Source organism: Crotalus tigris, unplaced genomic scaffold (genome assembly GCF_016545835.1).
Source record: "Crotalus tigris isolate CLP2741 ecotype Arizona unplaced genomic scaffold, ASM1654583v1 scf7180000020351.1464749751:1500972, whole genome shotgun sequence".
Lineage (NCBI taxonomy): Eukaryota > Metazoa > Chordata > Lepidosauria > Squamata > Viperidae > Crotalus > Crotalus tigris.
Genome location: NW_024097980.1, coordinates 122,468 through 410,825, shown reverse-complemented (window position 1 = coordinate 410,825; position 288,358 = coordinate 122,468). Strand labels below are relative to the sequence as shown.

Below are 288,358 nucleotides of genomic sequence, written 5' to 3'. Positions count from 1 at the left end.
CCAGAATTCCTGAGCAGCACGGCTCAGCATGGAAACCTCTCCCTTTCCCCTCAGCATGGCTGGCTCAGGAATTCTGGGAGTTGAAGTCCACGAGTCATAAAAGAGCCAAGGTGGCCTACCTCTGGCCTATACAGATAGTCCTTGACTTAAGCTATTAAACAGGGTTGTTAAATAAATCTGGCTTTCTCCATTGACTTTGCTTGTCAGGAGGTCCGGGACCCTGCAACTGTCACAAGTACAAGCCAGTTGCCGAGCCTCTGAATTCAGATCATCTGTGAAAAACAGTCGTAAGTCGTTTTCTCAGTGACATCGTAACTTCGTGTAAAATGGATGGTCATTAAGTGGAAGATTAACTGTCCCTCTGCGTGGGTGTAGGAAAAGTTTCATTTCCACAGCCAGACAACGAAGAACAGACGTCGCAAAGAGGCGTCCTTGCTTCTATAAACACCCAGGATGTGGGTGGCTTAACTTTCACGGCTCAGGTGGGACTAGAACTCCCAGCCTCCTGGTGATTGGACCAAAGTCACCCAGCCACCTTCCATGGCTAAGGTGGGACTAGAACTCCCAGCCTCCTGGTGATTGGCCCAAAGTCACCCAACCAGTTTTTATGGCTAAGGCAGGACTAGAACTCCCAGCCTCCTGGTGATTGGACCAAAGTCACCCAGCCGTCTTTCATGGCTAAGGTGGGACTAGAACTCCCAGCCTCCTGGTGATTGGCCCAAAGTCACCCAACCAGTTTTTATGGTAAGGCGGGACTAGAACTTCCAGCCTCCTGGTGATTAGCCCAAAGTTATCCACACAGCTTTCATGCCTAAGGTGGGACTAGAACTCAAGAGTCTCCTGCTTTTTAGCCTGGTGCCTTAACTAAGTGAAGATCTGATTTTAATTCACAGATAAAGACTAATTTTGGGGTCTTTGGGCTGTAAATAAAAATGCATATTACAAGAAAAGCTAAGTCGGGCAGCTTTCACGAACAGTCCGTTAAAAAGGGAGGAGACGGGGAGAGGAGATAATAATAATAGTAATAGTAGTAGTAGTAGTAGTAGTAGTAGTAGTAAAGTTGGAAGGGACCTTGGAGGTCATCTAGTCCAAATGAGTGCAACATTTTCAGGGAGAATTATACGTGTCAAAGTCGCAAACAACGACACATTAAAAATGTCAAACGTCTTCTTTAAAAGAAAAGGGGTTACTTTGAAAGCATATCGAAGGCAATTAAGAGGTTATTGTCGTTTCTTAAACCATTCCTGAGCCCTTTCGGAGCGTGAAGGAATCCAGCATTTTAGCAAAGGAAAGGGGGCCAGGAGGAGAACGCAACATTCTTCCTTTGTTTCCTATTGTAAAAACAAATCGAAGAAGGGATTAAAAAAACAACAAAAACCAAACCCAAATTCCATGCAGCAAAAGGAGATAGCCAGTCAGGCAAGGCAAAGGAACGCTGAGTCACGAGCCAGCAAAATGGAACATCTGGAGCCTCTGCCTGCCTAGAGCCAGCCAGCCGTTTGGGGGAAGGGTGGAAAAAGTCACAACGGCTGGGAAATCTCATTTGCCACCGGGGTGAAAGGACGAGGGGGGGGGGGAAAGAGAGACAACCCTCCACGGCACCAGCTTCGCAGAATCCTTCGAAAGACAGAAGGAAAAGCCAGGAGGTGAGCCTGCCCTGCACGGACTCGCAGCTGAAAAACCAAGTTTACACGCGGGTTACAGTGTTCGCACAAGCAGACAGATAGTCCAGTGGAACAGAAGCTGCCTCCGGAAGCTGTGGATGCTCCATCATGGGAGATTTTCAAGAAGAGACTGGACAGCCAGTTGTCTGAAGTGGTATAAGGACTTCTGCTTGAGCAGGGGGCTGGACTAGAAGACCTCCAAGGTCCCTTCCAGCTTCTATTCTATTCTATTCTATTCTATTCTATTCTATTCTATTCTACTCTACTCTACTCTACTCTATATATTCTATTCTTCATTCTACTCTACTCTACTCTACTCTACTCTATATTCTATTCTACTCTGTTCTGTTCTGCTCTGCTCTACTCTATTCTTCATTCAATTCAATTCAATTCTATTGTATTCTATTGTATTCTATTCTATTCCTTTTTCTATTCTATTCCTTTTCCTGTTCTTATTCTATTCCTGTTCCTATTCTATTCTATTCTATTCTATTCTATTCTATTCTATTCTACTCTATTCTACTCTACTCTACTCTACTCTACTCTACTCTACTCTACTCTACTCTACTCTACTCTATTCTATTCTATTCTATTCTATTCCTTTTTCTATTCTATTCCTTTTCCTGTTCTTATTCTATTCCTGTTTCTATTCTATTCTATTCTATTCTATTCTATTCTATTCTATTCTATTCTATTCTATTCTATTCTATTCTATTCTATTCTATTCCATTCCATTCTATTCCTTTTTCTATTCTATTCCTTTTCCTGTTCTTATTCTATTCCTGTTCTTATTCTATTCTATTCTATTCATCATTATTCTATTCTATTCTATTCTATTCTATTCTATTCTATTCTATTCTATTCTATTCTATTCTATTCTATTCCTTTTTCTATTCTATTCCTTTTCCTGTTCTTATTCTATTCCTGTTCTTATTCTATTCTATTCTATTCTATTCCATTCTATTCTAGGAGAGAAGCAACCTGAAACTAAAGAGAAACCTCCTGACAGTGAGGACATTAACCAGTGGAACTGCTTGCCACCAGAAATCGTGGATGCTCTATCACTGGAGGTCTTTAAGAAGAGACTGGACAGCCATTTGTCTGAGATGGTAGAAAGACTCTTGCTTGAGCAGGGGGTTGGACTAGAAGACCTCTGAGGTCCCTTCCAGCTCTATTCTGATTGACCTCCTCCATTTACAACCACAACTGAGCCCAAAATTATGGTCATATGATCATCCACACAATCCTGGCGCTCTCCCCATTGTGGTCGTTATGTGGAGCCCGGGGTTCCTGGGGGGGGGGGAGGAGGAGGAGGTGTTGAACAAATGGGGATAACAAGTGTGTAACAAATGGTTAGTTGCAAACTTAACAACTGCAGCGATTCACTTGACAGCGGTGGCCAGAACGGTCCTAAAATGGGGCAAAACCCATTTAACAACGGTCTGGCTTAGCAACAGAAACGTTTGGCTTCATTGTGGTTGTAAGTCGAGGACTGTGTGTCCTGTGTCCAGAGCTCCCGGTGAGAAAGACTAGAGGAGCGAGGGAACATCCTGCTGATCTTTGAAGGACCCTCCGCATTTGCCGAGTGGCCATCTCCCCTAGCTTGAGAAGTCACCATGGGAAGACCAGTATTCTACACAATATCTGTTGTGCCATTAAGGAAGGAAGAAAGAAAGAAAGAAAGAAAGAAAGAAAGAAAGAAAGAAGAAAAAAGAAACAAAGAAAGAAAGAAAGAAGGAAGGAAGGAAGGAAGGAAGGAAGGAAGGAAGGAAGAGAGGGGAATGAGGGAGGAGGAGGAAAAAAGGGAAAGAAAGAAAAGGAAGAGAAAGGAGGGAAAGGAGGGAGAGGGAAGAAGGAAGGGAGAGAGAGAAAGAAAGAAAGGAGGAAGAAAAGGGAAGAAGGGAGGGAGGGAGGGAGGAAGGAAGAGAAAGGAGGGGAGGGAGAGACAGAGAAAGAAAAAGGGAGGGAGGGAGAGATAGAAAGAAAGAAAGAAAGAAAGAAAGAAAGAAAAAGAAGAAGAAGGAAGGAAGAGAACGGAGGGGAATGAGGGAAGAGGAGGAAAGAAGGGAAAGAAAGAAAAGAAAGAAAAGAAAGAAAGAAAGAAAAGAAGAAGACAGAAGGAAGGAAGGAAGAGAAAGGAGGGGAATGAGGGAGGAGGAGGAAAGAAGGGAAAGAAAGAAAAGAAAGAAAGAAAAAAGAAAGAAAGAAAAGAAAGAAAGAGAAGAAGAAGGAAGGAAGGAAGAGAGGGGAATGAGGGAGGAGGAGGAAGGAAGGGAAATAAAAAAAAGAAAGAAAGAAAGAAAGAGAAAGGAAGAAAGGAAGGAGGCCATCCCCTCCTCCGATCCGAAACCTACCTTCCTTTTTTTAGACCGGCCTTCGGCCTGCAGGGTCCTGGTGCACTGCTCCACACACTCGGAGAAGCTCAGGTTGCTGTGGTCCGCGCTGTAATCCAGGTCTGCCAGTCTGGCCAAGGAGAGGATATAGTTACAGGCTATCCTCAGGATGGCCAGCTTGGAGAGCTTCTGTCCGTAGGAATAACAGGGAACCTGCAAAGGACAGCAGGACACGTCAGGTCAGATCCTCCCAGCCCCCCCTTGAACAGGGCGCCGAAGCCATGCAGGTCCAGGGACCCAAATGTCAGAAAAAACAGAGCTGGAAGGGACCTGGGAGGTCATCAAGTCCAACCCCCCACTCAGGCAGGAGACCCTATAACCATTTCAGACCAATGGCTGTCCAGTCTTTTCTTAAAAACTTCCAGTGTTGGAGCATTCACAGCTTCTGGTGGCAGGTTGTTCCACTGGTTAATTGTTCTCACTGTCAGGAAGTTTCTCCTTCGTTCTAGGTTGCTTCTCTCCTTGTTGAGTTTCCATTCGTTGCCTCTTGTCCGGCCTTCAGGCGCTTTGGAGAAGAGCTTGACTCCCTCTTCTTTGGGGCAGCCCTTGAGATACTGGAAGACTGCTATCCTGTCACCCTCCCCCCCCCCAGTCATCCTTCTCATTAAGCTAGACCAGTGGTTCTCAACCTGTGGGTCGGGGCCCCATTTGGGGTCGAACGACCATTTCACGAGGGTCACCAAACAACGCAGTCCGCCATTTTTTTCCCCTTTTCCTTAGCTGTGCTACTCCCTTTGATTCTATTGGCTTTTAGAGTCTAATTCTATTGGCTTTCAAAAGCCAATAGGAATTGTCCAGGCTGTCTCTGCCCTGCTGAGCCCGCCAAAAGCCCCATTCTGCAAACGGTGCTGCACCAGTTGAGTAGTCCTCGACTTACGACCGGTTGAGTAGTCCTCAACTTACGACCGGTTGGGAGGGGTGTCGTGGCATGAAAAAGGTTGAAAACCACTGAGCTAGACATACCCAATTCCTGCACCTGTCACAAGATCCCTTCCCATAATCGGTGCCCCTTTGTAATGACATGGATGTTGATAAGAGAAAAGAGTACTTAAGTCCCAGCGTGCTTTGTGTGCAGCAGTTTTACGTGCCAAGCACCCTATAAGTCAAAGTGACGCAGACCTGAACGGAGGTCATCATCATGAAGACTTTAAGACTTTGGGGTTTTTTTTTTTTTTTTGTTTTGTCTTAAAAGGACTTTGCTAGCTGCCAACCCACTTCCAGACAGAATTCAGAATGCAGGTCGTTAAAAGAGATTTGCAAAACATTGCAAAGGGCGGTTCCGAATGTGCAGGAAATGGCCCAACTTCAAAATGGAGGGTTCCAGCTTTTGAGCTCAGAACGGTTCACGTCAAGGTCAGGGCCTTGAAATAACCCATTTCTGAGGGCGAGAAAAGCAACTTAGGACATAGAATTGGGGGACTGGAAAGTTAAATAACAGAATAAGACAATTGGAAGGGACCTTTTGACATTGGTTAAGATAAGGATGGTTGCTGGAATTGGGCATGTCTAGTTTAATGAAGAGAAGGACAAGGGGGCACAGGATAGCAGTCTTCCAGTATCTCAGGGGCTGCCTCAAAGAAGAGGGAGTCAAGCTATTCTCCAAGGCGCCTGAAGGCAGGACAAGAAGCAACGGATGGAAACCAATTCAAGGAGAGGATCCTAGCCTTAGGCTGAGAAGGTGTGGATTCTAGTATGCTAGCCTATCCTTTCTCCTGTAGGTATAGAAACATTTGTGAATGCAGTGAACGCTAGATTGCAGTCCCATTTATTGTATTCTGACCTTTACATGCAGAGGTATACTTAAAATTCCAGACATGGTTACTTAATAGGCTTAGGCCCGAGTCAATTCTTGCTAAACTAAATTCTTGCTTGATTCTGCAACAGGAGGGATTACATCCACTTGATTATTTAGTCTGAGAAAATGTATTAAACAGCTATTCTTATGGGACGGTAGACCTGTAGGAAACCTCCATTGTCTGAAAAGGAGACTAAGGTGTCATAAGATTCACAGAAGTGCTCTTGATTTTTCTAGATAATTAAGCCTAGAGGAAGTTTAACACAGCTGCCATGATTCATGATTCTCCTTAGAGATGCTCACAAAGAGAGACTGTCAAACATCTAGAACTAAGGAGAAATTTCCTAACAGTGAGAACAATTAACCAATGAAATAGCTTCTCTCCAGAAGTTCTGGGTGCTCCATCGCTGGAGGTTTTTCAAGAAGAGATTGGACAACCCTTTGCCTGAAATGGTGTAGGGGTTCCTGCCTGAGCAGGGGGTTGGACTAGATGACCTCCAAGGTCCCTCTCAACTCTGAAATTCTATTATCGTGTTCTGTTGAATTAGACCAGTGGTTCTCCACCTGTGGGTCGGGACCCCATTTGGGGTCGAACGACCACTTCACGGGGGTCGCCAAACAACGCAGTCCGCCATTTTTCCCCCCTTTTCCTTAGCTGTGCTACTCCCTTTTATTCTATTGGCTTGTGAAAGCCAATAGAAGAGACTCTCTTGAATAGAGTCTAATTCTATTGGCTTTCAAAAGCCAATAGGAATTGTCCAGGCTGTCTCTGCCCTGCTGAGCCCGCCAAAAGTCCCATTCTGCAAATGGTGCTGCACCAGTTGAGTAGTCCTCGACTTACAACCGGTTGAGTAGTCCTTGACTTACGACCGGTTGGGGGCCGCAGCATTAAAAAGGTTGAGAACCACTGAATTAGACTAAATCAAGATCTAAAGGGATTCCAGGAGTTGCAAAGAGAATGGATGAGGTTACAGGCTGTACACCTCTGACTGACTGACTGACTGATTGATTGATTGATTGATTGATTCCATTTGTGTCCCACTTTTCTCTCCTGGAGCTATTGAAGATGGCTAACGCACCCTTAAAAATAAAAACATTCAGATTAATGCTAAAACCGATGAGCAACTCAAAGCTTGTGGAGTTCCTGGCTGTTTTCTTGCAGATGTTTCCTTACCTAACTAGGTAACATCTTCAGTGCTCAAATATGGAAGATGTTACCTAGTTGGGTCATGAAACGTCTGCAAGGAAACAACCAGCCTCAGAGACCACCAAGGACCCCACAGTTCAACCAGGAGAAACAAATATTCTCTACTATTGGTAATTCAAAGCTCGTTAAAAGAGAAGACGTCTTTTAGAGACATTTCAGTTATGGAGAAGGTGGCAGGCAAATGAAGCTTCCAAGAGGAACAACACAGGGTGGAGAAGACCTGCGTTTGAGAAATATGAGCTTCTGACTAGGAAACGTCTGCCAAAGGGGTTCTCTGCAGATCTGAGTGCTCCTACAGAGACAGGTGGAACTTCAGACGCACATCTGCTCAGCCTTTCCTCAGAGGTGGAAGATCAACCCTGAAAGCTGAAGCCACAGATCACCCGGGCGTTTCAGCAAAGGGCATCACTTGATCCCCTGTCCTTTGAACTGGTCGGGAGCCCACCTGCTGCCTTTCGCACAGCTGGTTGAGGAGAACTAAGCCCAGCAAAGGCGAGATTCCAACGGCACGGATTAAAACAGGCGCTCAAACGGAAAGTCATCTCTGGACTCCCACCGTGCCAATTCATTCAATCCATCCCTCCATCAGAATAGAGCTGGAAGGGTCCTTGGAGGTCTTCTAGTCCAACCCCCGGCTCAAGCAGGAGACCCTAGACTAGGGGTAGGCAACCTTGGCTCTTTTATGACTCGTGGACTTCAACTCCCAGAATTCCTGAGCCAGCAAGGAGGAATTGCCTAATAGTGAGGACACTTAATCAGTAGAAGACTTGCCTCCAGAAGCTGCACATGCTCCATCACTGGAGGTTTTTAAGGAGAGACTGGACAGCCATTTGAGCAGGATGCTATAGTGTCTCCTGCCTTGAGCAGGAGATTACTGAAATGTACAGGTATAGTATAGGGGGTACCTTGCTCAATAGTAGTAACTGTGAGAGGGATCTCGGAGTCCTAGTAGACAATCACTTAAATATGAGCCAGCCGTGTGCTGCAGCTGTCAAAAAAGCCAACACAGTGCTATGCTGCATTAACAGAGGGATAGAATCAAGATCACGTGAAGTATTAATATCACTTTACAATGCCTTAGTAAGGCCACACTTGGAATACTGCATCCAGTTTTGGTCACCACGATGTAAAAAAGATGCGGAGACTCTAGAAAGAGTGCAGAGAAGAGCAACAAAGATGATTAGGGGTCTGGAGGCTAAAACATATAAGGAACAGCTGCTGGAATTGGGTATGTCTAGTTTAACGAAGAGAAGGACGAGGGGGGACATGATAGCAGCCTTCCAGTATCTCAGGGGCTGCCCCAAAGAAGAGGGAGTCAAGTTATTCTCCAAGGCACCTGAAGGCAGGACAAGAAGCAACGGATGGAAACTGATCAAGGAGAGAAGCAACCTGGAACTAAGGAGAAATTTCCTGACATTGAGAACAATTAACCAGTGGAACAACCTGCCTCCAGAAACAGTGAATGCTCCAACACTGGAAGTTTTAAGAAGAGACTGGACAGCCTATTTGTCTGGAATGGTATAGAGTTTCCTGCCTGAGCAGGGGGTTGGACTCAATGACCTCCAAGTTCCCTTCCAACTTTATTATTATTATTATTATTATGGATCATCGCACAGTCAGCCAGATGTTCAGACTGGATTTGGCATTTTGTCTACCTATCGAGTCCTTACCCAGGACCTGGGAAAGGCAGATGTGGATGTTTGATGGTATTACAGGTATCGTCGCAGGATGGAAGCAGTTCCTAGTAAGGCCGCCTTTTGCAATTGACTAATAGCGAATTTGTCAATGCCGATGATGGTGTTCAAGTGGTGCTCCAGTTGTTTTGGGATTGCACCCAAGGCGCCTATGACTATTGGTACTACCCTTGCTTGCTTTTGCCACAGTCTTTCTATTTCTATTTGTAGGTCTTTGTATTTTGTTATCTTCTCCAGTTCTTTCTCTTCTATTCTGCTATCTCCAGGCACTGCCACGTCCACTATCCAGACTTTTTTGTCTTTCTTATCGACAATGTTAAGTCTGGGGTGTTATGTTGCAGGTGCTTGTCTGTTTGAATTCTGAAGTCCCAGAGCAGTTTAATTTTATCATTTTCTATGACTTTCTCTATTTTATGATCCCACCAGTTTTTGCTTACAGGCAAATGATATTTTTTGCAGATCTTCCAATGTACCATTGTTGCTACTTTGTCATGCCGCTGCTTGTAGTAGTAGTAGTAGTAGTAGTAGTAGTAGTAGTAGTAGTAGTAGTTGTTGTTATTGTTATTATTATTATTATTTAAAACCCCTAAGGTCCCTTCCAGCTCTGTTATTGTGTTACTTAACCAGCTTCCTTGTCTAAGGCAGAGTTAGATCTCAGATTTCCTGGCTCCTAGTCCAGCACTTAAACCAACTGGAGGGACCAACTGGCTCTTGAACAATCACACAATACTGCAGAAGCCAATAAAACAAAGCCCAAATTGGCATCTCATCCCTTGGATCTGCATTCTTCCTCTTTTTTTTTTTCACGATGAAAGAGAGAAAAACAAACCCAAATTATTACTTAGATTGTAATAATCCAACTTCTTCTGCAGAGCTTTTCTCAGTGTCGCTATTTTTACTAACCACTTAAAGGAAGACACGCACAACGGAGGAGCTTTGTTTGCATTATGTGCGTGAAATACATTTCGTTCTGCGTATGAGGGATTATTTTGGAATAGAAAATTTTCTCCACAGAAGCTTTGGAAGACTTTGCAGTGCTTTCCTAGCCAGGCTGAATATATTGAAAAATAAATATACAAACAAAGTATACAATAAATATGAGGAATGACATAAAACTTCCAGGTGAAATCACATCACCAATTTTATCCATTTTCCCTTCTAATTCTGTTATCCTGTAAAGTTATTTAGGGGGGGTGGGCATCACACCTTTGTATCCTACCAAATCATCTCAGCTGGGGGCTGGCTGGCCTTGCCTGGGTCCACGCTCTTGCTAAGAAAAGTGGGCCAACTTCAGCGGGGGAAAAAGCAACTGCTTGAAATATCTGGAGACTTGTAAAAACTTTATAACGTTGCTTTCACATGCAAAGCTATTTTTTTCCCCCATGTGGCCGAGCGCTGAAAAAAGACCAACTGACATTCCGCAGCTCTGCCAAATATATTATATTTTGCACTGGGGAAAAGACTGCCGGGAATCAATTCGACCCAGTGAAAGGACCAAAATGCCAGAACGGTTGCAACGTTCCACAAACACGGATGTGTGTGTGTATATATCTGTGTGTGTGTTTGTGTGTATGTATGTGTATATATCTGTGTATATATGTATGTATGTATATATATATGTGTGTGTGTGTGTGTATATGTATGTGTATATATATGTGTATGTGTACATATATATATGTGTGTGTGTATGTGTGTGTATATATGTATATGTGTGTATGTATATATGTGTATATATGTGTGTGTGTGTATATATGTGTATATATGTGTATGTGTATATATGTGTGTATGTATACATATGTATAATGTGTGTGTGTATGTGTGTGTATAAGTATATGTGTGTGTATATATATATGTGTGTGTAAGTGTATATATGTGTATGTATGTGTGTATATATGTGTATATATATGTGTATATATATATATATATGTATATATCAACCAACTAACCAAGATAGCCAGCCAATCAGCCAACTAACCAACCAACTAACCAACTATCTAACCGACCAACCAACCAACCAACCAACCATCACCAACAGTGATTCTTACCCAAAGATGCTTTTTCAAGAGGCAACTGGACTTTCTTCTCAACGATTCTCAGAGAGAGCGCTAACGACCAGATGACTACAAAAAACATAAATCCTTCCATTCCTCGCTGTTCAGTCAGAACTGAAGAAGCTTCTGGGATGAGAAGCAAAATGTCTTCAAAGAAAAAAAAACAAAGGAAGTCCAGTTGCCTCTTGAAAAAGCACCTTTGGGACAACCATGACCTGGATGATTGAGAATCTCTCTAGTTGTTGTTAGTTGCGAAGTCGTGTCCGACCCCTCGCGACCCTATGGACAATGTTCCTCCGGGCCTTCCTGTCCTCTACCATCTTCTGGAGTCCATTGAAGCTCACGCCTGCTGCTTCAGGGACTCCCTCCAGCCACCTGCTTCTCTGTCGTCCCCTTCTTCTCTTGCCCTCCATCTTTCCCAGCATCAGGCTCTTCTCCAGGGAGTCCTTCCTTCTCATCAGGTGGCCAAAGGACTTGAGTTTCAACTTCAGGATCTGGCCTTCCAAAGAGCAGTCGGGGTTGATCTCCTCTAGGACTGACCGGTTTGATCGCCTTGCAGTCCAGGGGACTCGCAGGAGCCTTCTCCAGCACCAGAGTTCAAAGGCCTCCATTCTTTGGCGCTCAGTCCAACTTTCACAGCCATACATTGCAACTGGGAAAACCATGGCCTTGACTCTACGCACTTGTTGGCAGGATGATGTCTCTGATTTTTAGTATGCTGTCTGGGTTTGCCATAGCTTTCCTCCCCAGGAGCCAGCATCAATTGGAGAGCATGGTGCAACATCTGAACTGAAGAAGTGTGTGGTGTGATTTCTTAACACAGCCCAGTTCCCCAAAATGCAAAAAAAAAGGGGAGAAGGGGAGGGCAGAGGGGGATCCTGAGCTGTTTGCTTCCATGCCTTTTTATGTTTCACAATGCATTTTGCTATAATTTCTTCCTAGTCTCCAGCTAATGGCTGAATAAGGACAAATGATGCCACAAGGATGTTGCTAGCTTTAATTGTTTCTATTTATACCCTCCTATTTGTAGAAGAAGCAGCAAGTATGGCTTGTATCAGCCCTTCTCAATGAGATGCATCAAGGTAGACTTCTGGAAATTCATCTGTGGCCTTGTGGCCTGAAGATGCTGGAATTGCAACCCAGGCCAGACCAGGAAAGCTGGCTCAGAGGACCCTCCCTCCCAAACGTGTCCTGCCATTTAACATCTCCAGTAGTTCGGAATTAAATATCCCCAAATAGCAAAACCTCAATATTAGTAGAATAGAATAGAATAGAATAGAATAGAATAGAATAGAATAGAATAGAATACAGAATAGAATAGAATACAGAATAGAATATGGAATAGAATAGAATTACAGAATAGAACAGAACAGAATAGAATAGAATATGGAACAGAATAGAATAATGAATGGAATAGAATAGAGAATGGAAGAATGCAGAATGGAATGGAATGGAATGGAATAGAATAGAATAGAATATAGAATGGAATAAAATAGAATATGGAATAGAATATAGAATAGAATGGAATGTAATAGAATGTAATAGAATAGAATAGAATAGAATAGAATAGAATAGAATAGAATAGAATAGAATAGAATAGAATAGAAGGAACGGACCTTGGAGGTCTTCTAGTCCAGTCTAGTTCCTTTAATGATGGTTCGAAGTTGCAACGGCACTGGAAAAAGTGACTTATGACCGTTTTTCACAGTTATGACCATTGCAGTATTCCCCCATGGGTCACGTGGTTAAAATCTGGACCCTTGGCAACCGACTCGTGTTGATGACGGTTGCGGTGTCCCAGGGACACACGTGATCTCCTTTTGTGACCGTCTTACAAGCAAAATCAATGGGGGGAAACCAGATTCACTTAGCAACCGTGTTACTAATGTAAGAACTGCTGTGATTCGCTTAATGTCTGTGGCGAGAAAGATCGTTTAATGGGGCAAAGTCGTAAGTAGAGGACTACCTGTATTCCTGTTCTTGTTGTTATTTCTTCTCAATCAACCCCCCCCACCCCCCTTCAGCCTGGCATTTTCAGTGGCCCTTAGTCACCGATGGGAGATTCTGAATGACACTTCTTGGAATTATTTGCAAGGATTTGGAATTCTCGGTGGACCCATCCGAGGGTCTCAAAGCAATCCTAGTTTGTTTGGTTTCAAGCAATCTAAGTTAGCTTGGACTGAAGCAAGCTTCCAGTTGCCTGGGAGACAGAAGCACCCAGCTCTTTCAGCGCGGAAGCTAAGCTGGCTTGACCTCTGATCCCGTCCTGCCTTTATGTAACCCTGTTTAGAACAAGACATAAACCTGGATAGCGACTCGTGCAACCGCGATTCATTTCTGGACGAATGGTTTGACTTTGTAGCGTGCACGCACTCTGGGAAAACATGCTGGGAGCCGGATAGCCGACAGGAAAGCGGCCTTGATTAACAGGAAGGTATAATTTACACCCGGCGAGATCCGTGTGAACTTTCCAGATTACAGGGTGATTCATGCAGGATCGGTTCTACGGGAGGGGCGGGGCGGGGTGGGGGCAGGCACTGCTGCCCCCCCCCCAGACCCAAATCACACAGTGTCAAGCCACACATCGCTTAATCAGCCTCTTCATGCGTCCAGTAATAATAATAATAATAATAATAATAATAATAAAGTTGGAAGTGACCTTAGAGGTCATCTAGTCCAACCCTCTGCTCAGGGAGGAAACCCTATACCATTTTATACAAGTGGCTGTCCAGTGTTGGAGCCTTCATAGCTTCTGGAGGCAGGTTGTTGTTCCCTCTCTCTGTGTGTACGTCACTAACTTAACAGCTGCAAAGATTCACTTAACAACTTTGGGGAGAAAGGTCATAAAACGGGGCAAAATCCACTTAAGAAATGTCTCACGTAGCCAGATAAATTTGGGTCTTCGTTGTGGTCGTACGTTGAGGACTACTACCTGCAACTGAGTTGGAAGGGACCTTGGGAGGCCTTCTAGTCCACCCTGTGCTCAAGGCAGGAGCCTTATACAGGATGAAGAGCCGGAAGGGACCTCGGGAGGTCTTCTAGTCCACCCTGTGCTCAAGGCAGGAGCCTTAAACAGGATGATAGAGCTGAAAGGGACCTCGGGAGGTCTTCTAATCCATCCCGCTGTTCAAGGCAGGAGCTGTATACAGGACGACAGAGCTGGAAGGGACCTCGGGAGGTCTTCTAGTCCACCCCGCTGCTCAAGGCAGGAGCCTTATACAGAACGACAGAGCCGGAAGGGACCTCGGGTGGTCTTCTAGTCCACCCCACCCTCCCTGCTGAAAAGAAAGAGACCTGATCCCACCCCCTCAAATTGCCCAGTCTATTTTTGATCCATGGGTGGGGGGAAATGCGCTACTCTGGGGTCTGCGTGCGTATCTGTGTGCGGGATGGGGGGGGGGTTCCGACCTCAAGCCCCTTCCCCACGGGGCCGGGAGGAGTGTGTGTGTGTGTGTGTGTGTGTGTGTGTGTGTGTGCGTGTGTGTGGGTCCGGCTTACCTGCTTGCGGAGCGCCTCGAAGGCGGCGCTGATGGTGTGCACCCGGGTCCGCTCGCGGGCGTTGGCCAGCAGGCGCCGGGTCTGCTGCAGCGCTTTCATCTCCGTCCCGGCGCCGGAGCCTCCACCGCCACCGCCGCCTGCCGGGTCGCTCGGCCGCCTGCGAGGCGAAGCGGAGCCCCCGGGGTGGCCGTCGGGCCCGCCGTACAGCACCCGGCAAGGCAGGGGCGGCAAGATGCTCTCGGGGGGCCCCCCGGACGGCGCCTCCTCCTCCTCCTCCGGGAAGGGGGGCCCTGGGCAGCGCAGCGCCGGGAAGGCTCCCTCGCCCCCGGGCAGAGCCCGCGCCTCGCCGAAGCCCGGGGGGCGCGCAGCCCCGGCCGGGCGCACGTGCTCCGAGACCCCCGGTTGTCCTCCGCCGCGCAGCCCCGGCCGGCTCCTGCGCTTGAGCTTCTGGATGCCGCGCAGCTCCTTCAGGCAGAAGCGCTTCCAGCGCGCCTCCGCCTCCATCAGCTGCAAGTTCTTCATGCCGGGCGCTGGGCTGGCTGGGCTGGGCTGGGCCGGGCTGGCGAGCTTTCCCCCGCTCACACACACAGACACACAAACACACACACACACACACACGCACGCACACCCGGACGCGGCGCCTCCCACCCCCCGGCGGCGGCGGCGGCGGCTGCTGCTTTGGCGGCGCCTTTGCGGAGGAGCAGCTGCCGCCGCTCGCCTCTCTCCAAGCGCCGCTTGCGCGGACGGGCGGGCGGGGGAGGCTGTCAGCTGAAGCCCCCGCCGCTGCTGCTGCTGCTGTTGCCGTTGCGGCAGTGTGTGTGTGTGTGTGTGTGTGGTGGGGGGGCGCCCAGCAGCCAAGCCAGCCATCTGGGTTTGCTTAAGCCTCCGTTTGGCCCAGGAGCCCCCCCTCCTTTCCCCCCCAGCCCCCCCCCCAGCCCGGGGGGGGGCGCGATCCGCCGGGAAGGCGCTTCTGCGGAAGCCTTTGCGCAGCTGCTGGGTCGACCCCCCCCCTCCAACCGCCCCCCCCCGTCCGGGTTTCCCCTGGCTGGGCCATCAGCCGCGCAGCCCCCATCCCGAGAAGGAGGGAGAGAGGCGGGGGGGGGGCTACGGTTTTAAGGGGCTTCTTGGGGTGGGGGCAGCCTCTTCTTAGCATTCCCCCCCCTCCGCTGCGCCCATCTGGGCGCATCCTGAGAGACAAAGGCGGTTGAGAATACGGATTGGGAAGGGACCTTGGAGGTCATCTAGGCCGACCCTCTGCTCCAGCAGGAGGCGATTACAGAATCAGTGGGAAGGGACCTTGGAGGTCTTCTAGTCCAGCCCCCTGCTCAAGCAGTAGACCCTTACAGAATCATAGAATAACGGATTGGGAAGGGATCTTGGAGGTCATCTAGACCAGCCCCCTGCTCAAGCAGGAGGCGGTTACAGAATCAGTGGAAAGGGACCTTGGAGGTCTTCTAGTCCAGCCCCCAGCTCAAGCAGCAGATCCTTACAGAATCATAGAATAACAGATTGGGAAGGTACCTTGGAGGTCATCTAGTCCAACCCCCTGCTCAAGCAGGAGGCGGTTACAGAATCAGTGGAAAGGGACCTTGGAGGTCTTCTAGTCCAGCCCCCTGCTCAAGCAGCAGACCCTTACAGAATCATAGAATAACAGATTGGGAAGGGACCTTGGAGGTCATCTAGTCCAACCCCCTGCTCAAGCAGGTTACAGAATCAGTGGAAAGGGACCTTGGAGGTCTTCTAGTCCAGCCCTCTGCTCAAGCAGCAGATCCTTACAGAATCATAGAATAACAGAGTTGGAAGGGACCTTGGAGGTCTTCTAGTCCAGCCCCCTACTCAACCTGATTTCTTCTCTCCTTGGTAAGTTTCCCTCCCTTGCTTCTTGTCCTGCCTTCAGGTGCTTTGGAGAAGAGGTTGACCCATTCTTCTTTGGGGCAGCCCCTCAAATTTTGGAAGACTGCTATCCTGTCACCCCCTGGTCCTTCTCTTCATTAGACTAGACATACCTAGTTCCTGTAAATTGTTCATCTTATGGTTTACCAGAAGACTGCTATCATGTCCCCACCTAATCCTTATTTTCATTAAACTAGACATACCCAATTCCAGCCACCATTCCATATATGCTTTAGCTTTCAGTCCCCTGATCATCTTTGTTGCTCTTCTCTGCACTCTTTCTAGAGCAGTGGTTCTCAACCTTTTTAATGCTGCGACCCCCAACCGGTCGTAAGTCGAGGACTACTCAACCGGTCGTAAGTCGAGGACTACTCAACTGGTGCAGCGCCGTTTGCAGAATGGGACTTTTGGCGGGCTCAGCAGGGCAGAGACCGCCTGGACAATTCCTATGGGCTTTTGAAAGGCAATAGAATTAGACTCTATTCTAGAAATGGTCGTTCGACCCCAAATGGGGTCCCGACCCACAAGTTGAGAACCACTGCCCTAGAGTCTCAACATCTTTTTCGTATTGTGGTGACCAAAACTGGACACCAGTGCAGTATAAAGTGATACCATCACTTCTGATGGTCTTGATACTATCCCTCTATTGTTGCAGGCTTGGATTGTGTTGGCCTTTTTGGCAGCTGAAGCAAACACTGGTGGCTCCTATTTAAGTGGTGGTCTACCAGATTTCCTAGATCCCTCTCACAGGCTTCAGCAAGACAACACCTGTTCTCTACTGGTGGATTTGGTTTTTCCTGCCTAAGTGCAGGGCCTTATTTTTCTCCCCACTGAACTGCCTTTTGTTGGGACAGGGTCCTGTGTTCAAGATCCTTGTGGATCTTCGGTCTATCTTCTAAAACAGAGGTCTTCCAACTTGGCCCTTTGATGACTTGTGGACTTCAACACCCAGAATTCCTCAGCCAGCCTTCATTTTGTTTGTTGGATTTAAGACAGGGGTCTTCAAAGGTGGCCCTTTGATGACTTGTGGACTTCAGCTCCCAGAATTCCTCAGCCAGCCTCCATTTTGTTTGTTAGATTTAAGACAGGGGTCTTCAAACATGGCCCTTTGATGACTTGTGGACTTCAACTCCCAGAATTCCTCAGCCAGCCTCCATTTTGTTTGTTAGATTTAAGACAGGGGTCTTCAAACGTGGCCCTTTGATGACTTGTGGACTTCAGCTCCCAGAATTCCTCAGCCAGCCTCCATTTTGTTTGTTAGATTTAAGACACGGGTCTTCAAAGGTGGTCCTTTGATGACTCGTGGACTTCAACTCCCAGAATTCCTCAGTCAGGCTGAGGAATTCTGGGAGTTGAAGTCCACAAGTCATCAAAGGGCCACCTTTGAAGACCCCTGTTCTAAAAGGTTGGCTATTCCCGCCATCTTGGTGTTGTTTGAGAATTTGATGGGTTCCCCTTCTACTGCCCCTTCCCTTAAATTGTTAAATCCCTGCCTCCCTTCCAGGGTTGCTAGGTTTCATCAGGAATGGGGAAGAATGAAGACGCATGGACAGCCACTGAAGCACCAGGAGAGAAACGTGGGAGGTGAAGCCAGGCTGAGCGCTTGGAGATTATTTCGGTGTGGTGAGGGAAAGACAGAAGACATTCCTCTGCTCTCATTACGGCAGAAATATAATCGGCTAGCCTTGTTTTTCATTCTTGTCTATATCTTCTTTGCCAAAACATTGGGGTGGGGCTGGAACAGTTAGCGGCTGGCCGCCACTGTGTGCAAGGTTTTTAGGGGACAATGTCAAAGGGATGCACCTCAGCGTGGACTCCAGGATTGGGGCAGGCTGTCGTGCGGTCTTCTTGAGGAGAGAGAGAGAGGGAGAGAGAAAGAGGGAGAAAGAAAGAAAGAGGGAGAGAGAGAAAGAGAGGGGCAGAGAGAGAGAAAGAGGGAGAAAGAAAGAAAAAGGGAGAGAGAGGTAAAGAGAGGGAGAGAGAAAGAAAGAAGAAAGAAAGAGAGAGAAAGGGAGAGAGAGAGAAAGAGGCAGAAAGAGAGAAAGAGGGAGAGAGAGAAAGAGAGGGGCAGAGAGAAAGAGGGAGAAAGAAAGAAAAAGGGAGAGAGAGGTAAAGAGGGAGAGAGGGACAGAGAAAGAAAGAAGAAAGAAAGAGAGAGAGAAAGGGAGAGAAAGAGGGAGAAAGAAAGAGGGGGAGAGAGAAAGAGGAAGAGAGGAAGGGAGAGAAAGAGGAAGAGGGGGAGAGAGAAAGGGAGAGAGGGAGAAAGGGGGGAGAGAATGAGAGAGAGAAAGAGGGAAGGAGAGAAAGAGGAGAGAGAGAAGGAGAAAGGGAGAGATGGAGAGAAAGGGAGAGAGAAAAAGAAAAAAGGGAGAAAGAGGGAGAGAGAGAAAGAAGAGAGAGAGAGAGAGAGGGAGAGAGAGAGAGAGAGAGAGGTTTCTGTGGAATCCTTGCTTCTCCTAACTAATGAGATCTTTGCAAGCCAGCCAGTTCTTCTGAAGCTCTTCCTTGCCATCACGTTCAGCGTGGGGTCTTCCCGGTTTGGCTGGCAGATTGCGGGGAACACTTTTGGCTAACTCGTGTCAACCCTTCGAAACAAACGGCCAACATTTTGGCCGTCTTGTTTGTGGCCCTGGAGATGGTGGGAGGGATGTGCTCAGCTTTTTCCAGCCTGGTTTGGGAATTGTAGAAGGTTCTCCTGGTGGAGAAAGGAAAGAAAAAGGAAAGGAAAGGAAAGGAAAGAAAGAAAACAGGCCCAGTTGCTTCAAATTCTGTCACCCCTTTCCTTTTTAGGCACTCCATCAGATGCTTTCATTTTCTGATCTCGATGCCATACATTAAAGTGACACAACGCAAAAGTCTGTTTTCAATTTCCCCAAAAGTTTTCTCCTGTGCAATATATATATATATATATATATATATATATATATATATATATATATATATATATATATATCTTTTTTTTTCCCCCTAAGGAATTTTCAACATTTTCCTCCCCGTTGAAACCCCCCCCCCCGGCCAAGCAACCCCCTCCTCCAGATGGACAGAATCAGACTGTGGAGCTCCTGTTCTTATCTGGCTTATCAGCCAGACCGAGGAACTGGGGAAGAATTTCTCCTTCCATGCATTGTGCAGTCCGGCTGCTGCTGCTGCTGCTGCTGTGGTAGCTTCCACATTTTGGCTAAATTCCAAGGGGGTGGGGGAGTAAGAACATTTGCTTTCTTTCTTTCTTTCTTTCTTTCTTTCTTTCTTTCTTTCTTTCTTTCTTTCTCTCTCTCTCTCTCTCTCCTCTGTCTTTCTCTCTATATGTGTCTCTGTCTCTTATTTTGTGTGTGTGTCTGTCTGTCTATCTATCTATCTATCTCTGTCCCTCTCTCTCTTTCTTTCTCTCTCTCTCTCTCTCTCTCTCCTGTTTTTCTCTCTCTGTGTGTCTCTGTCTTATTTTGTGCCTCTGTCTGTCTGTCTATCTCTGTCACTCTCTCTCTTTCTTTCTTTCTTTCTTTCTTTCTTTCTTTCTTTCTTTCTCTCTCTCTCTCTCTCTCTCTCCTCTGTTTTTTTCTCTCTGTGTGTCTCTGTCTCTTATTTTGTGTGTCTGTCTGTCTGTTGTCTGTCTGTCTATCTATCTCTGTCCCTCTCTCTCTCTCTCTTTCTCTCTCTCTCTCTCTCTCTCTCCTGTTTTTCTCTCTCTGTGTGTCTCTGTCTTATTTTGTGCCTCTGTCTGTCTGTCTATCTATCTCTCTGTCTCTTTCTTTCTTTTTCTCTCTCTCTTCTTTCTTTCTCTTTTTTTTCTCTCTCTCTCCTCTGTTTTTTTCTCTCTGTGTGTCTCTGTCTCTTATTTTGTGTGTCTGTCTGTCTGTTGTCTGTCTGTTTGTCTGTCTATCTATATCTCTTTCTTTCTTTCTTTCTTTCTTTCTTTCTTTCTTTCTCTCTCTCTCTCTCTCTCCCTCTCTCCTGTCTTTCTCTCTGTGTGTGTCTCTGTCTGTCTCTCTTTCTCCCTTTCTCTCTCTCTCTCTCTCTCCTGTCTTTCTCTGTGTGTCTCTGTCTTATTTTGTGCCTCTGTCTGTCTGTCTCTCTCTCTCTCTCTCTCTCTCTCTCTCTCTCTCTCTCTTTCTTTCTTTCTTTCTTTCTTTCTTTCTTTCTTTCTTTCTTTCTTTCTTTCTTTCGAGATTGGGAAGTATGACCAACATGCTTCAGGGAGCTGGGAGGATACATAGCAGGAGAAAAAAGCATCAGCTTTTGTTGACGCTGGAGGTTCTCTGTCACCCAGGTCAGGGTTGTCCCAAAGGTGCCTTTTTTCACAAGGCAACTGGACTTTCTCATTTTTCCTTTGAAGAGGTTTCACTTCTCATTGTGCTTGTAAATCGAGGTCTACCTGTATCAGTTAATGTGGCTTAAATGTTGCAAATACTTAAGGTCCGTCCCAAAGGTGCTTTTTTCAGGAGGCAACTGGACTTTCTTGTTTTGCTTTGAGGGTGTTTCTCTTTTCATCCCAGAAGCTTCCTCAGCTCTGACTGGATGGTGGGGAGTGGAAGGATTTATACTCTTTGCAGACAGCCGATCATTTGCCTTCTTTGAGAGAGTCGTTGAGGCCACTTGGGGGTTTACCTGTGTCCTCATGTGACTTTCTTATTATTCTTGAAGATGTTTCCCTTCTCATTCCAGAAGCTTCTTCAGCTCTGACTGGATGGTGGGGAGTGGAAGGATTTATACTCCTTGCAGACAGCTGGACACTTGTCTTCTTTGAGAGGGTCGTTGAGGCCACCTGGAGGTTTATCTGATTTGAAAGAGGGGTCCAAGAGGCCATCTATGTCAAAACTAAACATCCCTCTCTCAACAGAGGGGGGGAATATAACATCATTTATCTCCAGTCTACAACACAGTCCTTATAGCACTTCCAAGAAAGATACACACCCATTTGCACCGCTCAGGTGACCCCGAGGACACAGATAAGCCTCCAAGTGGCCTCAGTGACTCTCAGAGAGTGCAAATGACCAGCTGTCTCTAAGGAGTATCAATCCTTCCACTCCCCACCATCCAAATCAGAGCTGAGGAAGCTTCTGGGATGAGAAGGGAAACGTCTTCAAAGAATAATAAGAAAGTCCCATGAGGACACAGGTAAACCCCCAAGTGGCCTCAAGGATTCTCTAAAAGGATGCAAATGACCTGCTGTCTGCAAGGAGTATCAATCCTTCCCACCATCCAGTCAGAGTTAAAGAAGCTTCTGGGATGAGAAGCGCAACGTCTTCAAAGAAAAACAAAAAAAGTCCACTGGCCTGCTGAAAAAAACAACTTTGGGATCAGCTTTTTTCATTCCTTCACACGCAATGAAGTCAGCTCGACAGAGTTCATTCATAAACATCTGCATTGCAGGAATTTGGGAAGGAGGGAGCAATCTGTAACTGACCCGCGGATTATCCGATTGCAAATATAAGATGGGCTACTGTTGCTTAGTCGCCTATTTCTTTTCTTTTCTTTTCTTCCCAGGATCCGTGCTGAATTTCTTACTGGCACGTTTGGCATCCTCGACTTAACAATAACTTGTTTAGGGACTGAAGTTACCACAGCACTGAAAGAAAGAGACTTACGACCGTTTTTCACACTTAACGACCGTTGCAGCATCCCCGTTTTGGTCACGTGATCGAAATTTGGACGCTCGGCCACCGGCTCATATTTACGATGGCTGCAGCGTCCCCCCAAGGTCACGTGATCCCCTTTGGTGACCGTCTGAAAAGCAAAGCCCATGGGGAAACTAGATTCACTTATCAACCGTGTTACTAACTTAACAACTGCGGTGATTCACTTAACAACTGTGGCGAGAAAAGTCGTAAAATGGGGCAAAATTCACTTAGCAACTGTCTCGGGGTCAGCTGAATAGTGTCCAGCACACCAGAGTCCTTTCAGCAGTTCCAAGAAGGCTCCACACCCATTTGCATTATTCAGGTGACCCTGAGGGCATAGATAGACCTCCAAATGGACTCAACGATTCTCAGAGAGAATACTAATGATCAGATGACTGCAAGGAGTATAAACCCTTCCATCCTCCACCCTTCAGTCCAAACTGAAGAAGCTTCTTGGATGAGGAGCGAAACCTCTTCAAGAAAAAACGAAGTCCAGTTGTTTCTTGAAAAAGCACCTTTGGGGCCACCATGACCTGGATGACAGAGAACGTTACCGGTGACTGTTGTTTTTGACTGCTAGACTCTATGGCACAAATTGGAGGCAGTGAATCTGATCTGCCTGCTGCTGAGAAGCCAATGAGGAGATTGATGCGAGAGAGAGGTGAGCTAATGGGGATCAGACTAAGCCCCCGCCCCGTCTTTGCCCTTTTGCAGAGTGCAAAACTTGTCCGTTTTCAAAATTCCTTATCCGACACTGCGTCTTTTCCCCTTCTACTGTTGAAAGAAAAATCTTCGTTGGGGTCCAGTCCAAGCCGGGAATAAACAAAACGGAGACTGCTTTAGAAAGAAAGTTGCAGTTTATTGAAGAGGAGAGCCAGACAGAAAGATGGCTCTGGGAAAGCTGACACAGGTAGCTGTGGGAGTGGTGGGTTTTTATACCTTCCTGGGCTTTGGTGTTTGAGGTTCCTGTTCCTGTTTGAGGCTTTGTATTTCCTGTGTCATGAACTTTGACCTGAGGTTCAGTGTGCCCTTCTGGTATTCTAATGGCAGTGGGTTAATCCTATTATGTCTCAAAGGTCATATCCTGCTTCCCTGGGGCTCTGGCTGATGGCTATGTCCTGTGTTGTATTTGTTGGTTCTAGGGATCTTTGTCTTTCTAATCCCATCAGCTTCAAGCTTCCTGGCTCCAGTCTTTCTGAAAGGATGATCAAATCTGCATTTCTAAAAGCTGGTCTGCTTGTTTTCTGCTCGGGGGAGGGAGGCTTAAGATTTGCCTAAGATTTTTCATTATTCCTTCTTCTTCTTGTGCCATATCCGTTATCGACCGTTGGCGATCATGTTGGCGATCCTGTTTTTATCAGCAGCCGCATGAAAAATCATTATTCCTTCGGGGAAATATAATATTCTGTCCTTTTTAATATTCCCCCCCCCCAAAATATTTCCTTCTCTAGGAAGGTGGGTGCTGACTTCCAGCACTACTAAAAATTTCAGGTTTTCCTTCTCCAACAGCTTAATTAATTTTTCAGCCTCTGCTCTTCCTTGTCTGTGATGCCTTCTGGAAATGATTCCAAACCGATCGTGTGTGCCTTGTCTTAGAATGAAAAGCCTGGAATGTAACCAATGAGACATTCAATATGACACCTTTTAATTCTCACTCTTTTACGAAGATTGCAGAAAGCTCCATCGTGAGACAGGGAAATGGGCCCTGCATTGTCAATCATTTAATGCAAGTTAGCGGCTGGCTGCCACTGTGTGCAAGGTTCTTAGGGGACAATGTCAAAGGGATGCACCTCAGTGTGGACTCCAGGATTGGGGCAGGCTGTTGTGCGGTCTTCTTGAGGAGAGAGGGGGGGGGGAAAGAGGGGCAGAGAGAGAGAGAAAGAGGGAGAAAGAAAGAAAGAAAGAAAGAAAGAAAGAGGGAGAGAGAGAAAGAGAGGGGCAGAGAGAGAGAGAAAGAGGGAGAAGGAAAAAGAGGGAGAGAGAAAGAGGTAGAGAGAGTGAGAGAGGGAGAGAGAAAGAAAGAAGAAAGAAAGAAAGAAAGAAAGAAAGAAAGGGAGAAAGAAAGAGGGAGAGAGAGAAAGAGAGGGGCAGAGAGAGAAAGGGAGAAAGAAAAAGAGGGAGAGAGAAAGGGAGAGAGAGGGAGAGAGAAAGAAAGAAGAAAGAAAGAAAGAAAGAAAGAAAGAAAGAAAGAAAGAAAGGGAGAAAGAAAGAGGGAGAGAGAGAAAGAGAGGGGCAGAGAGAGAAAGGGAGAAAGAAAAAGAGGTAGAGAGAGTGAGAGAGGGAGAGAGAAAGAAAGAAGAAAGAAAGAAAGAAAGAAAGAAAGGGAGAGAGAAAGAGGGAGAGAGAGAAAGAGGGAGAAAGAAAGAGGGAGAGAGAGAAAGAGGGAGAAAGAAAAAGAGGGAGAGAGAAAGAGGTAGAGAGAGTGAGAGAGGGAGAGAGAAAGAAAGAAGAAAGAAAGAAAGAAAGAAAGAAAGGGAGAGAGAAAGAGGGAGAGAGAGAAAGAGGGAGAAAGAAAGAGGGAGAGAGAGAAAGAGGGAGAAAGAAAAAGAGGGAGAGAGAAAGAGGTAGAGAGAGTGAGAGAGGGAGAGAGAAAGAAAGAAGAAAGAAAGAAAGAAAGAAAGAAAGGGAGAGAGAAAGAGGGAGAGAGAGAAAGAGGGAGAAAGAAAGAGGGAGAGAGAGAAAGAGAGGGGCAGAGAGAGAAAGGGAGAAAGAAAAAGAGGGAGAGAGAAAGAGGGAGAGAGAGGGAGAGAGGGAGAGAGAAAGAAAGAAGAAAGAAAGAAAGAAAGAAAGGGAGAGAGAAAGAGGGAGAGAGAGAAAGAGAGAAAGAGGAGAGAGAGAGAGAAGAAAAAAAGAGAGAGGGAGCCGATGAAAAAAATTAGGGAGCACAAATTCTTTCCAGACAGTAAGAAAAAGAGGCATTTTATAGTTTTGCAGTGTTATGATGATACATCAGTCTGAGAAATGCAAACACAAGGTTGAAGAAGAATTTAGACAGAGCCACATGCTACCCTTTCCTTGTTCTACACTTAAAACTCTTTGTTCACTTCTGGTCAGATCCTTCTGATCTAAAGGTCTCAAACCTGTGGTCATTTTTAACGAAGTCATTATTTGTGTTGTCTGTAGCCCTCATATGGACACATAGAATGACAGAATAAAACAGAGCTGGAAGGGACCTTGGAGGTCTTCTAGTCCAACCCCCTGCTCAGGCAGGAAACCCTACACCATTTCGGACAAATGGCTGTCTAGTCTCTTCTTAAAAACCTCCAGCTTCTGGAGGCAACTTCTGTTGCACTGGTTGATTGTTCTCACTCTGCGGAAATTTCTCCTTCATTCCAGGTTGCTTCTCTCCATGGTTAGTTTCCATCCGTTGCTTCTGGTCCTGCCTTCAGAGGCTTTGGAGAATAGGTTGACCCCCCTCCTCTTTGTAGCAACCTCTCAAATACTGAAAGACTGCTATCATGTCAACCCCCAGTCCTTCTTTTCTCTAGACAGGCCATTCCCAAATCCTGCAACTGTTCTTCCTAAAGTTTAGTCTCCAGGCGTTTAATCCTCTTTGTTGCTCTTCTCTGCACTCTTTCTAGAGTCTCAACATCTTTTTTACATCATGGTGACCAAAACCGGATGCCGTATTCCAAGTGTGGCCTTACCAAAGCAATATAAAGTGGTAATAAAACTTCATGTGCTCTTGATTCTATCCCTTTGTTGATGCAGCTGGGATGGAATCAAGATCATGTGAAGTGTTAATCCCACTTTATAATGCTTCTTCTTCTTCTTCTTCTTCTTCTTCTTCTTCTTCTTCTTCTTCTTCTTCTTCTTCTTCTTCTTCTTCTTCTTCTTCTTCTTCTTCTTCTCCTTCTCCTTCTCCTTCTCCTTCTTTTTCTCCTCCTCCTCCTCCTCCTCCTCCTCCTCCTCTCCTCCTCCTCCTCCTCCCTCCTCCCTCCTTTCCTCCTCCTCCAACTCCATTCCCTTCTAGCACTGATGATGTTACCTAGTTAGGTCATGAAATGTCTGCAGGGAAACCACCCAACTCAGAAAGCACCAAGGACCCCACGGTTCAACCCCGAGTTACATTTTTTTCTCTTCTCTTAGTATATCAGTGTGTAACACATCCATGGGGAAGATTAAAGATCCAGCCTATATATTAGCTTTTTTGTATTTATCCAAACATATAAAAGACATGCTGTACAGTACAGTCTGTCTTGTTCACAGTTACCTTCCCCAATGTAACTTACATATGGATGTGGTGCTGCGCAAATGCACGCAGTGGAAACCACATGTGATAGCGGAACCCTTTCATTCTTGTAAGAGCAGTTTTACAGTACCACGGAGAGGCAACTTTTAAAAAATTGGCAGCTCAGAGTATGAATAATTTCTCAGCCTCAGGGCCAGCGACGTTCCATTAAAAACTTTATTTAAAAAAACCAAGCATATCGCGCATATAAAGAATCAGGGAAAACCGTGTTTGTTGTGAATGAAAATAAAAGTTTTCCTGCATTAGGAAGAGCCCTGTAATCTTGCTTTGACGCCCATTTAAAAAAAAAACTTACAGGAAATGTTGCTAGAAACTGGAAAACGAATGGTGGAAAAGCTACTTGAAACTGGGAAGCTGGGCCAGGGACAGAGTTGCTGAGGTAAGGCTGTTTTTCCTCCCTCCGTTCTCCACCTTGCACAGTGTGATGTCTCTTCTTTTGTGCATAAAGACAGCTCCATTGATTAGTACCCAGAAGAGACATATTGTCCTAGCTAGATAGGCATGCTCCAGACAACACTGCACAACAGGAGCTGGGGAATGTGTCTTTAGCACGCAGCAACTGGAGAAGGTCTCAGCAGGTGACCTTGTCTGGAATCTGAAGTGTCAGGGCTGGTTACTAGTTGGAATTCCTTCACAGAATCAATAAATCAGAATAGACATGGAAGGGACCTTGTGGTCTGCTGGTCCAAACCCCTGCTCAAGCAGGAGACTACTATTTCAGACAAATGACTGTCCAGTCTCTTCTTTGAAAACTCCACTGATGGAGGACCACGATTTCTGGAGGCAAGTAGTTCCACCGGTTAATTGTCCTCACTGTCAGGAAGTTTCTCCTTAATTCCAGGTTGCTTCTCTCCTTGAGTCGTTTCCATTCATCGTTTCTTGTCCTGCCCTTCTGGTGCTTTGGAGAATAGCTTGACTGCCTCTTCTTTGGGGCAGCCCCTCAAATATTGGAAGACTGCTATCATGTGCAGAACAACAGAGTTGGAAGGGGCTTTGGAGGTCATCTAGTCCAACCCCCCACTCAGGCAGAAAAACCTATACCATTTCAGACAAATGGCTGTCCAGTCTCTTCTAAAAAGCCTCCAGTGGTGGAGCATTCACTGCTTCTGGAGGCAGGTGGTTCCACTGATGAATTGTCCTGGCTGTCAGCTGTGCCCAACTCTTCTGCTGGGGGTGGACATTTCTGGACCTGATCCGCAAGAACATTTGACCTCCCAGCGATGGAAGCAGCAGAGAGAATTCCAGACTGTCAGCAAAGGGTCTGATTTATGACTTTGCTCTACCGACCAGACATTAGCAGAGGGACATCAGCGTTCTCCCCACAGCTACTAATACCAGCCAAGCCTGGGACAGGTGTGCATTAAAGCATTGGGTCTTGGTGGCTCTCAGAAGCAGGATCAGCTGACCAGCTGACCAGGGTCACCGAGTATCGCATCTCATCTAGCATATCTGCAGGAGATCACATATGCGCTGGGTTCATATGCACGCTAGTTCCTCGGGTTTGGCTAGAACCGAAGAAAATTAAGATGAAAGAACAGTACGTTATATTTCACAAATTCCTTTTCTGTATCAAAACCTCCTTTAAGGAGATTATTCTTTTAATGGAAACCAACATTAGATGGAGAGATCAGCAAAGAATCCCTTGACTTCAGCTCAGATCCTGGTGGGGTTTGCAGAGAACGTAGAGTAATAGGGCTGGAAGCTGGTATGTCTAGTTTAATGAAAAGGACTAGGGGTTGACATAATAGCAGTCTTCCAATATCTCAGGGGCTGCCCCAAAGCAAAAGGAGTCAACTTATTCCCCAGAGAAGAAGAAGAGAGAGAAGAAACCTGGAATTAAGGAGAAATTAAACAGTGAATGCTGTGAATGCTCCATCACTGAAAGTTTTTAAGAAGAGACTGGACAGCCCTTTGTCTGAAATGGTATTCCATCATATGGTTTCCTGCCTGAGCAGGAGGTTGGACTAGAAGACCTCCAAGGTCCCTTCCAACTATTCTATTCTATTCTATTCTATTCTATTCTATTCTATTCTATTCTATTCTATTCTATTCTATTCTATTCTATTCTATTCTTCCATCCTCTCCTCTCCTCTGCTATTCTATTCTTCCTATCCTATCCTATCCTATCCTATCCTATCCTATCCTATCCTATCCTATCCTATCCTATCCAATTCCATTCCATTCTATGCCATTCCATTCCTTATTCTATTCTATTCTATTCTATTCTATTCTATTCTATTCTATTCTATTCTATTCTATTCTATTCTATTCTATTCATTCTCCACTCCACTCCACTCCACTCCACTCCACCCTATCCTATCCTATCCTATCCTATCCTATCCTATCCTATCCTATCCTATCCTATCCTATCCTATCCTATCCTATTCCATTCCATTCCATTCTATGCCATTCCATATTCTATTCTATTCTATTCTATTCTATTCTATTCTATTCTATTCTATTCTATTCTATTCTATTCTATTCTATTCTTCCATCCTCTCCTCTCCTCTGCTATTCTATTCTTCCTATCCTATCCTATCCTATCCTATCCTATCCTATCCTATCCTATCCTATTCCATTCCATTCTATGCCATTCCATTCCTTATTCTATTCTATTCTATTCTATTCTATTCTATTCTATTCTATTCTATTCCATTCCATTCCACTCCACTCCACTCCACTCCACTCCACTCCACCCTATCCTATCCTATCCTATCCTATCCTATCCTATCCTATCCTATCCTATCCTATCCTATCCTATCCTATCCTATTCCATTCCATTCCATTCTATGCCATTCCATATTCTATTCTATTCTATTCTATTCTATTCTATTCTATTCTATTCTATTCTATTCTATTCTATTCTATTCTATTCTATTCCATTCCATTCCACTCCACTCCACTCCACTCCACCCTATCCTATCCTATCCTATCCTATCCTATCCTATTCCATTCCATTGCCTTGGAGGTTTTCTAGCCTAACTCCTGTTCATGCAGGAGACCTTATACACCATGCTGGACAAATAGCTGGGGGTTGGACTAGAAGACCTCCCAGGTCTCTTCCAGCTCTGGGGTTCTGTCATTTTGTGTTGCGAGAGCTTCAAAACACTTAAGGAAGGACCCTCAGGGACTCTGGACCGTTTTCCTACAAGCTCGTGTGCCTTCAGGCCTGAGAGCTCTGGTTTTTTCAGCCCTGGCCTTTCCTTCAAGAAGACCCCAAATGACAACAGCCTACCAAGTTGAAACAAAAGTCGAGGAAAAAGCCGAAGGCAACCCCGTTGCTTCCGGGCGTTTTGCCAGGGATTGAGTGACACGCTGCTTCCTCTCCGTGCAACATTCCCCTGGCTCCTTTCTTGCCCTGACTGACGCCCGCCTCTTAGCTCAGCCCCAAAGCAAACATCGGCAATTGGCAGGCCTGCCTTGTTTTTCTCCGCTTCCCCATTCAAGGTTCCTTCAAATGTTTGGTTCTGTTAATTGGTCTCTCTCTCTCTCTCTCTCTCTCTCTCTCTCTCTCTCTCTTTCTCTTTCTTTCTCTCTCTGTCTTTCTCTCTCTCTCTGTCTTTCTCTCTCTCTTCCTCTCTCTTTCTCTCTCTTTCTCTTTCTGTCTTTCTCTCTCTCTTTCTCTCTTTCTCTCTCTTTTTCTCTTTCTCTCTTTTCTCTCTCTTTCTTTCTCTCTCTCTTTCTGTCTTTCTGTCTTTCTCTCTTTTTCTCTTTCTCTTTCCCTCCCTCCCTCCCTCCCTCCCTCCCTCCCCCCCCCCTCTCTCTCTCTTCATGTAGGGTTGTGCGAACAAGAACTAAACAACTCTGCTTCCCCATCTCTTTCTAAGCAAACTTTTAATAACAGAATAACAGAGTTGGAAAAGGGACCTTTGGAGATCTTCTAGTCCAACCCCCTGCTCAAGCAGGAAAGCTTATACCATTTCAGACAAATGGTTGTCCAGTCTCTTAAAAACCTCCAGGGATGGAGCACCCACAATGTCTGGTGGCAAGCTGGTTAACTGTCCTCACTGTTAGGAAGTTTCTCCTTAGTTCTAGGTTGCTTCTCTCCTTGATTAGTTTCCATCCGTTGCTTCTTGCTCTGCCTTCAGGCGCTTTGGAGACTAAGTTGACCCCCCTTTTCTTTGTGGCAGCCCCTCAAATACTGGAAAACTGCTATCATGTCCCCCCTGGTCCTCCTTTTCTCTAGACTGGCCATTCCCAATTCTTGGAACCGTTCTTCATACATTTTAGCCTCCAGCTCCCTAATCATCTTTGTTGCTCTTCTCTGCACTCTTTCTAGAGCCTCAACCTCTTTTTTTATCTTTTTAAAAAACCATTCCAAATTCTGGTTGCCGCGCCTTGTGCTTTCTTCTGCTCAGAAGATCTAATTCCTCCTTTAGGAGGAGACTTATCCCTCTCCAAACAACTGATCGATTGGAAACAATCGATCTGTCCACTTGAACCGCTTATGAACTCCATGCCTTCATCTTTTCTTATAGGCCTCACTTTGATCCCCCCCCCCACGGACGCTCTTTTGCCTGTAAATGTAGGCACAAAGATGGACAGTCAGTTTAAAAGAGGGTGGGTTTTTTTTGCGATGGGAAGACCTGTTGAGTCTGTTCCCCCCCCCCCAGTGTGGAAAGAATGGCGGTGAAGGACAGGGTGTCCTTGCCTGCCCGAAGGCCAGTCCTGGCTCCAGACTGGCGTGGCTGAAGGAACATCCTGGCGCTGGGAGGTCAGCCAAGGTGGAGGGAAACATCTGCTAAGATGATGCAGGAGAGAAATATCTCCAGGAACTTTCCAGGTCACATTATAAGGAGATCATCAAAGCCTTCATGGCTCCTCACCTGTCTGCCCGACAGACCAGGGGAGGACAGAAGTAAAATAGCAGACACGGCTGCTGAAAGCAACGTTATTTTGCTTGGGGTCTGCTGCTCAGCGGTGAACGAAGACCCGTATATTTTCAGGGACAGATGCAAGGATGGAAGTTGGAAGGTGAAGCCTCAGAGAGATGGCAGCCTTACAGGGGTTCTTCTCGTGGCCCAGTTCAACACTTCCCTCTTGGACAAATGTTTGCAGGGAAAGGGGAAAAAAGTAGAGGCAAGTAGTTTTACCTCTAGGTCAGGGGAAGGCAACCTGGGCTCTTTGATGACTGGTGGACTTCAACTCCCAGAATTCCTGAGCCAGCCGTGCTGAGGGGAAAGGGAGAGGTTTCCAAGCTGAGCCTGGATGGCTCAGGAATTCTGGGAGTTGAAGTCCACCAGTCACGAAGGGGCCAAAGTTTTCCCCATGCTGGCTCAGGAATTCTGGGAGTTGAAGTCCACGAGTCATGGGGGGGCATAGTTCCCCCATGCTGGCTCAGGAATTCTGGGAGTTGAAGTCCACCAGTCATAAAAGAGCCAAGGTTGAGGACTTCTGATATAGGGCAGGGGTGGGGAACCTTGGCTCTTTTATGACTTGTGGACTTCAACTCCCAGAATTCCTGAGCCAGCCATGCTGAGGGGAAAGGGAGCGGTTTCCATGCTGAGCCATGCTGGCTCAGGAATTCTGGGAGTTGAAGTCCACGAGTCATGAGGGGGGCCATAGTTCCCCCATGCTGGCTGAGGACTTCTGGGAGTTGAAGTCCACCAGTCATAAAAGAGCTGAAGTTGCCTATCCCTGCTCTAGGTGTTTTTCCTTCTTCCTTTCCTCTCCTTTTCCTTCTTCTCCTCCTTCTCCTCCCCCTCTCCCTTCCTCTTCCTCCTCCTCCTTTCACTTCTCCTCTTCTCCTTCCCCCTCCTCCTCCTTCTCCTTTCCCTTCCCCCTTTCCCTTCTTCCTCCTCCTCCCCCCTCCCCCTCCCCAATTCCCAATGACTCTGGGCAGTTATATAAACGAGTTAACAGAGCAGGAGAAGCGGGGACAATTTCGAATTTCACCAGCCTGTTTCAGAACTGTTCCATCTCCAGTTCGAATCCCAGAATACGCGCACAGAATCTTTTAGAGATGAAAATCTGTACGCTCCAATCGCTTTCCGTCAGTAGCAGTCCGGATCGTAGGGCTGGAACGTGTCCTTCCACTTTTAACCCAACATAGAGGCAAGGACTCACTGCTTTCCATTTGTCTTGGGCTGACTTGCACATACGTCTTCTTCCAGCTGGTCTCCCTTCCTGTGGCAATCTTGTGCTTGCATTTTTTAAATGTCTTGCGCTTGAATTAAAGACATCTTGGGAAATGGGTCCTTTTTCCCTTTAATTCCACATCAGTTGACCTGATCTTACTTTCTCTCTCTCCAACTTCTTGATTACAAGTTACAACAGTTCGTTTAGGGACCGTTTGAAGTGACTTATGACCGTTTTTCCCCCTTTATGGATTACTGCCTTGTCGTGGCGAAGGGGCTTGCACAACTCAATGAAGCTATAAGCTATGCCGTGCCGGGCCACCCAAGACGGACAGGTCATAGCAGAGAGTTCTGACAAAATGTCATCCACTGGAGAAAGAAATGGCAAACTTCATTGACTATGCAAAAGCCTTTGATTGTGTGGATCACAACAAATTGTGGCAAGTTCTTAAAGAGATGGGAGTACCAGACCATCTCATTTGTCTCTTGAGAAACCTATATGCGGGTCAAGAAGCAACAGTGAGAACCGGACACGGAACCACTGATTGGTTCAAAATTGGAAAAGGAGTCCGGCAAGGCTGTATACTGTCATCCTGCCTATTTAACTTATATGCAGAGCACATCATGAGAAAGGCAGAGCTAGATGAATCAAAAGTTGGAATTAAGATTGCCGGGAGAAATATCAACAACTAAGATATGCAGATGATACCACTCTAATGGCAGAAAGTGAAGAGGAACTAAAGAGCCTCTTGATGCGGGTGAAGAAGGAGAGTGCAAAAGTTGGCTTGAAACTCAACATTAAGAAAACCAAAATCATGGCATCCGGCCCTCTCAATTCCTGGCAAATAGATGGGGAAGAAATGGAGGTAGTGACAGATTTTATTTTTCTGGGCTCCAAGATCACCTCAGATGGGGACTGCAGCCAAGAAATTAAAAGACGCTTGCTCCTGGGGAGGAAAGCTATGGCAAATCTAGACAGCATACTAAAAAGCAGAGACATCACCCTGCCAACAAAAGAGCGTATAGTCCAGGCCATGATTTTCCCAGTTGCAATGTAGGGCTGTGAAAGTTGGACCATAAGAAAGGCTGAGCGCAAAAGAATTGAGGCCTTTGAACTATGGTGCTGGAGAAGACTCCTGCGAGTCCCCTGGACTGCAAGGCGTTCAAACCGGTCAGTCCTAGAGAGATCAACCCCAACTGCTCTTTAGAAGGCCAGATCCTGAAGTTGAAACTCAAATACTTTGGCCACCTAATGAGAAGGAAGGACTCACTGGAGAAGGGCCTAATGCTGGGAAAGATTGAGGGCAATAGAAGAAGGGGACGACAGAGAATGAGATGGCTGGATGGAGTCACTGAAGCAGTAGGTGTGAACTTAAATGGACTCCAGAAGATGGTAGAGGACAGGAAGACCTGGAGGAACATTGTCCATGGGGTCGCGATGGGTCGGACACGACTTCGCATTTAACAACAACAACAACATGACCATTTTTCACACTTACGACCGTTGCAGCATCCCCAGGGTCACGTGATCAACATTCAGACGGCTGGCCACTGACTCATATTTATGACGGTCCCGGGGTCACGTGATCCCCTTTTACGACTTTCTGACAAGCAAAGTCAATGGCAGAGAGCCAGACTCACTTAACAACTGTGTGACAACTGAACAATTGCAGCTGATTCACTTAACAACTGTGGCAAGAAAGGTTGTAAAATGGGACAAAAGTCACTTAACAAACGTTTTGCTTAGCCACAGCAATTTTGGGCTCTCTTGCGGTCGTAAGTGAAGGACTCTGTTGAAGGAAAAGTCGTCATCGTGGTTCAGTCCAAGCCGGGCATAAACAAAATGGAGACTGCTTTAGAAAGAAGGTTGCAGTTTATTGAAGAGCAGAGCCAGACAGAAAGATGGCTCTGGAAGAAAAGAGAACGAGCACATGTAGGGAGTGGGGTTTTATACCTTCTTGAGCCTTTGTTTGGAGTTGTTCCTGTGGCATGAACTTGGACCTCAATCTGAGTGTGCTTTTCTGGTATTCTGATGGTGGTGGGTTAATCCTATTATGTCCCAAAGGTCATATCCTGCTTCCCTGTGGCTGGGGCTGATGACTATTGAATTTTTTGGTATGAGGGATTGTTGATTCTAGGGATCTTTCTTCCTAATCCCAGTTTCCTGACTCCAGTCTTTCTGACAAGATTATCACATCTGCATTTCTGCAGACTTGGTTTCTGTTTGGGACAGAGAGACTTGGTGTGTGTGTGTTGGTTTCTGCCTTTAAAATCCTTTAGAGAAATATATTCTGCCTTTTAAATATTTCCAAGAATATTTCTTTCTCTGGGGGGCGGGGGCTGACTTCCCACAACTCCCTGTACATGTTTAATAAGGATAAATAACAATTTCCCAGGAACAAGGAGTTAATTACTGGCTGAGATCGTTGGCTGTTTCACGGTTGATGTCATGATCCCAGAATGTCATGTCTGAATCCTTTCTACACTTTCTGTCTGGATTAAATGTCAGCAACAGGAGATAGATGAATGTCATCTTGAATATCAAAGAGACCAAAAGTCACGAGCAATTCATAGCTTCTGTGGGGGAGAAAAACAGCTTCTGGGCCTGTTCAGCTGGATTTTTCTTTCTGCTAGATTTTATAGAATACCTACAATCACAATTTATAGAATACCTACAATCACAATCACAATGTGATTTCGTATCACAGCTTGGTGCAGCAGTTGTAAAAACTCAACCCTTCCTGCGGCATCCTTGGGTGGAAACCCTATATTGTGCTCCTTAGAAATATGGATGAGGCATGTGGTCCTCGCCTTAACGGCCAAAATTGGGACCAGGGTTTCCATAGCTACGGGAGGCAGTTGTTAAGGGAACCATGCCTGATTTCACAAGTTTTTTTTTGCTGTAGTTGTTAACTGGATCATATGGTTGTTAAGCAAATCCAACTTCTCCCATCAACTTTGCTGGTTGGAAGCCAGCTGGGAAGATGGGAGTTCATGTGATCCCAGGGATACTGCAACCGTTATAACAAAGGTCTTCAAACTTGGCCCTTTTATGATTTGTGGCTGAGGAATTCTGGGAGCACAAGTCATAAAAGGGCCAAGTTGGAAGACCCCTGTCTTAAATCTAACAAACAAAATGGAGGCTGGCTGAGGAATTCTGGGAGCTGAAGTCCACAAGTCACAAAAGAGCCAAGTTTGAAGACTCCTGCGTTATAAATAGGTGCCACTTGTAAAGTGTCCAAATTTTGATTTAGGATGCCAAGTGAATAAAGAATACCCTTGGAAAAAAAGTGGAAAATAGTCTACACCAACTTCCATTTAAGAGAATAACAGGAAGGGACCTTGGAGGTCTTCTAGTCCAACCCCCTGCTCAAGCAGGAGACCCTATACCATTTTAGACAAATGGTGGTCCAATCTGTACTTAAAAACCTCCCGTGTTGAAACACCCACAACTTCTGGAGGCAAGTCGTTCCACTGGTTAATTGTCCTGGCTGTTAGGAAGTTTCTCCTTAGTTCTTGGCAATCTTCAAATCTTGCCAGAAAAACTTGAGGGACCTGTCCAGGCAGTCGCTAAGATTCAACACTGGCTCAAAGGGAGGAAATTTTATTGCTTTGTACATTTTTTGACTATTATCCTACTCTCTGCTTGTATCCCAGAGTCTTAGGATCAGCATTCAGACATGCATTCGAGGCACATGCACGCTGTGAAGAATAGCCTAGTGGCCCCACCAATCTTTCCTCTGCATTCCTGCTTGTGGGAGATGATTTTGTGCCTCAGTGGTCAAGAATAAGGCAACTCCTGTCCTGCTTAGCCATCTGTCAAGCAAGCAGGAATGGGCATAATTAAGATGATGAGAGAAAGAGAGAGGAGAGGAGGGGGTGAGAAAGAGAGAGAAAGAGAGAGAGAAAGAGAGAGAGAGGAGAGAAAGAGTGAGAAAGAAAGAGAATAAGAGCAAGAAAGAGAAAGAAAGAGAGAGAGAAAGAGAGATAGAGAGAAAGAGAGCAGAGAAGAGTGAGAAACAGAGAGAGAGAGAGAAAGAGAGAGAAAGAGAGAGAAAAGAGAGAGAAAAGAGAGAGCGAGAAGGGCACTGGTTAATTGTTCTGTCAGGAAGTTTCTCCTTAATTCCAGGTTGCTTCTCTCCTTGGTTAGTTTCCATCTGTTGCTTCTTAGAACATAGAATAACACAGTTGGAAGGGACCTTGGAGGTCTTCTAGTCCAACCCCATGCTCAGGCAGGAGACCTTATATACCATTTCAGACAAATAGCTGTCCTGTCTCTTCTTGTCTTGCCTTCTGGTGCTTTGGAAAATAAGTTGTGGCAGCCCCTCCAATACTAGAAGACTGCTATCATGTCACAAAGAAAAGGGGGGGGGGTCAACTTATTTTCCAAAGCACCAGAAGGCAAGACAAGAGCATGGGGTTGGACTAGAAGACCTCCAAGGTCCCTTCCAACTGTGTTATTCTATGTTCTTCTTTTCTCTAGACTGGCCATTCCCAAATCCTGCACAAAAGTTTCACAAAGTGTTATCAGGCTGACACATTCTTAGTGATTTATTTCTAGCTGTTTTTTTTTAAAAAAGAGGCCAAGCAATCTACCTCTGGCTACACACCAATCGTTTTGTCTCACTGGTGCAATTAATGCTTAAATTGTGCAGGGATTGGAAGCCATTTTATTCCTTTTCCAAGTTCCACAACATTCAGAGTCTTTGAGCAAAGCAATCCATCAGCTCTGGAAAGCAACAGCAGTGCATCCAAGGGAACATTATGGACAGAGGTGTCTTTGTTTTTATTTCCTAGGCACCACGGCATGATTTAGTGAAATTGGTGTTTGTGTGTGGGTGTGTGTGTTCACATGTGTGTAAAGCTTGTTTTAAGAGCTCTGGTTACTTTAAGAAAAACGGGCCTGACTTGTTCCTTGATGGGTCTTGATTGAAAAGCTCTCTAGGCCAAGTTATAGTTTTCCATTTAACTCATTTCCCTTAGTCGCTGATAATTTTTTTCACCGTTAATAAATGCCATTTTTAAAATAAAGTTGTAGTCTGAGAAGAATGTGTTAATTTCCTCTTAGAACACAGAATAATCACAGGGCTGGATTCACTGCACTGCTCAAGCAGGAGACCCTATATAATTCTGAACTCACTTAAGGACTGCCTCGCTTAGTAACAGAAATTTTGGGCTCAGTTGTGGCTGTAAGTCAAAGGACTACTTGTACATCTTAAGTCACAGGGAAGAATATTCAGGGGTATTCCTACATGTAGTGTTGATTAATAGATTCAGTCTGAAAAGACCATTGCTCTTTTCTTCCCAGCAGAAAATTAGCCTTAATTCTACTCTCAGCCGTGAGTTGACTAAACAGCAGGATCACCACTGGCGAATTAAGTTTAATTAAATGTGCTAAACTCAACACAACCTCTTTTGAGGGTGGGCTTGAGGGAAAGCTCTAAGTATGGATTTCAGAGGTGCTGGGCAGAGTGGATCCAGCACTGCGGACAGTCAAGGAGTTTCTGCTGGAGATGAAGGATACAAAGATTGTAAATCTTTCCTTATTAGGATGGATATGAGCAAGTCTCCGGAGGTCATTTATTTCCTACAAAACCTTTATTTCACTCGGGGAGCCCCTTGGTAGGAAATTAGATGTTGGGGAGGTGGGCAGAATATAAATTTAATTAATAAGTAAATAAAGTAAAACTCCCAAAAATTATATTAAGAGCTTGGAATAGAATAGAATAGAAATATAGGACAGACTAGACTAGAATATAGACTAGACTAGACTAGAATAGAATAAGAGTAATGATAATAGAATGGAATGGAATAGAATAGAATAGCATAGAATAAGAGCAATGATAATAGAATAGAATAGAATAGAATAGAATAAGAATAATGATAATAGAATAGAATAAGAGTAACAATAATAGAATAGAATAGAATAGAATAGAATAGAAGTAGAGTAATGATAGGAATAGAATAGAATAGAATAGATATTGGAATATATAATAGAATAGAATAGAATAGAAGAGAAGAGAAGAGAAGAGAAGAGAAGAGAAGAGAAGAGAAGAGAAAATATGGAATAGAATAGAATAGAATATGAATGGAATAGAATAGAAAATGGAATGGAGAATGGAATAGAGTAGAGTAGAGTAGAGTAGAGTAGAATAGAATAGAAGTAGAGTAATGAATAGAATAGAATAGAATAGAATAGAATAGAATAGAATAGAATAGAATAGAATAGAATAGAAATCCTTTATTGGCCAAGTATGATTGGACACACAAGGAATTTGTCTCCGTTGCAGAAGCTCTCAGTGTCCATACAAACAACAAAGTAATAATAATCATAATATCATCACCATAACAATCATCATAATAACGACATCCATAAGAGAAGGTATTTGAGCAAATGAGAAGGATAACGGTACTCCAGCCGTACTACATGGGTAAATAGACATAAGACAGTGCTGTGGGAATTAGGTGTTTGGCAGACCGATGGTACAAGGAAAACAACCGTCCCTGTGTGAATTGTCTCTTTTGGAAAAGGCAATTCCATGTTCTCTACTGATCAAAAGACCCGGGATAAACCAGCCTCTCTCAAGATGTATAAAATAAAAGATTGGCTGCCCTAATCCGGCTGAATTGTATTTTTTCTGTAGGATTCTGCTGCCCCCTACTGGCCATCCCAGCTCAGTTCAGCCATGCCATCTCTACCCGATTTAAGTCTGTGTTTATGTGCCATCAAGAGCTGCTACGTGGAGCCAGCTGGGTTGAAATCCCGCCTTTCTCCAACGACGTATACACAGAGTCCTCGTCTTATGACCGCAGCTCAGCCCGACGTTTCGGTTGCCAAGCCAGCTTATGTGAGTTTTGCCCCGTTTTATGACCGTTCTTGCCACAGTTGTTAAGAAACTCACACTGCCGTTGTTAAGTTAATAACACGATTAAGTGAATCGGGCTCGCCCCGTTGACTTTGCCTGTCGGAAGGTCGCAAGAGGGGATCACGTGACCCCGGGACACTGCAACAGTCATGAGTACAAGTCAGTTGCCAAGCGTCTGAATGTTGATCACATGACCCTGAGGACGCTGCGACGGTTGTAAGTATGAAAAGCAGTCATTACTACTTTTTTCAGTGCCCTTGCAACTTCCAACAGTCGCTAAACAAAGTGTTGTAAGTCGAGGAGTACATGTACTCTAGAGTCAGACTTGTCCCCACCACAAAGACGTTGTTTTTAAGAGCTTGCATGTCAAGCGGCTCACCAGGGGGCGCTCTTGGGCTAGATATCTGCTGCTGTAATTCTTATTTGAAGGTTAAGCACAGCAAAGTTGTTTGAATCAGGCGCCAAGCTACTCCCAGGCACGCCAAGATTGCAATCTGCAGATCACTGCCTTTCTTATTTCTCCTGCTGGCTTGCAATTTTTGTAAATTTGAATTGCGCTCTCTTTCGCTTGTTGCACCTTGGATCCCAAAGCTTGTGTTTATTGTCATTCTTCTTTGCTGTTATTTTAATAATAATAATAATAATAATAATATACAAAGACCTACAAATAGAAATAGAAAGACTGTGGCAAAAGCAAGCAAGGGTAGTACCAATAGTCATAGGCTCCTTGGGTGCAATCCCAAAACAACTGGAGCACCACTTGAACACCATCATCGGCATTGACAAATTCGCTATTAGTCAATTGCAAAAGGCGGCCTTACTAGGAACTGCTTCCATCCTGCGACGATATCTGTAATACCATCAAACATCCACATCTGCCTATCCCAGGTCCTGGGTAAGGACTCATAGGTAGACAAAATGCCAAATCCAGTCTGAACATCTGGCTGACTGTGCGATGATCAATAATAATAATAATAATAATAATAATAATAATAATAATAAAAAGTTGGAAGGGATCTTGGAGGTCATCAAGTCCAACCCCCTGCTCAGGTAGGTAACCCTATACCATTTCGGACAAATGGCTGTCCAGTCTCTTCTTAAAAACTTCCAGTGCTGGAGCATTCACCGCTTCTGGAGGCAGGTGGTTCCACTGGTTAATTGTCCTCCCTGTTAGGAAGTTTCTCCTTAATTACAGGTTGCTTCTCTCCTTGATTAGTTTCCACCTGTTGCTTCTTGTCCTGCCTTCAGGCGCTTTGGAGACTAGCTTGACTCCCTCTTCTTTGGGGCAGCCCCTGAGATATTGGAACACTGCTATCCTGTCCCCCCTCCTCCTTCTCTTCATTAAACTAGACATACCCAATTCCAGCAAATGTTCCTTATATGCTTTAGCTTCCAGTCCCCTGATCATCTTTGTTGCTCTTCTCTGTACTCTTTCTAGAGTTTGACGACAAGCAATTCTGCAGTGAGCGAATTAACGACTAGACTGTTTTATATAAAAACAGATATTCCTCCAGGCACCACTTAATTACAAAGTGCTCGCTCTGCATTCTTAAGTTATTTTTCATAGCCCTGCACCACAGTTTCAGTGTCCAATGAAATGAAATCGTATGTGAGCCAGGCGCATACAGTTGTTGAACAGCTGGATCGGGATGTAGCCCGCTACTGCACATCTTTCTCTTGAATGGCTCAGCTTCCCCAACCGGAAAGCCCCGGAATATTTTTCTAAGCTGGTCTTCCTCTCACCAGGAGCTTTGCTGCTGAGCCAGCTAATCACAGCTGAGACAGAGACGTATGGCGTTCAGAAGTTAAATATGAAACTAATGGATAAGAGGTCCTTGAACTGCTAGCGGCACATTTGGAATCAATTTCCTTAAACGTCAGTGTGCAACAGATGGAAGCTCACCCAGGAGTTTGGTTGCACCGTTCCAGGACAAACACCTGTCGAAGACGTCTGGGGATCTAGGGGTTAGGGGTCACCTTGTTGGGAAATTAATCTGAATCAACTTCCAGGAAGGAAGGGAGGGTGGAAGGGCAGGAAGGGAGGAAGGAAGGAAGGAGATGAGAGGAAGGGGAGGGACGGAGGAAAGGAAGGGAAGAGAGGGAGGGAGGAGATAGAAAAAAGGGAGGGAGGGAGGAAGGGGAGGAAGGGGAGGAAGGAAGGAGATGGAAAGGGAGGGAGGGAGGAAGGAAGGAAGGGAAGGAGGGAAGGCAGGAATGAATGAAGGAGATGGAAAGAAGGGAGGGAGGAAGGAAGGAAGGGAAGGGAAGGAAAGGAAAGGAAAGGAAGGAAGGAAGGGAAGGAGGGAGGGAGGGAAGGCAGGAATGAATGAAGGAGATGGAAAGAAGGGAGGGAGGGAGGAGATGGAAAGAAGGGAGGGAGGAAGGAAGGGAAGGGAAGGAAAGGAAAGGAAGGAAGGAAGGGAAGGAGGGAGGGAAGGCAGGAATGAAGGAAGGAGATGGAAAGAAGGGAGGAAGGAAGGAGGGAAGGGAGAAAGGAAGGAAGGCCTTCAAACCTCATATTCATCATTAAAAAGCACTGGAAATATGCTATACAGATGGACTTTTCATTCCTTGAAATGAGTTGAGAGCTTGAAAATATCAAGACCAGGGCAAATATATTGTTTATTATCTTTTTCAGCAGATGTGCTACATGGAAGAATTTAAAACCATAAAGAACTTATGCTTTGTTGTTGTTCAGTGACTAAGTCTTGTCCACAACCCCGTGGCCCTTAGCATGACAGGCCCCCTTTGTCCTCCAGTGTCTCCTGGAGTTTGCCCAAATTCACGTTCGTTGTGTTGATGACACCATCTAACCCTCTCCTCCTCCGCCGTCCTCCTTCTTTGGCCTTCCATCTTTCCCAACATCAGGGTCTTCTTCTTCTTCCTCTATTCTCCTCTGGGTCTCCACCTTCGGCCTCTGTCCTTCCAAAGGAGGGTCAGGGTTGGTTTCCTTGAAGGCTGACCAATTGGACCTCCTTGCAGTCCAGGAGACTCTCCAGAGCCTTCTCCAACACCACAATTCAAAAGTATCCATTCCTCGGCGCTCAGCCTTCCTTGTGGTCCAACAGCCACACCTCTGCTACTGGGAAAACCATAGATTTCACTATATGGATCTTTGTCGGAAAGGCCAGGCCTTTGCTTTTTAATACACTGGCTAGGTTTGCCATAGCTTTCCTCCCAAAACTTAAGTTAGATGTCTGTTATTGCACAAAACATAGTAAGGAAGAGCCACTGTTTTGTTTGACCTTTGAACACAAGGTATAAGCTCATATTTTTTGCTAGCAACTGCATTCGTTCTGTAAAACACGGATCTTCAGACCCTTTTATGACTTGTGGACTTCAACTCCCAGAATCCCTCAGCCAGGCACGCGTGCCTGGCTGAGGGATTCTGGGAGTTGAAGTCCACAAGTCATAAAAGGGCCAAGTTGGAAGACCCCTGTCTTAAATCTAACAAACAAAATGGAGGGCTGGCTGAGGGATTCTGGGAGTTGAAGTCCACAAGTCATCAAAGGGCCAAGTTTGAAGACCCCTGTCTTAAATCTAACAAACAAAATGGAGGCTGGCTGAGGGATTCTGGGAGTTGAAGTCCACAAGTCATCAAAGGGCCAAGTTTGAAGACTCCTGCTATGAAGTCTGCTCCAGACTGACTTTGAACTGCAGATCTCACGGGTTGAAGCACATGGACAAAATATCTGAAGTTTTATCTCCGTACCCTGCTTGTTACAACTTCTTGAAAATTTCTGGAGAACAGAAAAGCTGTCCTACTCTTTGGTGTGATTTTGAAATAAACCTTCAGCTGATCGAATCAATGCATTTGAGATTCCTCCGCTCCTCTCAGATGAATCAGCATGGTTATGATTGTTTTTTAAAGATCAGAATTGCTTCTTTACAGAATTTGGAAGTCTACAGAGACTCTCCATCATCCAAGGTCCTGGTTGTCCCAAAAGTGCTTTTTCAAGAGGCAACTGGACTTCCTTATTTTTTCTTTGAAGGCGTTTCGCTTCTCATCCAAGAAGCTTCTTCAGCTTTACGAAAGTTGGAACGTAACAGGGTTAAGGATCTTCCAAAGTGGGTCTCAAACTTAAGACTGTAAGAAAAGAGGAAAAGCAATAAAACCAGGGATGATCCTTCGTGATCTCTCCCATATGTTGGTTGTCCTTATATCTTACTTAGATTTGGAATCTCTTTTTTTTTTTTAAGTTCTATCATTACTGATGATGTTGAAACCAACAAATGTCTTGTCTTGGCAATGCTAGGTTTCAAATTCTTCCTTGGCTATAAAATCATTTGGACACTCCTAATACAATCACCACAGCTATGCTGTAGCAGCACTGAAAAAAGGACTAAGTGGGATGAGAAGATCTCCATCTGGTGCTTTGGTCTTCTTGAATGAGGTCATGTTTGAGCCGATTTAGATGAAGTCTGAAGGATAAGAAAGGCCGAGAGCTAAAGAATGGAGGCCTTTGAACTCTGGTGCTGGAGAAGACTCCTGTGAGTAACCCTGGACTGCAAGGCGATCCAACCGGTCAATCCTAGAGGAGATCAACCCCGACTGCTCTTGAGAAGGCCAGATCCTGAAGTTGAAACTCAAGTCCTTTGGCCACCTAACGAGAAGGAAGGACTCCCTGGAGAAGAGCCTGATGCTGGGAAAGATGGAGGGCAAGAGAAGAAGGGGAGGACAGAGAAGCAGGTGCTGGAGGGAGTCCCTGAAGCAGGAGGCGGGAGCTTCAATGGACTCCAGAAGATGGTAGAGGACAGGAAGGCCTGGAGGAGATCAACCCCGACTGCTCTTTAGAAGGCCAGATCCTGAAGTGGAAACTCAAATGCTTTGGCCACCTAATGAGAAGGAAGGACTCCCTGGAGAAGAGCCTGATGCTGGGAAAGATGGAGGGCAAGAGAAGAAGGGGACGACAGAGAAGGAGGTGGCTGGAGGGAGTCCCTGAAGCAGGAGGCGTGAGCTTCAACGGACTCCAGAAGAGGGTAGAGGACAGGAAGGCCTGGAGGAACATTGTCCATGGGGTCGCGATGGGTGGGACACGACTTCGCAACTAACAACAACAACAACAGATGATTGCTGTAAAAGATCACAGAATAGGGAATAACAGAATTGGAAGGGGCCTTGGAGGTCTTCTAGTCCAACCTCCTGCTCAAGTAAGAGACTTTATACCATTCCAGACAAATGGCTGTCCAGTCTTTTCTTTAAAACCTCCAGTGATGGAGCACCCACAACCTCTGGAGGCCACTTCTGTTCCACTGATTGTTCTAACAGTCAGGAAATTCCGTGAATTTTCAATGAAACTTCACGAAAGAACCTCCAACGAACTTCATATGAAATAAAATGGAGCCTGTACTTCCAGAAGGAAGAAAAAGGTCCAAAAAACATTTAAACGGTACAGAGATCTTGTAATGCATCAAGAATGCTGTTTGCCCTAAAGATTAAAGGTATAAAAGGCAAAAGACCTTTTTTTAAAAAATCTGCAGCCGCCAGAGGGCCACCTTATAGGCCTACTACGATATATTCATTTCAGAACTGATCTTCAGAAGAATGTCAGAGATGATCTTTGGGTTCCCCCAAAATTCACATATTGTAGTCTGGTGTGTGTTTGTGAAGCAGTAACCAGTCCTGATGTGGCAACTTTATAAACATTATAAAAAAGATGTTGAGACTTTGGGAAAAGTGCAGAGAAGAACAACTAAGATGATTAAAGGCCTGGAGATTAAAATATAGGAATAGAGGCTGCAGGATTTCGGTTTGGTTAGTCTGGAGAAAAGAAGGACAAGGGGGGACATGATAGCAGTCTTCCAGTATATGAGGGGCTGCCACATACAAGAGGGGTCCACTTATTGTCCAAAGCGCCTGAAGGCAGGACAAGAAGCAACGGATGGAAGCTAATCAAGGAGAGAAGCAACCTGGAACTAAGGAGAAACTTCCTAACAGTGAGGACAACCAACTAGTGGAATGACCTGCCTCCAGAAGTTGTGGGTGCCCCATTACTGGAGCCCTTCAAGAAGAGATTGCACAGCTACTTGTCTGAAATGGAGTAGGGTCTACTGCTTGAGCAGGGGGTTGGACTAGAAGACCTCCAAGGTCCCTTCCCACTGTATTATTCTGTAAATTCTGTAAAACTGGTGATTGTCTAGTTTTGACTCCATACCTTCCTACGTGATGGGTGGAATTGTGACTTTGAACAAGACTGGCTGAAAGGCGGCCGTTTAATTTTAACTCTATTCCACAGCAATGTTACGAATGCTAAAAATGATCCCTCACTTCCTTTTGGTCTCCGCACAGATCAGAAGCCACTTGCCAGGAGAAAAACACATTTTTTGGAACAGGTGAATCATTTGTGTTGGCTTCTTCCATAGATCCAAGAACCGAAATGACGCCCGTCCGCAAATCAAATAAGCTCTTTTCCTGGACAAAAAAGTCACAATGTGTTTGGTCTTCCAGATCCTTTTCTGACCACAGAGAAGTGTGTCCTTTCTAGGCCAAAGCAAACAGGCTCAACGAGCAGAACATCCAGTTATTTGAGAAGGCAAAATCCAGAACCGCTCCTCAAGAGAAGCCAAATCCTTCGTGTGTCCACCAGGAATCCGACTGGATGAGTTTGGTTTTTTTTAAAAAAATCATGAACCCTAACACGTTTCATAACGCTGTAGGTGGTGGGGTCTGAAGAACAGGTTCCACAGGTGGTCGTCTCCTTAGGACCAAAATAAGGGTCAGCATTTGCATCACTAAGGAAAGCGGTTGTTAAATGAGTCACTCTGGAATTTATGACCTTTTTGCCCTGGTTCTTAAGCAAATCTGGCTTCCCTCAGTGACTGATAGGTATAGGTTCTCCTGCTTGAACTGGGGGCTGGACTAGAAGACCTCCAAGGTCCCTTCCTGCTTCTATTCTATTCTGTTCTGTTCTGTTCTGTTCTGTTCTAGTTCTAGTTCTATTCTACTCTACTCTACTCTACTCTACTCTACTCTACTCTACTCTATTCTATTCTATTCTATTCTATTCTATTTCTATTCTATTCTATTTTCTACTTATTTTCTATTCTATTCTATTCTATTCTATTCTATTCTATTCTATTCTATTCTATTCTATTCTATTCTATTCTATTCTATTCTATTCTATATTTCTATTCTGTATTTCTATTCTATTTTCTACTCTGTTTTCTATTCTATTCTATTCTATTCTATTCTATTCTATTCTATATTTCTATTCTATTCTATTTTCTACTTATTTTCTATCTATTCTATTCTATTCTATTCTATTCTATTCTATTTTTCTATTCTATATTTCTATTCTATTTTCTACTCTGTTTTCTATTCTATTCTATTCTGTATTTCTATTCTGTATTTCTATTCTGTATTTCTATTCTATTCTATTTTCTATTCTATTTTCTACTCTATTTTCTACTCTATTTTCTATTCTATTCTATATTTCTGTTCTATATTTCTATTCTATATTTCTATTCTGTATTTCTTTTCTATTTTCTACTCCGTATTCTATTCTATTCTATTCTATTCTATTCTATTCTATTCTATTCTATTCTATTCTATTCTATTCTATTCTATTCTGCAATCTATTCTATTCCACATTCTATTCTGTTCTGTTCTCCACTGATCTCCACTGCAGAATTTGGCTGGGATCTCAGCCGTGAAATAGCACAAGCATCAGCTGGGGGCTGGGGTGTGTGTGGGTGGGGGTTTTGGCATGTACCATATAGCCAAATCAAGAGTCCTTCAAACGTCAAGACAAGATCTACATCACGGGTGTTGTTTCCAGAATCTGCTGTGAATCACTCCCTTCCCTTCTTATCTCGGATACTTTTGGCCCTGCATGAAAGCTTGGTGGAAGGGAACAAAATTTTATTGTGAGATGTTCTGGCTCCTCAAAATTTTGGAGTGGGTGGGAAAAAAAGGGGCAAAAAGTGTTGTTTATTTGCAAATCCAAGAAAAGCCATCAACGGCTGCCCAGAAAGCTTAGCCAGCGTGGAGTGGAAATGGAGAGGTTTTCCAATGAATTCCTGGCAGGGGACACAGCAGGAATCGGAGGACATGGGGGGGGGGTCGCAACTCAGGAAAGGGAGGTGTGTAGATGAGCTATTTAACTGGGCTTCAATGACATTCTGACTGAGTCCAGGCACCCCTCGACTTACAGCCATTCATTTAGTAACTGCTTGAAGTTACGAGAGAGTGAAAAATAGTGACGTACGTTAAGAAGGGTTTCTTTATGTTGGATATTACTAGCAATGTAAGTGTGAGATTTCGTGTATGTGTATGAAATGGTAGCTCACATACCAAACAGACTTGTGTGGGTGTGGGCTTTTTCTCCTTCCTTCCTTCCTTCCTTCCTTCCTTCCTTCCTTCCTTCCTTCCTTCTTCCCTCCCTCTCTCGCTCTCTCCCTCCTCCTTTCCTTTCCTTCCCTTTCCCTTCCCTTCCCTTCCCTTCCCTTCCTTTCCTTTCCTTTCCTTTCCTTTCCCTTCCTTTCCCTTCCCTCCCTTCCCTTCCCTTCCCTTCCTTTCCTTCCCTTCCCTTCCCTTCCTTCCCTTCCCTTCCCTTCCCTTCCTTTCCTTCCTTTCCTTTCCTTTCCCTTCCTTTCCCTTCCCTCCCTTCCCTTCCCTTCCCTTCCTTTTTCCCTTCCCTTCCCTTCCTTCCCTTTCCCTTCCCTTTCCTTTCCTTCCTTTCCCTTTCCTTCCCTTTTCCCTTCCCTTCTCTTCCTTCCTCCCTTCCTTCCCTTCCTTTTCCTTCCTTCCTTTCCTTTCCTTCTTTCCCTTCCTTTCCTTCCCTTCCCTTTCCCTTCCCTTCTCTTCCTTTCCTTTCCTTTCCTTTCCTTTCCTACACTTCCTTTCCTTCCCTTCCCTTCCCTTCCTTCCTCCTTTCCTTTCCTTTCCCTTCTTTCCCTTCCCTCCCTTCCCTTCCCTTCCCTTCCTTTCCTTCCCTCCCTTCCTTCCTTCCCTTCCCTTCCCTTCCCTTCCTTCCTTCCCCTTCCCCTTCCCTTCCCTTCCCTTCCTTCCTTCCCTTCCTTCCCTTCCTTTCCTTCCTTCCTTTCCTTCCCTTTCCCTTCCCTTCTCTTCCTTTCCTTTCCTTTCCTTTCCTTTCACTACACTTCCTTTCCTTCCCTTCCCTTCCCTTCCTTTCCTTTCCTTTCCCTTTCTTTTCTTTTCTTTTCCTTTCCTTTCCTTTCCTTCCCTTCTCTTTCCTTCCCTTCCTTTTTTCTTTTCTTTCCCTTCCCTTCCCTTCTTTTCCCTTCTCTTCCTACTCTACTCTACTCTACTCTACTCTCTTCCCTTCCCCCTTCCCCTTCCCTTCTCATTTTCTGTGTTTTTCTGTGTTTTCCTCTCAAAGCCAAGGCTTCATAGCTTCAGAAGATGTTCACTATTAAGTTTTTTGCAACGTCCCCCCCACTTAGTCTCCTCTCCCACACTTTATTCTGGCATTTCTCGGAAATCCTGCAACCCAGACCTCTTCCATTCACTGAGCCTAGACGCTCCATAGACCTGAGCCCTTGTTTCTTCTTTGGACTTCACTATCCTCATATTCTAAAACGAAATTCCGTGCATTTAAGGAACATGGAACGTCAACAGTCTGTCGGGAAAAGCAGGGGAAATGACCTAATTAAATAAGACAAGGATGAATGCTCTTCAGGTCACACCATCTCCCACCTCATTTGCACTCCCACAAACTTTGATTTGCCAACTGTGAAAGGTTTTCCTCATCCATCCCCCAAGTTCTACACACAACCTTGCCAACAAGGATGAGGAAAGATGGAAACTATTTCCAAGAAGACTCATTCCTTCCAAAGTCACACCGAGGTGACATGCCCTGGAGCTGCTTGCCAAGACAGATCTGAAGACAAACAGATAAATAAAATCTGTCTGCTTCCTTTAAAATGAACAGGGATAGTGTTCAGGTGGTCAGTTGGGCCAAACATACTGGATGCAGCTCTCAAAAATATGAGGTACAGGCTAATGTCAAAACATGCTTTCAAAAAGTGCCAAAGGCGCTTTTCTAAAAGGCAACTGAACTTTCTTGGTTTTTTTTCCCTTGAAAATGTTTCACTTCTCATCCAAGAAGTTTCTTCAGTTCTTCATGAGAACTGAATGAAGAACTGATGAGAAGAGATAGGTTTTCAAGGAAAAAGAACCAAGAAAGTCCAGTTGCCTTTTGGAAAAGCACCTTTGGAACAACCGTGAGCTAGATGATGGAGACTCTCCATAGCTAGGCTTTCAAAAAAGAAGACACAAGAAAGTTCTGAGAATGAACAATCAAGATTAATGCATATTGATGTAGCATAATGATTGACAGATTGTCCATGAATTTGGAAGACTTTGAGACATATTTTAACTACTGCTATGAATTTACTATACTCTTTCAGCTGCCAACCCAACCCAACCAAGCCCAACCCAATCCAACTCAACCCAACCCAACTCAACTCAACTCAACTCAACAAAATCCTTTCATCTCCAATATGGCATTAACCCTATCAACATATCTTGCACACTTGCTGAAAGAATTATACAGGTGAACAGACTGTCAACAAAATGGTAATAAATGAAAATATCTCTTTTATTCTGAACACTGAAGGGCTGAAGTGTTAGAATATCCATGCTACATATCAATATGCAAATTTTACTACCATATTTCCAAAAAAAACCCCCAACCCAACACCAAAAAAACCCCCACACATTGTATCTTCTGTTTCATTTATTGTCACTTTATCCATCTCTCTTTCATCTTGAGTTCTTCTCTTCATACAATATCCTACTGTTTGGGGGTGTCGTCGAAGCATTTGATAGAGTGGAATTCAAATTTCTGAAGCAATTTGTTTTTACGAATGAAATCTGAGTCCAATTTAATTGCTGCTGATCGATCAATGGGATTCATCAGAAGGATGAGCAATTATTAGAAGTTCTTTCAAATAAATAACTTATCAGAGTTCTTTCAAATAAACAAAGAAGGGGAGTTATTTTTCCAATTATTTTGCTTTGTGTCATCACAGAAGGATCAACCCAGAATGTTGGTAACCATAAAAACATTCATGCTTTGTTGACCATCTCCTGCTAGCAGGTGATAACTTGATTCAAAATCTGAAGAGTGCTAACTCGCTTTCAATCCGAACTGAATAAATTCAGTTTCTAGTATCACCAGAAATCACTTTTTTGGTAGTTTAGTCAGCAATGATAAAGGGTCATTCACACAGACAAAAATCTTGAAGAATCTCCAGAGCTTGGAATACTGATCCTGGTCACCATGAAACAAAAAAAGATGTTGAGATCTTAGAAAGAATGCAGAGAAGAGCAATTAAGATAATCAGCGGTCTGGTGGTTAAACCATACAATGAACAAGTATGGGAAAAGGACTAGGTGAAACATTAACTCAGCATGGTGTCTTGAAGAATCTTCTAATTAATGATTGTTTTATTCCTATCGACAATAGAAAATATTGAATAAGGATGTCTCAAAGTTGCTTTTCCAAAAGGCAACTGGACTTTCATGGTGTTTTTCTGGAAAATGTTTCACTTCTCATCCAAGAAGTTTATTGGATGAGAGTTGAAGAAGCTTCTTGGATGAAAAACAAAATGATTTCAAAGAAAAAAAAACTAAGAAAGACCAGTTGGTTTTTGGAAAAGCACCTTTGGGACAACCATGATGGATGATGGAGACTCTCCGTAGACATTGACTAAGGATGTTTAAATTGTAGTGTCCGTTAGGTTTATGAGGTACTTAAGACAGATTCCCAACTATATTTATGTAGCTTCTCCTTTGCCTTGATTTCTATTTTTCTTCCTGGATTTTATTTTCCATGTTTTACAATTTAATGCACATTAAAATACCTACTTAAAAATTATATTTCCCATCTGCAAACTTCCACGTACATCTCATGCACGAAATTGCCTTCCGGGGAAAACAGTTAACCTATAAAACAGAGGTACACAAATACACACGAATGCCCTCTAGCTTCAGTTTTACAAAATTGTGGCAGTAGATTCATTTCCAATAATCAATAAGGAATCCTGTAGTATCCTCCACTAAAATACCCGTGATTAGATTATGCCAACAAATAAATAAAAATAATAAAAATTGTTCCATGAGTGAAATATTGGCTTAATCAAACTAGCCAAGAAAGTAATTCATGGCGTAGAGTATTTTGACAGCTTGGTTAAATATTTACAGTATACATTTTAAAAATTGTATTTATATGTTTCATGATCACCAGTGGTTGAACTAACAGCAGCTGGGCATTGTGCTAGAACTTTTGCTCAGAAAGTGATGGAATCCAATTTGTTTTTCTAGCTATTGAGCAAGACAAAACTATTTTTTTTTTTTTTGCTAATGAAGTGTGCCTAAAACAGAGTTATAATCTGTGTTACTGGGTTGCAATGGATTTTTTTATTGAGTTTTGCAATAGATTTTAACTGAATAGACAGTGATATTTTGAAATGAATCTGCTAAGTTCTCACCGTTCTAAAACTATATTGGTGCTTTGGGATTTTAGTGTTGGAGAATACTATTGACAATACTATGGAAAGATGAAGGAGAAATAGGAGAACTAGGAGTGGGAGAAGGAGAAGAAGGAGAAGGAGAAGAAGAAGAAGAAGAAGAAGAAGAAGAAGAAGAAGAAGAAGAAGAAGAAGAAGAAGAAGAAGAAGAAGAAGAAGAAGAAGAAGAAGAAGAAGAAGAAGAAGAAGAAAGAAGAAGAAGAAGAAGAAGAAGAAGAAGAAGAAGAAGAAGAAGAAAAGAAGAAGAAGAAGAAGAAGAAGAAGAAAAAGAAGAAGAAGAAGAAGAAGAAGAAGAAGAAGAAGAAGAAGAAGAAGAAGAAGAAGAAGAAGAAGAAGAAGAAGAAGAAGAAGGAGGAGGAGGAGGAGGAGGAGGAGGAGGAGGAGGAGGAGGAGGAGGAGGAGGAGAATAATTCTTTACTGGCCAACTGTGATTAGACACACAAGATGTGGTGCATAAGCTCTCATTGTACATAAAAGCTATAAATGATAAATCATGATCATAGTCATTGTAAAAATACATTCATCATAAATTATGAGATACAACACTTAGTGATAGTCATAGGATACTAAATGAGCAATCAACATAAATCATACTAGGGTACTAAATAAAACAATATAAATTGTAAGATACAAGCAACAAAGTTATAGTCATAAGTAGAGAGGCAATAGGAAAGATAAGAAGGAGAATAGTAATACAGCCTTACTAGGTAGTTTGACATTGTTGTGGGAATTAGTTGTTTAGCAGAGTGATGGCGTGGGGGAAAATATGACATCAATCTATATCGAGGATGGAAAATGGTGAATGAAACATGTCTGCCTATCTTCGGCTGTGTTCTGAATGTGCCCATCACTGTAATTTTACTCAAACCGACATAGACATTTTTACAATGAGGAATCTCTTGAGCTTTGACGATAAGAGAAAGATAGTTTCAGTCACACTTAGCAGAGAAACCATGATGCTTCATATGTGCAACTTCCTGGCTAATTAAGAATTAAGGATGGGTTTGTCTGAGGTTACAGAAGTTCAACACCACAGTCGCTTCCCCGTATGGGGTCTGTTGTAGAAAACAAATACCTATGGGGTGGCCTTGATCTGCTTTCATTTTCCTGCCAAAAGGAGATGGCCATTGGCTTGCTAGGGGTGTGGACATCACAAGTGATTGTACCTAGAAGGATAAATAGGAGATATTTTAAGAGCGATGGTGCAAGTGGGGGACTTCAAAAGATTCTGAGGGAGCCTAACGGTGGATCCTCTGAAACCAGACCAGGAATTTAAATGTTGGCTTAGGATATGGCCTCTGAAGACTTACTATAGCCTCTCTTGATCTCTGAGCTTTGGAGCAGTTCAGATCTAGAGCCAAGCTGTGTATTTGTGGTCCATTGTTGATTTGAAAGTGGTAGGCTTAGTTGAACCTTTCCCCCCCTTATCCCTGGAAAAGAGAGAGAGAAAGAGAGAGAGAGAGAGAGAGAGAGAGAGAGAGAGAGAGAGAGAGAGAGAGAGAGAGAGAGAGAGAGAGAGAGAGAATCTACTAATGTTGTAGGTGGCATCTTCATTCTTTTGCATTGTCAAGAAGTACTTCACAGCATTTTCGTCCTGTGTTTTGATCTTGGCCATCCTGCATTTCCACTTTCATCTCTGGAATTGCAGGCTATAAATAAGGGTTGAGCTCGGGGCTGACATTTGAACTGGCACAGAGGGATGGCTGGCATTTAGCCCAAGTAAGGAGTTTTGGGATGCATTTGTGGGGGTGTTCTGCTTTGTCCTTCATCGGAAAACCTTGTTCTACTGAATACCTTCCAACTCTTTCCCCAACTCTTCAGAGGCAGATACAGTATGGATGAATCCAACTCTTCGGTCTCAGATATTTTTTTATTATTATAATAATAATAATAATAATAATAATAATAATAATAATAATAATAATTATTATTATTATTATTATTCATTTTGGTGGCCAATTGTGAGACCACGAGGACAGGAAACGTCCTGTTCATTAAAGCTACCTGTATATACAAATTTTCCTTGGAAGGCTGTAACTCTCAAATATCTTGACTGCACGACTTTACCAAAGAAATGCTTTTTTTTTTTTTAAAGGTATAAACTGTAAAAAAAAAATCAGTAAAAATGGTGAAAAGCATTAGCAAAACGCATAGGAGCCCTGGTGGCTCAATGACTCTGCCCACTGCCAGCAGTTCGATCCTGACCGGCTCCAGGTTGACTCAGCTTTCCGTCCTTCCGAGGTCGGTAAAATGAGGACCCAGATTGTTGGGGGCAAGACACTGCTTAGAGAGGGCTGTAAAGCATGGTGAAGCGGTATATAAGTCTAAGGGCTATTGCTATTCCATATCTTGATTAATGACGCTGTTGGACATTGGGTGTTGAAGATATTCTAAATGGGGATACAGAGGAAGATTGGGTCTAAATTCACCGCTGAATTCAGCTGATGTAATAAGACAGATGTCTTACCTTTTTCAAGAAAATATTCAGAGGTTGACATGGGTCCATAATAAAATATAAAGATGGGAGTCCAATTGCCCTCAAAATGGGCACAGTCCCAAGTGGAGATATTTCTGTTTGAGAATCCTTAAAGCTTGCAAGAGATTTGATTTGGTGTCACGGCGAAGGTAACCATGATAGAAACCAGGAGACTTTTGAGTTTTTCTCCTGCCTTTGGCACAATGCTAGCTGTATGTCCTTGGGCCAGTCCTCCTCTCTCAGCCCCAGGAAGGAGGCAATGGTAAACCACTCCCCCAAAAATCTCCCCCAGGAAAACTGCAGAGACTCATCCAGGTGCTCGACAGGAGTCAGGATTGTGTGGAGTGCCTCCAGCCCCCAGATATGAATTTAACGTTCTTCTAACAAAAATACAGTAAGCAACTTTCCCTCCAAAATTCGAACCCAAGAATTGAGGAATAGTAAGTGTGGCACCGGTTTTTAATGGGGCCCGACGGTTGCACGCATGATATTCTGGGGTACTTAGCTAGAAATTCCATTTAGCCTGAAATGAAAGCCTTCATCAAGGAAAGCAATCAGATGTTCAGAAGACTTAAATGTAGTGAAAAGGAATGATTACTGCTTCGGTAAACATACCTTTTAATGTAGGAAGCCTCAAGGTCTTTTCAAGGTTGAGGAACAGGTGAACAGAACAGAACAACAGAACTGGAAGGGACCTTGGAGGTCGTCTAGTCCAGCCCCCTGCTCAGGCAGGAAACCCTATACCATTTCAGACAAATGGCTGTCCAGTCTCTTCTTAAAAACCTCCAGTGTTGGAGCATTCACTGCTTCTGGAGGCAGGTGGTTCCACTGGTTAATTGTTCTAACTGTCAGGAAGTTTCTCCTTAGTTCTAGGTTGCTTCTCTCCTTGATTAGTTTCCACCCGTTGCTTCTTGTCTTGCCTTCAGGTGCCTTGGAGAATAGCTTGACTCCCTCTTCTTTGGGGCAGCCCCTGAAATATTGGAAGGCTGTTATCGTGTCCCCCCTCATCCTTCTCTTCATTAAACTAGACATACCCAATTCCTGCAATCGTTCTTCATGTGTTTTAGCCTCCAGTCCCCTAATCATCTTTGCTGCTCTTCGCTGCACTCTTTCTAGAGTCTCAACATCTTTTTTACATCGTGGTGACCAAAACTGGATGCCGTATTCCAAGTGTGGCCTTACCAAGGCCTTGTAAAGTGGTATGGATGACTAACAAATCATTGACCACTTGGACCCTCAGTCCCCTGACCTGAATGTCCAAGCAAATCCATCAGCCGTGGAAAAAAGAAAAAACAACCACAGTACTTAATTACTTAAAAAACAACCACAGTACTTGCACAATACTTACTAGGTTGGAAAAAAAAAAAAAAAAGAGAGAGAGAGAGAGAGAGAGAGAGAGAGACGAATACGAAGAAATGAACAAATTCTCACATTGGAAAGTTGTCTGAAGTGAGGCCCTGCAGGGTTTAGAGTATTTTTAAACTTGTTTATAAATGATTCAGGATTAAGAGAGAGCTAGCAGCCAAGCTTACTGATGATTTAACTGCTGGTGGTAATAAAATAAAAAAAGAAATGGTGAAGACCTGCCAAGGGATTTTTTCCAAATGGAGCGAGGAGGCTTTAAAATGGCATTTTGCGGTGAAGTGTAAAAGGAAACACCTTTGTGCCCCAAAAGGACCAAATTTCACATCTCCATTAAGGAAGTATAAATTGGCAGGGAGCGATCAGGGTAAAGTTACCAAAATCTACTTCGCAATGGGTAGGTAACAGAGCGAAATGTCAATATAATGGAGAACCACTGCCCCCCCCCCAAAAAAAAGAAAGAAAGAAAAAGAAAAAAAAAAGAAAAAGAAAAGCAGTTTTTCTGCTAGGAATCATTACGAAAAAATTGAAAATAGGCTGGCCAGTTCCATAAATCTTTGGTGTGAACACATTGGCCCCATGGCACAGGGTTCTGGTTATGGCATCTTGAACAGGATATTGTAAAACTAGAAAAGAAACACACAAAAATAACATTATAAAACGGGTGTTTGGAACTTTTAAATTTGGAGGAAAGGCCGGTTCGGGAGATGTAATAAAGATATATAGAATTGTGCATGGTGTGGAAAATATGGACAGATCACTTTGTTCCCTTTTGCACGATGTTCGACATTTGCTGGCAAATTCTAGAATCTAGACCAAAAAAGGAACTTTGAACAGGGAGGGAGTGAATTTGATGCTGTCAGATCCAAGTTTAGAGAGTTTTTCCAAAAGCCTACACAAAGTTGTGGAAGTTGATGTTATCAGAGCTTGCTCACTTTTTTCCTACCTCTAGGAACCTAGGTGTAGGAGCAAAAGTATTTCCGGTGATGGTCTCTGCAGATCAGTTGGGACCTTGGCTTACTCCCACCGGAGGAGGATTCTGATGTTCTAATGGTTTTGTGATGTATTCATTTCTTTGATTTGTATCTTGCCTTTTCTCCAGGCCTTCTCCAAGAGTGTTTTCATTTTATCCTCGTGACAATAATCCTTTCAGGAAGGTAGCAGTTGGCCCAAAGTCATCCATGGGGAAGATGGTCTTCAACCCAAGTTCTCCACGGGTCTAATTCAGGGATCTCCAAACTCGGCCACTTTAAGACTTGTGGACTTCAACTCCCAGAATTCCTCAGCCAGCCATATTTGAAGACCTCTGGTCTAATCCAACTTCTTAACCACTGCTATTCTCTCAGTAAGTCTTCATGAAGTTAGGTGTCATAATTCCACATTTCTTTGAACACAGGGTAGGTAGTGTATAATGCTCCAGGATGGAACCCTGAAGGCTGTTTTTAGACCTCACAAATTCTTAAATCAGAAATTTAAAATCATTTTTTTTTTGTTAAGTGTCTGCCACCTCTGAACCTAGTGATTTCTGTAGCAATGATAGCAGATCTGGCCTGCAAAATTCAGCAGCACCTCTAGAGGGCGGTAAATAGACCTAGACAAATCCCACCTATTTGCCGCCATCTAGTGACCGTCAAAATACTTTGCAGACCAGACCCGTTAGTCCCTAGAGACTATGTAATACACGGAGAGGGCAATCTGAGTTCAACATGACCCAAATAAGAGAGGAAAACATATGCATGCGTTGTTTATATATATATATATATATATATATATATATATATATATATATATATGTATGTTATTATGTATGTATGTATGTATGTATTATGTATGTGTATATATATATATATATATATATATATATATATATATATATATGTAGGTCTTTGGTTGTTCGGGTTTTCTCCCGCGTAAAATTGGAAGTGTCTTGGCGACGTTTCGACGAAGTCCCATTCGTCATCTTCAGGCTGGTGTTTTCAGCTTCGTGCTTCGAGCAGCACGAAGCATTGTTGCTCGAAGCACGAAGCTGAAAACACCAGCCTGAAGATGACGAATGGGACTTCGTCGAAACGTCGCCAAGACACTTCCAATTTTACGCGGGAGAAAACCCGAACAACCAAAGACCTACATACAAACACCCGCGAAAACCTCAGAAAACATATATATATATATATATATATATATATATGTATATATATATAGTCTCTTTCAGTGCTGACACGGCAAACTGCATATTTAAAAGATCTTTTTCACGCATTCTTAATGTGCCAAAATGTGCTGAAAATCTAACTGTGGCAATAGAGCGCAGGAAGCACATGCATCATTTTTGAATTTCACGTCTTCTGTTACACAAAGCGCAGCCTAGCAACTCCCCTGTTCCAATGGTTTTCCATTTCATCTTTAAACAGTGGCCAGAATATACATGGATTATTATTTTTTTTCCAGGAAAGGTAACAAGAGCAGCTGTTTTTCACTGGAACGGTGAAGGTCAGGCAAAACCAGATTCTTAAGAGAAGGACTGTCTGATGAATATAGCCAAGGAAATAAGTCACACTCAGCTTGCATGGGACCTTTTGAGAAAATGGGTGACAGATTGGGCCGGGTGTGAGGGAAAACATGTTTGTCGTGAAAGGCACAGACCTCTGTTCCAAGCCGTGTGCTGTAGACTCCAGGCAAATTCCGGGGCAAGTCTTTTCGTCCACTTTCCAGAGAAGGGCGTGCGTTAAATCGATTTTTATTAAATTTAGAAGCCAGCCAGCCTCAAACAACGCTGGGTGGCTTGGAGTTTTCAAAGTAAAGAAGAATAAAAGAGAAGAAATACTAAACAAATATATATATATATATATATATATATATATATATATATATATATATATATATATATATATATATATATCTGCCACGTAGCAAACGAATAAGGAACTGACAGTCTCTCCGCTTCCATTCCATTTATGAAATAAAAATGATTTAGTCAATATTGGGAGAAAGATTCATTGCCTACTATAGAAGAATGGACTCTTAAGGTTTCTAATTTAGCAGAAATGGCTAAAATTTCTGCTTATTTAAAGGATCATACACAAGAAAGATATATTATGGTACGGAGAAGAGGGATAGATTATATTCAGATTAAATATGGAACTAAAAAGTTCCATTTATTTTATGATTAAATTTTAAATAATAATTATTATTCATAGCATTTTATAATGGAAATTATTTAGTTTATTTACTGTTATTATGGTTCTTTATAATAATTGTTTTAAAATGGATTTGTTTATAATATTATGATATTAAGGTTTAAAGGGAGTTAAGGGTTAAGTATGAATTTGGTTATTGTATAATTTGTTAAATTTAATTAGATTTTGTTTAATATGTTTATAATAACCCTGTATTCGGCTCTGGGAAGTGGGGTGGGGGTGGGTGGGCTTGTGGGTTTAATTTTTTTTTTTTTTGTTAATTGTCAATAAAACTTTTTCAATAAAAAAAAATAAGAAATAAAAATGATTTATTTAGGAAATAAATTGCCGTTTTACTCCAAGGTCAGGGAGAACGCCCAGGTTTTCAAGGGCCTCAGGCTGGAAGCCACGCAAATCTCTGGAAAGATGCTGTTCCAGGGGATGGCGCCACGACGGTTCGACGGGGAGGGTTGCAATGTTGAAATGCTTTTGATGCCAGGCATAGCCATGTGCCCACTTGGGTCTTGCCAACCCATTGAACTTCAGCTGGCCATCTCATTACGGACGATGGGAACTAAACCACGATAAACCTGGAAGGAGACAGGCGGGGGGCCGGGGGGGGAAAGTCTGGCATAATTTGTACATCACCACAACTCTAATCATAAGTGCCAAGTGATTACGCAACTTATGGGCGTGTGCAAATTTTCCTACACCTAATTATGGCGCATTTCAAACGTATGAAGCAGTATTCCCAAATCTGCAAACTCTCCTCTCCTTGACATCTGTCAGGCCTTGACGTGAAGAAGACCGTTAAGTCAATGACCCAAAGGTGCTTTTTCAACTGGATTTTCTTGTTTTTTTTTTCTTTGAAGGCATTTCCCTTTTCATTCAAGAATTTTCTTCAGCTTTGACTGGATGGTGGGGAATGGAAGGATTTAAGTCAGGGGTCTTCAAACTTGGCCCTTTTATGACTTGTGGACTGCAGCTCCCAGAATTCCTCAGCCAGCCTCCATTTGGTTTGTTAGATTTAAGACGGGTCTTCAAACTTGGCCCTTTTATGACTTGTGGACTTCAGCTCCCAGAATTCCTCAGCCAGGCACATGTGCCTGGCTGAGGAATTCTGGGAGTTGAAGTCCACAAGTCATAAAAGGGCCAAGTTTGAAGACCCCTGACTTAAGTCAAACATCTTCAAAAGAAAACAAGTTGTAACTATGGCCTAGATGACAGAGAATCTCCACAGACATCAAGTCAATATTTCTTTATCAACGAAAGAAATAAAGATATTAAATCCAATGTTGACATTTCCATGACATAATTAAACAAAGATGCATGAATGAAATGAATAAAACATCTAATCCAATTAATTTTTGAAATAATTGCGTACATATCCATTTATTTATGAAGTAAATAAAAAAGTTAATTAAACTTTAATTAAATGTTTATTCATTTCAAACCTCTTTTTACAGATGCAAATGTAGGCTTCCTGTAATGTGCCTCTAAATACATTAGAAAAAAAAAAAGGAAACAGTAAAATGGCGGGTGCAAAAATTGGGGACACCTTTTCAATAGAGACTTTGGCAAAACAAAAAGCCAAAGCAATATTCTAAATATTTCCTGTATTTGGCTTAAAGTCTTCCTATTCTTGTTCTTAGATTATTTAATTACTTTTCCTTGTAGAACATTGTAGCTCAGAAATATTCACTTGAATTCACTGCAAGTTTGAGATCTTCCGACAGATTTTCAATCCCATTCAAATCTGGAGACATGGAATTCATTCTGAAACTTTTTTCCTCCCCTTCTTGACATGTCCTGTCTTGAAAAAAAAAAGATAGTTGAATTAATGAAATGACCTTGTGGTATCAATTCTTCATATGCTTGCTTTTAGGCAGGTGGGAAGACTCCCTGGATTTCTGTTAATGATCAGAAATCAATTTATATCTTCATTTTCTTTGGAGCAGTCTGAGAAAATTGTTTATTTAAGAAACGTTCATAGCTTATCCTGACATGGGTGAGGCACTGCTGACTTTTATCATTTTTAACAGAATAGCAGAGTTGGAAGGGTCGTTGTGTCTGTTGAAAACAAAAATGAGAAAAAATATTGTCAAGTGGGATTAGCCATCATGACTACCTGGAGTTTTAAATCACAATTTGCTTTTCGTGGCCATGAATTCTGTTTGTTTTCTCTCTTTTTTTTCCTAGTTGGATAAAAAAAAGCATTTTAAAAATGTGACTTAGTCAGAAATACTTGGAATATTCTCTTTAATCATCCTGAATAAAAGGGCCTGCTGTTCCAAGGATTTTAAAGCCACTTTCCTGTCAATGTAGCATTTATTCCTGGAAGCATCATAGATTTCCTTAAGGGCAGCACCATTCTTCTCTGAGAAATAAAGCTTTTAACTGCAAGAGGAAAAACAAAATCTCATCCTGTTATAGCAAAGGGAATATTTTCTCTTTTTGCTTGATCTTTGCCAACATTATTACATTCTATCCAAACATGTCTCTTTATTTTTTAAACACCGTCCTTTTTATTTAGGTCTAGGGGCAATGTGCTGACCCATTATTTTTTCCACTGAATTACATCCATATGATAATTCTGTTGCAAGGACTCTTGACTGATCATCATGATGGTCAAGGACAATGACAGCATCTCATCAGTGAGAAATAACATGCTTTTCAAGACAGGAAAAGACAACTGGCTGTCCAGTCTCTTCTTGAAAACCTCCAGTGTTGGAGCACCCACAACTTCTGGAGGCAGATTGTTCCACTGGTTAATTGTCCTCACTGTTTAGGCAATTCTTCCTTACTTCTCAGTTGGTTCTCTCCTTGATTAGTTTCCACCCGTTGCTTCTTGTCCTGCCTTCAGGTGCTTTGGAAAATAGCTTGACTCCCTCTTCTTTGGGGCAGCCCCTGAGATATTGGAATACTGCTATCCTGTCCCCCCTTGTCCTTCTCTTCGTTAAACTAGACATACCCAATTCTAGCAACCGTTCCTTATATGTTTTAGCCTCCAGTCCCCTAATCATCTTTGTTGCTCTTTTCTGCACTCTTTCTAAAGTCTCAACAAGTTTTTTATAACATATGGTGACCGAAACTGGTCATGATAGGTATATATCCTGATAGGTATATCATAGGTATACTGTGAATCATAGATATATATCATGATATCTACTAGTTATAAGTATATTTTACAGTAGGTATATATCATGGCGTATATCCTTATCTCCTTATCTCCTTATGACTATAATTTTGTTGCTTGTATCTTACGATTTATATTGTTTTGTTTAGTATCCTAGTATGTTTATGTTGATTCCTTGTTTAATGATTATCACTAAATGTTGTATTTTATGATTAATGATGAAAGTATTTTTATGATGACTATGATTTTGATTTATTACTTATTGCTTTAATATACCGTGAGAGCTTCTGCACTGGAGACAAATTCCTTGTGTGTCCAACCACACTTGGCCAATAAAGAATTCTATTCTATTCTATTCTATTCTATTCTATTCTATTCTATTCTATTCTATTCTATTCCATTCCATTCCATTCCATTCCATTCTGCATTCTATTCTATTCTATTCTATTCTATTCTGTTCTGTTCTGTTCTGTTCTGTTCTGTTCTGTTCTATTCTATTCCATTCCATTCCATTCCATTCCATTCTATTCTATTCTTATATACACATGATAGAAATGATAGGTATAATCAATACATGAATCATTTTCCTGTGTGGGAAAAAACGTGTGCACAAGTGAAGGTCTTGTGCATAGAAAAGGGGGGGGGGCTTTTCTATGCACAAGACCTTCACTTGTGCACACTTCCCCCGGGAAGCGATCTTTCTGGTCCCTTCCAGCCCCACAACTCTATGATTCTACATTCTGCCCCCATCCTCAGGCTCACCTCTAACCTTTGCAGAAGAGAACCAGGAGCTTCAGGTATCAAAGTCAGGAACGGGAACAGACAAAATGCTTTTCTTTTCCTTATTCTTCTATTTCAGAAAATCCCGTTCTTCCATTCTCTGTGTAAAAAAACAGCACACTATGGTAAAATAACACATTTTGGAGATATCTATTTAAAAAAAAAAAAAAAACCCTGCAAAAGTAATAAAAGAGAGGAACAGCTGGTGGAATCAATTAAAACGTGGAACAGATTTTTGAAATACTGAGTTCTTATTAAGATACTTCCCTTAATGTCAAGGTCAGGCTTTCAAATCCAAAGGCAGGAAAGAGGCAAACAGGGACCCTTTGGCTAAAACATAAAGCCTCGCCATGATTAACTGTCACAGACATGAACAATATAACAGATCCTGAAGGGGATGCAAGAAAGCGCTTGGAGATTTATGCAATGTTTTAAATATTTTTTGAGGGGAAAATGTGTCTCTGTGGTCGGTGAGTTCAATTTTCTTTTCTTTTCTTTTTTCTTTTAAAAAGCAAAGCCAAACAAAAATCTTCAGCTTAGATCATTTGTGCCTGAGAGATTTTTTTTTAAAAAAAATATAGATAGCAGGGAAAACAGGATATTTTAAATTGTTTTCAGATTGTTTAGATAAAAGGAAGCAACTTTGTGCGTTTATTTTTCACCCGTTCCAAATGGAAGCAATATTCGATTTTTCACCTACTTAAGGACATGTGGATGCTATGCTAAGTCAGCCTAATTACTTTCTGTGTTGATCTGGCTGGGAGAAATTTTTTTGCAGTGATTCGTTTGAAGCTTACTGTGTACAAAGGACACTTAGTGTGTACACAGGATGGGCCTTAAACCCTCTCTAGCCTGGCTAGAGAAGATAGTTGTGGTTTTAAGTAGGTTTGACTAGGGCTCTCTTCTCAGTTCTCAGCCCATCTTAGAAAAGGCCCAACTTTCATATGAATTTTTGGGAACGTTGTCCTGCTTATCCACTAGATGGCAACAATATGAAACATTCAGAAACTTACAAAATCCTGACTTTACACTCAGAGCTATCGTATAGTAGCGCCACAATTACAAGTCCCCAATTTAACGTTGAACAGCAGGCAATATTTTATTACGTATCGCGTAGCATTGATTAAAATATTTCCCTGAAATGTAATGTTTGGTTTCCCTTTTACAATTCCAATTTTTTAGAAAATGAAACTTTGTCCTCTTTTTTCTCTTACCGTCCACCTGCAGCCTGATTTGGTGGTAGCATCTAGCCGACTTTGGCTGATCTCAAAAAGAAAAGCAGATTTTGGTTAATATTTGGGTGGAAAATCCCAGGACTGTAAGCCGAAGTGGTTCAAACTCTTCCTCAGACAAGGCGATTGCAAAGCACGTCTGCACGGTGAGAGAAAATGTCCTGAGCTTTGCGTAAGGGGATGATTTTTTTCTTCAAGGACACCCAACTGTCTTCTGCAAACAGGCTGAATTTCAGAATTGTGGTATCCCTACTGCGGGATCTCTGAAAGAGACCAAACAGGGCTTCATTGTTAGTTGCAGAAAAAAAAAAATTTTTAAGAGCAAGGGGCAAAAAACAAAACAAAACACGATTTCTACAATTTGTCTCATAGTTTCCTTATCCAGAACAAGGTAATAATAATAATAATAATAATAATAATAATAATAATAATAATAATAATAATAGTACTTCTTTCTAGGAACTGCTTCCATCCTGCGACAATATCTGTAATGCCATCAAACATCCACATCTGCCTATCCCAGGCTCTTGGTAAGGACTCAATAGGTAGACAAAAATGCCAAATCCAGTCTGAACATCGGGCTGACTGTGCAATGATCAATAATAATAAAGTTGGAAGGGACCTTGGAGGTTATCTAGTCCAACTCCCTGCTCAGGCAGGAAACCCTATACCATTTCGGACAAATGGCTGTCCAGTCTCTTCTTAAAAACTTCCAGTGTTGGAGCATTTACTGCTTCTGGAGGCAGGCTGTTCCACTGGTTAATTGTTCTAATTGTCAGGAAGTTTCTCCTTAGTTCTAGGTTGCTTCTCTCCTTGATTAGTTTCCAACCGTTGCTTCTTCTCCTGCCTTCAGGAGAATAGCTTGACTCTCTCTTCTTTGGGGCAGCCCCTGAGATATTGGAACATGGCTATCATGTCCCCCCTCGTCCTTCTCTTCATTAAACTGGACATCCCCAATTCCGGCAACCGTCCCTTGTACGTTTTAGCCTCCAGTCCCCTGATCCTCTTTGTTGCTCTTCTCTGCACTCTTTCTAGAGTCTCCACATCTTTTTTACATTGTGGTAACCAAAACTGGATGCAGGTTTAAATCTACTCCGGAATACTGCTGAGGAATTTGGACTGAAAAGGGGTCTTCATGCCAATTCATCACACAGGAGACCTTTTCCCAGCTACGAAACTGGGAAAGGTAGATTCCCCCCCCCAGGTTATTGATTCCTTTCTCCCTTGTGTGCTGGTCTCTCTTTCCTCGCAGCTACTTCTAATATTGGTTTAGCGTGCTGGCCTTTCCTACCGTTCCCATCATGTTAGGTTTACAGTGTTTCTCAACCTTGACAATTTTAAGGCATGTGGACTTCAACTCCCAGAATTCCACAGCCAGCAATGCTGGCTGTGGAATTCTGGGAGTTGAAGTCCACATGCCTTAAAATTGTCAAGGTTGAGAAACACTGTGTTAGAAAGTCATCCTGGCAAGTCTTGAGCTGGCCTGGGGTTTTGGTCTCTCTAGAGTGACAATAAATGAACAAATCAACTGTACCTTGAGGAACGTGCTGGGACTGGCCTGAGGTATTTAGGAGAGAGAATCATGCTCGGGGCTACGTTTTGCTGGTCGGGTTGACTAAGGAACATGCTTTTACTGGAGGCCGAGGAAAGAATTTCTATTGTGACAAGGATGGAGAATAATGAGTTTCAACTGAGGGAAGCAAGTGGTTACTTGACTGCAAAACACCTCAGAACAATGCTCCAGTGAGAAGGCTGGGATGGATGGCAAGGGGATCTGAACTCTTTCGTTACAAAGCCTAAAACCATTGGCCTGTCATGGGTGATCAAATGCGTAACCAGAAAGGAAGAACAAGACCTTTCAATCAAACAATCTTTGGTGACTTCACAAGTCTGTGTGTATTTACAATCCAGTCCTTTCCGCAGTCCCAAGAAGGCTCCGCACCCATTTGCACTGCTCAGGTGACCCTGAGGACAAAGGTAAGCCTCCAAGCATCCTCAACCACTCTCAGGAAGAGTACTAATGACCAGATGACCACAAGGATTATGAATCCTTCCATCCTCCACCCTTCAGTCAGAACTGAAGAAGCTTCTTGGATGAGAAGCGAAACGTCTTCAAGGAAAAAACAAGATCCAGTTGCCTTTTTAAGAAGTACCTGTGGGACACAGTCTGCCTATACTGTAGGAGGAAAGAAGATGGAAACTAAACTTTTCACTAAGTCTGTGTTGACATCACACCTGTTGAATTGTCGCTGTTGTTGTTTTGCACAGGTGAGGTCCTTCACTTGCTTCTGTTCAGGATTAATTCAAGGTTTAAAACAAGAAATGTCTCAATAAAAATGAAAAGCAATGTAAAAAATAAAAGAATGTCAACTACTAAATGGGAATGAAAACACCGATGCTTTAGCTGGGAGAAAAGGCCTAAATCGCCTGTTTGTATGGATGCATGACTTTAATAAAAAGACAAAGTGTGTTTGCCCAGTTACAAGAATTTTTCATCAAACACTTTCTAGCAACAACAATAACAGTTGTTGGTGTGTCTTAACATGTCCCCTTTTCTTGTATTTAGTCTATTTTGTGAGTGTCTTTAGATGGGTTTATGTTATTCGGATTCAGATGGAACATTTCTATACAACGGTATGTGACAGTACATTAACATGGAATATTACACGACATTCGTTCCCTACGAGCAACGCACATGACTCTCTTCACCAACAGATACTTTACTCCTACAAGAACCCCATCAGACTTAAAATATTTTTTTTCCTATGGGTGAGCCAAAATTTTGCCGTCTTTGGGGAAATGTCAGTTTGTTGAAGTGATCCCCTTCTTGCTGGTGTCAGAAGCGCACACGCGCGCACGCACGCACCCACACACACACACGAAGAAAAACAAAATTGGCCAAGTGAGTTTTGGGGTAATTACAACTTTAAAAAAAATTGATTTCTGATGGAAAGAACAACAACAACAAAAGAAGTTATGAAGGAAGGAAAAATGCTAATTGCATAGGTGTATGCATGGAAGGTTATTTTTCCAATCTATTTTCCAAAGTGCCTGAAGGCAGGACAAGAAGCAACGGATGGAAACTAATCAAGGAGAGAAGCAACCTGGAATTAAGGAAAAAATTTTTGACGGTGAGAACAATCAACCAGTGGAACAACCTGCCTCCAGAAGTGGCGAATGCTCCAACAATGGAAGCTTTTAAGAAGAGACTGGACAGCCATTTGTCGGGAATGGTATAGGGCAGGGATAGGCCACCTTGGCTCTTTTATGACTCGTGGACTTCAACTCCCAGAATTCCTGAGCCAGCATGGCTCAACTTGGAAACCTATCCCTTTCCCCTTTCCCCTCAGTAGCAGCAGCAAGAGGAGGAAGAGGAGGAGGAGAAAAAGAAGAAGAAGAAGAAGAAGAAGAAGAAGAAGAAGAAGAAGAAGAAGAAGAGGAGGAGGAGGAGGAGGAGGAGGAGGAGGAGGAGGAGAAGAAGAGGAGGAGGAGGAGAAGGACTGTGGAGTCTTTGGTGCTCTCTGGTTGTTTTGCTGCAGATATTTCATTACCTAACTAGGTAACATCATCAGTGCTAGAAGGGGAGTGTGCTTTGAGGAGCAGGAAAAGGGGAGGAGGAGGAGGAGGGGGGGAGGAAGAGAAGAAGAAGAAGAAGAAGAAGAAGAAGAAGAAGAAGAAGAAGAAGAAGAAGAAGAGGAGGAGGAGGAGGAGGAAGAGGAGGAGGAGGAGGAGGAAGAAGAAGAAGAAGAAGAGGAGGAGGAGGAGGAGGAAGAGGAGGAGGAGGAGGAGGAAGAAGAAGAAGAAGAAGAAGGAGGAGGAGGAGGAGGAGGAAGAAGAAGAAGAAGAAGAAGAAGAAGAGGAGGAGGAGGAGGAAGAAGAGGAAGAGGAGGAAGAGAAGGAGGAGGACTGTGGGGTCCTTGGTGCTCTCTGAGCTTAGTTGCTTTCTTGCAGACATTTCATGACCCAGCTAGGCAACACCATCAGTCTAGCGTTCAGGATCATCAGGACTAGCACTGACCGTGTCACTGAATTGGCTCATGAAAGGTCTACAAGAAACCCCCCCCCAACTCACAGAGCACCGAGGACCCCTCAATTCAGCATACGGTTATTTTTTTTTCCTACGCAGCACGAAGGCAAGCAGGCCATCCCTTTAAAAGAATTTGAGCTGGATGCAGGGACAGGACATGAGCAAGCTTGCCTTTCAAACAGGATGCCAAGCGCCACGAAGGCGTTCCCTTAGCCCGAGAAGAAGGCGAGGTAGGAAAAAAAAGGCGGCAGATTTATCCTTTAAACCTCCAAAATAAAGGAAGCGGGACGAATGTTTTGATCTCGTCGTCCACTTGGCAAGAGGGAGGAGGGGGCTGTCACGGTTGCAAAAACAGGTGCTAGCAGACTTTACGCAAACCCTGGAAATTATTATTAATATTTTTTTCCCGGCAGACATAATCAACCGTGCATATGGGAATTCTCTCCTTTTGAAAAAAAGACCTTTGCATCCAAAAAAAAAATCAAAAAAATCTTGGGCAACATAGCCACCCCGACAATCTTATCTGCCAAATGCGTTGAAATCCATATCGTGTTGGTTCCCGGACAAGATTTACGTCTTTCTGAAAAGAAGATATACCCTCTGCATCTGTTCCTTCCTCTCTAAGCGTCTATCAACACTAAACTGTCCATCAAATTAAAAAAAAGAGAGAGACTTTGCTAACCTCCCTTGATTAACTTTAATTCCTTTAATTGGTATTTTATCGAGCTGTAGGGTGGCCAGTCCATTCAGTCTCCCATCATAAGCCAGTTCTCATTAGTTCATAAAGTGTCAAAAAAACAAAAAAAAAACCCCACAATCTTTTTGTCATTTGGCGTGTAAAATGCAACAATTAGAGATTTAACCATTTGCATCTCTTACTTCTGCTGCAACCTATCTGCCTCCTGCACCTGACAGTAAAATCCACAGTTTCCTGTGGCTTAATAAACAGTGCAATTCCATTAGTCTTTTGCAAACCTGCTGCCCCCCCTCCCCATATTTCCCCTCCCCTTCCCTCTTTGTTTAATCCTTTTTTCTTTGGTTTTTTTTTTGTTATTTTAGATTTTTCTGAAATTTAATCAACGTTTGGGGAAAAAGAAAAGAACAAGACATTTGCATCTTACCGCAACTTTATTAAGGGGAAGTGATTTATCCCTTTGGGGAACCGCAATGGGTGCGGGGAATTCAAGTGCCACCCAGGGAATGGGTAAGTCAAGGGTGTGTTAGCTTACTTGCCAAGGCTACCCCTTCTTTTTTTTTCTTCCATCCCTCCCCAGATAAGGCCAGAGGGAAGAAAACTGGGCCTGCCGGAGGTGGAGGACTCATCAGAGATCTGGGGAGAGAAAGAACACAGAGTGGGCACTAATAGCTCCAGGGCGAATCCTCCAGTAGGTGGAACCTGGTGTGGGAATTATAGATGATAGAAGGGTCCTTGGGGCTCTCTGAGCTTAGTGGTTTTCTTGCAGACGTCTCATTACCTAATAAGGTAATCTCATCAGGGCTGATGGTGTTACCTAGTTTGGGTAATGAAACGTCTGCAAGAAAACAAGCAAGCTCAGAGAGCACCAAGGATCCCACAGTCCTCCTGTTCTTTCTTTCTTTCTTTCTTTCTTTCTTTCTTTCTTTCTTTCTTTCTTTCTTTCTTTCTTTCTTTCTTTCTCTTTCTTTCTTTCTTTCTCTTCCTTCCTTCCTTCCTTCCTTCCTTCCTTCCTTCCTTCCTTCCTTCCTTCCTTCCTTCCTTCCTAGCTTTTCCCATCTCTGCCTCATTTTGCACTTTTATTTCCATTCTTCAAAGTGACAATCTGGACTCCTTCCTCTTTCTTTCTTTCTTTCTTTCTTTCTTTCTTTCTTTCTTTCTTTCTTTCTTTCTTTCTTTCTTTCTTTCTTTCTTTCTTTCCTTCCTTCCTTCCTTCCTTCCTTCCTTCCTTCCTTGCTTTTCCCATCTCTGCCTCATTTTGCACTTTGATTTCCATTCTTCAGTGACAATCTGGAGCTTTCTTTCTTTCTTTCTTTCTTTCTTTCTTTCTTTCTTTCTTTCTTTCTTTCTTTCTTTCCTTCCTTCCTTCCTTCCTTCCTTCCTTCCTTCCTTCCTTCCTTCCTTCTTTCTTTCTTTTTCTTTCTTTCTTTGAATCAAGCCCTGCCCTGTTGTGACCCTTTCAGGAAAGTAGGAGAGGAGGCTGTTCCACTGAGTTTGGGGGGGGGGATTTGTCCTTGCACTTTGGCATCCTCCTCCTCGCACTGATGATGTTACCTACTTAGGGTAATGAAACGTCTGCAAGAAAACAACCAAGGTCAGAGAGTATTCTTCATTTCAATTCTGAGCTATACATATTCTCCTTTATTGGCACATGAAAGATTCATACTTCTCCCTATGGGTGTTGTGAGTCTGTTATCTGATGTGTCAGTGTTCCCTGAAAAAGAAGGGAATCTTTTATGCGTTCCTTCAGATGGGGGACAGTCCCTCCTTAGCACGTCTGAAGGTAACTGCAGCAGTTTGTTCTGGAAAAGAACCTGAAGCTTTACAGCTTAGTTTTCTCCCAACGTCCTGTGTTACTTTTCTCTATTATCAGGCCTGCTGTGTAAATAGTTATTGCCTGTGTCTGTCAGTTTCCAAAGAAATGTTTCTGGAGGACTTGTGAGGCAACAATCCTCACAGTCAACGGGAAGGGAAGCAGCCATGTTGTTCCAAAACCTTGGTGGACACACATTCAAGGCTGGCACCGCTGGGGGAGGCCTTGATTTGACATAAAGAACTTCTTCAAGACCTTGCAACTTCTGGGTTACAACTGTGTTTCAAGGTTTCTCCCAGGGTTATTAAGCTATGCTACAAATCTCTTTTTCTTACAAATTTGGACCGAATGGCCTACAATGACCTGTAGCGTTAAAAGAGAAAATGGCTTTGTCCCACCTCCATTGGCACAAAGCAGAATCCCTAATGTTGTTGTTATGGCTAGGCTGCTTTTATTTTGAGGTGAGAAGTTGGTTTATGCCACGGGTAGGCAACCTGGGCTCTTTTATGACTGGTGGACTTCAACTCCCAGAATTCCTGAGCCAGCCATGCTGAGGGGAAAGGGAAAGGTTTCCATGCTGAGCCATGCTGGCTCAGGAATTCTGGGAGTTGAAGTCCACGAGTCATGAGGGGGCCATAGTTCCCCCATGCTGGCTCAGGAATTCTGGGAGTTGAAGTCCACGAGTCATAAAATAGCCAAGGTTGCCTACCCTTGGTATAGGATATATATGGTATAGGAGAGGGATAGGCCACCTTGCCTCTTTTATGACTCATGGACTTCAACTTCCAGAATTCCTGAGCCAGCCACACTGAGGGGAAAGGGAGAGGTTTCCAAGCTGAGCCATGCCAGCTCAGGAATTCTGGGAGTTGAAGTCCAGGAGTCATGAGGGGGCTATAGTTCCCTCATGCTGGCTGAGGAATTCTGGGAGTTGAAGTCCACCAGTCATGAAGCGTCATAGTTCCCCCATACTGGCTCAGGGATTCTGGGAGTTGAAGTCCACGAGTCATAAAAGAGCCAAGGTTGCCTACTCCTGTCCTATACCATATATACCTATACCAGGGGTAGGCAACCTTGGCTCTTTTATAACTGGTGGACTTCAACTCCCAGAATTCCTGAGCCAGCCATGTTGAGGGGAAAGGGAGAGGTTTCCATGCTGAGCCATGCTGGCTCAGGAATTCTGGGAGTTGAAGTCCAGGAGTCATAAAAGAGCCAAGGTTGCCTACCCCTGGTTTATGCTACTGAGTAATATCTTGCACATATTGAACTGGAGAGCCTGTTTGATATGAGTGGGTAAGGTGCTGGGAGAAAGTGGGAGACCAAATTCTAGTTCATTCTTAAGCACTGGGGCAATCATTTGCCTACACTCACAGGTTTTGTATCTTGAGTGGTTAAGTCGAGTCGAGTCAAATCAGATCTTTATTATGCCTGGAGAGGAGCAGAAATGTACAAAAATAAAAGCAGGTTATAAATCTAATAATCCGTCGATATAATGTGGTGATCGATCAATGATATCCCTATTAAGGTGCTTAAACAGGTCTAATTGTGCGTGCGTGATATCCCTTCTTATGGCACTCCACCCATGACCGGGGAGGAGACAACAGCACAATACACAAACGCTTCGATATTGCACAGATTAAAAACCGATGTCCTGCCTGCGAATAGTAGGCTGCGTTTATTTCCACACACACACACACACACAAAAGCACGGCGCTGGAAAAAACACACGACCGATCCTGTAATTCCATCTGAGCAAGATGGCGCTTCATTTTAATTCTCCTGCTTTTTGTGAAGATGAGGTCTGCAAGAGGCATGATTGCGCCTTCTCAGCTGTTCCTCCAAACTGTCCAGGAACAAACAAACAAACAAACAAACAAACAAACAAATAGAAGGATGCCATGGCCTTCAGGTGAACAGCCAAAGTGAAGAACAAGCATTCTTTGGGGAGAGGAGAAAAGAGACCCCCAAATCAATCCATGGAAAGAAATCAGGGTTCTTCATTCCCAAAGAACAGGGGAAACACAAATGTAGGATGTGTCATGGAGGAGGAGGAGATTTTAAAGAAGAGGCTAGACCAGCGGTTCTCAACCTGTGGGTCGGGACCCCATTTGGGGTCGAACGACCATTTCACGGGGGTCGCCAAACAACGCACTCCGCCATTTTTCCCCCCATTTCCTTAGCTGTGCTACTCCCTTTTATTCTATTGGCTTTTGAAAGCCAATAGAACAGACTCTCTTGAATAGAGTCTAATTCTATTGGCTTTCCAAAGCCAATCGGAATTGTCCAGGCTGTCTCTGCCCTGCTGAGCCCGCCAAAAGCCCCAGTCTGCAAACGGTGCTGCACTGGTTGAGTAGTCCTCGACTTACGACCGGTTGAGTAGTCCTCACGACCGGCTGGGGGTCGCGGCATTAAAAAGGTTGAGAACCACTGGGCTAGACAGTCACTTGTCTGAGATGGTATAGATCAGTGATGGCGAACCTTTTAGAGACCGAGTGACCAAACTGCAACCCAAAACACACTTATGCATCGTTGGGTGCCGGGTGGGCGTGGCTATGGTGGTCATGGCAGATTGGGTGGGTGTGGCCAAGGTGGGCGTGGTCACCTTGATGTTGCTCGTGGGGAGGGACGCCTGTGGGGGCCGGGCAGGGTTGGGGGAGATCCAGGGGGTCTCTGGCAGGTGGGGTGGTGGGTAGGAGGCTCGTTCTGTGGGGTGAGGGGAGGCAGGGTGGGGGTGCCATTATCTCAGGGCAAGGCAAGACAGGGATCGGGGCAGCTGCTGCCTGAAACCATCGGCCCCCGCCCACAGAGGCCGGCGAGCGCATGGGGGCCCGACAGTGTCCGTCAGCAGCCACGGCCTGCCGGCCCCTCGACCGGCGCACTCTGGGGCTCCACAGCCCGCCACCAGCAGTTCAGAGAAGTGCCCACAGAGAGGGCTCTGAGTGCCGCCTCTGGCACCCGTGCCATAGGTTCGCCACCACTGGTATAGATCCTCCTGCTTGAGCAGGGGGCTGGACTAGAAGACCTCCAAGGTCCCTTCCAGTTCCATTCTATTCTAGAGGAGGACTGTGGGTTTTTTTGATGCTCTCTGAGCTTGGTGCTTTTCTTTCAGATCTTTCAGCACTCAAAGGAGGGAACATCAGTGCTAGGAGGAAATGGGATTTATGGAGGAGGAGGAGGAGGGGTGGGGAGAAAGAGAAGAGAGGAGAAGGGAAGAGGGTGAAGAGAAGAAAGCAGAAGAGGAGGAGGAAGAGAAGAAAGGGGGGGGGGGAGGAGGAGGAGGAGACAAGGCAAGTGCTCTGCTCACTTTGGACAATCAGCAGGGCCAGGGGGACAAGCTACAGGAGAGCTGGTGGCGTCCACCCCGCAAACGACCACGGATCCCCAAAGGAAGAACAACGTCTTTCGGTCACCCCTCCCCTTCTAACGGCAGTCTACCTGTGACTGAGAAAAATTCAGGTGCTTTTTATTCCATTCTCTCGGAATCCTTTTTTCTGCCCGGATTGCGTTGCAAATCGCTCGCCTTCTACGTGTGTGTGTGTGTGAGTGTGCGTGCGTGTGTTTCTCACTCTCAGGAGGGTCTCTGGCCAAAGGGGGCGGTGGCGCTTCGGCTTTTCGGATCCAAGCGGCGTGGAACCGGGTGGGTGAGCGGGGAAGGGGCGCAGGGACCCCCGTAGAGAGAGAGAGCGCAGCCCCTGCAACGCCGAAAGCAGCCCGGTTGAATGGGCGGGGATGGGCAGGGATGAGGGATGCACCCCCAATTCTCGCAACCTCCCCCCTCCCGACCCAGCCTGCAAATTCAGGCTGCTGGGAGGAGGAAGCCTTCCCCCCCCCCCAAATCGGCCCGGGGTGGCCTCGGCTGCCTTTAAGCGCCTGGCAAAGCCGCTCGAGTCCCGCCGCTCTTGCTTCCCGTAAGGCTTTCAGCGCCGGCGGGGAGGGCAGCCGCGTCCTGGTCTCTGGGCGCGCGGGCTGCAGACGGCGAGGCAGGGACGGCAGCGCCTCCCCCGGCCGGTCCCCGAGACGGGGGCGGGCGGGGGGGGGTCTCTCCGCAGGCGGCGAAGCGAAGGGTTAAGGGAGGGAGGGAAGGGAGGGGAGGAAGGGGGGGGGAAGGCGGCGATTGGTGGGAAGTTGAGCCGGGGCGGGGCCGGGAGGCGCTCTCGGAACGCGGAGCTGCCCAGGAGCCCCAGCCGGGAAGGAGGGACGCTCAGTCGGCCTCGCCCGCCAGCCCAGCTTCAGCCGCCGACGCCTCCCTCCCTCCCCGCCTGCCCGCCGTCCCTCCCTCCCTCCCTCCCCTCCGGCATCCCGGCGCGGGGACTCGAGCACCGGCTGCGCAGCTCCGGCAGGCAGCTCCAGCAGGCAGGCAGCTCCAGCAGGCAGCTAAGGCGGGCGCGGGGCGCGGGACGGCAGCCCCCCGGGGGGGCTCCTCCTTTGTGGCCGGCGATGGTGGCGGCGTTGGGTGCCGGGGCGCTCTCGGCTCTGCGGTGAGCGGCCGGCGCGCTGGAGGCGCGGCAGGTCCCGGGAGCCAGCCGGCTGTCAGCGGTGGCAGAGCGAGGCCGGCGGAGGTGAAAGCGGCCGGTCCATGGGGTGCCCCGGAGGCGGCGGCGGCGGAGGAGCGGTCCCGGGGACGCCTCCGGCGCGGGAGGCAGCTTGAGCCGGGCCGGCGCGGGACTGCGAGCAGGAGGCGGCGGCGGCGGCGGCAGGTAGGCAGCGCTCCCGCCCGCTCCCAGCGCCGCCCCTTGTCCGCGCGGGGCTGCAGCTGGGACGGGCGGCTGGCTCGCACGTGGCGGCGGGCAGCGATGGGCAGCTTTGCCAGGTGTTGCTCTTTCCTTCCTTCTTTCCTGTTCCCTTTCCTTTCTTTCATTCCTTCCTCTTCCCAGTTCCCTTTCCTCCCTTCCTTCTTCCCAGTCCTTCTTTCCTTCCTGTTCCCTTTCCTTTCCTCATTTCCTTCCTTCCTTCCTCTTCCCAGTTCCCTTTCTTTTCTTCCCTTCCTTCTTCCCAGTTCTTCCTTCCTGTTCCCTTTCCTTTTCTTCCTTCCTTCCTTCCTTTTCCCAGTTCCCTTTCCTCGCTTCCTTCTTCCCAGTTCTTCCTTCCTTCCTGTTCCCTTTCCTTTCCTCATTTCCTTCCTTCCTTCCTATTCCCAGTTCCCTTTCTTTTCTTCCCTTCCTTCTTCCCAGTTCTTCCTTCCTTCCTTCCTTCCTTCCTTCCTTCTTCCCAGTTCTTCCTTCCTTCCATCTTCCAAGTCCTTCCTTCCTCCCTCCCTCCCTCCCTCCCTCCCTTCTGCATCCCTTTCGCGGACGCTCCTGCGATCCCGGGCCGGCTGCCTTTCGCTTCGGCTGGGCGGCTGCTACGGGCAGCGCGGGCTGAGCGGCCCCGGAGAAGAGCGCCGGGTGCCGGGCGAGCTTGTTTCGGGCGGGCGCGGAGCTGGCCGCTTTCGCCTCCCACGCGAGAAGACTTGCGCGGCCGCGTTCGGGAGCCCGCCGGTTGCTCTCTTGCACAGCTCGGGCTTCGTGCGCGGCTGAGCGGTGCCTGCGACTCGGCGGGCGCTCCGGAGGCGCGGATCGAACCCGTTTCCGAAACAAAGGCTGCGCTCTTGGCTTTGGGAGCATTTCGCTCCGGCCGCTGCCTTTTCGCCGGGATCGAGGCTAAGCGACTCCCGGGACTTCGCTTCCGTCCCTTTTCCCGAGCTGGCTCCCCCTCCGCTCTCCCGGCCCCCCAACCCAGCCGCGGGGGCTCCAATTTGTAAGCTAATGGCTCGGTGTAATTGCTATTTGCTTTGCCTTGATGGGTGACAGGAGCTGTTGTGTATCCCGAGGGCAGGAACACTGGAAGCGCGGAGTTTACAAGAGTTAGGAATGCCGGCAGAGTGAGGCTCCCGCGGAGCTTTTACGGGCCAGCGCAGTCTACCTGTGGGAATGGTCCCCATTCCGGGTGGGTGGCTGAGGGGCTTCAGTTGCAGAGAGGGAGGGGTTTTGCCCATTTGGGCTGCAGAAGTTCTTCAGAGGTCTCTATCTAGCCTGCTTTCTTTGTAGACCCAGGAAGAAAATCCACGTATGGACTGATCCGTTATTAGCCCCCCCCCCCGCGCCTCCTCCCCCCCGCGCCCCGTTTCTGGATTTAGGTTCAGCCCAGGTGAAATAATAATAATAATAATAATAATAATAATAATAATAATAATAATAATAATAATAATAATAATAATAATTTGCAACATAACACCCCGGACTTAACAATCGTCGATAAGAAAGACAAAAAAAGTCTGGATAGTGGACGTGGCAGTGCTTGGAGATAGCAGAATAGAAGAGAAAGAACTGGAGAAGATAACAAAATACAAAGACCTACAAATAGAAATAGAAAGACTGTGGCAAAAGCAAGCAAGGGTAGTACCAATAGTCATAGGCTCCTTGGGTGCACTCCCAAAACAACTGGAGCACCACTTGAACACAATTGGCATTGACAAATTCGCTATTAGTCAATTGCAAAAGGCGGCCTTATTAGGAACTGCTTCCATCCTGCGAAGATACCTGTAATACCATCAAACATCCACATCTGCCTATCCCAGGTCCTGGGTAAGGACTCGATAGGTAGACAAAATGCCAAATCCAGTCTGAACATCTGGCTGACTGTGCGATGATCTGTAGTAGTAGTAGTAGTAGTAGTAGTAGTAGTAGTAGTAGTAGTAGTAGTAATTATAATAATAATAATAATAATAATAATAATAATAAAAAGTTGGAAGGGACCTTGGAGGTCATCTAGTCCAACCCCCTGCTCAGGGAGGAAACCCTACACCATTTCGGACAAATGGCTGCCCAGTCTCTTCTTAAAAACCTCCAGTGACGTGCTTCACATAGCAGCCATTATTGAAAAGCCTCAGTTAGACTTGCCCACAGAGTGGAAAGGGATTTTACAAATAACTTCCTTGATTATTCCTGGGTTAAAAGCTAGGCTGCAGCCATTTGGTTTTTTTTTTTTGTTTGTTTGTTTGTTTTGGCTTTCTGTCGTGTTCCGAGCTGATAAGGCTCGGTAAGGATTGGGTTGCTTGGTGTTCACGAGGACCCTCCCCCCCCCCTTTCTCTCTCCTACTTTTCAAGGCTTTAGAGAGTCAACTGGGACCTGTGTTCAACATGGAAATCCGGATTGTGCTGCTTATTCTGGGGACCCTGGTGTGCGCTGAGTCAGCAAGAGGTAAGGAGACAGGAACGAAATGGTCTGGAGTAGATAATGTAATGGTTTTTATTTATTTATTTATTCCTGTTGACTTTTTGGAAACTGCCTCCTAGTGACCCTTGAGGCATGCATGTAATTTCCTCCTTTTTTCTCTTTTCCTCCCTCCCTCAGTTCTTCTTTCCCCCTTTTCTCTTTTCCTTCTTTCCCCTCCTTTTCTCTTTCTTTCCTTCTCTCTCTCCCTCCCTCCCTCCTTCTTCCTTCTCTCTCTCCTTTTCTCTTTCTTCTCCCTCCCTCCCTCTCTTTTCTCTTTTCCTTTCCCCTCCTTTTCTCTTTCTTTCCTTCTCTCTTTCTCTCCCTCCTTCCTTCCTTCTTCCTTCTCTCTCTCCCTTTCTCTTTCTCCTCCCTCCCTCCTTCCCTTTTCTCTTATCCTCCCTCCCTCCCTTTTTTCTTCCTTCCTTTTTCTCTTTTCCTTCTTTCCCCTCCTTTTCTCTTTCTTTCCTCTCTCTCTCTCCCTCCTTCCTTCCTTCTTCCTTCTCTCTCTCCTTTTCTCTTTCTCCTCCCTCCCTCCTTCCCTTTTCTCTTTTCCTCCCTCCCTCCCTTTTTTCTTCCTTCCTTTTTCTCTTTTCCTTCTTTCCCCTCCTTTTCTCTTTCTTTCCTTCTCTCCCTCCCTCCTTCATTCCTTCCTTCTTCCTTCTCTCTCTCCTTTTCTCTTTTCCTCCCTCCCTCCTCCTTTCCCCTTTCTTTTCTTTCCTTCCTTCCTTCCTTCCTTCCTTCCTTCCTTCCTTCCTTCCTTCCTTCCTTCCTTCCCTTTTCTTTCCCCTTCCTCCCTCCCTTTTTCTTTCCCCCTCTCCCTCTGCAACTGAAGCCCCTCAATCACTCAGGACCCTGCCCTCTTTTTGTGTTTCTGGCCTGCCCACGCAGGTGTGCTCTGTCTGGGGGCTTCCCCTGTCTGTTCAATCTGAGGTGTGAAAACCCGCAATTGGCTTCCCGTTCTCAGTCTGGAGGAGAAGGGAAACAATTGCATTCCAGGGTGGATCAGGGCAGCCTCTCCCCTCCTCTAAATCCTTTCAGCCGGGGCTCTGCCTAATTCCCAACTGCGCTAACTAAACAAACCCGAATCCATTAACTTCCCCGGGAGTGACAGACGAAGGACAGTTCTCAACAGCCAGCGAGCGGCAGGATTTAGCCCAGTCGCTCCATCCAACCCACGCTCGGATTCCCCCCAAACCAGGAAGGAGGCAGAGGAAAGAAGGGGTGGTGGGCTGCGGGCTGCAGGCGGGCGGTCCAATGTCAGCTCCCTTATCCGGAATAAACCGACCAAGAACCGTTAACAGGCCTGGAACTGGTTGCTCTCCTTTTCTTATTGGAAGACCTAGAACAGCCTTTTCAGAGTCAGCACCGCCTCTCTAAAAGAAGGAAGCCTGCCTTTTTTATTATTATTATTAACAAAGAAACAGGCCCTGTTTACTCCCCTGCCCCGATTAAAGTTATTTCAAAGCACAGACAATTCCTCGACTTGCAAAATTTCATTTAGCAACTCTTTCGAGTTACAACGGTGCTGAACAAAGGGACGTATGGCCGATTAGCGCACGACGGTTGCAGCATCTCCCTGGTCACGTGATCAGAATTCAGACGCTTGGCAACTGGCATGGACTTACGACGGTTGCAATCTCCCCGTGGTCACATGATCAACATTCAGAGGCTTGGCAACTGACTCTCATATCTGTGATGTTTGCAGTGTCTTGGGGATTCACTTCGCAATCCTGTTACTAACGTCTGGGCTGAATTATCGTCAATTAACCGAGGACTACCTGCACAGAGAGCATCTTCTACCAAGAAGTTCTCTTCTGCAGGCTTCTGAGGTTCTGTAGGAAAGACGGGTGTTCTCATGGTAGAGAGATGGATCCACCCCACTTGTGGGGTGGATAAATATTGGAGCGTTGATGGACTGATCAACCCTGGGTTTGAAACTCCAGTTGACAACGCTCTCTCTCTCTCTCTCTCTCTCTCTCTCTCTCTCTCTCTCTCTCTCTCTCAGTAAACTGTCAGCTCTCCATACCAAGACTCAACAGTAATTTCCAACTCTCTTGACCCTACATGAGTTGGGACTTGACGCTAGACCCAGCTTGGCTAGATAAGAGTTCTTTCTGCAGATAAGCATCAAGCCATGGAGAGCGGGTTGACTTCCCATTGCTAGGGAGAATGTGCAAATGCTTTGATGCTTTCAGGAGTTTAAACTTTTGTTGTTTTTAACTCCTTGCCTTCCTACGAATTAGCAGAATCTTGGCAAGGTGCTTTTGTGCTGGAAACTGCGCGGGTGTTACATGTTTATATTAGGACTGGGAACTTCTGCTTCTTCATCTCTCTCTCTCTCCTTCTCTTTTTTCTCTCTCTCTCCCTCCCTCTCTCTCTTTCTCTTTTTTCTCTCTCTCTCCCTCTCTCTCTCTCTCTTTCTCTTTTTTCTCTCTCTCTCCCTCCCTCTCTCTCTTTCTCTTTTTTCTCTCTCTCTCCCTCTCCCTCTCTCTCTTTCTCTTTTTTCTCTCTCTCTCCCTCTCTCTCTTTCTCTCTCTCTCTCTCTTTCTGTCTCTTTCTCTGTCTCTCCCTTTCTCTCTCTGTCTCTCTCTCTTTCTCTCTGTCTCTTTTTCTCTTTCTCTCTCTCTGTCTCTGTATCTCTCTCTCTCTTTTTCTCTCTCTCTCTCCCCCCCCCCCGCGTTTAAAATGAGTGTTCAAATATTCAAATGTAGATTCTTCTCCTTGGTGTTTCTCAACCTCGGCAAGTTTAAGATGGGTGGACTTCAACTCCCAGAATCCCCCAGCTAGCATGTGGAATTCTGAGAATTGAAGTCCACTCATCTTAAACTTGTCAAAGTTGAGAAGCACCAGAGAGAAGAATCTATATTTGAATTAAAACCAAAAGCTGCATTCTCTTGTTTATTATTCAGCTTTCCCAGAGGGCAACAATGGAGTCTTGATAGCCACATTATTATTATTATGATAATGTTGTAACCAAGTTTCCTGCAGCTTCATCTAGCCCAGTGGTTCTCAACCTTTTTAATGCCGCGACCCCCAACCGGTCGTAAGTCGAGGACCACTCAACTGGTGCAGCACCGTTTGCAGACTGGGGCTTTTGGCAGGCTCAGCAGCACAGAGACAGCCTGGACAATTCCTATTGGCTTTTGAAAGCCAATAGAATTAGACTCTATTCAAGAGAGTCTGTTCTATTGGCTTTCAAAAGCCAATAGAGTAAAAGGGAGTAGCACAGCTAAGGAAAAGGGGGGAAAAATGGCGGACTGCGTTGTTTGGCGACCCCCGTGAAATGGTCGTTCGACCCCAAATGGGGTCCTGACCCACAGGTTGAGAACCGCTGATCTAGCCAAACGGGTGAGAAATGTGGAATGCTTTGGGAACAAGTTGGGCTGTTTCTCATGACCAATCGATCATGCATGAACTCTACCAGAGGAGGATGAGTAGGAAAATGGTTGTAAGCTCACAATTTGAATCTTTCTTCTGATAATGGCATAGCGGCAGAATGATAAAGAGTTGGAGGTTTTCTAGTCCAACTTCCTGCTCAAGCAGTAAATCCTATATACCATTTCAGACAAATGGTTGTTGAATCTCTTCTTAAAAGATATCTTGTTTAGATCCAGTCTTTTTTTTTAATTCTTGTGCCTTACAGTTTTATTTTTTTATTTTTGTGCCCTATAGTTAGTGTTGACTTCTGGCGATCGCCCAGATTATTCCCTGCAGTTTTCTTGGGAAGATATTGGGAAGTTATTTGCCATTACCTGCTTCCTAGGGCTGAGAGCAAATGACTGGCTTAAGGTCACCCAACTGGCTTTATGCCCATGGCAGGACTAGAACTGTCTCCAGTTTCCCAGCCCGATGCCTTAACCATTACATAATGACATAATAATACATAATAATGAGTGACCATGGCCCTCGGCTGCAGATGAAAACATTATTTTTCATCCAGGTATTCTATGTGAAACAGGTGCCCAAAAGAATATTTTTGGGAGAACTGGTCAGTGTCCCCAAAGTGAGTGAGGGACCTTGAAAACTGAATCTTGAGAAAAATTGAGTTTAAGGGGACCTGAAAACGCTTTTCAAATACCCCAAAGGATTCACAAAGAGGGGGATTATTATCTGTCCTCTGTCATCTCTGAATGAAAAGTACTGAAATGGGGTTTCAGAGCAGTTTCCAATTGATGGCTTTGAAAATGTCTTAATGGGATGGGGAACTTGACAATGTAGCCAGGCCCCAAGTGGCTGATTGATTCATTATGGGCCATAAAGTCATTTGCAACTCCTTGTGACCAGATAGACCTTTTTTTTTTCTCATGGTGATCTGTCTCTCATCTGTTCTTTCAGCTAAGGAAGTAGCCTTCCCCTAATCGGGCCTGTCCAAATCAAGGAATGCTTCATTTTGAGTATGCTTGGATTGACTGACTATAATTCTATTATTATTATTATTATTATTATTATTATTATTATTATTATTATTATTATTATTATTATTATTGATCATCGCACAGTCAGCCAGATGTTCAGACTGGATTTGGCATTTTTGTCTACCTATCGAGTCCTTGCCCAGGACCTGGGATAGGCAGATGTGGATGTTTGATGGTATTATATCGTCGCAGGATGGAAGCAGTTCCTAGTAAGGCCGCCTTTTGCAATTGACTAATAGCGAATTTGTCAATGCCGATATGGTGTTCAAGTGCTCCAGTTGTTTGGGGATTATTATTATTATTATTATGGATCATCGCACAGTCAGCCAGGTAGTGCCTCACTGGGGGTTATTATTATTATTATTATTATTATTATTATTATTATTATTCATTGCACAGTCAGCCAGATGTTCAGACTGGATTTGGCATTTTTGTCTACTTATCTACCAAGGACCTGGGATAGGCAGATGTGGATGTTTGATGGTATTACAGGTATCGTCGCAGGATGGAAGCAGTTCCTAGTAAGGCCGCCTTTTACAATTGACTGTTGGCGAATTTGTCAATGCCAATGGTGTTTAAATGGTGCTCCAGTTGTTTTGGGATTGCACCCAAGGCGCCTATGACTATTGGTACTACCCTTGCTTGCTTTTGCCACAGTCTTTCTATTTCTATTTGTAGGTCTTTGTATTTTGTGATCTTCTCCAGTTCTTTCTCTTCTATTCTGCTGTCTCCAGGCACTGCCACGTCCACCATCCAGATTTTTTTGTCTTTCTTAACGACAATTGTTAAGTCTGGGGTGTTATGTTGCAGGTGCTTGTCTGTTTGAATTCTGAAGTCCCAGAGCAGTTTTTTAAAAAATAATAATAATAATAATTATTATTATTATTACTGACTATTCATTAGCAAACTTTAGAAATATTTATATTTCACGTATTTGTTTATGCAATTTTTATAGCTGCCCAACTCGACCAAGTGACTCTGTAAGGCTTACAATTCTAAATCAATGAAGCAATTCAAACAGTACCCCCCCCCAGTTTTCTTAAATAGTAATACAGTAAAAACCTATTACTTAAAAATGTTTAAAGTCAGGTTTTTCTAGACTATTTTTATCAGAGAAATGGGTTGAGTGGTGATGGGTCCAATCATTTAAACTGGCCAGCTCAACTTTTTTCATATGGGCTTTTATGAAAGGATTCTTAGACCTCAGGCTTTATTTAACTGTCACAGATAAGAGCATCTTTCAGTATTCAACAGATGTCAACATTACTTAGGTTTTTTCCTGCAGTGAAGTCTTATCAACCTTGCAGCTGTTTTATACAATGCATAGCAACCAATCCATCAGAACAGAGCTGGAAGGGACCTTGGAGGTCTTCTAATCCAACCCCCTGCTCAAGCAGGAGACCCTATACCATTTCAGACAGGTGGCTGTCCAATCTCTTCTTAAAAACCTCCAGTAATGGATTACCCACAACTTCTGGTGGCAAGCCGTTCCACTGGTTAATTGTCCTCACTGTTGAGAAGTTTCTCCTTAGTTCTAGGTTGCTTCTCTCCTTGATTAGTTTCCATCCGTTGCTTCTTGTCCTGCCTTCGGGTAACTTGGGAGAATAGCTTGACTGCCTCTTCTTTGGGGCAGCCCCTCAAATACTGGAGCACTGCTATCATGTCACCTCTAGTCCTTCTTTTCTCTAGACCAGTCAAACCCGAATCCTGCAACCGTTCTGCATACATTTTAGTCTCCAGGCCTTTAATCATCTTAGTTGCTCTTCTCTGCACTTTTTCCAAAGTCTCAACATCTTTTTTTTTTAGTGTGGTGATAAAACTGGATGCAGTATTCCAGGTGTGACCTTGCTAAGGCTTTGAAAAGCAGTCCTAACACTTCAGATGATTTTGATTCTATGCCTCTGTTTATACCACCCAGGATTCTATTTTGTTGTTGTTAGTTGCGAAGTCGTGTCTGACCCATCGCGACCCCACGGACCACGTTCTTCCAGGCCTTCCTGTTCTCTACCATCTTCTGGAGTCCTTTTAAGCTCACGCCTCCTGCTTCAGGGACTCCATCCAGCCGCCTCCTTCTCTGTCGTCCCCTTCTTCTCTTGCCCTCCATCTTTCCCAGCATCAGGCTCTTTTCCAGGGAGTCCTTTCTTCTCATTAGGTGGCCAAAGTACTTGAGTTTCCACTTCAGGATCTGGCCTTCTAAGGAGCAGTCGGGGTTGATCTCCTCCAGGACTGACCGGTTGGATCGCCTTGCAGTCCAGGGGACTCACAGGAGTCTTCTCCAGCACCAGAGTTCAAAGGCCTCCATTCTTTGGCGTTCAGCCTTTCTCATGGTCCAACATGTATTAGCTGTAGACAAATCTTTTAGACAATTTTTTTTAGATAAGTCTTTCCTTTGTCTTTTACAACACGCTCAGCATAAAATTGAAGCTACGAACTCTGCATTTCCAGACATTAGCTTGTCATATTCTCTCTCAATTTGCTCCATCTACCCTTACAAAAACAACCCCAAAGACAACAACACCCGCATGACAAACCGTGTGTGAACAGACTTACTGAAAGGCAACACACAGCGATGGTCTGAATGGAGAAAACATCTGTGCGGTCCCCAAATCTGCGATTTTATTTGGCGCACGGGTGTAAAATGCGATGAATCCTTGCTCTATATTCCGAAGCGAGGACCATGAATCTATGTTATTGTGTAAGGTCTGAAGTTTTGCCGGTGTTTGCACAAACAGCACTGTCCAAATGAGACACCCCTGTTCAGGAGAACCTCCGGGGTTCATAAGTTAGATAAACATCGACTGCCTTCCATTTGGTGTGTTGCCCTGATTGCACAGTCTCCCCATTGTAGTTTTGTAAACATGGCAAGGAGCGCTTTGACTAATCTTAACGGTTCCATTTCATCAAAACCCATCCAATTTTCAGGAAGAAATCCAGCCAATAACTCCAGGCTACTTCTTACATTAAGTGCTTAAACTTAATTTTGAGCGTCGGGGAAAGGAAGAAAAATGTAAATTGGGAACAGAGACCTCTTTGGAATAAGCCTGTATTTGTCTTCGTTTCTGCCCTTTTTTAGTCTTCTCTCTCTCTCTCTCTCTCTCTCTCTCTCTCTTTCTCCCCCTCTCCCTCCCTTCCAGAGCTGTTGAAGAAAAGGTCCATTCTTGGTTGGAAGGAATATATATATATATATATATTTCCTGGGCCTGGTAAATTTTATTTTATGAAAGATTTACACAAGCTTAGGTATTTGGTTATGAGGCTCTGGAAGGGACTATTGGAAAACACGCCACAAAGCAATCAGGCTTCCATTCTTTTTACGTGCTCAGCTTTAGAAATTTCCGTATTTGAATATAAGAGGTCAGATCGCTAATAGTTCTAGATACGATTTGGGAAACCTTATTTTTTTTTTTTACTGAAATGTGGCAGGGCCTTACCACTGTTATCCTTTCGGAGGGCTCTTTGGGGCAATTAGTGTGAAAGGTTAGTTTTGGAACACTTAGCAAATTTGTACTTGTATTCCATCCCTTAATGATTCATGCAAGACTCATTCTGGATTTCTTTCAAAAATAAAATAAAATAACCTTGACTTGTGATCGTCCCTTTGAAAATATCCCATTACAACCCCGGTTTTCTCCTTCCCAGTGCAACTGAATATAGAGAAGAACAAAAATGTTGGGTAGCTGTCAAAAGTATTTAAAGATAATATACGAGAATTAAACTCTTGAAAATTTACAAGGCTTGGTAGCGTTGAGCCGAGAAAGGGGGGTTGATGTACAGAACATGTGTTTTTATAATCCTCTCCTAAACAAATCTGCATTTGACAACAATGGTCCTCGGCTTACGACCACAGTTGGGCCCAACATTTATGTTGCTAAGCAAGACATTGGCTAGGTGGGTTTTGCCCATTTTGTTGCCACAGTTGTTAAGTGAATGATTGCATTAAATTAGTAACCCGGTTGTTAGGTGAAACTGTTATAATTGGCTGCACAAGCCAGGTTCTGCACTGTGGATTTGTGTGACCTTCAGAAATATGTAAGACGTTGAAACGCAGGTCATCTAAACAATGTCTCCTTTTCAATTTTTTGTTCCTTGTGGCTCCGGAGCAAGAAAATAGACATCAATTAAAAATAATAATGAAGACTCACAGTAACCTGTCTGTGCTTGCAGTCGATCGAATTAATTGACTCAATCGGAAACACGGCACCCATCCAGGGATTGATTTTGTCAGGGATGAATGAGAGTTGGGCTTCCTGCAAAGTTGAGGCACAGAAAAAGTTTTGTCCCCCCCCCCTCCCCTCCGATGGGTGGAAATTGAGTCAGGAAAGTTGAGTCAGTTCCTTGTCTGGCTCATCCGGGTGTGATGCATGCTGGCTAACCGTCTCTGTGTAACGTCCAGGATGTAGGCTTCTTTTACCTTCAGGAGGCACAGACACGGGATGAGGCTGCGATTCTAAACTCGCACCCTTGGAAGGGAATTGTTTCAAACAATTAGAAGTTTTTAAGAAATGGCATAGGGTTTCCTGCCTGAGCAGGGGGTTGGACTAGATGACCTTCAGGGTCCCTTCCAACTTTACTATTATTATTATTATTATTATTATTATTATTATTATTATTATTATTACAAGCGCAGTCAGCCAGTACGATCACAGCTGAGCCCAACATTTCTGTGGCTAAGTTATTGCTAGTCAGAAAAATGCCAACCCCCCCAAAAAGAAGACGCTTAACAAAACTAGGATTGCCTTTCAAAGTGGACTGTCGTTAAGTGTCTATATGGAGATTCTCCATCATCCAGGTCCTGGTTGTCCCAAAGGTGCTGTTTTTTCCCCAAGAGGCCACTGAACTGCCTTTGTTTTTCTTTGAAGACATTTCGCTTCTCATCCCAGAAGCTTCTTCAACTCTGACTGGATGGTGGAGGATGGAAGGATTTATACTCCTTGCAGATGGCTGGTCATTTGCCTTCTTTTAGAGAGTCGTTGAGGCCACCTGGAGGATTATCTGTGTCCTCATGGAACTTTCTTATTATGCTTTGAAGATATTTCCCTTCTCATCCCAGATGCGTCTTCAGCTCTGACTGGATGGTGGGGAGTGGAAGGATTTATACTCCTTGCAGACAGCTGGTCATTTGCCTTCTTTTAGAGGGTTGTTGAGGCCACTTGGGGGTTTATCTATGTCCTCATGGGACTTTCTTATTATTCTTTGAAGACGTTTCCCTTCTCATCCCAGAAGCTTCTTCAGCTCTGACTGGATGGTGGAGGATGGAAGGGTTTATACTCCTTGCAGACAGCCGGTCATTTGCTTTCTTTTAGAGAGTCGTTGAGGCCACTTGGAGGTTTATCTGTGTCCTCAGAATCACCTGAGTGTGCAAGAGGGGTCCAAGGGGCCACTTAGGACAAAACTGAACACCCCTCCCTCCACAGAGGGGTAGAGATACCACACCACCCATCTCCTGTGTACAGTCCTTTCAGCAGTCCCAAGAAGGCACCCCACCCATTTGCCTAAGGACACAGATAAACCTCCAGGTGGACTCAACGACTCTCTAAAAAGAAGGCAAATGACCAGCTGTCTTGCAAGGAGTATAAATCCTTCCATTCTCCACCATCCAGTCAGAGCTGAAGAAGCTTCTGGGATGAGAAGAGAAACAACCTCAAAGCAAAACGAGAAAGTCCAGTTGCCTCCTTTGGGACCGACCTTAAATATTTGCAACATTTAAGTCACATTAACCGATACAGGTAGACCTCGATTTACAAGCACAACGGAGCCCGACGTTTCTCTTGCCAAGTAAGACGATTCCTAAGTGAGTTTTGCCCCATTTTACAGCCTCTCTTTGACCCTGTTGTTAAGCGAATCACTTAGTGGTTGTTACGTTAGTGGCACGGCTGTTAAGGGAATCCGTTTCGCCCCCCCTCGACTTTGCTCGTTGGAAAGTACACAGAGACTCTGCAACTGTCATAAGTACATGCCAGTTGCCCAGCCTCTGAATTTTGATCACGTGACCCACGGGGAGGGCGTAAAAGTCGTAAGAGTGACAAAAACGGTCCATCCGTCCATTTTTTCACCCAGTGCTGGTGTAATTTTACACCGTCACTAAAGGAATTGTTGCAAATTGTATTCTTCCAGTTTTTTTCTTTTCTTTTCTGGGTTGGCATTTTTCTGACGTTGCGATAACCTTTGCTAGTTTTTGGCTCACCTACATGCTGTAATCGCATCAACGTATGAATATATTACATTTGAACCAGGGATCTGGTTGAACAGGTTCTGATTGTGGAAATTTTAGCCCCGTAACTGAGCAGAGGAGACCGTATTTCACTTCAAGCTCGCTGTGTTCCCTTCCTCTCGTAAATAATAATTTTGAAATTCAGGACATTGATAAACTGATCAGCCCCCCCCCCCTTTTCCCATTCAAATACTTGACGGTTTGTTTGTGGCTACCCAAGTAATGACTGTGGCTTTGAAGCACTGTTGATTGTATGAGAAGCACGGTGGGGAGGGTTTTTTTGGGGAGGGGGGGTTTAGCTAGCTATATATGAGAAGATCAACACTGTATGCAGAGGTCTACAGAGAATGAAAAAAATAGCATCTTGCCTCTACAGTTTTGTATCCTTAATTGATAATTAACTTTATTTAGGGGTAAGAAAACAAAGTGAAGTTACATACCATGCCCAAAATATCTTGACATTTCTACTTTAGTTTAAAGCAGTGTTTCTCAACCTTGATCATTTTAAGGCATGTGGACTTCAACTCCCAGAATTCCACAGCCAGCATTGCTGGCTGTGGAATTCTGGGAGTTGAAGTCCACATGCCTTAAAATGGTCAAGGTTGAGAAACACTGGTTTAAAGCATGACAGCTTTGTAAGAAGAATCAAGGAAGATTTTTCTGTAACCTTCTACAGCCTCCCTCCTCTTTTCCTTCCTTCCTTCCTTCCTTCCTTCCTTCCTTCCTTCCTTCCTTCCTTCCTTCCTTCCTTCCTTCCTTCCTCCCTCCCTCCCTCCCTCCCTCCCTCCCTCCCTCCCTCTTTTCCTTCCTTCCTTCCTTCCTTCCTCCCATCCATCCATCCATCCATCCATCCACCGTTCTCCAGAGCGGAAGAATTGGATAAGTTCTTCCCTCCAACAACACATAGTCTTTTTTGGAAAAGTTATGGATTGGATCTGGCCTAGATCATTTACAGAGTAAAGATTTTCAGGACAGAAACCTCAAACATGGCTCCCTGTTTAGACCTGGGTTGAAGTTGACATTTGTTTCCAATAACATGTGGGTGAATGAGTTGACAGATAAAGGCTTCTGAATAAATGCTCCCTTTCATTTTCCGGGTTCCCAGCTGCCCATCAAGTCCAAAACCGGGAAACATGGTTCCCTTTATGCTTCTTCCAGAGAACTCAAGGTAGGGTCCAGTTCTGAAGTCTGAAACCAAAGCCTCCTTGACCACAGTCCCTGCCTGCTCCCTCCGTCCCTCCGTTGCAGACTCCTGTTTACATTTCTCTCCCCTCCTTTCCCAAGTTTATGGCTGCTGTTTGGCCAGAGGAAATGAATTAACATAATTTACTGTTTTAAAAACAGGACCCACGCCCTTCCCTGGCATTCTATGGGAGAAGCCCGCTTCTGGGTCCAATGAGAGAGAACAATGCCCCGATTATGGAATGCAAGGTTTCCATTCATGCCCTCCACACACACACACACACACACACACACACACACACACACACACACACATACCATTTTAAAAGGAGCCGTAAGGACGGTGCTCAGGAGCCCGTAACCAACCTCAGAACGGCGGTTGACATGAAACGGGCAGGCATTGTTCTTGGTGGAAGTTGATGATGATTATTTTTTTAGAGCAAGAGTCTGGCGCCCAAAAAAACGCCAAGTGCGAAGTCTCTTGAGCTGGCAAAGTTTTTGTCACAAGCTACAGTTCTGGAGCCTCCGTAAGAATTTGTAGGAAGCGGGCGACTTGGAAACGGGAGCAGGAACAGGAGAAAGTCGGAGGAGTAGGAAAAATGCAGTGAAATGGACCGGATATGGAAAAAAAAAAATCTCCTAAAAGCAGGAATTGTTCCATGATGCCTTAATAACCGCAGCAGTTCTGCCGTGGCAAAAAGCTTGTATCGTGCGATGGGCCTCTTTTAATTCCATCTTTTCTTGACGTGGGACCAAAAAGCTCGCTTTCTACAAACAGAATTGGATTCTTAGGCGTTCGTAATGCAGAGACTTTGCCTTTGCATTCTGCGGGGCCAAATGGAAGCCAGGCCCATGGTGGTTTGTGCGTTGGCTTCCAGCAGAAGGGACAAGGGATTCAGTTTGATATTTTCCCCTTTTTCAGTCTTAACTGTGACTCTGGCCAGGTTCCTCCTCCCAGGGGTAGGCCACCTTGGCTCTTTTATGACTGGTGGACGTCAACTCCCAGAATTCCTGAGCCAACATGGGGGAACTATGGCCCTTTCATGACTGGTGGACTTCAACTCCCAGAATTCCTAAGCCAGCATGGGGAAAACCATGGCCCCTTCATGACTTGTGGACTTCAACTCCCAGAATTCCTGAGCCAGCATGGGGGAACCATGGCCCCTTCATGACTTGTGGATTTCAACTCCCAGAATTCCTGAACCAGCATGGGGGAACTATGGCCCCTTCATGACTCGTGGACTTCAACTCCCAGAATTCCTGAACCAGCATGTGGGAAACCATGGCCCCTTCATGACTCGTCGACTTCAACTCCCAGAATTCCTGAGCCAGCATGGGGGAACTATGCCCCCCTCATGACTCGTGGACTTCAACTCCCAGAATTCCTGAGCCAGCATGGGGGAACTATGGCCCCTTCATGACTCGTGGATTTCAACTCCCAGAATTCCTGAGCCAGCATGGGGGAACTATGGCCCCTTCATGACTCGTGGACTTCAACTCCCAGAATTCCTGAGTCAGCATGGGGGAACCGTGGCCCCCCTCATGACTTGTGGACTTCAACTCCCAGAATTCCTGAGCCATCCCTGCCACCAGGATAGTGAAACCTGGATTCCCCTTAAGATGATCTTCAGAAGGACCGTTTGGTATATAAGAAAAGAAATTGGAGCAAAATGGCATTGCTATCCTCTCCCCACCCCCCACCCCATGCATCCCTAGGGGATGCTTGTCCAGGGTTAATGATACGAAGACAGGACTTTAAATCTTTCATCCAAACTGCAAAACTGCAGATATTGAAGACCTTTCTCTTAAAAATAAATAAATAAACACCGTAATGCAGGTTAGTCCCCGACTTACCACAGTTCATTTAGTGACCGTTCAAAAGTTACAACGGCACTGAAAAAAGGGACTTTTTTCACACCATTTTCCAAAGTAGCCGTATAATAGAGTGATATTCAGATATTGTTACTGCACCTTTTACTTTCAAGCCTTTTCCTATGTACACTTATTTTAATTTTATTTATAGAAATATTTCGACTCTCAAAAGCCCTTAGAAAGCCACCAGAGCTTTAGTAAATGCCCTTTCGTTTTTCCCTTTTGTTTTTTGAAGGAAGCACTCTTTATTTCCCAACAGACTCTAATGTACCATTAAGGGGGGGGGGAATCCCTCGTTGTTATGCCTGCTAAAAAGGCACCGAATTGTTTTGGAATTCATTTAGCAGCTGTTTTGTTTTACATCCCCCAAGATGTTTCAGTTGAATAAAATAGAAAAAAAAATGAACCGCTAAAATAAACAATCACAGATTTTAAGCGGAGTATTAAAACCAACGTTAAATTTGCCGCCACCTCAAATGAAAAATCATTTAAAACAGGCCAGATTGAAATGTTCAAAAAAAGTGTTGGCTTTTTCACAGCCGCCAGCCACTGAACTGCATTTTTCCAGGAGCGCCAGATATTTTCCTGTTCTACTCCTCCCTGTTCCATTATAGGTCTCATAATGGAAGAACAGAGTTGGAAGGGACCTTGGAGGTCATCTACTCCAACCTCCTGCTCAAGTAGGAGACTCTGAACCATTTCAGACAAACGGCTGTTCAATCTCTTCTTAAAAACCTCCAGTAATGGAGCACCCACAACTTCTGGTGGCAGGTGGTTCCACTGGTTAATTGTTCTCACTGTCAGGAAGTTTCTCCTTAGTTCCAGGTTGCTTCTCTCCTTGATGAGTTTCCACCTGTTGCTTCTTGTCCTGCCTTCAGGCGCTTTGGAGAATAGCTTGATCTTGACCTTCCATTATGTATTTCTTTTCGTAATCCATGTCAGCCCAGGGCATTGATTTCAAGAACCACACTTTTAAGAGAAGCAAATGGATTTATATTCTCACGGGGGGAAAAGAGGAATGGTAAATGGAGGGACCTGTGTCTGCATTTCCAGCAAACTGCCTATTACAGTATTATTATGGCTGCAAAAATTGTATATACTTACAGAGGAAGGTTAGGTTTATAAAGAGAAATGTTGTAATTTAGCTGTTATCGCCAGCATTATCCCTTCCTAACATGCATTTTTGAGATTAGCAGAGCATAATTCCCTCTCACTAATTCCTAACTCTTGTGTTACTTTGAACGTTTCAAACTCTCTAGATCATACAACTAAAATTACCTTTGTCTCAGAAGGAAGCAAACGTTACTAAACAAGTATAAATAAAATATCGGAGGCCCCAAGTAAGACAATATGTGGGCTTCTCTCTCACATTGGTAAAACAACCATGGTAGTCTTTGACTTATAACTTATTCATTTTGCGACAGTTTGAATTTATAAGGACACTGAAAAAAGCGACTTACAACCTGCCCTCAGACTTAAGACTATTGTAGCATCCCACGGTCACATGATCAAAATTTGAGCAATTGGCAACCGGCACGCATGTATCTGTGACAGTTGCAGCGTAAAATGGGGCACAACTCATTTAACAACTGCCTTGTTTTAAATTTTGGTCAAGATCTTCCTGTATTTTTTTTTTTTGTGTTGCATTTTTAGGGCTCTGAAAACAGGAGGAATTTACAAACGCCGGGAATGGACATTTTTGTGCTCCTAAAACAGCCCCCGTGTCTTCCACCAAATTTTCTCCTTTTTTTTGCAATCCTTTTGCTATCTCCTTTTGGAGGCATTTCTCTTTCCATCTGATGGAAGTAAAGGAAAGGTCTTCAAACATTTAATATGGAAAGAGAAATTTAAAATTGAGGAAAGTAGCCAGGAGCACACAACACATCTTAGCAACTGCCTTTACAGGGACATCCTGATGGAGTTCTATCATTAAATCCACCCGATGGATGGATCAGAAGCATCCGGGGCGATGCGAGATAAAGATGGCTTGTTAGGATAAAGAGCATTTTGGCGTGGGGAAATGCTCAATCTGTCTGCAATCCTGGTTTTATTCCCCCCCCCTCTGAAAAGTGAGGTATACAATTTATCTACCCTCCCCATCAGAATGCAGCAATCCAGCAAGCATTGATGGGGCTCCCTCTGATTCTTGGAGAAGAGAATCCAACCAGGAGATCACTTTGTAGAGTCTGGGAAGGGATTCATGTGGGTTGCCCACCAGGTTTGTAAACTATAAACAAAAGAAATATTTCTTTGAGGTTTTCCACTCGTAGGCCACTTGACTAATCTGCAAATCACGTTAATTGGCTTACGTTTGACTGATCGGCTAGTGCAGGGAGCTTTATGACACACATATAAAATATCCTTCCATGTATTACTAATAGTAGAAATTACTTGGCCTCCCCGTGTCAGGGTTTCCCAGGAGACCAAGCAGAGTGTGTGATTTTAATGAAGTGGAAAAAAGTTTAGTGGAAATGTTTCTATCAGAGCTTTGGACAGAAAGGAGAGTTTTTATCGTGTGGGTTAGAACAGGGGTCCCCAACCATGGCAACTTTAAGACCTGTGGACTTCAACTCCTTTTGGAGGGAAGACATTCCAATGATCAATTGTTCTCACTGTCAGGAAGTTTCTCCTTGGTTCTAGGTTGCTTCTCTCCTTGATGAGTTTCCATCCGTTGCTTCTTGCCCTGCCTTCAGGGGCTTTGGAGAGCAGCTTGACTCCCTCTTCTTTGGGGCAGCCCCTGAGATACTGGAACACTGCTATCCTGTCCCCCCTCGTCCTTCTCTTCGTTAGACTAGACATCCCCAATTCCAGCAACTGTTCCTTATATGTTTTTGCCTCCAGTCCCCTGATCATCTTTGTTGCTCTTCTCTGCACTCTTTCTAGAGTCTCAACATCTTTTTTTGTAGTGTGGTGACCAAAACTGGACGCAATATTCCAAGAGTGGTCTTATTAAGGCATTATATAGCGATACAAATGCTTTACGTGATCTTGATTCTGTCCCCAGCCGTGCAGCACATGGCTGGCTCATATCTGAGCGATTGTGCACTGGGATTCCAAGATCCTTTTCACAATTACACTACTATTGATCCTAGTACCACCTAGACCAGGGGTAGGCAACCTTGGCTCTTTTATGACTGGTGGACTTCAACTCCCAGAATTCCTGAGCCAGCCGTGCTGAGGGGAAAGGAGAGGTTTCCAAGCTGAGCCAGGCTGGCTCAGGAATTCTGGGAGTTGAAGTCCAGGAGTCATGAAGGGGCCAAAGTTTCCCCCATGCTGGCTCAGGAATTCTGGGAGTTGAAGTCCACCAGTCATGAAGGGGCCAAAGTTCCCCCATGCTGGCTCAGGAATTCTGGGAGTTGAAATCCACGAGTCATGAAGGGGCCATAGTTCCCCCATGCTGGCTCAGGAATTCTGGGAGTTGAAATCCACGAGTCATGAAGGGGCCATAGTTACCCCATGGTGGCTCAGGAATTCTGGGAGTTGAAGTCCATGAGTCATAAAAGAGCCAAAGTTGCCTACCCCTGAGCTAGTCTAATGCAAGTGCCCCCTATTATTTAGTTTACCACTTCTCTGTCGACTTTGGAAAGTTTGATAATGAAAATTGAAGCTATAGATGCTTGAAAGGTATAGATTTGCTCTGAACTCAATACTCATTCAGACACATCAATGCCCTCTACTTTGTGTCTTAGCTATAGACTGATGCATAAATGATGCTCGCTGTCCTCTGAAGATGTTGCGTTCAGCTTATTCAATAATTGAATTATTTATGCATTGAACACTTGGCAGCGAATAGATAAAAACTATTTTTTTTTCTCTCTGTTGCTACTGCCGTCCCCTTTTTCAGAATCAGAGGTGAACTGATTAAAAGGCTAGTAAAAAACCAGTTTTTTTTAAAACCATCTCTTTTGTTGCCCTCTCCACTCCATCCCTTAAAAAAAGGATTGTTAAGTATTCCTTGGAAATCTCCCATGGATTTAACTTCTTTCTTTCTTTGTTTTGTTTCCCATTAAAAGCTTGATGGAAAGTAAGGGTGGCAGCAGTGAAGCCTGGCTGGTTTTGAGGAAAAGGCAAAGAGAAACAACCTCTGTATTTTTTTTTAGACATGTTTTTGTTGGAAAGAGAGAAGTGTCCATTATCTCCTGTCAGAATTATTAGCAGGAAGGCATTCTTTGTTGAGGTGCTTTTGATATCTTTTAATGGGGAGATCAGGGTTTTTTGGGGGGGTTTCTTCCCCCAAAAGCATTACAACATTAATGCCATCTCTTTTTTTTATTTTTCTTGGTAATAAGGTAGACATTTGCAGGGCTTTTAATAATAATAATAATAAAAAGTTGGAAGGGACCTTGGATGTCATCAAGTCCAACCCCCTGCTCAGGCAGGAACCCTATACCATTCCAGATAAATAGGCTGTCCAGTCTCTTCTTAAAAACTTCCAGTGTTGGAGCATTCACAGCTTCTGGAGGCAAGTTGTTCCACTGATTAATTGTTCTCACTGTCAAGAAGTCTCCTTAGTTCTAGGTTGCTTCTGTCTTTGATTGGTTTCCATCCGTTGTTTCTTGTCCTGCCTTCAGGGGCTTTGGAGAATAGCTTGACCCCCTCTTCTTTGGGGCAGCCCCTGAGATACTGTAATGTTGCTATCATGTCCCACCTCGTCTTTCTCTTCGTTAAACTAGACATACCCAATTCCAGCAACCGTTCCTTATATGCTTTAGCCTCCAGTCCCCTAATCATCTTTGTTGCTCTTCTCTGCACTCTTTCTAGAGTCTCAACATCTTTTTTACATCGTGGTGACCAAAAGTGGATGCAGGATTCCAAGTGTGGCCTTACCAAGGCCTTGTAAAGTGGTATTAACACTTCACCTGATCTTGATTCTCTCCCTCTGTTAATTCCTGTCCAGTTGGCTTTCCCACTTGTAGGGAGTTTGGCCATGAAATCAACCATTTGAGCATGTAATGTCTCTTCATTGTGCTTAATCTTTGAGGCAATGTCGGGCGTGCAGAAATAGGGAGAATCCTGCTGCAGTTAAAAGGCTACGATTACTTGATCCAGCTGTTGTTATTTCTCCTGCTTGTTTTTCCTGCCGGCCTTTTAGTAATGAGACTACTACAGTTTGCACTGTGGCTCTGCTTTCTGTGGAAAGATATGTTCTAGTACCGATTTATAAAGCCTTGGTAAGACCACACAGGGAATCCTGCATCCAGTTCTGGTCACCACAACATAAAAAAGATATTGAGACTCTGGAAAGAGTGCAGAGAAGAACAACAAAGAGGATCAGGGGAAGTGGAGGCTAAAACACATGAAGAACAGTTTCAGGAATTGGGCATGTCTAGTCTAGAGAAAAGAAGAACTAGGGGTGACATGATAGCATCTTCCAATACTTGAGGATTGTGACAGAGAAGAGGAGGGGGTCAAGCTATTTTCCAAAGCCCCTGAAGGCAGGACAAGAAGCAATGGATGGAAACTAACCAAGGAGAGAAGCAACCTAGAACGAAGGAGAAACTTCCTGACAGTTAGAACAATTAATCAGTGGAACAACCTGCCTCCAGAAGTTGTGGGTGCTCCAACATGGGAGACTTTTAAGAAGTGACCATTTGTCTGAAATGGTTTAGAGTTGGATTAGAAGATCTCCAAGGTCTATTCCAGACATGTCAAACACAAGGCCCGGGGGCCGGATGCGGCCCACGAAGTGGTTTCATGTGGCCTGCGAAGCCATCTTGGAAAGAGTGAGGGAATGGCCCCCGCTGCCTTGGCCCCGGCCCAGGCCGGCTGGGAGCCAATGTACAATTTTGTGGTGGCCATCTATGCTGAAACGCATTCAGTCTTAGCTCCACAAGGCCATCTAGAAACAGCGAGGAACCAGCCCCTGCTGCGTCGGCCCCACCCCCTGGGTGCCTGCTGGGGAGGTGTCACCCTTTGTGAGGAATGAAGAAATGGACCATGCCTTGGCACTTGCCCCGGTCCCGCCCTCTTCTGCCAGAGACCCTCAGATCTGTCCCACTCCTGCCCAGGCCCCCACAGGCACCCTTGACGCGAACGATATAGAGCTGGCCATGACCACCTGGCAGGCCACACCCATTCCATCCACGCCCACCCAGTAGGCTGCACCCACCCTGGCCATACCCACCTAGCCCCTTGAGGGCAACTGCAATGCTGATGCGGCCCTCAATGAAATTGTGTTTGACACCCCTGATCTATTCTATTCTATTCTATTCTATGCTATGCTATTCTATTCTATTCTATTCTATTCTATTCTATTCTATTCTATTCTATTCTATTCTATTCCATTCCATTATATTCCATTCCATTATATTCCACTCCACTCCACTCCACTCTACTTACTCTACTCTGCTCTACTCTGCTCTACTCTACTCTACTCTACTCCTTTCTGTTCATATTCCGTTCCATTCATATTCCATTCCATTCTGTTCCGTTCCATTCTATTCCATTCTACCCTACCCCACCCTACTCCTACAATCCTTCTCCATAGGGATAGGTTTCCAGACCCCTTATCTTTCTGATAGCTCCAGTCTGAACTTGCTCTGTCTCCTCCATGTGTTTTTCAAAATGCAGAGCCCAGAAGTGGATACAGCACTCCCAACATGTTCTGTCTAACTCCCGTGATCCATTAGTGCTCTCAGAATAGCTGACCCCAAACAGTGTTATTTTCCCCCTACTGAGATGGAGGATGTGGTGCTGGTCAGGGGAGCCCATCAGCCTGTGAAATTTAAGTCAGCTGCTGAAGCCCGCTAGGCCGTTTTGACTTGTGATGTTTGTCTTCTCTTAAGCGACCTTGAAAGGTGACTTTGACACCTTGATGCATCTGAGGCAGGGACCAGGCTCTCTGCCCCTTCCCGAATCTTCAAACAGAGCTCCTTTTTTCTTTCTTTCTTTCTTTCTTTCTTTCTTTCTTTCTTTCTTTCTTTCTTTCTTTCTTTCTTTCTTTCTTTCTTTCTCTTTTTTCTTTTTTCCCTTCCTTCCTTCCTTCTTCAAAGTGACAATCTAGACTCCTTCCTTCCTTCCTTCCTTCCTTCCTTCCTTCCTTCCTTCCTTCCTTCCTTCCTTCCTTCCTTCCTTCCTCCCTCACCTTTCCCATCTCTGCCTCATTTTGCACTTTGATTTCCATTCTTCAAAGTGACAATCTGGACTCCTTCCTCTTTCTTTCTTTCTTTCTTTCTTTCTTTCTTTCTTTCTTTCTTTCTTTTTCTTTTTTCTTTTTTGCCTTCCTTCCTTCCTTCCTTCCTTCCTTCTTCAAAGTGACAATCTAGACTCCTTCCTTCCTTCCTTCCTTCCTTCCTTCCTTCCTTCCTTCCTTCCTTCCTTCCTTCCTCCCTCACCTTTCCCATCTCTGCCTCATTTTGCACTTTGATTTCCATTCTTCAAAGTGACAATCTGGACTCCTTCCTCTTTCTTTCTTTCTTTCTTTCTTTCTTTCTTTCTTTCTTTCTTTCTTTTTCTTTTTTCTTTTTTGCCTTCCTTCCTTCCTTCCTTCCTTCCTTCCTTCTTCAAAGTGACAATCTAGACTCCTTCCTTCCTTCCTTCCTTCCTTCCTTCCTTCCTTCCTTCCTTCCTTCCTTCCTTCCTTCCTTCCTTCCTTCTTCAAAGTGACAATCTAGACACCTTCCTTCCTTCCTTCCTTCCTTCCTTCCTTCCTTCCTTCCTTCCTTCCTTCCTCCCTGCCTCCCTCCCTCCCTCCCTCGCCTTCCCCATCTCTGCCTCATTTTGCACTTTGATTTCCATTCTTCAAAGTGACAATCTGGACTCCTCTCTCTCTCTCTCTCTCTCTCTTTCTTTCTTTCTTTCTTTCTTTCTTTCTTCCCTGACCCCTTCAGGACCCTCCTTAAAGTAGGAGAGGAGGCTGTTCCACTGAGTTTGAGGGGGGGGGAGTTTGTCCTTGCTTGTCCTCCCTTCACCAAGATAAGGAGTCGGGTGCAAAGCTCCGTGTTGTCCTCTACAATCAGCAAGATATGCCTCCTTTGTGTAATCGTAGCCTAAGGTTGCCACCGAGGAAGGGAGGACACAGCCAAGGAACTGTAGTGTGTGTTTGGGGGGTGTGTGCATTGAAAGGCTCTGGGGAGAAGGTGGAGAGCGGTGACCTTGAGGAAAACTTTCCAGAATCTGAAGACCAGGGAGGGGGTGAAGCAGTAAAAGCCATTTTAAGGGAGGGCTCTGCAGACTGGGGTGTGTGTGTGGTTTCTCCTGGCCTGGGGGGAGGGCGACATGGGAATAAATTGTACTGGACTGATTGAATGGAGACTGTCTCCCTTGTGGTCCTGCAAATGACGCACCAGTGTGTCTTGGCACCAGTGTGACTGGCCGTTCTCCTTTCTTCGCTTTGGACTTTCCTTCTGGGTCTGCAAACCTGTTCCAATTGGCCAAGTCCGTGGCCTGAATTCTCATGTGCTTTGGTATCACTTCTTGGTCTCTCCTCCCCTCTCCTCCCCTCTCCCTTCCCTTCTCCTCTCGCTTCCTTCTCTCTTTCTCCTCTCCTCCCCTCTCCTTTTTCTCTCCCTTCCTCCCCTTTCCCTCTCCTTCTTTTCTCACCTCCCTTCCCTCTCCTCTCCTCCCTTCCCCTCTCCCTTCCCTTCTCCTTCTCCCCCTTCCCTCCTCTCCTCACCCGTTCCCTTCTTTTCCTTTCCTTTCCCCTCCCCTTCCCCTTCCGCTTCCCTCTCCTCCCCTCCCCTCCCCTCCTGCTTCCCTCTCTCCTTCTCTCCTCTCCTCCCTTCCCCTCTCCATTCCCTTCTCCTTCTCCCCCTTCCCTCCTCTCCCCTCCCATTCCCTTCTTTTCCTTTCCTTTCCCCTCCCTTCCGCTTCCCTCTCCTCCCCTCCCCTCCCCTCCTGCTTCCCTCTCTCCTTCTCTCCTCTCCTCCCTTCCCCTCTCCATTCCCTTCTCCTTCTCCCCCTTCCCTCCTCTCCCCTCCCATTCTTTTCCTTTCCTTTCCCCTCCCTTCCGCTTCCCTCTCCTCCCCTCCCCTCCCCTCCTGCTTCTCTCTCTCCTTCTCTCCTCTCCTCCCTTCCCCTCTCCATTCCCTTCTCCTTCTTCCCCTTCCCTCCTCTCCCCTCCCCTCCCATTCCCTTCTTTTCCTTTCCTTTCCCCTCCCCTCCCCTTTTGCTTCCCTCTCTCCTTCTCTCCTCTCCTCCCTTCCCCTCTCCCTTCCCTTCTTCTCTCTTCCCCTCCTCTCCCCTCCGTTTCTCTCTTCTCCCGCGATATGGAAGTGCTGCTGTTACTGTATTGTTGTTGTGAGTATAAACTCCAGAGTTATTGCATCGGGAGAGCACTAAGGATTACCCAGTTGTAGCAAGTGACCAACACCCGTCCCCTTTCTAAGTGATAGTAAGTTGGTCATCAGGAAAGTTAATGCATCGTGTAAGGGCTCCGTGTAAACCCTTAAGAGTGTGTGGTTTTCTCTAAGGATAAAGTGGGGAGAATCCGCTCAGCATCATCAAATTACATTCTCCGATTTTCAGTCTGCAGATGGATCTACTCACTTGGAATTTACATGTCTAATCAAAAACATTTGCAGACGAGCTCACTGGATATTTATCCGAAAAGGGAAAACAAAATAAGATAGTGTAACAACTGAAGCTTGGTTTCTCCCCCCCCCTTTTTTGTATTATTGTTTTAATGTTTCACACTGGCTTGACTGTCTCAGTTGGCTTTTACTATAGTATCCAGCATGTATTTATCATAAGTGCTATGAAGCGTAATGGTGGGGCCAACTAACCATTTAAATTACAGTGTGTTTCCTCCCCCCACCTGTGAGCAGAGGGGGAGCGATTGCTTATTTATTTATTTATTTATTTATGAGACTTATATACCGCTTTAAGTGCAAGCACTCTCTAAGCGGTGTACACCATTGCCCCCAACAATCTGGGTCTTCATTTTAGGTCTTCCTGGCTGAGGAATTCTGGGAGCTGAAGTCCACAAGTCATAAAAAGGCCCAGTTTGAAGACCCCTGATCAAGTAGCTCGGAGCCAGAATTCAAACACTAAGGAACCCCCCAATTTCTCATCCTGACATCCCTCCCCATAATAGATCTCAGCTATTGGGGTAAGGAAAAAAAACAAGAACCCTTAAAAAAAAGATAGGGGTCAGTTTGGGGCACCGAGCTGCAGCTCTGAGACAGGGTCACACATGTAAAAACGTTTCAAAGACCTTGTGCAGCTTGCTGTGGACTGTTATCTTGCACTGTTACTTGGACTGGGGAGATAAATGATTTGGAGAATTAGGTCTTCAGTTTCCTGGTCTCCAAACAGAGTGAGCTAAACAGCTGGAAGACTAAACAAATGCAGCCTGTGGCTTAAATAACTTTTAAGAATTAGGAGCTGCCCTTGCTCTAAAGCAGGGGTCCTCAACCTTGGCGACTTTTAAGACTTCAATTCTGGGAGTTGAAGTCCACGTCTTAAAGTTTTCAAGGTTGGAGACCTCTGCTCTAAAGAGTCCACTCCTGATTCTGCAAAAGATTAAGAATAGAATAGAATAGAATAGAATAGAATAGAATAGAATAGAATAGAATAGAATAGAATAGAACAGAAGTAGAGTAATGAGAATAGAATAGAATAGAACAGAACAGAGTAGAGTAGAATAAATATAGAATAGAATAGTAGAGTAATGATAAGAATAGAATAGAATGGAATGGAATGGAAGTAGAGTAATGATAAGAATAGAATAGAATAGAACAGAGTAGAGTAGAATAAATGTAGAATAGAATAGAATAGAATAGAAGTAGAGTAATGATAGGAATAGAATAGAATAGAATAGAACAGAAGTAGAGTAATGAGAATAGAATAGAACAGAACAGAGTAGAGTAGAGTAGAATAGAATAAATATAGAATAGAATAGAATAGAATAGTAGAGTAATGATAAGAATAGAATAGAATGGAATGGAATAGAAGTAATGATAAGAATAGAATAGAATGGAATGGAATGGAATGGAATAGAAGTAGAGTAATGATAAGAATAGAATAGAATAGAATAGAATAGAATAGAATAGAATAGAATAGAATAGAAGTAGAGTAATGAGAATAGAATAGAACAGAACAGAACAGAACAGAGTAGAGTAAAATAAAAATAGAATAGAACAGAATCAGTTTTCCCACATGCTGGACGCCTTCTGATCTCAGGGCTGCATGTCACCACGTTGGTCGGTTTTAGAGCCTGGGAAGTTGAATTCCTTGAGATCTAGGATTTTATTCTAAAACACAGGGAATCCCAGCACCTGCGAAGGTGTTCTTTGCCATCCGAAGCTGTTCTAAGCCACTTTGCAGGAACGTCGTTCATTCCGGAGATCGGGGTGGCTACAGCGGGGACAGGTGTTGGCAGTTGCTCTCTCTCCAGCTGCAACCATGATAAATTATGTCTTTTAAGTGGCTTCCCAAGGGCTGAACATTCACACTCAAAGAAATTCTAGATGGCAAACTGGTTCCCCCTCCCCCTCTCTCCGGGGAATTAAGGAAATTGGATTCCCTTTGTGTTTCCCCCAGCTGGTAAATTTAGTGTGACTCAAAAGACAGGGAAATTGCTGAAACGTGCAATACCTGGAAAGCTGAAGACATCCCTGGGAGATGCGAGCACGGCTGAAAAATCAGCAAGATTTCCTCCCAAAGAAGTCTGCATAAAAATGAGAGTGAAGAAGCCGGAAGCAGACAAAAAATAAAATAAAATAAAGCGTTTGTGCTGAGAACGGTCCTCTTCCGTTCTCAGTTTCTGAATGTGCAAAAATAGCACAATAACAGAGAATAATAAAATAAGAGAGAGTCACGGACGGACTCTGGTCCAGAGGTCCCCAACCTTTTGGGCACCAGGGACCAGTTCCGTGGAGAGAGGTTTTTCTGTGGACCGGAAAGTGCGTGGTTTGTGTGCTGCCTGCATTCCGTGGATGGGGCTTTGCTTGTTTGTGCGGACCGGTTGCTGGCATGCCGCGGCCCAGTACCGGTTCACAGACTGGAGGTTGGGGACCCCTGTTCTAGTCCAAATCCCTGCTCAAGCAGGAGACTCTGGATAAATGGTTGTCCAATCTCAAAACCCTCCAGTGATGGAGCACTTACAATTTCTGAAGGCAAAGTCATTTCGGTGATTAATTGTTCTCATTGTTAGGGAAGTTTCTCCTTATTTCCAGCTTGCTTCTCTCCTTGGTTAGTTTCCATCCATTGCTTCTTGTCCTGCCTTCAGGCGCTTTGGAGAATAGCTTGACTCCCTCTTCTTTGGGGCAGCCCCTGAGATACTGGAAGACTGCTATCATGTCCCCCCTGGTCCTTCTCTTCATTAAACTAGACATCCCCAATTCCTGCAATTGTTCTAGCCTGTTTTAGCCTCCAGTCCCCTAATCATCTTTGTTGTTCTTCTCTGCGCTCTTTCCAGAGTCTCAACATCTATATCGTGGTGACCAAAACTGGGTGCAATATTCCAAGCTTTTTCCAAGAAAAACCACCACTGACTTTGCTTCCAGATTTGATGGCATGAATTGGGATTAAAAGAATGCCGTCGCTCCACTGCTTTGCTTTGGATGCTTCAAATTTCTTCTCCTGCTCCGACCTACCCTGGTTTCAGCTTTGGTGGGCTCCCCTTGGGTTGCCCACAATCCCTCTGTAATCTTGTGGTCCCTCTCTAATGTTAGACCTTGCAAACTATTTTCCGTAATTACAAAGTGTGCAAGGCAGAAACATTAACTTAGAAAATTCAGCATTTATAGCCCAGTTCATTTAAAAGGACCAAGGATTCTCCAGCTGGTTAAGTAAGGATGGAGGTAGCGGATGGGAACACACACTAGTAAATTCAGAATAGATGCGTGGCGGTTTTGATCCACGCTGTAGGATTTGGAATAATAGAATAACAGAGTTGGAGGGGACCTTGGAGGTCTTCTAGTCCAGCCCCCTGCTCAGGCAGGAAACACTAGACATTTCAGTCCAATGGTTGTCCAGACTCTTCTTAAAAACCTAAGGCGGGACTAGAACTCCCAGTTTCCTGGTGATTGGCCCAAAGTCACCTAGCCGGCTTTCATGCCTAAGGCGGGACTAGAACTCCCAGTCTCCTGGTGATTGGCCCAAAGACACCCAGCTGGCTTTCATGCCTAAGGCGGGACTAGAACTCCCAGTCTCCTGGTGATTGGCCCAAAGACACCCAGCCGGCTTTCATGCCTAAGGCGGGACTAGAACTCTCAGTCTCCTGGTGATTGGCCCAAAGTCACCCAGCTGGCTTTCATGCCTAAGGCGGGACTAGAACTCCCAGTCTCCTGGTGATTGGCCCAAAGTCACCCAGCTGGCTTTCATGTCTAAGGCGGACTAGAACTCCCAGTCTCCTGGTGATTGGCCCAAAGTCACCAGCTGGCTTTCATGCCTAAGGCGGGACTAGAAACTCCAGTCTCCTGGTGAAAAGTCACCAGCTGGCTAAGGGGGACTAGAATCCCAGTCTCTGGTGATTGGCCCAAATTCACCCAGCTGGCTTTCATGCCTAAGGCGGGACTAGAACTCCCAGTCTCCTGGTGATTGGCCCAAAGTCACCCAGCTGGCTTTCATGCCTAAGGCGGGACTAGAACTCCCAGTCTCCTGGTGATTGGCCCAAAGTCACCCAGCTGGCTTTCATGTCTAAGGCGGGACTAGAACTCCCAGTCTCCTGGTGATTGGCCCAAAGTCACCCAGCTGTCTTTCATGCCTAAGGCGGGACTAGAACTCCCAGTCTCCTGGTGATTGGCCCAAAGTCACCCAGCTGGCTTTCATGCCTAAGGCGGGACTAGAACTCCCAGTCTCCTGGTGATTGGCCCAAAGTCACCCAGTTGGCTTTCATGCGTAACGTGGGACTAGAACTCCCAGTCTCCTGGTAATTGGCTCAAAGCCACGCAGCCCGCTTTCATGCCTAAAATGGGACTAGAACTCACCAGCTCCTTCTAGGCCAGCACCTTAACCACTGCACCAAACTGGCTCTCCTGCGCCAGCCTAATTAAAACATCACAAGGATCCCCTTTCTCAAAGCAGATATTGAGAGAGCTTGTTCTATTCTTCCATCTAGATCCGGGCTTTTAATCTGAAATTTTACTACTCCAAAGTTGGATCATTTTTTTTATTTATTTTTTGAAAAAAGAAGCCAGACGGAGAAACGCATTCGTGGATGGATAGCAGGAAGGGAGCCAAGTTTGAGGCAGTTTCATTTCACGACTGCTTGGCTGATGACAAGGCAGCTTTCAAGAAATGTAACTCTCCTTTTCGGAGCTCATTCCCAATTTCGGAGCTCATTCCCAATCAGAGCTCGATCTTAAACCGTTCGGTGTTAGGGGTGACTCTTACTCTCCCCCTCGAGTTGGCAAGATAGACACTTATTCGATTGAAGGTGAAAATGGCGGAGGGGGGACAAAAAAATAAGAGGTTGAGGAGGCCTTTTTTGGCCAGGGTATTAATCCCTGCCCGGTGTCTCAAGTGGCCTTTAGAAGGTGCTGTTTAGATCAGTGGTTCTCCACCTGTGGGTCGGGACCCCATTTGGGGTCGAACGACCATTTCACGGGGGTCGCCAAACAACGCAGTCCGTCATTTTTCCCCCCTTTTCCTTAGCTGTGCTACTCCCTTTTATTCTACTGGCTTTTGAAAGCCAATAGAATAGACTCTCTTGAATAGAGTGTAATTCTATTGGCTTTCAAAAACCATAGGAATTGTCCAGGCTGTCTCTGCCCTGCTGAGCCCGCCAAAAGTCCCATTCTGCAAACGGTGCTGCGCCAGTTGAGTAGTCCTCGACTTACGACCGGTTGAGTAGTCCTCGACTTATGACCGGTTGGGGGTCGCGGCATTAAAAAGGTTGAGAACCACTGTTTTAGAAGAATGAAGGAGCTCTTTGGCTCTTCCGCTTGGTCCTCCGTGAAGATCAAGAAGTCGTACTACAACAGGTCACAGAGAAATATCATTTACACCAGGGGTGAGGAGTTCAATACCAGCCAGATCTATTGGCTTCCATCTCCCAGAGTTCTTCAGCATTAGCCATGCTTGTTTGGACTTTTTTTTTTTGGGACATCTTGGCAACATCTCTTCACAAAATAACAGTTCTACAGGACCTTGGAGGTCCTGTAGTCCAGGCGTGGACTTCAACTCCCAGAATTCCTGAGCCAGCATGGGGGAAACTTTGGCCCCTTCATGACTGATGGACTTCAACTCCCAGAATTCCTCAGCCAGCATGGGGGAACTATGTCCCCTTCATGACTCGTGGACTTCAACTCCCAGAATTCCTCAGCCAGCATGGGGAAACTATGGCCCCCTCATGATTCATGGATTTCAAATCCCAGAATTCCTCAGCCAGCATGGGGGAACTATGCCCCCCATGACTGGTGGACTTCAACTCCCAGAATTCCTCAGCCAGCATGGGGGAACTATGCTCCCCCATGACTCGTGGACTTCAACTCCCAGAATTCCTCAGCCAGCATGGGGGAACTATGCCCCCCCATGACTCGTGGACTTCAACTCCCAGAATTCCTCAACCAGCATGGGGGAAACTTTGGCCCCTTCATGACTCGTGGACTTCAACTCCCAGAATTCCTGACCCAGCATGGGGGAACTATGTCCCCTTCATGACTCGTGGACTTCAACTCCCAGAATTCCTCAGCCAGCATGGGGAAACTATGGCCCCCTCATGATTCATGGATTTCAAATCCCAGAATTCCTGAGCCAGCATGGGGAAAACCTTGGCCCCTTCATGATTCGTGGACTTCAACTCCCAGAATTCCTGAGCCAGCATGGGCGAAACTTTGGCCCCTTCATGACTGGTGGACTTCAACTCCCAGAATTCCTGAGACAGCATGGCTCAGCTTGGAAACCTCTCCCTTCCCTCTCAGCACGGCTGGCTCAGGAATTCTGGGAGTTGAAGTCCACGAGTCATAACAGAGCCAAGGTTGCCTAGCCCTGGTCTAGATGAAAGAAATTCAGGTCCCAGGTTCTCAATGACACCAAATCAGATTGAATAGGTAGGCCATGGCTGCTAAAACACACACTGGCCTGTCTCCCCAGTCAACTGCTTTGTGTCTTCCATTCTCCCTCCCTCAGTTGTTGTCACCAAGATCCAAGTGTGATGTATCCTGCTGTCTGTCCCAAATCTTTGTACTCCATTTCCGATCTCTCTCTGAGTCGCTATTATCATTGCCAACAGCATAATCTATCCCATCAGCTCAGCTCAACTCATTGGATGCGTCTGGTTTAATGAAAAGAAGGACCAGGGGTGACATGTTAGCAGTCTTCCAGTATCTCAGGGGTTGCCCCAAAGAGGAGGGAATCAAGCTATTCTCCAAAGCACCTGAAGGCAGGACGAGAAACAACAGATGGAAACTAATCAAGGAGAGAAGCAACCTGGAATTAAGGAGAAACCTCCTAACAGTCAGAACAATTAACCAGGGGAACAGCTTGCCTCCAGAAGTTATGGGTGCTCCATCACTGGAGGTTTTTAAGAAGAGACTGGGCAGCCATTTGTTCGGAATTGTGTAGAGTAGAGGTTCTCCACCTGTGGGTCGGGACCCCATTTGGGGTCGAACGACCATTTCACGGGGGTCGCCAAACAACGCAGTCCGCCATTTTTTCCCCCTTTTCCTTAGCTGTGCTACTCCCTTTTATTCTATTGGCTTTTGAAAGCTAATAGAATAGACTCTCTTGAATAGAGTCTAATTCTATTGGCTTTCAAAAGCCAATAGGAATTGTCCAGACTGTCTCTGCCCTGCTGAGCCCGCCAAAAGTCCCATTCTGCAAACGGTGCTGCACCAGTTGAGTAGTCCTCGACTTACGACCGGTTGGGAGTCGCGGCATTAAAAAGGTTGAGAACCACTGGTGTAGAGTCTGCTGCTTGAGCAGGGGGTTGGACTCGATGACCTCCAAGGTCCCTTCCAACTCTGTCATTCTGTTAAGAGAAGTAACATTAAGCAAGAGTAAGAGAAGAAACATTAAACAAGAGTCTCATACTGCAATGACGGGCGTGAGCTTTCTGGCTTTGCTAGAGGCCTTGACAAGTTAAACAGAGGCTGTGATTAAACCGTGAATGGGGCCTGTGTTAGGAAGAGCAATCTCGGGAGACCGTAGAAAAAGTTAAGTCAACACAAAGGTCAGCTGACTAATGAGTACAGAATCTAGGCATGTGGGTTGTTGTTGCTGTTACTACCACCACCAGGCTAGAGCAAAGACAGACTGGGGCACTCTTAAGCTGAGAACCAGGGAGAGATTTCCACAATGGAGCTTCTATTCCAACAGGCAAGGCCTGGAGAAATTACAGGGGACAGAAAGACCCATTATCCTGAGCAGAAAATCGGCACAGAGCATTTAGATTTGCCCACCCGTCCGTATTTTTCCTTCTGGTGCGTCTACAGACTCAAGAGCAGCTTAGCTTCCACTTTTCAACTAGCTAGCCAGTGTTGCCTTTACTTGCACAGTTCGTTTAGTGACCGTTTGAAGTTACAACAGCTTCGAAGAAAGTGACTTTTGAGGACATAAGAAGGAATTCTGGCTAGTTTAAAAGTTGAAGGGGTTTTTTATCAGTTTTTTTTTTTGTTCAATCCGAAATGAGGCTATGCGTTGTCCAGCCTTCTTCTGGATGCTATCGCTATCCAGAAATTGTTCCTGTGAAAATTGCTGCCGGGAAGTTGCGTGCCATTCTTATGTGAATTTCTCCCTGGGGAAAGTCAGAGTGCATTGTGTGTATATTTGGAATGCAAGCAACAAAAATAGGCTTTCTAAATAGTCAATTATCTCACTTTGCTTAGGCTGATTACATAGGAAGCTGTTAGCCGAGCTCATGCGTATCTGTGGCTTGTTGATTGCCACATGCTGTTTTTGATCCGTGCTTATCATCGCCAGTCCCTGGTTTAATGTTGTGTCATAGGTTTATAACCCAAAGTCTTAAAACTGTGTTTTAGTTCATCTGAGTTAACAAAAACTGAGTTTACATTTATCTCCGGCAGGAAGAGTCTGCGAAAAATGGAATATTCTCCCATTTTAAAATTTCAGCGAGCGGAATGGAAAACATTATTTTCTCCTCTTTGGTTAGGTGGGAAGAATTGGTTAACCACATGGTTAAGTTCCAGTTAAGCTGATTTATTGCGCAGGCCTATACACAAGGATCTGGTCAAGACTAAAATGATTTCAGATAAGAGTCAATGGAATTCAAGGGGTGTGTGTGGACTTACACCATTTGTGGGAACGTAAAGACTCCAGGCTGATTCCTCTCTTGACTCCACCCCTAGACTCTGCCTTTCCTTCTCCTATATCTTCAGAATTCCCCTTTTAAATCTCAGCTAAAAAAAAACAGACATTAATGATAAGATGTTTAAAATCATTGTCGAAGGGTAGGGAGAAAATTACTGTACGTGTTGGTCGCTCAAAGTCTCCTTAGCAAAAATTCAAAAACCCGTGAGCATTTTGTTAAGTGATGTTTGCAACTAGATATAATAATAATAACAACAGTAATAATATTGGAAGGGACCTTGGAGGTCATCTAGTCCAACCCCCTGCTCAGGCGGGACATCCTATACCATTTCAGACAAATGGCTGTCCAATCTCTTCTTAAAGACTTCCAGTGATGGAGCCTTCACCGCTTCTGGAGGCAGGCAGTTCCACTGTTTAATTGTTCTAACTGTCAGGAAATTCCTCCTTAGTTCTAGGTTGCTTCTCTCTTTGATGAGTTTCCATCCGTTGCTTCTTGTATAGAGCATCCCTAACTATGAAGACAGAATATTGTTGGTTAAAACTTGGCAGAACAATACTAGTTAGGAAGAAAAACAAGAACAGGTAGAGATAACTTTGAGAGAGAAAAGAAAACAACAAACATACGATGCACGCTTAAAAGATAACATCCAGCGCTCCAGTACATTGTTGAATAACAGGTATACAAAAAAGTTAATTGGCTTTGCATGCTGAGAATCACTTATTATTTTAATTATAGGAAGAAATCAATCTTTTGTTCGTATCTTTTTGGCACAATCTCCCATCACTATTCCAATAGAAAGTAACTTGTTCGTAAAATGTTTAAATGCTTAAACAAAGTGAGAAAAACTGCCATTGGCTCTTATCCCAGAAATTGTGAGCAACTTGTAGAAATGAGTACAAACGTAGAGAGTTTTTTTTTTTCATTCACAGTATTTCCAGGAAACAGATAGTAAAAAAAAAAGGGGGGGGGATGGGAAAATTAACCACATTTGTTAGTTCAGATAAATTTAGCACTGAGATCAGCAAATGCTTAAAAAACCACAGTCCTACTAACAGCAGCAATTCTTTAGATAGGATACTTAATGTTGGAGTTAGTAAATAACCCTATTGAGCAATTCTTTAGATAGGATACTTAATGTTGGAGTTAGTAAATAACCCTACTTTTTAGTTTTAGAAACTAAAAAAGGAAAAACCAGATTATGAATCATTGCTCTGAAGTCTTAGCAATTTACACGTGGAGGATACAGCTTAATTCTAAGAGGAAGAAATAAAGCTGTAAACCAATAACGCTTTCAAAGCTCTGCTTAAAAAAATTCAGAATATGGCATAGTTGAAAGGAAGCTTCCTTTGAAAATTAGTCAAGAATGACTGTCTTAATTAAAAACTCACGAGGTACTTATAATGCTTTCTTCTAGACGGGCTGCATAGAATCTCACTTTAAAGTGTAGAATTTATACCCGAAGAAAACTCAAATTTTATTTCAGTAACAGAAGTTAAAACTCTGTGAAAACAGTGGTTCTATCCATATTTTATTTGCAAACAGGAGCTATTTACATTTGTCCTGGAAAGCTTAAGCCTATGGCTACAGATAGAACTGGAGGAAAGTGTAAACCATGTTTGTAGCTGAGACAAGACATTTGAGGTTTGTTTTTTCCAGAATAGCTCCACTGATTTGCACTGAAAGTCTCCAAGATCAGGCAATGTGAGAAGAAGACAATCGCAGCTGAACAAAACCAGAGGTTATAAAGCGGGGGTCTTCAAACTTGGCCCTTTTATGACTTGTGCATTCCTGGCTGAGGAATTCTGAGAGTTGAAGTCCACAAGTCATAAAAAAGAGCCAAGTTTGAAGACCCCTGTTATAAAGAGAGCACCAACAGCAAATATAGAAATAATTAATCTCTTTCTTTTGATTTCTGTCTTCTTCAATTTACCATCACATCTTCTTTCCTATCCTCCATTGGAGGTAAATCGAGCAGGTGTGATAATAATCTTCCCCCATGGGTCCTGTTTCAACAGTTTGAGATGTGTTGTTGTGGAACGGAAGAGGCACATAAAGTTTACCTCTCAACTTCTCCTGTACTTGCTTGCTTTCCAGTGTAGGCAACGTGCAAAGCAGAAGAGCAGGTGGAAATTTAGTCGCCCATTTTAATGTCTCCCACTTCAATTGAAGGCACAAATCTTGTTAGTAAAAGATCAAGTTTCAAGGTTCCTGGAGATGATTTCATGAATATGTCTAGTTTCACCGTTAGCAGTACAGGAGTGTTTTTTTGCCCCGAGTCTTCTCAAGGATGTTTTACTGTTTATTTATTTGACATCTCAAATTTGGAGGTTGATCTTTTCCCTCACAGAGTGACTCTTTATGACTTTCCCTTTAAGCCTGTAAGTCATAACTTTTCTAGGGTTTCTTGTCTAAGTATTAATCAGGTCCAAAGTCAAGGGAAGCAGTGACCCAAGAGAGATAAAAGAACGCAACTTCGGGCAACTTAGGTCTTGACCGTACCCTTGTGTGGATGTTCATCTGCGTACAAATACAGCAAAGGTGGACTCAGAGAGATAAGCTTTTTGATTGGGAATGTCTTCAGGGGAATAACAAGCACTATTTTTATTTTGTGGATCTCTGTGCTGCAGGTTGGGCACTCTAGGATATTGAGCTGGATGCTCTATGATATTGGGAGGCGGAGCTTGCATGCACTCCCACACTCCCTACTTCAGTCTTATTGCATTGAACTCTTGAAGAGGGCTTTGATGGAGCTATCCAAGGTTCTGTAATTTCAATCTAACCCTTATATAAACCTTCTGTTTAGATCAGGGGTCTTCAAACTCGGCCCTTTTATGACTCATGGATTTCAACTCCCAGAATTCCTCAGCCAGGCATGCTAACTGAGGAATTCTGGGAGTTGAAGTCCATGAACCATAAAAGGGCTGCGTTTGAAGACCCCTGGTTTAAATAGATCCCATGGCTATGGAATTAAAATATTGCTTTCTATAGCAGAAGAAGCAGGAGAACCTATATTATTTCAGACAAATGGCCGTTCAATTGCTTCTTAAAAACCTCCAGTGATGGAGTACCCACGTCCGAAGGCAGGCTAGTCCGTTGGTTAATTGCTTTCACTGTTAGCAATTTTTTTCTTTACTACTTCTTGATCGGATCTCTCTTTGATTACTTAACCTCCGTTGCTTCTTGTCTTGCCTTGTCTGCTTTGGAGAATAGGTTGAACACCGCCTCCCCTTTCTCTGACCCCCCCCCCCCCAGGTAGGGTCCTGTTGCTGAACCCAAATTGTTGCTTTTTCTAGAACAGTGGTTCTCAACCTGTGGGTCGGGACCCCATTTGGGGTCGAACAACCATTTCACGGGGGTCGCCAAACAACACAGTCCGCCATTCCCCCCCCCCCCTTTTCCTTAGCTGTGCTACTCCCTTTTATTCTATTGGTTTTTGAAAGCCAATAGAATAGACTCTCTTGAATAGAGTCTAATTCTATTGGCTTTCAAAAGCCAATAGGAATTGTCCAGGCTGTCTCTGCCCTGCTGAGCCCGCCAAAAGTCCCATTCTGCAAACGGTGCTGCACCCGTTGAGTAGTCCTCGACTTACGACCGGTTGACTAGTTCTCGACTTACGACCGGTTGGGGGTCGCGGCATTAAAAAGATTGAGAACCACTGTTCTAGAAGCATCCTGATGTGTATCCATCAGCCCAGGATGCTAGGTGGAAGCCAGCACACTGTGCACCACTGCAGCTAAAGAAGACAATATTTACATGGAGTTGTAGGATGTAAGTCAGCCATTCCCTGAATCTGTTTTTTGTTTAGGGTTTTTTTTTATTTTTTTTTGGTTTCTCTGCTGGACGTAGTGGAAAACAGTGCAGGTTGTTAACAGTTTGGGGAAGGTTTTAGAAAAACACAGGGCCCTTCTTACTCATCAGAGGTTTCGGTGGCCACTGTATGCAACATTGTGTGCGTAATTCCTGAGTCACTGGCATTCTTGAGGCCTCCACAAACCCTGTTTAATCTCATCTAGCCTCTGAAGGTTCTCACGTGCCTCTGTCTTGCGCCTGATAAACGGTGCCATTGCTGGGATTCCAGAGTGTCTGCTTTTGCATAGTTCAGCTATCGACAGAAACACAGCAAGATAATAGCCATCCTTCGGAGTCTCTATCAGGCCCATTTAGATGTCGGGGATACACAACAGGCTCCAAGTTGCAAGGCGAGGAAATTTAAACATATCTCCTGTTGTTTGTGAAAGATTACGGACGGCTCTCCCGGGGCCTAAAGTAAGTTGTCCTTTATAAATGACATGTTTAGAAAACATTTTAAGAAACACGGGTGCAAGAAGAACAGAAGAAGGTCATTTTAATAATAACAATAATCCGCCATAAGGGACAATATCTATCGTCTGAGTGTTTATCATCTGATTCTTTTAACGACCGTGGCAAAAACTGTCATAAAGTCAGGGGTGACTGGCTTAATGACCACGTCACTTAGCAATGGAAGTTCTGAAATTGTGGCCTTAGGATGAGGGCTATCAATACGTATGGATAGTTAGGACTGCAGAAGGAACAGCTGCAACCTGCGTTCCTTCCATTGAGGATACGGTATACTATATGAGCCAGAAAGAGGGCTGAGAAAACTTCCTGGACGTAAACTCTTTTCAATTTCTCCCCTCGGGATGGCGCTATAGGGCATTGCATGCCAAAACAACTAGACACAAAGGTAGTTTTTTTCTCCCAGGCCATCACTCTGCTAAACAACTCCCTCCCTCAGCACTGTTTCATTGATCATCTTTTCTCGTCTTCTCACCTTTCCTACTGTTTTCTCCTATGGACACCTTATGATTAATCACTTTGCTGTTTGAATCATATGATTTATGATTGTATCTTATGATTCTGGATCTATGACTTACCACTTTTTGTTTTGTTCTGTACATCGAGAGTTTGTGCCCCGGAAACAAATTCCTTGTGTGTCCAATCACATTTGGCCAATAAAGAATTTCTATTCTATTCTATTCTATTCTATTCTATTCTATTCTATTCTATTCTATTCTATTCCATTCCATTCCATTCCATTCCATTCCATTCCATTCCATTCCATTCCATTCCATTCCATTCTATTCTATTCTATTCTATTCTATTCTATTCTATTCTATTCTATTCCATTCCATTCCATTCCATTCTATTCTATTCTGGCCTATTCCCTATCCTATATTCCATTCCATTCCATTCCATTCCATATTTTCTATTTTATTCCATGTTTTCTATTCTATTCTATTCCATATATTCTATTCTATTCTATTCTAGTCTAGTCTAGTCTAGTCTAGTCTAGTCTAGCCTATTCCCTATCCTATATTCCATTCCATTATATTCTATTCCATATTTTCTATTCTATTCCATATTTTCTATTCTATTCTATTCTATTCTATTCTATTCTATTCTATTCTATTCTATTCTATTCCATTCCATTCCATTCCATTCCATTCCATTCCATTCCATTCCATATTTTCTATTCTATTCTGTTCTGTTCTGTTCTGTTCTATTCTATTCTATTCTATTCTATTCTATTCTATTCTATTCTATTCTATTCATTCCATTCTATTCCATTCCACAATCTATTCTATTCTATTCTGTTCTGTTCTACATTCTGTTCTGTTCTGTTCCGTTCTGTTCCTATTCAACTTCTATTCTGTTCTACTCCTATTCAACTTCTATTCCATCCCATCCCATCCCATTCTATGCCGGGAGAATGGATCTGACTGGAAGGACTTTTACCTGTAGTTAGTTAGTTCACTGTTATGTTGGAATATGTGAATGGCCTATCCAGAAGGTGAAACATCTGTGTGATTTACCCCAACTTTACCCCAAATAAAATAATGTAGTGAAATAAAATAAAATAAAAGCTGATTTGTGCTCTGACAGCAGCTGGAACAGTTTTCCATGGCTTTGAGTCTAAAATGCAATGGACGAGGAAGGTGGCTGAGTTCTTGGAGACCGATGGGCATGTGCATGAGGGATGCCAGTGTGGTTTTAGGAGAAGGAAGTGGCTTCCTGATAGAGTTTTAAAAGGAATGTAAAAAGCAGATACAGTGCATTCAGCTAAGTAAAAACTACAGTACTGAACAGTACTGAAGGCAGGACAAGAAGCAACGGATAGAAACTAACCAAAGAGAGATGCAACCTGGAACTAAAGAGAAACTTCCTGACAGTTAGAACAATTAACCAGTGGAACCACCTGCCTCCAGAAGCTGTGAAGGCTCCAACACTGGAAATTTTTAAGAAGAAACTGGACAGCCATTTGTCCGAAATGGTATAGGGCAGGGGTAGGCAACCTTGGCTCTTTTATGACTCGTGGACTTCAACTCCCAGAATTCCTGAGCCAGCATGGCTGGCTCAGGAATTCTGGGAGTTGAAGTCCACGAGTCATAAAAGAGCCAAGGTTGCCTACCCCTGGTATAGGGTTTCCTGCCTGAGCAGGGGGCTGGACTAGATGACGTCCAGGGTCCCTTCCAACATCATCATCATCATCATCATTATTATCTTAATTATTTTTTTTATAAATCCTCAATTTATTTACATGAATATTTCCTAAAATCCCCCCATCCCACTCCAAAACCCAAAACAATAGCTGGCATTTTAGAAATATTTGCAGGACACAAATCTTTTTAAAGGTCCAAGAGTAAACATATTCTTTTTTAAAAAAATGTAAGCATTAATTTTTAGCTTTTAACGTTTCAGAAATGATATAAGAAGCGGCAGGTGACTTTCAGCATTATCTCAGATGGTGAAGAAAGGCTGTCGTTCCTCATTTGGGGAACTCTTCTTTCCTCCTCTTAGTCTTATTTCTAAAAAAAACCCCAACCTTAGAAAACTTTTACAGACAAAAGAAGTGTATATGTCGTTGCCAGGTTGTTACGCAAGGCTGGGACCAGCGTGAAGTCCTGTTTTATCAATCAAAACCTTTCGGCCGAGGGGGGAAAAAAAAAAAGCATTTTAGAATTTCTCATGTGGTTACAGACTTCTGCTGGAATCTGTTCAAGTTACAGCACAGCGTAGGAATGGGAACACAAAGCTCTTTTAAAATGTGGGTGGTTGCTTCACACACACAGAGACACACTCATGCAACCACAGGGAAATGTCTTTCCTCATGATACTCCTTCTCTCATGTGATGTTGTGACTGTGGGTGCGTTAACCCAGGCAAGGAACACCCATCCCATGGCCCTTTTCTTGCAGTCTTTAACTTGCCCTGATTCTTCATCCGTCCTATGAATGCCGCAGTGTGCTTCCTTGTGGCTGTGTCGCTCACGTTTGTCTCTGTTCAACATTAGCCCAGTTCTTCTGGTCATTTAGTGCCAGTTGACAGCCAAGAAGGATTCAGCTGCCATAAAGTTCACAGTTATTGGCCAGTTTTTAAGCCTGAAGAAAAATGGGGAAACCTTGGTTTTCTCTTCCCGTTAGCTAAGTTTTCCCCATTTCAGGAAAGCAGTCAGCTTTCAAATGATGTAGATTATGAGAAAAAAAAATAGATTTTTTTTCCAGCTGACATCATTAAGCAATTATTGCGTTCTACTGACACTCAGGGAGTAAACTACTAGTATGTAAAAATGAGAGCAAACTCTACTGGGTTGTTTCTCTGGGACACATGTGTGTGTGTGTGTGTGTGTGTGTGTGTGTGTGTGTGTGTGTGTAGGGGATAATATGCATAATTTATTTTATTTTTTGTGATGTTTATGCAGTGTATATTGGAGGTGGTGACCCTGTATGCAGTGAAATCTCATTTTAATGTGTGCTAATTAGAGTACATTTAAAGTGACAATAAAGTTCTTGTTCTATTCTATTCTTTTACTGCCTACTAGAACTGATAATGTTACCTAGTTTTATAATGAAATGTCTGCAAGAAGGCAACCCAGTTCAGAGAACCCAAGGATGACTTTTTCCTCCTCCTCCTCCTCCTCCTCCTCCTCCTCCTCCTCCTCCTCCTCCTCCTCCTCCTCCTCTCCACAATCCCCATTCCCTGCTAGCACTGATGATGTTCCCTAGTTGGGTCATGAAAGGTCTGCAAGAAAGCAAGAAAGATCAGAGAGCACCAAGGAGCCCACAGTTCTCCTCCTCCTCCTCCTCCTTCTTCTCCAACTCTACTCCCTTCTAGCACTGAGGAGGTTACCTAGTTTGGTAATGAAACAACTGTGTTACTAACTTAACTATTGCAGCGATTCACTTAGCAACTGTGGCAGGAAAGAACATAAAATGGGGCATTAGTCGCTTCACATCTGTCTCGCTTTGTACTAGAAATTTTGGGCTCAGACAGCAGAGGCAAAATCACTTTTCACATAGTTCTTGCTTTTATTTGTTTAACTAAACCGATTATTATTACTTTTTTTTTAAAAAGTACAAAGCAGAAAAAAAGCAAGTAACAGACTAGATAGTTAAGGGCTTCTCACCCAAATTATTATTAATTTTTTTTTTTTGCAGAAGTTGCAACTTTTCATAGGTTGTTAAGAACGGCCATTTCTGGGATAATTAAAAGGGGGGGAAAAAAAGAACAGCTTAGAACAGTGGTGGCGAACCTATGGTACGCGTGCCACAGGTGGCACACAGAGCCCTCACTGTGGGCATGCACACCGTTGCCCCAGTCCTAGACCTTCATCTGGGTCTTATAAAACCTTTTTGCTTTAGGCTATCACCGCCTAAAAAAAAAAGGTTCAATCAATCAATCAATTTCAACTTCTTGGGGGAAAAAAAAGATTTCGCAAAGCTGGAATTGATTGATTGAACTTTTTAGTCCCACCCAGTCTGTCATTATCACTATAGCCACGCCCACCCAATAAGCCATGCCCACCCAATGGGCCACACCCACCCAATGGGCCACGCCCACCCATCACCTGACGATACATAAGTGAGTTTTGGGTTGCAATTTGGGCACTCGGTCTCTAAAAGGTTCGCCATCACTGGCTTAGAACAAAAGATTAAAAGGTGCCTGGGCAATAGTGCCATTGTAAGTGTGTGAGACAGGCATGGAGGGGGGGGGGTTATGGGATAGCTGGCTAGTATTTCTTTGGACCTTCTTCTTTCATTGCTCAAATGGGGCATTGATAAGACTGCTTTACACGTGGGGAGAGAAAGTCCTCCTTAGCATTGCAAATTAAAGAGGATCCTTCCTGCAGATGTTGGAGGTTATCAGTGCTTGCTTTCCCTGGAGCGTCTCAGTTTCTCAGGATGGACCCGAGCGATGACAAAAAGAGCTTTATTCGTCTCCTGATTATTTTAAAACCTAATTCTCCGGGAAGGGGCAAGGCCTCCGTGCTGGATGGGAGTCCTATCAAGTAACGCATTTAATGCTCAGCCAAGATATGGAGTCTGGTCTTTTGAGTGAGAGAGAGGCTCTTTGAAGAACCGAATCTGAGCTGCCACAATAGCCGAGGCAAAATTAGCTCCTTCGGTTACCTTTTTTTCGGAAAAGCATAGCCGGCTCTTTATCGGCTCTTTATCGGGAGGCTGGGTTTTTATGGATCCGAGGGGTAATTGCAGAGAATACGAAATGTATTGTCCTTTTTCAAAGGCTAGGAAAGGCCCAGTGAGGAGAGCTTAGGTTTCGCTGGATCCCCATTAAGTTTGCCCGTTTCTCTCTGTTTCTGTGAGAGAAAAGAAAAGAAAAAAAAAGAGAGTCTCATAGCATTGAACTGCTTGGTTTCCGATTCTCCTGGTCTCTCCTCTTTTCAGCTCCTAATGGCTTTTTTTTTGTTTTTTTTTTTGGGTGGAATATAAGCCAAGGTGATTTATGTTGCTTGGGTCAAATAGATTGGTGACCCAAACGGCTCCACGGTAGACTAAGAACTTTGGATGTCCTGCTTTTGAGGGCATCTGCTCTGCTCACCTAGGCAGTTTTTGGACAGAGATCCAGCTGGGAAGGTCTTTGAGAACGGTCGAGGAAGCCAATCCGTACAATTGCCAACTTCCCTCCTTGTCTGGGCGGTCCTTGACTTACAACCAGAGGTGGGATTCAAAGAGGTGAACAACCGGTTTTCTGCGTGGATGCCACTTCCGGACGTCCGTGCTGGGCCTGGGCAACAAAAAAAATTAGCTACCAGTTCTGCTGAAGTGGTGCGAACCGGCTGAATCCCACCACTGGATGAATGGATAAATAGATAATAATAATAGTAGTAGTAAAGTTGGAAGGGACCTTGGAGGTCATCTAGTCCAACCCCCTGCTCAGGCAGGAAACCCTACACCATTTCAGATAAATGGCTGTCCAGTCTCTTCTTAAAAACTTCCAGGGTTGGAGTATTTACTACTTCTGGAGGCAGGTTGTTCCACTGATTAATTGTTCTCACTGTCAGGAAGTTTCTCCTTAGTTCTATGTTGCTTCTCTACTTGATTAGTTTCCACCCATTGCTTGTAGATGGATAGATAAATAGATGGATAGATGGATGAATACGGTAGAGAGAGAGAGAGATACGATAGACAGAGAGAGATAGAGAGATACGATAGATAGATAGGTAGGTAGGTAGGTAGGTAGGTAGGTAGGTAGGTAGGTAGATAGATAGATAGATAGATAGATAGATAGATAGATAGATAGATAGATAGATAGATAGATAGATAGATAGATATGATCAGTGGTGGGATTCAGATATGTGAACAATTAGTTCTCTGTGTGGATGCTGCTTCTGGAGGTCCATTCTGGGCCTGGGCAACAAAAAATTAGCTACCTATTCTGCTGAAGTAGTGCAAACTGGCTGAATCTCACCACTGCTTACAACAGTTAGTTCAGTCACAATCTGAAGTTACAATGGCACTGAAAAAGAGCCAAGGTTGCCTACCCCTACTCTAATCCAACCCCTCACTCAAGCAGGAAACCCTGTACTATTTCAGACAAATGGTTGTTGTCCAATTTCTTCTTAAAAACCTCCAGTGTTGGAACACCCACAACTTCTGGAGGCAAGTTCTGTTCCACAGGTTCAATGTTCTCACTGCCAGGAAATTTCTCCTTAGTTCTAGGTTGCTTCTCTTCTTGATTAGTTTCCATCCGTTGCTTCTTGTCCTGCCTTCAGGCGCTTTGGAGAATAGGTTGAGCCCTATTCATACAAGAAAAACATGGCTCTTAGTCCAATATGGGCGTCTTCCTTTGTTTGGTACCTGGGCCAAGTGGAGAGTTATACTCCTATTCAAACACTCACCTGAAGTTATGGTAGCTGGAAAGAGGGGAGAAGATTGTGTCAAATCCTGTTCTCTCTCCATTTTGAGTTTTCCACTCATTCAGACAAATGCCTGAACAAGGTTACAAGGCAGCTTTCTGCATACAAAGCAAAAACCAAACAAGATTTCCATCCTGGAACACAAAGACGAACCAATATGGCAAAGACGTCGATGCAATAGTTGAGAATTTCTGCATGTTTATCGTGGCCACTTAGAAATGAAAGCTGAAGGTTAGATTAAGGTTCAGCATTTCAAAGATGTTTAAAATGTGTTCTTCAAAGGGAGAAAAGCCTTTGCCATTTGTGGTAAAATAGTTTCAACCATCTTTTATTGCATAAACCACAATTGTCTGGGCTCATTAAGCGTAATTCCCAAACCTCAGTGGCTGTGTTCCCACAGTAGGCTCATCCCAAATCAAACAAACAATGCAAGAATTCATACAAGATACGCATTCGGTGAAAATGCCTCTAAACCTTGAGCTGTTCCAGAAAAGCAACTTCATTAACCACTAAACTCTATTCTCTCCATCATCCAGGTCATGATTGCCCCAAAGGTGCTTTTTAAAAAAGCAATTAGACTTTCTTTGGTTTTCTTTTTCTTACCTTGAAATGTTTTGCTTCTCATCCAAGAAGCTTCTTCAGTTCTGAACTTCTTCACATCTTGGATGAGAAGCTAAACGTTTTCCAGGAAAAAGGACAAGAAGGTCCAGCTACCTTTTGGAAAAGCCCCCTTTAAGACGGTCGCAAGTTCCATTTTTAAGTGCCATTGTAACATTGAAGGGTCGCTAAATGAATGAGTGTAAGTTGAGGACTACATAACATCAGTTCTAGAGCGTCAAGGACCCCTCGTCCTATCCTAAGCCTGTATCTCTCCTAAGCCAGCATCATAAGCCCCTACACCCCAACAGCTGTCGTAAAGGCTCTTTTGTCATTAAATTCTGTGAATACAGAATTTTTTATTAGAATAGGATTCTTTATAGAATGGAATAGAATTCTTTATTGGCCAAGTGTGGCTGGACACACAAGGAATTTGTCTTCAGTGCAGAAGCTCTCAGTGTATATAAGTGATCAATCATGATCATAATCAACATAAAAAATACATTCATCTTAAATCATAACCTACAACACATCCATCATAAATCATAAGATGAAACACTTAGTGATAGTCAAAGGATACTAGCTAAGCGAACAACATTAAATCATACTAGGGTACTAAATAAAGCTATAAATTGTAAGATACAAGCAAGAAAGTTATAGTCATAAGAAGATAAGGATAGATAATTAGATATTAGATAAAAGAATGGAGGCCTTTGAACTCTGGTGCTGGAGAAGACTCCTGCGAGTCCCCTGGACTGCAAGGCAATCCAACCAGTCAGTCCTGGAGGAGATCACCCCGACTGCTCTTTAGAAGGCCAGATCCTGAAGTTGAGACTCAAATACTTTGGCCACCTAATGAGGATTCACTGGAGAAGAGCCTGATGCTGGGAAAGATGGAGGGCAAGAGAAGAAGGGGACGACAGAGAAGGAGGTGGCTGGAGGGAGTCACTGAAGCAGTAGGCGTGAGCTTCAATGGACTCCAGAAGATGGTAGAGGACAGGAAGGCCTGGAGGAGATCAACCCCGACTTCTCTTGAGAAGGCCAGATCCTGAAGTTGAAACTCAAGGACTTTGGCCACCTAATGAGAAGGAAGGACTCCCTGGAGAAGGGCCTAATGCTGGGAAAGATGGAGGGCAAGAGAAGAAGGGGACGACAGAGAATGAAGTGGCTGGATGGAGTCCCTGAAGCAGCAGGCGTGAGCTTTAACAGACTCCAGAAGATGGTAGAAGACAGGAAGGCCTGGAGGAACATCATCCATGGGGTTGCGATGGGTCGGACACGACTTCGCAACTAACAACAACATAAGATCCTAGAGATTAGGAAACCAACAGAATCCTTGTAGTTTTAAGAATAGAATAGAATACCTTTACTGTCATTGGGTAACTCACAACGAAATTAATTTATTGGGATTACAGGAAGACGCCAAGTCTGACATGCCCTCTCCCCATGTGTAGCTGCTGCATCATGTTTCTGGGTGTAGCAGTGTTAACAAATCACACCAAAGGTTCAAAGCTCAGGCTGGCCAAAAAAGCTTTAAAACGATGGGAAAAACGGCAGGAAGTAATACGGACAGGAAGTTTACTGCTGTCCCTCAAATTAAAATGATTTAAATGACTTTATCCACAGGCTGTGACCGAAAAGAGGCAATCTACTGGGTTTTCCCTAAAAGTAGAAAACGTGGAAGTTGTAAAGAGACATTTCACGTTCCTTCTCCCGAAACAGCACCAGGCCCTTGTTTTCCGTGTGTTTGTCGTGTGTGTCTTCCAAGTCTCGCTCGGTGTGTGGCCTTCTCTTCGCAATTAACCCGAGGGGTTACTTTGCTTTTCTAATTTGTAGGAAGTGGCCCATGACATCTGTTTGGGCCCCGGGGCGACTTTGTTCAAAACTTTTAGCTGTTTCCAGGTACCCTCCGCCTCCCTCTTTTTTTTTTTTTCCTTCCAGAGCAAAAAGACCGTGAAGATGTATTGCAAGGGAAAGGTTTGATTTAGGAACAACCCCCCCTTTTTTTTTCAGATTGCAAAGGAACGAATAAAAATAAATCCGAGCTTCTCTTTTATTAGAATGAAATAACAGTGAGACGTCCATCTGTGACTCGCTTAATAAAAGGTCTTTGGGGGGGGGGGAACCCCCAAGAAGAATGTCTGGACCGTGTTGGTTGATATAAATTTGGGGGAGGGTTTGATAGGGCTTTGAGGGTTGTTTGCAACTTCTTAGAATGTCAGTCCAGAAAGAAAGGAAAGAAAGAAGGGAAGAAAGAAAGAAAAGAAAAAGAGAAAGAAAGAGAGAAAGAAAAAGGAAGGAAGGAAGGGAAGGAAGGAAGGAAGGAAGGAAGGAAGGAAGAAGGAAAGAAAGAAAGAAGGAAAGAGAAGGGAAGAAAGAAAGAAAAAAAGAAAAAGAGAAAGAAAGAGAGAAAGAAGAAGGAAGAAGGAAAGAGAAGGGAAGAAAGAAAGAAAAAAGAAAAAGAGAAAGAAAGAGAGAGAGAAAGAAAAAGGAAGGAAGGAAGGAAGAAGGAAAGAAAGAAAGAAGGAAAGAGAAGGGAAGAAAGAAAGAAAAAAAGAAAAAGAGAAAGAAAGAGAGAAAGAAAAAGGAAGGAAGGAAAGGAAGGAAGGAAGGAAGAAGGAAAGAAAGAAGGAAAGAGAAGGGAAGAAAGAAGGAAAAAAGAAAAAGAGAAAGAGAGAAAGAAAAAGGAAGGAAGGAAGGGAAGGAAGGAAGGAAAGAAAGAAGGAAAAAGAAGGGAAGAAAGAAAAAAAAGAAAAAGAAAGAGAAAGAAAGAAAAAGAAAGAAAGGAAGGAAGGAAGAGAAAGAAAGGAAGGAAGGAGGGAAGGAAGAAAGAAAGAAAGAAAGAAAGAAAGAAAGGTAGTCCAGTTGTATCTTCTCCTCTGTCACTTCTAAATATGATATCTGTGCTTTATTTGAACAGTTAAATTTCTGATCTTCTCAATCACTTTATCTGTCATGGTACAAATTAAACAGATTTCTATTGCTTCATCCCAGGTCTATTTTTAGGAAAACTAGAATGATAAACATTGGCATGGAATGATGATGATGATGATGATGATGATGGAAGGGACCTTGGAGACAATGGTGGGATTCTGGTCCTGGACAACAAGGAATTAGCTACCGGTTCTGCCAAAATGGTGCGAACCGGCTGAATCCCACCACTGCTTGGAGGTCATCTGGGAGTTGAAGTCCACAAGTCTTAAAGTAGCCAAGTCTGAGGATCCCAGAGTTAGATGATCCGAAAAAAAAAAAAAAAATGCTGGCTGTAATGAGATTTTTTTGAAAACCCATGAGGTCCACGGCCGGGTATTCAAGCAAGCAGAGAGATTCTTTCTGACAGTTGGGCAAAAGTGGGTGGGTGGGTGGGGGAAGGGAAGCGAAAAAAAGGCTAATCCTTGCTAAACAACTTGAAAAGAATGCCTTCTGCTATAATTCCCAATTTTAGAGTAATGGTTATGATGAATGATCTGCTGGTGCCTTGCCAGCTCCTGCGTTTACTCTGTGGGACAAGAAGGGAATTGTGGCTGCAGAACTGGCTGGAAAGAAAGCTGATGAAAAGCAAAAGATGGGATATTTGGTCCGATCCTATGGGTGTGTTTTTGGATGAAAGAAGTGGGGCCTATTTCCGTCAGGTGCACATAGATTTGCAGACTTAGCAACTGGAGTAGTGCTAGGGTAATAACAACAATAATAATAATAATAAATCACCATTTGGAACACAACACGCCCAGATATCGCAGTGGTAGAGAACCGAAGCATACAGTTGATTGATAATCGCTGTACTAGGAGATGCCAGAGTCGAAGAAAAAGAACTGGAGAAAAAAAATTACAAAATATCGCAACCTGACCATCGAAACTGTGCAATTGTGGATGAAACGTGTAACAGTGATACCCATTGTCATCAGGGCACTGGGAACGACGTCCAAAAACTTTGCAAAATACTTCAAGAAACTGCAGCTTCCTGCAATAACTCCAGCAATGCTACAATAAACTGCGCTACTCGAAACATCTTCCATTTTAAGGAGGTACCTGGTTGACACCTAGGATGCTGGCAGCAACCTGTGTCAACCATCAGCGCCAGTCAGTTTGAATGTTCAATTGACTGAAGTTCACGTCTAATGAACAATAAAAAAGTTGGAAGGGACCTTGGAGGTCTTCTAGTCCAGCCACTGCTCAGGCAGGAAACCCTATCCCATTTCAGACAAACGGCTGTCCAATCTCTTCTTAAAAACTTCCAGCATTCACCACTTCTGGAGGCAGGTTGTTCCACTGGTTAATTGTTCTAACTGTCAGAAAGTTTCTCCTTGGTTCTAGGTTGCTTCTCTTCTTGATTAGTTTTCATCCGTTGCTTCTTGTTCTGCCTTCAGGCGCCTTGGAGAATAGCTTCACTCCCTCTTCTTTGGGGCAGCCCCTGAGATATTGGAACACTGCTATCATGTCCCCCCTCGTCCTTCTCTTCATTAAACTAGACATTCCCAATTTCCAGCAGCCTTTCCTTATATGTTTTAGCCTCCTTTACCTCTCAGCAAAGAAAAGGACTTTTATTTTCTTAGCAAACAAACACTTTGGATCCCAAAGAAGTTCCTTGTTCAGTCATTTTTCATCAAACATGGATGGTCCCAAAGGTGCTTTTCCAAAAGGCATTTGCTTGTTTTATTTTTCTCTTTGAAAACATTTCATTTCTCATCCAAGAAGCTTCTTCACTTCTATAACAACAACAACAACAACAACAACAACAACAATAATAATAATGTTAGAAGGGACCTTGGAGGTCATCTAGTCCAATCCCCTGCTTCTGACTGAATTGCACTCCCTGTAAATTCAGTCAGAACTGAAGAAACTTCTTGGAGGAGAAGCGAAATGTTTTCAGAGGGGGAAGAAGGAAAAAAAAAAAACCCAAGGAAATCCAGCTGCCTTTTGGAAAAGTACTTTTGGGATCAGGGTTTTGTGTGGTTGAGACCAAGTATGGCCCTGGTCCGCGCGAGGTGAACATCCTCCCCAAATTACTGTAGCCGTGCTAACCATTAACCCTGGTGAGAAGGCAGCCCTTCCATCGCCCACAGGAGAGCGGTCAGCACATCGAAGGAACCGGACCAACCACGGCTGCCTTGCCCACAACCAGACAGCTGATCTTTAAAGCAATTACTGCTCGCTCCCAAAACTTGGGAGAGCTGTATTTTATGACGGGGGGGGGGGAAGCTACTTTCAACTGTTCAAAAAAAAAAAAAAAAAAAAAAGGGACTTTTTTTTGTGCCTCAGGAGCAGCACAGAAATTGGTGCCAGAGTTAAAACCTGGTCAACAGATAGCAATGACAATGCCCTCTATTGTTCTCCTGGCTTTTGAGCAGCGGTTTTGTAGAGTTTGAAGGAAGCCAATGTTCTCAAGAAGGTGATAAAATCCTTCGCCTTGTGCCCAAGTAAACAAAGATGATGCAAAGGACAACCTCACCAGCTTTAATCTATAGGTCCTATACTTCTAGAATGACGTGGATGACTCAGAAACAATAAACCAATATGAAACAATAAGATAAGATAAGATAATCTTTATTGTCATTTTTTTTTTACTGTGGGCACAATGGCACACATCCAAAATGCAATTTAGTTGCCCGCTCTCAAAGTGAAACGTATGCACGACACACACCTAAAACATACTATGTACAACATATGTACAACCCACACCCCTACCTATACAGTATGTAGCAAATAAATATTAAACACTGTCCGTCTTGAATAGATAACAGAAGGAGGAAGCTTGAGAGTTCACAAGGTTGATGCTGTAGTGATGGCAGTGGTGGCGAACCTATGGCACAGGTGCCAAGGGCGGTACTTGGAGCCCTCTCTGTGGGCACACACACAGTCTCCCCAGCCCCGTCTCCTCCCACTGCCTCCTCCTCACCAGCAGCCCCCCTGGAGGAGAGTCGCCCCTGGGCGAGGCCCACGCGAAGCAGTGCAGCTAAGGACATGGTAGCCGGGCAGCGGGGCAAGACTGCCCTTGCGCCCCGTCATGCGCAGATGATGCTGCAGGGCATGGGTGGAAGGCTTGGCTGCCATGGCGCTGCTGGGCTGCCTGGCTGATCTGTGGCGGGCCGTGGAGGTGGTGGGTGGCCCAGTGGGCAGGGCAGAACAGGGACAGGGGTGCGGGGGCAGTTTTGGGGGCACTCGGTCTCTAAAAGGTTCGCATCACTGCTGTATGGAATGAAACTTATGGCTGAATCTGGATGTTCTGTAGGCCTTTTCATCCTTGGGAATTGCACGGTCAACCATATAAAGGAGAAGAAGAAGAAGAAGGAGAAGAAGGAGAAAGAAAGAAAGAAAGAAAGAAAGAAAGAAAGAAAGAAAGAAAGAAAGAAAGAAAGAAAGAAAGAAAGAAAGAAAGTAGTTTCCTGACTTCCCTTCAAAATATCTTGGGTCTTTCAAAGTCATTTTTTTTTTTGAAAGGATGAGATTTATTTCTCCTCCAGTAGTAAAAGACAAGTCGGATCTGGAGGAGTGAGGGGTAGAATAGAGTGCAAAAGTATGAAAAGTTCTCCTTGCTTATTCGCCCGTTTCCTCTCCGCCCACTTAGGAGGAGTTGGAGTAGACAGAGCCGACACCAAATAACACACCTGGCATTTTAGCATCCAACGCAAACAGATTGGGGAGGTTGTGAACTTGGGCATGTCTAAATGAAACCTCGGTATTGTTCTCAAGCTTCTGTTTTCAGAAGAATTTGCAAGAGCCAACTTTACAATTCCTCCCCCCCCACCAGGGGTTGTGTTATGTGTGTGTTGTTTTTCCTCTGACTGCAAACTGACAATAAAGAATAGCTCATCCAGAGGCCCTTTCCTTCGCTGAATGGCCACCATTCATCCCTCACAACCTACTATTTGGAGTAGAGGATTTAAATTCTCCTCTCTCTAAAAACATTATAATTTGAGAAAAAGCATTCCCAGCCCATAGGGTCAACAAGCCAAAAGCATGTTTCTGGCCTGGAAGTGAAATTGCACATTGCCCTAAAAAAATGCACTTTGAGGAAGAGAACGTGCTTTTGTTTCTTTGTTTTGAGGAAAAGTTAAGCCCGAACTATCCGGGTTTTAAATGTAAGTTTATACTGGCATGGAGGTGGCTTCATTCTTCTGTTACTTGTTCCCGTATCCCTTGAAGAAGCATCCCAATGAAAAGAGTGTCTTTATATAGTGATAATATAAATGTATTGAGCCATGCTGACACAGTGGTTGGAATGCAATACTGCAAGGCTGACTCTGCCCACTGTCAGGAGTTCGATCCTGACCGGCTCAAGGTTAACTCAGCTTTCCGTCCTTCCGAGGTCGGTAAAATGAGGACCCAGATTGTTGGGGGCAAATGTGCTGACTCTGTAAACCGCTTAGAGAGAGCTGTAAAGCACTGGGAAGTGGTATATAAGTCTAAGGGCTATTGCTATTGCCCCTCCCTCCCTCCTTCCCTCCCTCTCCACCTATTCTCCAAAGCACCTGAGGGCAGGACAAGAAACAATGGATGGAAACTCATCAAGGAGAAAAGCAACCTGGAACTAAGGAGAAACTTCGTAACAATGAGGACAGTGGAACAAGTTTGCCTCCAGAAATTGTGGGTGCTCCATCACTGGAAGTTTTTTAAGAAGAGACTGGACAGCCATTTGACTGAAATGGTACAGGGTCTCCTGTTTGAGCAGGAGGCTGGACTAGAAGACCTCCAAAGCCCCTTCCAGCTTTATTCTGATTGATTGAATTAAAAGCAGACTATATCCAGATGTTACTTAGAGCTTGATTGGATCTCTGCAGCACCCAGTTCTTTCTTTTTCCTTTCCTTTCTGCTCTCTCTCTCTCTCCCCCTCATGCTCTCATTATATCAAACAGAACCAACCAGTTGGAGGTTTGATTTGGCCCTTGGCCAGTGCTGTTTGCCAGCAGCAACATCAACAAAAGAGATAAATTTGGAGGCGAATCCCTATACCCTGCAGAGGAGAGCCAGCGGTCCACGTTCCTGACTGTCTGCTAGATTACACAACCCAGATTAAGAAGAGATTTGTTTAGAAGCCGCTTTCAAAATAACCCTGAAATCTCTGTTTCAAAGAAGCACAGAATATTTAAACAGGTTCACACTCGGCTTCGTCTGTGGGCAGCCAACGTGAAACTCTTTTAACAAGTTCATTTTCAAGTGCACGCAAACTCTATAGTTTGAACAAGGTTTGGAGAAGGCCATTTCACCCAGGTTTCTGGGTCTGTGCTGCTCTTCGGCAAAGATTTGATGTTCTTGCAAGTGCATTGAATCTTTCTGTGGGGCTAGCAGCCCTCCTACCATCTGGGCGATATGAGAACCTAAAAAATGGCTGCTGGATTTTACCTGGTTCCCTCTTGGCTCTTGTTGCTTTCCTTAATGGCTGATGGGTGCTGGGACAAGGAACCCAAATATTTTGGCTACAGGAAGTCATGGGAACATCCCAAAGTAGGTACAAGGGTGGAATTGTTACCACCGGGAAGCCACCGGTCTCATGCTCCAGAAAAAAAATCTACAACAAGGTCTTCATCTTTGGCAACTTGAAGATATGTGGCTGGTTGAGGAATTCTGGGAGTTGAAGTCCACCAGTCTTAACATTTCAAGGTTGGAGACCCCTCCTCTACAAAACAAGCTTTGGATTAGGGGCTGAGTGGATTGTTCAAAGCCCTAGCTGTGTCCACTCTTCCTTCTAGGTCAGTGGTGGCGAACCTATGGCACGCGTGCCAGAGGCGGCACTCAGAGCCCTCTCTGTGGGCATGCGTGCCGTCGCCCCAACCCCGCCTCCCCCCACGGCCTCCTCCTCACCAGCAGCCCCCTGGAGGAGAGTCGCCTCCAGGCGTGGCCTGCACGGAGCAGCGCAGCAAGGTCATAGCCAGGCAGCAGGGACTCCGCCCTCGTGCCTCATAGCGGGCAGATGATGCTGCGGGGTGTGGGCAGAGGGCGTGGCTGCCATGGCGCTGCAGGGCTGCCTGGGCGATCTGCGGCGGGCCATGGAGGCGGTGCGCGGTCCTGCAGGTGGGCGGGGCAGAGGGTGGGCAGGGGCGGAGCAGGCAGGACGGGAGGAGGAGCGGGGGCAGGGGGCGGTTTTGGGGCACTCGGTCTCTAAAAGGTTCGCCATCACTGTCCTATGTGGAATCTGCTCTAGGGTTGAGCAGGCATTTGGGAGGGATCTGTCACTTGTAAATCCAGCTCTCCCGTGGACCCTTTCAGTAGTCTGTTGGCGGAATTAGAGTCGCAGTCCACTCCTCCACACTTAAGTGAAAAGTGTGATTGAGTCAGCGAAGTGACCTGCAAGGCAACTCATTGAAGTTCTTGCTATGGTCCTGCTGAAGGTTGTCCAGGAATGAAAAGAATACTGGAGGAGGGCTGGGCACGGAGTAAAGATGAGGAAGCTTCTCCTTGCCTATTCCTGCCTGCTAATCCCCCCTGGTGGGGATTATTAGGCCTCTAACTAGGTGAAATCAAAGTTTCCCATCCTTATAACTTTAAGATACGTGGACGTCAGCTCCTCCCAGACAGAATTAAACTGCAGGCTTCAACTTCTGGCTGTTGAGGTCCACCTACCGTATAGGCCAGCGTATTAGGCGACCCGGCGTATAAGACGACCCCCGTCTTTATCGCCAAGTCGCCTTCCTAGAACGTCATCTTATACGCCGGAAACTACCAGTATTTCCGGCGTATAAGACGACTCGGCGTATAAGATGACCCCCGTCTTTGGCGCCGAGTTTAGCGCTTCCGGAAGTCGTCTTATACGCAGGCATATATGGTATCTTAAAAAATTGCCAAGTTTGGGAAACATTCCTAGACCCTTTTCTCCCTCACTCTTTTGGGAAGCTCTGGATCCAGTGGTGGGATTCAGCTGGTTCGTACCACTTCGGCAGAACCGGTAGCTAATTTTTTTGTTGCCCAGGCTTAGCACGGACTTCCGGAAGCGGCCTCCACGCAGAGAACCGGTTTTTCACCCATTTGAATCCCACCACTGTCTGGATCCCTCAACCAAAAGTCTGGCTGCCACTGTGAGTAATTCAAGAGACCAAGTTAGGGAGACTGAGGCAGCTGCTTCTTGCATGACCAATCCCGCGCAGCCAGCCAGGCAGCGAGCGGGCGGATGTGAGTGTTTCTTTATCTGTTGTCAAGTTTGTCCACGAAGCAGCTAGAAGGCCAGTTTCAAGTCATTCTTAGATTTCCAGATGGAGTTTGGGGGCTTTTTTGGGGGGTTGTTTTTTTTTTTTTTAAAAGAGTTCTTTGTTACGAACTTCCGCTGCCTCCTTCAGAAAAGGAGCTCCAGGGACTTCGCATTGCTAGACTGTGAGGTAACTCAGCTCCTGTTAAGCGGTATTCCAGTTTTGTCTTTCCGTTCGTCAGGTAGGCCTATCCTGCAGCATGTTTTGCCAGTGCCGGGACCTGGTGGGAGCTGCCTTTTGGACCAGGAGATGCAGAGTTCAGGGAAGTGGAGCTGTTTCTTTCCCAGGCGCCTTTTGGAGACTCAATGAGCAACTTGGATGGGTCTTCCGGTCCCCAGCGTTGCCCAACCTGTCCCGTTCTTGCCTTGCCACACCAAGAGCGCTGTTCGGGTTGTCTGACATGGACATTGCCTTCCGTGGAGAATCCTCCAAACGAATTCAGAGGAATTTAAACTTTTGAGATGTTTAAAATCCCAGGAGCTGGAACAGGAGTTGCAAAAGGGAGCTAGTAATTTTGGATTTAATTCACACACTCTCTCTTTTTCTCTCTTGCTCTCTCCCTCTCTCTTCTTCTCTCTCCCTCCCTCCCTCTCCCCCTCTCTCTCCCTCTCCCTCTTTCCCAGTCTCTCCACCCTCTCTCCCTCTATTGCTTTCTCTCTCCCTCTCCCTCCCTCTCCCTCTTTCTCTCCACCCTCTCCCTCTATTCCTTTCTCTCTCTCCTCCCTCCCTCTCTCCCTCTCCCTCCCTCTCTCTCTCTCTTTCTCTGTCTCTCCACTCTCTCTCCCTCCCTCTATTCCTTTCTCTCCCTCTCCCTCTATTGCTTTCTCTCTCCCACTCCCTCCCTCTCCCTCTTTCTCTCCACCCTCTCCCTCTATTCCTTTCTCTCTCTCCTCCCTCCCTCTCTCCCTCTCCCTCCCTCTCTCTCTCTCTTTCTCTGTCTCTCCACTCTCTCTCCCTCCCTCTATTCCTTTCTCTCCCTCTATTGCTTTCTCTCTCCCACTCCCTCCCTCTCCCTCTTTCTCTCCACCCTCTCCCTCTATTCCTTTCTCTCTCTCCTCCCTCCCTCTCTCCCTCTCCCTCCCTCTCTCTCTCTCTTTCTCTGTCTCTCCACTCTCTCTCCCTCCCTCTATTCCTTTCTCTCCCTCTATTGCTTTCTCTCTCCCTCTCCCTCCCTCTCCCTCTTTCTCTCCACCCTCTCCCTCTATTCCTTTCTCTCTCTCCTCCCTCCCTCTCTCCCTCTCCCTCCCTCTCTCTCTCTCTTTCTCTGTCTCTCCACTCTCTCTCCCTCCCTCTATTCCTTTCTCTCCCTCTATTGCTTTCTCTCTCCCTCTCCCTCCCTCTCCCTCTTTCTCTCCACCCTCTCCCTCTATTCCTTTCTCTCTCTCCTCCCTCCCTCTCTCCCTCTCCCTCCCTCTCTCTCTCTCTTTCTCTGTCTCTCCACTCTCTCTCCCTCCCTCTATTCCTTTCTCTCCCTCTATTGCTTTCTCTCTCCCTCTCCCTCCCTCTCCCTCTTTCTCTCCACCCTCTCCCTTTATTCTTTCTCTCCCTCTCTCCTCCCTCCCTCTCTCTCCCTCTCGCTTTCTTCCCCCTCTCCCTCTCCCTCTTCTTCTCTCTCTCTCCCTCCCTCTCCCTTTCTCTCCCTCTCTCTCTCTCCACCCTCTCTCCCTCTCGCTCCCCCTCTCTTCCACTCTCTCTCCTCCCTCCCCTTGCCCCTCTCTCCTTCCCTCTATCTCTCCATCTCCCTCCCCCCTCTCCAGTATCTAGAGAGCAGAGAAGACATCATGGTTTCTTCTTGAAGGCTAATAGTAACACTTCTGAGTTGAGGTTGTTGTGGAAACGGTCAGAGAGGACATCTCCCCATCAGTGACCTTGTCTGAATTTGCAAGTAGAGCAAAGAGATCCGCAAATAGAAAACAGCTCTTCACGCACACGCACGAGGCAGAAGGAGCCTTTTGCAAGAGGTTCTGATCTGGTTCCTGTTTATTTGCCGCAGATCTTGTTACTGCAGGGGAATTTGAGACACATTAACAACATATAAAAACTAATTGGAATCACATCCCTAATCGGTTAGTTTTCCCTTGGAAGAGAGGACGGTGACACTGCAAAGGGGGAAGTCGCAAAGCCTTTAAACATCATCACTGCTCCTGCCCCTTCTAACAAGCTTGAATTGGAAGGCCAGTGCAAACAGTGGCTTCTGTGTCTGGTTTGTTTGGATGGAACCAAGTCAGAGATCTGGGTTTGGATTTCCCATGAAACAAACCAGAAGCAGCTTCTGTGGTTTAATGGTTTAGCCATCCCTGCTCCTGGGAGAATCAAGCCAACGTAGTCAACCAAGAAGAGATTGGACGGTCATTTGTCTGAAACAGTATAGGGTTTCCTGTTTGAGCAAGGGGTTGGACTAGAAGACCTCCAAGATCCCTTCCCACTCTTGTTATTCTGTTATTCGGGTTGTTCTGTTATTGTGTTAAGAATGAAAAGGGAATTCAGAAGACTTTGGTTTAGCAAGCTGTCTGAATGCAGCCAGCCATTTCCAGGAATTATTATTATTATTAATAATAATACAGCTGGAAGGGACCTTGGAGGTCATCTAGTCCAACCCCCTGCTCAGGCAGGAAACCCTATACCATTTCAGACAAATGGCTGTCCAGCCTCTTCTTAAAAACTTCCAGTGATGGAGCATTTACCGCTTCTGGAGGCAGGTTGTTCCACTGGTTAATTGTTCTGTCAGGAAGTTTCTCCTTAGTTCTTGGTTGCTTCTCTCCTTGATTAACTTCCATCCATTGCTTCTTGTCCTGCCTTCGGGTGCTTTGGAGAATAGCTTGACTCCCTCTTCTTTGGGGCAGCCCCTGAGCTATTGGAACACTGCTATCCTGTCCCCCCTCGTCCTTCTCTTCGTTAATTAATTCAGTGTCTCTTTATGTGCTTACTTCATGAAGCATTTTATCTAGCACCTGATTGCTGAATTAAAATTGAACGAAACCATGCAACGTTGGAAACCTAGCTTAATGCAGAACGCCTGCTTTACGGTGGCGAACGTTTCAGTTTCGCCACTGAATAATTACAATTAAATCAGGTCCCTAATTCAATATTTCCAAGCCTTTGGCACTGCACAAACACAGAAGCGCTAGCTATTCCGGTATCTATGCTGCTTGAATGAAGAGTTCAATACATCTCCTTTGTGAACTCTGAAACAGTTCATCCTAACCCTTTTCAAGATTTCCACAACTCAGGGGTTGACATCCTCTTTGCAAACTCTTGAATGCATACAGAAGTCTTACCGGAAGGGTAAAAAAAAAAAAGGTTTTAATATCCAAGAATTAGTTTAGTCCAGCATATTATTGTAATTATTATAATAGTCCTAGGTTAATTTACCTCCTTCCCCCCCCCACCCCCCGGAAAGGTGTCTCTCTTTTGGAATTTCCGCTCTTGTTGTTGGCTGAATGTTTGTGTAAAAAGCACTTGGAACTCAATCAGGGCTAAATGGTCTCCAAGGATGTGGTTCAGTAATTGTGGGAGGGGGTGTCCTGTGTGAATCGCCAGCCAGATAATAGCTCCTTTGCCGCAAAAATAACAAGGCTGAATTGAAATAATTGTTGATACGATCCTCCTGCCTGCCTCACCGGAACAATAAAACAAAGCCTGTGTGCATTCTGGAATGTGTGGGGCGGTAAAGTACTTAACCTTCAATTTTAGAGTGTTACTAAGCTGTGTCCCTCCGTTCAAGTCACTATCAAACCTCGTAGATCTGAAGACGGTTTCCTGCAACATCGTAAAATTGCATATTTATATCCTGGTCCGCTCGCAAGGCTGGGGCTGCGTGAACTCTCGAATTCGGTTCAGAGGATGTGTGAGGCGTTGTGTGGATTTTCTGAAAGGAGATGGAGGCAGATGCCCAAGCTGATAAAACTGATTTAAAAGAGCTTTTCTGGGGAGGGGAAAAAAGAGCTGAGTTTTGTTTTAATTTTTTCCTCCTGGAGAGGAAAGCCATGGCAAATCTAGACAGCATACTAAAAAGCAGAGACATCACCCTGCCAACAAAAGTGCGTATAGTCAAGGCCATGGTTTCCCCAGTTGCAATGTAGGGCTGTGAAAGTTGGATCGTAAGAAAGGCTGAGCGCCAAAGAATGGAGGCCTTTGAACTCTGATGCTGGAGAAGACTCCTGTGAGTCCCCTGGACTGCAAGGCGATCCAACCGGTCAGTCCTAGAGGAGATCAACCCCGACTGCTCTTTGGAAGGCCAGATCCTGAAGTTGAAACTCAAGGACTTTGGCCACCTGATGAGAAGGAAGGACTCCCTGGAGAAGAGCCTGATGCTGGGAAAGATGGAGGGAAATAGAAGAAGGGGATGACAGAAAAGGAGGTGGCTGGATGGAGTCCCTGAAGCAGGAGGCATGAGCTTCAATGGACTCCAGAAGATGGTAGAGGACAGGAAGGCCTGGAGGAGATCAACCCCGACTGCTCCTTAGAAGGCCAGATCCTGAAGCGGAAACTCAAGTACTTTGGCCACCTAACGAGAAGGAAGGACTCACTGGAGAAGAGCCTGATGCTGGGAAAGATGGAGGGCAAGAGAAGAAGGGGACGGCAGAGAAGGAGGTGGCTGGATGGAGTCCCTGAAGCAGTAGGCGTGAGCTTAAATGGACTCCAGAAGATGGTAGAGGACAGGAAGGCCTGAAGGAACGTGGTCCATGGGGTCATGATGGGTCGGACACGACTTCACACCTAACAACAACAAGCCAGATTTCACTGGCAGACTCATTGTGTCTGCTGTTTAAATTGAAGTAGCGATGGTTTCAAAAAAATACACCCCTGTTATTTGTTGTTTGGCATGAGTGATTGCAAAGGATGAGAAATGGTCTTTGCAGGAAGCAGGTCTTTCGCAAAGGTCCTGGGAAAGCCTCTTCTGACCGTCTCATGTTCAGACTCAGCCAAAAGACACAGTGTCAAGCTTTTTTGTTTTTGTTTGTTGTTGTTGTTCCTTCACCTTGTTTGGGGATTGCACCACAAACTTGAGAATAATCCGTTTTTATTTTCCAAAGGACCAGGAGACAAGACAAGAAACAATAGATGGAAGCAACCTAGAACTAAGGAGGAATTTCCTGACAGTGAGAACAATTAATCAGTGGAACAATTTGCTTCCAGAAGCTGTGGATGCTCTGACACTGGAAGTTTTTCAGAAGAGACAGCCCCTGAGATACTGGAAGACTGCTATCATGTCACCCCTCGTCCTTCTCTTCATTAAACTAGGCATATCCAATTCCTGCCACCGTTCTTCATCTGAAGTATAGATGAGGGGTCGTTCTGTTATTGTGTTAAGAATAAAAAGGGAATTCAGGAGACTTTGGTTTAGCAAGCTGTCTGAATGCAGCCAGCCATTTCCAGGAATTATTATTAATAATAATACAGTTGGAAGGGACCTTGGAGGTCATCTAGTCCAACCCCCTGCTCAGGCAGGAAACCCTATACCATTTCGGACAAATGGCTGTCCAGTCTCTTCTTAAAAACTTCCAGCGTTGGAGCACCCACAACTTCTGGAGGCAGGTAGTTCCACTGGTTAATTGTTCTAACTGTCAGGAAGTGTCTCCTTAATTCCAGGTTACTTCTCTCTTTGATGAGTTCCCATCCGTTGCTTCTTGTCCTGCCTTCAGGTGCTTTGGAGAACAGCTTGACTCCCTCTTCTTTGGGGCAGCCCCTGAGATACTGGAACACTGCTGTCATGTCACCCCTGGTCCTTCTCTTCCTTAGATTAGACATACTCAATTCCTGCCACTGTTCTTCACCTGAAGTATAGATGAGGAACATCAATTAAATAATAATTGAAAGCGATGTTCCTTTGAAATACCATATGACTTAATGAGTTGATCCTGACAGCTGGGAAACTTTATTTTGGTATTGAGCGATGATCATTCTCATTTGATTTCAGAATTCTCCCCATGTGCAAGATTTTTGCTTTTTTTTACATGCATTTTTAAAGAAGGGTGGTCCCAAATGAAGTGGCTAGATCCAGTGGATCAGAAACCGGGAAAGACATCTGTAGGCTTTTAATATTTCAGCATAGAATGCAGCTAATTTCCCCCATCTGTGGCTGAAGAGCAGAAACTAAATTCAAGATGGGTCAGCTGTTCGTTGTGACAGGTGGATATTTTTTTCTCTCCTCTTTTTAAATAACCAGACTAGGCAAGTATTCCCGTTGTAGTCCCAAGTAAAGGAAATAAATCAGTCCATTTGTCTGCTTCTCTTTAAGCCCAGGCATTGAAACCAATTTAATTATCCTAAACCTTTGCTTATTATGTTCTGTCAAATTTATGCTAGCTTGCAACTTGCTTACCCTTCCACTGGGTATCTCCCCCCACCACACTGGACAAAGCAAACTGGAAGTTCTGTCGTAGGAGCCTTATCGATGTCCATCAAAATGGAAGTGAAATATTTGTGCTCCTTATTGTCACTTGGAACACAATAAAGGCAGGGTTGTAAAGACAGGACAAACCCCGCAAATTCCTTACATAGGTTTCCGTGCCCCCCCCCCCAAATGATGTGAATCTGGTTTTCACGGGGGGATTAAAGAGGGCATCACAATTAAGAGTGTACATTGGGGTCCATAACTGATTCCTAGCCATGGATGGTGGGAGGCAGGGAGTAAGGAAGGAGAAATTGTGAATGTCACTTTGAAGAGGGCTTCTTGTAAATGCTGCAATGGACTTACTTACAGAGAAGACGATTAGGGGACTGGAAGTTAAAACAAAGGATAAACGGTTGCAAGAATTGGGTATATCTGGTTTAATGCGGACAAGGACTAGGGGGCGACATGATAGCAGTCTTCCAATATTTGAGGGGCTCCACGAAGCATCAGAAGGCAAGACAAGAAGCAACGGATGGAAACTAACCAAGGAGAGAAGCAACCTAGAACTAAGGAGAAACTTCCTGACAATAAGAACAATCAATCAGTGGAATGGCTTGCCCACAGAGGTTGTGGGTGCTCCATCACTGGAGGTTTTTAAGAAGAAACTGGGCAGCCATTTGTCCAGAATGGTGTAGGATCTCCTGCTTGAGCTTAGGGTTGGACTAGAAGACCTCCAAGGTCCTTTCCAACCCCGTTATTTTTTTTATTAAGTCCATGACTGTGTTGATGTGAAGACAAAAATTCCGTGTGTAGGAATTAGCAATCATGGAAGGATCAGTTATTGCAAGGGTCTTCAAACTTGGCTGCTTTAAGACTAGTGGACTTTCAATTCCCAGAATTCCTCAGCCAGCCATGGCTGGCTGAGGAATTCTGGGAATTGAAGTCCACAAGTCTTAAAGCAGCCAAGTTTGAAGACCCCTGAATTATTGAGTCTTAGAGCCGATGATAGATATCATTGATATTATGATTGATATTATGATTGATACATCATTGATATTATGAGAAAAATGTAACAAAGATGCTGATATTCAATTGTGTATTTACTAATAAAGAATTGTATTTGCCTAGTGTGGGAAAACAGGTGCTATTGGAAGAAGAGAGGAAACATTGCATGGTGTAATACTGGATCTAGATTGAAGAAGTTAATATAGACCACTGAAATACTAATGGACCCCGTTGTCTATTAAGTATTTGATCAGAAGTGACTGATTTCCATGTTTATGTAATCCATGTAAAACACCTCATCGTTGTATCTTCTACTTCCAGCCCATCACCAAATAACATATGAATTTCCTTCTTCCAGGCCCACCCAGAATTGCCGACAAAGTGATCCACCGGCAATCTGTGAGGTTAGGAAGAACCATCAAGCTTTTGTGTCCAGTCGAAGGTGACCCACCGCCTCTCACGATGTGGACGAAAGACGGGCGGACCATCCACAGTGGATGGACGAGGTTCCGCGTCCTTCAACAAGGCCTGAAGATCAAGGAAGTGGAGAGCGAGGATGCGGGCATCTATATCTGCAAAGCCACCAACGGTTTTGGCAGCATGAACGTGAACTATACGCTCATTGTGATCGGTGAGTTCAGCCTGCTCTGTGCAGGGCAAGATTGGCCTGTGATATTTCCAGTGCTGTAAATAATCTACCAGCCTCTAGTCAAACTCGTTTGTCCCAAGGTTTTTTGTGGCAGTGGGGGGTGTTGCACATCTCCTTACTGCTGTGGCTTGCGTCAAGATAAGATTAGGCAAGGCTGGGGCCAAAGGGTCGGAATAAACAGTCGGGATGGAGACACAGATCCCTGTGAGTTTCATGCAGGAAAAGTTGGATGATAAGGAGAGGTCGCGCCAGTCTTTGTGGCCTCTTTCCTCAATCTTTACTCAACGTGTGTTTCAGTCTCCACAGCAAGGACACACAATTCCTGGTATCATCAGAAATAACAGTAGGTGCTGGAATTATTTACCAACTTGGCAGGAAGCCTAAATGTTTTGTGTTCCTATCAGAGTTTTTGAAAAAAAGGAGAACTGCACGTCGTCGGGTCATAAGATGCAGAGTTGAAAAAAGAAGGAGGTGGAGGGTTTTGCCTTGCATACACAGCCTTCGGTTTATCACTCTTTATCACGCTTTTCTTGGAGCCCATAAAATAGTGGTTCTCAACCTTTTTAATGCCGCGACCCCCCAACTGCTCGTAAGTCGAGGACTACTCAACCGGTCGTAAGTCGAGGACTACTCAACTGGTGCAGCACCGTTTGCAGAATGGAGCTTTTGGCGGGCTCAGCAGGGCAGAGACAGCCTGGACAATTCCTATTGGCTTTGGAAAGCCAATAGAATTAGACTCTATTCAAGAGAGTCTATTCTATTGGCTTTCCAAAGCCAATAGAATAAAAGGGAGGAGCACAGCTAAGGAAAAGGGGGGGAAAATGGCGGACTGCGTTGTTTGGTGACCCCCATGAAATGGTCGTTCGACCCCAAATGGGGTCCCGACCCACAGGTTGAGAACCACTGCCATAACACAAATCTCTCAAGTAAGCAGGGCTATCTATCCATTCCCTCAACTTCTACCTTGTCCTCAAAGCTGGAGTGACTTTTCTGGTAAGTTCTCCGACTCACATTTTCTTGATTACACCCAATGGGCTTTTGCCTTCTGTGGTCAAAGCTGGCATCCATTCTCCTGCTTTGGCTTCAGATTTTTTCTCTTATGATTTTAGGTTTAAATCCCAGAAAATGTATGCTGCTCTGTTTTAGGGGGGCAGGGGGGGGTGTAGCAGAATTTCTTCTCGTGGTGGAGAGCTTGATAGACTTTGTGGTTTACCACAAGACTCGAGATGCTAATTTAAGACTGGTCTGCTATTTAATCAGAATTAACATTCTTTGGATTAAGGACAAGAGTCTGTTATCCTGCACAAGAGCCTGTTATCCTGCAAAATTACCTATCTTCCCTTAAAAAAACAAACGTCCACAAAAATATGCAACTTATATTTAAAATGATCCACTTAAGTCCTTTGCTTTGGCAACTACTGAATGCTCTTTTGTCGTCACCATTTTTTTTTTTAAAAAAAATCACTGGTCATTCAGCAGTGGCTTATCGAAGGCGAATTAGCACCCTAAAACCTGCCTGCATTTATAGTAATTGATAAATGTTAGAGGACAATTATCAAATCAAGACCTTTGAAGGACTTTTGTTTCTAATACTTGAATGAATGGAGAAAATCTGAAAAGCAGGATTTTTTAAAAAAAAATAAGATAGGATGGCTAGGATGAGATGAGATGAGTTGAGATGACTTTTATTGCATTTTTTACTCTGAGCACACTGGCCCACATAAAAAATGAAATTCTATTGCCTGCTCTCAAGAACGTATATATCTACCCACCTACACACAACACACATGTACATATGTACACACACACACACACATGTATGTATGTATAAATATTAATCACTGTCCATTTTGAATACAGAGCGGAAAAAAGAGTCTTGAGAGTTAAGGCTGATATTATACGGTACAAAGCTATTACAGAATCTAATTGTTCTGCTTCGGATACCGCAAAGCCCCATCCCAGAAGGTAATAAGGAAAACATGTTGTCAAGAGGGTGTGTATCATCCCAGACAATTTTGCGGATCCTGCTCAAGCAATGATTATATGCCATATCTTGGATGGGAGGGAGGGAGCTGCCAATGATCTTTTCTGCTGTCCTCACCACTCTCTGCACTGCCTTCCTGTCCGAAGCAGGGATGTCTCCAAACCAGACTGTGTTGTTGTAAGACAGTCATACCTCTGTAGAAAGTGGTGAGGACAGGAGAAGGAAGATGTGCTTTTCTCATGCGACATAGAAAAAGCAGGTGCTGTTGAGGGACGAAAGTATGATAGTGTATTGTCTCTTAACTCCGTGGGTATCAACACATATTCTTTCGTTTTTCAAGTAGTGTTCTTCTCTTTGAATAAGACTTCTGTTTTATGAATTACAGTAGTGAAAATGAATACAAACTGAAGTTAGAGAAAGAGGAGAGAATGGAAAGAAATAATTAAAAGTGCAGGAAGAAAACAAAAAGAGAAGAAAAACAAAAAGAAACGGAATAATAGCGGAAGAGGAAAGAAATACATAAAGAGGTGATTCCCAATCTTCATCACAACAAGTGTAGATAAATTGAATAATTCTTCGGCATATATTGGTCACCCTTCTGATGCCCAACTACACAAACTAGAGTGGTGGAGGAATGTTTTTAAGGGATTGCGTAGATTGTTACACAGATTTTGTATCAGGTGTGATATGCTGTTGGATGCAGAAAAGAAAAAAACAGGGCATGTTTTCAATATTAATTCATTTTCAATAGGAAGCAAAAATCAAGAACCTCAGACTGAGTGGAAGGATGGAAATTCAAAAGTCACATTAGAAAGCCTGACTTCACAGAAGGACTAAGTGGAAGCTTGGAACCGACTTTCAGCAGAAACTTTAAATATGCTTGGGATAAACACATACCCATCCTCCGACAATAAATAAATAAATATAGAATAAAAATGGTAATGGAATAAAAACAACAACAATTAATTACAAAGAAAAACAGAAAAGAAACTTCAAGAGGGCAGACTTGGTGGTTTGTTTTTTTTTCTTCTGCTGTCAGTTTTCTAGCTTTCTACGTTGCCCTATTTCTGAAAAAAGGGGAAACTTTAATGAATTGCCTACAGCACCCCTTTCTGTTTTTCATGTACAGGTTGTCCTTGACTTACAACCTTTGGTCTGTTCTGAGTTGTGGCGGCAGGGAACAGGCGACTTGTGACTGACCACAACTGTTGCAGCATCCCCGTGGTCAGGTGATCAAGATTCAGAGGCTTGGCAACTGACATGGACTTATGACAGTTGCAGCCTCCCAGGGTCAAACCCCCTCTCTGAGGCCGGTGAAGAAGTCATAAAATCTGAAAAATAAACAAATAAATCTCCATTTGTGAACTTCCTTCCAACAGGCAAAGTCAATGGGGGAAGCCAGATTCATGTAACATCCATGTGTGATTCACTTAACAGCCATGGATTCATTTAACAGCCACGTGATCCATTTGGCAACCTGTGCAGGGGGCAAGCAGCATCTTAGATGTGGCCACTGGCCCTATTAACCCCTTTTTGTTTGTTTGAGTTTTAAAATCAAGCTTCCATTCGTGCACGTGTTTCTTTTCCTTTCTTTATGTCTCTAACTCAGTGGTTCTCAACCTTTTTAATGCTGCGACCTCCAACCGGTTGTAAGTCGAGGACTACTCAACCGGTCGTAAGTCGAGGACTACTCAACTGGTGCAGCACCGTTTGCAGAATGGGACTTTTGGCAGACTCAGCAGGGCAGAGACAGCCTGGACCATTCCTATTGGCTTTTGAAAGCCAATAGAATTAGACTCTATTCAAGAGAGTCTGTTGGCTTTCAAAAGCCAATAGAATAAAAGGGAGTAGCACAGCTAAGGAAAAGGGGGAAAAAATGGCGGACTGCGTTGTTTGGCGACCCCCGTGAAATGGTCGTTCCACCCCAAATGGGGTCCTGACCCACAGGTGGAGAACCACTGTTCTAACTAATTCTTTTTCTCGTGCACCGGGGTTATTTGATTTTCCGACTTGTTTCACAGCACAACTTATCAACACTTGGTTTCTTGGCCAACAAAAATCTCTTTTACTTTGAATCCATTTTTTCTCCTCCTCCCCCCCCCCGCTTCCCTTACTTTCCATTCTAATATGGGAGTTCCGTTAAAAAGGTGATAACACCTGTTGGCAATTTAAAGGAAAGGAAAAGCCGTATTTTTTTTTCCACGGATACAAGCATGAAATTCATACATCTAGGTACATGTCTGCAGTTTCGTCAGCATATTCCATTCTGTGGTAGACAAATGCAAAGCAGAAATCCTGCCCGGGTAAATTTAGACCCCCGAAAGACATATGGAGATGTTTAACCCACAATTCCTTGCAGATGTTCTGTGACTGCCATTACATCTATGCCTGCATAATTATATTTATTATTAGCATGACTTTAAAAGAAAGGAAAACAAGGCTCTCAAATGCTCTTGACATCCAAGGAATTGTTGGATCGAGTCCATATAAGGGGAGTCCTTTCCATTTACTGATAGAAATCAAATCGCTGTCTAAGCTAAACCCCTGTCTGAATTGGATGATCAGAGCACCCCATCAGTCAAAACAGATGTTGTCAGCAGACGTTGTGTTTGAAATGCAGAAAACGTACATTTTATGGGGGGGATGATGGTCTATCTCAGTGGTTTTTAACCTGATAATAACGTAGAATGTGAAGGATGTGTGTATATAATGTATGTTTTTACTTGTGTGTAGTGTAGTGTAGATGCTTGCTCCCGGCGAAGAAAGCTATGGCAAATCTAGACAGCATAATAAAAAGCAGAGGCATCACCCTGCCAACAAAAGTACGTATAGTCAAGGCCCTGGTTTTCCCAGTTGCAATGTATGGCTATGAAAGTTGGACCACAAGAAAGGCTGAGCGCCAAAGAATGGAGGCCTTTGAACTCTGGTGCTGGAGAAGATTCCTGCAAGTCCCCTGGACTGCAAGGCGATCCAACCGGTCAGTCCTGGAGGAGATCAACCCCGACTGTTCTTGAGAAGGCCAGATCCTGAAGTTGAAAGTCAAGTCCTTTGGCCACCTAACGAGAAGGAAGGACTCCCTGGAGAAGAGCCTGATGCTGGGAAAGATGGAGGGCAAGAGAAGAAGGGGACGACAGAGAACGAGGTGGCTGGAGGGAGTCACTGAAGCTGGAGGCGTGAGCTTCAATGGACTCCAGAAGATGGCAGAGGACAGGAAGGCCTGGAGGAACGTTGTCCATGGGGTCATGATGGGTCGGACATGACTTCGCAACTAACAACAAGTGTACACTGTGGACAGCATTAATTTTGTTGTGAGATACACAACGAAAATAAAGATATTCTATTTAAGATGTGTGGACTTTCAGGTCAACATGAAGTACACACATCTTGGGCAGGAAAGTCACAAAGAACAGACTGGACCCCAGATCTGGAAGGCACCAAGAGACAGCATCTATCTAGAGTATATAGTTGTGTTATCTTTTTTTAGTTTTGAGGAGCAAATGCAGCCAATGACTTAAAAAAAAACGTGAACAATACAATGAATTTAACCAATTGTCTATGGGGACTCTCCGTCATCCAAGGTCCTGGTTGTTCCAAAGTTGCTTTTTCTGGAGGCAACTGGATTTTCTTGTTTTCTCTTTGAAGACATTTCGCTTATCATCCGAGAAGCTTCTTTGGCTCTGACTGGATGGTGGGGAGTGGAAAGATTGACCAGCTGTCTGCAAGGAGTATAAATCCTTCCATTTCCCCCACCATCCAGTCAGAGCTGAAGAAGCTTCGGGGATGAGAAGCGAAACATCTTCAAAGAAAAACAAGTAAGTGCAGTTGCCTCATGAAAAAAGCTCCTGTGGGACAGTGGGCCCATTAAGGCACTCTGAATTGTCTAACACTTGCTGAAAATTCCACTTAAATAGATGGAAAATGTTGGTTTCTCCCTCTCTCTCTCTCTCTCTCTCTCTCTCTCTCTCTCTCTCTCTCTCTCTCTCTCTCCCCCCACATCTTTAAATCATCTCTATTAAGATGTCTGTTTCCTGTGATATATTTCTTAATGCAGGGGTTCCCAACCTTGGCTACTTTAGGAAAGGTGGACTTCAACTCCCAGAATTGTCCAGTCAGGTCATAGTCATGTGATCAAAATTCAGAGGCTTAGCAACCGACTCATATTTATGACGGTTGCAGTGTCCCAGGGCAATGTGATTCCCTGTTGACAAATAAACTCAAATCCGGAAGTCAGATTCCCTTAACATCTGTGTTGCTAACTTAATAACTGCAGTGGTTCAATTAACAACTGTGGCAAGAAAGGTCGTAAAATGAGGCAAAACCCATTTTAACAAATGTCTCAGTTAGCGACAGAAATTTTGGGTCCATGATGGTCGTACGTTGACTCTCGGTTTTTTCATTATTGATGGCTGACTGTAAATTGAACCACCATTCCTGATATTTTCATTGTCAATTCCAAGCCTGCTTTTTCTACCTGCTGCCTTAGTTTGGTCTCCTTTATATTTAATTTTAGTCCCTTTTTTTTTTCCATGCTGCCCCATGACTTTTATCACTAGGTTTTTGCATTTTTGCTATCAAGTTAGTGTCATCAGCTTTCAAGTTATTTTTCATGCAGGTTTCAGCTTCTGGTTTCCACAGAATGTGAAGAATTATTCTTTGAATCCCCATTCTAAAAAAAAAAAAAAAAAAAGGATTTCAGAACTCAAGTTTGTTTTCATCCCAATAAAAAATGATATGTTTATAGAAAGGACAGTTTCACCTAGCCTATTTATTTTACATTAATCCACATTTTTTTTTAAACGTGCTGTGAATGTTTACATTACATCACTGCAAATAACAGCCTCAAAAAGTCCACATGGATTTTCCCTATCAAAAGCTCCAGTTTCTTGTTGATGTGTGGGCAGCTCGAGGCATATAAAAAGATTTCTTTGTTCCAAACACTTCATCTTACAACTTAAACCGCTGCTTCTTTTTTTATATAAGAGCACGACCTTTTTAGCCTATTAATTATGATAGATTTATTATATATTAACATTGAGATTGTGCTGTGTTCACTACATCATGGACGTTCCACCATGCCATGATCGTAGTTTATTTCTGGTGTCAGCTTCATGGCTTTTTGGGTGTCCTTCTGTTTATGATTTGTGTATACGCAGTTGTACAACTCCTGGGTTGAGAAATCAAAATGTTGAAAGGAAGGAGCCTCACCAGTCAAACTGCATGCATGCCAGCTTTCTTTGACTGCACGAGATAGGAGAAGATGGCCATCCATCCATCCATCCATCCATCTTCTCCTTCTAAGTAAGCAGAATAATAGAATAACTCACGACCGCAGGGAACACCCTGCATTGTTTCCCATTCCTTCCAAAGCCTTTTGCTTTTGCCCAAATAAACTTTGGATTCTATGATTCTGCAAAGAATATTGGAACAAGAGTCCAAAGGAGCTTTTTCCAGAAGGCAATTGGATGGACTTCCTTAGTTTCTTTCCTTGAAAACATTTTGCTTCTCATTCAAGAAGCTTCTTTAGCTCTTGAGTTCTGGAAGAGAAGAGAAATGTTTTCCAAGGAAAAAAACAAGGAAGTCCAGTTGACTTTTGTAAAAGCCCCTTTGGGACAACCATGACTTTGGATGACCAAGGAATCTCCTCAGACATTGGAACAAGAGAACAATCTAGGCCAGGGGTCTTCAAACTTGGCCCTTTGATGACTTGTGGACTTCAACTCCCAGAATTCCTCAGCCAGGCACACACAATTCTGGGAGTTGAAGTCCACAAGTCATCAAAGGGCCAAGTTTGAAGACCCCTGATCTATGCTATTAGAGAAAGAAGCCAACCCTTTCTTTCATGTGACCACCACCATCTTGGTTCTGGTTTCGATGTTGTGACACAGCACTGTGGCACAAGAAGAAGCCAAAGAGAGTGCAAACGTGAGGCAATTCATATTTTTTACCTCGTGGCCAACAAACAGAGTCAAACTAAGTCAGTAATAAAAAGGGATTTTTATTTCCATTCTAAGGTGTCTTTCCATTTTCTCACCTTCTGTGTTAAATGCAGAGTTTGACAGGGTTTTTTCTTTTCTCCGTTTGGAAAATACGCTTTCATGACTGGGAAAAAAAGCATGATTTACAAATATTTGTGGGCCCTAGTTTGGTTTATAGTCTGTGTGCGTGAAGGAGGGCAGTAGTTTTAGAAAAGGATGGGGAACAACAAGGGTTGAGAGAGAAAGGAAATAGAGGGAGTCCTCAGCTTATAACTATAACTGAGCCCAAAGTTTCTGTTGTTACGTGAGACAGTTGTTAAGTGGGTTTTGCCCCATTTTACGACCTTTCTCACCACAGTGGTTAAGTGAAAATCACTTCAGTTGTCACATTAGTAACGTAATTGTTAAGGGAATCGGGCTTCCCCATTGACTTGGCTTGTCAGAAGGTCACAAAAGGGGATCACTTGATCCCCGGGACACTGCAACCGTCATAAGTACATGCCAGTTGCAAGCATCTGAATTTTGATCACGTGACCACGGGGATGATGCAATGGTTGTAAGTATGAAAATAGTCATAAGTCGCCTTTTTCACTGCCATGGTAACTTTGAACGGTCGCCAAATGAACGGTTTGTAAATTGAGGACTATCTGTATGCTTCCTTCACCTTGATTTAGTCCAAGGGTAGGCCACCTTGACTCTTTTATGACGTGTGGACTTCAGCTCCCAGAATTCCTGAGCCAGCATGGTTCAGCTTGGAAACCTCTCCCTTTCCCCTCAGCATGGCCGGCTCAGGAATTCTGGGAGTTGAAGTCCACGAGTCATCAAAGAGCCAAGGTTGCCTACCCCTGGTATAGGGTATATATGGTATAGGACAGGGGTAGGCAACCCTGGCTCTTTTATGACTGCTGGACTTCAGCTCCCAGAATTCCTGAGCCAGCCATGCTGAGGGGAAAGGGAGAGGTTTCCAAGCTGAGCCAGCTGGCTCAGGAATTCTGGGAGTTGAAGTCCATGAGTCATAAAAGAGCCAAGGTTGCCTACCCCTGTCCTATACCATATATATCCTATACCAGGGGTAGGCAACCTTGGCTCTTTTATGACTCGTGGACGTCAACTCCCAGAATTCCTGAGCCAGCATGGCTCAGCTTGGAAACCTCTCCCTTCCCCCTCAGCATGGCTGGCTGAGGAATTCTGGGAGAAAGCCCACGAGTCATAAAAGAGCCAAGGTTGCCTACCCCTGATTTAGTCATACCTGGCTGCCTGGAGGTGTCTTGCACTTAGATATTGGTATCTAAGTGCAATTTCCATCAAAGGAATTTAGCACCAAAAGGTCAGTTTCGATGCTCTGTGCTGGTTCAGGTCTGCTTTCAGGAGTGAAGCTAAAAATGCTGTTGGTCCAAATTAAGACTTTCATAAACGTCACTGGGTGTTTAGTATTTTAGGAGCGTCTCTCTCTCTTTCCCCCTGTAAAATAGCTAGCTGAGTGTGAAGTTTAATGGGCATTTGGCAGATTGATTTAGGAAACATCCATCCTTTCAAGCTAGTGCTGCCCTAGTTCACCCAAATGGGACAGTGAAAGGGAGCATCTGGAATTCATTCATGGAGCTGATTCTAAGTAAACTTTAAATGTATGTTGATTTCCTTAGTACTGGCTTTCCTCCGGCTACCAGGCTTAACTAATGTTGTCATGTAGGATAGAAGTAATGATAAAAGCACAGCAAATATAGACAGTTCAGTCTCCTCCTCCTCCTTCTCCTCCTCCTCCTGTCCCCCTTCCCTCTTTGAGGAAAATATAATATACATACTTGGCTATAACTTTATCAATGAATCAACCCAATCAGATTTATTCATTCATTTGTTCCATGCCGCTAAAGACAAAGCAGCTGATTCTTCTTGTTGTTGTTAGTTGCAAAGTCGTGTCTGACCCATCGCGACCCCATGGATGATGTTCCTCCAGGCCTTCCTGTCCTCTGCCATCTTCTGGAGTCCATTGAAGCTCACGCCTGCTGCTTCAGGGACTCCATCCAGCCACCTCCTTCTCTGTCATTGTCCCCTTCTTCTCTTGCCCTCCATCTTTCCCAGCATCAGGCTCTTCTCCAGGGAGTCCTTCCTTCTCATTAGTACTTGAGTTTCAACTTCAGGATCTGGCCTTCTAAAGAGCAGTCGGGGTTGATCTCCTCCAGGCCTTCCTGTCCTCTACCATCTTCTGGAGTCCATTGAAGCTCACGCCTGCTGCTTCAGGGACTCCATCCAGCCACCTCATTCTCTGTCGTCCCCTCCTTCTCTTGCCCTCCATCTTTCCCAGCATCAGGCTCTTCTCCAGGGAGTCCTTCCTTCTCATTAGGTGGCCAAAGGACTTGAGTTTCAACTTCAGGATCTGGCCTTCTAAAGAGCAGTCAGGGTTGATCTCCTCTAGGACTGACCGGTTGGATCGCCTTGCAGTCCAGGGGACTCGCAGGAGTCTTCTCCAGACCAGAGTTCAAAGGCCTCCATTCTTTGGCGCTCAGCCTTTCTTATGGTCCAACTTTCACAGCCCTACATTGCAACTGGGAAAACCATGGCCTTGACTATACGCACTTTTGTTGGCAGGGTGACGTCTCTGCTTTTTAGTATGCTGTCTGGGTTTGCCATAGCTTTCCTCCCCAGGAGCAAGCGTCTTTTAATTTCTTGGCTGCTGATTCTTACTGGGTTACAATCAGTAATTTGCTCATAGTCAGGAAATTTCTCCTTAGTTCTAGGTTGGTTCTCTCCTTCTTAGTTTCCATCTGTTGCTTCTTGACCTGCCTTCAGGGGCTTTGGAGCAGGGGTCCTCAACTCCCGGTCCATTGCCAAGCAAACAAGAGAATCCCCCTTCCGGCTTGTGGGAAAACCTTTCTCCATGGTTCCGGTCCCTGGTGGCCAAAGGTTGGGGGCTTCTGTTTTAGAGAATAGGTTGCCTCCCTCTTCTTTATCAAAGTTGAAGCCATAGCAGATCTTTATGAAACCGAACCCCGGACCTACTCAGACAAGTAAACCGGATCTGTAAAAAGAAATATCCTGCAAAAAGAAATATCCTGCGCTTGTCTCATAACAAATTACCTTTCAAGTATTCCTTTTTGAATGAGCAATGAAACACACAGGCAAATTATGGCTTTCAATAAAAACCAGGAGGATTGGGGGGAGGGGGAAGCAGGGGGGGGGGAGGGAAAAGGAATGCAAGGTCACAGATGAGGCTGTTTTTACAAAAGCTGGGTTTGGCCTAAATTAGGTTTTTGGACTCTATCTCTTGCTGAAAAGATGAGCTTATGATGCAAATCCCAAACAGCTTTGCATTTAAAAGATGGATTTAGTAGGTGTAATAAATAAAAGGCCACCAATAAATTTGCAGAGAATTATACCTTTTTCTTTGGCTACAGTTTGAATGTAAAGGTCATTTAGTCATGCCTAAATCCTTTTAGAAAGCATCTCGGTACTATAATACAAGATATACAAGGCATATTTAGCTTTCTATTCTTCGCAAACCCTTTAAATAAACTCTAAATCTTACCTATTTTCAAGCAAGGAGGGTATGTGTGTGTGCATCAAAAAGTCATGATGGTGAATACAACCATTCTTGTTTACACACATAAAAAGAGTGGAGTTCATTGCATTATGGTGGCTGATTTCTTGACTTTTTGGCCCCCCCATAGATACCTCTGCCTTCAAACAGTTTTTTTAAAAAACAATATCAAGACTGCATGTTCCAGAAGGCCATCAGGTGGCAGCAAAGAGTCATACTGGATGTCCCTGAATCGCTTTGCTACCATCTAGTGGCTGTCTCTGGAGATGCAATCTGCAGCACCTGCAGAACCTTGTCGATGTCCATAAGGGAGGTGCTGTGCGCTCTCCTGCCCTTTTCACGTCTCCTTGCAGCCTCTGAGTTGGCTCTGACACTTCAATAGTTGGCAGGCAAAGCCTTTGAAAGAAGCAGGAAAGAGCTTCACCCTGAAAAGACACGGCTGCTTTAATGAAAAGAGGCAGTTTTGTGTGTTCTGCAAATCCTTCTTTTAAAGGAACTGCAAGCTGTAGAAACTGATGGTTCTAGAGAGGTGATGTTAGCTGGTCTTGAGTTGCTTTTCTCCTGAAAGGTAGTAGAACCATAGCTTGGACCTCTCTTATTTAAGAATTTTTTATTTTTCCAAACTCTCCCCCATACATATACTGTGATATTTATCAAATGTTAACATACATTCTTTTTACATTCATATATAAGATACTTTTAATAAAATGAAATAAATACATACACATGACTTTTGGTGTTGCTCGCCCATTTCCCCTTTCACTGTATCCACACTCCTTCTTCTCTACCTTCTTTCTCCCTTTCTCCTCTTCCCTACTTCTCTCTTCTTCCTCTCCTCTTTCCTTCACCACTCTCTTCCCCTTTCTCCCCACTTCTCCTCTTCTCCTCCAACCTTCCTACTTCCTTCTCCCCTCCTTTACTCTTTTCTCTCTCCTCTCCTTTCTTCCCTCTCATCCCTCTTCAGATACAATTCAGGGGTGATGAGCTTGGACCCCTCTTGAACACAGCAAAAGAACAGAAAGCTATGCATGGCTTCTTCTCGTACTGGTGTCCTTACCAAAAGGTAGGGCTGATCTAGTTTCCTGATCCAGGCGAGGTGATTGACATGTGCTCCACCCGTGGAGATGCCCCTGACTGCTATAACTATATGGCACCACTGCTAAGTCAGCTGTTGTGGCTCCAAACTCTTGCAAAGCCCAGTTTCAAGTGGTAATGGTGCTCTTGACAGTCCTTGATAATCTGAGGTCAAATGCCTTCAAAGATCCTCAGTGCCAGGCTGTGTTTGCCTGCCTGCCTGCCAGATTTGGCTTTTGTGATTGTCCCTGGGACATTGTTTACTGGGAGATTAGATTAGTTCTCCCCCTTGCTTGTCTTCTGTGGCCCACAAAGCTCTATTTATTTCAGATAGCTTCGAAACAGCTTCATCTGATTTTAGTTTTTCCTCTATGTTTTTTTCTGGTAGGGTCAGAAATTACAAATTGCTTTTCAGTCTGGTTTTTGCTTATGGCTTTTAAAAGAAGGGGGGGGAACCCCGTTGATTGTGAGTTCAACTCGTTGCTTAATGCGAGAATCTAAATTAAAGCAATTTGGACCTCAATGACAGACAGTTGTGTAGCTTTAGCGTGGATGTCTTCATCAATGGAAAGGACGTCGCCCCCTTTTCTGGGTCATTGGATAAAATCAGTCAGGGCTAGCTCAGGATTCTTATCAGGATGGACATTGAAGTTTCTCCATGATGTGATGACTCACATTGTTATCTCCACTTCTTCTTATAGCAGACTAGAATTAGAATTATTAGAATTAGAATTGTTAGAATGAGATTCAGAATTAGAATTCTTTATTGACCAAGTGTGATTGGACACACAAGGAATTTGTCTCTGTTGCAGAAGCTCTCAGTGTGCATACAAGCAACAAAGTGATAAATCATGATGATGATGATCATCATCAAAATACATTCATCATAAATCATATGATACAGCACTTAGTGATAGTCATAGGATACTGAATAAGCAAACAACAGAAATCATCGTAGGATACTAATAAAACAGTTAATACAAATCGTAAGATACAAGCAACAAAGTTATAGTCATCATAAGAAGAAAAAAGAATAGGTATTAGGAAAGATGAGAAGGATAATAGTAATACAGCCTTACTAGGTAGTTTGACAGTGTTGTGGGAATTAGTTGCTTAGCAGAGTGATGGCAGGGGAAAAAAACTGTCCTTGTGTCTACTTATTCTGGTGTGCAATGCCCTATACCATCGTCTTGAGGAAAGAAGTTGGAACAATTTACATTCAGGATGTGAGCTGTCTGTAGATATTTTATAGTAATAATAATAATAATAATAACAAAGTTGGAAGGGACCTTGGAGGTCTTCTAGTCTAACCCCCTGCTCAGGCAGGAAACCCTACACCATTTCAGACAAATGGCTGTCCAGTCTCTTCTTAAAAACTTCCAGTGTGTTGGAGCGTTCACCGCTTCTAGAGGCAGGTTGTTCCACTGGTTAATTGTTCTAACTGTCAGGAAGTTTCTCCTTAGTTCCAGGTTGCTTCTCGCCTTGATTAGTTTCCATCTGTTGTTTCTTGTCCTGCCTTCAGGGGCTTTGGAGAATAGCTTGACTCCATCTTCTTTGGGGCAGCCCCTTTCAGTCTGTCACAGCTCTCTTTCTGACCTGGGTCCTCAATGGAAGGCAGGCTGGTTGTGAGTGTTTTTTCTGCAGTCCTAATTCTCCGTTGAAGTCTGGTCTGTGTTGTTTGGTTGCCGTACCACACCTGACAGTTATAGAAGCACAAATGACAGACCTAGCCATTGCTTTGTAAAACTGTATCAGCAGCTCCTTGGGGCAGTCTGTGACTTTTTAATGAGTAGGACTGAAGACCCAAACCGATTCAGAGTAGGTTCATAGGAGGTAATCAATTTAAATCTGAATTTGCACACTGCCTCGCACCATAAACTAGCCAAATAGGTAAGGTAAGGTAAGATAACCTTTATTGTTATTTTTTTTTAACCGTGGGCACAATGGCACAGATCAAAAATGAAATTTAGCTGCCCGTTCTCAAAGTGAAACTCATACATGACACACACCTAAGCATACTATGTATAACATATGTATAGACCCACACCCCTACATATACGTAGCAAATAAATATTAAATACTGTCCATCTTGAATAGATAATGGAAGGAGGAAGCTTGAGAGTTCACAAGGTTGATGCTGTATGGAATGAAACTTATGGCTGAATCTGGATGTTCTGCTACAGATACCACGAAGAAATAGAGCAAATAGACAGTATTCAAGATGGACAGTATTTGCGGAATGAACTCACACACACACAAACACACACACACACACACACACACACACACACACACACACACACGAGCAAACAAGCATACACGCATGCACACAGCATCCTCGACCATGGTTAGCCAAAGTGAAGACACAGGTAGCAGTCTTTGTTTAGCGACTGCCTTGAGCACTGACTCTTTGCATTTTTTGATGATGATGATGATGAAAAAGTAATTTTGCAACCTTACAACCTTCACTGCATCTCCCTCCATCTCCTAGTCATGTGTTGGCCGTTACTGCCAGCTAGTATGCATTTCCCTGTCTAAAATTGTAAGCACGATTATGTGATTTTTTTTCACTCATTGACTGCCTTACTTAATGACCGAGTCGCTAGAAAGAGTACAGAGAAGAGCAACAAAGATGATTAGGGGACTGGAGGCTAAAACATATAAGGGATGGTTGCTAGAATTGGGTATGTCTAGTTTAACGAAGAGAAGGACGAGGGGGGACATGATAGCAGTATTCTATTATCTCAGGGGCTGCCACAAAGAAGAGGGAGTCAAGCTATTCTCCAAAGCCCCTGAAGGCAGGACAAGAAGCAACGGATGGAAACTCATCAAGGAGAGAAGCAACGTAGAACTAAGGAGAAACTTCCTGACAGTGAGAACAATTAACCAGTGGAACAACCTGCCATCAGAAGCGGTGAATGCTCCAACACTGGAAGTTTTTAAGAAGAGACTGGACAGCCATTTGTCCGAAATGGTGTAGGGTTTCCTGACTGAGCAGGGGGTTGGACTAGATGACCTCCAAGGTCCCTTACAACTTTACTACTATTACTATTACTATCTCTTTTCGAGTCCTTTCAAAGGAGAAAGATCCCTTTGAGTCTAAATCAGTTCCTGAGGATCACAGCAACACATCCGCCATTTCCCTGCCAGCAGGATGAAAGTTATTTTCAACCTCTCTTTTTTTCTGGGATGTGGTTTTGACATATTAGGTACAAATGATCCAGAGGTTTGCTAATAGACTTCCATCCAAATACTAATCAGAATAGGTCCTGGCTCTCTTTCTGAGACCATTTGAGGTCATCTCGGGGCTGACCTGGCTCAGATCGTCTGTGAACTTTGACCTTTCGCTGTGCTCCTGATTCAGTTTCCCTTTTCTTTCCATGTTTGGGATTAGTGGCACCAAGGCAAGTGCCTGAGTAAGCAAAATAGTGTTCAAGCAGGACAGATGTGACCCTTGACACCAAAGATGGGAGCATCTCCACCTCCCTTCTGCACAAAACATCACCCTGGAAGCCAGAGGTGTAATAGCTGGGCTGCATCATTGTGTAATCTGTCCTTAAACCTCTAGGATTGGAAAGCAGATTTCATTTCCACTTGGCTAGTGCCGTATTTTCTTTTCAAGGTGCTCCAGTGGTCTTGGCAGAAGAGTTTGCCCACTCTTCCAGCAGTTCCACTTTGGTCTGACAGCTTTGTGATTAAAAAACAAACAAACAACTTTTATTTTTGACAAAAGGAAACGTACGGTTGCTGAATTTGACCAGCCATGGTTGGTTTTGAGTTCTAATGATGTCCATCTCTGAATATCCCATCATACCATAGGCATTGCTCTAGTTTGTAAATGCTGGAAATGAACATCAGATATAGAACCTCGAGTCCAGAGGTAGGCCACCTTGGCTCTTTGATGACTCGTGGACCTCAACTCCCAGAATTCCTGAGCCAGCATGGCTGGTTGAAGAATTCTGGGAGTTGAACTCCACAGGACTGGAGTTGCCCACTCCTGATTTTGGTATTGATCAAGGGTAGGCAACCTTGGCTCTTTTATGACTGGTGGACTTCAACTCCCAGAATTCCTGAGCCAGCATGGGGGAACTATGGCCCCCTCATGACTCGTGGACTTCAACTCCCAGAATTCCTGAGCCAGCATGGGGAAACTATGGCCCCCTCATGACTCGTGGACTTCAACTCCCAGAATTCCTGAGCCAGCATGGTTCAGCTTGGAAACCTCTCCCTGTCCCCTCAGCATGGCTGGCTCAGGAATTCTGGGAGTTGAAGTCCACGAGCCATAAGAGCCAAGGTTGCCTATCCCTGACCTAGACTCATATGGCTGGAATGGACCTGGGAGGTCTTCTCCTTCAGCTCCTTGACTGAGGCAGGAGACCTTATTCCCTCTGGGTCAAATGGCTGTCCAATCTCTTCTTGAAATCCTCCAGTATTGGAGCACCCACAACTCCTGGAGGCAAAGGGCTTCATTGATTGGGAACCAGGATGCCTTTATCCCGGTTGCAGCCTCCCAGGGTCATGTGGTCACCATTGGAATGAGGAAAGCCTGATTCGCTTAACGACTGCAGTGATTCACTTAACAACATTAGAAAAAAGGTTCTAAATTCAGGGCATGGCTCATTTAACAACGTCCTTGCTTAGCAATGGTCTCAATTTTGATCGTAAGTCAAGGACTATCTGTATATCATTTTCAGCAACCGAGGGAGCTAGTTGAAGAAGGGAAGGTGATAAGAAATGATGTGAAATTCAAGAAATAAGAAATGTTAGCTCTTCTTCTTCTTCTTCTTCTTCTTCTTCTTCTTCTTCTTCTTCTTCTTCTTCTTCTTCTTCTTCTTCTTCTTCTTCTTCTTCTTCTTCTTCTTCTTCTTCTCCTCCTCCTCCTCCTCCTCCTCCTCCTCCTCCTCCTTTTGTTGTTGTTGTTGTTGTTGTTGTTGTTGTTGTTCTTCTTCTTCTTCTTCTTCTTCTTCTTCTTCTTCTTCTTCTTCTTCTCCTCCTCCTCCTCCTCCTCCTCCTTTTGTTGTTGTTGTTGTTGTTGTTGTTGTTGTTGTTCTTCTTCTTCTTCTTCTTCTTCTTCTTCTTCTTCTTCTTCTTCTTCTTCTTCTTCTTCTTCTTCTTCTTCTCCTTCTCCTCCTTCTCCTTCTCCTTCCTTCCTTCCTCCTTCCTTCTTCCTCCTTCCTCCTCTTCTCTCCAAAGTCTGAAATAGGACAGTTTTCTTCTTCACCTCTTCCTCCCTCCCGTCATTGGCCTGGATGCTTCCAATGCACGCACAACTCAGGGGAAGAAGTGCTCCATTATGTAGTACCCAAAGGAAGACCGCTGGAGAAAATGTGAGGAATTCTTAGCCCATGATATGTTTGGATGAGGAAGCCGAGGACTTTCAGGAATGCAGGCAACCGTTCCAAAAATATTCCCTGCAATAACATTGTTGGTCAGTAACGCTTATTTGGATTGGGCCATCATCTTCACCAGCCGGCAGTGATGTCATTTTTTTCTTCTGTGGAGTGGGTTGAAAGAGTGGCCTGGAGTTTTTCAGAAGGGAATGTTGACAGCTAAGCCATGGGAGTTGCGGTGTCTCAAAATTACACCTTCCTACTATGGAGAGAGGTATGGAGAGACAACATCAAAGACACACTAAAACAACACCAATCAACAATGGTTGAGGCCTCCAAGAAGAAGAAGAAGGAGGAGGAGGAGGAGGAGAAGGAGAAGGAGAAGGAGAGGAGGAGGAAGAGGAGGAAGAAGGAGAAGGAGAAGTAGTAGTAGGAGTAGGAGAAAAAGAAGAAGAAGAAGAAGAGGAAGAGGAGGAAGAGGCAGAGGAGGAAGAAGAAGGAGAAGAAGTAGGAGTAGGAGAAAAAGAAGAAGAAGAGGAAGAGGAAGAGGAAGGAGGAGGAGGAGGAGGAGGAGGAGGAGGAGGAGGAGGAACCACCACCACCACCTGGTAGTCTTAAATGAGCCACCTTCACATCTCCAACCTACAGCTGTTATTTCTTTGTTGCAAAGTATATACTGAAGGAATACACACTTGTCCACCTAGGACGCATCCTAGGAGATGTTCAGCAGGTATCCAAAATTATGTTCCAGGGGAATATTTTAAATGAAAACCACCTTCCTCTCTGCTTTGGAACGGACAATAGGAAAGCTTCAATGAGGAAAGACATTCATTGCTTCTTCTGAGATGGAATTGAGGGTCAACCAGAGCTTATGAAGAGCCTTACATTCAGTCGTTACTCTTCAGAGGATGTTGATTGCATGTGATCTGGATGCATTCTGCAAGGGGAATACTCATGCAAATGCTTTCTCTCAGACCTTCTGGGTTTGTATTTTCCCAAAGTAGGAAAAAAGCCAGCAGCAAAGCTTCTTTAACTATTGCCTTGATACTGGGAACCTTAGAATGAGGATCCACCTGTGGAGATTTTGCTAAGTAAGCATTGTGGGAAAGGAAGAGGATGGCTGCAAAGCCCATCACCTTTTTTCCCCAGGTGCCATGATATAGGAAACTCGACGTTCTTAATAACTTGCTTGGCATGGTTGATAGTGATGCATTAAAGAAATTGTGAAAAGTGTTAGGTTTTTCACTTTAACTTTCCCTACTGCCTGAAGAGTTTGTTTCCTACAAGTCCTACTGAGAAGATTCTATTTTCTGAATGAATGTACCATTGGATCTTCTCACATGTGTGTTGACACAACAGGAGCCCAAGGCAAGAGTCCTTATACCAGTGTTTCTCAACCTTGACAATTTTAAGGCATGTGGACTTCAACTCCCAGAATTCCACAGCCAGCCTTGCTGGCTGTGGAATTCTGGGAGTTGAAGTCCACATGCCTTAAAATTATCAAGGTTGAGAAACACTGCCTTATACCATCCTTGTCCAACATTTTGTGGCTTTCTTGGAAACCACACAGAAATGCTTTCCTACTGCCTTCTTACTTTTTTTTTTGTGATTGGTCATCTGACACCGCTTAGCTTCTTTTGAGGGCAGTTAAGGCCTGGTTCTTTTCTTGAGGGCAACTAAGGTCCCATTGGAGCTGATATCTGCAACTTGCACTGTTAAGACTCGGCTGAGTTCCATTAATAGGGATTTTGTGGAACTAGTTTTAGATGTTGAAGAGCACTGGGCTCAATTCCTAACCTTGAGGTTCTCCACTGCAGGCTTCCTTCCATGTGGATGTAGTTCTATGGAGGACTATACACCAGGTCTACCAATAGATTCCAAGTGAGCATGTAGGATAGTAGATGGGAGAAGATGTCTTGAGCTGAAGGGTCATCTTTTGGGGTCTCTGCTTTGTAGGACATCTAGTAAGACCATCCATGTGAAACCAAAAGGACTGATTTTCTTCAAAGTAAATGAAATGTATTTATTAAATTCATATGCCAATTGAATTTGATAAGACACTAATATTTGGCTCCGTTGCAAAGTGAACGGAGAGTTAAAACTTTAGTTTATGGGTTGTTTTTATTCTAGTTTCGAGGATTTTATTTTATTTTTTACCCAGAAAGCAGCACTTGGATAGTTGTCTTATTTTCAATGAGATCTCCCTGCAAAATACACAGAAATATGATGTCCTGGTTTGGTCTAACTAGTGGGGCTGATATATAAGCAGCAGATATGGTCCTACCTACAGTATAGATTCTCCATTTATAGTTGCTTGGTCATGAACCCAGAATGCTTTTGATCTCACGAGTAGCTCTAATGTTTAAAAATTCAATATGGGTCCTGTCTTTCTATATGGTTTACATTGAGAGCAATGCTTAAATACGAAGAGAGGACTAATGTTGGCTGATGATGGATATGACTTTCTAATCACAAGTGGTGGATCATGTTATTAAAATGCCTATCATGTTTTTCCTCTGAATTACTGCTGTAATTTTTGTCCTTGTCAAATGTTTACAAGGAAGTAAAAGCAAAAAAAAAAAAAAGAAAAAAAAGAAAAGAAAGAGAGAGAGAGAGAGAGAGAGAGAGAGAGAGAGACACACAGACAGAAAGACACAGAAAGAAAGAAAAGAAATAGTTTAACTGGGGTTTAATTCAAGCCATGGCTTAGTTTCCTTGGATAACTGAAGTTTTTTTTGTAATATATTTTATTGTTGTTTTTTTAAAACATAAATCACAATAATTGGTAAACAGTGTGTTGTCTGGGTTACATTTGTAAAACAATCGTTAACAATTGATTTCTATAATCCATAATCCACATAATGGTTTTAGTTGATTTCCTCTTTTCCCAAAATATCCTTTTACAAACATTGAGTGAATACAATTCTTATTGTTTTGATAGATAACAATTAAATATATAATTTTTTTCCCAATATTCCTAAAAATAATAATCACATCAATATAATATTTCTTTTCTATCCGATCATTCTGGTTGCCTTATCACAGATCCTATCACAGTCCTTATTTTAATTTGTTTCTCCCACCAAACTCTAGGTATTCTTACTGGTTAAGATTTTCTCAAAAATTACTTACATTTAAAAATGTAACTCTATTTTCCCATATGAACCATCTGATATGAACTGAAGTTTTTTTTTATTGAACCATTATTACTGGTAGTCTATTCAGATAAAACTAGCTCCTCTTCCATAATAATCTTATAGACACTGTCTCTCCAGGAGGCAGTTCTCTTAACTAATGCTAAACTTAATTTCTGAGTCTGTTTTTCAAAAATAACCTATAATATGTCCAATATTTGCTTCATTCTGTAAGTGTAAATTGAATGTATATGTTCTTCTCTTTTAATTGCAATTATCTCTGTTGTCTAATTTTTAAAATCTTAGCATATTATTTTTTTTCAAAAGTCAAAACAAAAGCATTTTCTCATGGGAAGGATTCTTTATAATCAGTTCCAAAATCTGATCTCATCTTTATCTAGTCCAGTGGTTCTCACCCTGTGGGTCGGGACCCCATTTGGGGTCGAACGACCATTTCACGGGGGTCGCCAAACAAGGCTGTCTGCCATTTTGTTCCCCCTTTTCTTTGGCCACACCCCTGGCACCCAGTGATGTATAAGTGGTTGGGGGGTCACCACAACATGGGGAACTGTATTATGGGGTCGCGGCATTAGAAAGGTTGAGAACCACTGATCTAGACCCTAGGTCAATTTATAAGTTGGAAGGGACCTTGGAGGTCTTCTAGTCCAACCCCCTGCTCAGACAGGAGACCCTGACCTAGACCATTCTGGACAAGGGGCTATGCAGTCTCATCTTCAAAACCTCCAGTAATGGAGCACCCACCACGACTTCCGGAGGCAAGCCGGTCCATTGGTTAATTGTTCTCACTGTCAGGAAGTTTCACCTTATTACTAAACAATACTTGCTATAAACTATTACTTTCTAAAATTAAAATTTTGCCGTTTAATCTCCTCAAAATGTTTAAGTTCTTAAACTTGTGGTTAAAAACTTTCTTTTGCTAAGGATTGTTAAGAAACTCACCTGGAGCTGTTGGACTTGTAGATCCAGAGATTTCTAATAGCTGAAAACCAGTTAATGAGCAATTTACAAAAGTGATTAAAAAAGGGAAGCGTGCAGACTTAGTGTCCTTTCAAAGGCCCCGATCATAGCTTGAACATGATGGCTGTTCTGTTATCTCCCACAACTCTGAACCTGCCAGAGATAGCTATCTAACCGTTTCCTCATGAACAGCAGGTGTCTGGAGCAGGTGTGGGCAATCTCAAGTCCCTCTCCTTGTCCAGAGAGTTATTATCAAAGCAACAGTCCATTGGCCGTCTCTTCATTTTACCACATTGTTGGCTCCATTTTTTGTGGAACCATCTTCCATCTGCCATTTATTCCTCTGGAAGTCGCTTCTTCCAAAAGTTCCAAGCGAGGAGTTTGTTTATTATCCATGTTATCTATTAGCTGATCACGATTCTAATCCTATCGATGTACAGTTGCTAAATTTTATGCCTCCGTGTGTGCATGCGCCATGCACTGCTTATTAGACTGAGAAATACTATAATAGAATTTTATTACATAGCCGTTTCATGTTTTATTTTAGCCGCGCGCTGGTAATTGACTGTAATAAAACAACTTTATCTTATCCTGGTCCTCTGAAGTCTGTTAAGTGGCAGTGCCAACTGAGCGCATTTGAAACAGACGTCTAGACTTCGTTGTGCACTTGTAATTCACACAGATTAGTCCCTTCCTATTATAAACAAGGCGGTGATATATAAACTGAACGTGCAGGGCACAATTCAGCCAAATATAAATGGTTCTATTTTCACTGACATGAGCGGGGACATTGAAAGCACATAGATATGTAACGACTTATCGTGAGTCATTCTCTCACTGTTTGCAACCTGTTAAATTGAAAGGGATTGTAAATGGATTTGTTGGCTTAATTCATTTATATCATGTTCCACTTTTCCTTGGAGGGTTCAAGACCCCCCTCCCCAAATAGAATTACCCTTCCCCTAATCGTAGACGGAATGGATGAAGATAGGCTTATTGGTCCAGGGGAGAACTTCCATGACAGAATCTAGTCCAGCCCCTTAACTCAACACCAGACTTAAAAAGCAAGGAGGTGCATAGTATTACGTACTTGAAGTTAGCCTCTGTGATTCCTGCACAGATATTCCTGGATCAGCACTCTATCTCCTACATTCCCCCACAAGCAAATTTGCACACTACAGTTGTCGAGCAAGGACAGCTACCCCAAAAATAGTTTCACAGTGCAATCAATGCACAAATGCACGTCAGGGACTTACTAAGACGCTTCGGCTGGAGGCATTGTGAGCAAAAGAGTTGGTAGATATGGATAATAGATTAAACCTCTTTTGACTCTGGGGAAGCACCCCCAATCCTTTTAGAGTAGAGAGAGACTGGGCTCGGAAATAGCTACTCAGGACTTGAGGGACCATGTCTTCTGCTACGAATCTGCCAAGTTACTTAAGATTAACAGAAGAAGAGCTCCTGCAGCAATAGGTTCCTCTGTGTATTTTTCCAAGATTTAAGTGTTATTTGATTCTAACTGTATTGATCCAATACTTTGTTTTTCCTTTTTGCGGTTGTAAATTGAGAACTACTTATACTTGTTGTAAGGTCTTTTGAGTATGTTAAAGGAGAATGTTCGTGGCTCAGGGTTCAAATGAGGGGTCCTTGGTGCTTTTTGAGCTTGGTTGTTTTCTTGCAGTTGTTTCATTACTTGAAGAAGGTCACATCATCAATGCAGAGTCGTCGTCGTCCTCCTCCTCCTCCCCCTCCTCCTCCTCCCAAACCTTTCTTCCTTCTAGCACTGGTGATGTTACATAGTTGGGTCGTGAAATGTCTGCAAGAAAACAACCAAGCTCAGAGAGTACCAAGGAATCCCACAGTTGTCATCACCCTCCTCCCCCTCCTCCTCCTCCTCCTCCTCCTCCTCCTCCTCCTCCTCCTCCCAAACCTTTCTTCCTTCTAGCACTGGTGATATTACATAGTTGGGTCATGAAATGTCTGCAAAAAAAAAAAAAACCCAGCTAAGCTCACAGTGCACCAAGGACTCCACAGTCATCATCGCCCTCCTCCTCGTCCTCGTCCTCCTTGTCGTCGTCGTCGTCCTCCTCCTCCTCCTCCTCCCAAACCTTTCTTCCTTCTAGCACTGGTGATGTTACATAGTTGGGTAGTGAAATGTCTGCTAGAAAACAGCCAAGCTCAGAGAGCACCAAGGAATATGCTCTTTGAGTAGCTATGGGGAGGGCAGGTCAGGGAACTTTCTGCTTCGTGTGGTCTATACGTGGGTTGAATTGGGTGTTTCCATCCAAAGGACACCCCATGGCCGTCATAATCATTTGTGCTCTTCTGTAACAGCTCCTCGGAAAAGGACAGATTTTTCGGACGTCCGGCAGGAGATGTGGCGTCCGACAATTGCTGCACGCACACACGGGTGTGCGTATGTCTGTGCATGTACACATGTGTAGGGGGAAATGATATCTCAGAGACTTAACTAATCCCAGCTGCAGCTGCTCTGCGTAACAGAGCAGACGAAGGAGCATAACAAAGCGCTGAATTAATTTGCTGTGTTATTGTGGTGGAGCAGTGTTTAGATCTGCTGCTCACTCTCTGTTTCAAAGCCACCACCCAAATATTCCACAATGTGGGTCTGTATATTTAGGTTCCTTTTCTCACAATTGGAATCTGTGTTCCTATGTTTATTTAGGGCAATTGCTGAATAAAAACAAAAGCAGTGGGTTGGGGGTCTCTGGATACATCTGGGGGGCTTGGCTGCCTGCCCACCCAGCCTTCCCACCGCAAGTGGGTGGGTGAAGAAGCAGATAGTCTGAGCTTTGGGGGGGGGGCTCTCCCAGACACCTGCTTTCCTCCTTTTTGCAAAAGTTAGGGTTGCAGGAATTGAGTATGTCTAGTTGAATGAAAAGGACAAGGGGTGACACGATAGCAGAGGGGGTCCACACCTAATCAAGGAGAGAAGCAGCCTAGAACTAAGGAGAAACTTCCTGACTGTGAGAACAATTAACCAGTGGAAGGACCTGCCTCCAGAAGTTATGGATGCACCAACACTGGAAGTTTTTAAGAAGAGACCGGACAACCATTTGTTTGAAATGGTATAGGGTTTCCTGCTTGAGCAGGGGGTTGGACTAGATGACCTCCAAGGTCCCTTCCAACTTTGTTGGCTATGATTCTGTAAGAGTCTCCAGCTTGAGCAGGGGGCTGGACTAGAAGACCCCTGAGGTCTCTTCCAACTCTGTTATTCTGTTATTCTCTCAACGTGTTATTATCCATTGTAGGGCTGAATGCTGGCTAGACAACCTTGTCGTGTCTAATGCAGCACAATTCTTAGACTTTTTTTTTAAATACCCATCCCACAATTGTCTAAGCTTTCAACACATGGGATGTACATCTTGTCACTGGACTTGGGTTCTTCAGATGATTGATGAAGAGAGAGTCCTTGAACTCCTGCGGACTCTCCTGTTACATATAATGAACCATCCGTGCCACTTTTCGAGGAGAAAGGATAGTGCTGAAAGGTTAAAATCTAAGGGAGTTAATTGGAAAGTAAATATTTACTGAATATTTGGGTTACATACCGGTATTTCTCCCCCAGTTGCAAAAGAGATAAAAACTTTGGCTTAAAAGAGCATAAGTCAGGGGTCTTCCAACTTGGCCCTTTTATGACTTGTGGACTTCAACTCCCAGAATTCCTCAGCTGTGCCTGGCTGAGGAATTCTGGGAGTTGAAGTCCACAAGTCATAAAAGGGCCAAGTTGGAAGACCCCTGGTATAAGTAGTTCTCAATTTACGACCACAGTTGAAACCCAAAATTCATGTTGCTAAGCGAGACCTTTGTTAAGTGAGTTTTAGCCCATTTTATGACCTCTCTGGTCACCGTGGTAAAGTGAGTAACACAGTTGTTAAGTGGCTTTCCTATTGACCTCATCAGAGAGTAGCAGAAGGTGATCCCATGACCCCGTCATAAACATGAGCCACTCGCCAAGCATTCAAATTTTGATCAGGTGGGGCGGCTGCAACGGCCGTAAGTGTGAAAAATGGTTGTAAATCACTTTTTTCAGTGTCGTCGTAACTGTGCACGATCACTAAACGAAGCGCGGCAAGCCAAGGACCACCTGCGCAGTTTTATAAGTTGTGAAAATGTCAATCGCAAGAAGAAGCAGGCTTTCCTTCATAAAGAACGTTCTCTGAGGTTGCTTTTCTAAAAAGAGAGCAGCGGCCATTTTCTTGGCCAAGCGAGATGGCTGTTAATAGAGTTTTGCCCCCATTTTATGACCTTTCTTGCTATCGTTGTTAACTGAATCCCTGCAGCTGTTAAGTTGGTAGTACCATTGTTAAGTGGAATCCGGCTTCCCCCATTTGCTTGCCAGAAGGTGGCAAAAGGGGATCGCCTGACCTGGGGACACTGCAACCGTCACAACTACATGCCAGTTTCCAAGTCTCCGAGTTTCGATCACATGACCACAGAAATGCTGCAACAGTGGTCAGTATGAAAACAGCCCTAAGTCACCTTTTTACAGTTCGAACGGTCACTGAATGGACGGGTATAAATGGAGGACTACCTGTACATATTATTTACACCGGGTTGTAAGCAAGGGACTTTTGTTCCAGCTATTCCCTCACGGCTGGTGGTGGGAGGAGAGATGTACAGAGGGCCTCCGTAGCCCGTGAATGAGTTGCTAGTTCTGACAGGTTGAGCTGGCGGAGGTGAGTAGCAGAAGACAAAGCCGCCCGTCAGCTCTTGACAGGAGAGGGGCACAGGTGCTCTCACTGCTGTCATACAAGCCCGTCTGACTTTCAAGATTGATGGCAGGCCTCTGTGCCATGCCGTTCGGATTTTTAAAAAAGCGGTTGAAGTATGGCTTTTGAGGAGAGTTTTCCAAGAGGGGAAAACAAACAAAAAAAAATCAAGCAGGAACAGCTTCAGAATGTCACCCTACACTCTTTTGCAAATATTTGTTTTTTCTCTCTTAAAAGCTGGTTTCTTTTGAGAGCTATTATTTTTCTTCTTTGTTGGTATTGTGCTAGACTGGGCTTTTATTATCTCACTTTTCAAAATTTCCCAAGCTTCTTGAGTTGTTTTCCCCTGGAGGATTCTCATGCATGGAATCCTCCCCAAGCCCTCTCTAAGTTTATTGAAATTAGCTCTCTTGAAGTCCAAGACTCTAGTTTAACTGTGTTCTATTGCTTGTGCTTCCATAATGTTGAATTCCAATATTGCATGATCACTTCCTCCCAAAGTTCCTGTGGCTTCAACACCTTCTATCATTTCATCTCTGTTAGTGAGAATTAGATCCAATATGGCTAATCCCCTAGTTCCCTTCTCTACTTTTTGGGAGACAAAGTTGTCTGCTAAGTTTGTCAGGAATCTGTTTGATTTTCCACTTGGTGCAGAGTTTGTCTCCCAGTTGATGTCAGGGTAGTTAAAGTCCCCCATTACTATTGTGATGTGCTTCCTACATACCTTAGTTAGCTGACTAGCAAAAAGTTCATCTATTTCCTCTGTTTGGTTGGGTGGCCTATAGTAAATGGCAATGTCATTTTTTTCTCCCTTTTATATTGACCCAAATGCATTCAATAGACAAATAGCCTGATGCTTTGGGACACAGGAGGTCCTACCTATGAGTAAATCCTCTTGAAATCAGTGGGGTTTGCTGTTAAATAGACCTGCGTAAAACCGTAGAAAGGAGACTGTGTTTGCAGCCGTTCTCAGCTGTCCCATTGTGAGCTTAACAATTGTCTTTTTTTTCCCTAGCTACTTGTTTTATTGGACTAGGTTGCTTAACTTTTTGATTCTTGGTGTTTAGTTTACTTTTTAGCATAGGCACGGTGGAGAGCATCTTAACAAACTGCATCGTTCTCTGGTTTGGTGGTAGCAGAGCCTCAGATAGAAGGTCCACACAGAGAAATAAGATAGAAAAAAAAACCCATTGAGGAATAGGATAAATAATCAATTCTCAATAACGAGTAGCACATGGATAATAAATCTTGCCAAACCTGAAAGATTTGAAAATTCGTTTTCTGGGCTTCCTTCCTTCCTTCCTTCCTTCCTTCCTTCCTTCCTTCCTTCCTTCCTTTTCTTTTTTTGGTTCGTTGGTGTTAGGAGGTTGTGAAAAGTAGACAGGACTGCAGATTCAGGCCAGCTTCCCCAGTGAAGAGAGAAATTCCTGCTTTGTGTATTTTGCAAGATAACAACCGCACAGTCAGCCCTTTCTGTGTACAGCGCCAAGAAAATACTATGTTGGTTTTTACAGCAGTGGTCCAAAAACAAGCCCTGAGCCCCTTGTGGAAAAGAAAGCATATTAACCACAGAGAAATTTGGGGGTAATTTTCCCCTCTCCACAAAATCCCCCAACTCTTGGCTGGCTCCTTTCCACTCAACGTTTAAGTAAACATCAAGCTATACAGGGGTGTGTGTGTCCTTGACTTATGACCACAACTGAGCCAAAATTTCGATTGCTACGCAAGACGGATGTTAAGTGAATTTTGCCCCCTTTTACAGCGCAGTTGATAAGTTAACCAAGTTAGTTGTGAAGTGAAGCTGGCTTCCCCCCCCCCCCATTGACTTGGGTTGTCAGAAGATCACAAAAGAGGACCACGTGACCCAGGGATGCTGCGACCGTCATAAGTTGCCAAGCATCAAATCTTGGGGAGGCTGCAATGGTCATAACTGTGAAAAAATGGGTATCCGTCCCTTTTTCGAGTGCCATTGTAACTTTGAACCGTCACTCAACGAAGGCTTGGAAGTTCTATAAGATGGCCGTTGCCTTCTGATCCCCTTACAAGGGCTGACTCAGAATCAGAAACATTTCATTAGGGGTGAATGTCGTTGCTTGTGGGGCACAAGGAGAGTGAGCCGTTTGAATAACACAACAGGGCCCCTCTCTATTATCCCCAGGGTGTGATGTCTTTAGTAAGCAAATAAACTTGCAGCTGAAACGGCATCACACTTAGCTTGCTGCAGCTCTTAAAGCAGCTGTTGTGCTGAGCTTCTACACAACCACTGTTTTAATGACCACTCCAGAATAATAGTGAATAATAGAACATGTGTTCTTTTAAGCTAAATTAAAGATTTGTTTGGACAGACTAGGAATACTACAGCCAATTCTGGTTGCCGTGATACAAAGAAGATGTTGGGAATCTGGAAAGAGTGCAGAGAAGAGCAACAAAGATGATCGGGGGACTGGAGGCTGAAACAAACATATGAAGAACGGTTGCAGGAATTGGGGATGTCTAGACATTCACCTTTCTGGGATGGTATAGATTCTCCTGCTTGAGCAGGGGCTGGACTAGAAGACCTCCAAGGTCCCTTCCAGCTCCTATCCTATCCTGTCCTGTCCTGTTTCGTTCCGTTCCATTCCGTTCCATTCAATTCCATTCTCTATTTTCTATTCTATTCTATTCTATTCTATTCTATTCTATTCTATTCTATTCTATTCTATTCTATTCTATTCTATTCTATTCTATTCTATTCTGTATTCTCCATTCCATTCCATTCCATTCCATTCTCTGTTCTATTCTATTCTATTCTATTCTATTCCATTCCATTCCATTCTCTTCTCTTCTTTTATTCTATTCTGTTCTATTCTAGTCTAGTCTAGTCTAGTCTATTTACTATTCTAGTCTATTTTCTATTCTATTCTAGTCTAGTCTTCTATTTTCTATTCTATTCTATTTTCTATTTTCTTTTCTATTTTCTATTCTATTCTATTCTATTCTATTCTGTTCTGTTCTGTTCTGTTCTGTTCTTCATTCCTTCTATTCTATTCTATTCTATTCTATTCTATTCTATTCTATTCTATTCTATTCTATTCTATTCTATTCCATTCCATTCCATATTTTCTATTCTATTCTATTCTATTCTATTCTATTCTAGTCTAGTCTAACAGATAGAAGAACCAGGGATGACATGATAGCAGTCTTCCAATATCTCAGGAGTTGCCCCAAAGAAGAGGGAGTCAAGCTATTCTCCAAAACACCTGAAGGCAGGATAAGAAGCAACAGATGGAAACTAACCAAGGAGAGAAGCAACCCACTAGTAAGGAGAAACTTCCTGACAGTGAGAACAATAAACCAGTGGAACAGCCTGCCTCCAGAAGTTGTGCATGCTCCAATATTGGAAGCTTTTAAGAAGAAATGGTTTGGGGGTCTCCTGTTTTATCAAGGGGTTGGACTAGAAGACCTCCAAGACGAGAAGACCTCTAGATTAAGTTTAATCTTAGCCAACAACCCTCCAAAGTAACCAGGAGATGACTGCTATCCAGAGAGAGCTTTTAGAGTGCGGATGAGCCCAACAGAGTTTAAATACGTTTTCAGCCAAAGAAGATGGTAAGAAAACACATTTGTTCATCATCAAAGAAACACTCTTATTACAAGAATTCCTCCCTTCTCACATCTCTGGCCCCACAGTTATTTACTTGTGATTTACTAGCTTCCTTGACCCCTGACCTTTGTCAAGAAAACTATGATGTAAACTCACTCCCCAAAGCTGCAAAGCAAAGGAGGATAGGACAGTGTTTCTCCACCTTGACAATTTTAAGGCATGTGGACTTCAACTCCCAGAATTCCACAGCCAGCAATGCTGGCTGTGGAATTCTGGGAGTTGAAGTCCACATGCCTTAAAATTGTCAAGGTTGAGAAACACTGGATTAGACAAACAAATGGCTGGAGAAAAGCTATTGTGTGTACCTGCCATGAACCCGAATCTTAGGCTAAGTCCAAAAACTCTTGCAGGATTTTTGAGTGAACAGGTGCTGAGCTGGCTTAATTTGATCTCCAAATATTAACTGAAGAGTGTTGATGTTGATCAGGGCTCCAGCCCTTATTCTGGACAGGCATTCTGAGGAGTGTTCAATAATGCTTTATTTTGTTGATCCCACCCGATCAATTGTTGGTCACAAATTGCACACTCTTTTAGAGTCAAGTTGTTGTTGTTATTTTGTATTTCAGAGACTCACTAAAAATGGTCACATATGGGCAAGTAGCAATTAAGTGCAAATGTCCATGGAGATTCTCCGTCATCCAGGTGACGGTTGTCTCAAAGCTGCTTTTGCAGGAGGCAACTGAACTTCCTGTGTTTTTCCTTGAAAATGTTTCGCTTCTCATTCAAGAAGCTTCTTCAGTTCTGACTCGGTTCTTCAGTCAGAACTGAAGAAGCTTCTTGCATGAGAAGTGAAACGTCTTCAAGGACAAACGATGTAAGTCCAGTCACCTCTTGAAAAAAAGCACCTTTGGGTCCACCTGAGATTGAAACTTCACTCAGATCTTAGGAATTAGCCCCAGTCTCCTTCCAAATACAAAATCACTCATGAAGACGCTGAATTTTAATTTAGTCCGAGTCCCTTTTTCCTCTGGGCATTTCCTCTGTTGGTTAAAAAAGATCTGCCCAATGGCTGAATTTTCATGAGTCATTTTGCTCCTGATTACAACATGTAGTTCATCCCATGGCAAATCTAGACAGCATACTAAAAAGCAGAGACGTCACCCTGCCAACAAAAGTGCGTATAGTCAAGGCCGTGGTTTTCCCATTTGCAATGTGTGGCTGTGAAAGTTGGACCATGAGAAAGGCTGAGTGCCAAAGAATGGAGGCCTTTGAACTCTGGTGCTGGAGAAGACTCCTGCGAGTCCCCTGGGACTGCAAGGCTTTCAAACCGGTCAGTCCTAGAAGAGATCAACCCCGACTGCTCTTTAGAAGGCCAGATCCTGAAGTTGAAACTCAAATACTTTGGCCACCTAATGAGAAGGAAGGACTCACTGGAGAAGGGCCTAATGCTGGGAAAGATTGAGGGCAAGAGAAGAAGGGGACGACAGAGAAGGAGATGGCTGGATGGAGTCACTGAAGCAGTAGGTATGAACTTAAATGGACGCCAGAAGTTGGTAGAGGACAGGAAGACCTGGAGGAACGTTGTCCATGGGGTCGTGATGGGTCGGACACAACTTCGCAATTAACAACAACAACAAGTTCATCCCAATTTATTATGTATTTGGAAACCTTTTGAAACCAGGTTTCTGGGGGAAGAATGTGCTTCTAGCACTATTTAAAAGCACATAGAGACTCTGGAACCATAAGTTGTATGTAAAATATTTAGTTTTCAGCCAGCACACACTTGTCCTTTCACAACAGACAGTGGCTTTGTTGCAAAGGCAGCTTAACGCAGCCCAGAGGAGGAGAGAAATTCTTAAATCTTTCCTTAATGAGGGCGTGAGTACGTTGTGCTTATGGTTTCATTAAGCATGCCTCGTGAAAAGAGAAAAGGGCTCCGATTAATGAGTTCTGCTTTGGGAGTCATGCTCTAATTGTGTAGCAGCCAAGTGGTCAATACAGACTGTTTTCCAAAGTTGTCCATTGGGCGCACCAAGAGTCTCTCCTTGTGTTACCGAGGGTGTAAAAGTTAATGAAAGCAAAATAAAGCCACAAAACAAAGCTGCAAGTTCAGATTAATGAGTGCCAAGTTGCAGCCAGGTGCAAATTCTCAGGGAGGAAAGGATGGCTGTTGACAAAAATAAGAGCACTGGACACCACGTAAAACCTGAACTGGAACAGTTTAAAACTTAAGACCAGCTTTGCAGATTTTTGCAAAGTGGGGAAAAGAACATCGGTGAAAGCATTTTGAACAATATCCAATTTTTCTCCACCAAGTTTGAACCAATCAACCACTGCATTTTATTTATCTATTAAATTTATATGCCGCACACACACACACACACAGAGAGAGAGAGAGAGAGAGAGAGAGAGAGAGAGAGAGAGAGAGATGAAAAATTCATCTCTACGCCTAAAGAGGTGGAAGATAATTCTGCTAAAATTCTTATTTTATAAGCTACCCTGTCTATGGTCATCAATCATCCAGATCATTGTTCTCCCAAAGGTGCTTTTTAAAAAGACAACTGGAGTTTTGTTTTGTTTTTTCCCTTTGAAGACATTTTGCTTCTTATCCAAGAAGCTTCCTCAGTTCTTGGATGAGAAGCAAAACAAAAACCAACCAAACAAGAACATCCAGTTGCCTTTTGGGGTGGGGGGTGGGGGGTGGGAAGCACCTTTGGGAGAACAATGATCTGGATGATTGGTGACCATAGACAGGGTGGCTTATCAAATAAGAATTTTAGCAGAATTATATTCCATCTCTTTAGGCATAGAGATGAATTTTTCATCTCTCTCTCTCTCTCTCTCTCTCTGTATATGTGTGTGTGTGTATACATCTTTCAAGTTAGAGAAAACATTAATTTGCTGCGATAGGGTGGTGTTAACAGTTGTGGCCTTGTTGCTGTTTCCCCATTAATAATGCCTTTTATTACTGTGTTCGCCCTGACTCGACACTAAAAATAGCGATTTGAAGGGAAAATAAATCTGAAGACGGCAACTCGTCTGCTCGAAAGACATTCTTGTAAGACAAGCAAGCAAGGGCAGCGTTTCAAGGTTTTTTACCCACATAGCTTTGAGGGGGGGGGAACGGAGGATAAAATTACACAAAAGGGGAGCCAACACGAGTCCCCCAGTGCAGCAGGTGAGAGAAACCACACCCTCTCTCTTGTCCTTCAGAGGGGTGGATATTTCATTTGTATTGGCTAAAAATAATGCGCCTGTATTGTGAATGAAACAAAGAGCTCCGGCCGTCGTTCCTTTTGATGTCCTTAAATGTGTGGGTAATTTAAGCCCCTTCCCCCTCCCTCTCAGTGCGTGGGAATAAATGGAACCCCCTCCTTCCAAAATTGGTAAACAGACTGGATGTTTAGGAAGACATGCCTCCAAATCTCAATTTATGGACTCACAAGGCATTTGGCCTGCTTGAAAAAGCTGAGCTTCTGTGTAATGCAGAAGGGTGCACATGTGATAAACGTTTTACACGACAACGTTCAGGGATGGTATTGCAAAAAAAAAACGAAAGAAAAAAAAAAAAATTCAGGCTTCAAATGGATAACACAGACCCCCAGAAAGAGAATATTGGTTTTTGATATAAGCTGAAAAATGTGGTTCAGAAACCAACAGGCCTTCTCTTAAATGGCTACCAATGACTGCAATTTAAGAAGCTGAGCGTGGATTTTTGAGTTGACCATTCTCAGTTGTCCTAGAAGGCTGAACGTCGGAATAATATAGAGTTGGGAGGGACCGTGCCCCCTCATGACTGGTGGATTTCAACTCCCAGAATTCCTGAGCCAGCATGGGGGAACTATGGCCCCCTCATGATTTGTGGACTTCAACTCCCAGAATTCCTGAGCCAGCCTGGCTCAGCTTGGAAACCTCTCCCTTTCCCCTCAACATGGCTGGCTCAGAAATTCTGGGAGTTGAAATTCACGAGTCATAAAAGAGCCAAGGTTGCCTAGCCCTGCCCTATACCATTTCAATCAAATCAATCAATCAATCAGAATAGAGTTGGAAGGGACCTTGGAGGTCTTCTAGTCCAACCCCCTGCTCAAGCAGGAGACCCTATACTGTTTTGGACAAATGCCTGTCCAATCTCTTCTTGAAAGCCTCCAGTGTTGGAGCCCCCACAACTTCTGGAGGCAGGCTGTTCCACTGGCTAAATTTCTCCTTTCTAACAGTGAAAACAATTCTCACTGTCTCACTTAACAGCAGAAAGTTTGGGCTCCATTGTGATCGTAAGTTGAGGACTACCTGTATTCATGGGGGCTGCTTGTTCCCAATGTAAATTACGGCACAAATGGAATTAAACCTTGGGAAATCTTGCCGGTCCATTTTGAATTGGAAAAGGGAAGAATCAAGAGAGAAGTCTATCATCTCCTCTTGGCAACCAGCTCAGTGTGCTTTGTCTCGTATTACCAAGTGGGCATTGCCTTTTGATTTCCGCGTTGCCTTTGGCTCCAACCAATGGCTTCATTCTCTGCTTTGTCTCCTTTACACGTTGCTAAAGAAAGGTATTTTGTGTCAGGGAACTGAACATAATTACAGCGGAATGAGCAAAAGTCTCATGTATTGCTTTCCAAGCTGGCTTTTATCTCGTGGATGCTCATGAATTGCTTTTCAGGCTCCTGATAATGTCCTTCTTGCGCTGTCTTCTTCTCATGGGCTCACCCAGCTAACTCCAAGAACACTGGGCATTTTCAAGGCTGTGCAGTTGTTGCAGGAAACAAAAAAGATTTGCTAGCCAAGACCAGGAAGGAGATAGGATGCCTTGATGTTGTCATGATCTTGCTCATAATTTCCTAGAGGCCTCCCAGGTGTGTCTCCAGGGAAGGGGTTGAAAAATGTCAGGCTGGTAGGTTTCAGGTGTGAATGATCAGGACCACATGTGAAGGTCCAATTAAATTGATTTATTGCTACTCATGCTTAGGCACAGGAATCTACTAAATTAACGGTTAGCTGCAGATAAGGGTTAAAACAGAATTCAAGAGTGGTTCTTTTGTGACTATGTAGCGACTCTAAGCTGATTCCTCTTTTGACTCCATCCCCAGGTTCTGCCACTGTTTCTCCTACGGGAGCTGCAAGTGGGTAGTCAAAGCCCCACCTTGCAGATCTTCAACTACATGGGTGCAAATGCCACCTTGATTTTTGACCTCTCCTACCCAGAGAGAGCTGGTTTGATGGGGTGTGATCTTGGTCCAGTCCCTCTCTCTTTCAACCCCAGGAAGAAGGAGGAGGAGGAGGAGAAGGAAGAGGGGGAAGAGGAAGAGGAAGAAGGAGAAGGAGGAGAAGGATGGGGAGGGGAAGAAGAGGAAGAGAAGGAAGGAGGGAGGGGAAGAGGAAGAGGAAGAAGGAGAAGGATGGGGAGGGGAAGAGGAGGTAGGAGGAGAAGGATAATGAAATTTAATGGTGAAAAAAGCATTTAGGCAAGAAAAACCAAATGCACAAGTACAGCATAGGTGGCACCATGCTCAATAGTAGTAACTGTGAGAGGGACCTCGGAGTCCTAGTAGACAATCACCTAAATATGAGCCAGCAGTGTGCTGCAGCTGCCAAAAAGGCCAACACAGTGCTAGGCTGCATTAACAGAGGGATAGAATCAAGATCGCGTGAAGTATTAATACCACTTTACAATGCCTTGGTAAGGCCACACTTGGAATACTGCATCCAGTTTTGGTCACCACCATGTAAAAAAGATGTTGAGACTCTAGAAAGAGTACAGAGAAGAGCAACAAAGATGATTAGGGGACTGGAGGCTAAAACATATAAGGAACGGTTGCTAGAATTGGGTATGTCTAGTTTAACGAAGAGAAGGACAAGGGGGGACATGATAGCAGTATTCCAATATCTCAGGGGCTGCCATAAAGAAGAGGTAATTAAGCTATTTTCCAAAGCACCTGAAGGCAGGACAAGAAGCAACGGGTGGAAACTAATCAAGGAGAGAAGCAACCTAGAACTAAGGAGAAACTTCCTGACAGTGAGAACAATTAACCAGTGGAACAACCTGCCTCCAGAAGCAGTAAATGCTCCAACACTGGAAGTTTTTAAGAAGAGACTGGACAGCCATTTGTCCGAAATGGTGTAGGGTTTCCTGCCTGAGCAGGGGGTTGGACTAGATGACCTCCAAAGTCCCTTCCAACTTTACTACTACTACTACTACTACTACTACGATGATGATGATGATGATGATGATGATAACAACAATAACAATTCTGATGTTCATCCTGCTCAATCAGAAAGCCAGAGTTGGGCTGTTGTGTTTTTAAGTGACAGATAGGTAAGGGGGTCTGAGAAAGGGTGTGATACGCTACAACTGTGAGACAGAAGCCAGAGGAGCAGTATGCCAGGTGAGAAGGAGGCAAACACCCCCCCCCCCCTTCCCGGCCTACTCAAGGGACAAAGTGAAACCAGATTTTAATACAAGGATTAGCACTTTTGAACTGAACCTGGAAATGAGATGCAGAGCAGGCAGGCGGGAATGTGGGCTAACACCTGTTTGGAACTCCACCTGGAGTACATTTTAGTAGTGGGATCATAGATAACGTGGTGTCGAGTTCCTGTTTTCGGTGACGGAGCCTAGCTGGGTTTGGGTTCAAAGCCGATAATAGGCACTTTAGCCGACAGAGAAGCCCTGAAAAATTCAGGCCCAAGCGGAGACCGTTCGGCAACCTGATCCTTACTCAGGAACGTGTGAGTCTCTACGATCAAGTTGGCATCCCAACTACTCATTGGCTGAATCGTCCCAAGAGCCCCGTCTCCTCTGGTCCTTTGGATGCGCCACCCTCACCTCCGCAAGCTTTTTTATTTTCTTTCGCAACATACGAAGATGCTAACAAAGATCTTGACAAACTGGGACAATGGGCCCTGTCCAGCAAAAGGAGTTTCAATGTGGAGAAAAGCAAAGTTTTATGTTTAGGCAGGAAAAACCAAAAAGGTACAAGTACAGATTGGGTGAGACCTGGCTCAAAAACAGCGACTATGGGAGGGATCTTGGAGTCCTGGTGGATGGTCACTTGACCATGAGCCAGCTTTGTGCAGCAGCAGTAGCAGCCAAAAAAGCTAACACAATCCTGGGTTGTATAAACAGAGGCGTAGAATCAAGATCACGCGAGGTATTTGTACTGCTTTATAAAGCCCTAGTGAGGCTTTACTCCAGCCAGTTTTGGTCACCATATTACAAAAAAGATGTTGAGAGTTTGGAAAAAATTCAGAGAAGAGCAACTAAGATGATCCAAGGCCTGGAGAGTAAAACCTACGAAGAATGGCTGCAGGACGTGGGTTTGGCTAGTCTAAAGAAAAGAAGAAATAGGAGAGACATGACAGCAGTATTCCAGTACCTGAGGGGCTGCCACAAAGAAGAGGAGGTCAAGTTATTCTCCAAAGCACCAGAGAGAAGGGCAAGAAACAACGGTTGGAAACTGATCAAAGAGCAAAGCAACCTGGAATTAAGGAGAAACTTACTGACAATGAGGACAATTAACCAGTGGAACAGCTTGCCACCAGAAATCGTGGGCGCTCCATCATTGGAGATTTTTAAGAGACTAGATAGTCACTTGTCTGAGATGGTATAGGTTCTCCTGCTCGAGAGGGGGGGGCTGGACTAGAAGACCTCCAAGGTCCCTTCCAGCTCTATTCTATTCTGAAGTACAACATTTGTTACTGAAGGCTTAAAGGCTTGCTTTGTGCAGGTTGTCCTCAGTTTATGACCATAGGTGTGACCCAAATCTCAATTGTTGAGTAAAGATTTAAATGGAGGGTTTGTATACGTAGTCCTTGACTCACGGCCGCAGTTGGGACCCAAAATTCATTTGTCGTTAACTAAAACAATATGGGGCTGTTTCACGCAACGAGCGCAATCCCGGCCCTCCTGATTGTGATTGTTAAGGGATATCCTGGGTTCTTTGGCAGATGGCATAGAGAAGGGGTGTCCCCTGAGGGATTTCAGTTACCTGCTGCATTCATAGGATTTGGAGACTCTGGCATGCATGGAAGTTGGGTTGCCATCATGCCAGGAAACCATTATCAACATGTTATAAAGTCTGCCATTTTAACTTCTCTCTGTCTTTCTGTTTTTAACAATCCTTCCTTCCTTCCTTCCTTCCTTCCTTCCTTCCTTCCTTCCTTCCTTCCTTCCTTCCTTCCTTCCTTCCTTCCTCTCCCTCCCTCCCTCCCTTTTCCCCCTTCCCTCTTTCCTTCCTTCCTCCCTCCCTCCCTCTATCTTCCTCCCTTCCCTCATTCCTTCCTTCTTCCCTCCTCCCCTTCCCTCTTTCCTCCCTCCCTCCCTTCCTTCTTCTTGTCTCCTTCCTTCTCTTCTTCTATTTCTTTCTTTCCTTCCTCCTTCCCTCCCTTCTCCCCTTCCCTCTTTCCTTCCTCCCTCCCTCTATCTTCTTTCCTTTTTTCCTTCCCTTGTTCCTTCCTTCTTCCCTCCTCCCTTTCCCTCTTCCCTCCCTCCCTTCCTTCCCTCTTCCCTCCTTCTCTCCCTTCCTCCTCCCCCTTCCTTCCTTCCTTCCTCCCTCCCTCCCTCCCTCCTCCTCTTCCTCCCTCCCTCCAGCTTTTTGCCTTCAGGAGGTCATAGGTTCCCATAAAATAAAAACTAAATTCCAAAGATCATTTTTATCCCCAGCAGTGGAAACTCTTGTTTTCATTTTGTGGGGGAGCCCAGAAAGATGGCATCTTTTGTTAAGACCTCCCTTTAAGGCATCTCTTTAATTTTTAACTAGCTCTTTTGCTTTTACTTCACCCCGTTTTATTTCATGTTCATCTCTTCTTGTTCCCGCTGACCATTTTATCATCTGAAATACAGTGATGGCTATCGATCTTGGAATGCATTTCTTCCTGCTGCTGGAAGATTCGATAATCACCTTTTTCAGTTTGATATTTAGGAAACTGGTTCCCAAAACCCTTCACAATTTTAACTCCCCTTGTTTTTGAATTCTCTGCAATCCGTGCGCTTATCACAACCATGATCGAGAACTAGGGGAGGGGGGGGGAAAGCTAGACGGTATGTTTGTTTTTAACTACGGTAATTTGCAAAGAAGTTGAAAGTATAAAAAAAGTTCCAGCCTGTAACTAAATTAGGAGAAAGGGAAGGAGGTTTTTTTTTTTTTTCCCCTTGCCAGGCAACTTTCTATTAAGCTAAAATACTTTGAAGCTTCAATTACCTGTTATACTGTGGCTGGAATAGAAATTAAATGGCTAATATTTCTGGAAAATGCTGGGGCAAAGAGCCGTTTGTCACTCTGTTTAAATTATCAAGCGCATTTCCAGTTGATGCTCTTGGACAGATGCTAATGTACATAAAGTCTGAAGTTCACTTGATGTGCTTTCATTCTGGTGTGCCTGAAATATCAGATTTTTCCCCCAAATAGGTTTCAAGTAGAGTTGTGTCACCTTACAGACAGTAAAGATTTGTGGAACTGTCTATCATGTTACCCACGAATGGCCTTCTCCTCAACTAATTTTTCATAGTTTCTTAATTCATAGTTACAACTTTTATCCATGCCATCTTTGATCATTAACAATGCTCACCCATAGTGGGTTTTTTTTTTTAATTACAAGTTTTACACACCAAATTCCACTTACTGGAGACTGGGTAGCAATAGTCAACATGAAAATAGGATTTGCAAGACGGAAGTCAGCCTTTATTATTATGGTTGGATTACTGCAACTAGTTTCACATGGGGCTTCCCTGGAAGATTATTTAGACATCTCAGACGGACAAAAATCTACTGTCTTGGCATTTCCTGGACAGTCATGGTTTTGTCCATAACATGATTTTTAAGAGAGATGGATTGATTATGGTTATTACTTAAGTTCCCTATATGGCTCAGCTCCTGGATATTTTGGTGACTGTATGATAAGATAAGATAACCTTTATTGTCATTTTTTTTTACTGTGGGAACAATGGCATGCATCAAAAAATGAAATTTAGTTGCCCGCTCTCAAAGTGAAACACATACATGACACACACCTAAACATACTATATACATATATACATATACTTGTTTTCTGAGGTTTTTGCGGGTGTTTGTATGTAGGTCTTTGGTTATTCGGGTTTTCTCCCGCGTCAAATTGGAAGTGTCTTAGCGACGTTTTGACGAAGTCCCATTCGTCATCTTCAGGCTGGTGTTTTCGGCTTCGTGCTTCTAGGAGCAATTGCTGTATATGAATATGGTCAGGCAGAAAATCCTACACCATTTCAGACCAATGGCTGTCCAGTCTCTTCTTAAAAATGTCTAGTGTTGGAGCATTCACTGCTTCTGGAGGCAGGTTGTTCCACTGGTTAATTGTTCTCACTGTCAGGAAGTTTCTCCTTAGTTCTCGGTTGCTTCTCTCCTGGATTAGTTTCCATCCGTTGCTTCTTGTCCTGCCTTCAGGCGCTTTGGAGAATAGCTTGACTCCCTCTTCTTTGGGGCAGCCCTTGAGATATTGGATCACTGCTATCATGTCCCCCCTTGTCCTTCTCTTCATTAAACTAGACATTCCCAATTCCAGCAACCGTTCCTTATATATTTTAGCATCCAGTCCCCTAATCATCTTTGTTGCTCTTCTCTGCACTCTTTCTAGAGTCTCAACATCTTTTTTATATCATGGTGACCAAAGGTACAATGAGAGGAGACCCAGAATGTGGCAGTTTTGGGGCTACTCACTTTTTTTGACACAACCTGAATCCAGAATGGTTAACATTCTTACGGCCTTCTAGAACAGTGATGGCGAACCTTTTAGAGACCCGAGTGCCCAAACTGCAACCCAAAATCCACTTATGCATTGTCGAGTGCCAGGTGGGTGGGGCCCATTGGGTGGGCGTGGGCAATTGGGTGGGCATGGCTGCCATGATAACGGCAGACTGGGTGGGACTAAAAAGTTCAATCAATCAATTCCAACTTTGCAAGAACTTTTTTTTTCCATGAGAAGTTGAAATTGACTGATTGAACCTTTTTTTTTTTTTTTGCACATGGTGGCAGAGGCCTAAAGCGAAAAGGTTTTATAAAACCCAGCTGAAGCCTTAGGACTGGGGCGATGGTGTGCGTGCCCACAGAGAGGGCTCTGAGTGCCGCCTCTGGCACCTGTGCCATAGGTTCGCCACCACTGTTCTAGAACAAGGGTCCCCAATCCCCGGGCCATGGACCGTGGCATGCCACAACTGGTCCGCACAAGCAAGCAAAGCCCTATCCGTGGGATGCAGGCAGCACACAAAACCACGCACCCTCCAGTCCGTGGAAAAAGCTCTCTCCACGGAACCGGTCCCTGGTGCCCAAAGGTTGGGGGGAACCTCTGCTCTAGAGAATGACCAAGACTCTATTTCCCTCCCCCTCAAGCCTACCCCCCTCCAAATAATTCTGGAGATCAAATACGTAGATGGAATAAGATCTGCTATTGTTGTTTTGGGGCCACGTAAATGAGTGACAAATCAGGGTTTAGTGACGGCCTCTACCTGCGCTAAAAGACAACGTGGTTCCCCACCGTCTTGCAAGCTGGTCTGTCAAGACCGCTTCCACTGCAGCCTGACAAATCTGAGATGGATATTGGTTTCAAAGAGAATGATGACTAACCAGTATGCTAAATATTTTAATTGGGTAGAGCCTCCCTTTCTCCTTGATGTTTGCTAAAGTTACAGCCAGCAGATGCAGGGGGAGAAAAAAAATAATGGTTATAAGGAAGTGCTGGCCCTCCCCTTTATTCTGGTAGCCCATAAATCTCAGTCTTTGATAGCCAGTTTGCGCCAGGTGCTGCTGGCTTTGGTTTTTATAGCACGGAGCAATTGTTGGAAAGTTTTTGGGCTGTGACCGTGTTGGTAGCGTCAGAGCGAGCCCCTGGAAAATCAGAACTTGTCGCGGATATAATCTGATTCCTCAACGTTGAGCAAAGCAAGGGAGGAAAAAAACACCAGTTCTTATATCTATAGGGATTCTCAGTCCTCCAGGTCCTGGTTGTCCCAAAGATGCTTTTTCAGGAGCAACTGGACTTTCTTGTTTTTCTTTGAAGACTTTTCCCTTCTCATCCCAGAAGCTTCTTCAGCTCTGACTGGATGATGGGGAATGGAAGGGTTTATACTCCTTGCAGACAGCCGGTCATTTGCTTTCTTTTTAGAGAGTCTTTGAGGCCACTTGGAGGTTTGTCTGTGTCCTCAAGGTCATCTGAGTGAGGCAACAGAGGGACAGGGATAGGACATCATTTGTCTGCAGTCTACAACACGGTCCTTTCAGCAGTTCCAAGAAGGCTCCATGCTCATTTGCATCCTCTTCTCTTCTCTTCTCCTCTCCTCTCCTCTCCTCTCCTCTCCTCTCCTCTCCTCTTTTTTCCTTTCCTTTCCCTTCCCTTCCTTTCCTTTCCCTTCCCTTCCTTTCCTTTCCTTTCCCTTCCCTTCCCTTCTTTTCCATTCCCTTCCTTTCCTTTCCCTTCCCTTCCCTTCCTTTCCTTTCCCTTCCCTTCCCTTCCTTTCCTTTCCCTTCCCTTCTTTTCCTTTCCCTTCCCTTCCTTTCCTTCCCTTCCCTTCCCTTCCTTTCCTTTCCTTCCCTTCCCTTCCTTTCCCTTCCCTTCCCTTCACCTCCTTTCCTTTCCTTTCCTTTCCTTTTTCCTCTTCTCTCCTCTCCTCTCTTCTCCTCTCCTCTTCCCTTCCTTTTCTTTTCTTTTCTTTTCTCTGGTATACACGGGTCTAACATCAACTCTAAATAGCTCTTTGTGCCTCTGTGGATCCAGCAGCTGCTGCCTCTTTTTACCCTTCTCTGCAGAGGCGAGCAGGAGAAGGCGACCTAATCCAGAATGTCTCCAGGAGAGACATTTGAGAAGCAGCCAGGAGGGGAGAACGGCAGAAAGGGGAGAAAAGAAGAGGGGCTGGGCGCAGTTCTGGCAGCTTGAGCAAATGGAGAGATGGGAAGGGGGGGATTTCACTTAAGGAGCTGGATGAACTCCTGGTTTGGGAGTCAGAGACTGTGCTGCAAAATAATAATAATAATCTTGCACCCAATTGCTTGGAGCCACCTGGGATGCTGCTTTGGAGAAGGGTTCGTGCAGACTCTGCATCTTATCCCCTGGCTGGAAGAATTTGAAATCTTTCCAACCTTTAATCCAGTGGTTCTCAACCTGTAGGTTGGGACCCCATTTGGGGTCGAACGACCATTTCACGGGGGTCGCCAAACAACGCAGTCCGCCATTTTTTTCCCCCTTTTCCTTAGCTGTGCTACTCCCTTTGATTCTATTGGCTTTTGAAAGCCAATAGAATAGACTCTCTTGAATAGAGTCTAATTCTATTGGCTTTCCAAAGCCAATAGGAATTGTCCAGGCTGTCTCTGCCCTGCTGAGCCCGCCAAAAGTTCCAGTCTGCAAACGGTGCTGCACCAGTTGAGTAGTCCTCGACTTACGACCGGTTGAGTAGTCTTCCACTTACGACCGGTTGGGGGTCGCGGCATTAAAAAGGTTGAGAACCACTGCTCTAATCAATCTGGAACTTTAAAACACACACATAGAGAACAAATAAACAATCAATATAGAGGGGTCCTTGACTTACGACCACAACTGAGCATGAATTTTCCACGGCTAAGGAAGACAATTGTTCATTGAGCTTTGCCCTGTTTTACGGCTTTTCTTGACGCGGTCGTTAAGGGAATCACTGGGGTTGTTAAGTCGGTGACACGGTTGTGAAGTGAAGCTGGCTTCCCCCCCATTGATTCTGCTTGACCGAAGGTCACAAAAAGGGGATCGTGTAACCCCCCCTCCCCTCCCTGGACACTGCAACCGTCACAAGTACGTGTCGGTTGCCGAGTCTCCAAATTTTGATCCCGTGACCACAGAGACGCTGCAGGGTTTGTAAATGTAAAAACAATGGTCCTAAATAGCTTCTTCAGTGCTGTGGTAACTTTGAACCGTCACTAAATAAGTGGTTGTAAGACAAGGGCTACCTGTGGAGAGCATCACCAATAAAGGGGTTTTATTTGTAGCTCAAGGTTGAAATGAAGGGGTCCTTGGTGCTGGGACCAAAGACATGCTATTTATTTAATCCGGAACACTTTAGAGCTTAATTGAATGTCACGATGTATGTTTCTGTTACACTGAGAAATATTTTTATTTAGATGTATTTCCAGGCAGCGCCAACAGTTAGTGGAGGCCGCTTTGAACTTTTAGTTCAAAGGATCTGTATGTATAATTTGGAGATCTAGGATTTCATTGTATATTTTTATGACCTTTCCATACTGAAGCAAAAGAGAGATTTTTTTTTTCCATGACTATTCATTAATGTTAGTTTATGTAGCCCAGCAGCCAAGATAAGAGTTCTGGAAGGATTAACTTGAGAGAAATAAGTTTCAGAGGCATGTTTAGAAGTCAGTGGGAAGACCTTATAGTTGTCTTCGTGGATCTGAAGCAAATCATGGATTTGCTGCCCCAAAGAAGAGGGGGGTCAAGCTATTCTCCAAAGCGCCTGAAGGCAGGACAAGAAGCAACGGATGGAAACTAACCAAGGAGAGAAGCAACCTAGAACTAAGGAGAAACTTCCTGACAGTGAATTGCCTTCAATGCCTTGGTAAGGCCACACTTGGAATACTGCATCCAATTTTGGTCACCACGATGTAAAAAAGATGTTGAGACTCTAGAAAGAGTACAGAGAAGAGCAACAAAGATGATTAGGGGACTGGAGGCTAAAACATACAAGGAACGGTTGCTGGAATTGGGGATGTCTAGTTTAATGAAGAGAAGGACGAAGGGGGACAGGATAGCAGTGTTCCAATATCTCAGGGGCTGCCATAAAGAAGAGGAAATTAAGCTATTTTCCAAAACACCTGAAGGCAGGAGAAGAAGCAACGGGTGGAAACTAATCAAGGGGAGAAGCAACCTGGAACTAAGGAGAAACTTCCTGACAGTGAGAACAATTAATCAGTGGACCAGCCTGCCTCCAGAAGCGGTGAATGCTCCAACACTGGAAGTTTTTAAGAAGAAATTGGACAGCCATTTGTCTGAAATGGAATAGGGTTTCCTGCCTGAGCAGGGGGTTGGACTAGATGACCTCCAAGGTCCCTTCCAACTTTACTACTATTACTATTACAATTAATCAGTGGAATGTCTTGCCTTCAGAAGTTGTGAGTGTTCCATCGCTGGAGGTTTTTAACAAAAGATTGGACAACCACTTTTCCAGAGTGATAACAGGACTAGAAGACCTCCAAGGTCTCTTCCAGTTCTATTCTGATTGATTGATTGATTGATTGATTGATTGATTGATTGATTGAAAATGGTCTAGGGCAGTGTTTCTCCACCTTGACAATTTTAAGGCATGTGGACTTCAACTCCTAGAATTCTACAGCCAGCAATTCCACAGCCAGTGGTTCTCAACCTGTGGGTCGGGACCCCATTTGGGGTCGAACGACCATTTCACGGGGGTCGCCAAACAACGCAGCCCGCCATTTCCCCCTCCTTTTCCTTAGCTGTGCTACTCCCTTTTATTCTATTGGCTTTTGAAAGCCAATAGAATAGACTCTCTTGAATAGAGTCTAATTCTATTGGCTTTCAAACGCCAATAGGAATTGTCCAGGCTGTCTCTGCCCTGCTGAGCCCGCCAAAAGTCCCATTCTGCAAATGGTGCTGCACCAGTTGAGTAGTCCTCGACTTACGACCGGTTGAGTAGTCCTCGACTTACGACCGGTTGGGGGTCGCGGCATTAAAAAGGTTGAGAACCACTGGCCTAGAGTCTCCTGCTTGAGCAGCAGGTTGGACTGGAAGACCTCCGTTCCGTTATTCTGTTATCTGAAGGGCTGACCCGTAAAAAGGTGAATTGTTCTGAATTCTTCCCCAAAACAGGAGAAGAATAGTTTAGTTTAAATTACAACGGAGCGGATTGCAACTGAACATAAGGAAAACATTCCTAACAGTGACCGTTGTTTACAATGGAAATTCATTCAGGGGAAGTTGTGCAACAGAATGAAGAATGATCTGGCAGTGGATCCCTGCAATGGGGGAGATAGTTGGATCACACGGGTCTCCAAAGTCCCTTCTATGAGATTATCCTGAAAATTATGTCGAAAACTGGAGATGGTAAGGCAGGAAACTTTGGAGTCTAGGGCTATGAGAAAAATTTTGCACATTGCCTTTGGGTATGTTTGGCAGTGTCCCCAGAGATGGGATTACTGGACCTGTTGCAGAAGTGATGGGAACAAGTAGACATTGTGGTCAAGAGTTCGTCTAACTTCTGGGCTGATGTCTGTGAAATTTAGCACATGTCCCTCACGGCGGTTTAAAGCTCGTGAAATTCCATTCGGTTTTGATGAAAAGGAAAAAAAGTTACAAGCAGTGTAAAAACTTGGTTTGTAGCAGGGGGGAAAAAAAGCAGGCATCAGTTTTGCTGCCATTCATGGCCAGTCATTCATAAGAATCTCGCTTCCCTGGCAAATTTTGTACTGGTCTGATAAAATAACAAAGTTTTAGCTTCCAGTGAAGACATTTGTATTTCTCATGGTGGAGATAATGGACTGGGGTGGACATTCCGTGTATGGATGCTGTTGGCAAACCTCTAAACCTGTTTTTCTTTCCAAAATGAATTGAAATGTCAGTTCAGATCGCTGTATCAGATGTCTCTGCAATGATGGATATAGCCAGGGCTTTTCCCAGATCAGTTCAGAAATCTGATTCAACAGCAGCCAAATCCAGTTTGAATGTCCACATTGAATAGGACTTTCCGAACAGTCAGAATCAGGCTAACTTTGCAAACTGATTGACGATTTGAATGTTGCCTGATTCATGTGAACCTAACCCAGACATGTCAAACACAAGGCCCGGGGGCCGGATGTGGCCCGCGACATGGTTTCATGCGGCCCACGAAGCCATCCTGGAAACAGTGAGGGAACGGCCCCCGCTGCCTTGGCCCCGGCCCTGGCCGCCTGGGAGCCAATGTACAATTTGGTGGTGGCCATCTATGCTGAAACGCATTCAGTCTTAGCTCCACAAGGCCGTCTGGAAACAGCAAGGAAACAGCTGATTTGGAAACCAGCTGGTCTGGAAACCAGCCCCTGCTGCATTGGCCTCGCCCTTCGGGTGCATGCTGAGGAGGTGTCACCCTTTGTGAAGAATGAAGAAATGCACCATCGCTTGGAAGTGGCCAGCAAATGGCCACCTATCCGGCTTGATGGGCTCCAGGGGAGGGGTTTCAGCTGGCTCCTCCAGTGGACCATGCCTTGGCGCTTGCCCTGGTCCCACCCCCTTCTGCCAGAGACCCTCAGATCTGTCCCACTCCTGCCCAGGCCCCCACAGGCACCCTTGATGCGAATAATAATAATAATAATAATAGTAGTAGTAGTAGTAAAGTTGGAAGGGACCTTGGAGGTCATCTAGTCCAACCCCCTGCTCAGGCAGGAAACCCTATACCATTTCGGACAAATGGCTGTCCAGTCTCTTCTTAAAAACTTCCAGTGTTGGAGCCTTCACCGCTTCTGGAGGCAGGTTGTTCCACTGGTTAATTGTTCTCACTGTCAGGAAGTTTCTCCTTAGTTCTAGGTTGCTTCTCTCCTTGATGAGTTTCCATCCGTTGCTTCTCGTCCTGTCTTCAGGCACTTTGGAGAAGAGCTTGACTCCCTCTTCTTTGGGGCAACCCCTGAGATATTGGAATACTGCTATCATGCCACCCCTCGTCTTTCTCTTCGTTAAACTAGACAGACCCAATTCCTGCAACCGTTCCTTATATGTTTTGGCCTCCAGTCCCCTGATCATCTTTGTTGCTCTTCTCTGCACTCTCTCTAGAGTCTCAGCATCTTTTTTACATCGCGGTGACCAAAACTGGATGCAGGATTCCAAGTGTGGCCTTACCAAGAATGATGTAGAGCTGACCACACCCACCCAGTAGGCCACACCCACTCCATCCACGCCCACCCAGTAGGCTGTACCCACCCTGGCCACACACACACACACCCCCGAGGGCAACCGCAATGCTGATGCGGCCCTCAATGAAATTGAGTTTGACACCCCTGACCTAACCAGAAAATAGATGACCGAAGCTTCAGTTTTTATAAATATTTTGTTATAATTGAAATAGAAAACAACAACGGCTCCTGAGCCAATAGATATAGGATAAGGTTGTTCCTTGTTTTGCAAGCCTTTTTTTAAACCTATTCTTTGTGCTGTTTCTATTACGTAGATTTGATTTGGAATTTAAGAGGAGTGAGCTTTGCCGCCAACTTCAAAAAAAAACTTCTCCCAGTCAAGAATATGTTTTCTTTCAGGCAAACGTCGTGTGGTTTTTCTGTGGTGACAATGTCCTTTGCCGTTGCTGCATAAATGGTTGGGACATTGCAAATAAAAGAATAATTAGAATACAAAAATGCCTCGCAGAGAAACCACAATATTACTAGTCAAAAGAATAAGCCACAGGAAATATAAAACTGATGTAAATTTTTTTTAAAAAAAATCATTTTTTGTCCAAATCTAGTAAGCAAAAGTTTCTACCGAATAGGACTTCAGAACTGAGCATTTGTAGCAGAGAGATTTTGCTAAGAACTTTTCTCATGCTAGTTGCCAATGAAATTAAATCTGCAACAATATTGTTTGTCTTTTTTCAACACGATTGTTAACAATCCTTCACCCCTGTTTTCACCTCTGCGCATTTTTGGCAGTTTTAGCCCCAGTCTTTTCTCTACAAAGCCTCGCTAGTGGATACGTCTCAGATCTATCGTTATTAGTCGGAGTGGTGTGAGATTATGCTTTGCAAATTGCTGTTTTTGGATAACAGTATCCGTTTTAATCAAGTTCAGCAGTTAAAATATAATAATGGGCTGTGGCCATCGCTGTCTCTATGAGAAAAAGTAAAAAAAAAAAAACAAGTTTAGTAAAATTTATGACTATTCCAGAAGCAAGAAACATGATATTAATCATGAAAAAGAATGGCATTATTGGGATTTTTAAAAAAGTAAATCATATCCTGCTTCATTTGAACTTTCATGCTGGAAAGATTCTGCTTGGACTTTTGCGTAAGTAAATTGTGGAATTTTTGCTCCCAGAAAGTGCTCCCATCACTGGAGGTTTTTAAGAAGAGACATGGACAGCCTCTTGTAGGAAATGGTCTAGGGTGCCCTGCTTGAGCAGGGGGTTGGACTAGATGACCTCCAAGGTCCCTTCCCCCCTATGATTCTGATTCTAGATAAAGAAACTTATATCAAGTTTAGATGCGATATTGCCAATGAAAACTCCCTCCCTCCCTCCCTCTCTCTCTCTTTCTTTCTTTCTCTTTCTCTTTCCTTCCATCTCCCTCCCTCCCTCCCTTCTTTCTTTCTTTCTTTCTTTCTTTCTCTCTCTCTCTTCCTCCCTCCCTCTCTCTCTTTCTTTCTTTCTCTCTCTTTCTCTCTTTCTCTTTCTTTCTTTCTTTCTTTCTTTCTTTCTTTCTTTCTTTCTTTCTCTTTCCTTTCATCTCCCTCCTTCCTTCTTTCCTTTCTTTCTTTCTTTCTTTCTTTCTTTCTCTCTCTCTCTCTCTCTCTCTCTTTTCCTTCCTCCCTCCCTCCCTCTCTCTTTCTCTCTCTCTCTCGCTCTTTCTTTCTTTCTTTTTTTCTTTCTTTCTCTTTCCTTCCATCTCCCTTCCTTTCTTCTTTCTTTCTTTCTTTCTTTCTTTCTCTTTCTCTTTCCTTCCATCTCCCTCCCTCCTTTCTTTCTTTCTTTCTTTCTTTCTTTCTTTCTTTCTTTCTCTCTCTCTCTTCCTCCCTCCCTCTCTCTCTTTCTCTCTTTCTCTCTTTCTTTCTTTCTTTCTTTCTTTCTTTCTTTCTTTCTTTCTTTCCTTCCATCTCCCTCCTTCCTTCTTTCCTTTCTTTCTTTCTTTCTTTCTTTCTTTCTCTCTCTCTCTCTCTTTTCCTTCCTCCCTCCCTCCCTCTCTCTTTCTCTCTTTCTTTCTTTCTTTCTCTTTCCTTCCATCTCCCTCCTTTCTTTCTTTCTTTCTTTCTTTCTTTCTTTCTCTCTTCTCTTCCTCCCTCCCTCCCTCCCTCCCCCCTCTCTCTTTCTTTCTCTCTCTCTTTTTCTTTCCTTCCATCTCCTTCCCTCTCTCCCTCTCTCTCTCTCCTTTCTTTCTTTCTTTCTTTCTTTCTTTCTTTCTTTCTTTCTTTCTTTCTTTCTTTCATAAGTGGGCCACATTTTAAAGCACCATACATGGAAACGGCTTCTCCATTTTCTCAGCGGTGGTATCTCCTTTGCACGTCCAAGCTCTCACAGGCTACATTTGAGTTCCTCCAAAAGAGCACTTTCTGAAATCCTGGAGAATTGCTTTCAATCCATGTCTGTCTGGAGTTTTCCACCCAGCGCTGTCGCACACCAGTTAACTTAATGGCCCAGCTTGCTTGATATGCATCCCGATCTCTGCCCTGTCTGATTATATATATATTTTAAAACAAATTACTTTAATAATAAAAAATTAACAGGAATCCAGCATGCGTGAACGTCAGCCCCTGAGGCATTCTCAGAAAAGAAACAAAATGGTTAACTCTTTCTCTGTGTTTTATTTGGAAAGGTGAAGATTGATGACAAAAAGTAGAATTATAAGGGGGTCCTAAGCTTGAGGGTGATTGAGGGATTCCATAAAGGGGTATCAAGGAATACCTTCATGACCTCTGCAGATGGATAAATGTTTTTCGATTGGTGAGCTCCATCCTGACAGATGTTTTTGTGAATCAGGAAGTCTACCTAGGTCAGGGGTAGGCAACCTCGGCTCTTTTATGACTGGTGGACTTCAACTCCCAGAATTCCTGAGCCAGCCATGCTGAGGGGAAAGGGAGAGGTTTCCAAGCTGAGCCGTGCTGGCTCAGGAATTCTGGGAGTTGAAGTCCACCAGTCATAAAAGAGCCAAGGTTGCCTACCCTTGGTTAGAATATATATAGTATAGGAAAGGGATAGGCAACCTTGGCTCTTTTATGACTTGTGGACTTCAACTCCCAGAATTCCTGAGCCAGCCATGCTGAGGGGAAAGGGAGAGGTTTCCAAGCTGAGCCATGCTGGCTCAGGAATTCTGGGAGTTGAAGTCCATGAGTCATGAAGAGGCCATAGTTCCCCCATGCTGGCTCAGGAATTCTGGGAGTTGAAGTCCATGAGTCATGAAGGGGCCATAGTTCCCTATGCTGGCTCAGGAATTCTGGGAGTTGAAGTCCACCAGTCATAAAAGAGCCAAGGTTGCCTACCCCTGGCCTGGGGTGACCATTTTTTCCCTTATGCTGTGCTCTAAATAATGTCCAAATGTGTCCCTTGGCTTAATCATGGTATGGACTCTTCAGGCTGATCACAATGACTAGAAGTTTTTCGACTCACTTTCTTTGAGTAGTGATTCTCAACCATGACAACTTGAAGAGCTGTGGACTTCAGTTCCCAGAATTCCCCAGCCAGCATGTCTGGCTGGGGAATTCTGGGAATTTAAGATCACACCTCTTCAAGTTGCCACTGTTGAGAAACACCGATTTACAATTTGTTCTTTCTCCATCTTTATGAAATGGGCCCTTAAATAAAATTCCAAGATTTTCTAGCAAAAGAATGCATCCTAGTGGCTTACTCCCAAGATAACCAAATACCCCCAAGCTTGATTTAAATTCACCTTTTTTTGACTTGCTAGCCTTTAGTTTGCTTTCTTTTCAGTTCATCATTGACTCAACAATCATGCATGAATTGACAGTTACCTGTTTTCTTGTTTTTTAAATATCCCTTTGAAATTCAGCACACTCTTAGAATAGCTAGCTAATCAGTATCCTAAGCACAGGCAATTATTTGCTTTGTTCAATCTGTCAAAAGAAAAGGATCCAGCTGGGTGCCAAAAACTGGTTTGTACCTTTTCTTGTTTTATTCCGAATGGCTTTAGAAAAAGCAAGAATGAGAAAGCAATTAGCTTGGTTAACTTTTTTTTAGTTGAAAGCTGTTTTTTCCCCTCACCTTAGAAGAATAAAACAGAGTAATAACTTTACTGTCACGTTGAATATACACTAAACGGCATACCTTAAAATGAAATTTCATTGTATTCAGCTCTCAAAGGGTCACCACATAAATATGACAAAAATAAATAAATAAATACAGAATTATGCCTTGGATATATTGGTCAAGTTATACCTCCCTTCCAACATAAGGGAGGTTTTTGTGTCTGTGAATCTTCTGAAATAAGCTATTGATCCAGAGGTTTTTTCCAAAAATGACAGCTGTACAAACAGAGGTGCCTGTTTTCTTTGGGTGGGCAAACGTTAAAACAAGTTCAGGTTTTCAAAAACATGTGCAATATTACACAGTTCTAAGGTTCTCCATGAAGCTTTGGAAGAAAGATGTAGATTCTCTTAGCGGTTTTGTCTCCCAAGGATTCTGAAATCATGGCTTAATGTATGTCTGACAGTGACTGCCAGTCACTCTGACTTGGAGTTTGGCTTTGCTTGGAAGTTTGATAACAGGTCTTGAACAAAACATAGCAGAATAACAGAGTTGGAAGGGACCTTGGAGGTCATCTAGTCCAGCCCCCCTGCTCAAGCAGGAGACCCTATACCACACCAGACAAATGGTTGTCCAGTCCCTTCTTAAAAAACCTCCAGTGTTGGAGCACCCCCAACTTCTGGAGGCAAGTCATTCCACTGGTTAATTGTTCTCACTGTCAGGAAATTCCTCCTTGTTTATTAGTTGGTTCTCTCTTTAATGATCTTCCACCTGTTATTTTTGGTCCTGTCCTCAAATGTTTTGGCAAATAGGTGGACCCCCTCTTCTTTGTTGCAGCCCCTTGGATATTGGGAGGCTGCTATCCTGTCACCCCTAGTCCTTCTCTTCATTAAACTGGAGTTCCCCAATTCCAGCAGCCGTTCCTTATAATCTTTTAGCCTCCAGTCCCCTAATCATCTTTGTTGCTCTTCTCTGCACTCTTTCTAGAGTCTCAACATCTTTTTTACATCATGGCGACCAAAACTGGATGCAGTATTCCAAGTGTGGCCTTACTAAGGCCTTGTAAAGTGGTATTAACACTTCATGTGATCTTGATTCTGCCCCTCTATTAATGCAGCCTAGGATTACATTAGCTTTTTTGGCAGCTGCAGCACACGGCTGGCTCCTATTTAAGTGCTTGTCCACTCTCTGATAGTGCAGTTGCTTCTATCTTTTGTCTCTCCATGAAATGCTCATTATAGTTTTTCAAGCCTGAACAGATACATCACTTTCTCTGCTATCTCATCTTCTGTCCAGACTTTTATTCTCATTCATTCATTCATTCATTCATTCATTCTTGTCCCTTGTCCTTCCAAAGAGATCTGCTTTAAAGTATAATCATGATGTATGGACTTGGTTGAAGATTCCTTCATTCCCCATTCAGCCTCCTCCATCGGCTTTGAAGTGTGCTCACCTCTTGGGACTGTTTCTGTTCAAAGGTCTCCTGGTTTATTTATGCAAAGTTGTTTCATCTGTGGAACCAATGGAACTTTCAAGGCCCCGACATCAAATGCTCCCCAACCAACCGTAATGACTTAGGGCCACGATAAGCCTCAATGCTCCACAAAAGAAAAACCACAGGGTGGACCGCAGAAAAACACTGTGGTTATATTCTTAGCGAAATAAACTGGACTATTGTCTAGAGCCCCAATTGGAATCTGCCACAGGCTTAAGTTGCTGAAGTTGCTGAAGTGTGACAAAAAGAAAGTCAAACGCAAAGGTTTTCTGAAGTAGACTCAAAAGCACCTCTTGAGTATGTTCATTTAGATTGACTTGAAACTACTGGATATTTTACGCCAACGTGGAATTTGTTTGGAATAGGACTGTCGGTGAGGAAGCGATTGTTAGGGTTTTAACTCTGCTTTTTGAGGAGCGTCTATGTGGATTTCCAGGGCAATGTTTCAAGGTTTCCTTCCAAGGTTCTTCTCCATAGACTAGACCAGGGGTCCTCAACCTTGGCCACTTTAAGACCTGTGGACTTCAACTCCCAGAATTGGCTGAGGAATTCTGAGAGTTGAAGTCCACAAGTCTTAAAGTGGCCAAGGTTGAGGAACCCTGGACTACACTACTCTTGACCTCCATTGGGATGAACGAAGCCATTCCTAAAACAAAAGACATTTAATATGGGAAAAAAGGGGAGAGTTCACCCCAAAGTCAAGGACGACTTGTATATTTACTGCAGGATCCATTCTGGGTCGGTCCCCGGGTCTAAAGATTGAGTCTTCCGAGCTTTCGGACCGCTTTGGAGCCCTTTGCTCAGGGAACTTCTCTCTCACCAGGATGTCCATGGAGATTCTCCATCATCCAGGTCTTGGGCTCAGAGCTGAAGAAGCTTCTTGGATGAGAAGCGAAACATCTTCAGGGACAAACGAAGCCCGGTAGCCATTTGAAAAAATATTTGGGGGATTCTCACTGGAATGTTTATATTTACTACCACATAGGTTGTTCGTCCATCGATTTCGATGAAGACCTTGACATCTTGTGGGTTGTGGGCCATCAACGATGTGTCCGTAGGTGGCTAATAAGACTGATGTCAGCACGGAATGTTCTGCCACATACTGAACAAAAAAGTGTAGACACTGTTACTTCAGCATTTGCAGCTCTGGCTTTGTGGAGTGCTCGTTTTTCTTGTGCCAAGATTGTCCTTCTGTGTTCATATATCTGGCAACCCTGGTACACCAAGGTGAGCCATGTCGGTCGATCATGCGCCAGAAGTTCCCAAGAGATGGTGTTAATATCCAGGGACTTAAGAGAAGCTTTTAACATGTCTTTGTAGACCATGTGTTTTAACGTGTCTATGTGTAGACCACATAGGAAGATCCAGAGGAGAGCATGAAGAAGGAGTCTCTCTCTCTTTTTAATAAATAAATAAAAATTCAGCCTCCCCCTTCATATTTCTTCCGGGAGGGAACGTAAGGAGTGGAACTTTCCCCAATGCAGTTGGAAGAGCTGGCCGGCTAACGAGCAGAAACGCATCTTCAAAGGATCCGGTGCATGTTTGCCGCACGTAGCTTCACATGAAAGGCTTGGCAAGCAGTCAAGTATGGCCGAGAATGCCAATTAGGTGGTGTGCATGAGTGGAGTTTCAGGCACGGGGAAGGGGGGGATGGGGAAAGAGATGGGCGGTGGGCTGTGCGTTGGTGGACACAGGGTAACTTGAGACCCCAGACAAAGGAAGGGAGGCCCGTCTTAGAAGGAGACCCTCCTGCTCAGGATTAAGTCCTGATTGACAAAAGGAACTCTGAGAGCATTTAGCGTAGGTTCACTAGCAAAGAACAGGTAGAACCACGTCGGGCCTGGCTTTTTAAATTCATAAGCGCCGTTCTCCGTGTTTTTACACCATGCAACCTTGCGCTGCGAACTTGCTGCGGGGAATGCATGGAAACACGTCCTGCGTGGGAAGCTGAAATGTGATGCTCCGGAGGCCTTCAAGTATCTTTTGTCAGTTACTCCTAAGGTATAAGTGTCATCCTATGTTTATTCTAAGATCTACTATGTTTATTCTAAGATCTACTATTCTAATAGTAGTTGCTGCTTTTGGAAGCCTCATCCCCAAGCGGCTTTCAGAAACACACAACAGTCTTTTATCCTTGCAAGTAAGGCAAGAGGCAAGCTAGGCCAAAGAACATCTCGTGGGCTTTCTGAATGGTTCAATCAATCAATCAATCAATCAATCAGAATAGAGCTGGAAGGGACCTTGGAGGTCTTCTAATCCAACCCCCTGCTGAAGCAGGAGACCCTACACAATTTCAGACAACTGAAATTGTGCAGCACTCACAATTTCTGGAGGCAGGTTGTTCCACTGGATAATTGTTCTCACTGTTAGGAAGTTTTTCCTTAATTCCAGGTTGGTTCTCTCCTTGATTAGTTTCCATCTTTTGCTTCTTGTCCTGCCTTTGGGGGCTTTGGAGAATAGGTTGACCCCCTCATCTTTGTGGCAGCCCCTCAAATACCAGAAGATTGCTATCATGTCCCCCTAGCCCAGGGGTAGGCAACCTTGGCCCTTTTATGACTCGTGGACTTCAACTCCCAGAATTCCTGGGGAAAGGAGAGGTTTCCATGCTGAGCCATGCTGGCTCAGGAATTCTGGGAGTCATAAAAGAGCCAAGGTTGCCTATCCCTGGCCTAGTCCTTAAATCCTGCAACAGTTCTTCATATGTTTCAGTCTCCAGGCCTTTAACCATCTTGGTTGTTCTTCTCTGCACTTTTTCTCAAGCCTCAACATCTTTTTTGTAATGGGGTAACCAAAACTGAAAACCGTAGTGTTGTTTTGAGATTCTGAGTTGTGCGATTGGAAGCCAGATTTTGAATCCCAAGCTGCTTGGGCTTTTTCTACAACGTGGTCTCTTACATCCATCCATGATCTTGGTTGGTCTTATATTGCTGTTTTGATCACTAAACCTTAGACAGGCACAATTCCTGGATGTCAGAATGATCAGAATAAAATAAATGGCTGTTTCCATGATAGGGAATATGGCTTTAATATTCACTGATTGTAAAGAACAGATCCCAAACAGAGGCCTGAAATGTCTGTAAAAGGGGCCTTACAGACATAACATAGATTAAGAGGAAATTCTCAATGCAGTCAAGAATGTTAATGTTCCCAGCAAGAAAAACAAGCGCGTGCATGGACACTTGTGTGTATTTTTTTTTTTACAAATGTGGAATGTGTTACTTTTTGCTGTTGGACTAGGAACCAGCTGAGTCTACAAAGATACACTATAAGAGAAGAATCCAGGTGTTATATGTGTCTCTCTCAGCTGCCCTAGAGTTACGATCAGTTGTAGACTGGTGGGTGGATGGTTGGACAGATGGCTGGATGAATAGATACAGATAGATGAGAGAGAGAGAGAGAGAGAGAGAGAGAGAGAGAGAGAGAGAGAGAGAGAGAGAGAGAGAGAGAGAGAGAGAGAGAGAGAGAGAGAGAGAATAGGGAGAAAGAGCTAGGGAGATACATATAGATAGGATAGATAAATAGATAGAGAGATAAAGTAGGTAGGTAGGTAGGTAGGTAGGTAGGTAGGTAGATAGATAGATAGATAGATAGATAGATAGATAGATAGATAGATAGATAGAGGTATAGATAAAGTAGGTAGGTAGGTAGAGAGAGAGAGATAGATAGAGATAGATGATAGATAGAGATGGATGGATGGATGGATGGATAGATAGATAGATAGATAGATAGATAGATAGATAGATAGAGTAGGTAGGTAGAGAGAGAGATAGAGATAGATAGATAGATAGATGTGAGAGAGAGAGAGAGAGAGAGAGAGAGAGAGAGAGAGAGAGAGAGAGAGACAGATGGATGGATGGATCGATCTTAAGATTTCATAGGGAAAGAGCCTCAGTCAGCACCATAAGGCAAAACTCTTGGAGAATATTTCAAAAGAAAGAAAGCCATCTGCTTGCATGTTTGGAAGATCTGTTCAAGTTCCTTCTAGAAATTATGTTTTCAGAAGGAACTTAGCCTTTTAACAGAGACCATCCGCGCAGTCAGAAAAACCACAGTTTGGGAGTGGCCCCTAGGAAGAAGGGTCAGGCCTGGGCCCAGCTGGATGGAAACTCCTCTTCTTTTAATCTAATATTCAAGACAAGGAGTGCAGTGATCTTTTTTTTTTCTTTTTCTTTTTTTTGGGGGGGGAGGGTAGTAAATTTTTCAACGGTCTATTGGAGATCATGGTAATTTAGCAATGTGGTGGTTGGTTTGGACGTAGGAGAAGAAAAAGGTTGGCAATAGGAAAAGTCTCCTGTTGCTTCCTTGAAGGGGGCTGAAGAAGGTGGAATCATTGAAAGAAGAGAAACTCTGCACTTCAGGATTGAACTCTGGGGTCCTTGGTTGGGTTTTGGAGGAGGAGGAGGAGGAGGAGGAGGAGGAGGAGGAGGAGGAGGAAGGACTGTGGGGTCCTGGATGCTCTCTGAACTTGGTGGTTTTCTTGCAGACATTTCGTTAGCTAACTAGGTAATGAGTAATCAGTGTTTAGAAACAGTTCCCCATCAGCAGGACAAGACCCTCATTTTATTTCAGCAAGTAGCTCTTGGAAACTCTGAGGAGGCAAAGGTGGGCTTGAGAGGATCTGAATGTGGACCTCTTTTTTTTTAATAGCGCAACCTTGTAACTGCCTGGTGTTTCACTTGTACGCCTCTCTTTAAGTGACATTACTAATTACTAAATTGCTTCTTTTCCCTTCCTTGTTCTGCTGTGAGGGTTCCATTTTGACTCATCCCTGACCTAAATAAGCCAACCTCGTCAAAGTGGCCATAGTTAAACAACTTTTCCAATTCTTGATTTCTTTCGAAGCGGCAAGCTGTGACCGATTCCCAGAAGTTCCTGTTACCTTTTCTGCTGCAATTTTGATTTATGCCCTCATTTGCAAGGAACGTAAAACAGTTCCATCTTCTCCCCAGGAACATGAGCCATAAACATAAACAAAAGCTCTTCAGTTTACTATTAATGGTAGCATTAATTACGCTCCCATCATGGTAGAAGCCAGTGGAAAAATTAAAAAAAAAAAAAAAAGCACCAGGAAATAAACTGCACAGGCAGGGAACACATTAACTCTGTTGGAATGGAATAAAATATGTTCTTCCTATTGACTCAAACACTACTATGTTTTAAAAATTAATGTATTTTTCTTTTCTTTCTTTCTTTCTTTCTTTCTTTCTTTCTTTATTTCTTCCTTCCTTCCTTCCTTCCTTCCTTCCTTGCTTCCTTCTTTTCTCTTCCATCCATCTACCATCTTCCTTCCTTCACCTATCCATCCATCCATCCATCATATTCCTTTCTTCCTTTCTCATCCATCCATCCACTACCTTCCTCATCTATTCATCCATCCCTCCATCCCTCCCTCCCTCCCTCCATCCATCCATCCATCCATCCATCCATCCACTATCTCCCTCCTTCATCCATTCACCCACCATATTTCTTCCTTTCTCATCTATTCATCCGTCCATCCATCCATCATCCATCAACCCTTTCTTTCTCTTTCTTTCTTTCTTTCTTTCTTTCTTTCTTTCTTTCTTTCTTTCTTTCTTTCTCTTCCTTCCTTCTTCCTTCTTTCCTTCCGTCTCCCTCCTTTCCTACTCTCTTTCCTTCCTCCCTCCCTCCCTTCCTTCCTTCTCCCTCCCTCCCTCCCTCCCTCCCTCTCTCCTACTCCCTCTCCTTCCTTCTCCCTCCTTTCCTTCTCTCCTTCCTTCCTTCCTTCCTTCCTTCCTTCCTTCCTTCCTTCCTTCCTTCCTTCCTTCCTTTTTTTTTTCCAGATGATGCCAGCTCAGGAAGGGAGAGTCTGGGACCTGAAAATCCTAACAGTGGATCAGAAGATCAGTTGGGGAAGCTATGGGGTAAGCCTGGATATATCCCCTTCTATCCTCTCTGCCACCCTTAAAGGAGGAAAGAACATCCTCCCCTGGGATTTCAGTTCTGCCAAAGGCAGGACTCACCAACCCTGGGCTTCAGTTCAGCTTGCTTACCACCTCCTTGGAGATGGCTTCCCAAGTCTTCCCACCTGGGGGGCCTCTCCTAAAGGAGGAGAAAAGCGAGGTGAATTTTTTTGCATCCTTGGCTGGTTGCTCTTCCATTTGTGTGATATATATATAGTTTTTGCCACACCGGTACTGCCGTATTTCACATGTTCGATGCAGAAGAACGGTATGCTGAAGAGAGCTCCATCTTTCTGTGTGTCGGAGTGACTGTCTTTTTGTGGCCTTTCAACACCACCTTGCCTCTCTTCCCAGGAGAAGGCCAGCTCAATAAACCTGAACAAACTCCTAAACCTAACCAGAAACCTGCAAAGGGATCCAGGCCGTTCCCTTAAACCGGAAGGCTGTCTGAACTTCTCCCCTGAGAAGCCACACCACAAACGGATCTTCCTTGAGTTTCTTTTGTTCTGTGCATTCCTTGTGTGTGTTCAAGCCAACCTGGAGACCAGCAGTTCAGGTTAAGTCGTGGGCCTCAGGGAACTGAGAATATGGTGGACAGTTTGCTAGACCGATTGGTAATAAAGTTGTTGTTAGTTGCGAAGTTGTGTCTGACCCATCGCGACCCCATGGACCACGTTCCTCCAGGCCTTCCTGTCCTCTGCCATCTTCTGGAGTCCATTGAAGCTCACGCCTGCTGCTTCAGGGACTCCATCCAGCCACCTCATTCTCTGTCGTCCCCTTCTTCTCTTGCCCTCCATCTTTCCCAGCATCAGGCTCTTCTCCAGGGAGTCCTTCCTTCTCATCAGGTGGCCAAAGGACTTGAGTTTCAGCTTCAATATCTGGCCTTCTCAAGAGCAGTCGGGGTTGATCTCCTCTAGGACTGACCGGTTGGATCGCCTGGCAGTCCAGGGGACTTGCAGGAATCTTCTCCAGCACCAGAGTTCAAAGGTCTCCATTCTTTGGAGCTCAGCCTTTCTTACGGTCCAACTTTCACAGCCATACGTTGCAACTTCCTTCCTTTCTTCCTTCCTTCCTTCCTTGCTTCTTTCCTACTCTCTCTCCCTCCTTCCTTCCTTTCTTCTCCCTCCTTTTTTCCTTTCTTTTTTTCTTCCTACCTTCCTTCTTTCCCATTCTCTCTCCTTCTTTCCTTCCTTCTCCTTCTTTCCTACTCTCTCTCCTTTCCTTCCTTCCTTTCTTCTCCTTCTTTCCTACTCTCCTTCCTTCCTTCCTTCTTTCCTACTCTCTCCTACTTTCTTTCTTTCCTTCCTTCCTTCTCCCTCCTTTCCTATCTCTCTCTCCTTCCTTCCTTCTTCCTTTCTTCTCCCTCCTTCTTTCCTATACTCTCTCCTTCCTTCCTTCTCCTTCCTTCCTTCCTTCCTTCCTCTCTCCCTCCTCCTCATCCCTCTTTCTTTTTCTTTCTTTCTTTTTCTCTATCTTTCTCTCTCCTCCTCAATCTCCATCCCTCCCTGTCCTCTTTCCCTGCCTCCCTCCCTCCTCTCCTGTAACTTTCTTTCTCCTCCTTTCTTGCCTTCCTTTTTTTTCTTCTCTTTTTCAAAGAGAGACATTTCACAACTGTTTAACTGGAGATCTGGTTTTGGCCTATCACACCAAAGAAGGGAGAGCAGCTTCCAAGGGGAACGTAATCACTTAACCCATTTCAAAGGGAGAAAGAAAGGAGAGGAGAGGAGGCAGCCACAGAGATATAGTCTTACCTCCTGCTTTTTAAAAGTGTGTGTGTGTGTGTGTGTGTGTGTGTGTGTGTGAGAGAGAGAGAGAGAGAGAGAGAGAGAGAGAGAGAGAGAGAATGACTAAACTAAAGGCCTGAGACAGGAATGAAGAGGGAGGCAGCTCAGAGGGCCCTGTTTGAAGGCTGATTGTTCTCCCAGGAGCAGGAAAAGCTGGTCTTCTATTCTCTTATGGAGCAAAAAGAAACCTGAGAATTTTTTTTTTAAGTTTTTTATTTATAAAACAGTTAAAACAAAGGTGGACATAACGTAACATTCCAGTGTATATATTCCTAACAACTTGTTCCTCATCCTACAGATAATTCTCAATCTCTCTATATACATATTTTTCTATACAATACAGTCTTTCATTTGTTTCTCTATATACTAACCTACAGTTGTATGTATCTCTGCCTTAACACGAACTTAAAACCCGAACAGTTCTCCTTGATTCACACCAACAAGAGAATTTGTCCCAGATTTCAAAGTAATCTGACTCTTGAGAATTCTTATATCCGTTCAGAAGCAGGAGTTGGCTTGCTTGCCTTGCAGCCTACCAGCAGATCTGTGCGGGGGCAGGCATATGGATGGATGATTAACTTAATTCACTCTCACAGGACCCTGGCATAGTCCACGGAGGGTTTTCTCACCGGCTTTCAACGTTTGCAGTGAAGGAAATCAAACTCAGGCTGTTGAAGTCCAGACATCTTGATGTTGCCACGTTTGAGAAGCTCTGCTGTGGACGCTTCTCCTGCCTGTATCGGTAGAGGAGTAGCACAATAACAAAGCTGGAAGGGACCTTGGAGGTCTTCTAGTCCAACCCCCTGCTCAGGCAGGAGACCCTAACAGAATCATAGACCAGTGTTTCCCAAACTTGACAATTTTAAGGCATGAGGACTTCAACTCCCAGAATTCCACAGCCAGCTGGCTGTGGAATTCTGGGAGTTGAAGTCCTCATGCCTTAAAATTGTCAAGTTTGGTAAACACTGTCATAGACTAAGAACAGTTGGAAGGGACCTTGGAGGTCTTCCAGTCCAACCCCCTGCTCAAGCAGGAGAACCTAGACCATTTCAGACAAATGATGGTCCAGTCTCTTGTTGAAATCCTCCAGAAGCAACTTCTGGAGGCAGGTTGTTCCACTGGTTAATTGTTCTAACTGTCAGGAAGTTTCTCCTTAGTTCTAGGTTGCTTCTCTCCTTGGTTAGTTTCCATCCGTTGCTTCTTGTCCTGCCTTCAGGCGCTTTGGAGAAGAGCTTGACTCCCTCTTCTTTGGGGCAGCCCCTGAGATACTGGAGCACTGCTGTCATGTCACCTCTGGTCCTTCTCTTCATTAAACTAGACATACCCAATTCCTGAAACCATTCTTCATATGTTTTAACCTTCAGTAACCCAAAGTCTAACAGATAACATTAACAGGTGCTGGCCTAAAAACTAGGAAACTGAGTCCTAATCCTGCTTTAGGCATGAAAGCCGGCTAGTTGACTTTGGGCCAATCACACTCTCTCAGTCCAGTCCACCTCACAGGGTTGTTCTTGTGAAGAAAATAGGAAAGAGTCTTAGTTATGTTCATCGCCCTGAAGCTTCAAAAGGTGGGGTAAAAATAATAATAATGAATGAATTACAGTTAGTCCTCGACTTAACAGCCATTCATTTAGTGACCGAAGTTACAAAAGCACTGAAAAAAGTGACGTGACCATTTTTCACACGACCATTCTAGTATCCCCATGGTCAGGGGTAGGCCACCTGGGCTCTTTTGTGACTGGTGGACTTCAACTCCCAGAATTCCTGAGCCAGCCTGGCTCAGCTTGGAAACCTCTCCCTTTCCCCTCAGCATGGCTGGCTGGGGAATTCTGGGAGTTGAAGTCCACCAGTCATAAAAGAGCCAAGGTTGCCTACCCCTGGGCTAGGCCCCTTCATGACTTGTGGACTTCAACTCCCAGAATTCCTCAGCCAGCATGGGGGAACTATGGCCCCCCTCATGACTGGTGGACTTCAACTCCCAGAATTCCTGAGCCAGCATGGGGGAACTATGGCCTCCTCATGACTGGTGGACTTCAATTCCCAGAATTCCTGAGCCAGCATGGCTCAGCTTGGAAACCTCTCCCTTTCCCCTCAGCATGGCTGGCTGAGGAATTCTGGGAGCTGAAGTCCACCAGTCATAAAAGAGCCGAGGTTTCCTACCCCTGGCCTATTTGAATCCCACTACTGGATTGTGGTCCTATTTAATGTAGGTCAATGGTGGCCTGCAGGGGTTCCACCAAGAAGCAACTTGACGGATGCCGGATGGACCACCTTGGAGGGCAGCGTTTCTGCTGCCTCCCCTCTCGAGATCATCGGGGAAAGACCTCCCCCTGCATTTGCACACCCATCTTTCCCGACAGAGCTAGGATGTCACACTTGTCCCTCCAGCTGTCCGCTCCGTTCCTTCATTAGGTTACACATGAAAGCCTCGGAGCGAAGCCCTTCGGCGCAAAGCAAGACGAAGAGACTGAAATCAAATCTCCCGAGGTGGCCGAGACCCAGAAGGTTGAGATTGGGTGGAGATGGAGGCATTTGTTCTTGCTTGCTTGGGCTCAAAGCATTTTTCGGGGGCAGAAGGAGACATCCAGCTGGGCTCCCCCTTGCATGCATTTGAAGTATGAGGTTGGGGAGGGGTGGAGCAGGGAGGGGAACGGGGTGAACCAGGAGAGAAGGCCTCTGCTTTGATTGATACTGACTCCCACAGCAAGAGATCTGTGTATCAATCCATCAGAATAGAGCTGGAAGGGACCCTGGAGGTCTTCTAGTCCAACCCTCTGCTCAGGCAGGAGACCCTGTCCCATTTCAGACAGGGAGCTGTCCAGTCTCCTCTTAAAAACCTCCAGTGATGGAGCACCCTCGACATCTGAAGTGTCGATGGAGATTCTCAGTCCTCCACGTCATAGTTGTCCCCAGAGATGCTTTTTCACGAGGCAACTGGACTTTCTTGTTTTTATTGGAAGATGTTTCTCTTCTCCTCCAAAAGGCTTCTTCAGCTCATCCAAGACGCTTCTTCTTCAGAGCTGACTTTCTCACAATTTGCTCCTATTATTCCTCACAAAAATAGCTCTGGCTTGAAATCTATTTGTTTTTTAGTCATTTTCTCCAACCATAAATATATTTTAACCCAAAATCTTTTTGCTGTAGGGCATGTCCACCAGATATGATAATAAGTACCCGGTCTTTGCATTTCCAACAGTTGTTTGAAGTATTTTTAAACATTTTTTGCTAATCTGCTAATCTACCATTTTCTTTTTGAGATCCGAGAAAGGGCCTCAAAGATAGTTCTGCATCTCTGGTCCTCCAAATTCTAGACCGGGGATAGGCCAACTTGGCTCTTTGATGACTGGTGGACTTCAACTCCCAGAATTCCTGAGCCAGCTGTGCTGAGGGGAAAGGGAGAGGTTTCCAAGCTGAGCCAGGATGGCTCAGGAATTCTGGGAGTTGAAGTCCACCAGTCATGAGGGGGGCCATAGTTCCCTCATGCTGGCTTAGGAATTCTGGGAGTTGAAGTCCGCAAGTCATGAGGGGGGCATAGTTCCCCTTTGCTGGCTCAGGAATTCTGGGAGTTGAAGTCCACCAGTCATGAGGGGGGGGCATAGTTCCCTCATGCTGGCTCAGGAATTCTGGGAGTTGAAGTCCACCAGTCATGAGGGGGCCATAGTTCCCTCATGCTGGCTCAGGAATTCTGGGAGTTGAAGTCCACCAGTCATGAGGGGGCCATAGTTCCCTCATAGTGGCTCAGGAATTCTGGGAGTTGAAGTCCACCAGTCATGAGGGGGGGGGCATAGTTCCCTCATGCTGGCTCAGGAATTCTGGGAGTTGAAATCCACCAGTCATGAGGGGGTCATAGTTCCCTCATGCTGGCTCAGGAACTCTGGGAGTTGAAGTCCACCAGTCATGAGGAGGTCATAGTTCCCTCATGCTGGCTCAGGAATTCTGGGAGTTGAAGTCCACCAGTCATGAGGGGGCCATAGTTCCCTCATGCTGGCTCAGGAATTCTGGGAGTTGAAGTCGTCATAAAAGAGACAAGGTTGCCTACCCCTGTTCTATCTAGACCCTCCATTAATTCCATCTTTTTTCCATTCAGGCGATTTTCTCTTCTCTGGGCCCTGACAGCTGTCAGACAGCGCTGCTGAGATGAAGCTGCTTCTCCTCAGCCTGATGAAAAGGGTTATCAGCATATAGTCAACACCTTAACTCCAGCCTATCAAACCATCTTTCTCCAGGGCACCCCTCCCAACCTCACAATCTGAGATAATCCTCCGTCATCACAATCTGTGGTGCCACTTGGGGAAAAATAGATTCCACAAGTGCCACAGTCAGATAACAGTAGCCTGCCCCGCTGAAAGGCGATGATAGGTTGAGTCAATCCGGCGCAAATGGATTTCCTTGGTTTCATCAAGATAACCCAGGCCATCTCAACCTGATAGCCAGATTAGAAAGCTGACAGAAGAAGATTGGACAGGTTACTTGGACCCCTAGTAAGGTGTTCACTCCAACGATGAGGAGGAGTTGAAAGGGGTAGAACATTGCTCCAACATGGGCTTATCTTCAGCCTTCTGCATTGAAGAGAAGTTATACTTTGCCTCCAGAATAAAAAGAGTATATAATAGAATAACAGAAGGGACCTTGGAGGTCTTCTAGACCAACCCCCTGCTCAAGCAGGAGACCTTAGACCATTTCAGACCTGTCATGCCTCCATCGGAGAACAGGACCCTACGGAGGCCGAGGGAGGGGTGTCTATGGCTTCAGAGGAATGTGGGGAAGAGCAGGTTGAGGCAGGCCAGGGCCCTTCAGGAGTGGAACAGGATGAACAGGAGAGACAGAGCTCAGGCAATGAGCCAGGGCCACCACCACCCTGATCCTAGAGCATGGAGAGTGGAGAGAAGGAGGGAACAACGCAGGCAGGCTCAACTACTCGGGAGGAGAGCGTCCCGCCCCTCTCCAAAGGCATACCTGGAGACTGAGATGTAAGAAGATACTGTGGAGAGGGGCATTTGTTGGGAACAAACGCTGATTCCTTGGAGTTTTGTGTATGTTGTTGCTCATCTCTTGTTCTCTGACTTCTGCTTGGAAACCCGGAAACTCTGACCATTGGACTGGCTGACACCGTTGCTTGGATGTTCAAAGATCTTGGACTGTATTGTGCCTTCCCTTTTCAAACTGCTCAGGCAAGCGTGTCTTCACACAGACTGGTTAGGTTTATGATGTATGTGTCATTCCTTGTTATCTCCATGGCCTTGAGTAAATTCCTCTCCCAATCAGACTGTATGTGAAACTACTTGCAGCCAGAGGCGGCTGAAGGTGTGTGTGTCTTCCTTTGTTTGGAGGCTTGCCAGAAACGTGGGAGCATTTGGGGAAAATTTGGAGCAATTAAAGGGCGGTTTGGATTGCCAGCTGACTGCATTGCCTCGGTGCTGTGCCCTGGGTCATCACAGCACGTTTGGGTCTTTGCTATGAGTTTAATGATCTTTTTCCTCAAGGATTCTTTTTCCAATAAGAGAATAGCAGAACTGGAAGGGACCGTGGAGGTCTTCTAGTCCAACCTCCGAAGCTTTGCTTATGCTTTGCTTCTTTTTACAGCTCGACCGAGATTCACTCAGCCTGCGAAGATGAGGCAACGTGTGATCGCCCGGCCGGTGGGCAGTTCGATCCGACTCAAATGTGTGGCCAGTGGCAATCCCCGGCCGGATATCAGCTGGCTAAAAGACAACAAGCCTCTGACCTCGCAGGAGATTGGCGAGAACAAAAGGAAGAGGTGGACTCTCAATTTGAAGAACCTGAAGCCAGAGGATAGTGGGAAATACACCTGCCGTGTCTTCAACAGGATGGGCGAAATCAACGCCACCTACAAAGTGGAAGTGATCCGTAAGTATTAACTGACAGCTGGGCGTGACGAGTTGTCCCTCAACAAGTTGGCAAAGCCTCTGGTCCTGAGCACATTAGTCCAGCATCAAGACTCTCATCCCGGGGAAGAGAAGCTGCTTCTGAGGAAACAAGATGAGGGATTCAGACGTCATCCTGAACCCAATGATTTCAAACTCAGTCTGCGTCTGATTAGATAATGGATTCTTCAAGCTGTGAAAAAGTGGGCAAGCTTTGTGGATGCAACTGTACGGGGCCTCCATATAACATAGCTATCAAAAGCTTTGCTTTTTGGTCAGGCAGGCCTGTAGACCAGGGGTCTTCCAACTTGGCCCTTTTATGACTTGTGGACTTCAACTCCCAGAATTCCTCAGCGTGCCTGGCTGAGGAATTCTGGGAATTGAAGTCCACAGGTCATAAAAGGGCCAAGTTTGAAGACCCCTGCTATAGACGGAGGGTTAACTATTGGTAAGACCTAAAACCATGACAGAGTCCAAACTTTCAGAAGGTCTTAGAATAGAATAACAGAGTTGGAAGGGACCTTGGAGGTCGTCTAGTCCAACCCCCTGCTCAGGCAGGAAACCCTATACCATTTCAGCCAAATGGCTGTCCAGTCTCTTCTTCAAAACTTTCAGTGTTGAAGCATTCACCGCTTCTGGAGGCAAGTCGTTCCACTGGTCGATTGTTCTCACTGTCAGAAAATTTCTCCTTATGTCTAGGTTGCTTCTCTCCTTGGTTAGTTTCCATCCGTTGCTTCTTGTCCTGCCTTCTGGTGCTTTGGAGAATAGTTTGACTCCTTCTTTTGGGGGGCAGCCCCTGAGATACTGGAACGTTGTTATCATGTCCCCCCTCATCCTTCTCTTCATTAAACTTAGACATGCCCAATTCCAGCCACCGTTCCTTATATGTTTTAGCTTCCAGTCCCCTAATCCTCTTTGTTGCTCTTCTCTGTACTCTTTCTAGAGTCCCAACAACTGTTTTACATCACGGTGACCAAAACGGGATGCAGTATTCCAAGTGTGGCCTTACCAAAACATTGTAAAATGGTATTAATACTTCACATGATCTTGATTCTATCCCTCTGTTAATGCAGACTAGCACTGTGTTAGCTTTTTGGTCACAAAAGGGAATCACGTAATCTAGGGACACTAGATGAAATATGAGTCAGTTGCCAAGCGGCCAAATATTGATCACGTGACTACAGGGATACTGCAGTGGCCATAAGTGTGAAAAATGGTTGTAAGTCTCTTTTTTTTTCAGTAACGTTTTGTCCTTAAAACGAATGCGGAAAGTGTGCTCCAAAGCCGACGTCTCCAGTCCGAGGACTTGAAGCAGCCCATCAACGATAACATTTTCAGTTACATAAAAATGTGAATGAAAAGCACAGGTGGAGGATGCAGATGATACAAGACTGTCCCACATCTGGGACTGATAAAGGCGCAGCTGTGCGGAGTAGTAAAAACATGTGTTTACATTAAAACCAGGAGCAGAAACAGGGAAATGAATCAAATCTCAGCTCCGTGTAGGATATGTAGCCTGTAGCATTTCCCCCCCCCCTCATCGAAGCCAGGCGGGTGTTGATCACAGCTATGCTCTTCCCATTTATCTTGTGTTCGTTTGGAGATAAAGAAGGATAGACCATCTTTCTGTTAACCTTTACAGCAGGGGCATAAATTGCCAGATTTTTGTTATTAAAGAGATTTGAAGGGTGATTACCCTTTCGTGTATCCTAAGGTTAAAGAAGAGATTTATCGTCCAATGTTCTGGCTGTTTTGACTGAGCCGTTGGGCTTTTGTCTGGCTCATCTGCCTGTGAAAATATAGTTTTTCCCAGAGTTGATCCTCTCCATTTCCAAGATCGTTTTGGTGTACTTGGCAGGCTGCATCTTACGATCCACACTTTCTTCGCTGGAACGGCTCTGCAGTTCTCCTTCAATTGGTAGAACTTGTCTGGCTTTTATTTCAAAGATCAGGAGAACGACGGTCCTGCGGGAGCTGTCCTACCAGATATATATGGGAAGCAGAACCATTTTTGCCAGCAAAATAAAAATCCAGCTTGAATTTGCCATCAGTCTTGCTTGCAAAGTAGGAATCAGTGGGATTGATAGATTTTTTATTAAGACACATAAGCTTTGTGAACTATAATTCTTTTCATCAAATGCACCGGGGGGGGAGGGGAGAGGAAGGCAGGTTGCTTAAGCAGGTGCAGGATAAGAGTTATGCTATGTGTTGAAAAAAAACCAATTGAGTGATACTAGCTTCTAATTTAGAAAGGGTTGAGTTAATTCAATTAATTAATTGACGCTACGGAAGATTAACACACCTTGTGGATTCTTTTGGAACTTAGCTTCTGGATGCCTTTGGTTTCTTTAGAGAAGGACTGGATGCTGGCAGTGAGAACAATTAACCAGTGGAACAGCTCCCCCCCCCAGAATTTGTGGGTGCTCCATCACTGGAGGTTTTCAAGAAGAGACTGGACAGCCATTTGGCATAAGATCTCTTGGAATAGAATAGAGTAGAGTAGAATGCAGAGTAGAATAGAATAGAATAGAATAGAATAGAATAGAATAGAATAGAATAGAATAGAATAGAATAGAATAGAATATAGAGTAGAATAGAATAGAACAGAACAGAACAGAACAGAACAGAACAGAACAGAACAGAATAGAATAGAATAGAATAGAATAGAATAGAATAGAATAGAATAGAATAGAATAGAATAACAGAGTTGGAAGGGACCTTGGAGGTCTTCTAGTCCAACCCCCTGCTCAGGCAGGAAACCCTATATCATTTTAGACAAATGGCTGTCCAGTCTCTTTTTAAAAACCTCCACTGTTGGGAGCACCCACAATTTCTGGAGGCAGGTTGTTCCACTGGTTAATTGTTCTAACTGTCAGGAAGTTTCTCTTTAATGCCAGGTTGCATCTCTCCTTGATTAGTTTCCATCCGTTGCTTCTTGTCCTGCCTTCAGAGGCTTTGGAGAATAGCTAGACTCCCTCTTCTTTGTCGCAACCCCTGAGATACTGGAACGCTTCTATCATGTCCCCCCTTGTTCTTCTCTTCATTAAACTAGACATTCTTGATTCCAGCAACTGTTCTTTAGAACTTTTTAGAAGATCATTATGGTCCTTTCCAGCATTGTTATTCTGTACTCTGTATCACATGCACGACTTAGACAATTCTTAATCAAAAGAAAACTTGCCTGTATTCATTTCCAGAGAGGACACGATCCAAACCCATCCTTACTGGGACACACCCGGTGAACACAACTGTGGACTATGGAGGAACAACCTCATTCCAGTGTAAGGTGAGGAGTGACGTTAAACCGGTGATCCAGTGGTTGAAGAGAGTGGAATATGGCACAGAGAGCAGATACAATTCCACCATTGATGTCGGCGGGCAGAAGTTTGTGGTGCTTCCCACCGGTGATGTTTGGTCTCGTCCCGATGGCTCCTACCTGAACAAACTCATGATCTCACGTGCCAAGGAAGAAGATGCTGGCATGTACATTTGCCTAGGGGCAAACACAATGGGGTACAGCTTCCGAAGTGCGTTTCTTACCGTGTTACCAGGTGAGATATTTGTTTCACCCTGTTAACCATTGGGTCTTCCTTCAATTGTATTTATTTTGTTAATTTTGCTTTCTTAAGCTTAAAGCTATTGCTTTTGCAGCTGAATTTTGAGCTCTGAGCATATATCAGACAATCCCCTGTCTGAGATGATATAGATTCTCCTGCTTGAGCAGGGGGCTGGACTAGAAGACCTCCAAGGTCCCTTCCAGCTTCTATTCTATTCTATTCTATTCTATTCTATTCTATTCTATTCTATTCTATTCTATTCCATTCCATTCCATTCCATTCCATTCCATTCCATTCCATATTTTCTATTCTATTCTATTCTATTCTATTCTATTCTATTCTATTCTATTCTATTCTATTCTATTCTATTCCATTCCTTATTCTATTCTATTCTATTCTATTCTATTCTATTCTATTCTATTCTATTCTATTCTATTCTATTCTATTCTATTCTATTCTATTCCATTCCATTCCATTCCATTCCATTCCATTTCTTATTCTATTCTATTCCATTCCATTTCTTATTCTATTCTATTCTATTCTATTCTATTCTATTCTATTCTATTCTATTCTATTCTATTCTATTCTATTCTATCGCCTATTATTCTATCGCCTATATCCAATCCACTCAAGTCGACATTGGCTAACATTTCCACTGGCTTATATTGAGAACAGCTAAACAGACCTAATTTTCAGCTGCTACAATTATCCTGGAAAATGCTTCTTAACCATACCTTGGCCTGGGAAATGAATAAATGAATATTTATTCATCTCCTGTAGAACAGGAATTGGAAACTCATCAACGTCTGAGATGAGCAGCTCAAGCTAAATCTGGTCCATGTCCCATCTACTTGCTTAGAAAGAAAATTAGGTATGGATTCCTGTGCCCAGCTGCTAAAGAGTTTTGCATGCAGCTTTTTATAATTTATGCTCAAATAGCTGTCTGAAAAGGAAGGCCCTTTTTGTATTTGAAAGACACGCTTTTTATCCTTTATTTCAAGTTGAAATTTGCAGAGTTTGTAATTTAGTTGTCTTTGGGTGTCAATCCCCTTTATGAGCACCAAAGATTTATACCTGGTTGGCTTTTTATTCTAGCACAGTGGTGGCGAACCTATGGCACGGGTGCCAGAGGTGGCACTCAGAGCCCTCTCTGTGGGCACGTGCATTGTAGCCCCAGTCCTAGGCCTTCAGCTGGGTTTTATAAAACCTTTTCGCTTTAGGCCTCCGCCACCATGTGCAAAAAAAAAAAAGGTTCAATCAGTCAATTTCAACTTCTCCTGGGGAAAAAAAAAGTTCTTGCAAAGTTGGAATTGATTGATTGAACTTTTTAGTCCCACCCAGTCTGTCGTTACCACCGCAGCCACGCCCACCCAATGGACCACGCCCACCCCATGGGTCACACCCACCCGGCACTCGACGATGCATAAGTGGGTTTTGGGTTGCAGTTTGGGCACTCAATCTCTAAAAGGTTCGCCATCACTGTCCTAGCAGATCTGATCCAAGATGTGTCCCACAAGTTTGGCACATGAAAACAGAAGCATTGCTTTTATTCAAAACCTGGAAAAAGCAATGTTTTGGAGTGGAAATGAACGTTGTTGTCTACATACAACTGTTTAACCTTCTACCCCAGGGGTGTCAAACTGCCGGCCTGCGGGCCGGATGCATCATAGTGGAACCGCACCCACCCCATTGCCGGCAATGGCAAAGAAAGCCGCGATACGTCACAACACGTCACATGACGTTGTGAGTTTGATACCCCAGACCAAAGTAAGTCATTTTAGCAATGGATTATCAGTCCTTGATGCTCTCTGCGCTTGGTGGTTTTTCTTGCGGATGTTTCATTAACCAAACTAGATAACATCATCAGGACACACACACACACACACACACACACACACACACACACACACCTCATTTCAACCCTGAACCCTATTATCAGTTACAGTGACCACCAGGGGGCACCACATGACCAATTTAATCCTTACTGGGACTCCTCAGAGGCGGTGGCCCTTATTCTGTGGAGTTCAAACCAGAATACTAGAAATTGAACCAGTCAACTTTGGCGCTGTGTTTTATGTTTTGGGAAACTAACGAGATATTGGAATACATTCTTCCGAATCCTTCAGTTCCACCTCAGTGTCTGCTTTGAAATGGCTGAAAAAAAGACGCCAAATCAGATGTAATTCAGGGAGGTGGAGGCCAAACCCAGTTCCATATTTTGACACTTTCTCTCCTGGTTCTAATCCCATCCCCTCAATTGTTTTTGTTCTTTCCATCCTGCAGATCCCAAATCGCCAAGTCAACCCCTGGCACCTTCCTCTACCAGCAGTCTTCCATGGCCGGTCATCATCGGGATCCCGGCGGGGGCTGTCTTCATCTTTGGGACCATCGTTCTCTGGCTCTGCCAAACCAAGAAGAAGCCATGTTCTGCTCCAGCTGCTACTCCGGGACATAGGAGCCAGCCTCGCGACCGGGTCTGCACAGCCCAAGTCTCCGATAAAGACTGCTTGTCCTCCATGAACTATGAGGAATATGTAGCTCAGCAGCAGCATTTGTTGACCCAGGGTCCAGTCCTGGCTTCCAGCGCGCCTTCTAAAATGTACCCAAAGATTTATACAGACATCCACACCCATACCCATTCCCACGTGGAAGGCAAGGTACACCAGCACCAGCACATCCATTACCCGTGTTAAAGAGGTCCGCCATTTTAGAACGTTGTGATGCGAATCGCTTTGGATCAGCCGAAACGGCTGGGAAACTGTGGGGAAAATTAACCCGACACAACCCAACGAAACATGGTGCGTTGTCCGGGGTGTGTTGTTACTGGGACCAGGAGTAATGAAGGAATTCCCAAATGGCAAAGACGTTCCTTTAGAAGCCCGCTTCATCTTGGAGAAAAAGCTGCTTCAGTGGCCTGCTATAACCCTACAAGGTCAAGAGGGTTCGATCCGACTCCATCTCCTCAAAGCCAATCGCACAACGCCAAAGTGCCAATGCAAAAGGGAAGCGTTTGAGTGGCCTTATACCAAGAAAATGGATGGATGAGTGTGTGGGGTTGTGTGTGTGCGTGTGTGTTTGTGGGGCGGTGTGTTTCAAGTTGTGAAGCCAAGAAATGCTGCCTTAGAGTTCACAATCACCAAACTCCTCAATCGCTAGAAAGCCTTCTGACCCCAAAACGAAGAACAATGTATGGCTCACTTTTATATTTATATTTAATTATGATCATGATGAATTGATAAATGATGATGATGATGATGATGATGATGATGATGATGATGATGAACTGGAACTGCCGACTTTTTAAAAATTTAGGACCAGGATGGTATGCAAGGATATGGAGGTTCACAAAAGTCAGGATGGTGGCCTTTAAAAGGGGTGGGACTTTGGTCTCCTGTTTAAGGTCACCATGTCAATGAAGGCCACCATCTTGATGTTTTTGACTCCCTCCGTGCCCCTTCCCCAGCCTCGTATTCTTCCCTTATCTGGGGTGTAAACCTCGTCATCAGATTTTTCATGGATTATAGCAGAAGAACTTCTTCGTGACAACACAAATAAGTGGAAGTGTCTTGAAGCAAACGAATGTCCGTTGTGTCTCAGGAACAACTCATTTCTGTAATACGACTTGCAGGTCGAGAGAGACACGTATTTCACTTCATTTCTAAGGGGAGAAACAGGCAAAATGTGACTGTATTAAAATGGAGTCAAGGCAGATTCAGTTAAAAAAGAAAAGAACGTAAACTTTAAAAAAAAATCTATATAGAGTTTAAGCGAAAATCGTGTATATTTAATTTATTTTGTAAAATGTATATTTTCTTCCGATGTAAGCATTTCTAAATCCTATCTTTGACCACGAATTTATTTTCGCCCAGGCTCTCAAATACGAGGAAAATAATGTTTAATCGGGATCTCGACTGCCCTATGCTTGCAGTCCTTCAAAGGGTAAACCATCTTGTGATATTTGGATGCAAGCTCCGCCCCTTTTATATTTGCATGCACTATTGTGATACAAGTACACAAAGGGAGAGCTTGATATTGTGAGGTCACGGTGCACGGTTTATCCTTCTGAAGTCATCCGAATTAGGAAAGGCACCTTTATGCTATTGCTCATCATTTTCTAGGCCAGGGGTTCTCAACCTTGGCAACTTTAAGACTTGTGGACTTGTAGCTGGCTGAGGAATTCTGGGAGTTGAAGTCCACAAGTCTTAAAGTTGCCAAGGTTGAGAACCCCTGTTCTAGGCAATCCTCTTGTTGGTTCAACAAAACGCGACCTTGCGGTTTTGTTCCAAGAAGCCATTGTTTGTTTTCTAGCTTGAAAAACAAGCAAAGTTCTGTCACTGAAACAAGAGGGGTTTTTAAATGAAATAATCCTACAGTGGCACATGGCAGAACCAAATATGAAGAAGAATTTCCATGGCAAGGTCATAACTGATGCCCAAGGATTTCAACTCATGAGGTTGGAGCTATTAAATGTTTCGCCCTGAAGAATATTAGATTAAGATTAGCTTTAGGAATTAAGCTTAATGAAGATTAAGAATGCTATCATCGTATCCCATTGCATTTCATCATGGGAGGTTTTCAAGAGGAGACGGGACTGCCATTTGTCCAGGATGGTAGAAGAAGTCCTCCTGAATGGGCAGGGGGGTGGACTAGAACAGGGATCTCCAACCTTGCAACTTTAAGACTTGTGGACTTCAACTCTTTGCTGGCTGAGGAATTCTGGGAGTTGAAGTCCACAAGTCTTAAAGTTGCAAGGTTGGAGATCCCTGGACTAGAAGACCTGATAGTTCTAAGTTCTGTGACTGCAGATATTATGTTTCCTACCATCTGTTCCTTACACTGTTGGAGAAACCTAAATTTTATGGTGATGTACGAGGAATACGTCATCCATTAAATTAAATGCTGCTGTACTACAGGATGCCTAGAAGATCTGCTCTTATCTGATAGATATGCAAAGGGAGGCAAACAAAACAAAAATATATCCAATTCTCATCTTTTTCAAAGTTAAGACTTAGGTTGCCCTTTCAGAAATATTTTATTGCTTTGGAAATACAATTTCTTCCAGAGGATATTCCTGTTTGGAGTCTGCTTCTAAGTAAATTTCCCCAGAGTCCTTTACAGTCCCAGCGCTGGAGAGCTTTATTCCTGTTCATGGGAACAGGGCGGTGGATGAGGGGTTATGAGGGCAGTGGATGAGGGGTTATGATCGAAGCGTGCTATCAGATTTTGCATCCGCGCATCCTGCAAATCTTTTAGGCTGTTAGGGTTGGTTCATGAAACTTAAGAGTTCATGGATAAAGCACAGTTTTTTCTTGCTCTGTTAAATCAGTTTGCCAGGTTTAGAAAGACCAAGACATGGAAGAACAGAGGTGCATCCAGATGTTCAAAGCCAGGTCAGAAATATAAGAATCAATGAGCCTTAAATCGTTAGCTGTTCAGAGCAATCCGCTAAAAGGAATGAAAGTAACAACTATGCAATTTTTGTTAACGTATACGGAACCATGATGAAGGTGTGATTGGTTGGTTGATTGAATAAGTAAATAAATTTTATTCACACACTGCCTTATCAAGTCTACATGCCTTTCGAAGTCACCACCTGAGTTAACTGCAATTTATTCTTCTCAATTATTGCCAGGCAATCATTTACGGAATTTTTTTTTAACTCTAAGGATGGTCTAAATTAAAACCTTAGTTTTAATATAAATTAATTTTGCTTTTCAATTTAATTAAAAACAATAGCACATTGGCCAAACCAAGCTGAATAAAAATCAACCTCCATTGAAAGTTTACTCCAATAGCTTATAAAAAAGGAAAGCCTGTTGGTTAACTTGGAGGAGGAGGAGGAGAAGAAGAAGAAGGAGAAGAAGGAGAAGAAGAAGAAGAAGAAGACGACAGGAGGAGGAAGAAGAAGACAGGAGGAAGAAGAAGAAGAAGACATGAGGAGGAGGAAGAAGAAGAAGAAGAAGAAGACAGGAGGAGAAGAGGAAGAAGATTGCAAGAACATACTAACTGTGTTCATTTTTCTATAATCTTATCATAGATTCTATGATCCCTTTTTCTTTAGAATAAATCTGGATAAAGAAACCTCTCAGATATTCTTATTATTAGGTTGTCCTAGCGCAGGGGTAGGCAATCTTAGCTCTTTTATGACTCAGGGACTTCAACTCCCAGAATTCCTGAGCCAGCCTGGCTCAGCTTGGAAACCTCTCCCTGTCGCCTCAGCATGGCTGGCTCAGGAATTCTGGGAGTTGAAGTCCACGAGTCATAAAAGAGCCAAGGTTGCCTACCCCTGTCCTGGCGTAATGTCTGGGCTGCAAAGATCGAAGTGGCCACTGGATGGCAGGAGCCCTGCACACACACATACTTCTTATCTCTTACCTGCCATCTTGTGCTCACTTAGATTTTTGCAGCTTGGACAAGGATGCCCTCTACTGGACTTACCTAAACAAAATATAGCCTTGGCTATTGTTACCCTCTAGTTAAATAGTTGTTTCTTGACTAACACAATCTATTTTTGGTCCATGATTCAACCTATTCAATCTAAATCAAGAACATGGTTAAATTTATCAGTCAACCAGGTTTAAGCATTTTGTAGGAACACAGCATGACAATATTTTGGTGTTCCCATTCTTCGGTTTTCATTTGTGCATGTCTTCTCTCATTCAAAATGGAGCATCTCTCATAAAGAAAGAGGTCCAGGACACTTTGATTGGCTGTTCTGTTTTAATAATTCCATATTACCTTAATTCCATCAAGTGTTGCATAAGAGGAGATACTGTATTTTGAAGGTGGTCACCTAAAAAAAATCAGGTCAAGATCTCAGCGGCCACCAAGGACGCACGTTTTCCAGAGCTTATAATTTAGCCAACCAGGGCAACAAATATTTCTAAATTAACTCTGAGAATAAATTCCATCCTTCCAGCATGCATGGAGCTTAAATAGCCCCATAATTCTAAGCAAAACAACCAGTGAATTTATCATTTGTTTTGTAGAGGCTGAGTGCGCCATTCTTTCTGAGCTACCAGGGAACGCATTTTATTGAATTATGCTGAAATGCATGATTAGAGCTGATCTTCTCAACACATCGATTGTGTTCTTCAAAATTGTTGGGTTTTCCCCCTCTTTGGACCTTGGCTCCAGAGATGACAAGAATGTCTACAGAGTTGACCAAGAATTCTAGCCATCCTTTTATGGCATAATAGCCTAATTGGCATAGTCTGTCATTCACCAGAAGCGACAAAACAAGACAACAGTTGTGCCTTCATTTATTTCAACAGCATACCACTGTTTTACAGACCCAGAAAACTGCTAAACGTTGGTGGCATCTGTAACGGAGAGAAGAACTTTTGAGCTACAGTTGAGCTACAAAAATTGCATTAGAGTCAAACATCAGTCACAAATTCCTTGTCAATAGGCTCTTGATGGTAAAAAAATGATCTTGGTATCTATGCCTGAGTGTGTCTTACGTTTGTTTTGACAATCCTGTATCTGAGCTGAGAGCTTTGCTGAAGAACTGAAAATTAAAAGAGAATGTGAAATAACTGAATTGTGCCGTTAGTACAATTTATTAAAGTCGTTAAGAGAAAACCAGAAGAAATGGAAATATGGGTATATAAAAGATTTTGTTGATTTATGTACGCAGTTTAAACCATTATTAAAACGTTATGGTGGCACCATTTCAAAATGACAACTGGAATCAGGAGGTCCTCGGGGGCGGGATGGTTAAAAAAGTCAAAATGGCAGCTGCAACTTTACAATGGCTGCTACAACTTTACAATGGATCTCCCACCACATCATAAAAGTGATCTTCTGTGGTTCAACACGGTAAAGAATTTAACAGTTTGGAATCAATCAAGTTATTCCTTGTGTGTTCTGGAGGGGAAGGATTTTGGAAAGTCACACAAATAGAACGTGGGTGTAACTTTGTGTAGTAACAAATACTCACAGCCTTTTAAAAGTATGGACTGCAGGGGGGGGGTAGGGAGAGTGAAGGAAGAGATTTTAGTCCAGAAACAATTTTTTTGTTCGTTTATCATTTTCTCAAACCAAATACTGATACGATTTCTTGTTTTGGAAGCATGAAGAATGTCCAGTTACTGGCAACAACATGGAAATGTTTCCACATTGGGGATTTCCCCCCCCCCCCAACTTTCTAAACCATCCTCTCTCCAAGACATGACTCTGTTTAGCTTCCATGCCCAAATGACATTGGTCATCTACTGCCACCTGCTTTGGAAGTAAGAGTGAAACAAGCACCTTAGGAAGATAAGGGGGGGAACAGATTTCAAGCACTGCTTAACAAAGCTGAAAGAAATTTGAGGAGGTGCCTTGAATCCATGTCTACAACTCGGAGGCAACTTTTCAGCGTAACCTTGTGGTTTTATTTGGTTATACACCCAGACGTCAACAACTTCTGGGCAGCTTTGGGTCACGTGCCAATCTTGCATCCATGCATTTAATATCACAAAGGCTGCAGAATTTTAAATAAGAAAGGCAGCTGATTAATAATTATTGGTTTTCAGTTCCTTGCATGGCACAGTTCCAAAAGCCGGGGATGGTTTTATGCACATCCATTTCACATCCGTTCTAACGAGAAAGACTCCTGTAATAAAGTTTGCTTGATTGGGCAAGCATCACTCTATGTTCTCTTGATGGACACAAAGCATGTCTATGGAGATGCTCATTCATTCAGATCATGGCTGTCCCAAAGATGCTTTTTTCATGAGGTAACTGGACTTTCTTCTTTTTCTTTGAAGACGTTTCGCTTCTCACCCAAGAAGCTTCTTCAGCTCTGACTGGATGGTGGGGGAGTGGAAGAATTTACACTCCTTGCAGACAGCTGGTCATTTGCCTTCTTTTGGAGAGTCCTGGAGGTTTACCTGGAGGTCATTGAGGCACCTGGATAAACCTCCAGGTGGCCTCAACGACTCTAAAAGAAGGCAAATGACCAGCTGTCTGCAAGGAGTGTAAATCCTTCCATTTCCCCACCATCCAGTCAGAGCTGAAGAAGCTTCTTGGATGAGAAGTGAAACGTCTTCAAAGAAAAAACAAGAAATAGAACACAACAGTTGCCTCAGAAGTACCCAAAGCATGATGGATGACTTACTCAAAAGAATTGTATGTTCTCTCACCCTGAACTGTGACTCACGGAACTACGGAAGGGATCAGAAAGATCATTTGGGTCCAAAGTGCAGGAAAACCAAAACCGTTTTAAAGGAACTGGACGGCAGCCTAAAGCAAAGATGCCATTGAGTGTTGACCTTCCCCATTGGGTCAACAGCATCTCCTGTGTCCAGAATCGGTGCTTTCAATGCTCAGACCGGAAGTATAAGAAGAAGCTTCTGTCTGGCCAGTTCCTCTCACAGTTCCTGGAAATGAAGCCAGGATCATGAAGCAGGGATGGCTTTGGGAAGGGCAAAGAGTCATGGCCATAAGTGTTTTAACCCCCTGCCCCCCCACATACCTCCCAAAATGAAAGTAACTTCCTCCCTCCCTCTCTCCCTCCCTCTTTCTTTCTTTCTTTCTTTCTTTCCTTCCTTCCTTCCTTCCTTCCTTCCTTCCTTCTTTCTTTCTTTTCTCTTTCTTTCTTTCTTTCTTTCTTTCTTTCTTTCTTTCTTTCTTTCTTTCTTTCTTTCTTTCTTTCTTTCTTTCTTTTTGTTTCCTTGGCATTTGCAAGAACTTGAGTCAAAGCTGGACCAGGAGAAAAATCTATTTGGGGAGGTCACTAAAAGCCAACACCAACTTAACAGCACATGCTCAATTAATCATCATTATTGAAACTGAAAAAAAGGATCCCTTCTCAAAGATGCCACAGATAGCATCAAAAGCTGAGGAAGACACAGCATTGTAGGAAGCAAGCTACAAATGACGCCCATTACCAAATTTTGAAAAAAAATCTCTAGTGGCTTAATATTAACTCTCGTCATCTTTGCAAAATGTTTACAAGGGTGGGAGTATTTGTTCTACTCTCAAGGAAAAAAAACTGAAGGATGTGTGATGTTTTCCTATTTGCATAACACGATCCCTTGTTTTATTTATTTTTTTCTTGGAAGATGTCCAACTCTGAACTGAATAGCATTTGGGAGTCCAGGCTAGCGGTGGACACAGTGTGGGGCTTATATGAATGGAAGTCCACCTGAAGATGTTCTGAATCTAGACCTACTGATGGATACAAGATCCCCCAATCGCCATCCCTGCCCATAGATTTAAAAACAAAAAACCCATGGCATCTGCCCAGGCAGAGACAGTTCCTGCCCTTCAACACAACGGGAGCTATTGCATTTTCTGCGTTGCATGAGAAAAGCACATCTTCCTTCCCCTGTCCTGACCACTTTCTACAGGGGGACGATCGAGAGCATCCTGTCATACAGCATCACAGTCTGGTTTGGAAGCATCCCTGCTTCAGACAGGAAGGAGGTGCAGAGAGTGGTGAGGACGGCAGAAAAGATCATTGGCAGCTCCCTCCCTCCCGTCCAGGACATAGCACAGAAGTGCTGCTTGAGCAGGGTCCGTAAGATTATCTGGGACACTACACACCCTCTTCACAACCTGTTTTCCTTGTTAGCTTCTGGTATCCGCAGCAGAACATCCAGATTCAGCCATAGTTTCATTCCATGCAGCATTAACCTTGTAAACTCTCAAGCTTCCTCCTTCCCTTATATAGTCAAGGTGGACAGTATTTAATATTTATGTATATGTAGGGGTGTGGGTCTATACATATAGGGGTGTGTCATGTATGTGTTTCACTTTGAGAGTGGGCAACTAAATTTCATTTTTGTGTGTGCCGTTGTGCCCACAGTAAAAAAAAAGACAATAAAGGTTATCTTTATCTTATCTCACCTAATCCTACTCACTAAATTGTCTCAGATTTGTGCAACTCCATTTGAGACCCTAAAATTTCTTCCAAAGGTTGCCAAGTTGTGTCTCACACACTCTTCTGAAGCCTGGTCAAGTTTTTTCAAGGAATGTAAAGAACGTAGAACATGTCTGCCACTCACCCACCCCTGCCTTCCTCCCATTCCTAGCATAACTGATGCAAATAGGTAGATGCATGCAAACATCCCCACGTTGGGTCAGACTTGGGAGGTTAGGCTGGCTTTGATCTTGTGTCTCAGAATCTGGACTTCAAGCTGAGGGATCAATTACCCTGCTCAGTTGCTGCATTGATTGGATTAAGCAGTGTTTCTCAACCTTGACAATTTTAAGGCATGTTGACTTCAACTCCCAGAATTCCACAGCCAGCAATGCTGGCTGTGGAATTCTGGGAGTTGAAGTCCACATGCCTTAAAATTGTCAAGGTTGAGAAACACTGAATTTAGAGCATTGGGGGAAACCCGTGTGACTTTTCTTGATCTCAATTCGTTATTTATAGGGCTTTGAACGAAGGCTGCTCTTTTCCAGAAAATAGTTCTATCAAGGCGCACTTGCCAGTTGAAATGGAGCTTGTTTCAAAGCAAAAGAATGGTGTTTTCATTGTGTTTTACAGCCACGTGATTGGTGACTTTTTACTTCTCAAGTTGTTGCAGACAGTGCTTGCCTGTCTATCTTCCACCTCCAAAAACAACATTAAAACAACAATAACAACATTTTGAATGCTCTCCTGTAAACCCAGGGGCCAATTACAGGTCGAGGGCAGCCTAGGTCAGGGGTAGGCCACCTTGGCTCTTTTATGACTGGTGGACTTCAACTCCCAGAATTCCTCAGCCAGCATGGCTCAGCTTGGAAACTTCTCCCGTTCCCCTCAGCATGGCTGGCTCAGGAATTCTGGGAGTTGAAGTCCATCAGTCATAAAAGAGCCAAGGTTGCCTACCCGTTCTCTAGGAAGCTCACCACTTGGAGCAGGAGAACTTAGGATAGGCGTAGGCAACCTTGGCTCTTTTATGACCTGTGGACTTCAACTCCCAGAATTCCTGAACCAGCATAGGGGAACTATGGCCCCCTCATGACTGGTGGACTTCAACTCCCAGAATTCCTGAGCCAGCCTGGCTCAGCTTGGAAACCTCGCCCTTTCCCCTCAGCATGGCTGGCTCAGGAATTCTGGGAGTTGAAGTCCACAAGTCATAAAAGAGCCAAGGTTACCTATCCCTGGCCTAGTCCATGAGGTTAGGACTGCTACAGAGGATCGTAACCAGTATCCAGGTTCTCCTTCTGGGTGTAATGAGTGCTTACTGTTCCAAGTGTGTTTGTAATTTATTTATTTTTTTATTGGAATAAGGTGCTTTCTGCATTGGCTTAATACAACTTCCCTTTCGGGTGTTGGCTGGACAGTTTGAAAATGGTTCTATTGATTTTTTTTCTAATCTCCATGATTGTCTGTCTCAAATAAGGTATGTAAGACTGTTCCAAAAGCTTATTCTGATGAAATCCTTGAAGGGGGAACCTTGTCTGAATTTATCTTCTAATGGCCAACTATTCTCCTAACCTAAGGTCCAGTGAGCAGCAAAGAGTGCCTGAAGGCTTCCAGCAGATCATTCAAAGGTGGACCTGGCAAACTAGCTGGTGAAAATTACTTTTTCAAGATGATCGGTTCTGTTTGGCTATGAGTAGAGTTGGGTCTAACATTCACATCTCTCTGCTCCTACTCCTCACCACGGTGGCACAGCAGGTCCTTTTCTTCTGGCGGACCACCAAGGAAGGCCTAGAGATGGAGCACAAAGGAAAGCAGCCACGCTATGCCCAGAAAAGGAGGGGAAGGGAACAAATTCCCAGCTGGATTGGAAGCCCAGCAGGACCCAAATCCATGGAAGCTTTGTAACTCAACACAAACCCCAGAAAGCTGCAGGCAATTTTGTTTCTCGTTTGTTGAGGTGGCGGCAGTGGTGAGGCTTTTCACAAAGCATCCCATGCTTAATTTCAAGTTGGCCATTTGCACGGCTGTTCGTTTCTTCAAAGCTCAGTCATTTTACTGCTGTTGCCTTCAATGGGCTTTGGATCTGGTCCTACATGGCCAATGTTTCCTGTTCTTTCAAAGTAGATCAATGCTCTTCACTCTCTTTTATCTCGTCCTCCACAACTGAAGGTCATGTTTCTGCTATGCCCAAAGCCCTGTTAGGTAGAGGCTCTCTCTCTCTCGACCGGCTTTCTGCTCTCTCGTTCTCTTCTTGAGTAGCCTCTACAAGTGGAGTCTTGAGTATCAGCTGCATTCACTCCTTTGAAATTTGATTTGTCCTGTTGGTCCCAGAGCCCGACTATAGGCGGAAACTTTCATGTGACGATCCCAACTGGTAACCATGTGTATTTCAAGAATGCGGTGTAACAGAGCCTGCTGGATTGTTGACAGCCACAAGTTTCCATGGATTCCAGGGCTTTTGTTGTTCATTTGTTCTTCTACCGGGGGATTCTCTTGGGAACAGGTGGGCTTCAAGTTCAAGAAGACAACGCTGCAGCCGTGTGCGCCGGGCAAAGAAGAAAAGACCTCTTCAAGGAGACCTTCTTGGCCACCAGACCCAGCCAGTGCATCACGGGACTCTCGTTTATTATCCAAGGGCAAAAGACTGACCAGCAGCTAAGCAGGCACTGGGCCATCAGAACAGATGGACATCCATGGAGTAGCCAAGAAACAGTGTATGTACATCAAGTGTATTTTTGAGCTGGATTCCAAGCCAAGAACAGCTGTCCACCCTTAGTTTAAATTCCTATAGTTTAGTGGGGGATCTACCAGGGCTAATCCCAACTTCAGAGCGGGTTTAAACTTTCAAAAATGTAAAAATAGCTTTTCCTGCGAGAGAAGAAGAGTTCTTTTTTCCTTTTTGACCTTCTTGAAGTTTGGTGTGTAGTTAAGAGGGTTTGGTTCTAAGCAGTGGCTAGAATGCTGTATTGCAGGCTGACTCTGCGCACTGCCCGGAGTTCGATCCTGACCGGCTCAAGGTTGAATTGGCCTTCCATCCTTCCAAGGACGGTAAAAGGAGGACCCAGATTGTTGGGGGTGACATGCTGAATCTGTAAACCACTTAAAGAGGGCTGTAAAGCACTGCGGAGTGGTATAGAAGTCTAAGTGCTATTGCTATCCTTCCTTCCTTCCTTCCTTCCTTCCTTCCTTCCTTCCTTCCTTCCTTCCTTCTTTCCTTCCTTCCTTCCTTCCTTCTGTCAATGCTGCAAATATTGTATATTCTTGCTTTTGACAAAATGCAGAATTGTCTGGTAAATATGGGGTTAATAAAGAGCAGAAGGGGGGTTGGGGGTAAAGCCCAGGAAAGAAAGAGGAAGAAAACCTTTGACCTTCACACTAATTGGATAGTGTGAGATATGACGGCTAATTTAGGGAGGGAACATGCTGATAATTTAACTGCTCAGAGGAAGAGGACTTGGATCCTAGCATCCCTCCATTGTGCCTGTGCCGACATTTTGTAACAATAAAAGACTTTTAGGAAAATAAATGCCTGGAAGTTCTTTGAAATGTTTCATTAGCCGGAACCACAACACCTTCCTTCCTTCCTTGGTGGCACAGTGGTTAGAATGCAGTATTGCAGGCTGACTCTGCTCACTGCCTGGAGTCCAGTCCTGACTGGCTCAAGATTGACTCAGCTTTCCCCTCTTGTGACCTTCTGACAAACAATGTCAGTGGGGAAGCCAAGTTCGCCTAATGACCAGATTGCTAACTTATCAATTGCAGTAATTCACTTTACAACTGTGGGCAAAAAAGGTCACGAAATGGGGCAAAGCTCGCTTAACAAATTCCTCGTTTAGCCACGGATATTTTGGAGTCGTAAGTGGAGGACTACTGTGTAATGGGTCAGAATGGCAGTCCCTAAATTTACTCAACGCAAGCTTTCCGAGCTTCACAGTGGGTAAAGACCTCCAAGGACAATATTGGAAAACCTAGGGTGTTTTGTAACGGAAGGGACTCAGAGCAGGATCAGACCGCTGGGCACTAAACACTGCAATGTGGTTAAAGGAAGATCCTTGCCAGAGCAGTGGTGTTCTTTTTACAAACGTCTGTGCAACGGAGTGGGCTCCTTGCTGGTCAACAATAACATAGATCAAGGGTAGGCAACCTTGGCTCTTTTATGACTCGTGGACTTCAACTCCCAGAATTCCTGAGCCAGCATGGGGGAACTATGGCCCCCTCATGACTGGTGGACTTCAACTCCCAGAATTTCTGAGCCAACATGGCTCAGCTTGGAAACCTCTCCCTTTCCCCTCAGCATGGCTGGCTCAGGAATTCTGGGAGTTGAAGTCCACCAGTCATAAAAGAGCCAAGGTTGCCTACCCCTGGCCTAGGCCTAGGCTTCTAGACTCTACATCTGTTTGGGATGCGTTCTCTGTATTCATTTGAAAGATGATGCTCGGGGGTCTTAAAGATTGAACACCCACAAATAGGTTCAATGTGAAATTTAAAATCCTGGTGGACTCTGCCTCAGAAAGTGACTGCAGGTGCCAAACGGTTGTGAAACAGCCCGAGCAGTTATTTCATAGATTGCTTTGGTTCCAAGAAAGAAATAAGGAAAACATCGACCCACGCATTCCTAACTTTCATTGCTCCTTGGACGGAGAAGTTTCCATTCATTTCTCAGCAGAGGGGCAAAAACCCAAACACACCGGAGAAAGATCCAGAGAGCACCCAACAGAGCCCTTTTCCAGAACCCAAACAGGATTAGATGCCGCCAGTTTTGTAGGAGGTGAGCAGTTTCCAGGAGTGCTTGCCCACATAACTAAATCTGCTTAGAGAAGACATGGCATCTAAATTGGTCGTGTAAAAGCCAAATCAGGATTTCACAGGTCAAACGATGAGACGGAGAATCAGGAAGCGCACAAAAGGCTATCCCATTTTTGTGGCATCAAAGGCCATTTTTGCTGGAGCTGCAGCACTATCTTAAAGGTTCCAGTTTGGGGCAACGTTAGACCACATAGTTCTCTTTGCAAGAAAAGAAAAGCAAGGACCTGCATTTGCCTGCTTTTGAACTGCTGGGCGCGCAGGAGCTGGAGCAAGGAACAGGAGCTCACCCTGTCATGCAACGTTGGGTCTTGAACTGGGCTGTCAGTTTTCCAACTGACGAGCTCAGCGTCTTTCACACTGAGCCGTCGCGCTCCTAGGTAAAAGCAAAAGAACCCACATAATCAAACAACAGGGATACGGCTTCTTTTGAAACTTCACAATGTTCCATACTAGCATTTTTCCATTTATTATATTTAGAAGGGACATACAATGGACCCTCATGAAATGAATTCCACGGTCTACCATGAAGATACTTCCTCAGAAGCCTGGATTTAATTATAGTCTAACCAAAATCCTCTTGGTCTTTAGTAGCTCAAAAGGGTCAGTTCAAAAATAGTTTTCCTTTTTTGCAGTCCTTAAAATAAAAGTCACAACGCTCTTTGTTACCAACAATAGCCAGAGTTATTTGAAACATGTCCGTTTCGTACCATTTTGGAATACTTTCCTTTTGTGGATTTAATGCTCTCTCTCTCTTTTCCTCTCTCTCTCTTTCTTTCCCTCTCTCCCCCCTCTCTCTCTTCCTCTCTCTGTCTCTTTCTCTCTTTCTCTTTCTCTCCCTCTCTCTCTCCCCCCTCTCTCAGATGGCATTGTGCTGACCACATTGTTATGTTTTTATATGGTATTCTCATTATTTGAAGTATTAAGAGAAAGAGCCAAGTCCCTGATTTATGGGATTCATTAAACCTAAATTTCAATACCAGAGAAGACAAAAAAGAAAGGGAAGGACAAATAGAAATAAAATCTTTTTTTAAAGGGAGATGTAGGATATCCCTTGGGTGACTGGGAGAAGCCTGTGTCTTTAAGTAGCCATCATCCTATTAGCGTCCACATGGACACTAAAACTTACGATGGACGGTTGAAGGAACTGGATGTGTCTAGTCTAATGAAGAGAAGGAGCGGGGTGACATGATGGCAGTCTTCCAATATTTGAGGGGCTGCCACAAAGAAGAGGGGGTCAACCTATTCTCCAGAGGGCCAGAAGGCTGGACAAGAAGCAACGGATGGAGTCTAATCAAGGAGAGAAGCAACCTGGAACTAAGGAATATCCTGACAGTGAGAACAATTAAGCAGTGGAATGGCTTTGCCTTCAGAAGTTGTGGTTGCTCCATCACTGGAAGTTTTCAAGAAGAGACTGGATAGCCATTTGATCAGGATAGTATAGGGCAGTAGTGGCAAACCTATGGCACGGATGCCAAAGGCGGTTCTTGGAGCCCACTCTGTGGGCACACGTGCCGTTGCCCCAGCCTTGCCTCTCCCCACGACCCCCTCCTCTTCAGCAGCCCCCCTGAAGGAGAGTCACCCCGGAGTGTGGCCCACCCACCCGGAGCAGCACAGCCAAGGACATGGCAGCCAGGCAGCATAGACAAGACTCTGCCCTCACACCTCATTGTGCACAGTTGATGCTGCAGGGCACAGGCAGAGGGCGTGACCAACGTAGCACTGCTGGGCTGCCTGGGCGATCTGCGGCGGGCCCTGGAGGCGGTGAGTGGCCCTGCGGGCAGGCGGGGTGGGGGACGGGGGGTGGAGCAGGGGCGAGGCCAGTTTTTGGGCACTTGGTCTCTAAAGGATTCGCCATCACTGGTATAGGGTCTCCTGCCTGAGCAGGGGGTTGGACTAGAAGACCTCCAAGGCCCCTTCTAACTCTGTTACTCTGTATTCTGTATTATTAATCTTCTTCTCTGGAATTATCTGCTCTCTCTACTTCCATTGCTTACATCCAGTTACAAGGCACACAGTTGGGTTGGGATCCACCCCTTTACCTGGCCTCTCTTCTTAAGAGACCCGCTATTCGGGATCCCACCACTCACTGTTGCCAATTACCGGTGGTCCAATTGCAGGAGGTTGACAATCTGGAATTATAGATTAGCTTTGGAGGTTTCTAGAAGGTTTCATATCAGAAGTGGCCTCTTCGTGCCATCTCAGATACATGACAATCTATTCGTCATAACCCCACTTCAATACAGGATGTGGGTCCAGGGGAGCTACCTAATTAAATACATCAGAAGGGAAATTTCTGAAACCAGGACAATTTTCTACATCCAAGTTGGGATCAAACACTCTGTTTCTTCATCCTCGTAATGAGAAAGTGGGGTTTGTGTTTTGCTTGGAACCCTGAAATGATGAAAAGAAACCTCAGTGGAGGAGACCAGCAGAGAAAAGATTAAGGATCTCCTGCTTAGATTTATTCCATTTTAATTGACATGTATATCCTTTTTTTTAAAAAAAATAGGCCAATGTCAGGCCAGCTGAGGAATTCTGGGAGTCGAAGGGGTCTCCAAACATGGCCACTTTAAGACTTGGGGACTTCAAGTCCCAGAATTCCTCAGGAAGCCATGCTGGCTGAGGAATTCTGGGAGTTGAAGTCCACAAGTCATAAATTCGCCAAGGTTGGAGACGCCTGCTAAAAAAACATCTACTTTGGCTTAAGACATCTCTGGAATCAGCGAGATTTCCTGAAATCCGGCAGATCGTAATTTCCGAGAAACCCTTTTTAGCATTTTGGTGTCCACCGGACATTCTAGTCCTGAGAGGTCATAACAGTTCCAGGAATGAAGAGGTGACCTTTGAAATCCCTGAGCTAATTTACAACACCATTGATTTTCGTGTGCGTTAATCTCACTCCTTTCATCGGCCAGGGAGAAAATGAGAGGTTTTCAAGCCAGGCATTTTCCAGTGTCAGATTTTGGCAGTGCAAAAAACCTTTTTTATGTTTCTTCCTGCTCCTCTGACAACATTTGGGTTATATAAAAGAGCAGGGCTGGCTTGCTTTTTGAGATGATGCAGAAGAAGTGAATGGTGACATTTATTTCACTCCCGAGTTATGAGTGTGCCTCACAACTACCTTTCCAAAATTTCTAACTAGCGGGGTGCTATCCAAGTCCTATCAATCACCCGCAAGAGTTTGGAACAATAAAAGGATTAAGTAACCTCTGATGTGATCTTTGGAGGCTTTCACTTAAGCAAAAAGGGATATTCATTTGCAAATCCATTTTTCAAGAAGTTCTGGCTGCAGGCCGTCCCTTGGGTGTCTTCGCGCAGTCCAGAGTATTACATCAAGGGTAAATTTAGCTATTCGGCCATAAGTGAGGATGAAAAGCAGCTCCAACTGTTATTGGTGCCCACTGCAAAAGCTGAAAGTCTTCATTCTCTGAAAAGTTGCATGTGTTGCCTCTTCCAGGCAAAGGAACTGGGGTGTTTGGCTGGGCAAAAAAAATCAGGATCGTGGCGGTGACAGTGCAATGCACCCAGAGCTCCATGTTTTTTAATGTGTGTCAGACATGCAACGCCTGGAAGAAAGAGACAAGATCCTTTTTTAAAAAAAGAAATTTTATTGGTTTTTTAATTTTTGAAACAAAGTGTTCAAGGCACACCGTGGTGTTAAAGTAGACAAACATCCAAAAATAAAAACAAAACATATATACATATTTCAGTCAATACCTCTAGTATTCCCTCTCTTTTTCCCTTAGATAACATTATTTATTTAAAATAGTCCAATTCTAGCTTAAATTTATTCAATCTATACCTGTTTTTAAAGCTTTAGAGATTTACACCACCATAATCAAATTAACTTTAAGTACAAACATTATCAGTTCGGGTATCCCTTCCAAATACATTCTAGTTCCTTGGTGGTATCATAAATCTTGTTTAATTCTTCTTCCACTAATATTCCTTAATTAAAATAAAATATTAATCTATTCTATACATATCTAGTTATCATTGACAACATAGCCACAGCTATGGAAAGAGGGAGGGAGGGAGGAAGGGAGGAAGGAAGGAAGGAAGGAAGGAAGGAAGGAAGGAAGGAAGGAAGGAAGGAAGGAAGGAAGGAAGGAAGGAAAGATATCCTACTGAGATGTAAACTGAGTTAATAACCAGGAATTCTCCTCCTTCAACAAGCTCTTTACAATGACCAAGGGCAATGCATCTCCTCATCTCAGAGAAGACTCTGCCAAAATAGGAACTATCTTTACCTTTTGTCTCTCACTTGTTACCTTTTTACCAACTTCCCCCAAGTGGCCCATACAGTGTTTCTTTGATTCTGAACCTGTTTTGGCTCAAAAGCCAGATGACGTTCTGAAGCAGATTCTGGGAGGGTTGTGTGATTCCAGAGGGCAAGATCCAGGATAAGAGTTTGCAAGTCAAGATCAAATATTCCTCTGACTCTGACAACAATTTCTGAAATAAAACGAGTCCAAGCCACATAGTCTGAAGTTTACGGAACTCTGGATCTTTCCTTAGGCGGCTTTGATTAGTCCGTTGCTCTACCTATGCCCCAGATGTCAACGCAGGGAAGTTGTGAGTGTTCAGATGTCAAAATTTCCATTTTCAAATGGAAATTCTGCGTCCTTGGTGCTCTCTGAACTCGGCTCTTTTCTTGCAGACGTTTCATGACCCAAAATAGGTAACCTCGTCACCAGCTAATAACATCACCATTGATGATCTTACCTACTTTGGGTCAGGAAACATTTGCAAGAAAACCACCCAGCTCAGAGAACACCAAAGGCCTCACAGTTCAACCCTGAGCTTCAAATATTCTCTTTTAAATCCTGTATTTTCTACTGCTGTTTCTTACCCCTGTCAATCACCGGAGGGAAGAAATGAGCATATCTTTTCATTGGGAGACTCAGCATCCTTGGCTATTCTGGAGAATTGTTCTATTTTTCATTGCCTTGTATCCCTCGTCAAAATAATGTGATTTCTTTGATCATTGCAGCATTTACCTTTGATTTACGGAGGAAGGAAAGCCAGCTCTTAGGTAACTCACCTGGCTCTGGAACCAAAGATGTGAGCTGGAAGAAAAACAACCGCTTGCTTTGTCCTTGTTCAAATGCTTGCACAAGATCTTACACGCATGTTCACATGGATTAATGAAACGTGATCACCCGCAGCTTCAGATATACAAGTCTCGTTTTTTGACTCGGGCAAAGGCTTACAAAGGAAATCCTGCATCAAGAACATTTATCTCCAGATTTATTTATTTTTTACTTTAATTTGCCTTTACAAATTTTCAAGAGATTCTCACACAAGTTTCCAGCCACTGAAATAGCTATAAATTGGACCAACATTATTGCTTGAAAAAGAAAAGATCAACCTCGTGGTACTCCAGCTCCTTTTGATGGCAGCTGTCGAGATTCAAAATTTTGTTTTTAATTTTATTTTTTACAAAAATAATAATAAAAAAATAACCAATGAGCAGGACCCTGGAAAAAACCAATTTTTGCAAAATTTCAGTTTCTTAAGATGAGATTTCCGCCATCTTGTTTTTATTTTAATTTTTTTAAAAAAAAACATTAGTTTTTGTAAACGTATTTTTTAAAAAAACTAAACGTGGTTATTTTTAAAGTTGCATATAACTTTTTAGTTTTAATTTTGAACATCTGCCACATCGTAAGAAACTAGGCCCCCAGTGCCTGCCGCTAAATGTTATTCGCTATAACATTTTAAACCTTTCATTTAACAAAGTTATTTTTATGCTTCCAATTGCTTTGAAACAAAAATCAAAACACTCTGGGCGATCGTAGTATTTTATATTAGCCTCCATTCACAGCCCTCTTTAGATCATGTTGCCTTAAGATCATTTGTCTGTGCAAAATATCTCCTGTATTTACGGATGGTAGCGTTTGAATGCAAATACTACATTCCCCAGCACTTAGGATAGCAGTAACAGCTTTATTTATAGTTATTAGGCCTGTCACTGCCTTTTAAACACAAATAGAGCAAAACTTGATTGAGGTGGATTAAACGCACTTGTCTTTTGAGTGCAATTTTGAAGGCACAAAAGTTGAGCAGTTGGAACAGCATCAAGCAAGATTGTTGGAATAGCTGAGTGAGGACAGTTATAGTAAATGAGGGGTTGATCCCTTCCATGACCTTGACAAGGAACAACACAACACAACTTCATTCACAGCAAAGGAAGAAAAAGAAAAGAATGGAGGGAGGGTCTGATAGACCGACTGGAAAGAAAATCGTTGGGTAGATCCTTGAAGACTACACCAAGCTTTGCCGGAAGTCCTGCTGGATTTATATTTATATGTGCAGCAGCTTTCCAACTGATGGACCTCCGTGTGTGCTGAAACCCTGGTTATCCCCAGCTAAGCGTGATCCATGGCCGAGTCCTCCTGCAGAGCTGATAGGAACTTCTAGATTGTTCATGAAACGGGACTCCTTGCCTGTCCATGGAAACATCCTTATAAGGAAACATACTTTGAGGGGTCCTTGGTGCTCTCCGAGCTTGGATGTTTTCTTGCAGGCGTTTCTTGACTCAAAGTAGGTAACATCATCACTAAGTAATAAGACTAGCATTGATGACTTTGCCTACCGTAGTTTCGGTCATGAAATGTCTGCAAAGAAACAGCTGAGCTCAGAGAGCACCAAGGACCCCACAGTCCTCCTCCTCCCCAATAAACCACACTCTTTTCTAGCACTGATGACGTTACCTAGTTGGGTCATTAAACATCTGCAAAGAAACAACCAAGCTCAGAGAGCACCAAGAACTCCATAGTCATTAATCTCCTCCTCCTCCTCCTCCTCCTCCTCCTCCTCCTCCTCCTCCTCCTCCTCCTCCTCCTCCTCCACCTCCACCTCCTCCTCCTCTTCTCCGCAAGCCTGCCTCCCTTCTAGCACTGATGATGTTACCTAGTTGGGTCATGAAACGTCTGCAAGGAAACAACCAAGCTCAGAGAGCACCAAGGACCCCACAGTCATTAATCTCCTCCTCCTCCTCCTCCTCCTTCATAAACCTCATTTCAACCTACAAATATTCTCCTTTATTGGAAATATATTTTTCTATGCGCATCAATTGGCCCTGTTTTCTTTTATATCAAGGATGAATCCTTGCAGGTCAAAGTAGGGCCTTCACAAATCAGACAAAGCAGTGGCAACTTTGAATGGTTTCTTCACAAAAAATGAAAGAAGAAGCAAGTGGAATTTTAAGTTCTCTACACAAAGATTCAAGGACAGAACTTGGGAGGAACATAAGCCATTCTTGGGGGTGAACCTAAGCAGTTGGTTAAGAGTTATGTAAGTTGAGATGCTCCTTTTCATTAGGACAACAGTTATGCCAGTCACGTCTGCACGTAACTCCAGGGATCCTATCAACCCAGTCGAAACCAAATCTGACTTTCTGTAACTCAAATACAGAAATCCATTCTTTTCAAATACTATTTTTATTATTTTGATTTATTACATATTTTTCTACCTGTGGGGCATCTCATGAGAATGAACATATGTAAAAGTATCACCCACTTTGGAGTAGTCATGGTAACTTAGAAAACTAGAAAAGTTGCTTAAATTATACAAACAGTGATTTTTTTTTCTAGCTGATGAGAAGGAAGAATACTTGGTTGTCATATTTTGACCCTTTTACATTCACTACTATACTAGAAAATCTCAAGATACAACCCCCAAATGCTGCTAAGATAATAATAATAATAATAATAATAATAATAATAATAATAATAATAATAATTCCGGCCAGTCATTAGGTATACAGCTGGAATAGACGAGAAAGAACTGGAGAGGATAACAAAATACAAAGACCTACAAATAGAAATAGAAAGACTGTGGCAAAAGCAAGCAAGGGTAGTACCAATAGTCATAGGCTCCTTGGGTGCAATCCCAAAACAACTGGAGCACCACTTGAACACCATTGGCATTGACAAATTCGCTATTAGTCAATTGCAAAAGGCGGCCTTACTAGGAACTGCTTCCATCCTGCGACGATACCTGTAATACCATCAAACATCCACATCTGCCTATCCCAGGTCCTGGGTAAGGACTCGATAGGTAGACAAAATGCCAAATCCAGTCTGAACATCTGGCTGACTGTGCGATGATCCACAATAATAATAACAATAACAATAAAGTTGGAAGGGACCTTGGAGGACATCTAGTCCAATCCTCTGCTCAGGCAGGAAACCCTATACCATTCCAGATAAAAAGGCTGTCCAGTCTCTTCTTAAGAACTTCCAGTGTTGGAGCATTCACCACTTCTGGAGGCAGGTAGTTCCACTGATTAATTGTTCTGACTGTCAGGAAATTTCTCCTTAATTCCAGGTTGCTTCTCTCCTTGATCAGTTTCCATCCATCATCAGTTCCCTGATGTTTTTGTAGCATCCCTCAAGCAATCCCTGAATTTTGCATTTATTTGAAAACCTCAAACCTCTTCAAGATATATTTCATTAAAAGCCATTGAACATTGACTTTTGATCATTTATATCGAACCAGATGAACGTAGGGAAGCAGTTCAAGAGCTTCCCTCTAATAAATCTTCCTCAGATCTCCAGGACCTGTAAAGAACTCCAGCTGTCTTTGGTGACAATTAGAATAAGCCTCCAGAAGAAGCCCCGCCAGGCACAGAGGACAAGAGATGAAGTTAGATCCATGAGGGAACACATCATTTATATGGACCTGGGAGATGTGGAATTCAGTTGCAAAATTGAATTGCAAATCATTTGTACAGTAATACTCACATAATCCATCTGTCTGTTGGTCAGTCTGTCGATCTGTCTCCATATTTATTATCTATCTACCTATCTGTCTGTCTGTCTGTCTGTCTACCTACCTACCTACCTACCTACCTCTATCTATCTATCTATCTATCTATCTATCTATCTATCTATCTATCTATCTATCTATCTATCTATCTATCTATCTCTGTCTCTCTCTCTCTCTCTCTCTCTCTCTCTCTCTCTCTCTCTCTCTCTCTCTCTCTCTCTCTCTCTCTCTCTCTCCAGTTATTAGAGTAACTACAGGTAGCTATGGATAATTCTCCCTTCCCTTTTCCCTTTAGTCTAAAAGCAATATTCACTTACCCACAGCTCACCTAATTATGGTTTTCTCAATTTTCTGGGTTTACATCACACACTGAACCACAAGGCAACCACAATAGTTTTGTTTACACACTACCGTAGGCTTAAATATGGTGAACCACTCTGTGGTTCCACAGATTCTGCAAACATTGCTACTATTCTGAGAACTAAGCTACTGTGTGAGTAGGAGTGCGTGTCTCTCTCTCTGTGTGTAGCTATGAAAGATACATGGATTTGACTGAATCCTGACCAGCAAGTGGTAGTAGCTTTTTGGAGCATATTTATGGCTAACAAAGTAAATTTACTACAAAGTGAGAGCAAGACAAGGCCAGGAAGTTTATTAGCTATCTTCCTGTTTGGAAAACATGCAAAAAAAGAGAGATGATATGGCCACAGAAATAATGTCAGTGTTTCTAACAACAAGGCTTTGGATAAACATCAAAAGTCTATTATCCTATTTTCTTGGTGAAAAATAACAAAGCAGATCTACCCAAACTCCACATTATGGTAGACAGCATTATTTATTTCCTCCAAATGAGGCAGAACTCAGCCTTCCAGGAGGGCTCAAGTTTTTAGCTTCAACTTCTTGTGCATAATAATAATAATAATAATAATAATAATAATGGTGGTGGTGGTGGTGGTGGTGGTGATGGAAGGAATGAAGGAGATAAGATAACTTGGTCCACATCTATGGAGATTCTCAGTCAGCCAGACTGTGGTTGTCCCAGAGGTGCTTTTCAAATGACAACTGTGTTGTCTTTTGTGTTGTTGTTGTTGTTGTTTTGAAGATGTTTTGCTTCTCCTCCAAGAAGCTTCTTGAGTTCTGACCGAATGGTGAAGAATAAATCCTTACATTATAATATAAATCCATATGAATCCTTCTGTTCTCCACCATTTGGTCACAACTCAAGAAGCTTCTTGGGTGAGAAGAAACATCTTCAAAGGAAAAAAAAACTAAAGAAGTCCAGTTATCTTTTGAGAAAAGCACCTTTGGGACTATTGTGGTCCACATTCTTTTCCCTCTCCTTTGTTCACAAATCAGCAAACTGCCAATAAAGCTAGTCTTATTTTAGAGGAGTCTTATTTATTGATGGGGCCATAGGAGAAGGCCTTTGACTATGTCTTGTTGGCTTTCACTCTGCAGGACATCTCCTACAACAAAAACCTAGTGAAAACAAGGAATTAGTAAAGCTATGTCTATCATGTATTGGGGGCTACTTTAGATATCTACAATTTAAGCCACCCATCTCCACGCTGGAGTATAACTGACTCCAAAATTAGAGAATGAAATTCTCTATATGGCAATTGTCTATGGAGCTTCTCAGTCATCTAGGTCATAGTTATCCCTAAGGTGCTTTTTCATGAGACAACTGGACTTTCTTTGTTTTTCTTTGAAGATGTTTCACTTTTCATCCAAGAAGCTTCTTCAGCTCTGACTGGAGGGTGGGGAATGGAAGGATTTACACTCCTTGCAGACAGCTGGTCATTTGCCTTCTTTGAGAGAGTCGTTGAGGCCACGTGGGGGTTTAGTTGTGTCCTCATGGGACTTTCTTATTATTCTTGAAGACGTGTCCCTTCTCATCCCAGAAGTTTCTTCAGCTCTGACTGGATGGTGGGGAGTGGAAGGATTTATACTCCTTGCAGACAGCTGGTCCTTTGCCTTCTTTGAGAGAGTCCTTGAGGCCACCTGGAAGTTCACCTGTGTCCTTAGGAACATCTGAGTGGTGCAAATGGGTGTGGAGCCTTCTTGGAACTGCAGAAAGGGCCATGTTGTAGACTGGAGATAGATAATGTCATATCCTTTTCCCTCTGTTGGGGACTATGTCAGTTTTGACATAATGGCCTCTTTGACCCCTCTTTCAAAACAGTGGTCCTCTCTGTCCAAAATATGGACCAGTCAGAAGCTTCTTAGACGAGAAGCGAAACATCTTCAGAGAAAAACAAGCAAGTCCAGTTGCCTCATGAAAAATCGCCTTTGAGACTACATTGCAATTCTTTGCCCAGTTTTCTCATTTGCTTTTGACTGGACTATCCCATTTTTTTTCTATAAAACCACGGGTGGAATTACTATCCTAAGCATCAAAACAGTGCTTGATAGGAAACGAAGAATGAGCGAGCCTTATGAGGTCTACCTTGTTAGGTTTCTTCACGGAACTTTATCAATCACAAAGGGTTTGAGATCAGGAGCTTCGGTAAAGTCATAGGATAATAGCAATTGGGAGTGAATATTTATTCATTGTTCTCTTTGGAGATGTTTTCCAGAAACAAGCAACCCCTCAAAAAAATCTATGCAGTGGACCCAACCGATGTAACATCTTTGAGATGTCTACTGTTGTGTAGGTAGCTCCCAAAATGTTCCTCTGTAATAAATTCAAATTTGATTGGGCTTATCAAATAATGGGAGATTCCATTTGGGGTGGATCCTTCAAGAATCTGTCTTGGACTGCTCCGCGTACGTTATTAATCACATTATCTTTGTCTGTGGTCTTGGTTTGCCTTGATCTAACTCAGAAACTCTACATCTCTCTGCTGAAACCCTGAGGAGAAATCCAGAGTAGGCGTGCTTTCCAAATGTCAGTGTTTCAGTCTGCAAGGAGCCACATTGTGATCAGATAGTTTCCATTCAAGTCATTCAGAAAAGCTGGCGACGTTCCTTGGACTTCAAAGGAGAGGCAGCGAGTGGATATGCAGCCCGGGGAAGCGAGCGTCCATTTAGTGCCTGTGTGTTTTTCAGATGCCACTGCCAAGGGTTAAAATGTTTACATACCCTCTGAATTTAAATGGCCCGTTACATGTCAAATGCCAATGGGAAAGACAGCTGGAGTATCTAAACTGAGTGCTTTGATCTTACTATCTGTAGAAAGAGGTCATTTGGTTTGCCCAAGGACCACAGACATTTAGATGATCCATGCACAGATCATGCAAGTATATAACTGCCTACATTTCTATTTGTATTAACCCGTTTAGATGTAACACCTACTAAATACTAACGTAACACGTTTCCTTCCTAACTCCTTCTGTGTCAGGGTCAGCATTAAACACGCTTGTGAATAACCCTTTGCAGAAAGTTGAGCAGGCTGGATGGTGTGTTTTGCTACAAGTCGGGCTTGGAGTATTTCCGAAGCAGGAAGATAACTATGGTTGGGAGTTTGGGTTGATGGTTGAAGGAGGTTGAGTTGCTTGGAAATTAAATTATAATCCTGTCATGGGATTGAAGTCAGGGGGATTTAAACTCAAGAGTCCAAAACAAGAAATAATCAATATATTGTGCAGACAGAAGCTTTAGTTCCCCTTGGGGAAAAAAGAGATGAAAGTCATCAAAGGTGTTCTTCAAAGAACTAGGAAGTCCTACCAGCTTGGTCTGAGTGTGCCAGGGGCAACAAGACAGTGTTGAGATAAGGAGCCAGGAAAAATTGGGAAATTACTCAGGGGTTTTGGGTCATGGGGTTCTATTATCTTCAGCAGCTTTGAGATGGCTATAAAGATGGTTATTCTTCTCTCTTGAATATAGCAGTACTTATAATGAAATCGGCAGCACATTTTGATGCAATGTGTCAGGCTCATGTCTGAAGTGTATGAAGAACTACAGACATTATGATTTTTCCATGCTTCCCCATAAGCTGAATCGGAGACATGATAGATAACCTTGTGTAACCCCGTTTCGGGAGCAAAAGATTAACTGAGCTTTGATTAAGGTGAATCTTGTCCATCAAAAAACGTGCCATAGATTTTGTAGCACGCAAAGGGCAGGAGAGGGGAGACCTTCTATGAGAAGAGAAGCGGGGGCTGGGATATAAACTTCCCCATAATCAGCTCACACAAAGCTTAAAGAGGACTCCACTGTCCAGAGAAGACCTCTTACCCACCCCGCCCTCCACAGGCAGACGCCTAGTTATGCAGACAAGGATTGTAGGTCTTGCCAGGGACATGACACAAGGGCTGTCCTAGGACTGTTGTTTTTCTCCCTACTTCCGAATCAGATTAAGGGATTCAAGTAACCAGTTCCACTCCCTCTGTAAGGAAACACAATTAAACAGAAGCATCTCTGCGTGCTCTTGAGCTTCAAAACCTATGAAGAACGGTTGCAGGAATTGGGTATGTCTAGTTTAATGTAAAGAAGGACTGGGGGGGGGACACGATAGCAGCATTCCAATATCTAAGGGGCTGCCACAAAGAACAGGAGGGGGTCCACCTATTCTCCAAAGCACCTGAAGATGCAACGTATGGAAACTAATCAAGGGGAGAAGCAACCTGGAACTCAGGAAGAATTTCCTGACAGCGAGAACAATTAACCAGTGGAAGGGCTTGCCTTCAGAAGTTGTGGGTGCTCCATCACTGGAGGTTTTTTTTAAAGAAAGATTGGACAACCACTTGTCTGAAATTGTATAGGGCAGGGATAGGCAACCTTGGCTCTTTTATGACTCGTGGACTTCAATTTCTGGGAGTTGAAGTCCACGAGTCATAAAAGAGCCAAGGTTGCCTATCCCTGGTAGAGGGTCTCCTGATTGAGCAGGGGGTTGGAGTAGAAGACCTCCAGGATCCCTCCCAATTGTGTGAATTTGTAATTCTGCTTTCCTGGTTCTAAAAAGAAGACCTCTCTGGAATTTGTGCAATGGCAGATTTTGATCGATCATTCTTCTGAAAGGCAAGCTGAGACCAGCTTCCTGACGGACCAACTGTTGGTACCTCAGCAGAAAGGAAAACATTCATCAATATTGCCCAGGGATGTTCTCGGAAAATTAAGAAGCTGCTCAGTACCAGCTGGGAAAACCACCACAGATTGAGGAGGGGGCTGGAAGCAAGTCCGAGAGGTTGAAAGAAGATTTTGTAAGGAGGCAGGGCAAACGATGGCCGCATTGCTGTCCATAAAAATGACATGGAAGTGGAGTTAAGTTCAGCTTGAAGGAGACTAGATTTTGCTCATGTCTACTGGACATTGGACATCTGGGACTGTCCCTGACCACAGATCAATGACAGCATTTCACAGTTACATCGCTGGTTTTCCATACCAGATTGTTATTGTTAATTGCGAAGTCGTGTCCGACCCATCACAACCCCATGGACAATGTTCCTCCAGGTCTTCCTGTCCTCTACCATCTTCTGGAGTCCATTGAAGTTCACACCTACTGCTTCAGGGACTCCATCCAGCCATCTCCTTCTCTGTCATCCCCTTCTTCTATTGCCCTCCATCTTTCCCAGCATCAGGCTCTTCTCCAGTGAGTCCTTCCTTCTCATTAGGTGGCCAGAGTACTTGAGTTTCCACTTCAGGATCTGGCCTTCCAAAGAGCAGTCAGGGTTGATCTCCTCTAGGACTGACCAGTTTGATTGCCTTGCAGTCCAAGGGACTCGCAGGAGTCTTCTCCAGCACCATAGTTCAAAGGCCTCCATTCTTTGGCGCTCAGCCTTTCTTACGGTCCAACTTTCACAGCCCTACATTGCAACTGGGAAAACCATGGCCTGGACTAGACGCACTTTTGTTGGCAGGGTGAAGTCTCTGCTTTTGAGTATGCTGTCTAGATTTGCCATGGCTTTCCTCCCCAGGAGCAAGCGTCTTCTAATTTTTTGGCTGCAGTCCCCATCTGCGGTGATCTTGGAGCCCAGGAAAACATAATCTGCCACTACATACCAGATTAGTCTACATATATTGATAGCAGGGATTGTCCTGAGAGAGATTTAACCCTTTCCTCCTTGCTTAAATCTAAATCAATGGCTGTTGCTGTGCCCAGTTGGTTCTCAAAGGAAGGAGAACCTCAGTTATGGTCAATGAAAACTTCTTTTTCAGAGTTCAGGTTTTGAGGCTGGGAAATCATTTCATTGAGGCCACAGTCGATGAGAAAAGGGACCCCACCCCAGGCTTCTACCCCAGTTTAAAATAAATATTTTTAAAAATAAAAACAACAATAATGTGGTTCTAAATCCCTGGACACGGTTATTTAAAAACAAAATACTGTTTTGCACTGTAGGGGGGGGAATAATCAAATGTCACGTCTGGTTCGGCATCTTTCAGTTTTTAAGATGGCACTGAGTTACTGTCCAATCTATAAGGGTGTTGTGCTATATAAACTCCCATCACTGGAGGTTTTTTAAAGAAAAGACTGGACTGGGGTGAAATTGTATTGGGTCTTCTGATTGAGCAGGGGGTTGGACTAGAAAACCTCTGAGGTCCTTCCCAGTTGTGTTATTCTGTTATTCTGCTTTCCTGGTTCTGAACAGTATCCAACTCCGAGTATTGAGATGGATATGGCCAACTTCGATGCTGGTCATTTTTCAGAAAGACTTTAAGAAGCATTAGTCATGCTGGTGTCTAATTAAAGCAATAGTGTGACTTTTTTTTAGGGGGTATCCTAGACATGAAAAATCTTTTCTCGTGCATTTTTAAACCTGGATGAAATTGTCTTGTGTGGGTCATGAGCATCTTATTCCAAAATGGCTATCTAACTCAAATAAAGGATTGGACAACCATTTGTCTGACCTGGAAAGGAGGGACTTGTTTGGAGGCAGGACTAGAAGACCTCCATGGTCCCTTTCAACTCTGTTATTAGGTTGTTCTCTCTTGTGCTCGCGCTCTCTGATCTCCTGATTGAGCAGGGGGTTGGACTACAAGACCTCAGAGTTCTTTCCAACTTTGTTATTCTGTATTCTGTGGCCAATGAATCTCTCTCTCTCTCTCTCTCTCTCTCTCTCTCTCTCTCTCTCTCTCTCTCTCTCTCTCTCTCTCTCTCTCTCTCTCTCCTCTCTCCATCTCTCCATCTCTCTCTTTCTCCCCCGGTTTTGCAGTATTTCTTTATCCAGAAGTCATCTCTGTCTCCATCTTCCTCTTGTTAAGATGAGCTAAGACTGCCCCTAGGCTTTGGGCACTCGTTTTTTTCTTCTTCTTCCAAAACTGGGAAGTTAAGTAGAAAACCAGAGAGATAAGTAGAAAAACAGAAACTCCGCTGTGATAGTTCTTTACATCTTGTAATCTTGCTTCCTTTGAAACTTGGATGCTTTTTCTTCATGCTTTCCCTCATATGTGCATCCTTATATGCGCAGGTCTCACCACACATGCTGACGTCCTCTTTAAAAAAAACAAAAGAAACCCGGAGAAAGCGCCATCAAGGTCCAAACTTTATTAAAGAGTATTAAATAATAAGCTTGGAAAGATCTTTCTGACAGTTACAAACAATAATCAGTGGAACAACCTGCCTCCAGAAGTGGTGAATGCTCCAACACTGGAAGTTTTTAAGAAGAGACTGGACAGCCCTTTGTCTGAAATGGTATAAGGCCATGGTGGCGAACCTATGGCATGCGTGCCACAGGTGGCATGCAGAGCCCTCTCTGTGGGCATGCGCACCATCGCCCCAGTCCTAGACCTTCAGCTGGGTTTTATAAAACCTTTTCGCTTTAGGCCTCCGCCGCCATGTGCAAAAAAAAAAAAAGCTTCAATAAATCAATCAATTTCAACTTCTCGCAGGAAAAAAACAGATCTCGCAAAGTTGGGATTGATTGATTGAACTTTTTAGTCCCACTCACTCTGCCATTACCACCGAAGCCACTCCCACCCAATGGGCCGTGTCCACCCAATGGGCCACACCCACCCATCACCCAATGATACATAAGTGGGTTTTGGGTTGCAGTTTGGGCACTCGGTCTTTAAAAGGTTCGCCATCACTGGTATAGGGTTTCCTGCCTGAGTAGGAGGTTGGACTAGATGATCTTCAAAGTCCCTTCCAACTCTATTATTATTATTATTATTATTATTATTATTATTATTATTATTATCACATAGTCAGCCAGATGTTCAGACTAGATTTGGCATTTTTGTCTATCTATTGAATCCTTCCCAAGGACCTGGGATAGGCAGATGTGGATGTTTGATGGTATTACAGATCTCGTCGCAGGATGGAAGCGGTTCCTAGCAAGGCCGTCTTTTGCAATTGACTCATAGCGAATTTGTCAATGCCGATGATGGTGTCCAAGTGGTGCTCCAGTTGTTTTGGGATTGCACCCAAGGTGCCTATTACTATTGGTACTACCCTTGCTTGCCTTTACCACAGTCTTTCTATTTCTATTTGGAGGTATTATTATTATTATTATTATTATTATTATTATTATTATTATTATCATCATCATCATCATCATCATCATCATCATCTGCACTTGAAAACCTGGAGGGAGGCTTTAAGCCAGAAAACATTCATTTTCAGATGCTGTCAGAGCAAGAGGGAGGAACCCACAACATTTTAATACTACTGTTGCTAAGATTGAGAATCATACTGTGTGCAGGGATTGATGCTCACAGCTTGGGATCTCGTGAAATAGATCCGTTATCACTGCAATGGCAACAGCATGGAATAATGTCATTGGTGAATAGATATTGCTAGGAAACCTTTGAACTTTCAAACCTTCCTCCACCTTCCGTTTTTGTCTCTCCTTTCCTTTCTGGTGGCCCCAGAGAGTCAGAGGGAAAGTGGCTAGCAATTGTGACCTATGAAAGAGCAGCTTGGAAACGTGCTCCTCATTAAGTTGTCACTGTCTGCTCTTATTATGGCTGCATTTTATGGATGGAGAAAGCCTTGTCTGGCTTCCCATAACTGTTTTGAGTCCTGCACCACAGAAGGTAACTGCCTGGCGGTCGGTGCTTGCTCCAGAGAACAGCATGACTTAGATTAGCAATTTGTTCTTTGATTGCAAAGCCACGGGAAATCTGTTGAGAGGGTCGAATTTAATCTGGGATGGAGCAGCGCCAAGGAACACTTTGGGACACTGTCGGAAGGTGGACCTTGCTGTCTAGTCTACTTGAAGAATTGCAGTATTTGTCCCCTCTGAAGGTGAAAAAAAAAAGGAGTGGGAGGAACCTCTGAAAAGTCCCATGCAGCAGTCCAACATGGCAGAGATAAACTTCTCAAATGTCCTTAGATTGTTTCCCATCTGGCTTTTGAGGTGGTCTTCAGAAGGTGGTTTAAACGGAGCTGTTTGAAGTAAATGGACTTTTTTTCAGTTCAGCAAAATGCTAAATGACTCCGTGGTTGAGGCATCAGAATAACAGAGTTGGAAGGGACCTTGGAGGTCTTCTAGTCCAGCCCCCTGCTCAAGCAGGAGACCTTATACCATTCCAGACAAAGCTCAACATGAGAGAGAGAGAGAGAGAGAGAGAGAGAGAGAGAGAGAGAGAGAGAGAGAGAATCAAACATTTTTAAAGTCACGTAAGCGTGTAATGCAAAAATCAAATGAAATAAATGACAGAATTAGAATTTGTTAATGACTCATAAGTCCTGTGTTTCAGAAATATCCATTTTTCTTCTTTTTGATAGAGTATCAAAACTACACACTTCAGTTTACAAACTCAGTAATTTTCAGGTGGCTGTGATAGAATTCTATCTGTGAAGAAAACTTCATTCTCAAAGATATTTTAGCAAGACCAGAAAGAGAAATTTCATTATGTGCTGTGTTCCTTTTAAAGGAACTCTTCAAAATGTAGGCACAGACTTTAAGGGAAGACTCTGTTTTAGTCTTACAACATTAACTACAAAGAATAGAGCTTTATCAAACCATGTAGACTGTCTTGTTATAAAATGTTAAGTAAGGAATAACCAAAACAATAAAAATAACAAGGAATAGTAAATAAATGAAGTAGTGCCTACATTAAAGGTGACACAAACAGATTGGTTTCTATTCTATCTACAGAGAAATTAAGTCAAATAAGGCCTAACTTCTGGAGGAAAGTCTTTCCACTGGTTAATTGTTCTCACTGTCAGGAAATTTCTCCTTAATCATAGGAAATGACTTTGCAAATTCACATGTTCTGAGAAGTATGCTCTTCTCCTGGGTGCAAGATTTTTTAAAGTTTAGACATTAGTTCTATGTTATTCAGCTATTACATTTTGCCATATTTAAGACCGGTGATTCCATGGAACCCATAATATCAATTCAAGGGGCTCATTTTTATTCAGGATTTATTATGATTTATTAAGAAGTGTGGGGTATTTCAGACAGTTTATCCTATGGCAAGGGTGTGATAAGATCTAGCTACAATAAGAGACCCGGTTATCTTTTTTTCGAGTTCTTTTAAAGTAATTCCTTAGATCCATTTTTATTTCCTGTTATTGGGAATATCTTATTGTGACAAGGAAATGATTTTGTTTTTTAAAAAAAATTCACAAGGCCGTGAGCTTTTCGTTTTGGTTTTAGTTCTCTTCCAGAACATGTAAGAATTTATTTTTAAAAAATTATAGAATGATCTATGAGGTGAGTGTAATTCAGAATTTATATGACAGGAATGCTTGAAAGGATAGCCATTCTTTTACAGAAGCTCTCTGTTAAAATGTGGCACCAAGGTTTACGGATATTTTTTTATCACCTGGAAATATTTAAGACTGTGCACTGTAAGAGAGCATAATACTACATTTGTACTGATAAACCTTAATGAAAGGAGAACTCATTTATGTAAAATTCAAATATTGTTTTACCCAGCCATGCCACAAATATATTAGCTTCCTAAGCTAACATAAGTTCAGATTTAGGAAGCTGCTATATTCTAAAATCAGTTCATACTTATATATATATATATTCTAAATTATTACTTTCTTATAATTGTTAATCTGCTATCACATTCAATGCAATCACAATCTTTACATTAACTAATTCCAATAGATTAAAAAATATGGAAAAGATTCAAGCCTTGAGGCCAACCGATTAAAAGAAATTATTTCTTGCTCTAAATAAAAAACTAATCATAGATACAGTATATTCTATAGTGTATTTTCACCTCTTCATTGTTTACTGTAAACGCAATTGCTGTTTATTATGCTGCTCGTTGATTGATTACATTTTACTCAAATTGTACACTTCTAAGTTCTTCAGCATTTACCTAATTTTTTAAAAAAACCTTGGACCTTATTCGACTTAATTTCTCTGTAGATAGAATAGAAACCAATCTATTTGTGTCATCTTTAATGTAGGCATTACTTCATTTATTTACTATTCCTTGTTATTTTTTATTATTTTGGTTATTCCTTATTTAACATTTTATAACAAGACAGTCTACATGGTTTGATAAAGCTCAATTCTTTGTAGTTAATGTTGTAAGACTAAAATAGAGTCTTCCCTTAAAATCTGTGCCTACATTTTGAAGAGTTCCTTTAAAAGGAACACAAGACATAATGAAATTTCTCTTTCTGGTCTTGCTAAAATATCTTTGAGAATGAAGTTTTCTTCGCAAATAGAATTCTATCACAGCCGTCTGAAAATTACTGAGCTTGTAAACTGAAGAGTGTAGTTTTGATACTCTATCAAAAAGAAGAAAGATGGATATTTCTGAAACACAGGACTTACGAGTCATTAACAAATTCTAATTCTGTCATTTATTTCATTTGATTTTTGCATTACACGCTTACGTGACTTTAAAAATGTTTGATGCTCTCTCTGTTTATCTATGCTGAGATCAGTTTATAAAGTTACCGTATATATATTTTCACTAATTTGGGGCATTTCCCTCCTGATCTATGCAGCTCTTCATTCCAGTTTGCACACAGACTGGGAAGTGCAAATCAACACGAGTAAAACTTAAATTTCTGTACTCCCATTCTGAATTACTGAAATGAAGATACTTATGGTCAAGAGGGGGAGAAAAAAACTGGTCAGGATATATTTGGATTCAGAAAAAAAAAGTCCAGGGGTTGTAAATGGAATGGAATTGCTTAGAAAGACCTTTTTGTAAAATCCAAAGGGGAGTTGGGTTTTTAGCTTGGCTAAGTTTGAAGAATAGGAGCCGAGTTCTGGCTGGACTACTGTGTGTGAATGCGAGGACTGTTGGAGGCTACGCTGGAAACACAAATGTTTGTGTTGGGTGGTAGGAAAAATTGCGATTGATCTCACTCCAATATTACCCAGAAATCTCTTCAACTTTCTCTGGCTCTCTGGGGTGAAAAAGAAGGCGTACACTCTTTTTTTTTTTATTATTTTTTTGCTCTCTCTCTCTCTCTACTTGTGCAAAGTGATTGCTGTTTTTATAAAACTAAACACCATGTTTAATATTAGTTTTCTACCCAAATTTCTGTTTGCCTTGGATATATGTTTTGTTTTGCTACGAAGTGCCCAGTACTCGACATTTCAGATTCTTGTGTTTATCTTCTGAAATGTTTGCAGTATCCATCGATCTTATGCTCCATTTCGTTTTCTTGTTTCTCACATGATTGTGGGCTTTTATCAGGTTTAAATCCTCATGATCTTCTACTGTAAATAAAAGCGTTATTTGTTTTTTTTTCCTGAGCGATTCTGCTGTAACAGTGTATAAGGATTCTACGTATCCCCTAAGAGGCAATCAATATTTCTCAGGACTTTTTTTTCCCTCAGAAATGTTCAGTTAGAATTTCAGTGATATTCCAGTTGATTTCAATCAGTTTTTAAGCTAGTTATTTAAATTCAACCAAGTGTTAAGGTAGTTATTTAACTTTCTCAACTTTGCAAGAGAAACCACAACAGCATGAAATGTCAAATTGGACACAGAGTTTTTCTAAATGCTCTTTCTCTGTTAAAGTTATTTAATAAAATTGGGGTTGGGGGCTGTTCTTTCTATATAAGTAAGAATTTATGTTCCTGAGAAATAAAGCATGTGTAGAAATGTTGAGTCTATACGATTATAGAAATGACTAACAAGCTAGGCTTCAGCCAATAATATCTGGTTCTAAGGCTAACGTCATAAAGTGGAACATTAATCTTAGTTAATTGACCGGTTTGCTGCAGGAAATGTTCTGGGACTAAATTCCATCCAGAAATGAGTTCTTTTATTAGCGCTTAGCTTCGATATTTTCATAATTTGTGGCTGCTGATATTTATTGATCTTTCGTAATCTCGCCTTTATTTTTCCAAACTTTAAGAAATGATTTCATACATGCGGAAGAGCCAAAAACAACACTTTCTATCCTGTTTACCGATTCTGCAGGAGTTACTAATCTGTACAGTATGTTTTCTTTAAAGCAAACTCTTCTCTTTCTTTGTATATATTTAGCAAATGGAATTTTGAAGTTATTGTTCACTGATATCTGAGGAAAAAAAATTAGAAGCCGAAGACCTTAAAACAAAGGGACCTCACTCTTTGATAGAAAAATTCCACACATTTAGGTTGAGAATAAGAGTGAATACTTACTTTATATAGTGACTACACAGGGACCCTGTTTCCATAATAATCAGCATTTTAAAGACTGTTTTCATATCAAGGAATGTGAAGAAAAGAGAAGAAAAATGCTTTCTCCTTAAGATCAATTCCTTGCAATAATAGGCTTTTAGATACAACTTATGAGTTAATACATGTTATAGCTATTTAGAGTTAGCGTCGATTTACTGTTACAGGTATTAATTCTTCATAAGAGTATTGGAATCTGTCACTTTCAGTTTCTTATTTTTGAAAAGCTTCATTTGCTGAAAGTTGTTTTCCTTTAGTCTTTTTTTAAAAGTTAAAAAGGGGGTGTTTTGATGGGGTCTATGCGGCCCTATGCATCAGATCTCGTGCTCTGGATTAACAAAGCTCTTGGTAACTAAAAAAAGAAGAAGAATTTCTATAGGAAGATTTAGGATTTTCTTGGATTGGAAAAAGAGCTCTTAGTTAAGTTTGGAAAAGTCTATCAGCTAACTTAGCTCTATTGAGGTACGATTCATCACCCACTTTGTTCACTGTTTGGCTTTTAAAATGGACTTCTTTGTTTTTTTGTAAACCTTCAAAAATATTTTTTTGGGTCTAGGAGCATATGTACATTTCTCCACTTTTGTTCCCAACTTTGCAAAATGTACACAGATTTAGCAAATGTCTTCCAGAAGAGAAGCATTCATTCGTTCACATAGGTATATTTTGTAATGATTTTTCCCTAGCATGCATTTTTTTTTGATGGGCAAATTTGCCCAAATCTAGAGAAGTATAAATCTCATCTATAGTTGTAAAAATAGGAAAATGGCTAAAATTATATTCAGACTAAAAAAACCTCCCCTCTCCTTGGGATATACACATATTTACTTGTTTAAATATTTCTAACTCCGTATATATTAATGGATTTCATGACAGGGAGCAGTTAGTAAAACTGATCGATGTAAAAACAAAACAATTACTGTTATCTGAAATTCATCAAAATGCCATCCATTTAGAGAAGCGTTGATCAAGTCACAAAAATAAAACAACTTAACAATTGTGCTCCTATTCATAAAACACAACGCTGAAGTCAACATGATGCTGAGATAATATCCATGTTATCTCAACTTCCCACCAGGAACCAGAATGTATTCTGGAAGGGATCCAACAGTAAGGCTAATTTTTACTATCTGTCTAAATGAATCAAAATAAAAAGATGCCCTTTATTTATTTATTTATTTTAAAAAAATCATTTTCTCTTCTTTATATATACACTCACATAGAAACAGAAAGCATAGGCACATACATGCATAAAATGAATTGATAGAAGGAACATGTTTCTAGGGAAAATCAGAATGAATATAAAACTAAGATCCAATACATTTGAATCTGAAGGTTTTCAATTCTAGATTGTCTACTTAGAAAGCCTTCCTTCTTTCCTTCCTTCCTTCCTTCCTTCCCTTCTCCTTCCTTTCATCCTTTCATTCTCCTTCCTTCCTTCCTTCCTTCCTTCCTTTCATTCTCCTTCCTTTCCTTCCTTCCTTCCTTCCCTCCGTCCCTCCATCCCTCTCTCTCTCTTTCTTTCTCTTTCATTTTTCATGCATTTTGCTTGTAAATAAGTGAACAATGGACATATTTGTCTTAAGACTACATCAGATGAAAGAACTTAAGACGAACTGTGTAGGGAATGCCACAAAACGTGAAAGGTTTCTTCACCAACTTTCTACTTCTCTCTTCATTTAGCCACATGAGATTCCTCACATAAGTTCTACGTCTGACTCTAACTACAGTAAAGATTGTGGAACCAGCCTTTAATCTATAAACATCTACACATAAAGTAGGTGTGACTTATAGCTTAGCACAGAGTATCGAGAACTGTATTTCAAGATTTTTCAAGGTCTTAATTTATCACAAAATGAACTCTGGGTTAAGAATGTGGGAGATTCTTTTATCTTGTCTTCATTAAGGAATGATATGAAGTGGTGGTGATCCAGCTTTCACAAGAGACTGACCATCTTCCAGAAAATTTCCATTTTGTTCTTTCTGCATTTAGCCAGGAGAGGAAAGATAAATCTGAAACAGAAAGTAACATCCCAGTCATAATTCAGAACCCTTCAGACTAAGGGACAAGCACCAGTTAAAGGCCAGAAAATAAATTATTTTGCATTGATTAGTAATTTGGGACTATCCTTCAGCTTTGAAAAAAGTCCACCGAAATCAAGGCCAACAAGACTGATTTTTAAGCCTAACCAATAACAATATAGTTACCATCATTTCATTAATTACTATGCCTTTTCTTCTGGAAATAATTGATCGCAGTTGAAAAATTACTTTGGTTAAATTTGAAGCGTTCGGTTCATGCAGAGCATAACCGAAAGGTGTTATTTTAATTATTTATATAAATGTTACAAATCTGGTGCCATTAATTTGCAAAGGGACAAAAAAAATTACACAGAAAGATAGAAACGTTAGTAATTTACAATCGGTCATATTAGTAGGAATGTAATGCAATGGTAATTATTATTAATTTTTTGTGAGAAGGGAGCAAATTATTGCCAATTTTTCTAATGGCTGTTAATCGTAACACATTAATTTTTTTTAAAATACATGGTCTGGATTTTTTGCTGGTCCAGTTCCATAGAATTTCATAGTCTGATTTGCATTTTCAATATTTAAATAATGTTTGAAGCAAGATCAAGAAGAAGATTAACCCTATATAATTTCCATCTTTTTTTCTCAGAAGTATTTGATCCTAAGAATATTTAGATATCATTATTTTTTAAACATTATTTTTCCACAAGTAAGATTGGACAAAGAGATACAACTGTGCAATCATTACATCTGTGTCATCTCTCTTCCTTTCCAACATTTGTTCATTTTAGGGGATATTACTAAATTAAGGGATACGGTGAATTTTGAAGTTAAAAGCAGAAATATTCTCTAATGTCAAATTCACGTCTTCCTTTCCAAGGATCCTTATTCACCATCCCAATTAAAGCCAGCTAATTTATTTAGAAATCCCATCTCTAATTGTGGCAGTATTATTAATGTTATATCTTGGAAAACTTGAAATCTTTTTTTGGTTTCATTCTATTTAGTCTTGTTTTGCACTGCAGAACCGCAGGTATAATAACTTCAAAGGGACTGTGTTACCTCATTCTCCCCTCTAAATAATGACCTCAATTTTGTTCATGTTCAACATCAAAATATCCATTTGGGGTTTTTTTGGCATTATTTTGGCTGACAGAAGAATTCTTAACGCCTTCATCTGAGGTCATTGGTGCTATAAAAGCTTGTATTTATAATAGCTCACTAGCGCTCTACAACTATAAAATGTTGTGTCATGTTACTCTGCTATAAAGAAAATTTATGCATTTCGTTTTCACAAGATTTCAAGAATATTTATACCCAGAAATTACTAAAGGAATTTAGCCATATGTTTTATTTATATTTAATAGCCTCAGATTTTATTTATATGACTAGAATCTGTTGCTCCTTAATGACTGGAACAGAATATCAACTTTTTACAAGAAAACGTTTAAAGAAATTGCCTTTACCTTTATAATTGATTGTTGAATGTGAGTCATATTCCTATCCAAAATTAATCAAGAAGAAGAAAGTAAGATATTAGAATTACTTTGAGCATGAATTATTTATTAATAGCCAATAAAGTTGAGATACTTTATTTTGAGAAGCATACCATTTAATGAATATTTGATAATAATAATACATACAAGAGGTATACTTGATTAATAGATGTTTATTGAACAATTAGCTTTATTGATAGGAAGGAAGGAAGGAAGGAAGGAAGGAAGGAAGGAAGGAAGGAAGGAAGGAAGGAAGGAAGGAAAAGAGGGAGGGAGAAAGAAAGGAAGGAAGGAAGGAAGGATGGTTTACACTGCAATTTCAAAAAAACCATAAGACTTTATAACCCAACAGATAAACACTCCACAAATCTTATTACATGGGTTTCTAATCTTCTCTGAATGTTTTCTTCTTGAACTTTTGATTCACATGTGAATAGACAGTTACCAGGATTCAAAGGAAATGCTTTGTTTGTTGTGGTAGATGTCCCAAAAAACCCCACTTCCTTATCCCTCGATTAGATTAATTCAGTAGAAGCTGCAGAAATCTACTTTGTTTTGTTAGCAGTTGTTGTGGAAGCATTACCAGAGACAAAAGCCACTTGGTTTTTTATCTTGAGCCTTGAACTGAGAGGGACATAGGATGATAGGGTTGAAAGTGACTTTGGAGGTCTGAGAAAGAGAAAGAAAGAGAAAACAAGAAAGAAAGAAAGAAAGAAAGAAAGAAAGAAAGAAAGAAAGAAAGAAAGAAAGAAAGAGGGAAGGAAGGAAGGGAGGGCGGGAGGGGAGGAAGGAAAGAAAGAAAGAAAGAAAGAAATGAAAGAAAGAGAAAGAGAAGGAAGGGAGGGAGGGAGGGAGGGAGGGAGGGGAGGAAGGAAAGAAAGAAAGATAAGAAAGAAAGAAAGAAAGAAAGAAAGAAAGAAAGAAAGAAAGAAAAGAGAAGAAACGAAGGAAGGGATGGAGGGAGGGAAGAAAGAAAGATAGGAAAGAAAGAAAGAAAGGAAGGAAGGAAGGAAGGAAGGAAGGAAGGAAGGAAGGAAGGAAGAAAGAAAGAAAGACGAAAGAAAGAAAGAAAGAAAGAGTTAAACGGAGGGAGGGAAGAAAGAAAGATAGGAAAGAAAGAAAGAAAGATAAGAAAGATAAGAAAGAAAGAAAGAAAGAAAGAAAGAAAGAAAGAAAGAAAGAAAGAAAGAAAGAAAGAAAAAGTTAAACTTTTGTGTGAAATGTTTCTGGATGACTCTGTGAGGCTTTTTTTCTCAGACCAGTGGATAAAAAAACTGAGTTTTGTGCAAATATCCTTTTACTGACATTTTAGTTCACAGCAAATAGTGAATTACGTATGATAGCAACCTGGAAATTGTACTTCTGCCTTCCCTGCCCTGGCTGTTCCCGGGTGAGATAAAATGAACCAAGACCTTGCTATTGCTTAGAAGGCCTGGCTGCTCTTTTGAGGTTCTGGATTAGTCAGGATGGACGTACCCTTTTGTATCCTGAAGCCCACCACCGAATATACGTAGAGAACGTGTTTTACAAAGGCATGCTTCATTTCTCTCCCCCCCCCCCAATCTAGCCCTATAAATCTCCTGCCCTCCCGTGAAATATGAATTTAGTTTCGTGTTGTTGTTGTTTTGGCCTGGATTTCTCTTCTGCCACAGTGGAACGGTGAGATTTCGTAAATAAGACATGATAGGGAATAAGCATCGATTGGGATGCCAGACCAGGTTTTGAAAAGAAATGGATAGGAAACAACTTAATTTCAGCTCTGAAGCTAACTGAGATATGAAGAGTTATTCTGGATAGCAAGGGCCCTTCCTTTCATTTTTGGAAAATGTGTATGCAGACTTCCTCCTTTGAGCATTATTTCAAAGAAGAAAGAAAGGTGTTAAATAATGAATAGGCTTCAGGGACTGACAGGCCCGTCAGCCAACTTTAATTCAATTGCCACTCAACCTCCAGAACACGTTTTACCTTCTGAGGGCTTGTAGCTGGAAATTCTGCTATATATCCTGGCTACTTCTACTCATTCTTTCCCCGACAACTCTGGAGAGTCCAGTGCACCAAATAGTAGGAAGACAGAAGCTTGTTAAAGAGAGGTCCAGCCTGGAACTAAAAAGAAATTTCCCAACAGTGAGAACAATTAATCAATGGAACAGCTTCCCTCCAGAAGTTGTGGGGGCTCCATCACTGGAAGTTTTCAAGAAGAGATTGGACAGCCGTTTGTCTGGGATGGTAGAGGGTCTTCTGTTTGAGGAGGGGGTTAGTCTAGAAGATCTCCAAGGTCCTTCCAGCCCTATGTTTCTACGACTCTACCCAACCTTGTGTCCTTTCTCTTTGCTTCCATTTCTGGGCTGGTTTTGTTAGACAACCATTAGAGTCCAAGGTTTTACTATCGAACAGTTCAAAAATAAATTTGGAACCATCAGGATAAGAGAAATATCAATCAATCAGAATAGAGCTGGAAGGGGCCTTGGAGGTCATCTAGTCCAACCCCCTGCTCAGGCAGGAGACCCTATAATCATTCGAGACAAGTGGCTGTCCAGTCTCTTCTTAAAAACCTCCAGCGTTGGAGCATCCACATCTTCTGAAGGCAAGCTGTCCCACTAGTTAAATGTTTTCACTCTTAGGAAGTTTCTCCTTAATTCCAGGTTACTTCTCTCCTTGATGAGTTTCCATCCGTTGTTTCTTGTCCTGCCTTCTGGTGCTTTGGAAAATAAATTGATCCCCCTCTTCTTTGTGGCAGCCCCTGAAATGCTGGAAGACTGCTATCATGTCACACACACACACACACACACACACACACACAAACACCGGTCCTTCTTTTCTCTAGACTGGCCAGACCCAAATCCTGCAACCGTTCTTCATATGTTTTTGTCTTTCATCATCTTAGTTGCTCTTCTCTGCACTTTTTCCAAAGTCTCAACACTTTTTTTGTAATGTGGTGACTGGATGCACTCTTTCCAGGTGTGGCCTAATATAAATAATAAATAATGATAAATAATAATAAATAATATAAATAATTATCTGCCACTTGCAGATGGCTTCTTTGTTAAACTCTTTCCCCATTTACAGTATTTAAATTACACTCATTATTGCTAAATGAATGTATCTGTAATCTGTCCCTAAGCCATCCATATTTGTAATCTCGCTCTCTTTCATATCCTTTTGCACTTTTGATCTAGATTTCTGTTCTCTTTTGGCTTCTCTTTCAGTTCTAGTCATGAAGTTAAATTGGATTAAATATGATCAGAGGTTCAGGGTGAAAAGATTGGTCACCCCGACATAAAGAAACAAATTCTTCAAATGCTGAAAGTGGGAGAATGCTCGCTTTTTGCAAAGCCTCCACTGAAGCTTCGTTTGAAAAGTTCGACTGAGTTGTTCCCACTGAGATTTTTTCCTTTTTTTAAAGGAATCCACAGCCCCATTAATCCATTTATCACTTCTTGTAAAAATAACACTGATCTCCCCATCCTTGTTCATTTGTTTGAAAACATCCGGAAAAGGTCAGTGATGCAACGGATAGAAAGTTAGTTGATTTCTGGTAGATGGGTTTTTAGATAGGTCGGGTGTACGTGAGTGTGTGCTTTATTTTTATTTTATTTTATTATTTTATATTTTATTTTATTTTACTTTACTTTATTTTATTTTATATGTTATTATTTTATATGTTATTATTTTATTATTTTATATTTTATTTTATTTTACTTTATTTTATATTTTATTATTTTATTTTATTATTTTATTATTTTATATTTTATTTTATATTCTACTTTATTTTATTTTTTATTTTACTATTTTATTTTATTTATCTTATTTTATTTTATATTTTATTTTATATTCTACTTTATTTTATTTTATTTTTTATTTTACTATTTTATTTTATTTTATTTATCTTATTTTATTTTATATTCTACTTTATTTTATTTTATTTTTTATTTTATTTCATTTTATTATTTTATTTTATTTATTTTATATTTTATTTTATTTTTATTATTTTATTTTTATTATCTTATTTTATTTTTTAATCACTATTTATTTATCTTTTTTATTTATGACTATTTATTCTCTTGTTTAAACAAGAACCTCGCTGGTCTCATAGCTCAAATCTATGAAGTTAGTTCAGGGGAATTTACTCCCAGATAAGTAAACTCTGCATGTTATGATCCGTGCTCATTTGCATTATATGCATGAATTATAGAGGGGGGAAAAATTATTATCTTAACATGCGTTAATCAAAGTAAAAATAAATAGATTCAGACCATTTTCATACTTTATTACTAATCATATTTTTTCCCCCTGTGGCCAAAAATTTTGTTTAGGAGTTATAAGATTTCATGTAACCTGTTATTCCTCTGATAAGTTCTAATTAAAAGGGTATGAAGGAGTTAAAAGAGAAGAAACGGTTCTTCTTATCGTATTGACTATATTTTAAATTCCTAAACTGAAACTGCAAACCAACCCTCTCTCAATAATTAACAAGAGCACCACTATTTATTTGATAGTTAATGAAAAAATAATTGAAATTGATGGGCTGTTCCGAGCTCTTAAAGAATAGCTCCAAGATATTTCCATAAATATTTATTTATTAAATGTACATGCCAACCCATCTCACTCCCCAGGGCCACTCTGCGTAGCTTACGATTGAAATCATAAATATAGAAATATCAAAAATATCAGATCGAGAGACCAGAAGCAAAAGGACATCATCCTTTGATGATGTCAAACTCTAGAGCAGTGTTTCCCAAACTTGACAATTTTAAGGCATGAGGACTTCAACTCCCAGAATTCCACAGCCAGCAACGCTGGCTGTGGAATTCTGGGAGTTGAAGTCCACATGCCTTAAAATTGTCAAGTTTGGGAAACACTGCTCTAGACCAATCAACAACGAACTGTTGGTTTTGCGGATGGACTAAAGAGTCAAAGTGTGAGACGGTGACATGTCTGCAAACTAAAAAAAAAATAAAAAATAAAACCACAACAGCTGTGTGGTATCAGCTTTGCTTGATGCTGGAGAGACCTGGAGCATTACGCACACTGACAAGAAAAGCTTTGATGCATCTCCTAGCAGGTGGTGGCGAAGGATAATGCATAATGCCAAAACAGTATTGCTGGTTTCAGACATCGAGTTTCAGGAGATAAAAGGAGGTGACATAGTGCCTAACAAGGGTGGAGCTGAGGTGGGCTACGAGGACTAGGAAGACAGTTCTGACCACACAACAACATCTTAGCATCCCAAAGGTGCTTTTTTCAAGAGGACAATTGGACTTCCTTTGTTTTTCTTTGAAGACGTTTCGCTTCTCATCTCAGAAGCTTCTTCGGCTCTGACTGGATGGTGGAGAATGGAAGGATTTATACTCCTTGCAGACAGCTCGTGGTTTGTATAATTTGCCCTTCAGTTTGAGATGCAGACAACACAGACTCATCCCCATCATCCCTGTCTCCAACCACGAAGGGACCCAGGGTGGAAAACATCCTGCAGTCAAAAAGGCTCCACGCTCATTTGCACCACTCAGGTGACCCTGAGGACACAGGTAAACCTCCAAGTGGCCTCAAGGACTCTCTAAAAGAAAGCAAATGACCAGCTGTCTTGCAAGGAATATAAATACTTCCATTCTCCACCATCCAGTCAGAGCTGAAAAAGCTTCTTGGATGAGAAGCGAAATGTTTTCAAAGCAAAACAAGAAAGTCAGTTGCCCAAAGGAGCTTTGGGACAATCCTGGCCTGGATGACGGAGAACCTCCGTAGACATCTTAGCATCCTACAACTGTAGTCTGGGCATCTAGAAAGCAAACTGTTAAGCAAGAGCATTTAAAACCTCCCACTTCCCTGGTTGTGAAAGTAACATCCAGTTTCTCTTTGAGCAGAGGTGTCCCACCTTGTAAACTTTAAGACTTGTGGACTTCGACTCTCAGAATTCCCAGCCAGCATGTTTTAGCCTCCAGTCTCTTAATCGTCTCATTTGCTTTCCAGAATCCCAACATCTTTTTTTTATATCGTGGTGAAGAAAACTGGATGCCATATTGGAAGTGTGGTCTTACCAAGGCACTACACTTGGTCAACTTAAGCTCTCCTCCAGCCAAAGTTTCTCAAATATTATCCATCACATGCTGGCTGGGGAATGCTGGAAGCTGAAGTCCACAAGTCTTAAAAGTTGCCAAGGTTGGAGGCCCTTGTTCTTGAGAACTTCCTTGCAGGCAAGGAAAGGCGCTGTCCTCTTGAATTGCTGGTTTCTATCATCTGCATTTCAGGACTGTTTTTCATTAGGGTTTGGAGCAAACGTTTGCACAAGGCGTCTTCTGGTTAATGGAATGAAACCGACCACTTTCCGGGAACTGGCGAGCATAAAAAGCTGGGCATGATCCAGACCCCATTCTCGGCTGTTGGTTGTCTATTGCCACGGTCTGTTGTTCAGTCGCAGTTGCCGAGGGAACAAAAGCAGGTGTCTGCTATTGTTCTGAGGTCTCCTTGCCGCATGCAGTTGGCAAACAGCTAGCCATTGTGGAAAGAGAATGCAGTTTGGCTTTTGAAAGTTCTCTCTGCAGCCTTCGATCAGCGAGCCTTCTCTGTTGTCAGAGATGAGAAAAAGTTCCTTACACATTTGTGGTCTGTTGTGTGCTCAATGCTGCTGTCATTTTTTTCACACCATAAACAGCCATTGTGCAATGCAAATTCCATTGATTTGGGTGAGTCTAACATTCCTCGGAGAATTACTACTGCAGTATCTAAACATTCTCCAACTTTTGGACTTCAAACATCCTTAAAGCATAGAAATGTAGAAAACTGACAGCAGAAAAAAAAAACACCTAGTGGTCAATATGCAGATGAAAAGAGAAAAAAAGCTGAAAGGACAATGAAAAAATGGAGGAGAATGACAGGTCAGTTATACCTTTGGATTTATATGAATGAGAATCATTTTTAATCCAAACAAAAAACAATGCTAAAATGAGAACGTTGCAAAATCCCCACAAATATCAAGTTCACTGTAAGAGTGACTAATGATTTAGTCCAGTGGTTCTCAACCTTTTTAATGCCGCGACCCCCAACCGGTCGTAAGTTGAGGACTAAACCAGTTGTAAGTCAAGGTCTACCCAACTGGTAGTAAGTCGAGGACTTTTCCTGCCCGGGAGCGCCGCACATGTGTGGTGCCGCCCCTGTGCAGGCTGAGACGTAGCTGGCAAGCGGCAGAGACGGAGCAGGCCGACCACCGGCTGGACCACCAGCTGGCCCAGCCCAAGGGAGGTAAGGCACCTGCTGGAAAAGAAGGAAAAAATGGCGGACAGCCTTGCTTGGCGACCCCCATGAAATGGTCGATCGACCCCAAATGGGGTCCCAACCCATAGGTTGAGAACCGCTGATTTAGTCTAAGTTACCATTTAATGTTTATTTACCGAGCCATGCTGGTATCCTAAAGAGATAATATATAAAACAAGACTAGAGTTACTTCAACGATTGAGGCAGCATACAAATTGATAAGTGGATCACAAATTAATTTAGGGGATGACTCATAAAATGCTGCAAATTGATGGATTTGCACTGGCATTTTCTTGCTTCTGTTTTCTTTCTCGGACTTCTTCCGGATTCAGTGTCGCTTACATAACCGCCCTTATATTCCTTCTTTCCACACTTCTCTATGTTTAGCTTGGAAACTCATTCTCTTATCTTGTTATTGGTAACATTTTGGAACCCTTGGAAGAGAGCTAAACTCCACACTTGGAATATTGCATCCAGTTCTGGTCACTATGATATAAAAAAGATGTTGAGACTCTAGAAAGAATTCAGAGGACAGCAACAAAGATGATTGGGGGGCTGGAGGCTAAAACATATGAAGAACGGTTGCAGAAATTGGGTATGTCTAGTCCAGTGAAAAGAAGGACTTAGGGGGACATGATAGCATCTTCCACTATTTGAGGGACTGCCCCAAAGAAGAGGGAGTCAAGCTATTCTCCAAAGCACCTGAAGGCAGGACAAGAAGCAACGGATGGAAACTCATCAAGGAGAGAAATAACGTAGAACTAAGGAGAAACTTTCTGACAGAAGAATTAACCAATGGAACGACTTGCCTCCAGAAGTTGTGGGTGATCCATCAATGGAGGTTTTCAAGAGGGGATTGGACAACCATTTGTCCAAAATAGTATAGGATCTGCTGCTTGAGCAGTGAGTTGGTCCCTTCCAAATCTCTTACTCTGCTAATTCTGTTATCTCTGTTTCAATCATATAATGTCAGTTGGAGGACTATTTTGATGGATCCCAGTTCATCTCTCACACGTCTTTCAGTCTTGAAAAACCCTTCAACTATCATCAGCCTATCTAATTTTTGCAGTTTTGGGAGGCCTCGGAGAGTTCGAATCAAGGTATGCCAAGCCAAGTCTTTGAGCATAGATATGATCTGACTGTTTTTTCTTGGACACAGAAGAGAGAGCAATGCTGATCATTCTTGCTGTTATATTTCAATCTGGGTTGGCCCATAGGAAAAAAGAAGAGTTCCACAAAAAAGTCAAGATGGTAGTCCCAGTGACACGATTGAAGCCCTGGCTATTTTTAATGTTTGCCATCTTGACTTGATTATTCCTGTTTTAATCTCTAATTTATTTCACCGAGAACATATGCTGGGCTTTTGTCTTTCATTCATGCTCTTCGGTTGACAGTGAACTGCCTGCCAAAAACCCAGTGAAATATTTTAATTCAATATATGTGATTCCCGGGAATAATTGTCTGGATAATATAATCAGGTTTTCTTTTTAACACTTTGGCCTTACAAGAAAGAGAACTATCCTTGGAGCGCCAGCTCAGACAGAAGACCATGAAATTCTCTGGAACCAACATGTTAAGCAGCAGAAGAAGACAAAAAGTCCCCATTTTTCTCTAATGCTCTCTTATGAGTGTCTAAATGGCTGGTTTGTTTTGGAAGCTGACTAAAAAGGATATTTCAGTAGTTCTTACTTCAATGTTCTTTGCTGAAGAACTTCTTCTGCTCAAGGATTGACACATCTTTCAGTCTCAAAACCCTGATGGCCTGAAAGGGCTCACCTAATGTCAGTGGCCACCTACTCAAAACTCGTTGTGTTCCTCTTGCATGGACGACTTAGACTGATACGTCTAAATAGTAACTAAGTAGTAACTTAGTCTTTTACCACAGTAGATGCAGCTACAGGTACCGTTTGTTAGACCATAGAACATCAGATCGGAAGGGACCTTGGAGGTCTTCTAGTCCAACCTCCTGCTCAAGCAGGAAACCCTGTATCATTTCAGACAGTGGTCTTTTCTCAAAAGCCTCCAGTGATGGAGCACCCACCATTTTTGAAGTTAAGCCGTTCTCACTCTCAGGAAATTTCTCCTTAGTTCTAGATTGCTTCTCTCTTTGGTTTCTCCTTAGTTCTAGATTGCTTCTCTCTTCCATCCATTGTTGATAGTTGATAGATTCAAGGAGAAGATGAGAAGGTGGCTTCATTGCCTCTGCACCCAGTTGACTCCTTTTATTGCCTACTGGTCATACGGGAGACCCATAACGGCAGAGAGATTTGTCTATGGAGATTTTCAGTCATCCAAATCATGGTGGTCCCAAAGGTGTTTTTTTCAAAAGGCAACTGGACTTGGTTTTTCCTTGAAGATGTTTCGCTTCTCATCCAAGAAGCTTCTTCAGTTCTTCCTTTTGAAAAAGCACCTTTTGGATAGCAAAGAGATTTCTTTCCTTCCAGCTTCTGTGAGCCCTCATTTCACTTTGTTTAAATACTTCCATTGGACATTCCCATTTTAGGGAATGAAATTGGACCAGCTGCTGATATGGCAAAAACCCACAACAACATTTGCATTACAAATTTAACGTCAAATGTTGAATTGCTCGCTAAGGATAACCTAATACTTTATATATTTGCTCACGAGCAGACGTTTTACTAAAAAAAAAAAAAACTTTACTTGCAACTTGCTACCCTTGCAGAAACAGACATACATTTCCAAACAAATGAAATGTATGTAAATATGGTCTTTTTTAATATGTTAGGAATGCCATTAAAGAGATTTGATGTTACTTAGAAATCTGTTCCTATACATTAAAGAACAGAAGTTGAATATTTTTTTTTTCATAGTTAAAAATTCAAAGGTTTTAGTTTAGGCTATCAGATCTGAGTTAAGAATGAATGAATGAATGAATGAATTAATATATCTTTTGATTTCTGGAGGACAGCAAAACAATTAAATTTCCTTTATCTCTTTGCTACCATCTAACAGTGCTTAGAATTGCTGCATACCAAATAAGGAACTCTAATTCTCAAAGTAGGGGCAATACGCATAACTTATCGGATTTCCCTAAGCTTGGCACTCGCTAGTTTTTGCTTCCCCCCCCCCATAGCCATCTATTTTATTTTATTTTATTTTATTTTAATGCACATCTGAAAGGTAAAAGTTGGAAAGAAAGACCTAACCAACACAACAGACCCCCTACATCGGGGTCTTCCAACTTGGCCCTTTTATGACTTGTAGACTTCAATTCCCAGAATTCCACGCATACCTGGCTGAGGAATTCTGGGAGTTGAGTCCACAAGTCATAAAAGGGCCAAGTTGGAAGACCCCTGCCCTACATCTTGTGTTAATGTTCAAATTATTTGAGAATCCTTGTTTTGCCAGTTCTCTTTCTAGAACAGGGTGGGACCCTTTATGTCAAATTGTTGCATATGTCCTCCGCCCCACGATTTGGACCACCCAAGTGAATTTGTGGAATCATCGAATTGTGGTGTTGGAAGAGATTGCAAGATTGATCTATTCCAGTTATTTTGCAATTGGTAGCAAAAACCCACGGGGCCATCACCAAGAGATGGCTATCCATCTTCTTAAAACCCTTCAGAAATGGACCACCCAAAATGTCTGCTCCTACAGATCTTTCGAAAGATTCTCCTTGTATTTCAACGTGTAGGATCATTTTTTGTGGCCCCAGATCTGTGGCAATGACAAACATTTCCTGACCATCTTCTTTCCGTCACTTACATAAGCAGGCTTTCTTAATTTCTCGTCCTACATTCTGTCTAGGTTCATTAATGATTTGTAGATCTGCGTCCAAATTTAGATTCCACAATGCAGTCATTGGAAGAAATGTTGCTTTGTTCGTGAATTATACACTATTGAATTTGGAGTGGACAGGACCATCTGCCAGGGAGAGGTCAAAAAAAGGCAAGATGGTGTCCGTGACCCCATAACTGGAGCCCAGACCCTTTTTTAATGAAATGACACACATAAAAAGAGGCAGATCTTTGTTCAGTCATGGTGTTTCCTTAACTCCTTGGCCCTTCCTTGAGGTGAGTAACCCAGGCTGACGTCCCTTTCTAGATGCTTGAGAAGGAAACAAGAAGAAGAAGAACAAATTATGGATCACACTTACAGTACACGAGAAGTTGATTCCAGCTTGCGAGGGAGACCGGATTTGGCAAAGCTGAAAAGGACAAATTGTGTTGGTGGAAAAGGAGAAGCTAGCTTCCTTCATGGAAAGTTACAGAAATACAGTAACCAACTATCGGAGGCAGTGAAGACATCCTCAAATGAAGGGTTGGCAACGGTCAACATTTTCGCCCTTGTAAATGGAGGCCCCGGGGAGTTCTCACAACATAACTCAAAATGACATCTTCCTAAGCCTTGTTATGTCTCCAAATAAATAAAAAAAAATGAAAGAGAAGTTATGTCTGCACAGTATATTTCTTGCTTCTGTAATCAGAAACAGAATCTTCTGTAAAAAAAAAAAAAAAAACAACAAACCATGAAACATTTGTTTTTTTTCTCTCTTTCTTTTTTTTTTTAAAAAAGAGAAGTTCAATTCATAAGCCTTCGCGTAAGTCTGCTCAAAAGGATATTTCTTTAGTTTTAGTATGAGCCCTTGGGACAAATGAGGAAATTCTCATCAAGCTCAGAAAATATTCATTATGAGGGCGTACCAGACCAAGCTCATGTGGATTTAAGACAAACTGGGTTTTTTTTTTAAATGAAAGCAGTTATAAAATTAAAATAAGGATAGCCGGAAAATTGCTCTACTGAAGCACCCAGTAGTCCAAGCTAATTCGGTCAAATGAATGAGTGTATGCTACTTTGATTTTGTTTTAATTTAGTATCTTTTTCTGGATTTTCTTGGTGAGTCTCTGGCTTACATTTCCACTATGAAAATTCCTCCTTCCTTCCTTCCTTCCTTCCTTCCTTCCTTCCTTCCTTCCTTCCTTCCTTCTTCCCTCCCTCCCTTCTTCCTTCTTTCCTTCCTTCCTCCCCTCCTCCTTTCTTTCTTCCTCCCTCCCTCCCTTCCTTCTTTCCTCCCTTTCTCCCTTCTTCCTTCCTTCTTTCCTTCCTTCGTCCCTCCCTCCCTTCTTCCTTCCTCCTTTCCTTCCTCCCTTCCTTTCTTCCTTCCTCCCTCCCTCCTTCCTTCCTTCTTCCCTCCCTTCCTCCCTTCTTCCTTCCTTCCTTCCCTCCTTCCTTCCTTCCTCCCTCCCTTCTTCCTTCCTTCCTTTCTTCCTTCCTTCCTTCCTTCCTTCCTTCGTCCCTCCCTCCCTCCTTTCCTCCTTCCTTCGTCCCTCCCTCCCTCCCTTCTTCTTCCTTCCTTCTTCCCTCTTCCACCTTCTCCCCCTCCCCCTCCTCTTCCTCCTCCTCCCCCTCCTCCATTTCCTTTCCCATTCATTGCTACCCTGACTATCTTTTATATTTTTTCAATCTCCCCTTACTATTGTATGTATGAATTTTGAGGGATCCTAGGTTCCTAGGCTGGGCCAAGGCCATAAGAAAAGCACTGACTTACTCTCCCTGTTCTTTCTCGGGGACCACATGCCTACAGTGGACCTCTGTAGCTGGAGTCACACTCAACCAATTGCCGGCATCCTTTGGTGCCAAATGCCTGGATGGCAAAACCGTGGGGCTTGGATCATGGATGCTTCCACCCTCTGGAAGCCTGGGCCACCCCTGCCTCCATGTGGTTGCCCGGGCTCGGTGGGGCTCAGAAGCCAAGGCAGCCCTCAAGTACACAATTGGAACAATCCATTGGTGGAGTGTGGCTCGCCTTCCGAAGATGTGGGGCTCCCTCAGTGGAGGTTTTTAAGAGGAGTTGGAGAAGCCACTGTCTGAGAGGTTATGGGTCTCCTGCTTGAGCATGGGGCTGGACTAGAAGACCTTGTTGTCCTGTCTTGTTCTGTTTTTGGACATATTTGGTCAAGACTGCCAAGGCTTTCCAACCATCATTTCTAGCTTACCCTCCTGTTTCCCCTGCTTTTGCCAGGGGCTTTGAACCCTCCTTATGAACTGGGCTAGCCTCTTCTACCCTGAATGGGGGCTGCCCCAAAGGCCTAAGAAGATAAATGGGAGATGGAGGTCCATTAGCTTGTTTACCTGCCCCATGGCAGGAGGAAGGGGCCTCTAATGGCCTAGTTCTTTCTCCTGATAGATTCCTGGAAGCGTCACCAGGAGGATGCAGGGGGGTGCAACCTCATCCTGACAGCTCCTCACCTCAATTTTGCGAACCAAGGACTCACCCCTTGCCCAAGAAGACAACCACAATCCAGAGAGCACATTAATCCTGTAACTTGTGAAAGCAGAAGCCTTAACCTACACATCACGTAAGAAAAAAAAATCAGGAAGAATGCTGAGGCTTTTAAGCCAGAGGACAGCGTAAACAAAAAGTTCAACCAAGTCCTGGGTTGATTTATATCAGGCGATTGAAGCCCAGAGCTGCTGGGATACATTTGAAGAATAGACACACTTTGAAAAGAGGGTGTCTATTTATTGGGGATCAGCCCAGACCTTCGGCCTCAGGGTCCTGGACAGATCACCACTACCAGGATATTTGACAGTGAAGCAAGCCAGTCACACAATGTGAGACCTCTGGGGCAACAGGAGAGACCTGGAGTTGTGATCAAGGGAATGAGGAACTCTTTGGCAACCAGGGCGATGGGATTAACAGCATAGAATAACAGAGTTGGAAGGGACCTTGGAGGTCATCTAGTCCAACCCCCTGCTCAGGCAGGAAACCCTATACCATTTCAGACAAATGGTTGTCCAATCTCTTCTTAAAAACTTCCAGTGTTGTAGCATCCACAACTTCTGGAGGCAGGTTATTCCACTGACTGATTGTTCTCACTGTCAGGAAGTTTCTCCTTAGTTCCAGGTTGCTTCTCTCCTTGATTAGTTTCCATCCGTTGCTTCTTCTCCTGCCTTAAGGGGTTTTGCAAGACCCCTGGCGTAGGACAGCCCAGCCAGCACAGGCACATGTGTGCACGCACTCATCCCCACTCGTGCTAGCCCCGCAGCCACAGAGAAAACAGGGTATTTGGTTATCTTGGGAGTATAAAAATTGCAAGATGGTGGCGGGGTTTATCCATTTTTAAGGCACGGAAGGACCAAGGATGCATTCTTTTTACTAGAAATCTTGGAATTTTATTTAAGGGCCCATTTCATAAAGATGGAGAAAGAGCAAATTGTAAACTGTCTGAAATGGTATAGGGCTTCCTGCCTGAGATGGGGGTTGGACTAGATGACCTCCAAGGTCCCTTCCAACTTTATTGTTATTGTTATTGTAGTTGTTGCTGTTGCTAATAATAATAATAATAATAATAATAATAATAAGAAGAAGAAGAAGAAGAAGAAGAAGAAGAAGAAGAAGAAGAAGAAGAAGAAGAAGAAGAAGAAGAAGAAGAAGAAGAAGAAGAAGAAGAAGAAGAAGAAGAAGAAGAAGAAGAAGTTGGAAGGGGCCTTGGAGGTCACCTAGTCCAACCCCCGCTCAGGCAGGAAATCCTACATCATTTCGGACAAATGGCTGTTCAGTCTCTTCTTAAAGACTTCCAGTGTTGGAGCATTCACCACTTCTGGAGGCAGGTTGTTCCACTGGTTAATTGTCCTCACTGTCAGGAAGTTTCTCCTTAGTTCTAGGTTGCTTCTCTCCTTGATGAGTTTCTCCATCCATTGCTTCTTGTCCTGCCTTCAGGGGCTTTGGGGAATAGCTTGACTCCCTCTTCTTTGGGGCAGCCCCTGAGATATTGGAATACTGCTATCCTGTCCCCCCCCCCTCGTCCTTCTCTTCGTTAAACTAGACATCCCCAATTCCAGCAACCGTTCCTCATATTGTTATTGTTATTGACTGGCAATATATATTTTATGTTTACCAAGCCACACTATTCATTAAAGTAAACATCTAGAGATTGGAGCTTCTGCAGCCAGAGCGACGCTGTTTGAATTTCTTGGTGGGAACTCAGGAGGGCTACAAATGAATTTTCAAGAAAGGGGAGGCTGTTCCAGGAGCTGGGCTGCCTGGGACTCTTCCAGGGGCATCCAAGTTCCTTATTGCACAATATCAGCTGCAAATCTGATCACTTCCTAGAAGGAACGGGAAAGGGTTCAACAATGTGAGAAGGGGGGACAACGCGAGACAATAGATGGCAAGAAGGCCAACAATGAAAGCCAGGGTTGGTTTGTGGGTTGTTGTTGTTTTTTGTGGCTTCCAACTTCCTTCTAATTTATTTTATTTTTTTTAATTTCCGAATGTTCAGTCAACACACCGAGGCCTCTACCCCCATTTCTTTTATAACTGTGTTGCCAACAGCCTCTTTTTCAGCTAGCAGAAAGTTTTAAGCTTTCTTAGGGCTAGAGTTTCCATTGGCCAGGAGTCAAGAATAACATGTTGTTCTTGATTTACCAGCACAGTGGAGGCCAGGGTTTTCGTTGCTAAGCAAGGCACTGGTTACGCGAGTCAGGCCCAATTTGATGCACTTTTTGGCCAGGGGTGTTCACTGAATCACTGCAGTTCAGTGCAATTGGAGCAATAAAATAACAGAATTATCTAGTCCAACCCCTTTTGCTCAAGCAGGAGACCCTTACAGAATCATAGAAGAGCAGAGTTGGAAGGGACCTTGAAGGTCATCTAGTCCAACGCCTTTGCTCAAGCAGGACACCCTATACCATTTCAGACAAATGGCTGTCCAGTCTCTTCTTAAAAACCTCCAGTGTTGGAGCATTCACCGCTTCTGGAGGCAGGTTGTTCCACTGGTTAATTGTTCTAACTGTCAGGAAGTTTCTCCTTAATTCTAGGTTGCTTCTCTCCTTGATTAGTTTCCATACATTGTTTCTTGTCTTGCCTTCTGGTGCTTTGGAAAATAAGTTGACCCCTCTTCTTTGTGGCAATCGCTCAAACACCCACAACGTTTGAAATCAAGACGTCCCACTGTTTAATTGTTCTCAGGAAATTTCTCCTTAATTCTTAAGCTGCTTCTCTCCTTGATTAGTTTCCATCCATTGCTTCTTGTCCTGCCTTCAGGCACTTTGGAGAATAGTTTGACTCCCTCTTCTTTGGGGCAACCCCTCAGATATTGGAAGACTGCTATCATGTCCCCCCTGGTCCTTCCCTTTATTAAACTAGACATTCTTATTTGCATGTTCTTTTTTTTAATATTGAAAGGCTGTTAACACCTCGACTGCCTGTGAGAGGGAAAAGGGTGCAAATCACCTGGATCAAAGTGTTCAACCCCACAGAAGTGACCTCCATATACTTACAGGGACATTTTGCTCATGAAAGGAAATGGATCAGTGCAGAGTTGAGGGGATTCAGCAGGAACATGTGGTATCCATCAGCATCCACCCAAGAGAGCAAAGGGTTTAATGATCTTTGATGATCACCATCAAAGAGCCCATCCTTTGCTACAAGGGCAGAGACACAAAGGGATCAGCAAATTGTCTCCAGACACGAGACTTGTAGAAGGAGAATGAAATCTCTGAGACTCTGCCAAATGCACATTATTAGAGCTTGTTTTCTACCAGTTCCAGAAGAAGGGGTGTCTCTGCATATCCATGTTGCAAAGCCCTTCAAAACAGTTGTGTCAAACCCACCAGGAAAAGTGATTACCACAGCCTTCCAAGGTGAGGTGTCCATCTCCAATGTCTATGGAGATTTTCAATTGTCCAGATCATGGTTGTCCCAAAGGTGCTTTTTCAGGAGGCAACTGGATTTTCTTGTTTTCCTTTGAAGATGTTTCACTTCTCATCCAAGAAGCTTCTTCAGCTCTGACTGCATGGTGGGGGGAATTGAAGGATTTATATGAATAATATGGGATTATAAATCCTTCCATTCTCCACCATCCAGTCAGAGCTGAAGAAGCTTCTTGGATGAAAAGCAAAATGTCTCCAAAAAAACAACAACAAGAAAGTCCAATTGCCTCCTGGAAAAAGCACCTTTGGTATCCAAGCTTACCACAATGCATCTATGACTCTATGACTCTATGTGTTAAGTCCTTCGCGAAATGGCAATGACACGAGAAGCAGTTGTATTTCTCAGGAACCTCTTTATTTCTGTTCAGCATACTGGTTACAAGACGCCGACAACGCCCAAAATCTCCCTGCTCCTTTTATAGGCGATTCCCGGGCCAAACTGCAACATTTGGCACGCTTGCACTCGCGCATGCGCGCGAGTGCTGGCGACAGCCAGTCTGGTCCTGGGCATCTTGCACCTGCCCGGGACCATTGCAATGCCCCGAGCCTGCTCTCACAGGCTCAGGACATAACACTATGACTCCATGACTCCATGACTCCATAACTCTATGACTCCATGACTCCATGACTCCATGACTCTATGATTCCATGACTCTATAACTCCATGACTCCATGACTTCATAACTCTATGACTCCATGACTTCATGACTCTATGACTATGATTCCATGACTCTATGACTTTATGATTTTATAACTCTATGATTCTGACTCTATGACTCTATAACTCTATATGACTCCATGACTCTATGATTCCATGACTCTATAATTCCATGACTCTATGACTCCATGACTCCATGACTTTATGACCATGACTCCATGACTTCATGACTCTATGATTTTATAACTCTATGATTCTACGACTATGACTCTATGATTCTATGACTCTATGATTCTATGACTGATTCTATGATTGATTCTATGACTGATTCTATGATCTTATATGATTCTTTTTTTATTATTCCCATCTTGATAGGTCTAGAAGAGAATTAAATTCAAGTTCATCCAGTGGATGCTATGACCGAGAAGGATTTTGAATTCCTCCTCTTAAAAAAAACCCTTCTAATCTAAGTCCACCAAGATCGTTGTCCACTATATAGCAAGAATAGCAAAGGTCTAGATTTCCTGAGGAGGTCTCTATTGAAAGATTGCCTGTTGGACCTTCTCAGAACTCATTCCACAACCCAAAGCTCCATTTTTCCCAGCCCATGGCTAACACAAGGGAAACTCCTATTGTGTGGATGCATTGAGTTTTTGGAACCCAGCCTTGATATCTGGATTTTTTCAGTGGTGAATGAATACTCCAGAGCATTGTTTTTTTAAAAAAAGAAAGGTAGAAGTTCCTAGTATCCTTCTTGATAACATCAAGGGAAGTGGGATTAGCTCAGACAAAATTACCAGAACGGCTCACATCATTTTTCTCATGATGTCATATGGATACCAGCTGGGCTTTGAAATACAATACAAACAGCCCAATGATGAACGCACAACACTTCCTTACAGTGGCTGCTAAAATAAACCAGTCTCGTATCAAAGGCCATTGGAAACAACGAAATTGTTCAAGGCCCAACTTATTTGCTTCACCCACCTGGATCTGAGAATATATGAGCCACCTATATAATAAGTTGTAGAGACCTGTTGTAACATTGACCAGGACATGTCTGGAAAATCCAAGAGCACAATGCGTGTGTGCATATACACACACACACACCTGGTACAGTGTTTGCTTTCACAACGGGACCGAAATGAAATTAATACGGGAGTCTGGAGAACAAAAGAGAGCGCCTACCAGTTATAAATCTCCTTTGCATTATTTATGATGCATTAAATATTTTAAGCAATGTTTTCCTTTGCCCGTAGAACCTGGAAAATGTCAATTCGGGGCTGGGAAACTAAGTTTGCTAACCATGAAGAAATATGCAGTGACACTGATTTATTTCCTGGCACTCCATGCCATGGGGACCAGCAATTGATGGGCTGTTTTATGAACTCTGTCACTGAAGGCGTGTGAGCAAAGTTCTCTGGTGGGTTGGAAACTATAAGCAAGGAATTCAAAAGATGTTGCACCTTCTACATCTTTGAAGGAAAAAAAAAATCAGTCTCAGTTAAATGCATAACCAAGTCTACCTAAATTCATATTATTTTGCACTTTGAATTTATCTGTGGAATTTTGCAAGCCTCGAAACCAAATATGTGAATCCCCAGTGAGACAAAGTTGATTTCTGAAAACCATCTGAACACCTTTACTGGATCACTCTATGGAAAACATTTGCACAGCAGAATTTGAAATTATTGCCTAATTCACTGTTTTGGGGAATGAAGGAATGATGTTTTCAAATGAAGTGGCCGAATGTATAAGATTTAATTCTTCATTTCCCAAGACAGACAGGTAGATTTTGACACACCTTCTGTAAATGAAAAGTTTCCAGTTTCATATTAAAAGAACACGACACTCATTTAATTCAACTGAACTTGAAAGCGTAAATCTGTGCTGGACAAAAAAAAACAGTTATTTTAATCATAGACTTTCCATAAATGCAGGTCCTGTGTTCTTTAACTCACAATGGTGGGCAAGGATATACCAACGGCAGCCTCTGAAGTTTTGGCAAAGAGGATTGTGCAAATGTTCCATATATTGGCATGTACAATTGCGAAGCATGCTTGGGGAAGGGCTGAATAACACAATCTTTCCACCTTTAAATTGCCTAGAACTTTGAAAGAATCAGTGGGTTGAGAGGGCAGAAAGTTCTCCAAAGCAATCAGAAAACCATTCATTTGTGCTGCTGGGCTATATAGAATAGAATAGAATAGAATAGAATAGAATAGAACAGAACAGAACAGAACAGAACAGAACAGAACAGAACAGAATAGAATAGAATAGAATAGAATAGAATAGAATAGAATAGAATAGAACAGAATAGAAAATATGGAATGGAATGGAATGGAATGGAATGGAATAGAACAGAACAGAACAGAACAGAACGGAACGGAACGGAACAGAACAGAACAGAACAGAACAGAATAGAATAGAATAGAATAGAATAGAATAGAATAGAATAGAATAGAATAGAATAGAAAATATGGAATGGAATAGAATAGAATAGAATAGAATAGAATAGAATAGAATAGAATAGAATAGAATAGAATAGAATAGAAGCTGGAAGGGACCTTGGAGGTCTTCTAGTCCAGCCCTCTGCTCAAGCAGGAGAACCTATACCATCTCAGACAAATGACTGTCCAGCCTCTTCTTAAAAATATCCACTGATGGAGCGCCCAGAATTTCTGGTGGCAAGGTGTTCCACTGGTTAATTGTCCTCACTGTCAGGAAGTTTCTCCTTAATTCCAAGTTTCTTCTCTCTTTGATCAGTTTCCAACTGTTGTTTCTCATCCTGCCCTCTGGTGCTTTGGAGAATAGTTTGACCCCTCCTCTTCTTTGTGGCAGCTCCTCGGATACTGGAACTCTGCTATCATGTCTCCCCTATTTCTTTTTTTCTTTAGACTAGCCAACAATTCCCTGACTAGGGAATTCTGGGACTTAAAATACACAATTCTTAAAATCGCCAAGGTTGCAGACCCCCTGCTCTAAATTAAAGGGCTGGGTCTATGTTTTAATTAATTGTATGTTTTAGCGTTTAACTTCATAGTTTTTACAGTATGCCACTATTCTCTACTTCTAGGACTAACATTTGCTTCAACAACTGTAAATCCTGAAGTTAATTTTTATCCTGTGTTTTTGCCTTATGCTGGGCGAAGACCAAAATAAATTAAATACTCTAATAATAATAATAACAAGGTCTAAAATTAGCTCTATAATAAAATGTGAAAAGGCAAGGTTTCAGCTATCTGAAGAGTTCCATAAAGAGATGCCTTGTTTCTAAAATAGAAAAGGGGAAATGCATTAATGCGTAGACGCCAACCCACTCTTCAAAAACCGCTGACCAGAATCCACAAAAGTTTAAGAGAAAACATTTAGAGCGCTTTCATTTTTACCTCTATGGCTCTCCTCACAGTTTTGAATATGGAACGCAGTCGTTTTTCAGCAGTTCTGAACATTTTTTAAAAAAATGTTCTTGAGAAAATAAAAAGGAAACTTGATAATTTTGAGAGTTCAGAGTTGGGAAATAGAGAAACATAGACTTTTAATCCAAACAAAATATTTTAAAGAGATATTTAGAAGATTGAATGGACATCATATACAGAATTTAATAACCACAACCAGGAGCTAAGCCCCAAACAAGATAATTTAAGCCTAATGGACACCCACTAAAAATAAGAAGTCATGATTAAATCTTTAATTTCACAACATATGGGTAGACTTCACCATAGTTTCAACTGGGAAACAGTGACCATCCTAGACCAAGCCAAGGCACGCTTGGAATTCTGGGAGTTGAAGTCCACATCTCTTAAAATGGCTGAGGTTGAGAAACACCGGCTTAGCTCTTGCTGAGTTAGCATTACTTCCCCCTCACATTATGTCAAGGGTCTTCAAACGTGGCCCTTTGATGACTTGTGGACTTCAACTCCCAGAATTCCTCAGCCAGGCACATGTGCCTGGCTGAGGAATTCTGGGAGTTGAAGTCCACAAGTCATCAAAGGGCCACGTTTGAAGACCCCTGTTTTAAATCTAACAAACAAAATGGAGGCTGGCTGAGGAATTCTGGGAGTTGAAGTCCACAAGTCATCAAAGGGCCACGTTTGAAGACCCCTGTTTTAAATCTAACAAACAAAATGGAGGCTGGCTGAGGAATTCTGGGAGTTGAAGTCCACAAGTCATCAAAGGGCCACGTTTGAAGACCCCTGCTTTAAGGAAACCTGGCCTAGCTCAGGCCAACTGACCTTTCCCAGAGAAGAAACCAAGATGGTTTGATCCTAGGGCAGAAACTGCTCCAATGAACAACTGAGATAGAAGCAAGCAACCCAAAACATCCTTAGGGGGGGGCTCTGTGAAAGAAGTGAAGTCCCATAGAAATGTTTTTAGGAACTGAAGGACTCCTGGCCAGAATAACCAATCGGTCTTGTTTGGAAACTGATATAATTTGCAATGAAAGTAAAAGGCAGCTCCTTTGGCTGACCTCGTGCTTTTTTACATCGATGTGATCGTGCATCGGGGCAAAGCAAAGACAGGTCTCCACAACCAGGATTCTGCCTTGGCTCATGGCCAAGACTTTAAAGATTTCCGCCGAGCTGAAAGAACAGCAGCCCAGCCCAGTGTTTTTGTTGGCCTTTTTTTTGGGGAGGGGGGCTGAAATCCTTCTAAAGCTGGGCTGAAATCCTCTCTCAACGTCTTTTCTCTCCAACTCTCTTTGTGATCCCGCAGCTGCAGGGCTGGGCAAGGACGATGGGAGATCAGAAGCGGGGGCCCTTATCAAGCACCATGGGGTACTCTTGTTGACTTGCATCTACCCTTGTTTGTCATCCTTCCTCAAAGAGGCTTCAGTTGAACCTCCGATCTTCAATTCAGTTCCAATTCAGTTCAGGAGTGGCAGCGCGGCACACTTTTGTAGTCTTTTTTGGTCACTGCAGGTGGTCCTCTATATATGACCAAAACTGAGCCCCAAAACCTCCGTTGCTAAGTCAGACGTTTGCTAAGTGAGTTTTGCCCCATTTTACGACCTTTCTAGCCACCGTTGTTAAGCGAATCACTGCACTTGTTAAGTTAGTGACACGGTTGTTAAGTGAATCTGGCTTCCCCCATTGACCTTGCTTGTCAGAAGGTCTCAAAAGGGGATCACGTGACCCTTCCGGGACACCGCAACCGTCGTAAGTACATGCCAGTTGCCAAGTGTCTCAGTTTTGATCATGTGACCAATGGATGTCGCAACGGTCGTAACTGTGAAAAACGGACGTATGCCCATAACTGATGCGTGGATCTGAATCCATCTTTTGTACGTCCGTCTTGAATACACCCAAACGAGCCAATATTACTGGGAGATGGGACAACAATTTATGTCTCTCATCCCTAAAAGCACTCCAAGATTTCATTCCTAAATGACCTCCAAGGTCCTTTCCAAGTTTTACTATTATTATTATTATTATTATTATTATTATTATTATTACTACTACTATTATTATTATTAAATGTCCTATCTGGGCCACCTTCCCAGTAACGCTGTTCGTGTCATGAAGGTGTTTATCTCCAAATCTCCGTCTGAAGAAGAAAAATGGAATTTGAAGGCCTTCAAGGACAAACAGCAAACACCACAGAATCCTCCAAATTTGACTCATGGATTTGGTGAACTGCAACTTAGGCTCTGCCCCCACCCCAAAAAGTTTCCTTTAAAAGCCATATCAATATTTACCTGCTCTTATTTTGAGCTTACTCTAAGTCTAACTCTTACAGACACTGCCCTTGGTCACGCTCTCGAGAAAGTCCCCATTGTCAACAGAGCATTTTGAATCGGCAGACGCGATCCAGCAAATTAAGAAACTGGTAAAATTTTGTTTGGTTTAAGACTCCACAAATCCAAAGGAAACAGAAACTGATTTCAGAATAGTTGGCTGAAAAAAAATCTCTTCCTTTTCTTGGAATCTGTTGAGTCTGCTACAGTATAATTCTGGTCCTGAAGTTCAGGGCACCAAAGTTATAACAGAGTGACAGAGTTGGAAGGGACCTTGGAGGTCTTCTAGTCAACCCCCTGCTCAAGCAGGAGATCCTATGCCATTCCAGACAAGTGGCTCTTCCAGTGATGAAGCACCCACAATTTATGGAGGCAAGTTGTTCCACTGTCAGGAAATGTCTCCTTAGTTCTAGGTTGCTTCTCTCCTTGATTAGTTCCCATCTGTTGCTTCTTGTCCTGCCTTCAGGTGCCTCATAGCTTGACTCCCTCTTCTTTGGGGCAACCCCTGAGATATTGGAAGACTACTAACATGTCATCCCTCGTCCTTCTCTTCTCTAGATTGTCCATACCCAATTCCTGCAACCGTTCTTCATATGTTTTAGCCCCTTAATCCTCTTTGTTGCTCTTCTCTGCACTCTTTCCAGAGTCTCAACATCTTTTTTATATTGTGGCGACCAAAGCTGGATGCCGTATTCCAAGTGTGGCCTTACCAAGGCATTATAAAATAGTATATAACCCAAGGGCCATCCTACTCTTTCTTGCATGGAAGACGGGTTCATCCACAAATAGATGTGCTGGGTTCCTGTCAGAAATCAATGCCCAGGGACAGAACTCCTACAGCAGCTAATTTCCACTCTCCAGATGTGCTATTTTTTATTCTGAGTTGCTTGCTTTCTGGATGAAGGTTCTTTTTGTTTTTAAATATATTTTATTGTTTTTTTAATTTTAACAAAGAGTACTTTAGACACACCGTGGTGTTTGGGTAAACAAACATTTCAAGGTAAAAAATATACACAGACAGCTCAACTTAATACATTCACTATCATCTCTCTATTTCTCACAAATAACATAATAGATTTAATATATTCCATTTCTAGCTTAAATTTCTGTTACTACTCCACCTGTTTTAAAGCTTTATCAATTTAAAATTACCATAATCAAATATTGTTTTACATCAACAAATTATCACTTCAAGTATCTCTACCAAGTATATTGAAGTTTTTAATCTCTCTCAGTCCTCTTGTTATCACCAATCTCATTCATTTCTTCTCTGGATGAAGACTCTTTTGATGAACCAAGTCCTGTTTCATCTCAGGGAGCAACGGCCACATCTCCAATTTGCACCAACCACTTCCTACTTGGGATTCTTGAAACAACAATACAAGCAACCTGACAACAGGATTGTTCCTTGTATTTCAGAGAGAGAGAGAAAGAGAGAGAAGCTTGACCAGGGTCACCGAGAGAGTTCTTGGCAGAGGGGCTGTTTAAGGGATTCCCTCAGGTTAAGGGCTTCTTAGCTTCTTGTCAAGATAGGAAAAGCACACTGGTTCTCCAGCCAGCAACCTTCCCATTTGCCAGACTGCAAGGAGATGGATGGTTTTGCTGGACCATGAATGCTGAATTCCTGGTGTTTGGCTGGGCTCACCTTCTTGGCACGTCCATGGCAGGCCCAGCATGGTGCAGTGTGGTGGAAGGGAAAGTTGGACACAGGCAGAGAGACCTGGACCACAATTCCACAAAGGTCTTCAGTCCAGGCCTGGCTCCAGAGTCTTGGCACCCTTCTCACAGTTTCTTCCTGGGTTGTCTCCAATGGTAGCTTGACCCAATGACCTTCTCTACCTTGAGCAGATCCAAACACAATGTGACAGAAGGATTCTTTTCCAGGACGCCGTGGGAGAAAGCAAACACTGGTGGCCACAAAATGTATGATGACTGAGGACATTGGAGAAACTGACCCAGTCAACATACACACGTAAACAATCAAGGATCCCCAGCGGTGTGGACCATGACAGTTGCCAGCTGGGTTAATGGTTGGAGCTGGAGTGTTCTTGACGATGAATGTGCAGTGGGAGACACCGCCAGATGCTGGCTACTTCTGTCTTTTCTTCAATATGATTTGGAGCAGGGGCGGGGAAACTTGGCTCTTTGATGACTGGTGGACTTCAACTCCCAGAATTCCTGAGCCAGCCATGCTGAGGGGAAAGGGAGAGGTTTCCAAGCTGAGCCAGGCTGGCTCAGGAATTCTGGGAGTTGAGGTCCACCAGTCATAAAAGAGCCAAGGTTGCCTACCCCTGTTCTAAGTCGTCCTGTTCTAAGTGGTGAGCCTCCTACACCAGGGGTAGACAACCTTGGCTCTTTGATGACTGGTGGACTTCAACTCCCAGAATTCCCGAGCCAGCCACGCTGAGGGGAAAGGGAAAGGTTTCCAAGCTGAGCCAGGCTGGCTCAGGAATTCTGGGAGTTGAAGTCCACCAGTCATGAGGGGGCCATAGTTCCCCCATGCTGGCTCAGGAATTCTGGGAGTTGAAGTCCACCAGTCATAAAAGATCCAAGGTTCCCCACCCCTGGTCTGGAGTCTCTCAAGCCTGCTTTGCAAACTGTGATTTGCTTGGCTTTGGTGCAGCATGCTGTGTGACCCAGGCTACCGTGGCTTCCTTAATAAACTATGGCTTCACCCGGCAATGAATCCCGTGTTTACCTGACCTCCAAGCCTAGGGGGGGGGCTGGTGTGTATAATCAATAATTGGGTGGACCTCATGGAAACCCAGGTGTGTCTTTTCATTTGTAGTGGAGCTTTTCAGCATATATAATCATGCATTATATAATCACACATTGTTCCTTCGTCTGTTGGAGAGACAAAGAGATCAAAAGTAGAGAAAACGTTTATTTTCCCCGTGCCAGCATCAAAGAAGGGCACACCTCTTCTGCAAAGACATTCTTATTTCATTGTCCACTTCCTGTGATAAAAAGCAATCTCTCTTCCTCCCTCCCTTTCTCTCCCCCCCTCTCTCCCCCTCCCCCTCTCTTTCTTTCTCTCTTTCTTGCTGTCCCACTCTTTCTTTTTCCCTTTCTCTCCCTCTCTCTCCCCCTTTCTCTCCCACCCCTCCCCTCTCTCTTTCTCTTTTTCTTGCTCTCCCTTTCTTTTTCCCTCTCTCTCCCTCTCTCTCCCCCTCTCTCCCACCCCTCCCCCCTCTTTCTCTTTTTCTTGCTTTCCCACTCTTTCCTTTTCCCTCTCTCTCCCTCTCTCTTTCTCTCCCTCTCCCTCTCCCACCCCTCCCTCTCTCTCTTTCTTTCTCTTTTTCTTGCTCTCCCTCTTTCTTTTTCCCTCTCTCTTTTCCTCTCTTTCTCTCTTACCCTCTCTTTCTCTCTCACTTCAAGAACTGGAGAATAAACTGTCAGAAAGAAATTAAGTGGCAAAGCTGCCACTTCCATAAAGACGTCCTTTAAATTTTCTTGCACAGTTAGAGGGCGAGCAAGAAGAATGGCAGATTTTGAGAGAAAACGTTTCAGTAAAAACTGTTTTTTTTAAAAAAACCGGTCATTTGCCTTCTTTTTAGAGAGTCGTTGGGGGCCACTTGGAGGTTTTTCTGCCTCCTCGGGGGTCACCTGAGTGGTGCAAATATGGATGGAGCCTTCGGCTTCAGGATGTTTTCTGTCCTGTTCCTCCAGTCTGCAATGTTTTCTGGAAATCCGTTCACCCTCCCTGCACCCTTCGAAGGGTGTTCATCCATTTGTCTGAAACGGTATAGGGTTTCCTGCCTGAGCAGGGGGTTGCACTAGATGACCTCCAAGGTCCCTTCCAACTCTCTATTCTAGTCTAGTCTAGTCTAGTCTAGTCTAGTCTAGTCTACTCTACTCTAGTCTAGTTGATAGAAGGACGAGGGGGGACAGGATAGCAGCCTTCCAGTATCTCAGGGGCTGCCCCAAAGAAGAGGGAGTCAAGCTATTCTCCAAAGCCCCTGAAGGCAGGACAAGAAGCAATGGGTGGAAACTAATCAAGGAGAGAAGCAACCTAGAACTAAGGAGAAACTTCGTGACAGTGAGAACAATTCATCAGTGGAACAACCTGCCTCCAGAAGCGGTGAATGCTCCAACACTGGAAGTCTTTAAGAAGAGACTGGACAGCCATTTGTCCAAAATGGTATAGGGTTTCCTGCGTGAGCAGGGGATTGGATTAGATGACCTCCAAGGTCCCTTCCAACTTTGTTCTATGATTCTGTATTATTATTATTATTATTATTATTATCATCATCATCATCATCATTATCATTATTATTATTATTACTTCTCGCCCAAGAAACTTCTTCAGTTCTTCTTGGATGAGAACCGAAACGTCTTCAAGGAAGAACAAAGAAAAGTCCAGCTGCCTTTTGAAAAAGCACCTCTGGGACAACCTTCACCTGGATGATTGAGTATCTCCACAAACATCTGATTATCTTCATGCAAAATGTAGATAAAGGAAGCCACAGAACAGGCAGGAAATGGTGAAATAGACTGACCTCATGTTGGCCAAGGAATATGACCAGGTTGAATATTTCCCCCTTATTTATTCAACCTAGATGGGGAATATATATATATATATATATATATCAAAGGCTGCTAGATTGGAAGAAGATGAGTGGGGTTTCAAAGCTGGGGGAAGACACATCAGTAACCCACGCCATGCTGGTGACGTTACTCTGATAGATGACGGTGCAAAGGATCTGTAAGCTCCAAGTAGTAGAAGTCAAGGGATGCAGTGAACAACAGGAGTAAAATTCAACACAAAGCAAAACCAATCAGACCAGCAACAACAATCAGCCCAAAGAAGAAATGATGGATAACTTCTACCGTTTTCAACGGTTCTCAACCTGTGGGTCGGGACCCCATTTGGGGTCGAACGACCATTTCACGGGGGTCGCCAAACAACGCAGTCCGCCATTTTCCCCCCCCTTTTCCTTAGCTGTGCTACTCCCTTTTATTCTATTGGCTTTTGAAAGCCAACAGAATAGACTCTCTTGAATAGAGTCTAATTCTATTGGCTTTCAAAAGCCAATAGGAATTGTCCAGGCTGTCTCTGCCCTGCTGAGCCCGCCAAAAGTCCCATTCTGCAAACGGTGCTGCACCAGTTGAGTAGTCCTCGACTTATGACCGGTTGAGTAGTCCTTGACTTACGACAGGTTGGGGGGGTCGCAGCATTAAAAAGGTTGAGAACCACTGGTTTAGATTAACCATCAAAGGAACAGCCAGTCAAGAAATACACCACTGGGAAGGAGAGCAATGAAGACCTAGGAAATATTATTCAGACGCTGTGATTCCTACAAAAATACAAATAATGCAGGCAAGTGTTTTACCTGTGACATTTATTGAAGTGGAAGTTAGGCTTTGAAGAAGCAGACAGAAAGACTGCTGAAGGCTTTGAACTCTGGCGTTGGAGAAGACCCCGGGGAATATCATGGTGAATGAAAGTGACAAATGAATGGTCATCAAAAAAAAAAAAAACTCAACCCAGAGTTTGGGATCGCAGAAATTATTCCACTTCAGGGAGCAAAGACCCAGCTCTCTGAAGGAAGGCTGTCATGCTGGAAAAGGTAGTCATAATAATAATAAAGTTGGAAGGGACCTTGGAGGTCATCAAGTCCAACCCCCTGCTCAGGCAGGTACCCTATACCATTTCGGACAAATGGCTGTCCAATCTCTTCTTAAAAACTTCCAGTGTTGGAGCATTCATTGCTTCTGGAGGCAGGTTGTTCCACTGGTGAATTGTTCTCACTGTCAGGAAGTTTCTCCTTAGTTCTAGGTTGCTTCTCTCCTTGATCAGTTTCCATCCGTTGCTTCTTGTCCTGCCTTCAGGCGCCTTGGAGAATAGCTTGACTCCCTCTTCTTTGGGGCAGCCCCTGAAATATTGGAAGGCTGCTATCGTGTCCCCCCTCGTCCTTCTCTTCGTTAAACTAAACATACCCAATTCCAGCAACCATCCCTTGTAAGTTTTAGCCTCCAGTCCCCTGATCACCTTTGTTGCTCTTCTCTGCACTCTTTCTAGAGTCTCCACATCTTTTTTACATCGTGGTGACCAAAACTGGATGCCGTATTCCAAGTGTGGCCTTACCAAGGCTTTGTAAAGTGGTATTAACGCTTCTTGTGATCTTGATTCTGTCTGTTAATGCAGCCTAGCACTGGTATCTTTCCTGTATATTCTTTTCTTTTGCCACATATACCATTTTCTCTGCTTGTCCTCTCCCTGTTCCATCACACACACCCCTCCACACCTATGTCACGCTGAGATTTATTTTCTTTTGTTTTTTTTAAACCTGAGTTACTGAATTTGAGCTGCGGAATATTTGGGCTGTTGTATCCCTTTGCTGCCATCCTGTGGCCATCTGGTCCAAATCCTGAATAGTCCAGTAAGACATGTCTCAAAGAAGACAGGAGAAAGAAAGGAGAGGCTAGGTGGGTCTGTATAGAACAGAAGGCAAGGAGAAGGGCACAAGTCCCCCTTCACAACGTTCAGTGACAAAAGAGTGTCAAAAGAGACTGCCCTTCTTGCTGCAGAAGCTACCACTGTTCTTGTCAGAATCAGAATCAGAATAGAGATGGAAGGGACATTGGAGGTCTTCTAGTCAAGCAGAAGACCCTACACCAGTGGTTCTCAACCTTGACAATTTTAAGGCATGTGGACTTCAACTCCAATGCTGGCTGTGGAATTCTGGGAGTTGAAGTCCACATGCCTTAAAATTGTCAAGGTTGAGAAACACTGCCCTAGAAAGCGGTTTTCCACCTGTGGATTGGGACCCCATTTGGGGTCGAACGACCATTTCACGGGGGTCGCCAAACAACACAGTCCGCCATTTTTTTTCCCTTTTCCTTAGCTGTGCTACTCCCTTTTATTCCATTGGCTTTTGAAAGCAAATAGAATAGACTCTCTTGAATAGAGTCTAATTCTATTGGCTTTCAAAAGCCAATAGGAATTGTCCAGGCTGTCTCTGCGCTGCTGAGCCCGCCAAAAGTCCCAGTCTGCAAACGGTGCTGCACCGGTTGAGTAGTCCTCAACTTACGACCGGTTGAGTAGTCCTCGACTTACGACCGGTTGGGGGTCGCGGCATTAAAAAGGTTGAGGACCACTGCCCTTGACCATTTCTGACAAGTGGCTGTCCAGTCTCTTCTGGAAAATGTCCACTGATGAAGCACCCACAACTTCTGGAGGCAACTTCTGTTCCACTGGTTAATTGTTCTCACTGTCAGGAAGTTTCTCCTTAGTTCTAGGTTGCATCTCTCCTTGATCAGTTTCCATCCGTTGCTTCTTGTCCTGCCTTCAGGTGTTTTGGAAAATAGGTGGACCCCTCTTTTCTTTGTGGCAGCCCCTCAAATATTGGAAGATACTATCATGTCACCCCCTAGTCCTTCTTTTCATTGCTTCTTGTCCTGCCTTCAAGTGCTTTGGAGAAGAGCTTGACTCCCTCTTCTGTGGGGCAGCCCCTGAGATATTGGGAGACTGCTATCCTGTCCCACCTCGTCCTTCTCTTCATTAAACTAGACCTACCCAATTCCAGCAACCGTTCCTCATATGCTTTAGCCTCCAGTCCCCTGATCATCTTTGTTGCTCTTCTCTGCATTCTTTCCAGAGTCTCAACATCTTTTTTGTATTGTAGTGACCGGAATAGTATTCTCCAGCAGAATGTCTTACCCGCTTGTAACCTGCCTTGGAGGCATTTACAAACCGCTGAGTTTTATTTCCTTGAGATCCGAGATGAGTTAAATAAACGCAACGGTAGACAAAGGGGAAAGAGGTGCAGTTTGTTTTAAGAAGTATCTATAACTGTAATTCTAAACACTCTTCTTACAAAGGAAAAGGGTTTAGAAATTCAGCCCAATGTTTGAATAAAGTTCCTGGTCTTTGTTAGCCTCGTAGCGAAAAGCTTTTGTTAGAAAGGGAACGATCTGAGCAGATCCCAGCGGAAAGCAGCAATTTGATTCCCAAGAGGGCTCCTATCAGACTAAATATTTGCCTATCGTTTCTTTCCCGTGTGCTTTCATCTAATAAATAAATGCCATATATGGAATCATTGTAAAAGGGGAGAGAAAGCAGAGAAAACCAGACCGGTTTTCTGTCTCATATTCCCAGAAAGAAAGGATTAATCCCTGGAATAAACGTTCTCTGAAGCGACCTTGATGCCTTAATCCAGATTTGTACAACTAGCTGCTTTGTTTTGTATATTTGCTAGAGGCCTCCAGAAGCTTTTCGACTCACAATTACATCAGGGGATACACACTGCAACTGGAGTGAGCCTTAAAAATAGCACGGGGTTTTAATTAAATTGAATTAATTAAAATTAAATTGAATGCATAGGGCTTTTCTGGGTTTTTGCTTTTTGACCTCAGCCACTGATGCCTTTCCATGTGTCTCTCTCCCAACCTCCCAATTTCCCAACGAAACATTTAGGAGGACAAAACAGTCCTTAATTGGCTGTCCGACCTTCAAAAACAGTGTGCAGTAAATAGTCAAGGATGCGGATCAAAAAAGCCAAGGTGAGGATCATGACGTTCAGCCGAAGCTCTGCCCCCTTTTTATGGGTGTTGGCGATGCTGCGAAGAGAGGGCAAGGCTTCCATTGGGTGGGTGGGGGGGCACTGCCACCATCTTGACCGTTTTGGCTTCACAAATCCTCCTGGAAACTCCACAGACACACCCGAGGAGATTCAAACTCCTACATCAAGAAGCGCCTTTCCACTTTTCTGAGGCAGGCTGGGAAACGGCTCCATGGGCGGGAGCTGAAAAACTGCTTCCAGTCTTGATTTTTTGACCCATGCCTATTTCCAACAGGATGTTAAGGATGTGTGTGTGTGTGAGTGTGTGTGTGTTGTTTAGGGATTTATTTGTTTATTTGCATGCATTCGGAGGAGAAACGCTTCAGAATTAAGGAACAAGAAATTCAGGGGAAGCTTTTCCAGAGCAATGATTAGCAACCTATTTCATTTTGTTGGTCAAACTCCCTCTGCTGTCCTCTTTCCCAGGATATGTGTGATAAGTTTATTTGCTCATGAGATTTATATTCCATTTTTTTAATCTCTAAGAGCTCCTAATGTTTGTAGTGACAGATTGTTAGAAAGAGAAAGAGATAGGATAGATAGACAGACAGATACTGTAGATCATATATGATATATGGATGATATAGATGGACAGACAGAGATAGATAGATAGATAGATAGATAGATAGATAGATAGATAGATAGATAGTCTAGTAGGTAGATGGATGCAGAGAGAGAGAGAGAAATTAGATGATATGGATATGGATATGCAGATAGATGATAGATAGATAGATAGATAGATAGATAGATAGATAGATAGATAGATAGATAGATAGATAGATAGACAGACATAATAGATATAGAGATGATAAACAGAAAGATGAGAGAAATGATAGATAGGTAGGTAGATAGGTAGGTAGGCAGGCAGGCAGGCAGGCAGGCAGACAGACAGACAGACAAACAGACAGCTAGATAGATAGATAGATAGATAGATAGATAGATAGATAGATAGATAGATAGATAGATAGATAGATAGATAGATATGATAAAAAGATAGGGATAGACAAATATGAGAGAGATGATAGATGATAGATTAGTTGATAGAGATATATAGATATAAATGATAGATAGAGATAAATAGAAAGATATGAGAAGTGATAGATGTTAAATAGATGATAGATAGATGATAGATGATGATACGTTATACATAGATATGAGAGAGAAATACAGAGAGAAAGATTATTGAGGTAGAGGGGGGCTAATAAAATTATAATAAAACTCTGAACTCTGATGATACCTTTCCTCATATCGCTTATAAGAAACTTGGTGGTAGAACTTTAAAATGCAGAGAGTCTTCGTGTTGCCTTTCAAGGCATTATCGGGGGAAGATTTCTGCTCTGAAAAGAAGGGATCCATCCAATTCGGGAGCCGTTTCCCTGAGGCTGAGGCCCTGTGCTGAACCTCTGCTGAGTTATCTCAGTGGGATTTCCTCTGAACTCAAGTACATATCAAGAAGGAAGGCATGGTTTGACACTTTTATAATGTGTTGCTTTATTAGGAACTGCCCCCTGCTGCGCCCAACGAGACTTTCCAAGGAAATAGGCTCAAGATTGCAGACTTAGATAATTAAACACTGAGTGCCAGGAGGTTAAGTTAAAATAAACTTAATAAAAAGCCATCGTGGAATTGGCTCCTTAGGTTGAAATGTTGCATGTGCGTGTATAATGTACAACCAACCAAAGTACGATGCGTGAATTGGGGGAGGGAGGGATACACTCTCCATCCTTCTATTATTTAATCTGAGGCAAAATGTTTGTTTTTAATTAGGAAAAAAAATCCAGAAATATAGAATGCTGTAAGAAGTCGAGGAAGTATATCATACGCATCCGTGCACAAACTTTTCAGTAATTTTTTCTTACACTTCTCCTTCTTAGCTCTTCCCAGAACAGGACAAAATTCACAGACATCTGCATAAAGGGTAAAGCTTGCCAACTTTCACAAAAGCCACCCCAAGAGTTTTCAAACGATAGCTTAAAAATGTCTAGAATTACAAACAAACCAACAAAAATCTCGGCTTTTTCTTGTAGTCTTGAGAAAGATGCGGGTTTTTTTTTCCTTCAAGTTGATCCCCCTCAAAACTTACATGTTTAATTCTCAGTAGAAACCAGCTCATTATTCCTCAGATGCATTAAATACAATTCAGAAGTAGCAGAAATGCAAAGAGTCTTGCCTGCCTCTTTTCCTCCTGCAGATGTCGGTAACTCTTAAAGTTCACTATTAGAGTTACTACTACTACTATTACTTCTGACCGCTAGGTGACACTGTAGGAGTTCACAATAAATGTGTAGAAAGCCCGTATACCTAAGTACATCTATCTATGGATTGATGGATGGCTAGCTGGATAGATAGCTCTTGAGCTATAAAAAATATCAACGCAGAGATACCTTAACTATCCCCCAAATTACACGAGGTAAACAATTGTCCAAAAGAATGATTTCAGACACAATTATCTGGTTCACAATGCATTTCTTCACTCAGATCTGGGCAAGGGCTTCCGTTGTTGGCCGGCTGAAGGACTATGTACCGAGTCCGCCTTTTCGTTCCTAAATTTCCACAGGTGCCTCGGCAAAGACCCCACGAAGACCACAGAGAGGTCTCACAATCCAAAGGTGTTTCTGCAGGACAGAAGCGGTTTCAAGTTGTTGTTTTTTTTAAATACACAACTACAGGGTGCAGAGAAGAGCAACGAAGGTGATCAGGGGACTGAAGGCTAAAATATATAAAGAACGGCTGCAGGAATTGGGGATGTCTAGTTTAATGAAGAGAAGAACGGGGGGGGGGGGAACATGATAGCAATCTTCCAGTATCTCAGGGGCTACCCCAAAGAAGAGGGAGTCAAGCTATTCTCCAAAGTGCCTGAAGGCAGGACAAGAAGCAACAGGTGGAAACTAACCAAGGAGAGAAGCAACCTGGAACTAAGGAGAAATTTCCTGACAGTGAGGACAATTGACCAGTGGAACAACCTGCCTCCAGAAGTTCTGGATGCTCCAACAGTGGAAGTTTTTAAGAAGAGATTGGACAGCCATTTGTCTGAAATGGTATATACTCTTCCAGATAAGTGGTTGTCTAGTCTCTTCTTAAAAACCTCCAGTGTTGGAGCACCCACAACGTCTGGAGGCAAATCCTTCCACTGAAAGAGTTGGAAGGGACCTTGGAGGTCTTCTAGTCCATCCCCCTGCTGAATCAGGAGGCCCTGAACCATTTCAGATAAATGGTTGTCCAATCTCTTCTTGAAACCCTCCAGGGATGGAGCATTCACAACTTCTGCCAGTCCAAGGACTGTCCAAACAAAGGAACTATTGAAAGATTTACCAATTACTCCAGTATTTCTTCCCTTAAGATTAAATTCCTCGCTACCGTTTCCTTCATTTCATCCTGTACTCCCGAAAGAGAAGCTTTGAGGGTGTTGATTGGTAAAACAGGTTGCGTTTGCTCCACAAAGGTAGGCATTTCTTCCAGGTCTGAATAATTAAAACAAAACTTTCTCTTTATCCAGGAATAAAGCACTTACCTGAGACGGAATCCTCCACTTCGTTGTCCGTGGTTGTGACGTTTGGTTGAGAGAAGAGGAAGCCCAATTTCTTTCTTTTGAGTTTGGCCATGGACACTCGGGCAATCGGTGGGAGAGTCTTAAGCTTGGGGTAATAAAATGAGTTTGCAGGGTGGCTAGGGGCTGAGCAGGTGATCTGTGAAATCAAGCAGATGCAAAAAGGAGGTGAGTTTCACTCACCAGAAATCATTGCAGTGTGGAAGAAGCCTGATTTGGTTTCCAGTTCTTGTTCCAGTTCCCTCTCTTCTCCTCCTTTACGGTCCCAAAGGTGCTTTTTTTTCAGGAGGCAACCGGACCTTCTTGTTTTTCTCTGAAGACGTTTCGCTTCTCATCCCAGAAGCTTCTTCAGCTCTGACTGGACCAGGGATAGGCAACCTTGGTTCTTTTATGACTGGTGGACTTCAACTCCCAGAATTCCTGAGCCAGCCATGCTGAGGGGAAAGGGAGAGGTTTCCAAGCTGAGCCAGGCTGGCTCAGGAATTCTGGGAGTTGAAGTCCACCAGTCATGAGGGGGCCATAATTCCCCCATGCTGGCTGAGGAATTCTGGGAGTTGAAGTCCACGAGTCATGAGGGGGCCATGGTTTCCCCATTCTGGCTCAGGAATTCTGGGAGTTGAAGTCCACCAGTCATAAAAGAGCCAAGGTTGCCTACCTTTGTTCTAGTCCAACTCCGTGCCCAAAGCAGGAGAGCTGTCAACAGACAAATGGCTGTCCAATCTTTTCTTTGAGACCTCCAGGTGACAGTTGACCTGATGACATGCAACAGATCATCCCCAAAAGTTGTTGAAGTTGGGAAAAGGTCAAGAAACTTACTTCTGTGATTGTATCCCGGGGGATTGTTGCGAAGTTGGGCGAGGAAAACGTAAACCCGCTATCTGTTCCGGCATCATATGGAAATAGGTCCATGGAGACGTGGCGCTTCCAGCCGTTCTTGTCACACAAATTAAAATTCTCAAATCCCACAAACCAGTCAGGGCTGGGCACGATTCGCACCGCAATGGATACCTGGACATTCAGAAAAAAACCCTTTGCTTCAAAAACTGGACTGTGCCTGGTTCTCTCTAATTAGATCATTTTAATAAACCAATGTAACCACATGCTGGAATTATGACAATCGAGATATTAAGTATGTTCACGTTATTTCAAGTTTTTCTCGAATCAATAAAAAATATTACTTTCCCGAGAAGTTCAAAGCAGCGGGCAATAAAAATAGAGAGAGACACTCAGCAGGGTGTGATAGATTAAACTTCCTAGACTATAAGTAATACAAAGTGAAGCATTATTTTAATAAAGTTGAATTCATTGCCTCACGATTCTGGGAGCTGCTGTCTTAGTAATGAGTTATATTTCATTGACGACCTTCTCAATGAATTAAAAGGTTTCCCCAAATAATCCGACAGTTTTATGGTAATAAGACACGTGGGTGATAGGCAGGGTCTTTAATCTTTAAGTGCAATCAACCACAGGAGAAAGTGCCAGCCAAGATATATCCGTGC

General features: G+C 43.5%; 3 protein-coding genes across 7 annotated transcripts in view; 1 reads left to right on the top strand and 2 right to left on the bottom strand.

Moving 5' to 3' along the window:
• The window catches only part of ATOH8 (atonal bHLH transcription factor 8), a 26,163-nt gene extending 11,190 nt beyond the window's left edge, over positions 1–14,973 (bottom strand). Inside the window, exons 1-3 of one of the 2 annotated variants that reach the window (XM_039366729.1) lie at positions 14,303–14,973; positions 4,019–4,210; positions 765–1,331 (exon numbers count right to left, since the gene is read on the bottom strand). In XM_039366729.1, the coding sequence (XP_039222663.1) occupies positions 1,221–1,331; positions 4,019–4,210; positions 14,303–14,824 (825 nt within the window). In that variant the 5' untranslated portion in view covers positions 14,825–14,973 and the 3' untranslated portion in view covers positions 765–1,220. Of the gene's footprint in view, positions 1–764; positions 1,332–4,018; positions 4,211–14,302 lie in introns of those variants that run through there. The other variant, XM_039366730.1, reaches the window with a different exon arrangement.
• A 58,567-nt stretch (positions 14,974–73,540) lies between these two features.
• FGFRL1 (fibroblast growth factor receptor like 1) lies at positions 73,541–215,562 on the top strand. Of its 2 annotated transcripts, none has more exons than XM_039366692.1 (7): positions 73,541–73,646; positions 77,276–77,369; positions 138,869–139,141; positions 198,658–198,738; positions 206,145–206,429; positions 209,644–209,997; positions 212,287–215,562. In XM_039366692.1, exons 2-7 carry the CDS (start codon positions 77,309–77,311, stop codon positions 212,694–212,696), a joined length of 1,464 nt encoding a protein of 487 aa, XP_039222626.1. In that variant the 5' UTR covers positions 73,541–73,646; positions 77,276–77,308; the 3' UTR covers positions 212,697–215,562. The 2 variants fall into 2 exon arrangements, with proteins under 2 accessions (XP_039222626.1, XP_039222624.1); XM_039366690.1 differs by lacking the exon at positions 73,541–73,646 and adding an exon at positions 74,462–74,887.
• Positions 215,563–284,778: 69,216 nt separating this feature from the next.
• SPON2 (spondin 2) overlaps positions 284,779–288,358 on the bottom strand; it is an 8,287-nt gene continuing 4,707 nt past the window's right edge. For all 3 annotated transcript variants that reach the window (XM_039366727.1, XM_039366725.1, XM_039366726.1), the window contains 3 exons: positions 287,676–287,867; positions 286,824–286,998; positions 284,779–285,927 (listed from right to left, as the gene is read on the bottom strand). In XM_039366727.1, the coding sequence (XP_039222661.1) occupies positions 285,749–285,927; positions 286,824–286,998; positions 287,676–287,867 (546 nt within the window). In that variant the 3' untranslated portion in view covers positions 284,779–285,748. The remainder of the gene's footprint in view (positions 285,928–286,823; positions 286,999–287,675; positions 287,868–288,358) is intronic.

What these genes read in the sequence shown, in the direction of transcription:
- FGFRL1 (XM_039366692.1), top strand. Translation starts at nt 77,309, where the DNA reads ATGGAAATCCGGATTGTGCTGCTTATTCTGGGGACCCTGGTGTGCGCT. An exon ending in CTATACGCTCATTGTGATCG is followed by an intron (nt 139,142 to 198,657) that starts GTGAGTTCAGCC and finishes TTTTTTTTCCAG; the next exon opens with ATGATGCCAGCTCAGGAAGG. An exon ending in CTACAAAGTGGAAGTGATCC is followed by an intron (nt 206,430 to 209,643) that starts GTAAGTATTAAC and finishes ATTCATTTCCAG; the next exon opens with AGAGGACACGATCCAAACCC.